At 38.2% G+C, this 288,358-nt stretch overlaps 1 protein-coding gene across 4 annotated transcripts; it reads left to right on the top strand.

Moving 5' to 3' along the window:
• The first annotated feature begins 45,526 nt into the window (after positions 1–45,526).
• SMOC2 (SPARC related modular calcium binding 2) lies at positions 45,527–249,703 on the top strand. Of its 4 annotated transcripts, none has more exons than XM_037817689.1 (13): positions 45,527–45,928; positions 105,637–105,808; positions 116,900–117,006; positions 118,247–118,346; positions 131,981–132,028; positions 135,207–135,257; positions 136,537–136,611; positions 178,306–178,492; positions 191,588–191,670; positions 234,173–234,272; positions 236,189–236,436; positions 245,767–245,804; positions 248,133–249,703. In XM_037817689.1, the coding sequence occupies exons 1-13, from the start codon at positions 45,845–45,847 to the stop codon at positions 248,148–248,150; spliced, it is 1,311 nt and encodes a 436-aa protein (XP_037673617.1). In that variant the 5' UTR covers positions 45,527–45,844; the 3' UTR covers positions 248,151–249,703. The 4 variants fall into 4 exon arrangements, with proteins under 4 accessions (XP_037673617.1, XP_037673616.1, XP_037673615.1 ...); XM_037817688.1 differs by having other exon boundaries at positions 236,189–236,463; XM_037817687.1 differs by having other exon boundaries at positions 135,174–135,257.
• The last annotated feature ends 38,655 nt before the right edge of the window (positions 249,704–288,358 follow it).

Genomic DNA, 288,358 nt, shown 5'->3' with positions numbered 1-288,358 from the left:
CAAGCGATATTTTCACCCATTCTAAGAAGTGGTTCCCAACATTTGGAGCTACCCAGCAGAGGCCTGAGCTGCACCAAACACTCTATTGTCCCTCTTACTGGGCATATCCAAACAGAAGCTGGATGACAACATACTAGAGAACACTGTGGGAAAAATTCCTCCTCTGGGTGGCTGTTTCATTACTTATAGTCTCGAGTCATTTTAAATTCAAAGACCCTACAATTCTAGAAAACTGAGAGGTTCTGATGTTAAGGGACAGCTGTTCTGAATCCACCATTCAGGCCAAAGTGTTGGTGGAACTAGCAAGGTGATGCCATACCCCTGTGGCAGATGGCTAATCCCAGTACCTTCTGCATTCTTTTGTAAGAGCAGAGCTTCGGGTGCTATGAGCAGCTAAAATGCAACCTTTCTTAGCCTCCTCTGCAGCTGAAAGTTGTGTTATTATTGAGCACTGATAAATATATGCAAGGTGCTCTGGGGAACTTTCAGGAAGGTTTCCCAAAAAGGATGGGTAAGGGTTCCTTGCCCTTTTTCTGGTTCCCTCTTTCTTCAAACCCAAAACTCAGATATGATGGCTCAAGTTCCAGGAGCCATTGTAGGCCACAAGGAAACTTCGAGGGTGGAAGCCAGTTCCAAAGATGGAGACAGCATAAACAGCCTTAGCAAACCTGATTGCCCTCTTTAGACTTTATTTTGTTTCTTGAGAGAGAAAAATACCCTTGAGGCTTGTTGTCTCTCTTTTTTTGAGGAAGGGTAGGACTTTCTGTTATCTGCAGCCACACAAAATCCTAAATGATTCTGTAATATATTTTTAATTTCAACAAAAGTATCGCAGAGGTAAAACCTTAACTAAAGATAAATACATTTATTCATTTCAAGTGCTACTAGCCTAGAGAGGCCAGTATTTGAGGACAGGAAGGCATCTAGTGTCCTTCAAATCACACCTTCTAGGCAGTTTATGAACAAAAAGATAGAACATTATAATAAAGGAAACAATAAATCAGGATAAGACCACCTGGCTTCTTTCCCTTGCTCTACCCCTCACCAGCTGTTTGACTTTGAGAAAACGTATACCTTCCTGGCCAGGTACTCATCTGTCAAATGAGGTGATTGCATCTGTTTATTTTTAAGGTCCTTTGTTACTATTCAACCCAGTGGTTTGCAAACGGAATCAAAGCATCTAGATGGGTGGGTCCAGACTAACTCCTAAATTTCACACTGAGGGGTGGCAGTTTTCTCTCTTTCTTCTCCGCTCTCTTCCTTGCAAGGCAGGGAATGGGAGAGACATCAGCCTCTGAGTAACAGTCGTTTCTGGAAAGCTACCACTTATGCCAGAAGGTAACTCATGGAATTAGGGAATGTCCAAGCCAAAGGGAACTTTGTTCTCCTGTCCGATCATGGATGTGGTGCTCTGGACGTTGAAATGTGGCTCATGCCGTGAGAATAATCAGTGGTAGTTGAGATGTGAGTTCACCTATCGCAACTTCCATCTCTGGGCTCTCTTGCTCCTTGAAGCTTGCGTGTGGTGTATGCTATGTTGGTGCCACACATCTGTGGGGCTCAGAGCTAGGCAGAGGTGGGCTATGAGCCCACCAGTTCCGGGCCTTCACTAGATTGCACAAGACTGCCTCTGTGACCACAGGTAGGTTCTAGTGAAAAACAAACAGATAGACCTGAGTCTGAACCCTGGCTCCTTTATATAGTAGCTGTATTCCCTTGGACAAGTCAAACGTCTTTGGGATGCTGTGTCTTCATTTTTAAAGAAGAAACAGTCACACCTTTATAGTGTCATTGTGAGATGGTGGGATTGTGTTCTCAAGGCACCAGGTACACTCCCAGTCTCACAGGGAGCACTTATTGGGTTGAAGGAGTGCATGGGTGACTGATCAGCTCTCACCTGGCCCTTTAGAGGTGACCTGTCCACCAGAAACGGGATGGACTCATTTCCTTCATGTGGAAATGAGAGATTGTGAAGCCCGGAAGCAGAACAGGTTATGCAGCTGTTGCAAGCGCATTTCGGTAACTCAACTCTTCTGCTGCAGATTTTTCTCCCTGGAGTTCCTTTTTCTGGAAAAAGGCATCACCAGTTGAGAAAATCACCCGACCTTCACCTGCTTAGATTTAAGCGGCCGAGTCTCTAGGACACCACCCACAGCTGTCACCAGAACCTGTCCCTCTTCCTCTTCTGCTACAGGGCAGTTCCAGCTCAGACCTCAACATGGCTCACCTGGACTGGGCAAAGCCCCCTACTTTGTCTCTCTACTTCTAACCACTTGCCCGCATCAGCTCAACCTTCAAGTCAAAACACAACCAAGGCCTGAGAACCTGGGGCTTGATGGCCAGAGCTGGGGGTGGCTCCAGTTGTGGCTCCCATTTCATCCCTTCCAGGGTGCTGGAAGGCGCAACACATTGAGAACAGCGTCAACCCACCTCTGCAGACTGTTCTTCTACCATGACCCACGTTTGGGCCCAACTGATCTATTCACAACCCTCTGAACAAATTCAGTGACTGGCCTTGATGCCAATTATTAGAGCAGTTTTCCCTTTGCCTCCTTCTCCATGTGTCAACCGCATCCAGCTGCCGCTGTTTTCTCTGAAGTCTCATCCAAACCTTCCAAGCAGAAATGTCTCCTTCCATTCCCATCAGGACAGCATGCCTCTCTTTTCCCCTCTAATCTAAGTGATTTTGTAATTATTTGCCTCCTTGTCTTATCACCTCTTCCTGAATGCTTACTTCCCAATGCAAAGTTCAACATGTATTGTCCTTCTGGGTATTGATAAACAAGGTGCTGTGTGCTGGAAAGAAGGGATGAGAAAGATATGGCTCTGTCCTCAAGCCTTACAGTCGACAGGGAAAGGCAAAAATACATGCAGAGACTATAAAAACTGTGTGGAAATTGGGACAACTGATTCACGCACATGATACTATGAGAATAGGCAAAGCAAACTTCCCCAGCCTAGAAGCCCAGAGACCTGACTCCTTCCTCCTCTTTTCTCCTGGCTTGACAGTGCCATTCAGCTGTGGCCCTGGCTTCCCACCAGAGGTGACAGTTAGCTGCATCGATGTGTGTGGCAGGAATGCCAGAGCCATAATAAGCTTGAGGAAATCTGTAGCGTCAGCAAGAAGGCGCAGGGTAGGGTTGGAAAAATCATCTTATCCAGGACGAGAAACAAGTCAGGAAGGACTACATTGAAAGAAGTGTGGATATCAGCAAGAGATCTGGAAGCTGAATGGTAAGAGTGTAGAGTAAGCCATTCAGGATATGAGGATAAGACCCAAAAAGAACTTGCACCAAGCAACACAACTGATCAAAGTCATCCCTCGTTAGCAGGGTCGGTGAGCCTGTATGGCTCTCCCACTCAGTAACTCATGATCCAAGCCAATGACCTCTCTAATTCCCAGTTTCTCCTCTGAAAAGGTAAGTGCGAACAGAATCCAACTTGTGAGATTATTAGAAGCATTAAATAAGGTAATGGCTATAAAGTATTTTACTCAGTTCCAATCATAAGGGCTATTAGTTATCCTATCAGAGACATATACTTGTTATTATATAGCTTCCAAATTCATGCATCTTGTTTTTATACCAATAAGACCCAAAGTCTTCGGCTTCTATGGCCTGACGTCTTAAAGGCTGATATAGTCCTGAGCAGAAATGAACCTGTGAAACAGCTTTTAATCTAATGTCCAGTAAGTGAACTCTTAATATTCTTCTCAGGGGATTTTTGCTTCACAAATTCTTGATAATGTGATTATTGCCAGACAGAGTGGCCATGGAAATAAAAATGTAATTATGAGCTAAGCCCTGTATATACAGATAAAACAAACTGGAGGGAGCAAATGTGTCATTACACTGAAATGACTATATTGAAAAATTGCAACCTATTACTAACGAGGGAAAGGTAAATAGACGCTCTTTTATAAATGACACATTTAAAGGTCCTTCAAATAAAGCTGTGATACTGTCGATGTGGAACATTTTCCTAGTTGTTTTCTCAATCCTATTGAGATCAGACCCTGGTTGTTTCCTGTTAAATAAAAGCCCTGAGATGCATGCAACTGTGTTAGTTGGAGTAAACAAAATAAGTGATTAAAGCTGTTAGATGGATTTTCTAAGGGCTGACTCTCTGAGTAGGTAGAAGTTTGGATTGGCTAACGTCAAGTGCAAGCCAGGAAATCTCAGGGTTCAATTATTTATAGCCAGGGAAGTATTTTAACATTGTGGATGACGTCCTCTTTATGATTCTTCTCCACGGACACCTCCACCAAAGTACGGAACTTATGGAGGTTTGCCTAATGTCATTCACTTTGGTAGCTGAATAGGTATAGGAAAAAGCTTTTTTTCTTCCCACTTGTCAATAAATGCAACTGTCTTGCAAGTGGTAAACCAAGTATATTCTAATATGCTCATATAGAGTTATCAGCAATCTTGCTTGAACTTTGTGGGTTTTTCCCAAGAAGGGAGATAGATCTGTGGATCTATCTTTATTCTCTCATCTGATGTCCCATTGTGATCAAAGAAATGCATTTTCTAGGTGACTGATTGGGGTCAGAAATATCAGCTGCAGAACAGAGAGAAAGTCTCTCTCCTACAATGCATTCAAGATGTTATAGGCAATAAATAAATAAAAGCTGATTTGTCTACTCAAAACAACTAATATTCAATTTAATACATTACTCCAGGGATAGACTAACACACTTTCCCCAGAGTACTATACTTGAACCCTGTATTTCCAGGGAAAGGAGAGATTAGACTCAAACCCACAGACTTCTCGCCTACCCAGAAACCTGCCACCGGGCTGTATGATAGGCACAATCATATATATATTTTTTTGCCACAATCTTGTTCAGCCACCAAATGTGTTATTTTCGGGCAATGACTCTCCTTGCTAATATAAGGTCACTATGTCGGGAAATAACACAGCATTGGATTAATCTTGGTATAGCAAAGAGGGCCTTACTCTCCCATCTTCTGTCGATGGTTTAACAAAAGCAGAGAAATTTGCTTCTTGATAAATATTTTAGGAAGGTGAAAGAGGGATGCATTTCTGGTTTATAACTATATTTGCCATTTATGGAAAATTGTTCCCAGGGTCTCTGCTAAGAGTAGGTGGCAGTTTCATTCAGATAAGCACCATATAGTGAATGTGATGCTGGAGAGAGTTGAGTTGCTGTGCATGAAAGAATAACATGTGCAATCTTGGCTCTATTGAGGAAGGAGGTATGAAGAGAGGAGGTGAGAGGGGGAAAGACTGGGAGAGAGATGGAGACAGGTGAGAGGACAGTGTGTGGTCTGTTGAAGAGAGAAATCTCTGGGGTCAGGCTTTTAGGAACTGGACCAGATGTATCTCTTTATACCCAGGTCTCCCCAAAGCACATTTACATGGTGGATAAGTTGTACACGAGTCATCAAATCATACAAGCCATGAGAACAGTAGGGAGGACAGTAAGTTCAACAAAATCTGGGGAGATAAAAGGAGAGAGGGAATATCAGGCTGACGAGTAAATCAAAGCACAGGAGGAGGCATCTCAGAAAACACAGGGGCCATTATAGGGGAGAGGCTGTAGCAGCAGCAAGGCTCTGGGGAGACCCAAGCTTGGAGCGAGCGGGGGTTTGCACAGCAGCTCTGAGAAGGAATAAGGAAGAATGCATTCCCTAGGCCAAACAGGAGAATTCTGGAAGAAATTGAGAAATAGTCCTTAAAAGAGTAAAGTTCCTAATATGAATGATAATCCCTGAAAAACAAATCACTTTTGAGACAGGGGTAGCCCTGGAGGGCCTAACAGAGATAAAGGGGAGCGAAAAGGAAAAGTGGCTCTGCTCAGGAGGAAAGTACCCTACCTGGTTCGAAACTCCAGGATCATTTGGCAGTAGTGGGAGAGAGGAGAAGGTGGGGCTGAGCTCACATTCTCTAGCAAAGTTTCCCACTTTCCACAGGGCTCATAATCAGCGATCCCATTGAGAAGGGGGCCTGTCAGAGGCACTCCTATACACAGCACTCACATTTTTTACTTGGTCTTTCACTCATAAATATGAATGAATGGCCAAGAATCCGTAGACATGTGACAAAACCCAACAGCACAAAAAAAACACCCACATGAACAAATCAAACAATTGATTCAATATGAAAGAGAGAAAATTTATGAAATAGAAAATGACTCCAGATACTTTTGAGTGGATACTATATCAATATTCCTACCATTACTAACAATAATTTAAAAAGAAAAGCTTCTATGAAAAAGGAACAATAAGAATAAGGAAGTTTCTGGAAATTAAATATATGATGGAAGGAATATATATAAATATATGATGGAAGGAGACTTTTTAAACTTCACAAGGGGGCTAAATAATAGAATGGAGATAACTAGAAGTTGAATTAGTAATCTTGAAGAGAAAGGCTAGATTATCTCAGAACAAAGACTAAAAAGACAGAGGGAGGGAAAATATGAATGGAAACTTAACATATGATATCAGCCAAGCTAGAAAGCTTATCGTTCTCACAAGAATCATAGTAAAAGAGAACAGTAAATAGGCCAGAGGAAATAATCAAAGAAATTATAGAAGAAAAATTCTCTGAGCTGAAGAAAGACACAAGTCTTTAGATTGAAAAGACTCACTGGGTGTAGAACAGGATACATTTTAAATGAATTGCTCCTAGACATGTACTCATGGAAATTTAGATTTCAAAGGATAATCAGAACATACCAAAATTCTTAAGAAAGAAAAAGAAAGTTATTTACCAAAAAAAACAAAAAATCCAAAACAAAACAGAAGTAGATTTGTACAAATCTTACCATAAAAACTTAAAAATTCTGAGGAAAAGTGCTCATCAACCAAAAATTCAGCACGCAAACAAACTATTAATAAGTGCGAGGGGAAAAAAAATAAAGGCATTTTCAGACAAGCAAAACATCTAAGGAATCCAAAAAGAGGAAGACATGGGATCCAAGAAAAAATGGAATCGATCCAGGAATGCAATGAAAAAAGATCAGGATGACAGCTGTGTAACAAGCCTGGAAAGCAATCAGTTCAGCTGAGAATAGGAAGTCAGAGGCCTCTGAGAAAAAAGATCTTCAAGGGGAAAGTGTAGTACATTCAATAAGTTTTATGAATAAGAGCCCAGAGGAGCTTAGTTTGCAAGGAAGGCATGTGTTTGCAAGAAAAAATGAAAGGCAGCTGGAAACTCTGAGAAAAACAAAAAACTACCAAATCCTCATTGTCAATGTGCATTCGATCCCATCTGCTCTTGCATGCTCAGCTACATAGTTCCAGCAATTCTCTCTCGTCACCGTTATTTGTTTCCTCTCTACTAGATTATTCCCAACAGCGTAAAAATATGCTGTTTTTTCTCTCATCTTGGAAAAAATCCTCCTGCTCAGCTTAACTTTCCTCTCCATTTAATGTTCTGTTTCTCTGTTGGCATCTACATCAAAACTCCACAAAATGTTGTCTGTCTTTGCTATGTCCATTTCCCCCTGTTTTGTCTTGAATTAGCCCCACTTAAGGCAACCTCACCACCAAATCTCACTGATGACCTCTCTCTTACTAAATGCAACGGTACATTCTCAACACTCATTTTACTAGGCCCTATCAGCAGCATTTGACTCACACACAATCTCTCCCTCCTCCTCAGAATCCTTCCTTCACGTAAGTTCCAGGAGGCCCTGTCCTGATTTTCCCCCACCTCTCAGTCATTCTTTCTCAGACTCATTTTCTGTGCCCTGTATCTCCCTGACTTCTAAACTTTGGGGTGCCCCATGCTCCATCTTTCCTCCTCTCATCTCTTTTCTTTAACTCCCATGACAATATCATTCAACCTTGTGTCTTTAAATGTTGGTCCATCCTGAAATCTCACAAATTTATATTCCCAGCCCAGGCTTCACTCACTTCTGAATTACAAATTCATGTGTTCATCTGTCTGCTCATCCTTTCCTTCTGCCTGGATTCATGACCTCCCCTCAATCCTACATGTTGCTCCTCTCATCATCTAACCTACCTCATTCTTGAACAACTCCATTCTTCAGTTGCTTAGGTCAAAAATTTTGGAGTATCCATGACTCCTCTCTTCGCCTTATAGCCCACATCCAATCAATTAGGATATTCTTTGATGCTGCCTTCAAAATACATCCAAATTCCAACCAGTTCTCATACCTCCTCTGCTCCCATATTGGTCCTCATCACCATCATTTCTCGTCTGGAATTTTGGAGAAGCCTCCTCTTCCACCCTTGCCAGGCTCTTTTCTCTCCCCCTCACTCTATCATCCACATTGCAAATAGAGTGGCCTTATATAAAAGCATAAGTCAGATAATATCAGTCCTCTGCTCAAAACACTTCAGTGACTTCCAAAATTCTTGCCACGATCTGCAGAGCTCGGCACCCCAGCCACTGCTCCACCACATTTCCTATCAGTCTCCCATTTGACAACTACCCTTCCTTTCCCCCTTTCTCCCATCTCCCTTGCTGTTATTTAACATGATAGGCATGCTCCTGCCTTAGAGCCCTTGTACTTGTTGTCTCTGGACCTGGAAAACTCTCCCCAGATATCCTAATGGCTCATTCTTTCACCTTCTTTGGGTCTTTGCTCAGCTATCACCTTCTAAACAAGCCCTTCTTTTCTCCCTATTAAAACTTGTCATGCTCATACCTCTGGAAATTTCTTATCCCTGCTACTGCTTTCTTTCCTTCTCCTGACTACTATATAGGTGTTGCATATTCCTACTAGAATGTAAGCTCCAAGGGAGTGGACGTTTTACTGTTCATTGGCCACTGCATACACAGTCCTGGCTCATAGTAAGGGCTCAATTAACAAGTGTCGACTGCATAAATGAGTGTATAAAGCAATCTAAAATATGACATGATTTTGAGTGGTAGGTAAAGTATAAGGAAAGGAAATCCATTTAACCTTCATGGTAGGAACAGTTACCATTAAGCAACCTTATCAAACCACTTGGTTCTTCACTGAGAAATTTTTATAAAATGATAAAATTATAAATGTCATATATTTATTTTCTACATTTAGAATTATGACAAGGAAGACTTCATTCACATCTGTAGAAAGGAATGTACATGTTACAAACTTGATAACACTGAAGAAAGGGTATCACTGAGAGAAGCTGGAAGGTGGGAAGGAAAGAAGGGGTGATGGAAAGTATAGGCCAGCTCATTTCCTTATACTGTAAAGTGGGGAGTCAATAGATATTGTCTATAGATGATGCAACAAAAATAGAAATTATCAAGAATTTGTAAGTGGTGACAAAGGAGAAGTGGGGGAGTGATGCAAATGTGTTAAATCTCTTGTCTTTCGTAAGTCAGTAGACACCTGTGTAAAGTTGTTATATCAACAAGCAGAAGTATTCATAACCTATGGAGGGCAATTTAGCACTATCTATTGAAATTGTGGAATTTATTCTGTAGCTTTGCAAACATGTGCAATGATGTACAAATAGAATCTGCAGCAACCCAAATGTCCAGTATTAAAGAACTGGTTAGGTGAATTGTGGTCCCTCTATCCAACGAAATTCTATGGAACCATGCTGTGAGAAAGGAGGGATGTTTCCTGTTTTCTGATAGGGAAAGTTTTCTAAGATCATCTAAGTGAAATATACAGGCCCAGAATAGTGTACTTATTATGTTACCTGTAGTGTTAAAAAGGCTAAAAATAGGGATCTATATTTGCATTTGCTTATATATGCATAGCGAATCCCTGGAAAAAATGCATAAAAGACCATGAATAGTGTTTACCAAAGGGAAGTGGGGATTGGACACACAGGGTTCATGGACAGGAGGGAGAAGTTCACTGTACTTCTCTTGGTAATCTTTGGTTTTTAAACCATACTGGTGTATTATCCCTGAAAAAAAAATTAAACAAAGGTAGTGGTAAACACATATTATTTTGAATTATGGACATAGCCATAAGAAGAACCAAAAAACCAGGAGCAAAGCAACGGGAGTGACAGTCAAGGAACTTGTATTTTTCATTTTGTACACTTTTGCACTGGTTGAAATTTTATTAACCTTTATTACTAGTGAATGGGTTCACTAATATGCATTTTGTTTTCTATGTGGTATAAACTCTTCTCCGGGAGCCACAAAACTTTCATAAAAGACCTATATGCAGAAGTCTTGAATTTGTGGTTGCTTTCAGAGAGAAATCAAGAAGACAACTAACAACTTAAAGACTAAGAATGGCAAAGAAGCAGCAAGTAGAGGCTAGATGTCAGATCCACAGGTGAAGATACAGCTCCCAGGAGAATTCGAGAATCTTGGGAGACCACTGGGCTTTCCATCGGGCTGGGAATGGGGGAATCACGTCAATCTTGTCTAGACCTTAGTGGGCAGGGTGACCTAAGTTTCCATCAAGAAAACAGAAGAAATGAGGTGGCCTTGAAGGACTTCCTCAGAGTTTCCATGCTATCCTTCGGAAGGAAGAGGTAGTCCTCATTTCACAACCCGAGAAGGTGAGGCGACGGCGGTGAAGTAAATTTACTCACCCGGTGAATCAGACTGGAATTAAGGTTACATTTTGGGTTTTATACAATAGAAAAATTGTTCTTTATTTCCTTCAAAGAAAACAAATTTGTGGCTGACTACTTAGGAGAACTTGTTCCCTGTCTCTCCTGAGTGAAACCGTGTTTATATTTGAGATGGGGGGGGTAATGCTTTCTTCCTGTTCTGCAGCCATCTAGGGTAAGCCAGTTGGTCACCCACATGTTTTCTAAGACATGAGATTTCAAACACCTCAGGAATGAATGTTTATGGAGCCTGACAGGCATTAAAACTCGCCATGAAAAGGAAGACTATTCCTCAGGCCCACAGTTGACGGTTTGCCCGATGTCAAACAAACCTGGGAGAAGTTCTTGGCAGCTGTTTACCTTAGTGACCAGGTCACTCTTCTCTACAACTTGCTTTCCACTCGCTCTTAACCTTAATGTCTTCTTATAGACACTCCAACAATTCTTTCTTTCAGGCAGTAAGGGATACTTGTGCTCAAATATCTTCCCTTGCGCTCAACCCAAGGCCCTGGCATACGTTAGCTTTATCCAAGCACACACTAACCTCCTTTATTGAGGGGCTAAAAACGACAAAAAGAATGCCTTTTCTTTTCCCAGATAACGTGGTCACACCATTTAGGTGACGAAGCCAACGGCAACTGGAGTCAAATGGCTTGGGTTTGAGTCCCTCCCTGAATCGGGCAAGTACTTTCTTACTTACCTCATAATGTTTTTTTTTGGAGGATGAAATAAATTTCGATACAGGTAAAATGCCTGAAACAGTTGTTAGCGTCTAGCATGTCATCGGTGATAATAATAGTCCTATTTATTGAACACTTCCTGTTTGCCTGGCATGGTTTTTGGTGCTGTGTGAATGCTCACCCAGTTAATTCTTACCACACTCCTGAGAAAGGTGTGATTATTATACTCATTTCGCAGACCAGGAAACAAAAACAGAGACAGGACAAGCCATTTGTCCAGAATTACAGAACAAGCAAGCAGTAGAGCCATTTTTAACTCAAGAGACAGTCTGTTTCCAGAGTATTTGGAAAACATGTCTTTCCAGGCAGGGCGAAATTGGTAGCAGTGAATAGTAGATGCAATTTAGGAGTAAGATACAGACAAATGGAACAATGTTAAATTTCTCCAGGCCAAGAGACTGGCTGACTTACTGAAGTTGGGGAAATTAGAGTATTTGGGTGGTGACAGATTGTATGTGAATTTTTTGCAATTATTTGTCAACCTCTAAGATAAGTTTGGTGTTTTGAACTGCACTTGGTCATGGCATGTTTTTTTGTTTGTTTGTTTGTTTTTTGTTTTTTTTATTTTTCCAGAATGGGATCTCTTTGGATCAGATTTTGAAACTGGTGTAAAACACATTATTGCCCTAATTTTATTTTTGACTATTGTTGTAGAACATAATTATTATTGTCCTAAATCTCTTTGGAAAACTGCTTTTTTCTTTTTCCCACATTGGATAGCTAGGACTCAAAATGTTTGTGTGAAAAAGAAGGAGGAGCTGTAGAAGAGGAATGTACAGGGGCCCATGCACTAAATCTTGAGCTGATGATAACAAAAGGGAGGTCAATTGTATTGACAGCCCAAATGGAAAAGGGCAGGGCCAGGCAGGTGAAGGGGGTGGCATGGTCAAACAGAAATGCACTTCATTCAATCACCATTGTATGATGGATAATGTTAATTTTCTATTTATCTGGGACCTGAATCTTTGTTTCATAGGTTGGTTTGAGGGTCTATCTATTTTAGGTAACTCTTCTGATTATACCTGAAAGTTTTCTTTTAAATCCAGAGATTTTAAAACACTAAAGAATTCACTGGGAAAAACTGAACTGTAATTATACAATGAATCATGTGCAATTTAATAAAGATTTAACTCAAATATTTATAAGAGTAGCTAAAAAAGACGCTGACATATCTACAGTGTGGTTGGGACACTTAGCCAGGAGGGCTAACACAGCAATGTCTTAGCTTTGACTGTGTCCTGGGGCCTTTCATCCTGTCACCATCCTAACTCTGTGTTCATTCGCAGTTTACTCCTGTGCCTTGTGGTGATACACAAAACATACTGAATCACGCAAATTCTCAATGCATGGACCATTCCTTCTATCAAGTCTTTGAAGTTATTTGCACAGAATTCTCATACTCTCTAGCTGCAATTATTTAAAATTCAGACCAGAGAGTTCCAGTGATATCACAAATAGTATTTCTCTATCTTTCACTATTTTTGCTTTTATATGCAAGAAAATAAAGAACATTTCTTCTTGATGGGAAGTCTGTTTCAAAATGCCTTCTATATGCTTATAGAGTGAGATGAAGTTTTGTGGCTTGCTTGAATTTTGACAGTAAGAGAACAACTCCCAAGCTAAATGATACCCAAAACAGCCTCTCTTCTTTTTATAAATGAATATTTTATTATTTGATCAATAATTATTTATAAAAAAAGAGCATGAAGGGGGAAAAAATCCTGAGAAACAAGTACAGACCCAGTTGGGCAAGGAAAAGACAACGTTTCCCTAGTTAGAGAACGAAAAATCTAAATAGAGTCTGACTTTTTCTGGCTTCAGTTTCCCTTTCACAAAAGCTTCTCTAGAAAGTTGGTTACCAGGACACAAGTGAATTCTGGAAAACGTGGGGCCCACTATAGTAGGTGCATCTGACAGAGCTAAATTCTGAGTCAAGGGCTGGAACATCTGGCAAAAAATATGGTTAGGGGGAGTGAACTAGTCTGCAGTTTCTGCATCTAAGCTCAGTAAGGCCAACCGCCAGCTCAAAGTGGAACACTCTGTTAGGTTGAAATGAGTGTTCTTAACTGATCCAGAAGGGATGAGGACATGGTCTAGCCCAGCTAAGTACAGGTAAGACTGGGCCAGGCTGGAAAGGCACAGACCACTTACAGAATGGTACAATAGTGAGAGATCTCACTCCCTCATAACTGCTCCAAAATGGACTGGCTGACTTCTATGTCCAACAGATAGCTGTCTCCTGGGGCTCTCCCTTCCCTTTCATCTTGGGGGGTCCCTTCTCTCCATTCCTGATTGCCCTGATCCTTCTTTCTCAATTTACTCCCTCATTGTGGTGGAGAATAAACTTACAGAGCTTACTGAGAAATCATGTATAGCAAGTAAATTTTTTGATAGCTTGAATGTCTGCTAATGTTTTTATTCTACCCCTATATTTGATTGATAACTATCTACGTATAGATTTCTTGGTTGGAAATTATTTTCCGTTGTATATTTGAAACCACTTCTCCATTCTCTTTGTCTGTAATGATTCTGAGTCCTGATGATTTGCAGGCAGCCTTTTACCCTCTGTAGGCTGTGAAATCTTATTTCTAATTCAAACGATTTAAAATTTCACTATGATGTGCCTTGGTAGGGGTCACTTGGGCTGAGCTCTGGTGGGTCCTTACAATTCAGCAAACTCAGATTCTGGGAAATTTTCTTGGAGCATTCTCCCTCCCTGAGTTTGGGGTTTGCTGATAGTGAGCGTCACTGCTGCATGCTTGATCCTTGTTATTTGTCAGAGGGATTGTGGAGTGAGTTGCTATATGATACGTTGTGGGAACAGAACCTCAGCCACAACAGAGGCTGGCAGTAAATGGTCACTTCATTGCTTGCATAACACAAATGGTCTAAAAGAGCAAGGGAAGAGATCCTACCTTGGCCGGTTCTCCAGGGTGGCAATTTCCTGGCAGCTCCTCACTTCTCTTCACCTCAGAGATGAGGGACACCTGCGCTGCCTGAGTGCTGGGCGTCTATACACCCTCAGGGTAGGGAGCCCTGCCAATGAGCAAACCTTGTGCCCTGGCAAGCAGCTGGGACTGCTGCCTTGCAAAATAGAAACATTCCACACACCTGCATGCAAACAAGCACAAATGGAAATGTAACAAACACCTGTGCACAAACAAGCAGGAGGGAAAAAGGAGGGGGTTATCCGAGGGTTGGAAGACGGCCACTGAGTGTGCCCTGGACTTCTCCAACAGGGACTGCCAATATCAATCTCTTTAAGTCTTTTCTCTTGGGCTGCTCAGGGTCCAGAGAAATGTCTTGGGATCCTCCACCTGAAGGGAAATGACTTGCTGCCAGTCTCTGGAAGCTGAATGAGAGGGGAAAGGCTGAGGTTCTTGGCATGCAGTAACCGAGTTTCAATTACCCACTCTCCCAGTTTTCAGTATGATATTCCTCCCTTAATTGTGGCTGGTGTCTCCCAGTTCAGAGACCTTCTATTTTACCCCTTCCATAGAATACACCTCCAGCATCTGCAGAGACTGGAGAGGACCTATTGCCTTTGGGTGTGAAGTGAGAAGAGGAATCTAGAAATCGAGCAGCTTTTAACCCATTCTTAGTTTAGTCTTTCCTTCACCCCTACATCCAGAGGTACCCAGTGCTGTCCATTGTTGAACCTTTTAAGAATTCTATAGTGTCAATCTGATTCTCAGCTTTCTCCCAGAGCTTGCTTAGAAAGAAGTCCATTTGCCTGAAAATTTTGTTGCTATTGTTTCCTCTTGTGTTAGCCTTGTCCTCATGGATCAATGCCTTTTAAAAACTCCCTTTGCTGGGCTTTATTAGAAGGAGAGAATTTAGATTTAGGTTGAATCCACCGTCTCTGCCTGGAAGGCTCCCCTCTGGTTTCTTATACTAATTTTATGCTTGTTTCCAGGCTTGCAACATTAATTAGCCAATTATTAATTCAGTGTAACAATTTATTAAGTATCTTAATAAGAGGAAAACATATACTTATGAAGTAAAAGTTCTCTTTTCAGAGAAAATTGTTGACCCTTATACTGATTGTACAGTAACCCTAAAATTTCCATTTCCCATGCCCATTGCTGAGTTTATTTCTGCATTTCTTGGGCACTGACTGTGCATCTGCTAGCTTGGTAGGCACTAGGGGAGAGGTCCAAGAGAACTTTAGAGACAAGTCTCTGCCTGAGTAAAATTAACACTTTAGTTAGAAAAATAGACAGGACATACAAGAAGCAACATGAGAAAATTGCATAACAGCATAGGCATACGTGTAGAACAGCATGGTATAGAAAGTCATTTCTTGAGAATGACTGGAATGGGCTTGGAATTTTTCGTTGGGGAAGACTCTTTAGAGTTGCTACCATCTGAGCTGGTTCTTGAAGGAAGAGATGGACTTAGCATGTCAAGGAAGAGAGAGGAGAACTTCCCTGGCAGGAAGAATAAAGTTATAGAGATTCAAACCGCCAAGTTTAGGGCCCTAGGAATTTTAATTTTCTTAAACAAGAGGGTTTTGGAGACGAGTGGTGAAACCAGCTTTTTACTTTAATTTGATTTAATTTTAAATCATGGTCCTAGACCATGAACCCACAAATCTGGGTCCTACTCCCTAGTCTGCCACTAATCAGCTATGTGACATCAGGTCAGTCACACCAAACTCTCTTCTCAGTTGTCTCTTTGTTCTTGGGGGGGTCTCCATGTACACTCTCCACTTTTACAGGGGCACTGCAAGATGAAGTTACATGATCGATATGAGCACAGTGGCGCTAAACAGAATTAACTATCAGGCAAACGTAAGCAATCTTAAGTCACAAAATTCTGTTCATTTCTTTAAATGTGGTTATACTTAGCTTAATTTTCTCCCTTCAGTTCCAAAAGACCCCTCACTTTGCCGTTCTTTACGCAGTTGTTGGGGGAAGATGAGGGATAGACAAATTCTTGACTCGTCAGCAGAATTTGTCTGAGAACTACTTTGAGTGGTCCAAACAGCCTAATCTTCAGCTTGTACATTTGGATGGCTACTGAATATGACACTGCTCTTAGGGCTGATCCTTTCTAGCTTGATTTTTTAAAATGAGATCCTTCAAAATGTCAGTTCTGAGTTTTGTCATTGCCAATAAGACATGAGGCACTGCCATCCCTGTAACATGTGATAGGCTTATGATCCTTGGGGAAGATCATCAGTATTTTGGGGACAGAAATGATATGGAATGAATCTGTAGTCCTTTGGTAGACCATTTTATTTAAACATGTCCATATATAAACTAGGCCAATCTTAGGAATAACCCAGACAGTATGCAGAAGTATATGAAATCTAAACAATTTGGTTCTACCACTTAAAAATCATGTTGGAGATCAAAGGAGACCATTTTTTAAAAGACCCTCCCCCATGACTCAAAAATAAAACACAAGGTTTGTTCAGCTTTAAATAGTCACACAAAATCACCTCTTCGCAGGGGAGGGGAAGAAAAAAAACAAGACTAAAAAGTTTCAGCCAAAAAGTTTTCAGAACATTATGAGTCATTGAATATAGGATTATAATGAGAGTCTGTGAGTAAATGTAGCTAAAGCCCAGTATTCTATTTTGTATGTGGGAAATCACACATACACAAAGAGAGAATAGAGATATTATGAACACACTATGCAGGGGTTATATTTATTTTGGCATGTTGTACGTTATATTCCTGTCTTTGCCAATTCATGTCTGTTTCTTGAAGACCCAGCTGGAAATTCAGCTCCTCTAAAAGACTTCCCTGATCAATCAAACTCAACCAAATCTATTCATTCCCTCACACACACACTAAGTCACAATGTGTTTTTACTGTATCATGTTGGAATTGTTGACATGTTGTGATGTAAGTATTTTCTTGTATGCCCACAAGAAGTTTTGAACTTTAATCGATCTCAGTCTTGTCTTTAATTTCTTTTGTAACTTTCCCACAGTGCCTGTTATGTTATTCTGCGTAAAGTTAAGTACCCAAAAAATGCTAAATTAACTAATAAACATGGCAAAAATGTACATTTAGGGTTACTCAACAATTGCAGAAGCAGTCTGCGATCTTTCTATTAATAAGCAAAGTTTGTTTCTGTTCCAAACCATTTAGCTCAACAGGATACACCACTGTGCTTCACATACCAGAAAATAGGGGGAGGGCATGCAATGGTTTCCAACTATTTAAGAACAAGTAACGGCAGCAAAAACAACATTTGCAGCCAAACAGGGAAATTATTACTTTTCCAGGACATGTCCCTGAATGAGCCAACTGGGCTGGCTACATGATGAAACTGAGGTTGCTTGTCCCTGGGGGTAAGGGAGGGAAGGTTTGGGGCTGAGTTAAGGCTTTGGTGGGTAACCTTAAGTGGCCACCCAGAGTGCAAAGATAAGGAAATTCTAGGACTAGGTATTTCCCCACCATATACCTGGGATTTCAAAATGCCAAATAGTGCACTTACATCAGAAATGGAAGAGCCAACTTATGCCCATTTCCATGTTGGCTCACCTCTTCCATTCAACCCGTGGCTGTGGTATGTAAGCGTATGTGGTGTCTGCTCAAAAACTGTTAGATAGTTCTTCACTCTGTCTGGGTTCTCTAAGTTGTGACCCTCAGGATTTTTCCATGAGAAGACCACAGCAGTGAAGCAAACAGATTAGACAAGGGCTTACCCTTCAAACTAATCACTACGTCTTTAGAAGAAAAGTTTCTGACTCTGGAGGGAAAACATATGCTCATAAAGGAAGGAAGGGAGTCAATAATTATTGAGCAATTATTATGTGCCAGGCAATTTGTAGAGATCACACTTTAGCCCCACAACAACACTTTGAGGTGGGTACAATTATCCCTATTTTATAGAGGAGGAAACTGGAGTGTGGCTTGCCTGGTGTCATAACTCAGCGAAATGCAAGCATTCAAGCCCTGATGAAATTTTGCTTAGCTTCAAACTATGATACCAGCTTGCTTGAAAGAAATAAGACTAATGTCTGAAGACCCATGCTGCATCAAGCACATTATCATTCACCCCAATTCTGCACCTGAATTCTTTGTTTTTCCTAAGTGACACACACCCACAGCTCTATAATAACACGGCTCAGATGCACAAATTACTTGTCTCCAACATTCTGATTGCTCCGAGTATACAATTACGTGGTCATCGTCCCTGACACAGCTCCTCTTTCTGGGACTTTCTGTCCTGTATGGATCGAGAGTCTTGTTCAAATGCCCTGCTCCCATTTTGGACCAGTTTCTGGGTCCCCCTGAGTTGGGCACCTTTGCAACACACTTTCAGAAATCCTAGTTTGGAAATATGTTATAAGCTCTTAGCAAAGAGGAGATATATCTTTATAATAAGAATCCAAATGGTGTCTGGCATATGAGCTCTTCTTTGGATGTTTATCAAATATCAAAAATGTTGACTTGAAATAATTCGTGATTTACCCTGAAGCTTCCTTATAGCTAGATGAAAGAAAAAAAAAGTTTAGAGGTGGAGAATTATCTAATTTCTCATTTTTGAGATGAGTGACTTACCTAGAATTATAAATGTGTCATGTATGGTTTCATTCAGCGTACATTTACAGCTTCTAACAAATACAAGAGACTCTGAAAACTGGCTTGAAGAGATGCAAAGATTCTTGGGCCTTTCTGCTGTCTGGAGTATCAAGAAGTAAACTTTGCTAGACTTGATATCTTAGAAGAATAGATGAACAGTGTTTGCCCTGACTTGTAAGAGGTTCTTTAGCTAGCAAAGAGTAAATCAAGTGTCCTTATGCCAAATAATGAAAAATGAAAATCAACAAATGGTGATGTGTGTTGATTTTGCTACAATAAATTGATTTTTCCATTTTTATCTATTTATCCATCCTTCCATTCATCCTTCCATCCATCCATTCTTAGAGAAAGAGATATGGTGCTCAAAAGCTGAATGTTAATTAAGCATTTATTTTTGAAAAGTACTATGAAAACAAAAAGATGCTGGATGTTGTCAAAGACTGCAAGCAAATTTGTCTTGAAGCAAACACTAGAATTTCAGTTTCTTAATTCTTGGCCTTATGGTCTGGGATGAGCAGATGCTTCTGGGCTTTTCTGATGCTCTGGGGAGCTGAGGCAGCTAGTAGGAAGGAAGCTGTTTTTTAGCTTCATCTGGAATTTACTGGAGAAAATCTTACCACTCCTAGAGGTAACCAGCTGCATCAGTATGCTCAAAAGGATGGGGGCAGGGACTCCCCAGGCACTCAAGTGCATTGTGGATCATGTCCTTACATTATGCAGAAAACAACGGACCATATCAGGTAATTCTAGAATGCTAATCCAAACATATAGTGTAGCAGCAGTGTAGACAGCAGGCCTGGGATGGCAGAGGGCCATTGCTTTGTGGTTCCATCAGCCACAGTTCAGCTGTGTGGACACAGCCAGTTCTCAGTGTGTAATGAAGTCTCATGAATCCTGTCTTTCTCATCCTAAATTCACATCAATTTTACAAGGCAAACTTACTTTAAGACAAGTCAAAAGCTGTACGAGTCCCAGGTGGGCTAAAGAAGAAGCAAAATTGGTATAAAATGAGCCAAGAACTTTCATTTGTTGATGAAAGGTAAAATTACCCACCTGGCACTCACTAAACTTCTGAGCCATAGTGAAGAAATGTGTTCTTTTTTTTTTTTTTTTCCTGGCCTTTTTCTAAATGCATTTGCTATGCTGGGTTTAAACAGAAATGCTATTCACATCTGGTTGAACAGACCTTATTTCCACTTTCTTTGGATATGCACTGAAGCTTGGGCTGAAGTAGATCAAGTCCCCAGAGAGCTTGAATTCTGATTCTGAAGGGATGGCTAATATTTTAGGAGAGAGTAAACATCTTCTAAAGTCTTTTGTTGCTTAAAGCCAAAAAAAAAAGGCACTGGAGCCTTCTGAGAGGATGAAACAGAAGCAGGAGAGACAGGAGTGTAAAGAAAGGAAGCAGACATTGGCAAGGAGAAAGTAAAGACCCAAGGAAGAGACCAAGTTATTCAGTATGAAACATAAGGACCTCTTGACCAAAAGTTCATTTCCAAGTGGAAAGCAACAAGTTTATTTTTAAAGGTCTCTTCCAACCCTGGATGGGGCTGAGCTCTCTTGCCACTCAAGTTAGAGAGAAATGGTTTGGCTGTAGCTTGGGCAGTCAGGTCCCAAAGGGCTCCGAACTCTGTGCTAAGACCAGTGGGCAGGTCCCACTTGGTGATTTTGTCCAGTCTGACAGCTTTAAATGAATCTATTTGCCAATAACTCCTCAATTTGCTTTCCAGTCTACATCTGACCCCCTAATCTCCACTCTCACACAACCAACCACGTATTTGACATCACAAATATCACTTGTCCAGTTCATGTTTCTTGATTTCTCTTTGAAATGTGCTATAATCTCTCTTCCTTCCCAATAAAGGGCAAGGCCAGTCACTCAGTTATTCAAGCTAAGAAGCTATGAGCCATTTTTTAAAATTTGGTTTTATTGAGAAATATTCACATACCACACAATCGTCCGTGGTGTACAATCAGCTGTTCACAGCACCATCATACAGTTGTGCACTCATCACCCCAATCTATTTTTGAATATTTTCCTTTCACCAGAAAGAATCAGAATCAGAATAAAAAATAAAAAATTAAAAAACAACAAAACAAAACAAAACAAAACACCCAGATCACCCTCCCCATCCCATCCTATTTTTCATTTAGGTTTTGTCCCCATTTTTCTACTCATCCATCCGTACACTGGATAAAGGGAGTGTGATCCACAGGGTTTTCACAATCACACTGTCACCCCTCATAAGCTATGTTGTTATACAATCATCTTCAAGAGTCAAGGCTACTGGGTTGGAGTTTGGTAGTTTCAGATATTTACTTCTAGCTATTCCAATATATTAAAACCTAAAAAGTGTTATCTATATATTTATATAGTGTGTAAGAATGTCCACCAGAGTGACCTCTCGACTCCATTTGAAATCTATGAGCCATTTTTGATTTGTCACTTCCCGCCATTCACTAAATTAAAGCCTCCAGCAAGTCCAGCCGATTTACCTCTAAATATATGCCACTTGTCCACTTGCCTATCTCCTCTTTTCCTACTCATAATCAAATCTCACGTGAAAGATTAGCTGATCTCCCTGTTTCTTCTCTTGCCTGTATTTCCATCCAAATTACCCATAAGCCAGAGGGCTCTTTTAAAGCACAAATCAGCAAGATACTACCAAGTTCAACAAAATTCAAACACCTTACTCTGATTTACCCTGATTTACAAGGCTCTACATACATAATCTGACATCTGAATGTCAGCCCTCCACCATCCTTCCTTTCCAACTGCTTTCCTCTTCATCCTTGGCTCTCTGTCCGCAGTGTCAGTGGTGTGCTGATAATTGTTTAACATTTGCTGTCTGGGGGAAAAAGCCCTGATTTGTATCATTTTCCAATTTCCTTAGCTGACTTCAAGCTACCAACAGTTTAACAACTAGCTCACAAAATTCCTGAAAATTTGCCAATCAGCTCTCTCAAGCTAGCATAAATGTTTAAGCTGCCTCAATTCCTTTGGCATCTAAGTCACCAGATATGCTCCCCTCAGAGGAGAATGTAGGAGAAAATTATGAACAGGGGAACATGGGGTGTCAGTGAAAAGCAACACTTCATGCTTTGGGAAATAAAATCCAGGGCCCTTATTTGTTAACGTATGTGCAATGTGGGTGATTTGAAGAGAGTAAAATTTGGGGAAAAAAAAAAACTGGTTGGGATATGTAAAAATGCTAGGATATGTGTGGTAGGTTGAATTATGTACCCCAGAAAAACATGTTCTTAATCTAATCCATTCCTGTGGGTATGAACCCATTGTACATAAGACCTTTTGATGAGGTTACTTCAGTCAAGGTGTAGCTGACTGAATCAGGATGGGTCTTAATCCTATACTGGAGTCCTAATAGAGAAGGCCACACACAGAAAGCCTTGGGGAGAAGCCAGAAGCTGGAAGTCAACAGAACCTGGGAGGGAAGGAGAAGACACCACTATGTGCATTGCCATATGATGGTAAAGCCAAGGACCAAGGATTACTGGCAGTCAGCCCTGGAATGCCACAGTCTTCAGGGAGAAAGCATTTCCTTCATGATGCCTCAATTTTGGACTTCTCTTAACCTCAGAACTGTGAGCCAACAATTTCCCTTCATTAAGCCAACCCATTGTACACTATTTGTTTTAGCAGCTGGGAAGCTAGGACAACATGGCAGAGAGAAGTGAATTTTGCCCTGTGTTTTAACTGCAGTTTCTCCCCTTTTAAAAAATCCCTAATGTCTGAGGAGAAACATGGGGATTGGAAAGAAGCAATGCTATTTGATGGACATAGGGCAAAGGAAGAGGAAAATGTACCCTTACCATAGCCAGCCAGGATTGTTATTTGCTGAGACATGGGGCCAATATCATATTAATAACAGTTCATGCATTTCTCTTGTGGCTGTCAGGAAGTGAATCGTTGTGCTGGTTTATTGTATTTGATTTCATAGTTTAAGATAAAACTGCCAACAATGTAGAGTGGCAGCCTACCATCTCCCTCCCCACTCCCTACCCCTATCTATGGAACCAGAGTCAAACTTCCCAATCCCATGGTACCATCAAAACACGAGCACAGAAGGTTTTTGAAAGCCCATAAAAACCTGAGGTAGTAGAATTTCCAAATACCAAATATGAGAGCAATGGGGACTTGATTATTTTGTAGGTGGTAGGACCCTGCATCCCTAAGGTGTTAAAAGTATAGAACCAGGAAGAGGAGAGAAGGGGAAAAAGTAGGCAAACCAAGAGAATCCAAATAAGACAGGTTTTTTCTTTTTTTAAATTCAGTTTTATTGAGATATATTCACATACCCTACAATCTTCCATGGTGTACAATCAACCATTATATAGTAGTGTATTTGTCATCACAATCAATTTTTGAACATTTCCTTTACCAAACACAAAAAAGAATATGAATAAAAGTTAAAGTGAAAAAGAACACCCAAAACATCCCATCCCCCATCCGTCCCTATTATTCACTTACTTTTTGTCCTCATTTTTCTATTCATCTTTCCATACACTGGATAAATGGAGTGGGAGTCACAAGGTTTTCACAATCACACAGTCACACCATGTAATCTATATAGATATACAATTGTCTTCAAGAATCGAGGCTACTGGGTTGCAGTTCAACAGTTTTGGGTATTTCCTTCTAGCTATTCCAATACACTAAAAACTAAAAAGGAATATCTATATAACACACAAGAATAACTTCCAGAACGACCTGTCAACTCCATTTTAAATCTCTCAGCCACTGAAACTTTATTTTGTTTCATTTCTCGTCCCCCTTTTGATCAAGAAAGCTTTTTCAATCCTATAAGGCCAGGACCAGGCTCATCCCTGGGAGTCATGTCCCATATTGCCAGGGAGATTTATACCTCTGGGAGTCATGTTCCATGTAGCAAGGAGGGCAGTGAGTTTACCTGCCTAGTGGGCTTAGAGAGAGAGGCCACATTTGAGCAACAAAAGAGGGTCTCTGGGGGTGACTCTTAGACACAATTATAAGTAGGCTTATCCTCTCCTTTGCAGTAACAAGCTTCATAAGGGCAAGCCCCAAGATCAAGGGCTTGGCCTTCTAAATTGGTAGTCCCCAATGATTGGGAGAGTATCAGTAATTCCCCAGGTGGAGAAGTTTAATATTTCTGCATTTTCCCCCAGTCCCTCAAGGTGGCTTTGCAAATACATTTTTATTCTCTGCCCAGATTACTTTGGGATGTATCAGGGTTTCATGCTAACCTGTACAAACCAACCAGATATCACTCCCTATTCAAAGTTCCATGTAATTATGGTGTTTGAATAAACTGATCATACAAGTTAAATTATATAGTGTGCTACAGAAAATATAGATTTTGCACCAAATAAACTTCTCTTCCTTTTGTCTCATGCAGGAGTTGAAGTTTTAAAACACCATCAATATCATGTATGAGACAAGCTTTTAGGTTGAAGCCCTGAGGTCCTACATCTTCACGGGTACACATATTTGTTGGGTATGCCAGGGTTTGGGCATTCCGCCTATCTCCCTTCCTCCCTGTCCCCCTACCTCAGCTATGAATGACTTTAGGGTGACTATTTGAACACCAAAGCCTCCATTGGGGAGCAAGTTATGCTCAGTTTAGAGAAGGTGGGTGAGCCAGCATTTTGATGTGTTAGCCCCTCTCCACGGTGATCTCAGGGGCATCAATCCACAATCCCACAGTGTAGGACTGGGTTTGAGGAGTGTCACCAACCAGAGTGACAGGTTGATTCCCCAAGTTTTCCATTCCTAGAAGGGGGCACAATGACATCTGCATTTTTCAAACAAGTGTCCTATCAAGTATTTGTGATTTTATTCCAAGAGTCAAATCAACACGTAGACAACTAGTCTACATATTTTCTTCTGTCTGGAATTCCCTTCCCCACTTGCTCACCTGGAAACTCCTTATCCCTTATTTGGAGTCTCAGTTCCAATATGACCTCATCTTGTTAGTTTTCTCTGACGCTCCTCGGGGGTTTTTAATTGCTCTCTTATTTGCACTGCATAGAAATCTATACAGATCTCTACAGCAATATACGTAACAGAAATTCACCCTGGAATTCTCTAAAACATATGGAGGTTGTGACTCTACAGCACCCCTTAGTTATCCATTCCTACTGTATTAGCTAATATATTTTGCATGTCCATAAAATGCTCTCCTATCTGCTAGGGTCATACAGTGAACAAAACAAGCAGAAATCCCTCCTTGCATGGAGCTGACCTTCTGGTGCCTCTATCACAGACCTTGAGAGCCAAACAGTGTTTTTCAGAGTGGTTGGCACCAAAATCCCTTTGGAGTGCTTGTTTCAAATGAAGGTGCCTGGCCCAACCCCAGGTCTACTGGATCAGAATCCCTGGGGATGGTTCCAAGGAATCTGGAGTTTTAACCAACTATCCAGATGGATGTTACAGAAACCAAAGCTTAAGGGCCACCAGTCTTAAAAGGTCATGGAAATATGAAGAATAATACTAAAGGAAAGATAATTTTTTCCAAAGTAATAATTTCTCCCAGAAATGGTGCTGATGTCATGATTGTGATGAAGCAGTGTGAAATCTCCTTTAAAAGCAGACAAACTTATTGGGCTGTTACACGAAGACAAAGAGACTGCCAATAGAAAAGAAGAGAAATTATTAGTGACCAAGTTGAGTAAAAGAAGTCTGTAGCCCACAATGAAACACTGGAGCAGAAAGATCACTGATTCCTGCATCTTAACTTGATTTAAAGAGGCACAAAGGGTAAACAATGCAAATAAGTCTCTTTCCCTTAGCACTGATATGATGTACTGATATTCTGCTCTGTCTCCTTCCATGGTGGTGAGCATGCTCAAGGCATTTAATTTGGGTCTCAATGGATGTACAGAGAGTACCACGACTCAGAGAAAGAAGCACCAGGGACAGGGTGCAGCCTGAACAGTAGCACAGAGAACCTAATGCAACTGAGAAATTTGATGCACAGAAAGTTATGGAAATGAGGGACATGAGGGAGCTGTGACAGGGGCTGCCAGGTAGATCGTGGTCACCTTTTGAAGTCCTTTGAATACCAAGCTAAAAAGTTCTCAATCTATTTTATTGACTCTGGAAAACTCATGGTGGTTTTATTTCACAGAGGGACAAGATCACACATGTATTTCAGAAAGACAACTTTGGTGGCAGTGGGAGAGATTGTAGACATTGAATCTTCAGTAATAGTTTATATGAAAGGAGGTAAGGACTTAAACCAGGGTTCTGACTGTGCAAATGGGAAGGAAGGAAAACACTGAAAGACGTTACAAAGGTGAGATCTTTAGTACAAATGAACACTTAAATATGGAGAGTGATAGAGTACAAGGAAGAGTGGCTCCAAGGGTTTCAGACTGAGATACCAGAAAATGGTCATAACAGAACAAAGTCAGGGAAAACACAGGGAAACCCAGGGGGAAAGAAGTGCATTTGGCTTTAGACATGTTGAGTTGAAGTACCTGTAGAATATCCAGGAGGAGATGTCTGGTGTTCAGTTGAATGTATAGCTGTAGGGCATCAAAGACATCAGCAGTAGATATAATCAAGGGATATTCTAAATGTTTAGGTGACAGGGACTTCAGACTTGATCCATTTGCCCTAAAGATTCAGGTGGGGGGAAAATTGGGGGCAGATGAGTTGGTCACATCTCCCTTTAAGGGGTCAGCTGGGAACAGATGAGCAACACAAAAGACATTGCCCATGAAAGCAGACCCAGAAGAGGGTCACAGTTCTGGAGTTAGATGAGCACTCAACTTGCTGTGACATATGATCCAGTTTGCCCCAGACTTCCCAGCCTGTGGCTGCCAACCAGGTGTCATTCACTGTAACATCTCCATCCTTAATGCTTCTTGTCCCAACTTACAGTGCCTGGGGCTCTGGTGACTTGCAAAGCTTCCTGCGAGCACTGCCGCCCTCCCCAGTTGGTGCTCCACATGCTCGCCAACTGTCCCCTCATGTCCTTCAACTCCTGCCACTTCGTTCTCTGCAAAGCCACTTGGGGTGGCTATCTCTTGTGGCTGTGACTTTCAGTGTGTGTGCATCTCCTAAAGTTGCAAGCTCTCAATGTTCTGCAACATGGCACAAGGCTCCCTGTGAGTTCAAGGCCCACACTGATGTGCAGAGAAGTGAGGGGAAGACCCCTTTCCTTTTTCTGTAGTGCGTTGTCCTCCAATCTCCAGTGAAGCTCTGCTGTCACTTTCATTTGGAGTCCTTTAATTTGGAAAGGACTTATTTTCATTCGGAGTCCTTGGCGAAAGCCCTTCAGTCTGCTTCTCCTGCTAACTTCTGTCTCCATAGGCCCCGGTTTACAAGGTGGGACTGCCTCTCAGTTTGGGGAGAAATCACCTAGATTATATCAATGAACCCTCATGTAATTTCTAATTCCCATTCCCTTTTCTATTCAAGGGCAACATGGTATGGTGATCATGAGTTCAGATTCAGGGACCAGATTGTGTTCAATCCTTGCTCAATCACTTACTATACGAGTGACGTTTCACAAGTTACTTGAATTTTCCTTGCTTCAGTTTTTCCAACTCTGTTTCATGGGAATAGGAAAAGTACTTGCCCCATAAGAATATTTCAAGACTAAAATGGGTTAGTAAATATAGCACGCCTACAGCAGTGTCTGGCCTATAATAAGTGCTTTATTCATTGGGTGATCATCTAATTTATCTTCCATCTGGGTCACTTTTGTAAATACAAAGAGATGTCATGAATAATTACACTGGAACTGTTCTTGACAAACTGAGATATATGGTTACCCTATAGATAAGTCTCTCCTTTCATTGTAAGTATACTTAGAGCCAAATTTTCTATTTTTCTATTTTTATTTAATTATTTTTTAATTTTGAAGGTAATTGTAGATTTACTTGTAATTGTATGAAATAATATAGAGAGATCCCCTATATCTTTCATCTAGTTTCTGCCAGTAGTGACATCTTATATAATTATATTACAATATCACAACCAGGAAATTGACATCGATACAAGCAATTGACCTTATTCAGATTTCCCCAGTTTTACTTGTCCTCATTAGTTCTATGCAATTTCGTCACATGTTCAGATGTGTGTGACCATCACCACAGTCGAGATTCAAAACAGTTCCAATCCCAGGGGATCCCTCCTGCCGCCATCTCATGGTCAAAGCCAGCTTTCTCCCTCAGTGCCTCTAACCCCTGGCAACACAACTTATTGTCCTTTCAATAGTTTTGTCATTTCAAGAATGTTTTATAAATGGAATCACCAAGTGTGCAACATTTTGGGATTGGCTGATTTCACTCAGCTTAATTCTCTTGGGATCCAGCTAAGTCAATGGGTGTATCAGTAGTTCATGCCTTTTCAGTGCTGAGTAGTATTCCTTGCTATGGATGTACCAGAGTCTAACTGTGCACCTGTGGAAGGATACTTGGATGGTTTCCAGTTTTTGGTCACTATGAATAAGCTGCTATGAACATTCATGCACAGGTTTTTGTGAGAATATATGTTTCCATTTCTCTGAGATAAATGCCCACGAGTGCAATTGCTGGGCTAATGGTATGCACAAGTTTAGTTTTGCATAAATGATCAGACTGTTTTCCAGAGTAGCTGCATCATTTTACATTCCCAACATGAATGCATGCATGATCCAATTTCTCCATGTCTTCATTTAGTGTTGGCACTATCTTTTTATTTTAGCGATTCCAATAATGCAGTTATATTTTCTTGAGGTTCTAGATTGCATTTCTGTGATGGCCAATGATGCTGAAAAACTTTTCACCTGTTTGTTTGTCATCTGTGTATCCTCTCTGGTGAAATGTTTGTTCGTGACTTTTGTCTCCTTTCTAATTCAATTGTTTTCTTGCTTTTACTATTTAGTTTTAAGAGTTCTTTATATATATTCCAGATACAAGTCCTTTGATAGCTACATGATTTGCAAATATTTTCCCTCAGTCTGTAGCTTGTCTTTTCATCCATTCCCAAGGTTTCTTGCAGAGCAAAAGTTTTTAGTTTTAATGAAGTCCACTTTATCAATTTACTTTTCCTTTCATGGATCATGCTTTTAGGACAAGTAATTTTCCCCTTTATAGACGTCTTATTGTTCTAGCCCTAGGTATTGAAAAGGCCATTACTTTCCATTGGATTGCTTTTTTCATATTCATCAAAACTCAGTTGGGCATAGGTGTCTATTTCTGGGTTCTCTATTTTGTTCTATTGATCTATGTGTCTATCTTTTCACAATAACATGCTGTTTTGATATTGTAGCTATATAGTAAGCCTTAACTTTGGGCTGAGTGATTTCTCCCAATTTATTTTTCCTTTTCAAAATTGTTTTAACTATTATCTTTGTCTTTCCAAATAAGCTTTAGATTAAGCTGTCTATGTCTAAAAAATAAAACCAAAAATCTTGTTGGGATTTTGATAAGAATTGCATTAAGCCTATAGATAAAATTGGGGAGAAATGGCATCTTTCCTATGTTAACCTTCCAATCCGTGAGCATGGTATGTGTATCCATTAATTTAGGTCTTTTATTTATTTCATCAGCATTTTATTCTTTTCAGAATATAGATCCTATCCATGTTTTGTTAGGTTCCATTTGCTAAGTATACACTTCATTTTTCGAAGTGACTGTAAATGATATTGTACTTTTAATTTTGGTTTCCACATGTTCATTGTTAGTTTATAGAAATGCAATTGATTTTTTGCCTGTTGATCTTGTTTCCTGCAACCTTGCTAAACTCACTTATTAGTTTTAGGAGGGATATATAATTTTGTAGATCTCTTGGGATTTTCTACAAGACAATCATGTTATCTGGAAATAACAGCAGTTTTATTTCTTCTTTTCCAAACTGTATGCCTTGTTTTTTTTTCTTTTTTCATCTTACCGTGGTAGCTAGAACTTCCAGTGCACGTTGAATAGAAGTCATGAGCGTGAACATCCTTGCCTTGTGGCTGATTAAGTTGAGAAAATTTTCTTCTATTCCTATTTTGCTGAGAGTTTTTTTTTTTTTTTTAAACCATGAATGGGTATCTTCACTTTTATTACTATTTAAAAATCATTTTTATTGCTTGTTTGTGGATTAAGAGTTCGTTAAATAAGAGTAAAGCAAGCTTGCTTTTGGCACATATACTAGAGAAAGCAGCACTGTACTTATTTTAATAGCCCCCTTATAAAATTGTGAGATACTGAATGTCATACTTAAGAAAAAGTGTATAGTATATATGTACAGTTGAAAGTATAATAAAATGAACAGGTACGTAACAATCATCCAGGTGAAGAAATGTAACATTGGCAGCATCCCATAAAGCCCTCCTTCTCAGTCATTGTCCCTTCCCTTCCCCTTAGACACAGATCCTATTTGATGTCTCTGATTAGCATTGTCTCATTTTTCTATATACCTCTCCTCATAGAACACAGCTTAGTTTCATGGCCTTAATTTTTGGACATTTAAAACAGTGTGTGTGTGTGTGTGTGTGTGTGCATGCTAGTACATAGATTTACTGTTCTTTTTTTGCTACCGTAATGAAACTTACCTATGAGCTCTAAAATAAGACAGGTGTGATTGGAAGCAATTGATAGAATTAATACACAATTAATTAAAACTTTTGTTATACATTTCTCATCTTGTCAATTTTTTAATGGAAGTGTGGACACTGATAGGCACCAACAATTATGCTACCTTGATAAAATCCTTTTATTCTCTGTCTCCCTTTTTTTTGAAGCTATTAAGGAGCAGGAAAAATAAAAAAGGAAGAAGCAAAGGATGTAGATAATTCATAAACTTAGCTGTCCATTCCAGGCTTATATCTACTTTATTTTTTTATCTGTTTTTCGTTCTCTTTGAAGGCAAAATCTCTCATGCAGCAAGCACCTAGTGTAGTGCCAAAAACATAGTGGTAGTTTAATAAGTATTTGTTTATGAGGCTGTTGATAAAACTCTTTGTGCTACCAGACAACTCGTCCTAAAGAGCCTCTTTCATTATGCTCCAGTTCTAAAATTTTATTGTTTGATGTCATTCCCTGGCTCAGGAACATACACCAACTCTCCATTGCTTTCCAGAAGAAACTGAGTATCTGTCTGTCTATCTGTCATCTATCTATCTATCTGTCTATCTATCTATCTATCATCTGAAGTATAAGAGGCTTACTACAATGGGGTAGGACCTTACACATGTAATTATATTAACCATCACCCTGAAACAAGCACTTACTATTCTACCCATATGTGTCTTCTGATAGAGTCATGCTCAATTCATAGCTCTGTGAGCTATTTTCCTGCTAGGGAATTACCTCTTTTTGTTTTTCCATTTCTCATGCAAATGTTACCTATCCATCAAAAGTTGGTTCATGTTCCATGCCCTCCGTGACTCTATCTATTTTAATCCACAATGATATCTACCTTTCCAGTACTCTTCTTATTCACCCATTTGCAATTCAATAAACACCTACAGAAAAACATAATTTGTGCCAGGGAATGTGCTAGATGCTGGGGATGCCAAGACTCTACCTGACATAAGTAACTTACAGCTTGGGAGGTGAAACAGATTCATGACTACTTAACAGAGTGTGGCAGAAAGACTCAAGTATACGAACAGGTATGAAGAGGGAGAAAGAAAGATGTGTTAACCTGAGAGCACCAGTGCTTCAAATATGCCAGTGGAAGGGGAAGAATTCATTCAGGGAAACAGAATAGCAGAAATATTAGTCACAGATTTTCTGAGAGTCAAATTCAGGGGGAATTCAGCCCGGTATCAAGTTAGATGACTACCTAGACAACCGAGAAACAAACAAAAAGTGTAGTCAGAGATCCAAGGAGGCAAAAGAGCCTTTCTCCAGGAGCATGGAAGCCCAGAAGTGTTGGATCTAGGCCTAACAGTGAAAATAATGCAGAAAAAAACAAGAATTATCCATCTGAGTGAGGATGTAGACAAACACCTGTTGGCCAGAAACTCAAAGCCTAGAGGGAAATATGAATTATAAATGTGTGTCAAACTATGTAAATGGTATTTTATTTGTGACTTATCTCATCTATAAATTTGTACCCTCAAGTAAGTATATTTGTACTGAAGTAAGTTTTTGTTATGCATTCAAAATATCTAAATTAGAGTGAACAGGGTAGAGGATGGGGAATTTTGGTTAAGAAGAAACATTAAAAAATCCAGGGTGCACCTGTCGTTCTTATAATTTAATTAATTAATTGCTTCATATGATTGTAAACTTTTTGTGGGTGCAAAACCTTCTTGTGATGTTTTGGGTGTTCTTCTTTACTTGTATTTTTATTTTTTTTTATTAAAAATTTTAAAAATATTTTTTGGAGTAATGAAAATATTCAAAAATTGATTTTGGTGATGAATGAACAACTATATGATGGTACTGTGAACAATTGATTGTACACTGTGGGTAACTGTAGGGTATGTGACTATATCTCAATAAAACTGAGTTTAAAAAAATCTTTTTGAGGGTGAGATTATGTCTTGTTCTACCATCTCAGCTTCAAGGAAATTACATTTTAGGGCAGGACTCACATGCTTATAGAAAAGTATAAGGCTTTCAATATGTGGAAAGTAATAGTAATTATAAATTGTTGTCTTTTAATTTTCCCTGTACTGCAGGCTTCTGATGATGTGCCTCAGTTTCAGACTATAATATTGATTTACCTAAGCACTTGGAATGCCTTCTCAATCTAGAAGCAAATTTTTCCAAGCTATTTCTATGATGAATTCCTCCCAGGGCTGGTAGCCTCCAAGATTGCTCAAGACATTTCTTTCCTCTTGAACTAGAGGCTCACAGCTAGATCATGCCCAGATTCCTGATCCACAGAAATTCTGAGGCAATGCATTTTTTTTCTACAACTTCTGCATTTTGAGATAATTTATTATGCAGCAATCAGTAACTAATACATGTTTTGGTATCTGAAGGTGGGTTGCTGCAAAAACAAAACCTAAAATGTGGGAATGACTTTGGAATTGTGTAATAGATGCAACCTCGAGAAGCTATAAGGATTTAGAAGGCAGTGGTGGTGAAATTGTAAATGCCTTGAACACACCGTACATAGAATTTTGGACTTTTAGGATAGTGCAGGTGAAGCTTGCAGGAAAGTCAGGAATATCTTAATAGAAACTAGTGGTAAGGGAAACCTTTTCTGTAGGAGCAGAAAGTTCAGCAACACCATTGCCTGCTCTCTGTGGAAATTGAAAATAGATAATGTGTCCAACGAACTTGGTGATCTAGCCAAGGAGATCTCCGAGCCAAGTATTTAAAGAGTCCATTTTGTTAACTGGTTTGGGAGTGGGGTATTAAGTTTCTTTTTATTTCACCTTTCCTATTCCTTGGGCATTAGATAAAGCTGGCTCTTCTGTACCAAGGAGCCAGTGTGGGGAGAAGGAACCCTGTACTCTCTTTGGGATAAGTTTTGGACAAATTTTCTTTTGTATCTTTTTTTTTATCTCAGTCAACCCAAACCCAGGATCCTGTTTTTCTGGGAAGTCTTAAACCTCCCCCTGAGGCCATCCCTCACTCTTTCCTTTCCACCCCATTCATTCTCTGTTCCTATCACAGTGTTTCATACTTGATTATGTACCCCTCACTCTCTTTCCTCCGCCCCACGTCACTCATTACGTAAGTCTGATGAGAGATGAGGGGCAGAGGTGGGGGAAGGATGTTTGTTGGCAGCAATATTTCCACCCCTATCACTTTTACAGTCCTCATTTTATATCAATAAATATATTTAAAAGCAAGTTGAACTTGGATGTATCAAAGTTAAAATTATGGTCTAAAGGTAAATACCTACCTATTCTCTATGAATACAATTAGGGAACCTAAAGGAGAGAAGGAATGGAGTGGTAATATGGATTTGACACCTCAGTTATTTTTCTAGGGCTTCACCATTAGAGACAGGAGCTTGACGTTTAGGTTTCAGAAGGCTGGAGAATGGGATCCTCAATCTATCCCCTGCTCTTTCCCTGCCTTGGTTTAAGAGTTGGGAAAAACAGAAGCTTCTTTTAGCTCTTTGCCTCAGATCTCCTACCTCTCCTTAAGTCTTGTGGGGATTCCCAAGACTCCCCCCGCTTCCCAAATGTGGGCCCATCTTTGAAATTTCACTGACTCTGGACTTCAGGGAGGGAGTCCCCCCCTGCCCCCCGAGGATTGTCTGACCTATTACTGTGTGCAGCAGAAGACACAAACTCACCCTCTCTTTGCCCCCCTCCATCTCTCTCTCTCTTTCTCTTTTTCTGTCTCTTACTTTAAGCTGCTTCATTCTTTAGTCCTAAAGGATGAGTGATGAAAAGACTTTCTGTGTTTGGATTTGCACCTTGCCCATCTCTTTCATTTGTTGGGATTGAGGGACAAATTGTTAATCTAAGGATTGGCTCAGTACCATTACTGGTAACTAAATATGAAAGTCCCAGTTTAGATCTTGCCCTCAATTGCTTTCGATGCTCTTTCTTTGCCTCCAACCTCTGCAAGATCCAGACAGGAATTTTGCCTACTGGGGTAATCAGATTCTACCAGCCCAAGCCAGGAAGAAGGAGAAAAAAAATTAGAGGTTGGTATTCCCAGACACTTCTCCCTCCCACCCCTTTTCCTTGTAGCTTCAGAGCAGACACTGACTTCTGAGCCTCCTGAGTTGGTGATTGTGTGATGACTGAGGGGTCTGTATTTCTGTTGTCAATGGGGTGTTGAGGTGTGCTTAAAACCATGCACTCTGGAATTGCTTATATTTTCCATAAGTAAAGGCCTTTTTCTTGACCTCTTATAGTGGTCTAATTATTTTATCTTTTCTCTCCTATTTTGAAGCACTTATTATTTTTGCTTTATTTTCAGGAGGTTTCTTTACCTGTATCTTCCACCCATTCTATTGAAATTTTCATTTCTGCTATGCTAAGAGCTTTTATTTTCCCCCTCTGAAAGTTGCATTGAAAAATAAAAGCATCTGGTTCTTGTTTCTTGGATGCATAGATTCTTATATGACTTTGAGGATATAAATACCAATACTTCTTGTGAAGTCCCATTACTCACTAAGGGCACAGTGTCTTATCTCCTCCATCTTGCTTGTTTAACTGTGTTTGCCTTATTCTCTGTCTCCCATATGAGAGGCTTTCTTCAAATGTCTGGTGATCCTTGGCTCTCTACTCATATTTAAGAATAAGACATCGAACAGTTTGTTGGTTCTAAGTGTATGGGGGAGGCCTGCCAATTATGGTTTTCACTGTAGGGTGATCTGAGTTCCCTTTTTTCTTGGGGAAATTCCTTTGTCAGTATCTTTATACTTTCCTGGAGAAGTCTCTTCTAGGTCTCCTACTTATAAGTCAAACTGCCAACCTTCAGGGAGGCAAAATGTGGAAGAAGACAGAAGCTTTACAATATTTATTATATAAATTTGCCCTTCATCTCCATGCATTATTATGCTCCTGCCCTGAACAAATTTTGGAGTCCTGTGGTCCAGAGAACCTGTGTTTTAGCTTCTTGGAAGAGTAAACTTTCATTCTTTTACTAATGATAGAAAGATGCAGGGTTGTATTTTGGCCTTAACGTTCACCTCTGATTTCTACTGCTAATTCCTTAGCATTTTGCAGGTTCAGTGATATAAATCAGGTTTCTTCTTGTATTGTTCTACTCCTGGCTTATGATTCTGATTTATGTAATTTTTCACTTGTCCATCTGCTTTCCAGCTCCCCAAATTTTCTCACTTGTTGCCTCCTCTCCTGTTTTCTATTGCTTTGTAGGTTTATGCTTTTTAAAATCTCCTGCTACCTTTATTTTGGAGGTATTTTTTATAGAGAACAGAGAAGAATGTGTTCCATCCATCATCATTAATTGGAGGACTTGGGGTGTTGTATGGATCTTGTTTCTCTTCAACTTTTGATTTTGCTTTAATGGATATGTGTTTCTTTTATTTTGGACAAAATAATAAATTGAAGTATACAACAAGCCTATCATTAGATATTTACATTGTTCCAGTAGCAGGGAACAGAAATATATTTTATAAATTAAAACATACTAGTTTCCCTCCATATTTTTTTTTTAATTAGAGGAGTTGTAGGTTTACAGAACAATCATGCATAAAATACAGTTTCCCATATATAATTCTATTATTAGCATCTTGTATTGGTGTGGAACATTTATTACAATTGATGATAGCACATTTTAATAATTATACATTAACTATACTCCATAGTTTTAACTTAGGTTCACTGTGTAGTGTAGTTTCATGGATTTTTTTTTTTTTAATTTTATTCTGCTATCCTATATATATATATATGTATAAACTTACATTTCCCCCTTTAATCACATTCAGATATATATTTCAGTGCTTTTAATTGTGTTCACAATGTTGTACTCCATGACCACTGTTCATTACCAAAATATTTCCATCCTTCCAAATAGGAACCCTATACATTTTAAGCCTTAACTTTCCATTTCCAATCCCCACCCCATGGTAACATATATTCCAGATTCTGACTCTGTGAGTTTGCTTATTCTAATTGTTTCAAATCAGTGACATCATAGAATATTTGGCCTTCTGTTTCTAGCTTATTTTACTTAACATGATGTCTTCAAGGTTCAGCTATCTTGTCGCATGCATCAGGGACTTCATTCCTTCTTAGAACTGAACAATATTCCATTGTGTGTACATACCACATTTTGTTTATCCATTCATCAGTTGATGGACACTTGAGTTGCTTCCATCTTTTGGCAATTGTGAATAATGCTGCTATGAGCACCAGTGTGCTAAAATATCTGAGTCCCTGCTTTCAGTTCTTCTGGGTATATACTTACTAGCAGGATTGCTGGGTCCTATGGTAATTCTCCACTTAACTTTCTAAGGAACCACCAAACTGTCTTCTACAGCAACTGCACTGTTTTACTTTGCCACCAGCAAATGAAGGTGTTCCTTTTTCTCTACATCCTCTCCAACACTTGTTTTTGGTGTTTTAATAGCAGCCATTCTAATGGGTATGAAATGATATCTCATTGTGGTTTTGATTTGTATTCCCTGATGGCTAATGATGTTGATCATCTTTTCATGTGTTTTTTGGCCATTTGTACATTTTCTTTGGAAAGATGTGTTCTCAAGTCTTTTTCCCACTTTTTAAAATTGGGCTGTCTTTTGTTGTTAAGCTGAAGGATTTATATATATATATATATATATATATATATATTCTGAATATTAAACCTTTAGTTGATATGTGGCTTTCAAATATTTTCTCCTATTGTTAAGGCTGTGTTTAACTTTCATGATAAAGTCCTTTAAGACTCAAACGTTTTTAATTTTTAAGAGGTCTTATTTATTATTTATTTATTTATTTATTTAATTATTTATTTATTTTGGTTGCTTGTGCTTTGGTTGTAACATCTAAGAAACCATTGCTTAACACATGTTTCTGAAGATTCTTCCCTATGTTTTCTTCTAGGAGCTTGATAGTTCCAGCTCTTATATTTAGGTCTTGATTCATTTTGAGTTGATTTTTGTATATGATGTGAGATAGGGATCCTCTTGCTTTTTTTTTGCAAATGGATATCCAGTTTTCCCAGCACCATTTGTTGAAGAGTCGATTCTTTTCCAATTGAGTGGTCTTTGCCACCTTGTCAAAAATCAGTTGGTCAAAAATGTGAGAGTTGATTTCTGAGCTTTCAATTCTACTCCATTGATCTATATGTCTGTCCTTGTGGCAGTACTATGCTGGTTTGATTACTGTGACTTTATAATACGTTTTAAGATCGGGAAGTCTGAGCCCTCCAAATTCATTCTTCTTTTTCAAGATAGCTTTAGTTATTTGGGGCCCCTTACCCTTCCATATAAATTTGATGATTGGCTTTTCCATCTCTGCAAAGAAGGCTGTTAGAATTTTGATTGGGATTGCATTGAATCTATAAATTACCGTGGGTAAGGTAGACAGCCCAATGATTTTTAGTTTTTCAATCCATGAACACAGTCTTCTTTGATTTCTTTTAGTAATTTAGTTAGGTCTTCTTTGATTTCCTTTAACAATGCTTGATAGTTTTCTGGGTACAAGTCCTTTACATCCTTTGTTAGATTTATTCCTATATATTTGATTCTTTTAGTTGCTATTGCAAATGGGTTTTTTCTTGATTTCTATTCCTGATTGTTTGTTGCTTGTGTATATAAACACTACTTATTTGGGGGTGTTGATCTTGTACCCCACCATTTTGCTGAGCTCATTTATTAGCTCTAGGATTTTTGTCGTGGACTTCTCAGGATTTTCTGTATATAGGATCATATCATCTGCAAAGAGTTCAAGTTTTACTTCTTCCTTTCCAATTTGCATGCATTTTATTTCTTTCTGTTGCCTAATGTCTCTGGCAAGAACTTCTAGTATAATGTTGAATAACAGTAGTAACAATGAGCATCCTTTGCTTGCTCCCAATCCCAGAAGGAAAGCCTTCAGTCTTCCACCATTAAGTAGATGCCAGCTGTGGGCTCTTCATACATGCCCTTTATCATGTTGAGGAAACTTCACTCCATTCCTAGTGTTCCAAGAGTTTCCATCAAGCTAGGGTGCTGGGCACTGACAAATATCCTCCCTGCATCAGTTGAAATTATCATGTGTTTTTCCCCCTTTGTTGTGCTCATGGGGTATATTACATTAATCGATCATCTCATGTTAAGCCAATCATGTAGAACAGGGACACATCCCACTTGGTCATGGGGTCCAACTATCTTAATACACCATTGGATTTGGTTTGCTAGTATTTTGCTGAGGGTCTTCGCTTCTCTATTCATGAGAGATCTTTGTCTGTAGTTTTCTTTTCTTGTGATACCCTTATCCGGCTTTGCTAGGAGGGTGATGTTGGCCTCTTGGAATGAATTTAGGGAATGTTCCCTCATCTTCAATTTTATGGAAGAGTTTCAGCATAATTGGAGTTGTTTTTTCGGAATGTTTGGTAGAGTTCCCCAGTGAAGGCATCTGGTCCTGGGCTTTTATTTGTTGGGAGGTTTTGATGACTGGTTCAATCTCTTTATTAGTAATTGGTTTGTTGAGGTCTTTTATTTCTTCTTGAGTCAATGTATCATCCCACATTTTAACATCTCTTAAATGGGGGATGCACCTTGAAAACACATATAAGAAAGTATTGTGTCATAATTTCATTGGAAGCATTTTTTTCTTTTCGTTGTGGTAGATAAAAAATCGGTATGATTCTTATTGATGGAATTTTACATATTCCAATAATTTAAAGATTAAAAATAAATAAGAAATTTAAAAAGAATGAGGCTAAAGGGACATAAAGTAACCTAATAAATTCTTAAAATGATATAAAAAATTCCTAAAATGAATAGAAGGCTCAAAACTGCCTCTGATGATCCCAATTACCAATACAAAAAGACAATAACAAAGAAAACTGTTAATAGTTTTTTGACCAAACAGTTTCAGCTACACTTTCATGTTGACCAGATTTGCCAAATTGCGTTCAGTTAGAAGCTCTGAGCACTTACACAACCCAATTCACCCTTAATTAAGCATTATGTTAATGTTTAATGCACTGCAAAGTTAATTGCGGTTGCCAAATTCAAGCACAGATTTCTTTGGTATCCTACTAAGTTGCCTCCTTTTAGACAATAGATGCAATCCAAATGGTCCCGATTTCATTTTCTCCTAGTAAATAAAGAGATATTTCCACAGAAATCCTTTTAGGCTCCTTTTTTTAATTGCTATTTTTACATCAAGTGCAACTGAATGATGCACATCTTCCTATGTTGCGTATGTTACAGTAATTTCATGATTCAAATTGGTTTAATTTTTTGAATAAGAAAGTGAAGATGCTCAAATGCTGAAAATAATGAAGATTACTTGGGAAAAAGAGGAATGAGACTCCAAGAGCTTGGGAAAACAGGGGACTTAGAGTGATGCCAGAAAGTGGTGGACAGGTGCTGTGTAATTTTCCACCTGCATCTCTGCCAGCACTTTACTGCTGTGCAATGCAAAACATGCCTGCATGTTTCCACCCAGGGCCTCTCAGGCTCAGGAGCTGCCAGTTATATTCATATGCACATCATTCTTCAACGTGCAGCCAATTTGCACCTTGGACTTAAAGGCGGACCCCCAAGGTCATTGAATGCAAGAGTCAAGACAGATTTTCAGGATTATTTTCCAGAGCCCAAAATCCCTTGGAGTATTTGCTCTAAAACAAGACAAAACAAAACAAAAACCCTGGAGTATCGGTTATGCAGTTTAATAATTTTTTCCCCAGTGTGGCACATAAAATGTTAGTTTTTGGCTAAGTGGCAAGGGGAATTTAAAAAGATAAATTTGAATTGGCAATAGGAGCCACATTTGTATACATTCACTGAATGCAAATAATCAACATTTACGACTTTTAGAAGACAAATCTGTCTCCACATCATCCATGTCATTGACACCTGCAGAAAGTCCATTTGCCTCAGTATTCCTCACTGTTAAATTACTTTACAGGCATTAAAGAATAAATCTTTGTTTCTCTTGGACAAGCATCTAGACACATAGAACTACAAATTAAATGGACTGAAATCATGTAATTAAAGGCCCACTTTAGGTTACTGTGTTTTCTAGGGACAAAAGGAGTTAAGAAATTTGCCCAGGATTAAGGCAAAATGAGCACTAAAGACTAAGAAGATGATGGCTTCCAGAACTGAAGTCCGACTAGACTCTTGGTTATGAAGATGAAATAAAGCCAATTACATGATGTGGCCCAAATTCCACCGCAACAACAAAGAACTGTTCTATGAAAGACTGAAAATCCATTTGGTGTTATAAGGTCAAGGGGCAAATATTTTTTTTTTACATCACTTTTTCCATTACCATGTAGCCCAAGCACTTTGCTAGTTCTCTAAAATACCTGAGGATTTTTCTCTTCATGTGATCCATTTTAATATTCGGCTTAGAGCTAGAGGGGAGAGGGTGAGAGGAGGGGTTTAATAGAATGTCATTCTAGTGAGTCTGCTGGGTAAGGAAAGAGAGGGGAGGGGGAATAGCTGAAGGTAATTGAAAGGTTTCTTTACCAGAGTATCTTCTTACACTGCTTTTCTGTCTGTATAAATTGTATCTGTGTGGTCCATGCTGCCAACTAATACTGGCAAGTTGTATTTCTACTGCCATTTTAAAACTTTTTTTTTTCTTTCCCTAAAGACAGGCCTCATACGGAGAAAGGAAGAAGAGACTACCAGATTGTGAGTTAATAGGAAAGGAAAATCCAAAAGTAGTTTAGATCTTCTGGGTTTAGAATAGTTTGGCTGCTGTAAATTTAATTAACTCTTTCTACACACATACCTTCCAATTTGATTCATCTTGGTAGTGATTGGCTTTCATTAGCTCTGTAGCTGACATCATCTCTAAGTTTCATATACTAATATATGGTTCCTGAATGGAAAGACAAAATGAATTTTGGCTATTAGGATAAAATCGATTCCAATAAATCTGTGCTATGCATAATGGTAGTGGTAGCAAGTTTTGACATGATATAAGATTGATTACTTTGACTGATTATGTCTCTGGAAGGGATGTTCTTACTGTAAAAGTAGTAATTTTTTATTTGACTTTGGGAAACAGAAATTTCCTTGGATATGTGAAGCCTTAACTCTAAAACCACTATTGTGATATTGTAGCATTATTAATGTGTCGAAAACAAATGCAAAGAGCTTTTCTTTTGGTTGGTGGTTGATCTTAAGCTACATGCAAAATAGTGAGAGTTGGTGAATGAGGGATTGTTTGTGTGTTTGTGTGTGTGTGCGCAAGCTTTTCTATGGGGGAAATGGCTCCTAGTTTTCATCACACTCCCAAAGGGGTCCATGATTTCAAAAAGTTAAGGAATGGCTTCTCTCAAGTTGAGGTAGCAGACCCTGGCTTCTTGAGGTTTTTCTCACTCTGCTTCACAGATTCCTCAATAATCTCAAAGATGTCCAACATTATAGAGGAAAGACTCTGAGCCCTGGAGTGAAAATTGAGTTGGAATCCTGCTCCTACCTCCTCGTGCAATCTTGTCAGATCTTAATATTACTGTCTGTAACATAATCACTTTGCAGAGTTTCTGTGAGAGTCAATTAGATAACCTGTATGAAACATCCAGCACATGCCAATTGTTTATGAAAAATTTCAAGAAAGTGCCTGAAAAATGGTGTCATAAAACATTTTGAGAAGTAAGAAGAAACTTGCTAACACGATTTTATTGAGAACAAAGGAAAACTCAAATTCCCTATTACTTAACTATATCAAACTACGGTGCCTTCTGGTTATGCTAAGGGTTCAAATACATATTTCCATTTAAGTCTTGCGGGTCATGGCCAAGGCTAGTTTAATCGGTACTCTCAAATTTTGTCAACTCCCAATAAATTCTATCAATATCTGTTCCCCTTGGGCATGCAGGTTTCTGGAGTTGCCGAGCTTGGGCTAAAAAATCCTGGGTACCTGTTGTTTTATCCAGAGACTAACTGGGAAAAAATCAAAAGGGAGACACTGAATCAAAAATTTTGGCCGGTCATCCAGATGAAGAGACAAACTGAAGGGCCTCAGTGAAGAAGTGGATGGGGACTCTAGGAACAACAGGGGACTGAATTCTTTTGTCCAGCAGTGGGAGAAAAAGTCTGCAATAACTCTGTGAGTTAAGGAGAGGGTAACTGCCAAACAGGAGAGGGCAATTAAATGGACTTTACCTAAGGGAAACCAAGTGAACCACGGAGATTCCTTCTCCCAGGAATACATAGAAGCTAGGAGGAAATATTCATAAATAAGTGATTAGCAGGTGACTGGTGATTTGGGGGAGACATTCAAAGATATTCAGAGAACATACAGTTTGTCAATGTTCATTCCTTCCGATTCAATATAAACTGACACTGAGAAGATTCATCACCATGAGGTAATTTGTGGAAGACACTGACTCAACAAAGAGAAATGTGATGAAACTTATTGTATTTTGCATATTGAGGTGGGAAAGTGAGCTGACAGTTATCTGACTAAACAAGAATTAGCCAGAAATAGCAATTAAATTATATCATATTATAAGAAGAAAAAAATACCGCTGCAGTTTTAGCATAGTAAAATAACAATATAAGTCAAGACATGATAGAGTATTTTACTAATGGCCTGAGAGGAAAAGTTAGTTTAGAAATGTGAGAAGAGCTATAGTAATTGGTACTCTGTTTTTCTTTCTCTTCTTTGTTGTGTCCTCATCAGTGACATGCATTTAAATTCTAGATCCAAAAGCCAAGTTTTAGAATGGCCACTGCATCACTTATGAATTAGGAAAACAAACATATTTCCAAGAGAAGGGAACTTTGTCCGTGGTCTCATCTGTCTTATAAGAACTATTTGGAAGGTATTATGCAGATTATTGCTTCTTTTAACTTTGAACTAAGTGAATGGACTTATAAATCCTTTCCAACAAGTCACTTCTCTGGTATTCATGGCCAGTAATAACTTTTTCAGAGACCTCAGAATGACAGACAGACGTAACTGTTTCCTTGTGTTTTTATAAATGCACTGTTTTTCACCATAAAAATAGAAACCGATTGTCTCCAAATCCACTTCCAGAATCTTTAAGAAACTACTATTTTACATTCAGGATACATGGTCTCCCCCAGTTGTTAAAAGTGTTATTGAAGGATCCAGCCCTGACTCAATTTGTCAAAGTCTTGGACGAATCCATCTCATTCATCTTTCTGTTAAGTGGGGCTGGAATTCCCTGTGGTTTCTGGAGTTGCTATGTGAAAGATGTGCTGCAATTCTTGAATAAAAGACATTATTTAAGTGCCAAGGATTTTTCTTCTGCCCCCTATTGCTTGTCTGTACCTCCACATGAAGTCAAGTAGAATTGCCACTCTTGCATGTTTTGGCATCTGGGGTTCTGTTCCTAATTTTGATGTTAATGAAATCTGGCTAACACATTTGGCCTCTTTTGCTTTTATTCTTCATCTGTAAAATGGGAATAATTAAGTTGGCTACTTGTCTCCCTACAGTTCTTGAAGTTGATAAGAGTGAATGAATTGACAGGTTTTCAATCTTTTGAATTCTACAGAAAAGTTCACACTATCAAATAAATATTTAAACTATTGACTTGCAGTACTCTCAATGAATTAGAAAGTAAATTATTATTATGTGTTTAGTAGCAAACACTTTTTCGAGGATTTATGTTGGCTTTGAAAGTAAATTTTAGTCTCTGGATCATCTTAGAATTAATGATATGTAATGTTTACTTTTAAAAATTTTTACCTTAGTTTATTTTATAATTTCCCTCACACTCCTTATTTGCTTAATCATTTGCAGTTGCTTTGTTCACCTGTTTCTCAGGATCCAAGAGCAGTGCCTAAAAAGTTTTCATGTATTTCTTTCTGAGCCTTCAAACCAGGAAGAATGTGTTTAAGTACTTAATAAATTCTCTCGGCTTTAGCATTTAAGGGAGAATTCTTAGAGTACCCCTCTTTCAGGAAGAGGTACATTTCTTCCCCACCGTTCCCTAGCTATTATGCATATCACTTTCCTGTTGAAAATGCAAGGGCTTTGCCCTCACCACCTGCAGCAGGCAGTGATTGTAATAGTAAAACTTTTGTCCCAGCAACCAGCTTCAGAATTGGCTCCTTCACCCCCACCCCCCTCCCGGGCAAATTCATTGCAAAAGCAGTGGATTAAACTTCAAGGATACAATTTGGATTTTCTATGCAGTTTGTTCTTTTCCCCAGTGCAAGTGCTCCATTTCAACTATGACAAGTCAATTGATTCATTGTTCTCCAAAATCTTCACTCTTTTGGTTCTCTGTGCAGGCCAGAATTGGGGCTTTTTCATGTAAAGTTATAAGCCAAGGTTCAACTATTTCAGCAATGTTGTCTGTTATGGATATTGTCCAGAGTCTGGGTGTTCGAAATTCTCTCGGTTAGGAACGCGGTCTCCACGGAGGAATCTACCACCTCTGTTCTCGCTGGATAAACACCTGCAAGGCTTTAGCGAGCCGCTTAAAAGCAACCACATCTGTCTCTAAAGGATGCTGAGCCATAGTCGCGCCACCCTCGCTGCTAACAGTTGCTGGCACTTCACTGTCAGATCCCAGATCTCGAGATCCAAAACATCGCTCCTGGAATAGATTACCTGCGTGAAGGAGCCAAAGGCTAACTACCCTCGGTTGATTTTCTAGACGTTGGAGAGCCAGCTAATCCCTCAGCAATCCTGGAGGGGTGACCTTCTGGGCTGGAGGGAGGTGGCATTGAACTCAGGAGGTCAAGGAATACCCCAGGACACTAGGGACCGGCTGAGACTCTGACAGCCATCGCGTTAGCCTGGGTGGTGTGCACCGAGGAGGTTTTGGTCCCACCAGATCGGTGCCCTGGGAGACGGAGAGGACAGTGCACTGTGTCCTGCGGCTCGTGTCTGGACGCTGCTCCGAGGGCGTGCGTGCGTGTGTGTGTGTGTGTGTGTGTGTGTGTATATACGTACGCGCGCGCGCGGATGCTGGCAAAGAGGAATCAAAATCGCACTAAAAAACAACACAAAGCACTCACACCCCTCACTCTTCATCTCTAGCTCCGCGCGTGGCGTGCGCCCCCCAGCCGCCTCGAGCGGCCGCAGAGGGAACCTCCACCCGGGCGGCTGCGGCGCATCCGATAAGCGCCCCGAGCTGCGGCTGCAAAGGGCGGAGGGGAAGGTGGGGCCGGAGGGGAGGAGGAGAGGAGGAGGGCTGAGGCAGGGGGAGGATCCGGGAAGTTTGAGAGTATTTGACAAGAGCTGCTAGGGAAGCCGAAAAGGACACGGAGGATATCTCCGTGCCTGGAGAGGGGAGGCTATAAAATCCGGACTGCCAGGAGGGGTGGTGGGAAGAGAGAATCCAGGGAACGGCATTTGGTGTCCTCTCCACCCCTGCGCCTCGGCCCCGCTCCTCGCCCATCCCAAATTGCAAACGCGGCAAAGAGCAAAAGCAGATCCAGCCCCCGCTGGGCGCAGAGGCGCGCGCTCGCTCCTCCTGGGCGCCCTGCTTTCCTCTCCGCGGCCCAGAAGAAGAGAGGGCGCGGGGTGGGTGGCGGCCCCGGTCGCCGAGCGTGTGTGCGGGTGCGTGGCGAACCGCTCCCGGGGTCAGGATGCCCTTCCCCAGAGTCTGGTGGCTGCTGCTGCTCCCGGAGCTGCTCCCGCTGGTGCCGGCGCAGAAGTTCTCCGCGCTGACGGTAAGCCCAGGGCTGCCTCCTCCCTCCTGTCCCCCCGGCCTGCAGGGGACGGGCGTCTCGCTGAGCTTCTGCTGGCGGTCCCCGGACGGGGTCCCCTAAGGGCCTCTCCTCCAGGTGGCTGCGTCCTCTCCGGGTCTCACCGCCGGGGAAGCGGGAGCAGGTTGCCGTCGAGGGGCGTCTGGGCATCCTGCGCTCGCGGCCGCCGGTCCCCCTCCGGGGCTGCGTGGCGGGAGCAGGTGGGCCCCCCGGGGCTGTGGCGCTCAGCGCGCGCCCTTGGGGACTCGGCAGCTACTTGACTGATGGGTTTCTCCCGTCCCCTCCCCGTCCCGGGGCCCCCCGGGCTCCCAGGGTGTGTTAGGGAGTGCGCTCGCGGAGCCTCTCGCTCCCCTACTGATAGGGGGACAGTGTCCCGCGCGTAAACGAGATGCCAAGAAGGGTCTGGAAAGAATCGGCGCTCGCCGCTGCGGACCCCCCGGGCGGACCTGGAGAGAATTGGACGAATCACCGATGTAAACGCCCCCCAAACCCGAGAGGGACAAGTGCCCAGAGCCGGTTGGTGGGTTGGTTGGTTCTCTGCTTTTCCGCGACGTGCGGAACCGGTTGCCATCTGCTGCATTAAGGGGCTGGAACTCGGCCCCTACTTCTTAGCCACACAAGTTTCGCCTGAGCCCCCCAGTGACCCTCGGAAGTGAACTTAGGAAAAAGATGATATTAAAAATTAAAAAAAAAAGATTTTTTTTCACTAGTCTAAGTTCTAATAGAAGAAGAGAAATGATCAGTTTTCTTCCTTTTTAGGGAAGAAATTTAGGAGAGAAGGCAGTTTAAATGCCATGCGGTTCCTTTTGCCCCTTTCGGTATATTCCTTAGGTCGGGCAGGGATGGTGTCCCCAGGCAGACGCTCTCGCGAATGTGTGGGTCATCGGTGGTTGACCGCTGTGTGTTTTTCTTTCTTAGCTGCAAGCTTCTACGAGACAGCCTTGGCTTCGCGGAGCCGGCCCCTGCCAAACGCCCAGCTATGTATAGAGGGGGGCAGAGCCCATTCATTAGGTTTGCTAAATAAACCGTGGCCCGCTCCCTGGCCAAGACCTGATGTTTGCAGCTAATAGCTCGGTTCAGACCTTCTCCTGGTGCTCGCAGTGTTTGCAAAGCTATAATTAATGCAATCGGCAGAAATGAAAACATTCCACTTAAATGTGTTTTTAAACAAGTGCTTGAGAAAACACGAAGGTAGGGGGAACACCTCTGGAAGAGAGAAGCTTTTAAGTGGTGAGGGACTTGTCCTAAGGGTGTTTATTGTATTAAAAATAAGGACAGTTGTGAAATGAACTCTTGTCCAGTTCTGCCTTTCAGCAAGTTTAAAACAGTTGTGTGGGCGCTTTTTTTTTTTTTTTTTTTTTAATTTCTTTCCTTTTCTTTTCTTTTTAAGGCAGTGTGAGTGGGGGGAAGGAGTTAGTGAGTTCATTGTTCATACCTAAAATTCTTCCCAAGCAGTCCATGGTTCCTGCCTTGTCTCACAAATGACTTGGAGATTAGAAAATGCTAACTGGGAACTTGAAGGAAGTTTTCACATGCTCAGCTTTTCTGTGTATAACTTTTTATCTCTCCAGAGGAGCTCATCAAACATTATTTACTATGTGTATTCCTACATATTTATATATGCATGTATACATATGCACATTTATGCATATATGCATATGCATATCTATGCACTTATATGTCAACAGATGCTCCCCCCAACTTAAAGTGCATTAAAGGGAATAGAGAGACAGATAAATTCTCAAAATGAGACTATAAGCATTCCCCTCCAGCAGCTCTAGCAGCAGGTTGCTTAAAGTTCCCACAGACTTCTGAAAGTGCAGAGTGTAGACTGTCAACTGCTTCCTGCCCCAGGGGCAAGTCTAGGCCTATTGCTTTCCCTTTGGAAAAGCTGAATCGAGGTGGTTAGTTATTGGAGCAGTTTAAAACTCACAAAATTTTCTTTTCTTTTCCCAGCCCCCTTCTTATTGAACCTTATTGTAATAAACTTTGTGTGAGATTGCTTTAAGGATTTCCTGGTTTGCGGTGACACCAGCTACATATAGAATCTGTATGGCAAAGCTGATTGCACCTTTTGCTGCATTCTCCACAAAAACTTTTTTTTTTTTTTTTGCCGTAAAAACCACATTTGCAAATAAAATACTGCATTGCTTTTACATCCTGGAGAAAATTTTAAAGGCATAAAATATTTTGACATAGTCCTTCCCTCTCCATCTCCCAGACAAGCAAGTCAAAAAGTAGTTGGGTTACAAAGTACTTGCAATAGAATTGAAATTTTACTGATTGATTATTAGGATCGTTAGATGGGCTGGGTTTACTTTTGTGGTGCTAATTTCTTTTCAGATCACTCTCTGTATTGGGGGATTTCTTTTTTCACAGGTGCTCATTCAGAAGAATGGCTTTCTTTCAATCTCATTTTGGTCATATCTTTAACACATCAGAGACACAGTATGGTTGGCTTGAAGTCACAGCTCTGTGTTTTACTGAGTACTTGATCTTAGACAAATTACTTAATTCCCCTTTCTTCATTTCTCTGTCTGCAAAATGGGGATAAAGATAGAATAGCTATTTAGCATGTTGTGAGCGCGTGGGCTTAGTTGAGATAAGTTGTGTGGGACTGCATAGGCAAATGGGAAAAACATGATTCTCTGCTTCCTTAACTCCATCCTCTTCTTCTCACCTAGAGATAGGAAAATTCATCAGCCTCCTTTGGGTTTTAATAATTTATCACACCTGGCTTATCAGACTACACATTTATCTTTGTTTTTCCCTACACAGGATGTGCTGTTTGTAGGTACAATATTGTCAGTGTCACTGAACTTTATCACTGACCTTCCTTTGAGTTCAAGACTAAGAGATTCTGCTCTGCTTGGTAGTTACTCTTTTCACCAAGGCCATTCTTTAGAAATGGCACTAATACACCCTTTGTGTCTTTTCTTAAGATTTTTTGTTGGCTTTGTATAATCTTTTGATTATCTATCACCCCTTCAGTGTTACTTCAGTAGATCGTGTTTTTAAGTCTGTCTTATCCACATTAACTTAGATCCACATCTAGTTCTTCCTTGAAGAAGTAAGTGCATTCTAAGGCCAGACTACATCCCTTTTTCACACGAACGGATGATTTTTTTTTTCTTTTTAATGCTGCGAATGACTGAGATTAGGGAATAATTTCTAGGTTAATTGTTTTCATAACATAATTATATTCTTCAAAGAATAAACAGGTATGGTCACAACTCTTCAACTTTCCCTTAAGCGTAGTTAAAGGAATTTTGGCAGAGCAACCAATAAACCTATACCTGACTGTTTTCTTTAGGAGCAATGAGGAACAATATCCCCTGTTGCCCTGTTCTCAGAAGATTTTGAGAATGAGCTAATTGATTCAATTTAGGGTTGACTAAATTGTTTTTTACTCAGTACAGAATCTAGAAATTTAAATTACCACCCTTATAAGTTTTCTTATTACCAGATGGATAATGCTCTCCTGAGTTCATATCGCAGTCTTCATTGTGAACATTTAAGTGTTTCTATGTTCTAGGCACTTCGTTAAGGGCACTTGGTGTGTATTTTCTCATTTAGTCCTTACAACAACGGAATGGCAAAGGTACATGTTCAGGAGGGGAGGAAAATGAAACTTCCAGCTACTGTATAAGCACTCAGAGACGCAAAGCTGATCTAGATTCTTATAAATTCAGTCTACAATTGTTTTTTTTTCCTCTAGGGGAGTTTTCTACACCACTTTCTTCCTCACTTTCAAGAACTTTACAATTCAGCGCTGCCTTTCCGCCCCTCAGACTGGGTAGTTGATTTCCATTTTGAACCGTTACCTTCGTAATGGGTCTGGCACATATTAAGCGCCCAATATTTATTGGTCTAGGGGAATGTGTCATAACAGCATTGAAACGGCTATTTTCCCTCTCTGTATGTATTTATTTGCTTTATAAGACAGAGAAGGAGATGGAAAATTATTCTCCCACTCATAAAAAACTTTCTTTTACTATTAGCAAATCCATGTGTGCATCTAATGTTGATCTTGCTGAAATATAAAAATCAAAAATGCTCTGCCGTTACTGAGACCACTGTGCCGTAAAACGTATACATCATTCTGTTTTGATGTTTTTGTCACTAAATATTTAATATTTCAGGGAATTATTGTGTTTTTTCCTTCTTGGCTCCTTGCAAATACTTTTGAGTGTATTCAGTGTTCTGGGAAGGCTGAGTTTCATTCATCAGTAGAAGACAGACCACGAATGTGGTTATGGAGGAGGAAACCAAACACAGTCAAAATTTTCCATCTTAGAAATCCATTTACATGGCATCTAAAAACCCAAACATTTTGAAGAGTTGCTTTAATTTTGATCCGAAATCAAGACCATAACTACAACTAAAAGCAACTTCAGGCTCTAACAAGGTTTTATAGTAAGTGGACACTGAAGTAATCAAGGTTGCAATGGCTTAAATTTCTCTGTAATTCTTATCAAGATAAACCTTCAAGACAATCCAGAATTTTTGAAAAGGGGCTATTATTAAGATTATAGTAGAACATTGGATTGGAGGTCAAGGGTAACACTTATATATTTTGAATTAAAAGATATACAATTCCACACAAACAAGATACAGGCTTAGATTTATGAGTTTCTAGTTGGATTTTGAAGTTGGAGAAGAAAATTTAAGAAATAACTTTATTTTATGTGTCTGAGTTCATTTATAGAAGACTAAACTTGTCACCTCTATGTTTCCCAAATGGTGATCTGGGTAATGGAACAAGATTTTACCATTAATCATAGCACACCTTTAGAGTTTGATTAACACCTAATATATTGGATGTATAACTGTTGCCCATAAGAGGAAAGATGTCAGAACATGAATGAATATTTTGCTAACTCCTAATTTCATGTGGGTTGAAAATAAATTATTCTAAAGGTGAAAATAAGAGCCATTCTTATGTAGTTCTGCAGTGCCAGGCTGAAAATTAAAGAGTAAAGATTGTAATAAACCACAAAGGAAATAGAATTAAGTAAAATGATAATTCATTTATATTTTCAAGATTAAAAAGAAGAAATCATAGTTGGAAACATATACCATAATATCTGGCTGGATTTTATTGGATTTTCAACATGGTCATAGTCTCTCAGAATGACTTCACTTTGAAAAACTATAATTATATTCAGATTTTCATTATGCATGACATAATGTAGCATATTAACCAATTAATTAAGCATTCAAGAGAAAGAGAAATATGTCTAATGAGTGCACTACTCTTTCTTCCTTCAATATTTGTCTTTACTCTCTTTACTTTCCTCTTTTCTCTGATCATCTGTTTCCCTTCTCTTTTATGTCTCTGCCTAAATTTCAGTTCTCTTTGTGTCTCCTCTCACTGATATACTCACCATTAATTTTATCATTATTTTACTACTTGCTGAAATTCCACAACAGGTTTCTTAGTTTCTCTTCTTCACATACTTTCTGTTAAAAGCATTTGTTAGTTCTCCCATACTGGGGCTCTGTCTTGGTGGTGGTGGTGGGATTGGAAAATGAGCTTATTTTGGTGGGTGAGTCTGGGCGATGATATTATCCACAGCCTTCTCTTCCTGACACTATCCACTAGCAATCCCTAAGCCTATGCAAAGTTTTATTTTTTCTGGGTAGGCAAAATCGTAACATTTGAGGTTGCTGTCAAAGAGTCTTCAAATAATAACAAAGTTTTAGGAAAGCATGAAGAGTTGTAGGCAAACATAAGTAGTCTGTGGTACGTTTGATCAGTGGTTCAAAACACTTTGGCACCAGATAATCTATTGGGCCCATTTCATTGGGGATGTTCTGAAACTTGTTGGATTTTAGTCGTTTCTTAAATAATGAGTTTATCAGCACACACACAAAAAAACCTGAAGTATATTATGTGAACCTTCCCAAGTTGGAGTGTTTTGTTGATTTTTCATCCTTTTCAATGATCATGGCAATCAAAACAAATGAATCCACCCTATCTACTAGTGCAGTGCAATCATACACATTTGAGTTCCTTCTTACAATTAGGAAGATCAAATATTTTGGGGGGAGGGGAGTGGAATTTGTTTGACACTCCATTGCTTTGCCTTCCCTGGTCAAGTCCATTCCATATATCAACCCACAATGGACCAAAGATGATGGTACACATTTTTCCTAGAGAAGGGCACAGAATTCTAATATTTACAAATAGGTATTAGTGATTTATGGTTGCTATTGAGGGTTGAATTATGAATTATGAAAACACTCCACAGAGGAGACTATATCAGATTCTCTCCTGTGAGGATCCACTTTGAGCCAAACTTGGGAAGCTCCCACTGTGGTGGTGTGGAGATGGGGGGCACTTTCCTCAACCCCCAGCTATCAGGAGCAGGAGAAGAGAAGGCACTGTGCCACCTCCTGTGGAACCTTCAAAGGAAAACTGCGCTGATTGTGCTTGTCTGAGTGTTCAGGTCACATCCACCTTTGATAAGCAGTGAATCTGTCTTCCTAAGAGTGAGACGTAGGCTGCGTTTTTATGTTTTAATAAAAAGTTGAACGGACTAATAATAGTGTTTTTGTACCACTGTGAGGAATGACAGAAGAGTACAATATTAGATTGAGTAAACTCATCATTTTAATTTTTGGGGATACTGTTTTAGTTTTTGAATGGTAAAATCTGCAGTTGACTTACTTGCTCTCTGTATTTGGAAGAACAATCTCACCAAATCTTTTCCAATTTCATCATTGTATTATGCTTTGATTGCAATGTAGATTTAATACATAATTCAAAAATCTAACATCAGTGGTTGGTTTCGTAACAATTTTTTTTTTTTAGGTAAAAAACTTCCCACACAATTATTTTTTTTCCTTTGTTTGCTCACATCTAACTATTTTTCTGGCCCATCTTATTACTGTTTTCTGATTACTAACATTTATGTATAGGTAAATCTCTCCTCACATGAATTTCACTCACATGCTTGCACTTTTCCTACTCTGCCGAGATTTTTCTTATAACAATGAGAAAAATATACAAAACAAGTATAGTGGAACCACTGTGCATAAACTTTTCTCCCATATGAAGAATTTCCTTACATTAGAAATTATACTAAAGTAACAATACTTCATAAAATACAGTCACCTCCATCGATAAGAATCAATCACTCTTAAATATGAAATAGACATTTCAAAATAAAAAGGAAAGTTTGTCTATTTTTATATTTTTAGATTCAATTTAGGAGATTTGAATGAAGATATTTGAGCTGAATTCAGTGCATTATTTGTTTTCAGTAGTATATTAATTCATTCCTTGTAGGACTTGGGTCTGTATAATCATGGATTTCAAAAACAATGCATTGAAAATTAATTTTAAATAATTGACTTTTAAAAAACGAAGTTAGTGTTCTGCCATTTTGTGGTGGCTGGCAGGCTTGAGACCATAAATGAATGTACATTTTGGAAATTCACAGATAATTTTTAGATTAAGATTCTTGACAATGTAGCATTGAAAAGTACCATCTGACACCCTTTCTGTAAAGTTTTTCCGAACTTTAACAGTGTGAAATATATGTAAACTATATTTAACAGTGTGAAATATATGTTATCCTTTTCCATCATAGTTTCTCTTCAAAGAGCAATCAAGATAAATAATTTAATGTTCATGTTTTAAGAGGGACTCTTACATGCTTCGTAAAGAAATGCTTGAGTCAAAGAATAGACAAATAATGTAACTGCCAAGCTCCCCGTCTCCACCACTGGTCAGGGCATCTCAACCCTCAGAGAAGGTGTTCCTGCCTTCTACCAGTGATGCATTTCAAGGGAAGGAGTGATGACGACATCCTTGCTACTTTCATTAAATGTGCTTATCTGTAAGGAGGAGGAAAGTGAGAAGGAGTGAGAAAAAAAAGATGGAGGAAAAGGAAGAGAAGGACAAGAAGGAGAAAGAGAAAGAAGGAGGAAGAAGAAAAAGGAGGAAGAAGAGGAGGAGGAGAAGACAACGATGATCATGAAGATTCCTTTCTTCTGCGAAAGTGAACTGAATAATATGACGTCATGACCATTTTCAAGGAAGGTCTAAGCCAGGAGTCCTTTGTCTTTGGAAAACAAGTACACATAAAGGTCTAAACATTGAAAAAAAGAGAGAGAAAACCAACACGCTGATCCCTTGCTCTAATGCCATTCGTTATAGAATGCAGTTGGTTATAATGAGGATTCATTTTGGACCCCATATTCAATGTTATCAACTAGGAATACTGGAAGAACTTTTGTTTTAATGTAGGCTGAGAATCACGTACTTTAAAACTTCTGCTTTCTAGAGCTTTCGATCCACTAATGAATCAAGGAGAATGAACATCACTGTTCTCATGGGCCACTTACTTGAGTGCTCAAAGATGATTAGTTCCTCTGAAGACGTGATTTCCTATCCAACGTGTCCACTTGATCACCACCTTCCACCCCATTTCTTCCCAGCCAAACCTTCCCTCTTCCAGTATTTGGAGGCTTTGGGGGAGCTTAAATGAGATATTGTGTATCAAAGTGTCCCCCAAATTTACTAGATGCTGGTTCTCAGTTTCGTTCGTTTTCTCATCTAAATAACAATATCAGTGCCCTAAGACTTCAACGCCTTTTCTGAACCAGATTCCATCTTGAGCTCTGGGTGATCAATATCCTTTTAAATTGTGACCCACAATACAAAACACAATATTTCAGAAGTAGTTGCTCACTGACTGGCATAACATAAAATTGCAGGGTTGCCCTAGTTTGGCTAACATGGCTGAGTAATTTTTTTTTTTTTTTAATTGAAGTTCTGTTAAGCCAGTTTCCTCTGGTAGCTGTTTATTTGGTTTCTTGAATCCATCAGTGGTAATTTATATATTGTTCTTATCAAAATTCTGTTTGCATCCTGATTCCGTTATTTACCATCCTCTCTGGCTTATGCAAATTTGTTAAGAACTCCTTTCTCTTCTTGTAAACGGGTTGGCCTCAGTGCGTGAGAGATAGATAGGCTAGGCTAGGATTTGCTGCTGGAGATGATGCACAGGACAAATTTCGATTTTATATGTTGATTTATTGCACCAGGCAGACCCTGTCCCCCACCCCCTGGCATTTTGGATATATCAACTGTGCCTCCTCCACCCCCACCCCGGAATGGAAGATTTAAAAATCATCAAGAAAAAATGCTAAGTTGGACTCTCAAGTGCACATTTCTGGAAATCATACACTAGAAAACTTAGACTAATCCAGTAACTGACACTTTGTGAATAAGTTTGTTCACACAACTGTGAATAAACATAACTGCACTATTTTATATCACATTCCACCATCTTCTGCAAAGCCTATGTTCTGGAGCATGAACACATTCTCCTAAGTGACAGGATGACTGAATCTAGCTTACAAGATTAGGGCTCCCGTGTCATAATAATAAGTTGTCTTTATGCTCTATACCTTTCTTTCATATACTATGACAGAGAGCTTTCTGTTCTCTTGCAGATATCAGCTTATTTGTCCTCATAATATCCCCGCCTGAGAGCTAGAGATGTGCTTCATTGGCATCTACACATTAGATTTTTGGTAAACACCTCAGGGTAAGGAAAATGAGCAATAGCTGGCCTGAACATACACGTCTGCTAAGTTCTAGCTTAGCGGGATGCACAGATATGAGCTTATGCTAATAAGTTCTTCATTCTCAAAAGATTTATCTCTTGAAGCTATTGCCAAAGATAGATCCTTCCTTTTATTCAGAGATGTAATCCAGTGGAGTCACAGATTCCTTTTTCCATACCTTTTACACTCTGCTTGAAGGACCCAGGTGTTATCACTCAGCTCCTGTCGGGAGACATCGTCTTCCTTTTTGGGACGGTGTTTTTTTTTTTTTTTTTTTTTTTTTTTTATCATCATTTTATTGAGATATATTCACATACCACGCAGTCATACAAAACAAATTGTACTTTCGATTGTTTACAGTACCATTACATAGTTGTACATTCATCACCTAAATCAATCCCTGACACCTTCATTAGCACACACACAAAAATAACAAGAATAATAATTAGAGTGAAAAAGAGCAATTGAAGTAAAAAAGAACACTGGGTACCTTTGTCTGTTTGTTTCCTTCCCCTACTTTTCTAGACATCCATCCATAAACTAGACAAAGTGGTGTTTGGTCCTTATGGCTTTCCCAATCCCATTGTCACCCCTCATAAGCTACATTTTTATACAACTGTCTTCGAGATTCATGGGTTCTGGGTTGTAGTTTGATAGTTTCAGGTATCCACCACCAGCTACCCCAATTCTTTAGAACCTAAAAAGGGTTGTCTAAAGTGTGCATAAGAGTGCCCACCAGAGTGACCTCTCGGCTCCTTTTGGAATCTCTCTGCCACTGAAGCTTATTTCATTTCCTTTCACATCCCCCTTTTGGTCAAGAAGATGTTCTCCGTCCCACGGTGCCAGGTCTACATTCCTCCCTGGGAGTCATATTCCACGTTGCCAGGGAGATTCACTTCCCTGGGTGTCTGATCCCACGTAGGGGGGAGGGCAGTGATTTCACCTTTCAAGTTGGCTTAGCCAGAGAGAGAGGGCCACATCTGAGCAACAAAGAGGCATTCAGGAGGAGACTCTTAGGCACAAATACAGGGAGGCCTAGCCTCTCCTTTGCAGCAACTGGGACGGTGTTTTTAACATTTCAGGTGTCCACCACAGAAGGGCACCCAAAAACAGCCTGAGCTCTGGCCCTTGGGTGACAGGTTCTGAAGTGGGGGTGGGTGTTACCACCACAAGTAAGGTTTCTGCCACCTTGGCTGCAAAAACAGCCCCAGGGTCTGTTGCTGGGTGTGAGTTCAGTCACCTCATTCAACTTTCCAGTTTTAAATATTTGACTCATGATACAAAGGTGCTAAATTAGGAAGTTTAAAAAGCCAGGGACATTTTTATTTGATATTTCCAGCAACTTTATTTAGAAGTCTGGGATAAGCATGTTAAACTCAAGTGTTATTACCCAAATATAAGATAAGCACTGTATGATATTAAAGTGGAATTTTGGTTTTAAGTAACCAAAGTCAGGTGAGGGATTGTTAGGGGGACTCTTTGGGCTGGAGCCCTGGGTTGACTAAATGTCATATTTCTGCTGCTAGGCCACTTCACCAAGTGAATCAGATTTTATTCAAAGCAACCGCTTAATTTATTTTATCTGCTAAATTAATAGGATTGTATTTCAGTGTTCTCTAGGGGTATCAGATCTCAAATATGTCAATATTATGATGGATTTTTACCTGAAAGAACATTCAGGCTGCTACAAATCAAAATTTTGTGCTCAGGCTTTCAAAGTTTCTTTCCTATTGAACTTTTTCCCCATGAGTTCAGCAAACATGCTCTTTGGACGTTAAGGTGCCAGCTTCCATTTTCCTTAGATACATATTTTTTTATTAATCCCACACTAACCTTATACTTGGAAACTGATTACCCTGCTTTGTGCCCCCAAATCTGAAGGAAATTGAAAAAAAAATTCGTTATCAACTCCCATTCAAATTTATCATCACCATTCCCTTTTCCTGGCTTCATTGCTACCAGTTTTTTTTTTCCTTTCCTTTTTTCCATGCAAAAGTAAATGAGTGTACTTGCTGAACCTATCTCCAAGTTGTCCCACAAACTTAGATTTGTGGAAGCAACCAGGTTGGAGAGGGACAAGCCCCTGGATCCCAGGCTTTCCATTATCCTGCCGTGATTACCTTCAGAGCCCCGGGCTCAACTATACCCAGCAGGCAATTCATCTTTATGTTGATAAAGGAACAACCAGTGTAATGCCCTGCATTTGGGGTAATGCTAAAGCAGTGGCTTTTTCCACAGCTCCAAAAAGAACATCTTCCTCTCCTTGAGTACGAGAATGCCTGTTTCTCTGATAGCAAGACAGGGGAGTAGAATTCGCTAGAAACCAAGTCTTAGGATGAAGCACGTCTATTTCTCTGCAGGCAATTTGGGCATAGACACCCCCATGTCATTAGCATATGTTCAAGTAGGGTTTAATTCAACTCCGGAAGGGCTATGAGAATCCTTTGTCCTATGAAATTCAGGGCAGTTCAACTGAAAGTGTGTTTTCCTTCACCACAGGTAGACCTAGAGTTAGTTATAAGTGTGTGCCCAAGTTTGGGTCAAAAAATCCGAGGAGAGGGGATCCCAAGGACCATGGGAATTTTGGGGGATATGCCATGAGAGTGTATGGGATTAAGCAATGAGAATGAACCAGGCACTGTGGGTTCTTTTTCTTCTCTTTTTATTCCTTTCTTCTTGCATTGGTAATTATTATCATTTCTGCTCTTTTTCTCTATATCTGTTTCTTGCTCTTCTTACTCCACCCCAAATTTAAAAAAAAAAAAGGTAGCAAAAGAATTTCATTTTGCTGAGCAAAGGTAGAGAGTTAGAGGTGATTCTCTTTGCATTTTTTCAAAGTGCACATGGTCACCTTAGGTATCCTGGCTCTCTCACCTGTGAGCCCAGCTCTCCTGCTCTGCCAGGGTCTGCACCTGTGGGTTGCAGATGGCCGTGCTCCCCAGCTTTGTCCGCCTCCTGCAAACCCCAGATGGCAGAGGGCACCCGCACCCTGCAGGGCGTCTAAAGAGGCTCCAGGACGACCAGGAGTCTGAACTCCAGCTGCCTGGAGCCCTGGAGAAATGCCCAAGGAGAATTGCACTAACCCCATATTTGATTCCCAGCCGAAATCTAACTGAAGTTTTTTAATCACAAATTCCCCCCCCCCTCTGCCACCTTTTCTTCTGCAAATGCTTTCTGTGTTTCCCAGTTTTACTCAGGAGGCAAAATAGCATTTGGAAACTTCACAGCAGTGAGTTCCAGAGCACTTAGAAAATCTCATTCCATTACCTTCTCAAAAGCCCTAAGGGCGTCTCAAAGGAGCATGCATTTGGATTTAGGTTTTGCAGGTGGGGAAACAAACACATGCACCGTGTCTGACCAAGTAGACTTGAAGACAGCTTGGCTTTGCCTTTTGGTCCAGGGCTTGATCAATTTGTGTTTGGAATTTTCTTAATGTATTCTTTTCCCCTTCCCGGGGAATAAAGAGGGTTTTGAGGAGAAAAAAGGCAAAAAGCAAAAGCAAACACTGAAGGATGTAAATAAAATCATAATAAAATACTCAGAGGTTTCTTGATGTGCTTGATGGGGGCCTGGTGATTTTTCCATGTGACATGTATTAAGCACCAACTGTATGCTCAGCACTAACTAAAGAATATGATGATGAGGAAGTCATTTTCTCACGCATCAGGGATCTGATGTCCAGCAGGACATGTCACGAGGGTTCCTGTTTGAGATGTAGAGTCGTCTGAAGACAGATGGTGGGATGTCAGGAGATGTTACCCCCAGAGAGTGACCCTCAAGCTGAGCCCCGAAGAGCCTGGGGGAAGGCTGCCTGATAAAGTGTGGTGGGAACTTCATGGGTGTGTGGGGAGGGTGGTGGTGAGGGCTGTCTGATGGAGGCAGCAGGGGTGGTCAGTGCTGAGAGAGGAGGCTGATTAAACGAGCTGAGGCTAGACCACCAGGGCACACGGCCAGCAGTTTGGATTTGGTCTTCATGGCTGGGGGGAGCCATTAAAGATTTTGGAGCCAAGCCTGATGCACAATCAGATTCTTGGGGCAGCCTGAGGATGCTGAAGCAGGGACTCCATTTCTGACTCTGGAGCTACTTGATCTTCACAAGAAGGACACACATAGCTCCTTTGCCCTGCCAGGGTTCCCCCAACTCGCAATTTTCGCAGGCTGCCTTTCTTACTAGCCGTCTTCTCTTTCCGTGCAATAGAAGTGGTGAATCTATAGCAGGGTGGTGGGAACAAGCCCGAGCAGTGTCCCAGCGCAGTTGGGACATTAGTGCCAGGCATCTGGTGTCCTCAGTCTCCAGGTCCTGAGCTCGTTTTCTCTTCTTTATTATCACTGCTTGACAATTTTAATATTCATGCTCTTTTTCCTTCCCTTCTTAAAATTCACTTCCTGAGGAATATTTGATATTCATTCCCATGAAATCATAAATTACTTATATGCTTTTAAATTATTAGTTGGGCAAAGCTTTCAGCTGAAAGGGTGATGCTTTCCAAACATCCACTCATTTCATTCAGCAGTTTTTAATGAGCATCTGCTATGTGCCCAAGACTGGTCTAGTAGTCTTTGATTTTCTGGTTAGTACTAGATTTTCCAAACACCTTTTGACCAAGAGGATGGGGGAAAAGACCAAAGTTTTAGAAGGAATCTTTAAGAATTTTGCACAACTGGAATAAAAGGTGAGATTTCCCAGGAGAAGAACTCTTTTCGCATTATTTTAGGCAGGATGGCAAACCTGGTATACCCTGTCGTTTCCTTTAGTTGAAGAGGTAAGCCTTTCTGGATGGTGGCGTGTTACCAGGACAACACAGTTTGCAAATGCTCAGCCGGGCAACTGAAGCTAAAAGCCGTTCCTGTTCAAAGCAAAGACTTGCTTAAAACTATTCCGATAAATCACTGTTGCAGATGCAAACCCAGCATTTAACCTGAGAGATGGTGCATCTGAGGTGATGGCTACAAACCCACAGCAGAAATAGTTAGCAAGATTTGGGGGTACTATAGAAACATCAAGAACACCAATTACTCAGTAATGAAAACTCTTCACCGAGATCTATCTTGAAGAAAGCCAAGTGAACCCATTATAATGTCTGCATACCTATGAAAGGTGGGAATGGGGCATATTATTAATACCAAATGGGCCTTAATAAAAGGGAACACTGAGTTTATGATGCCCACTCCCCACCTTTCCCAAGGTGGGGATAAAAAAGAATTGTGGTCTGACTCGATTATATAAAAGGAGGTGGATGGAATACTCAAATATTCACTTATGCATTTTTATGTGTTAATCCAACATGTGTAGTATATAAATATTTTATTAATTTCTAAATGCATCTTTTAAAAAATCTCATGGGATGATTTTATTTAAATTGTTTGCATAATCTTTAACATTAGTGTCTTTTTTGATATGGCTACTTTTTTGGACATTTAATATGGGTAAATAGAATACATCAGCTTCGCTTTATCTAAGTTTTGGAAATACACCATCGTCTTTGGAATTCCTGTTGATGCCCCTTGTCAAAATTGCCCATTTGTAATAGGTTAGGATAGGTTTTATTTTTTTTTTAACTTCTGCTCTACATGTAATTTTTCTGACCTTTACAATGTAAGTACTTACTTCACTGCCTTGCTTGTTACTTGATATCAGACATCAGCAATTTTGAGTCATACCCCAGGAATAATGAGTAAATCTGAGTCAATTTTGTTACCTTTTTTTTTCTTTTAATCTGATTCTGTTGAGCAACCTCCACAAGCTTCTCCAAGAACCATTGGCTGAGGACTGATGTGCCTTTCTCAGACAGTACTTTTTGTTTAAAATAAATTAACTGCAAGATCTTCTAGTCTAAGAGAGATTTTGTAAGGATGTCGAAATAAGGCCTCTTTTCTGTGAGATATTTTTGTGGGATGAAAACTCCTGTTATATTTAAGCACAGACAGGCTATGCCACCAATGAAAATATTTTTGAATATGTTTCAAAAACAGTGTGATATATCAGTAAAGATCAAAGACTCAAGTTTGTAGTTTGACAGTCTCATAAATGTGAATCATGACCCTTTGGAGCCCGATTTGTGCCCTGGCATTACTTTCCAGTAGAAACTATTGCGTAAGCATAACAACCAACATTTATCAAGGGCTGAGAATAAGCTGGACACTATACTAAGAAATGCACAAGTATTATTTCATTTAGTCACACAAGAGCATTAAGAGAAATATTATTAGTATCCTCATTTTACAGATGAGGAAACTGAGGGCCCAGAAGTTGCAAAATATTAGTTATTAAAGATGGGATAACACATCCAAGGGAAGCCCTGTATCTCTCCATATTCAGATTGTATTTATGATAAAAAGATACGTGAGTGGTTGAAAATTTAATCTTCCTATATTTAGTTTTTCCTTTTCCTTTTAATTTCCAATTGCAATACATAAATCTCAGAGAGACTCTTTAGTTTGGTTTGGGTATACAGCCTCAAACTAGGTTAACCTGAAGAATCCTCTCTGAGTTATTCTAAACCTGTGGTCGAAAACAATTAAAGAGAATAGGATTCCAGCCAGGTTGGAAATACACCAAGAAGAGCCTTTGAGTGGGTTGATATGTCTGCTACAGGACCACACCAGAGAGAGCAGTGGAATGTAAAATTAAGGCACGAGTGGTGGTGGGGTTGGACGTGAGAAAGAAGTAAGCCAGCTTCTTGGAATGTTAGAGCTTGAGGATAGGATCAATTTAGCTTTAATGAAAAGTGTGCACTCATTTACTCTTTGATCTCTGCTAAGTTATTTCACTGGCTGTTGGTCTAACTGATAAATACTTTATAATGCTCGTCCCATGCATGTTTTTCCCAATAGTACAGCCTTTGTACTGGAATAGGTTGTGATCAGGGTCAGTGGTGGTAGGGAGAGCCTGGTTCTGAGTTTGTGCATCTGGGTTAAAATTGGGAGGAGAGAAGGGTAGGGAGAGGCTGAGGGTGGTTGTTTGGGTGAACGGTCAAGAGCCTGGCAGCCCCTGGTCATTCCCCTCTGTTAACCTCAATCAGGTTAGTCTAATTTTCATGAGGCAGCAAAGAGAAGGAGTATGGTGGGTTCTTAACTCCATCAGTGCTCATTCTGTGCTTCAAAGGCCCTCACGATCATTTAGGAGGAACTTCTCAAAGAAATATTTCTTGATGGGGCTTAGTGATAACCATGACTTTTTGATGTGGTGCTTTCCTCTTATGTCACTCCTGGAAATCAAAGATTAGGGGAGAAATGGCCTTTGCACGTTGATTCTCTAGTTAGTACTAGATTTTGCAGATGCCTTCTGACCAAGAGAATTGAAGGAAAAAACTGAAGTTTTAGGGGGATGCTTTAAGAATTTTGGACAACTGGAATAAAAAGTGAGATTTCCCAGGAGAATAACTCTTACTGCATTATTTTAGGTTAAGAGCAAAGAATATATTCAGTGAGAGTAGAGAGAGATAAATGCATGAGGGGCTAGGTAAGTGTAGAAAGGTGGGTTGGAGAGGGTGAGAAGACAGTGATTGGAGAGAGGGGAGAGAAAACATTCATGTGTTGAGTGAAAAACCTTGAGGTATGTTATCATTTAAACATCAGAATTAATGAGTTTAGTCTTCATATTTCTGCTAGAAGGTGTGAGCCCGGGAGGGAAAAATATAACTAAGGCAATAGGAATTTTTAAGAAGAACTGTCCAGGAACAGGTATGCACATGTGAAAGTGAAATTGTTCTTTTTCTATGTCATGCTCAGTTTTCTCATTCTGGCAAACAATACGAAGTTTGGAAGAGCACTGGTTTGAGAGCCACAGGACTGCGAAGGCAAGCCTGGATTTCAGCCTTCTACCTTGAGACATGACACTAGCCATTTGGCTTCATCGTAGCCCTGTGTTGTCAGCCATAACCTGAAGATGACACCAGTTCCTCTATGCTGTCACATAAAGGATGCTTTTGGGAATTTATCTTTAAATACTTTGAACAAAAGCAATATGCAATTTCAAGTTAATATTCTTCCAGGCTTTACAACACAGAAATCAAATCGAAGTGTGAAAGTGACCGTAACACCCAAAATGGCCACCAACGCCAGGGCCACCGCCTCCTCCACCAAGCCTACCTTACGCAAAATTCAGCACGGTTTGCAAAGAGGGTTTTGGTTTACGATGACTGATCCAGTTACAAATGGCACTCGTGTTGGACCCACTTAAACTACAATTACTGAATCCCTTTGTTTTGCCCATGGAGTGCCCTGTAATTATAACGTGACGTGGAGACATCATTTGTAAATACACAGGATGCCAGGGTCTAATCATATATGTGTGGTTAAAATAGTCCTCACGGGATATGAGCAAGCAAAGCCCGAAGACATATTTTCAAGCCACCTTTGTGATTGCTGCCAGGGGTTGGAGATCAGCCCCCCACTCACTCACTGCACCCCACTAGATCGGGGCTACTCTCCCCTGAGTCTCAATGATTTCACCCTGCCCTTCGCTCTTGGGTCTTTTAAAAGACGGTTGTTTTTGAATAGGAGTAAAGCTGGCAAATTGTAGTCATAAAGGCAGAGGAAAAAGCAATGGGGTTTTTTCAAAAGTTTTTTTTTTCCTTTTTGCTTCTCTTGCCACTGCTATTTCTTCTTAATTTTTAGTGTTTTAGTGGTTAAGTCAAAATTAATAACTCTCACAGGGTATTGGCTGTCTTTCTCTGGGGGTATTCACGTCACAGTCATGCAGTCAACCTTTTTCCACCTGTAATAAAAATACAAACAGTAGACTCCCATAATATGACATACGTTGACATGGAATTTAGTGTAACATAAGCCTCTTGGTTTTTTTCCGAAATGATTTATTTACCAGGAATAATGGAGGGGCTTCATTATAACATAAGCATTCTGGCATGCCCCGAAGGATGGGGTTGTAGTGAGGCTTCTGTGCATGAGGATACTTTCATTTGGGTCGCCTTGTTTTTGGGTCATCGGAATGACAGCTCATCAGTGGAGTAGGAAGGGACCTAGAAGAAGGATCGTCCTTGAGGAGAAGGCTGCATGTGATGGGAAGTCTGGGGCTCTGGGGCCCGCAGTTTGCACTGTGCGTCCTGGATTTGTCACTCATTGTAGGCTCATCCTAGTACCCGATCCCAGTTTTCTCTTCTGTAAGATGGTGAGAATATCCTGCTTCGGATCATGTAGTTCTACTGCATGGTCTCAATTTGTGTTTGTCAGCGCCCTTTCCATCCATTGCCTATGGAATAGAGTCCATAACCTTCAGGGGAGAAATAAAGGCTCCCTAGGACCTGATTTAGCCCATTATCCTTCCAAAACGTGTGTCCACCTCTCCACATAACAACTTTCGGTTGGATGATGTCAAACTGCTTGTGTTGTCCGGAACCCCCGCCTTACCATGTGTGCCAATTGTGCTGGTGTTTTTTGTTCATTTGCTTGTGTCCTCTGTTTATAGGATCAACTCTTCTTCTAGGAAGGCTTCCCTGAAGCCCTGGGTTGGTCTACCTTATCAGTGTAAAGGAAGCAGAAGTCTGGGGGCCTCGGGTTAGGCATGTTATTATTATTATGCTCATCATTCAAATGCAAACCCGAAGTGAATAATAAAAAGTTCATTTTATTAAGTTAGCATAGTGTGGCAATTTAATTGTATGGAAATTAAGTGCTCCCTCTGCCATAATTAATAAAATCGAAATTTGGGTCATAATATAGCTAATATTTAAGTGATGCTAACTATGTGTGGCCTTGTTCAAAACAACATACTCATATTAACTTCTCTATTCTTCCCGTGGTCCCTATGAAATGGACACTCTTATTATTCCCATTTTACAGATAAGGCAATTGAGACACAGATAGATTAAGGAATGTGCCTAGAGTCACACAGCTAATGTCACCGAACTCGGTGAATTCCTTAACCAATGCACTGGGGAGAACCTGCATGGATAGATCAGATGGGAAAGATACAATCAATGCAAGATATATAAATCAGAAAGTAAGAGCCAAGAGCTTGAGTCTCATTTCACCGCGACCATCTAGATTTTCATAGACTTACTCCTATTGAGGGCAGAGATTCCATGCAATTGATAGATTAGGAATCTGAGTCATTGGGGGGAAGTACACCATCAGAGAGTAATCTGGACAGGGTGCACAGTGAAACATCTAGAAGAAAAATTCTCAAAACAGATACTTAGAAGATGAGCTCTTAAAATTCATCATGCCCAGAATGATCTAAAATGAGAGTTAATGAAAGCTGATATTGTGTAACTGCACTAACTTTTAACAGAAAACACAATAGGGGTCTCTAGAGAGTCCCGTTTGGTGAAAGTAGTCGAGTTTCTCACAGTGGGGACAGCCCTAGTGCCAGTGCAGCTAAATTTGGCTTGATTATTTTCCCTGTGCCTCAGTTTCCCATCTCCAAAGCAGTGTTAAGTTTTTAAATCAAGCATAGTACTGTTCTAAAAAATTAACTTTATTTATTTAAAAAAAAATTCCAAACAAAACAAAGCAAAGCAATGGGAAAAACAAATATCCTGAAATATTTTCATTCCTTCCAATATGTTCCAACCATACCAAAAGAAAATTAACGAACCACAGTGACACATGAGCATTCCCATATCATTGAGATCACCTTCAATATCTTGTCTGTCCTTGTTAGATTATTGTTCCTGCTTCACTAGTTGCTGTCTATCTCCATGTCCCCTATATTCTACAATACAAGACACTTTCAAATATTAGGTGTTTGGCTTTAATTATGTTGACTGATCAATGTTTCTCTTACAGAAATCTGGAACTCTCTAGAGACCCTTTGAAGAAACTTTTTAATTTATGTAAAATTCATCTTGATTGGCTGATAGCACCAAAGGTTTTCTCAAGTGAATTTCATTCGCCTCTGATTAATATGGCTATTATTCTCATGAAGGTTAATCATATTTAAGACCTGTCAATTTGAACAACCACACAAACCCTCAAATAAAAGAAATCACCTAAATGCCCACCCACCTAGAAATTATGGGATGTCCTGCTTAGGAGTGTAGAAGAAATTCTAAAAGTGATATGACATTACAGATATTTTGAAAAATAAAGATGCCAATCCATAATAGTATTGCTCCAACACAACTGCTCTGTTTTGGGGATGTCTTCATCAAGATTTTTTTTTCCATGTGTTTTAAAAAGCATTGCTATGATGGATCTGACACCACATTTTATATCTTTTTTTACTCAATAATTTATAAGGGTAGAATATGCATAAGAAGAAAATGCATCCATATTTCTATTAGCCTCACACACTTGAATTTTCGAAGGGGGTTTTGGAGATCCTTTAGCCAAACGTCTTTGTTATTTAAGCTCTGGGCAGTCTAGGGGAAAGCCAGGTGTGGAACCAGGTGTTTTGGCTCCAGCTTTGGCAACTTTTCCATGTTGAAAGTGAAATTTAATGCTAGCTTTTAGTATTGATAAGGACAAGTTTGCATCATTCTCTATGAGGCTAGGCACACTAAGAATTTTAAGTGAATTATTTGTAGAATTGTGTAGTTACCTTTTAGATAATACCCCCAAAAGAAAATATATAGGATAACTTTTTACGTATTCACTCTTTCATTTGACGTGAGTTGACTAAGGTTGACTCTTCCAGTGGCTTTTCATTTGAATATTGTTGATCAAAATACTTTCTTTTAATGTTTAGTAAGATTCTGATATTGAGTTTTAGCATAATGTAAAGCGTTTTGGATGTTTAATAAGCAAACTTAATAAGATAGAATCTTGCTATAAGTCTTGGCATAAATGGAGACGTAGAGTTCTCATCACCAAATTTGGTAAATCATCAAATAAAGAGAAATTCCAAACGGCAAATGAGGCCAATGGCATTAGCAACACCACTCCATTACTCCATTGAAGTTCCATGTATTATTATGATATTGTTCATGTTGTACGCATTTCTTTTCAGAGCTGCTGTTATTTGAGAGACCATGATGTGTTAAATCAAGGCAGCAATGCACAATAAAATGAGTTTACCTCACAGTGAGATAATGCTTCAGTTCTTTAGGATCAGAGTCCTTCTGACAACTATTGACTCATCCTTTTATCTCATCAACTAATTTTTACTCAAAACGAGCTCTTTATTTTGGTTCTCAGTGACCAGATCCATTAAGAGTCATCAGCTGGAAGCTTCTCCCAGGCTGTGAATCCTTTGCTTTTTTTTCCTTAACTTGTAGGCACTTTTTTGTTGCCCAAGGGACTTGGCTCCCCAGAACCAGTCAAGTTAGCCTGCTTTTTAGGTATCTTCAGGATTCAAATATTCTAAAGTATAATTAAAACTATTTCCAAACCTCATCCATGCTTTGAAATTCACTCTAGGTTCTGACGAAGGATCCTCTGGAAAATTTTAATTTTGCAGTGAACCTGCAATGAAGTTGTAAATGTGTCCTCATAAGAATTGCCCAGTGTCTACAGATTTAAATATCCTTTTCCTGGGTCCTTGCTAAGGCACAGCCTAAACGTGCTTCAAGGTCCATCTCAAATGCTACCTTTTCTTGGAAGTTTTCCCAGATTCTCGGAGGTTGTGTTGCTTCCTCATCTGAGCTGTATTCAGTTTGCTCTGTGCTTGGCCCTTGTTCACCAGTCCTTCATCTCCACAGTCTTTAATGGTGGAGACCTCATCTCCTTCATTTTGGAATTCCCAGGCTTCTTATGGTGTTTGTCAATTACTAGGTACTCAATTAATGCTTTCTAATTTTAGATCACAATGATTGAAATGGAGCCACGTGATCTGAAACGTTCAACGGCAATGCACCTTGCAAGTTATGCAGAGATATTCAGGGAGAAAGAATAGACAGTGAACTTGGAGGACTGAGGCAGGGGGAGGCTTGTACTCAAGAGTTTCCTTTTTTATTGAGGTAGTGCATCAGTTTAGGAAAAGATTGGACTTCAGATGCTTTAAATTTATTCTGTCTACTCCATATGTGATGCTATGAGATTTAGTGAGCGATTAAAAGCAAGAAGCACCATTTGGAGAAAGTGCTAAGTGGATGATGAGACAGTAAAATAAACCAACATTCCTATAGTTTCTAAGATTCTGATGACGTTTACAAATGTTGCATTTATCTAGAATACATAAAAAGTCATCTAAGGTGAGGGATCCCCCATCTATGTGAGGAAATCCTTTGGCACCAAATGGATGTGGTTCCTTTAGGAAAGCAGAACTGGTTCTCCTTTGCAGCTTGGTCATTCCTTATGACAAGGACTTCCCAGAACATCCCAGGGTCCTTAAAATATACCACTTTACAATATCTTGGAAATTTACAATAGCTTGTAAATTTATAAGATATTATAATTATTTTCACAATATTAAATGATATACTCCCCTTTTCTCCATATTTGTCCTAAGGATAACCTCATTTTAGTAAATATTAGACATTAGTTGTGAAGAAATTTGAAGCCTGAGGAAATTTGCCACTTTTGAAAGTTATGATGAAGAAACAATTTCAGTAGTTCAGCGTGTATCTGTTGGTTACAGTGTGCTCTAACAGAGATTGTTCTACCATAATATATAGGAAAAGCAATTATTTTGAGTGGCTTTGAAGACGACTAAAATCTGATCTTTGATTTTTCCATTGAAAGCCTGCAAACATTTGAAGGGATTCAACATCAGAATTTAAAGGAATATGAAGAGGTGGGAAATAATATGGCCCCAGAAATGAGAAATGATGATAAAATTGAGATTTCTGGAAATTGGTGAAAGATTGAGGTACTTCTAGACAATATCCCAGGCTTACAGAAAGCATCACCCCCCAAAAGTCTCTTTCCTAACACTTCTCACCTGATCTCAGGGAGACATCCCTGCAGGGGCAGGTGGATGTGCTAAGGGATGCTCTAAAGATGGTGTTGCCAGAGGTGATGGCATGTGTTTACATGGGGAAGCAGATTTCCCAGAGGAGAGGCTAACTGAAATAGACTTGGACTGGGTTTTGCATTATATTGTGTTTTATGCCAGTGATTTAAAATCCCCTTCCACATTGAGAATAGCTCTAGAGGACTGACCCTATAATACTTCCATAGTGATTATGTGACAAGACCACCACACATTCAGCATCTCTCTGAGGAAGCAGTTTGTCTTGTGTCTCCTGTAGTTTTATTATTTCATTGAGAAGGAATGGACAAGATCTCCAAGAAGGAAAACAAACTTCAGGATCATTAGCACGTGATTGGCACAGATATAATCAGTTTCATGACTATTCAATTAATATTTTCCCATTTTAAAAAATATACCCTTTGCATCTAGTTTCAGAAACCAAAGTGCCAGATACAACTATTGTAATATTTCCACCAAGCCACAGATAGACAAACCTAAAAATGCCATATGGCATGGACTTCAAAAAAAGTTTATTATTAAACTTGTAAACTGCGATATTCTGAGGGTTTCCACATTTCTCTCAGATTGTGTTAATTAACTTTATTCTATCAAAGAACTATGAATCTCTGGAACAAGATTGTTGTTAGGGAAAACATTCTGGGAGAGGAATGAAAAGCATAAAATGTCCAAGGGAGGGAAATTCCAAATCGAATTACGGTATGTAATATAAGAATATATATAGGTATGTAATATACCTTGGAAACTTTAAATCACTGTACAAGCACAAGATACAAATGAACTGTCACATGTACCCAAAATGTCTTGGGCATCCTTTTTAAGTCATATTTGGCTTGAAGTACCTGTATTCCAAGAACGATCTGGCTGCACACATCACAGAGAAAGTTCCAAAAGGACTCACTTATTTCTGGCAGATCGACCCTCCAATTTTTTTTTTTAAATCAGAATTAGTCCTCCACCGCATTAAAGAAAGAGAAACTTTCCAGCTTTTAGGTTCTTGGTGTGCTGCTTTGTTTTGTCTGTCATTTTTTTTTTTTTTTTTTTTTTTTTGGCCAAAAGCTTCAACATGCTTCTTCTGTTTTGTTTGCTATAGTCATTAAGAAAAAAAAATGATTTTCACATTGGTTGATGTAGTCTTCACTCAATCAAAAATAGGCATTGATCCATGGACTTCTCAATTTCTGTATTTTTTTTCTTTTTAAACTTTTTTGGTTATAGAGAGAAAACCAGCCTTCTTTCTTTAGAGTGAACCCAGACAGAATGACTTACTCTAGAGTGCACATGGATTAATTGCAGTGTTGTTTTCTGATGTTTAAAAATTGTCTTCTTTTTTAGCTGGGAGATTCTTTGTTCCAATGATACATTGTGTGAAAGCCTGATATAAAATCAGATATGGTAAAAGCTGGCAAGCTCCTGGGGAGGCCCAAGTCCTGCCCTTCGCTCCATATGCTTAGGAGGAAAGCTCCACTGGGCCAAATTTGGATGCTACTGTTCTTTTCGTAGCTGGGGAAGGGTTAAAAAACAGCCCAAGCAACCTTCAGGAGGGCAGGTGAATATTAATTATAAGTCAGGTCACTACACTGCTGGAAAAGTAGATAAGGAAACGATTTCCAACGTTCTCTCTTCACTATCCTCAGTTGTAGTAAGTCTTAAAAAGTTTCAAGAAGCAAGTATATTTTTCACGGTATTTTGAGTGTTTGTGCCTCCACTGTTGTCTGGGCTTTCTGCGTTTCATCCCTGAAGACAAATTCTTCAAAACTCTGCTGCTCTATCAAGGACACACCTGCGATGTGTTTATTTCCATGTCAGCCAAGACTAACGTGTGGGAAGGAAGCCTGCCGGGGAGCAGGGGCCAAAAAACAAAATAATCCGAAGAGCGCTGCTTCCCCAAGGATGGTTTACTTGAGCCAGGGTGTGGTGCATAGTACAAAGGGGCTGTAAATCATACGCTGTTAGTCTAACTTTCCTTTTACAAAAGGGGGCCGATCTGTTCTGGGTTTGTCTGCATCTGCTGTGAGCATTTCACACCCAGACAGGCAGAGATGCGAGGCCTGGAAACAATGTGTCTAATGGGCCAGAAGCAACTATTGCCAATGTGATAGGCTCTGCTTTAGCAGCAATGTGTTGGCGTCAGAACATACAGGCTCTTTTTTTAAAATTTTAATAGATTAATCCTTATTTTGAATTTTTAATTACTTTTTTTTAATTAGGGAATTTGTTGGTTTGCAGAAAAATCATGTAAAAAAAGACAGTGTTTCCATATACCCCCCATCATTGATACTTGGCATTAGTGTGACATTGTTACAATTGATGAAAGAATATTAAAGTTGTATTATTAACTATAGTACACAATTTACATTAGGTGTGTGTGTGCTGTTTTCCATATACCACCCTATTATCAACACCCTGCATTAGTGTAGTACATTTGTTGCAATTCATGAAAGAATATTCTTATACTATAGTCCATCATTTACAATAGTTTGTGTGTAATACAGTCCTGAAAATACAGGCTCTTAACCCTTTTAAAAGTTATGGTGCTTCTACAAAATCCTGATCAACATCAAATCAGTATAATCAAACAGAAATAAAAGTTATATTTTAGCCAAATGACTCTTATAGTATGTGAAATATGTCTCAGTAAAGCTGTAAAAATTATATTTTACCATTAGCCATCTTACTGAGTTTATTCAGTGACTTTTCTGTTGATCAAATAGTATTTTCTTGTTTTATACTCCTGGCGTGAACCAATTCTTATTAGATTATTCTTAAATTCAAGGTAACATCTACTATGTGAAAAAAAACTTACTGTGTATATCATGAAACAATAGCAAAAAAGTTGCACACCTATCTAACTTTCTGCAGAAACACCAATTATGTTTACCTTCTTAAAGAATAGATGTATTTAATTAATAATTACCCTAATAGATGTATTTAATTAATAATTACCCTTTGCTGAAAAGAAACTCCAGAAAACTTTAAGGTTCACATTCTTCACCTTGAAAGAGTTCTTGGCTCAACCATAACCTTCTTGTTGAAACAGTACTGACAGCAACAAACAAAATAAGGAGAAGCAAAATGCCCCAGTAGGCTTACCCAAGTTTATATCTAGGAGGATAAATGAAAACCACTAAGTTTCTCATTCCTCAAGATCATCTGAGCAGGTAAAGAATAGGTGAGAATCATGACTCTTTGCCAATGTGGCTGTAATTCTCAAGAGCACGTGTTTTAATATGTTTGTAGAATTTCCATGTTATTCATTTTCAAATCATTGGCACCAACCACTGTGCAAATCTGTAGATGCTCAATAAGGAAAACCTATAACCACAGGCCTATCTCATCCCCCACCAGGGAACTGAGCCATTTAAAAACTATTCTGAGTGTTGACCTTAATGATGGAGGTATTTAAATGCAAAGCTCATTTCTGCAGCAAATAGTAATTATTCTAAAGTGTTATATTAATATTTTAACAAGTTGTGCTGGTTTGGATGTATTCTTTCCCCCAAAACACCATTCTCTTTGATGCAGTCTTGTGTGGGCAGACATATTAGTGTTGATTAGATTGTAATTCTTTGATTGAGTGTTTCCATGGAGATGCGACCCATTCAACTGTAGGTGATAACTCTGTATAATTTCCATGGAGGTGTGGCCCCACCCATTCAGCGTGGGCCTTGATTAGTTTACTGGAGCACTATATAAGCTCAGATAGAAGGAGTGAGCTTGCTGCAGCCAAGAGGGACACTTTGAAGAATGCACAGAAGCTGAGAGAGGAGCTGCAGATGAGAGACAGTTTGAAGTCAGACATTGAAAGCAGATTCTTGCTCTGGAGAAGCTACAAGAGGATAAACACCCCAAGAGCAACTAAGAGTGACATTTTTGAGGAGCTGCAGCCTAGAGAGGAACATCCTGGGAGAAAGCCATTTTGAAACCAGAACTCAGGAGCAGACACCAGCCATGTGCCTTCCCAGCTATCAGAGATTTTCCGGACACCATTGGCCATCCTCCAGGGAAGGTACCCAATCGCTGATGTGTTACCTTGGACACTTTATGGACTTAAGACTGTAACTGTGTAACCAAATAAACTCCCCTTTATAAAAGCCAATCCATCTCTGGTGTTTTGCATTCCAGCAGCATTAGCAAAGTAGAACACAAGCAGTTTTATTGACATTTCTACTTTCCTTTGCTCACAAAAGGAAACCAGAGTTGTAGTAGTGCAACACTTAGGTTCTATAAATCAGCATTTTGGGAGTAATTATATAAGACATATTTGGTTTACCTTCTTGCATGGATCCAGTGGTTTTGCCTCACTGCTGGCTTTCTTGTGTTCTTGTTTCTCATAGACCATGATTTAGATACGGGGCAGAATTCCACTGTCCCTCTGTTTTCAGAACCAGAGGCCCCAGGCCCCCACGTTCAAAGAAGCTGTTTCCCTGGGTCTTTTATGACCACCTAACAGGTAAAAAGGGATCCAAATATAAGAGCTTTCTCCTTCAGAGTTTTGCCATTGCTCCCTGAATTAAATTTTAGCTGCAGTAATAACTCCTGAAAGTTTTCATTCCCTTGGAAACTTCCTAATGGAGCCGTGCATTAGGCAGTGAAGAAAGTTTGGCACAACTTCGATAGGGGAATTTAGTGAGTTTTTGTAAACAGATGTGGGTTCACTGGTTTATACAAACATAAAGATTTGGTTGGTCACCCTTAGAGGGTCAAGAGAATTCAACGAGTCAGGGTTTGAATGTAGAAACAATTACCGAAATCTTTCTGTTTGTAAACTGTGTCTTAAAATCAATAGACTTTAGCAACCGAAATCATCATACAAATTCAGGCCTGTATGGAAAGCCAGATTATTACATCCCTTTGTGGTGAAAATAAGCAAAGCAATCTGGTTCACTACCAGCTTAGTTGGTCAACACAGGCAGATGACATTTACAGAGACAAAGTACTATTTACCACATTCCAAGTGCTGCCAAGATTCCCAATTTCTAGTCTCATTAGACGTGCTTTCTCATCTCTTCAAGAAAATCAAATGGAAATTCCGTTTCCTCAGTGAAGTTGTGCACGTGTTGTTTTCTTTGTCTTTGAGCTGCCTTTTCTTTAAATTTGAACCTACTCATAGAGGATACATATAAAATTTTAAAATTTTAAATACATACAAAATTTTAAGTTTTCTCCAAATTGACCTTTATAAGTGACTTTCTGATTTGGTGCAGTGCCCCCCTAGGGTAATCCAAGGGAAACCTCCATCAGAATCACCCTGAGTACTGGATAAAAATGCAGATTTTGATCTTTTCTTGGTCTTCTGAATCAAAATCTGTAGGATGGAGCCCAAAAAATGCAATTTCTTAAATGCGCTCTAAAGGTGATTCTTGTGCACATCAAAGTTTGAGAACCACTGTCTTAATATTAGTCTTCCTATCGTAAGTCTTTTCAAAAATAAGGTGCCTACTTTTTCCTTTGTATGGCATCTTCTCTTTTTCATGAAAAAGATCTGTCAATTAAGTTCTTTTGCCTTATGTTTATGGTGTATTGTAGCAAAAACCCTCAATTTTTAAACTTGGTCATCTATGACATTACTTTGTTCTGCATTCAAACAAGGATAACCAAAGCTTTAAAAGGATTTCTTTTTCAGGTTTCCATACTGTTTCTGATTTTATTTCTTAATGAAGTCCTATTAGGTAAATCTAAGGTCACAAATTCCAGGACACTGAAAATTGGATAGAAGTCTGGATTCTTCCCACTGTCATTTTTGGCACTTCCAGGATAATTTTTACAAAATGTAAGGCAAATAAGAAACATCGAATGTAAGATGCTGAGAGTTAATCATATGCACATTCTATCATATAGATGTAATTTTATAATACTACTGTAATTTCCACATACACACACTGTTTATTAAAGGTCTCTAAAGTACTCTTTTTTAAAATATAAAGATAACATAGGAGGTTGTAGACGGGGTAGTATTCTCCCACCTTTAAGTTCTGGAAGTGGGCTACAGAAGGTAACCAAGTCTCATGTTTATTTAAAGGTGAAATTTCCACATGGCTGCAATATTAAATTGCTCTTGGCTTTGAGCATCTTGATTCTTTAGCAAAAGTATGATAAAACTTCCATGAAAGTAGATGTTAAATATCATCCTTTATGGAAATAGATGGAAATACAAGCACTTTTTTCTCCAATGCATAAATTAGTCCACATTGCAGAAAGAGGTCAGTCTCTGAGGTGCAAAGTCATTCTGTTTTGCTATTCCTGTTTTACTAATACCGTAAGACAAAGGAGATGAGTCTTATTCCTTATTCAGAAGCAATTGATTGGGCTATAGATGATATATTTAAAAAGCTCACTCCTCACTTCTTTTTCCATCTTTGATGCACACACACACTATTCCATTGTGGACTGGCTATTGCCCAAGACTGCGAAATAAAGCTTTAGTCCTTTGACTGAAAAAGTTCTGGGTGTGCTAAGATGAAGGGTGTGCCAGTCTGAATGTATTGTGTCCCCCAAATGCCATTATCTTTGATATAATCTTGTGTGGGCAGAGGTTATCAGTTTTGATTAGATTTCCTTGAATGTTTCTTTGGAGATGCGCCCCACCCAGCTGTGGGTTATGACTCTGGATATTTCCACGGAGGCATGGCCCCACCCATTTAGGGTGGGGCTTGATCAGTGGAGCCATATAAATGAGCTGATGGGCAGAGGGAACTCAGTGCAGCTGTGAGTGACGTTTTGAAGAGGAGCAAGCTTGCTAGAGAGGAGCGTCCTGGGAGAAAGCCATTTTGAAACCAGAACTTTGGAGCAGACGCCAGCCACGTGCCTTCCCAGCTAACAGAGGTTTTCCGGACGCCATTGGCCATCCTCCAGTGAAGGTACCCGATTACTGATGTGTTACTTGGACACTTTATGGACTTAAGACTGTAACTGTGTGGCCAAATAAACCCCCTTTTTATAAAAGCCAGTCCATCTCTGGTGTTTTGCGTTCCACAGCATTAGCAAACTAGAACAAAGGGTAAGATTGCAAAGCCACCCCTTACACCTTAATGTGAATACAAGTTAGATGCTACTCTTAGAGCAAAGTTCTGGTAGAAGAAAGATGAAGAAGGACCGAGGCCCCGGGAGAGCCCTAGAGCTGGGAAAGAATCCAGGGAGCTGAGACTGCCAAAATATGAAACCAATCTAGCTTTGGGCTGGTGCTACTTGAGGTTGTTAAATGGTGACCTTAAAAATCAAGGTCCTCCAGGACAGTTCTAAGCGCTGCTTGGGGAGAGAAGCTGCCCAGGTGTCAGAGTCAGTCTCCATGAATATGTATTGCTTTCCTGCTTCTGTGCCCTTCTTTGCCACTTTGCTTGCCCTCCTGTGAGTATGGGGGGCTTTACCGCCGACTTTAGAAGTCGTGAAGAGAAACTACGCCTCTGGATTTTCTCCTAAAGGGGGTCAGTGACCCTGTGGTTGGGATCTTTGTGCCCCAAGCTGCACATTAGGGAGTCTCTTGGAAGGGCTGAGGAATCCTGATGGGCATTTGCTCCTTTGTTGAAGACAGAACTAGCCTTGAGAAATGAGCGCAGGGTGTCCCCATAATCTGTCACTTGGGAAATGAACAGTTAAGGACTGAAAAGGGTAGCCAGGACGATTGAAACACGGTACCTGCAGAAGAAGTGAAGCCCTTGGATTAGTGTGGTGTCTGAGTGTGTGAGTGTGTGTGTGACACAGAGAGAGAAGGGGTGGGGTGGGAGATCGGTGCCTGAAGGAAAAGGCGACAGTATGTGTGGTGACATGAATAAGGGATTTAGAGCCTGAAGACCTTTGTCTTTTACTAGCTGTTAGGGATTAGGTAGATCTCCAAACCTTACCAAGTCTCCATTTCTCCATAATCGCAGTATTAACAACTGTTATCCTCACTGCGCAAGCTCATAGGAGAATTCAGTGTAATAGTTATTCATTCTTTTGTTCATTCATCCTTCCTACTACTGATGGACTGATTCTTCCATTCAACAAATATTCGGTACTTATCATATGTCAGGAAGGCACATCGTTATTGAGAACAAAACAGACACAATTGGCCCCTTCCTTCAGCTCACAGACCTGTGCGCATTTTATAGGTGCAAGATCAAATGTTAGTGAGCACACTGCTGCTTCCTCCTTGAAATATTTCCCTCTGGGCATGCTCTCCTGGTTTTTGTCCCAGCTCTCTGCTGGGTCCTTTTCAGTCTCCTCTCCAGGCTCATCCTCCTTATTCTGAATGCTGGTGTTAGCCACGGCTTGGTTCTGGTCCCTCTTTCCTCTCCCTACATAATCTCTCTTTTAATAATGCCCCTTATGTGCAGGTCTTTAAGCACCATGTGTACTCTGATGATTTCCAAATTCATTTGTCCAACCAAACCTCTCCTCTGAGCTCCGGGTACATGTACAACTGCCCCTTGATATTCCAATTAACCACACCATGCACATCTGTGCAGGCTGCACACTGCACAACTCTGGGGTAGGGGAGGGACCTCATTCCTAGAAACCAAAAATCACAGTAACAGGGACAGCGATTTGGAAAGTGACAGTTATTGTTACTATTAACCTTGTCATTTGCCCCATCCTTTCTAAATTTATCAGCTAAGAATTTCCTTAGCTCTCTGAATCACTTTAAAATTTCTCAATATTTGGATATTGAACTGCATAAATAGGTTCAGATTGTTAGCAGTGGCCTCATAGTTATTGGGATGTGTTTATTCATTTTTGCTTTAAAATAATATTTACTGTGCTGTTAATTGCATAGAAACTAGCTTCAAGCCCAGAACTAAGGATTTGGATAAGTTTTAAAGAAGAAAAAGAAAGGAAAATATAAGATTGATTCGATTGGATTTCAAATGGGTTACTTTGTATTAAGTTGTCACTCATGTTACAAACTTAAGCCAGATACTTCCTCATTTTAGAAGACCATGATGTATTGGGGACAGTTTTGGAATTAGAAAGACTGAAGTTCAAATCCTGGCTCTATGTTAGTTAAGCTCTTAAATTCTCAGTTTCCTCATCTGTCAAGTGAAGATAATAATACTACCCATTAAGGTTGGTTAACTTAAAAAACTTCAGTCTACTTGTTTTCATTTTCATGTGTTTCTGTACTTTTCAAACCTTCGTGTCAGCCAGGAACAGATGGATTCAAATCCAGAAAGAACAGTCTTTCATTCCAGCCCACGTTTAAAGATGAAAATGAAATTTTCTCAGATAAATATCCAAACCTCAAGCATATGTGTGGACTGTACATTTGAGATCACTAACCGCAACCCCACACCCACATTTGCTGGCCTCCTCCCGTGCCTCCAAGTTTCCAAATCTCTGTTCTTTCTTCACCTTTTCAATTTGCAGATTGTGACAAGGTATACTTTGGGATTGTAAAATGGCACTTTGTTATTAAATATGTGTTTAGCTTCACTTTCAATCATTTCTTTCTTTCCCCTGGAATGTTTGACCACTTCCTATTTTTTATTACTCCTAGTTTATACTAAGAGAATTGATATATATGCATGGAAGCTTTGGACATATAACCAAGCTTTTTCTTTTTCTTTTGGGGACATCTCAAGCCCTGAAAGGAAAAAAAGATGATGGAGAAAGGAGCATGTATGATGACGAATCATTATTGTTTATTGCTTGTGAGCCTTGACTGTATGCTGTTGGTCGACGTGTGTGTGTGTGTGTGTATGTGTTGGGGGGATGGATTTGGGGACGCCGGGGCACTGGGGAGAGTACTCAGGATGTAGTGTCCTAGCTATCCCAGAATTTGCTTGCCTTTTAGGCATCTGCTTGGGATGAAAACCAAAAGATAAAACAGAGCTACTTTACATTCATCTACCTTAGCATATTCTACAAAATATTTTCACATCTTCAAGTGACTTGATTCTTCTTATGGCCCACTGAAGATGGCATTGTTGTCCCAGTTTCTTGGAGTTAAAACTGCTCATAGAAGTCTCTTCATTATTCCATTACCTCTTTTTCTCTCACACGGAAATGACTGTGCATGAGAGATACTTGTTAGACTCTGTTTTGAGGATCTACTACATTTTGTGTTTTTGATGGTCTCTCTTTAGTACCAAAAAGTAAAATGGGCCATACTGTCTTTATGTCTTAGATACCAACTATTTGCTTAAATACCAATTCCCATATATGAGGAATGATGTAGAGTCAGAAGCCATAGTTCCTGGCTTTGAAGAACTCGGCCAATTTGAGAGAGAAGGAATAGGTCCTTGGAATGATGAGAGGATGGTTCAAAACAATCCAGGTTTCCTCCAGTTCTTCCTGAAATGGTTAAGAAGATGACGGTAGTAGGGATTCAGATAAAGGAAACTGAATTGTGATTGAGGTGGTAAAGAACAAAAAGTATGGAGGAGTGGAGTTTTAGGTGAAACTTCAAGGAGGATTTATACCTGTGATGGGAAATTAGTATGGGTTAGGATTATGTAATGAGAAAAAGTAGGAAAGACGTAAAGAAAATGACCTGCTGAAAACAGAGGTCTTCTTATGCCCAGAGTTGTGACGGATAAGGTTGAAAAGTAAGGGGCTTTATTTGAGGGGGACGGCATTTAGCTCAGTGGTTTTCTCAATGTTTCCCACTGACTTAGAATTTCAAGTGCTGTCCGTGGGAGAAAAAGTTGTGTTGCATATGTTTAATCTCTATATGCCTTATCGCAGAGCAAGGAGTCAGGAGCATAAAATAATATACACTCTCTGGTTTTGAAAGCACTAGTTTAGACAGAATGTTTCTGCTACTGATTAGCAATTTAAGACACAGAATTCTATTGATGTTCATAAGCATTGGCAATACCATGTATAGATGATACTGTTTAAATCTATTAGAATGTATGTATGAACCACACTTATAAGGTGTATCTTTTCCATAGAGTAAAGAATCAAGAAATTAAAAATGCTAGTAGTTTGCATGTAATTTGAATTCTCCCTTATGGGTCACCATGTGTCTTCATCAAATTCAAAAGTAAACCACATAATAGATTTATGTGAGAGGCACACATTTCCTTGTGCAATTAGGCAAAAGAGAGAAAAATAAATAAAAATTAAGAAAAATGATATGTTATGTCTTTTATCTGCTAGTTCTTCATAAAGATTAGCAATAAGCCATGTAGCACAGATTGGAAGCTTGGCATCATTTTAGGTCTAAAAGAGCTGTTGTTTATCACATTAATTTCAGAGTTGGCTCCTATGACTTCCTTGTCCAAAGCCAGTGTTGGTTGCAAGTACATCCAAACCAATTATGAATCACCAGCGAATCAGTAACGCAGTATTTCAGAGACTGATATGTGAAAACATATCTGACTCCATATTTAGTTTGCTCATATTCTATTGTGGTTCTACAGTGTTTTACCAAAAAAATACTCCTAGTTCCAACTCTTCTGCTATCCAAATCCATGTCTTTTAACTTTTTATTAAAGAGTAAAAGTCCAGGGTAAGACCTCAGCCTTCAGAGAGCTGCATTTCTCCTGGAAGAGAATCATAAACAAAAGCAAGAATTATATTCCCCCACGGAGTATAGTATAGTGTACAGGGAGTTTTCCATTGTCAGTTCAGTTCATCAGTAGGTAGTTTGCAAGCTTTTAATATAAAAATGTCTAGGCTAGGGAATGCAGATAATGCAAGTGTGGCTCATTCATTCACTCATTCATTCATTTTTGGCTAACACCAGTATGAGTGGGCTGGAAGATGGGCAAACGGAGGGTAGAGGCTGAGAAGTTTAAATAATCCTACTAATAAGATCATTAAGAACTCTTTGACATATTTAGCCAATTGTTGGGAATTCTTACTTTCTTCTATCTTGCAGTAACCATTATGCTTGAACTTGCTTCTGAAGGGGGGATTTTGGGTAGTGGCAGAGTCTTCCTTAAGAAGAAAAAATTGACCTTGACATTGACCTCTATCCACTTCAATTATATTCCAAGGCACCTTGAACTCTCATTCTACTTCCCTCCATCTCAGCTCCCCATATATATATATATTTTTTTTTTTTTGCCACACCAGACAGGACTATTTGTCTCTGATTTTTCTTTACATCCCTGCTGAAGTCATGATATGTACATGTCTTTTGAGCCACATTCTCAACTGGGGTTGACTCTAAGCATGATCATGAATTAAACGATGTTTGTCTCTGATGACCTTTTAGTTCTCACAGTCTGTCCCCCCAGATCACAGCTGTCATAGCTTCTTCAGTTTTCTGATTGCTGTAAATGCCTCAGGCTCCAGACAAGTCTCTTTTCCCAGCCAAAGTTCTGTCTCTAAGGGTAACCTTGTGTCTCCCTCCTCAAAATTCATGTTTCCTCTGTGTTCTGCTCTCAACTAGGGATAGGGGAAATGTGTCAATTTAAATTAGTTCATAGTAGACTTGTGTGACAATCTTTGGATTATAAATTCTTAAACCTCACTGGCTGCTCATCAGTCTGATTGGCAAAAATTGTCTTTATTTTAGAATGTACGAGATACTGGGCAAACAGTACTTTGGGAATTTTGCTTCAGTAGAATGCAGTTTATTATTTGTTGAGCTACCTCATGCACTTGGCAATATAATACATAGGAAAAGATTAAATATAGAGTTAACTTAAAAAAAAAACTTTCCATTTTATCAAGGAATATATACACACCTGCCACACAACCCATAGATAGATATGGCTTTTCTTCACCTTTAAGTACTTTTATTTTTTGGTAATTTTATGTATCTTTTCTATGTAAAGGAACAGAATTTTACAATCATTTTTTATTGGGGAATTTTTTTAATGAGATGGCATCAACATAGTTTTTAAATTATTATTTTATTCTTCTATTATTACCAGGCAACACATTTATAAAAGATACTTTACTTTTACTTCATCCATTAACCTTTTAACATGTTCATCTTTGCTCTTCATATTTTATCTCTGTGCATGCATTTCAGTTCTAGTTTGTGGTAGGGAAACAAGAACTAACCAGTGAGTTAAGAGTTCTAGGTTCTAATTCTGACTTTACTTTGAGGTAACGTTACTAGGTAGAGCAAATTTAAAACTGTTATATTCCTGGTGGAATAAAATGTTAATTATTGCAAAGTGATTCTATCTCTGATGATTCTTTCTCTTTTCTAGTGTTTACGTAGCTACACCAGCTTTCTTTCTTTAGAAATCACTTTGTGTTATTGTGGTAGCATATATGTGATGTAAAATTTGCCATTTTAAGCTTTTTAAGTGTACAATTCAGTGGTATTAATTACATTCACAGTGTTGTGCTACTGTCATCATTACCAGCCATTACCAAAACATTTTTATTATCCCAAACAGAAACTCTGTACCCCTTAAGCAATAAATCCCCATTTTCCTCTCTCCCTGACCCCTGGCAAATTATAATCTACTTTCTTGTCTCTATGAACTTGCTCATTCTAGAGATTTCATATAAATGAAACCATATATTTGTCCTTTGTCTCCGGCTTATTTCACTCATCATAATGTGTTGCAGCATGTAGCAAAACTTCCTTCCGTTTCATGACCAAATAATATTCCATTGTACATATGTATACTATATTTTGTTTATCCATTCATCCTTTGGTGGACACTTGGGTTGTTTCCACTTTTGACTGTTGTGAATAATGCTGCTTTCAATATAGTTGTACATTTATCTGTTCAAGTCCCTGGTTTATTTTGGAGAATTGCTTGGTCATATGGTAATTCTATGTTAACTTTTTGAGAAACTGCTAAACTGATTTCTACAGTGGCTGCACCAATTTACATTACCACCAATAATGCATGAGGATTTAAATTTCTCTACATCCTCGCCATTTGCTATTTTCTTTCTTTCTTTCTTTTTTTTTTTTTTTTGATAATAGCCATCCTAGAGAGTGTGAAGTGGTCACCTCATGTATTTTTTACATTCTTTTACTTTCAGCCTTGTGGTATCCTTATACTATATACATATATAGATATATATATATGTGTTGCATATAGTTGGATTTTTTTTTTACAGAATTTTAGTCTTTCAGATAACTTGCAAGAATGCAAATAATTTCTGTATCTTTTACCTAGATTCCCCAAACGCTAACATTTTACTGTGTTTGCTAGCATTCTCTCTTTCCGAATTATTTGAGACAATGAGGCTATAGTGTTCCTTTACTCTTAAATACTTCAGTGTGTTTTTCCTAAAATAGGGTCATGCTCTTATATTCTCTTCTATAACCTCAGTATAATTATCAGCATCAAGAAATTAATATTGACTTGATTTAAATTTTACCAGTTGACCCAATAATATCCTCCATGGCAAAGAAAATCTCAGATTACACACTGCATTCAGCTCTCATGTTTCTTTTGTTTCTCTTAAGCTGGAAATTTTCCTGCTTTGCTTTGTCTTTCATGACATTGAAAGTGATTTTGTAGCATGTCTCTCAATTTGTGTTTCCCTGATGTTTCCTCGGTGGACTTAGGTTATGCACTTGTGTCAGGGACACTGCGGAAGGGACACCACAGATGCTTTCTTGCATCCTATCAGAAGACATATGATTTGTATCATGACTGATGTTAACTTTGATTATTTAAATAAGGGGACATTTGCCAGGTTTTGCAACTGTGAAATTATAAATTATTCTTTCGTAATTAATAAATATTCTGTGGGGATATAACTTGAGACTATGTAATTATTTTGTTACTTCTCAGATTTTTACCCACTAATTGTAGCATCCATTGATGATCCTTGCCTGTCTCTTTCTTCAGTGTGGACTCATGAATTCCTTCCTTTACCATCATTATTTATTTTGGTGCCCAAATCACTGACCAGTGGGAACCTCTGTAGGCTGACGACAGTGTGCCTTTGTTATGTCTTCTTTTTTTTTAAAGCACTTCCTCACTTTTTGGCACAGGATATTTTGGTGCATCTTATCCTCTCTCAGCTACAGCCTTCAAATGAGTCATTTTTCTAAGTGTCTCTTCTTTTTAATAGAGAAGAGTGTTTTGAAATGAAGATCTGGGCATCAGACATGCACAATGCTAGTAGATTGCTTCTAGATTTTCTTAGAAGTGTTGGGAAAAATATGTTTGAATTTATATAGACACACACATATGTGGGTATGTGTGTGTGTGTACATAAAAATCTGCACACATCTATATCCAGTTCTATTTCTATCTGTTTATATCTAGCTATCTAACCACATATCTATCTACATATCTACCTTAATAACCAGGAGTTCATACTGGTATTTCCAATCCAGTCCAAATTCATGGATTGATTCTCATCTTCCTATTTTCTTTATTCATAATGCCCTCTCCTTAGAGCAAGGAACTTGGTCCCATAAGACAGTATATTTTCTTATTTGCTCAATCATCAAATAATACAGAAAGTAGTTCAGAATTTCTAATCCATCCCTCTGAGAAAAACAATTTTAGTAAGTAGCATTCAGTATTTGCATGTCACTTTTTTTTTTTTTTTTGGTCTTTAGCTGAGGATATATAGTTAAAAAGTGTGTTTAAAACTTACTTGGGTTACTTCTCCCCTCCTCTTCAGTGTGGTTATGCTATTTATTTTAAACACTGGTTTAAAGCCTGTTTCATTTGTTTCTGTTTGCATTCCATTTTATATGTATGTTTTTATTTCTTGAGTAAAGGAAAACAAGTATGGTTTCAAAATGTCTGAGCTAAGCATAACAAATCTATTCAGAGAAATGTCACTCTTACTTGCTTTCATCCTTTTCTCATGCCCTTCATTTGTCTTATTCCCTTAAGGGTTTTGATTTATTTCTTCTGTATTTATTTTTGTGATTTTGAAACCCACTGCCTTTTCATTGGGTCATATGGTTCATTTACATTTAATGTAATGACCACTATATTTGGAATTATAGATACTCTCTTATTTTATTCCATTATTCCTGCAATTTCTGTCTATTTTTCTCTACTCTCTTGCCTTCTTTAAGATTATCATTTTTCCTGATTCCATTACCCTAGAAATGAAAACAAAATTACTTATCAAAGTTTAACATTAATCATATTCTGTCTTCCTCCTGAACAATACAAGGACTTTAGAACATTTTTACTTCATTCAAAATCTCCTAACTTATATACTATTTTTCTGTTAACTCTAATTTAGATGATATTATTGTTTTATACAATTAATATTTGTTCATATTTACTTACACAGTTCTCATTGTTAGAGTTTTTCCTCTTTTTTTCATCTCATATCTGCAATCAGGATCACTTTTCTTTTGCCTGAGGTATATCTTCCATAATGTCCTTCGGAATCTCTCAGTGTTTGCATATCATTCTTGGGAATTATTTTGACAGTAATTTTATTTCAGCAAATTTATGGTATCATTTTATTCCAAGATCTACTTGGTTCTTTTGTTGCCTCGAGTATTTAGTGCAAGGATTGATTCCAGTGTCTAGCCCACCATTTTACTGAAAATAGAAGAGTTCATGATGACTTTTCTAGAAAAGTCACTGGGGACCTAGAGATAGTACCTAATCTCACTGAGCCTCAGATTTCTTTTTTAATTAAGTAAAATGTATGAATTAGACTAAATGAAGCCTAAAGCTCATTCTACTTCCATGTTCTCTATTGAGTTTCTACTTCTGTCTTTCATAAATGTACACAAACTTGTAATATCTGTAAAATAGGATTTGTTTTAAAGCTACCATATTTATTTGGCTTCTGCTATGTGTCTTGTACAGTTCTGGGTGCTGTGAGGATATAAGGAAGTATAAAGATTTTTCCTAATCATAAGAATGTGGAGAAAAGACAAAAGAGAGGTGATTTTAATGCTTATTTTTTTCCTCATAGTAAAATAAATACTTCATTAGTTTAATCCTTTAATAAAAGCTTTAGCCACACAAAATATTTGTTTAGAATTTGGAGATATACCAAAAAGAATTCAGAGTAACTAAAAATATCACTGTGTATTTCTTTTTATCATAAAAACTGAACTTCTTTAAAACTTGCTAAGAGCCGGCCTACTCTTAATTTGGAAATAATCCTAAAAAGCTTTATTATTGAAGTCTTGAGCCATAACAAATTAGAAGGGACACTGATTATTGCAAAAATAAAATTATAGTCCACTATATGTGGGGAGGATAAAGTAACATTTGTAATTATAACTCCAGGAACCCTGCAGTCTTCATCCATTAAGTTTAAGTGTAAAGCAGCCTGTATACCTCAGTTGCCATATACTACAGTAATGGATATTTGTAATGTCTGTTCTTAAACCTGAATCATTAGTAAATATTTAAATTGTAGTCATATAATAATAATAAGAAAATAACTAACATTTATGGAGGGCCTACTGTGTTCCAAATACATTGTATATCTAAATCTCATTTAGGGAGGAGTGAAAGGTGTGATATTATATTCTTAAATATTTGCTAACAGAATTATTGACTTTTAAACATATCTGCTTGAATTATTTGGAAGGTTCACTTTATGGGGATTGACCCCCTTTTTAGCGTTTTATACTTAAGGGTTTGGTTATGCAAAATGACAAGGAAAAATAGTGAACAGTTCAGTTTTCCAGCCTCCCAACAAGGAGTTGCCAATAGGAAGAAGAAATGCTAGGAGATGTTAATGTCACTTTTGCTCCCTGATTGTTGCGTGGCTCTGGGTAAGTTTGTGTTCTCTAAGGCAGTGGTGTTGAGGGGTTGGTAGGGGCAGGTGGAAGGAAATATTATTAGATTTCTGAATGTTCAGGTGAGACGTATAGATCGGGGCCCAGGTTTTCATGTGAGTCATCCCAGTCTCCTCCAACAAAACTGGGTCTCTGAAGAAAACAGAGAAGCTTTTGGTGATCCACCGAAGGTCACAATAGCTTGTATTAAAACGTTTAAGTCACGGAGGATATGGCCTCCAGAAGTGGATAGTTATACCTTATAAAGTCTGGGTCTACATTAACGATGCCATTCACACTTTAACTTGCAAGTGCCCAGCTCCTACTAGTTAAAAAGGAGATATGGTAGTCCACAGAATGAGATTTAATATTTTTAGTACTTGGTTGGACCTTACAAATCACCTGATGCAATCCCCCAGTTTTGTAAATGAGGAAATTGCTTTAAATTGGGGAGGGGGGGTCCCAAAACTATCACACGGGCCCATTGGGCAATGGACTGGGGATTGCTGCTGAAACTGCAGAGCTCGGTAAATACAGATGTAACGCCACAGGGTTTGCAATGGCCCAACTGGAGAAGTGCTAGCATCTGACTTGGAATGTTCCCTCTGTTCAATGCCATTTAACATGACCACAGGCACTTATGCCCAGCCTCCTGGGGAGCCGAGCTGCAGCTGCATTTGAGATTTGAACTTCCTGTTCACTACTAAGTGGCAGGACATGGAGGACATGCATCTCCTTGGGTATGTTTATGTATCACTTAAAATATGGGGCAGGATGAGTGGAGGGGGGACATATTTTCCCTTATAAAGGATGACCTTGTATAACTCTTGGTAGGTCATTCCTAATGACGGGAAATATTTCTGGGTGATCTTGTATCATTCACAGTGGGGCAGCCCAATTAATTGCAAATATTTCTCATATCAGGCCTTTGCTAGCTATCATGTAACAAAACAATGCAGTGTTTTTGATCTAGGTCCAGTTAAAGCAGGATGAATTTAAATTATAAAGATGCAAGACACAGACAATGCTGAACAGAAAGTCAACTTTGTTTTATTGAAATCACAAGTTAATTTGTGCACTTGAAATTTTGGATGCTAAGATAATGTGAAGCCATTAGTTTCCAAAATATGTGAAGGGCGGGATGAGAGCAAAGGGCAAGAATTCGGAAAGGGTTTTTCTAAGACCATAGGACAGCCTGAAAAGGTTCTGGCTGGCTGGAATGTGGAATCTGGTTGTGATGGTATCTCCCATGGCATGTATCTTTTAAAACAAGTACTTGAGGTCAAATTCAGCTCTAAGATCCACATGGACCCCTTCCACCAAAATCTGTCAAAGTTTCAAGTGTGTATCTGAAGATCAAAATTATTATTACAAACAATAAAATATTTAATGATAATGTAAACCAAAACATTAATTTGATACTCCAGTTAAAATAGCTACACATATGAGCTGCCTGAATGTTTTTAATTTTATCAGACATAGATGCAGAAAAGCCAGTGGAGTTTACTTGACTGTGATTCTATTTTGTGATTTTCAAAGATATTGCCCTGCTGGCCTGATATCAACACTAAAATTAAATGGGAACTTTGACTACAAAAGTTTTAAACCCCAATGAAGAATAAAATGTGTTGTTTGATGTCTTACATCTTTTCTGGAATAAATCTAGATATTACTAAATAAATTAATTGAAACACTACTTTTGTAAACTTTTCTTGTTCACTACCCCCACCCCCAACCCCAGTTCTTCTCTTTCTTTGGTAAACCTGATTTCTTACTTTATAAATGAGTCTTCTAATATTGTATTTCTTTTTACATGGCTCAATTTTTGTGTTGGTCATTTTCTGGAATAACTAATGAATGTATTTAAACAGAATAACTTCTCCATTTTTTGTTTATGCATGAAAACTTACAGGTTGTATTTGAAGGGTAAATTTAATGTGGGGGCAAAACTGTAGGCCCTACCTAAATATTAAAAACTCAGTTGTATTCCAAAGGAAAGTTTCAACTTGTCATTCAAATGAGAATACTCTTTGCCTCAAAACCCATCTTGTTAACAATATAAAGATACACGTACATACATACATGCCCATAAGGTATATTGTTAATTCTCAAGACTGTCATCTTTTCCTACTTTTATAGAACTTTCATTTTACCTTATTTATTGGAAGCAAGAAATATCATAGAGACAAGCAAGCCTTGCCTTCTCAACCCCAGTAGCCTTCCCAGCACTAACCTTCTCATATTCATTTATCAATCTGATATGACTGAACTTGGAAAATTCACTCTTATGTGTTTGTCAAATTTAATGACACAGTTGAGTGCTAGTGGTGAACTAGTATGGCCGAAAATGTAAGTGTGAGCATTAGTTACATATTTCATGATATGACCACATGATTCAATGAAAAGTGTTATACAGCAAAGAAGGTATGTTTAAAAAGACTTCTCTTTTGATTATGATACAACAGAGACCCATGAGATCAATTACATTTTGAAAGATGATATTCATGTGGGCATGTGGATAGTGACAAGGGGCCTGTGTTCTGACCCCCCCTCCCACCACCATAAAATTATGTTTTTCACTTTGTACAAGGCATTGTGTTTCTCTGAACTTCAATATTGCCGTCTGTACAGAAAGGAAAAGTATCTTGTTTTCCCTATAACATAGGTTTGTTAAGACTTAATGAGATTATACAGATGAAAATTCTTTGTGGCATCACCCTCTGAGATACTGAGACAGATTTTTGATTTTTGAGTCATTCAAAAATTGTTCTGAAGGCAGCTTCAAAGTGAGTTCAACGCAAAGCCTCGCTGTGATAGAGAGCAGCACTCTCTGTACAAGTGAATATACCTCAGCCCAGCTCCAGCTGAGGTTTCAATTAACAAATGTTGACTGCTCAATACAAGCTATGAATCCCCAACAAGCAGATAGAGGCTTTTGGTGATGACTGAGTTTGGAGAGCCGGAGGACCTCTCTGGGAGGGAGGGGGAGCCCAGAGGCCTGGGTGCTGTCTCTGGCTAATGGGTGATACTGAGGGTGGCCATGGACTTGCCTGAAGGGTAGCTTTCTGCCCCTTTTTTGGCTCATGGAGAAAGCCTCAGCCATTTTCAGTTCCCAGAACTCTGACCCAGACAAGGGTGGAGATAGCAGAGGCAGAGAGACTATTCGAATGCAAATGATATCTCCCCAGGGGGTATATCTTCCCTAAGAGGAAAGAGGTGGATCCCAGCTCTACTACCTGCCTTCCATTCAGAACCAGACCCCAGAGCCTGGGGGAAAACAGCCACGGGCCACACCTCCTTACACTAGTCTGGAGCTACAGGCTGACAGGCACCACCTGCTGGGCATGTTAGGAAAAGCACAGTGGCTTGAGGCCTCACAGGGTGTATCAATCTTCTATGACACACTCTCAGGGAGACATGATATTATTGCCTCCTTCTGAGACCTGAGCCCATTCTGGTCTGGGAAAACCTGATTGGGGTAACAAAGGGAACCAGATGCCTAGACAACAGAAAACTACAACTTACACTGAGAAAAATGAAGTTATGGCCCAGTCAAAGGAACAAACTTACACTTCAGCTGAGATACAGGAATTGAAACAACTAATGCTAAATCAATTCAAAAAGCTTATGGAAGATATGGCAAAAGAGATGAAGCATATAATGAAAACACTGGGCATACAGAAGGTAGAAATTGAAAGTTCAAAAAAACAACTGGCAGAATCTATGGAAATGAAAGGCACAGCACAAGAGATAAAAGACACAATGGAGACATTCATTAGCAGATCTCAAGAGGCAGAAGAAAACACTCAGGAACTGGAGAACAAGACACCTGAAAGCCTACACACAAAAGAACAGATGGAGAAAAGAATGGAAAAATATGAGCAAAGTCTCCGGGAATTGAATGACAACATGAAATGCAGAAATGTATGTGTCATTGGTGTCCTAGAAGGAGAAGAAAAAGGAAAAGGTGCAGAAGCAATAGTAGAGGAATTAATGAAAATTTCCCATCTCTCATAAAAGACATAAAATTACAGAAGTGCACATACCCCAAACAGAATAGATCTGATTAGGCCTATGCCAAGACACTTACTAATCAGATTATCAAACATCAAAGATAAAGAGAGAATCCTGAAAGCAGCAAGAGAAAAGTGATCCATCACATACAAAGGAAGCTTGATAAGACAATGTGTGGATTTCTCAGTAGAAACCATGGAGGCAAGAAGGAATTGGTGTGATATATTTAACATACTGAAGGAGAAACACCACCAACCAAGAATCCTATGTCCAGCAAAACTGTCCTTCAAATATGAGGGAGAGCTTAAAATATTTTCTGACAAACAGACAATGACAGAGTTTGTGAAGAAGATACCTGCTCTACAGGAAACACTAAAGGGAGCACTACAGACAGAAAGGAAAAGATAGGAGTGAGAGGTTTCGAACACAATTTTGGGAGATAGTAGCACAGCAATGTAAGTACACTGAACAAAGATGACTGTGAGTATGGTTGAAGAGGAAGGTTAGGAGCATGTGGGACACCAGAAGGAAAGAGAAAAGATAAAGACTGGGACTGTATAACTCAGTGAAACCTAGGGTGCTCAACAATTGTAATAAAAGGTACAAATAAGTTTTTACATGAGGTAGAACAAATGAAGGTCAACATTGCAAGGTGTTAAAAATAGGGTGGGATTGGGGGAAAAATACGATCAATGCAAACTAGAGACTGTAGTTAACAGAAACATTGTATTATGCTTCCTTTAATGTAACAAAGGAAATATACCAAAGCTAAATGCATATGGGGGGGGTATAGGGGAGGGGTTTGGGACTCTTAGCATTGAGGATGTTGTCTGACTCTTCATTCTACTTTAGTTTAATGCTACCTTTCCTTTTGTTGCTTTCTAGCTGTCTTGCTTTTTTTTTTTTTCCTCTTTCTATTGTTTTCTTTTGTCTCTCTATGTTCTTTGACTCTTTCTCCTTCTTTGTGGAAGAAATGGAGATGTCCTTATATAGATAGTGGTGATCGTGGTGAATACAGAAATATGTGACTGTACAGGGAACCATCAATTGTTTACGTAAGACAGAATGTAGTGTATAAACAAAACCGTCTTAAAAAATGGGTTGATTAAGAAACCTTGAGGGAGCGATATTGAGTGAAATAAGACAGACACATACGGACAAGTACTGCAGGGTCTCACTAATATGAACTAGTTATAACATGTAAACTCATAGACATGAAATATAAGTTACCAGGATATAGAATAGGCCTAAAGAATGGGGAGTGGTTGCTTATCATGAGCAGAATTTTCAATTAGGGTGAACTTAAATGTTTGGAAGTGGACAGAGGTGATGGTAGCACATTGTGAGAACTGACAGTGCTGAATGGTGTGTGAATGTGATGGGAAGGGTAAGATCAGAGTCATGTCATGTATGTCACCAGAAGGAAAGTAGGAGGTTAAAAGATGGGAGTGTGTAAAACAGGGAATCTTGTGGTGGACAATGCCCATGATTAACTGTACAAATACTAGAAATCTCTCTCATGCACTAGTGCAAATGTATGACACTATAACTAGAAGTTAATAATAGAGGGGCATATAGGAAAAAAATATATACCTATTGCAAACTATATTCTACAGTTAGTAGTATTTTAATGTTCTTTCATCAACTGTAACAAATGTACTATACCAATACTATGAATCAATAATGGAGAGGGGTGTGGTTAGGGGTATGGGAGGATTTGAGTTTCCTTTTGTTTCTGTTTCTTTTCTGGAGTAATGGAAATGTTCTAAAAATTGAAAAAAAACTTAATTATGGTGATGAATGCACAGCTGTATGATGGTACTGTGGCCAATTGATTGCATACTTTGGATCTTTGGATAATTGTATGGTTTGTGAACAATCTCAATAAGAAAATGAGTTCAAAATTTGAATAAGGATGAAATTGTTGGAATGTTTAGTGTGTTTCAAAAGGGATCTCTCTAAATGATAACTGACTTGAATTGATCTATGTTGGTACAGATTTGTTTAAAACCTAATTCCCATTACTTTATAATCTTACTTTTTGTAAGATATTACATGGCTTTGCATAATGATGGAGGCAAATATTTTATGAATAATGTACAACCTTTAAAGTTAGTGGTAGTTTCCTGGAAGGAAAATTTTTCCTGTTCAGGAAATGACATTCCAAAAATACAAAGGTTGAGGTATGTTTAGAATGGACAGCCTTTTGTGAGAAGATTTTGCTCCATGATAGTATTGAAAGTTTAAAATTATATTTAAAGGTCTACCCTATCAATATCAAATTTATGGGTATATTAATTCCAGGCTAAAGTTCCCTTTTGACAAGCAAGCTGACAATATGGATAAAATTTTATTTTTCAAAAAAAGCATACAAAAAAAACGGAAAAGTTTTCCTTTTTCCGGTTAAGTGACATTTAAGAAAATGACATATAAGTCTCCATTTCATTACGCATATTTTTAAATTTTTAACTACATCTCTGTGGTTGCCATTTTAATTGATTCTTGCCACTCAGTATTTTTTGACGAGAACTCATAAAGGAGCTGTTTCCTTTCACAACACAATTCTCAAAAGTTTTTCACTGTCAACCACCCCGGATTCAGTAACTCGAAAATGTTGTGAATGTGGCACCGTCATGACTCCACTGGAACTATCCTAAATTAAAGTTTTGCCTCTGTTTCCATTATAAACCTCATTGTTTTCTTGGTTTGACATTATTCCAGGCGTATTGGTCTAAATCTTGGCAAGTTTGTTAAATAGTTATACCAGATGTTATTGAGAGTAGTTTTCCCTTGTAGGCATTCTGGGCAAGTTGGTTTATTTATTTTTTATTTACTTATTTACTTACTTATTTATTTATTCATTTCTATTTTAGGAAATGGCAGGGGAATAGGTCTGGAGATGGGTGGCTGAGCACGTGGGGTTTGGCATTGTGGTACTCATTCACAGTTAGGAGTGTTTAGGGATAACATTTTAGGTTTTAGCAGACACTCAACCTCCATCAAATACCTCATCCATTCCTCAAATTAAAAAGAAATAGTGGTTAGGTCTTGTCCTTTCTTCCCCCTTATATTTCTGAATTTAACACTTGGCATTTTTCTGATCTTTAATTCAAATGCTTTATTGCAGTCAAAGAATCTATCAGAATACTTCTGGATAAATGAACACACATCGAAAAGGTTTTCTTCTACTCATTATCATTATCAAGAAGACAGGGAAAACTTTATAAGTACATTGGAAATTAGCCCCAGATTATTTCTAGAGGCAATGCCTATTTGACTTATCTGCTTAAAATTTAACTGATTTTCTGAACAGGGAACTCTCGGACTTGTAGCTGACGTAAATTGAGAACCATAGTTTTTCTGATGTGGTTGTTTCGCAGATCTTTCCTGAAAAGGTTGGGAAAGGGCTAGAGTCTGGTACAGCCCCAATTCTCAAAATCAAACAGCTTTGAAAGATGGTGGGAAAACTGCTGCAAGCAAGGAGTTGATTTTTTCCCACTTTTTTCTGAAGTTTATGTGTTCTCCAGGAATTGAAAGGAGAGCTGTCTCCTCAGCCAGAAGAAATGCATTGATTCCTGACTCCCCATGTTCCAGATGCTAATCAGCCCCGTGTGTGTTTTTTGGATGTATATGACCCTTTCTCTTCCCATTTGTCTGTATCTTCTACACATGCATACCTGGGCGCGTTGTTGCCCATTCACCTTTTTGAAGCCATTAAACTGCCTGGTTCATGCAGCACGAATGCTGAAAATCTAAGGTAGGAATCGAGCTCAGTAGGGGTGGGACAGAGGCTGGAACAGTCAGGAGTTAAAGAGGACAAATTACTTCATATTATGTAATGCTGTCAGGGCGAAAAGCGATGCCCGTTAGCCTCAGACAAATTTGCCTTTGGGCAGGAATTTCTGTTCCTCTAAATGAATCATAAAATTAGGGACTCCACATGTCAAGGAAAAGATCAGAGCTATGCCCCGTTTGCCCAAGCCCTCCTTTCTGCTGGGGATACTGCCTCCCCTTAATTTGAGGCTTTGCTTGTGGAGGTGTGGGACTCAGATTTCATTCCCCATCTAGACAATTATGGATTGGTGACATTTGCTAGTATGTGACGTCTGGGAAACCTAAGAGAGCAGGTTTGGTTTCTTTTTTAATGTTGCTCTCTTTCTTTCTTTCTGACTGATGTTAACCCATGATTGCTCTTTTGATCTGATATATATATATATATATATATATATATATATATATATATATATATGTTATTGAGATTGTTCACATACCATACAGCTATCCAAAGATTGATCTGATTTTAATCAACACCTTTGCCTATTGAGGCTCACTTCCAGATCCCTAAACATTTTCCTCTGAAAACCTGAATTTCTCACTTTATCACTTTGTAACATGTATTTTCTCTGTAAAAGGCAGATAATATATGTATGAAGCTTTGATTACCTCATGAAAAATTGACCATACATTTAAGATATAGTAAGATCTCAATGATTCTTCATGAGCTGAGAAATGTTTTGTTAACTTTGGTGTTTGGAAAACCCCATGTTGACCTCTTGGACTGAGCATGTTTTCCCTGTCTTCAAGACTTTATGCTCACTCATGTTATATGTTCCTAGAAATTGACACATGAAACAGGCGTTTCCCAAATTATAAGCATGCTGCTTGCAAAATGGTCCATTTCACTTTACCTGTTTTTCGTTTTCACTGCCTCTGCCTGTCCTATGCCTTTTCAAGTTGGCTCATGGCAGTAATCTTTTGGCCTCTCCAAAAGATCCAATGCATTTTCTCTTTCCCCACCAATAGTTTCTGCTTTTGTTCCCTTCCCACCCCCTGACACTATGTGTCCTGCTCCTTGCTATTAACTTCTAAAAGGTCTTTGCAGTCCCTTAGAATCCCATTTATACTACCTTCACAAAAATCTCCTTCTGGAATAACTTCCTCCTGTATTAAAATATTTCTGTTGTCTCTATAATTACAAGTACAAATTGTAAGAACATGTTTAAAATAGGACTTTTTTCTCAGCACTTTGGATTTGTTTCATTAGTAATTTTGCCATGGGATTGATTTTTATTTGTCTTAGTGCAACTGTTTGTTCCTCCAGCATTTTATGGAAAAAAAATGGGGGTTAGGGAGAGAGTTTAGGAAATTAATCATGCTTTTAATCTAACAGAACTTTCTGAGATGGTAGGAATGCACTGTAATCTTCATTCAGTATATTTTAGTCCTGTTTAATACTCAGTATAGTAGCTGCTAGCCGCAAGTGGCTATTGAGAACTTGAAATGTAACGGGTGCAGCTGAGCAACTGAATTTTTAATTTTAATTTATTTAAATTGCAATAGTTACGCATAGCTAATGGTTTCTGTATTGGACTGTGCACATCAGGAGGAAAAAATGCTACATGTGTCAAAAGTTTTGTTGGATTATGATAGGTCAAACTATGTGCTGTCTGATCCCAGCCTTCAAGTTCTATGAAGTGAAATACTTCTTGTTGGTATGAAGCAAAAAACAATACAGCAAAGGGATGGCATCTTTCCTAGGTTAGCCCCTGGAAGGAGAATGATGAAACACCAGAGCTGAGAGGTGTCAGACGAGGAACTACAGAAGCAGCTAGCAGGGCATCCAGAATCGTCTCTACCTATCTCTTGAGTTGTTCCTGTGCATTTCAATAATGATGATGACTTTGAGTAGTGACTTGATAGTTTCAGACGTTCCATTTCAAAGAACTATGAAGAGAACTCTCTTTGAAGGGCTTCGGTCCCTGGCTGTCTCATAATATAAAGAAAAAGTGTTAAAAATGTGAAGAATCTCTTTTCATATATAAAGGGGGGGGGGTGGAATAAGCTGTTTCCCACATCTGATGATGCCAGAGCATTAGCCACAGTTGAATCTCATTCTAGCCAGGAGAAAATGAAAAATCTGAGAAAGAGCTGGAAAAGCAGAATAGAATGGTTGCTTTAATGACAAATCCCTTTCATCCCCTCTTCATTGCATCTTTTCAAGGCTTCCTTTCAAAAGTTAGTCCTTTACTTGTACAAAGAGTTAATAATAGAGTGGAATATGGGGAAAAATTACCGAATGCAAGTATTGGACTATAGTTAACAGTAATACCCTAGTACTCTTTTGTCAATAGTAACAGGTGTACCACACCAATACTAGGGGTCAATAATGGGGAAGAAAAGGGATATGGAGAGTTTTAGGTTTTCTTTTTTATATCTATCTGTTATTTTTCCTTTTGGAGCAATCAAAATGGTCTAAAATTGAGTGTGATAATGATTGCACAACTAAGTGATGATACTGTGTGACATTGATTGTATACTTTGGATGGAATGTATGGTATGTGAATAATCTCAATAAAATCTGCAGTTAAAATTAAAAAAAAATTAAAGCATTAAAAAAGGTGTTGGTCCTGGCGGAGCAGGAAGTGGGTGATGGGGTGGGAGTTAGGGGTTGGGGGGGTGAGAAGGTGAGTATTAAAGCACTGGGGGTCACTGTCCCGAAGAAAGGTAACTCAGCACTAACACCTTGTGCTCAATGCCTTGATGTACAGGAATGGATGGTAGAAAAGCATGAGAAGCTAGTCCAAAGACCTAGGTTTCATTCCTAGTTGCATCTCAGACTGTCTTGTTGACCTTCTCTTTATGAACCACCATGTCCATTGGCAAAATGAGGGGCCTGGACTAGGTAGGTTCTTGTTCTGATTTGCTAAAGCTGCCAGAATGCAAAATACCGTAAATGGATTGGCTTTTATAATTGAGGTTTATTAGGTTACAAATTTACAGTTCTAAGGCTGTAAAAGTTTCCAAACTAAGACATCAACAAGAGGATAGCTTCACTGAAGAAAAGCTGATGGTATCCAGAACACTTCTGTCAGTTGGGAAGGTACATGGCTGGTGTCTGCTGGTCCTTTGCTCCTGGGTTGTTTTTCAAAATGGCTTTCTCCAAAATGTCTCTGGGCTTCTGTCTCTCTTAGCTTCTCTCTCTCTTAGCTCCTGTGCATCCTTGCTTGTTCTCTCAGGGCATTTCTCTCTAAGCATCTGGGGTCCTCTCAGGGTCTCCAGGGCATACTATGGGCTTCATCTCTTAGCTTAGCATCTCCAAACATCCTTCTGTCTGCATCTCCCAGCATCTCCAAGCATCTGTGTCTGTGTCAGCTCTTAGCTTTTCTCCAAAACGTCTCTCTCAGCTGCTCTGAGTTCCTTTTTTTCTGTGAGCTCTTTTAAAGGACTCCAGTGATCTAATTAAGACCCTCCCTGAATAGGTGGGATCATGGACATGATCTAATCAAAAGGTCTCACCTACAGTTTGTGGGTCATATCTCCATGGAAACCACCTAATCAAACATCCCGACCTAGTCAAAAGACTAATAAGTCTGCCCCCACAAGATTGCATTGAAGAACGTGGCTTTTGTAGGGGACATAATAGATTCCAACCAGCACAGTGCTCCAAGCCACTCTAACCAACATGCTTGGGAATCAGTGTTTCACCAAGCGACTCCAGGCTCAGACAACACTCCATCAAACCTGAAAGCCTAGGAGCCTCTGCGCTTGCCCCTGAGGTGCGTAAGCAAAAGGCATTTGGTTCTTGTCATCACAGAGAGAGGAATCCAAACTTCTTTTCACAGAGGGATTTCTTTCCAAACTGGGGTGATGTTTGGTATGTGGGTGGAGACGAATACAGGGAGGGAGAGGGAAGGATCTCCTTTATAGCATCTTCTTCAGGAGACATCTACTTCAAGGAACTATTCTCTGTTCGCCCTGCCACAGCCGTTGAGCATGTGCATTCTTTGATGATCAGGATGAAGCTGGATGTTCGTTGACTCAGTAGTACAAGAGGGCTTGCAATGGGACCCTTTCATTCTCAGATTTGATCCCTCCACCAACATTAGTTAAGAATCCACTTTGGGCACGGTCTTGTCAAGAACACCTCCACTAATGGGATGAGTGAACATCTGGCTTTTCACCACATTCTGATCTTTTATTAGCAGCAAAACATTCTTGGTTTCTAAATCTTTGTTGGGCACAGGTTTTGCCGCAGGAGGAGAAAGGTAAAGAATACAGACAAATGAGGAATGTTTAAGGAAGAGAGCCTCCATGGAGTTTAGATTAAGAAACAGATCTAGACACTGCTTGTCCTTTCTTCAGGGATGAGAGATGTCATAACTCTTATATGATGTTCTCTTCTTTAACACTTTAAAAAATGAAAATAAATGTACATATATATGTGAGGTGTCATGGCTACTACACATTCCTTTCACAAGGGAGCAATTTATCTTCATTTGTTTTAGTGGAAGATGAAGTAATCTTATTAATCTGTCTCTTAGACCTTGTTTTCAGCAATGATTTGTCTTTCTGTTTCCTGTTTTTAATCCTTTCATATGCGTCTCAGTGGAAATGATTTAACCATATAACACATAGTTTCCCCTGAGGTTTGGCTAAGAAACAAAATATCTGGTGTCTCAGCTTTTGGATGTATTTCCTCTTGCTTTACAGGTTACTTTAATATTCTCTAACATGTATTTTAGTGTACTTTGCTCTAAATGCTTTGAAATGAGCAGGAGCCTTAAAAAAGAAACTGGTTGAAAGCCTTGAAAATGTCATTTCATCGACGAATGCATTTGTTATTTCAAGGGCAGTAAAGACAAAATGGGATGTGGTGGAAGTCCGTCATTTCATTTAGCTATCCCAGGAATTAATGAGGCTATTAGGGAATTTATCAATTTTATATAGTTATAAAAATAGAGCTTTCTAATAAAAGAAAAAAGATTGCACCATATGGGTTGTATGGCATCACTGTTGGGTGCATGTATCAACCAGCTTTTCTCCCATCTTCCTCCCTTTTGTCATTTCAAGCATCGTTTCTGGAAGGATGGTCAAAGGCTCATAGGCATCCTCACTACCTGTTTATTATACGTGAAAATTCCTGGGTTCTACCCTAGGTTTACTGAATTAGACTCTCCAGGAGGTGGAGCCCAGGAATCTGTATACTTAACAAGCAACCAGGAAATGGTGACACTCACCAAAATTGAAATCCACTGCAATTTTAGTATGGCATGCCGGGGCTTCAGAAAACGTAATTCTGTATATGCTCTCCAGGTAAAATGTTTGTTTTTGATATCACTAAAGATTAAGAGTTTACATAAGAGCTTTTGAGTGCTTCAGCCTAGAGACCAATGAAATAAGAAGTGAGGCATAAAGGGGAAGTTGAAAGCTCAGCTTTCAGATTAGAATGCGAAGGCTTTTTTCAAAACAGTTATGGCTGAGAGTTTCAAATGTGTGTTACCTCCTAAGTTTAACTTTCCTCTATCTGTGAACAAAATACATTTATGTAATTCTGTTGTTCCTATTTTTCTTAACTACTTCATATCATATCATCATATAAATATCCCATTCAAAGCAGTCAAGGTCATTAATTTTTTTTTTTCTTTTTACTTAGAGAAGTTGTAGGTTTACAGAAAAATCATGTAAAAAATACAGCATTTTCGTATATCCCCCCATTATTAACATTTTGCATTACTGGGGTACCTTTGTTACAACTGATAAAAGAATATTATTATTGTTCTATTAACTATTATTTAAAAAAAAAGCAACAGTATGGGGGATTGTCTAATAAATTGGCCCTCGAATTGTGCTCAGAGTTCTGGGTTCAGTACTTATTAACTATATAACCATGGGTAATAATCTGTTTCCATTTTCTCATTGTAAAGTGAGACTAGTGATAATATTTAATTCAGAGGATTGTTAGGTTAAAAAAGAGATAATATTTGTAGTAAAGATTTTAGAACAATGCCTGGCCCCCATTATCTGTTATTAATATGTTTAATCTGTGAGCACTGAAACAATCTGACAGGAGATGAAATCTAAAGAGGGTTGAATAAAGAAGTAAAAACAGACATGATAGAAGATGAAATTGGAAGCAGGAAGAAAAGAGAAAATCCTTGTTGTTAAAAGATCTTCCTTCTTGAAAATTCAGTGTATCTCCTATTGTTCTATCAGATGGAAAAACGAATATCTTCATATTTTGGAATGTAGAATTTTCCACAGGGTTTTTCCATGGTCTGTCCATGGGGTCAGCTTTCTATTATATTTCATAGTCATACATTAGTTTTCTCTAACACTTTCTCTCAGCCTTACCTGCTGCCTGGATTTCCCTAATGACTCCCACCATTGTATATTAATATAGATTTACATGCAATGACATTTACTGAGCATCAACTATGGGCCTGACGCAGTACTGAGTTCTGTTGCTTAGATGAATGCACATCGTTTCTGTTCTTGAAGAGTGACTGTCTAGGGGGCTCTAAAGCAATTGGTTGAGTGTCCACTATAATGTCCTACCGTGTACCTAACTTCTGTTATGTCACAAGCTACATCCTGAGAAAGACATTTAGCAGGTTAAATATTTATTTGGCCTACTCTTTGACTCTTTCTAAAATCCTGGATAAGAGACTAGTACTTAATCTTGGATAAACTAATGAAGACAGTGTCAGAGCCCACTAGTTAAACCTCTCTAAGCACTTTCAAGTGTTCAAAAATATGATGAGATAAAGTGAGTCATACTTCAGGGCAGCTGTTCTGCTCCATTTCAGTATTCTATGGGGTATTTGTATAATTTACTTTGTGCAGACAAATCACTTTGGAGGCATAAAAATAATGACCAAGTGCTAAGTAAGGTATTTATTTTCATTGTTACCAAAGATAACTCGTGCATTAAGATAACACCATCCCCATGATATTTCATTAGAGAATTTTAGAGAACCAAAGTTCCCACTGGATCACAAATAAATAAAAATCTAGAAAAGTTAATATCTCAAGGGGTGGTCTTGAATTATTTCCAAAAACTCACTCACAAAAGCAGAAATATCAATTTTTCATCACTGAAATTAATATTGATAGGAACAGGGAAAGAAAAGAAATATTTTGGGAAAGAAGAAGAGAATTGACTGAGCAAGAACTACAGCCCATCCCTAACCGTGGTGGCAGGAACCTAAACTCTCCATGTAGAATGTGAGGTTGAAGTAGGAACCAAGAGAATTATGGGAAAACTTGGGTCAGGGGCCCGAAAGCCAGTAGAGACTCTACAAAAACACTTATAAAGAATTTTATGTCTACTGAAACAAAATACTAAGGACAGTACACTAAATAAAGAGAAAAATAATAATGACCTTTAAGTCTTCTATTTTAGTCACGAAGGGTCTGAAGTATAGATATCCATTTGACATCCTTGCTCACCAGAAGCTTTGCAGGATCTCCATATGTGAAAGTTTCGGGTGGGCTTTTGGAGTTGAATTTCTCTTCATTATATTCAAGAGTCCTGAGAGATCTATCTTCCTTGCAAGGAGGAAAATTTTCCAGTCCCACATCTGTCACCACATCCAGTTTGGTCCTCCCTTCATTCTCATAGATCTCCCCAGTCCATGTCTTCAAACAACTCTTCTGGTTGGAAAATTCATCCTTGTTAAGATTTAAAGAATGTTTCAATCTGTTTATTAAATTTTTTTTTTCATTTTGGCTTAAACCCATGTGTCTATCAAGAAAAACGTAGATCATGTTCTTGATTCATTTGTATTTGACCTTGAAATTATCAATGCACAGGCGACTTCATGTCCAAAGCGGACACTTCATAGACATCTGCTGTGGCTTTTTATAGAACCCTGTGCCCATAAAAACAGCACTGCTTTGTGAAAATCACAGAAATGGGAAACCCCTATAATTTTCAGTTTCCTTCCTCCATCCCTCTCTCCCTCCCTTCCTTCCTTCTTTCCTTCCTTTCTTCCACAAAGTCCCACAAAGTCCAATTGATTTCATTCTAAATTTGACAAAGTGCCTTTTATCTTAAACTAATTTGAAGACCCTTAACCAAATTCCTTTAATAGCAAATTCTTTAGAATCAGAACATTTTCTTTTCTTTCAGTGGGCTCTGTTCCTAAAAGAAAACAACTTTATTAAAACTTTATTTTTTTCTATAGAAATATCCTGAGTAAAACCAAATGATTGCCAGAATCCAATATGTGCATAAAGCTTGTGTTTTCTTATGTTTGACAGTGAACACTTCCGTTGTAAGGTCTACAGTATTAAATTATCAAGAATTAAGGTCAAATTCCAAATACCTGAATGCTAGTTCTTTTTTAATAATACAAGATGTAGAAGCTGTCTTTTTCCATTTAGAGAATACGATAATCAGACCCTAAGTCATCTGTGTTCCCTCACTGAGAGTTTCAGGACATGTAAGTAGATCATACTTAAACATAATAATGAACAGGATTTCATCTGTTCATCTAAAAACAGAAGAGAGCTATTTATAGGGCAGGCTCTGGTGTGCGACCAGGGGTTCTGTGCCTTGTCCTGAGCATTTTATATGTTCAAATTGAAATCCCCCATTGTTTTTCCTTGCCTTCCCCCTGTGCAATGCTAAACTTCCCAGGGCCAGCTATGTGCTAGGAGAACAAGTCTATCAGAACTCTCAAGTGCTTGTGATACGTGGATTGAAGCGATGTGAAAAATTCTGTTGATCTGAAGCCACATTTCAGTGGGTGGATGTCATTTCTAAGGGACCGTCCTTCCAAATTTAATACCTGCATGTTCCTTTACTTCTAGGAGCTGTAGGCTCTCATGCTTCTTGCCCCAGGCTACAAACATTTGTTGGAGGATGCCTTGGTTTGGACGACCATTCATTGCTAGAAAAATTAAAATGCATTTCAGGCAAAATGCAAAATGAAGCTCCTTAGTGTTAGAATCCAGTGGAATGTATTTATTTATGTGCTTGCTCTGAGCGTTTTTTAAGTGAAGGCACTGACTCTTTTGTGCAACTCAGAAAAGGCAATGGTCTATTTTCATTTGCATATTGGCTGAAATAAGTATGTATTATTTTAGTCGGTGAATGTACTTTTAGGAAAAATTAGAGCATGCTGCTTGAAATTAGAGAAATTTGAAAAATAAGGCTCACCTTTGTCCCAGAAGTTCCACTGACATGAAGTCTGGAAAATGCCCACTGCCAAGTAGTTGCATACAGCTCGCAGATGAACAAGCTGAGATATTATCCACCTTCCAGACCACGATCCACTTGTTGTCCTTCTCTTTTTAGGAGTCCAGGATCTGGGGGTGCTTTGAGGACCCCAGCCCCTCTTGCGGGTTGCTCAAGCGTTTCCCCACTGGCATTCCCTCCCCTCCAGCTTCATGCCTTTCATTCCAGTTTCAGCTTTTGATTATTTTATTAACAGAGCCAATAGGGCACCGAAAGTCTCAAGGGGGAAGAGTGTTGGTATCTTTTCAAGGGAGGTAGCATCCTAAGTTTGAGAATTTCTTTTTTTCTCTGTAACCGATGAGGGAACACGGTGACTGGGTCCCTGAACTTTTGCTGAACCCCATTCCTATTTTCCCTTCAGCTCAGACTGGAAGAAGGGATGGGCCATTTTGATCCAAGCATTCTCCATCTCCAGGAATATTTTGGGCATGAACAATGCCAAACAAACTTGAGCAAATACGTGCAATACAGAGAGGGTCCAAATACTACCATAGATCATCTAAGAATAAGTGCAATCTGGAGTCTATTTATTTTATTTTTCTTTTATTTCTTTTGTAATGAATTTCTACTTCTCCATAAATTGGAGAAAATGCATTTGTAGGGCAGACAGGAGATAGTCCAGTGACCCAAGTCTTATTGCAATTCTAGAAACCTTTCGTAAGTGTTATTTTGAGATTCATCTGCATGTTTCTTGTTTGGCTTGGCATGACATTGAACTAGACAGGATGGAGAGCTGGGGCAGGCAGGTTTAGATGGGACGGTCAGTGAGTGGACAGGACACTTGATCACTTATCCCAGGAGAAAAGTTGTGGGGGATAGAAGCATCAGAATCTGAGACTTCATTGGGAGACACTGTCAGCTCTCCAGCTGTGTGTCAAGGAAACTGGAAACTGCAATGTGTGAAAGGGCCATTGGGGCAATCGAAATTGTTTCCTTCGATAGCATGTCCCTTGTTTGTAGCTGCTTTTGAGAATCCCCTCTATTTCCACAGTCTTAAATGTGCCACCTGTTTACACTGTGAATGCAGTGTAGTGTATTATTGTATATTTCCATAGAAATAAGCAAGCTTCATCTATGGCATGGATTCATTTAAGTATTCAACAAACATTTATGCAGAAAATGATTATCTAGTTCAAACAAGTATAATGAATGAAATTGTGTAGAAGCCATTTAAAATAGGAAAGATTTAATCTCAATTGCAAGCAGTAGATGTCCCTGACACTTGTAACTTCCCAAATGATGGTAAAACAAGTTAAATGTTGAAGTAAGTTAGCAAATACATTTACCAGTTAAAAGAATAGCATTGCTATTCAGCCAATTAAAGGTAAAACAGTATATACACGTAACGCACTAGAGATAAACGTTTCATATGCCATCTTGCATTGCACGAAGAGATCCAGCCCTCCAATGCCAACTTAGGGAACTACTAAATCATCAGGTTTTTTAAAAATGGATGATGGGCTCATGGCTTAGCATTTTCAAAAAAAGTTAGATGATGTTTCTGGCATGATAAAAAACTGAAGCGTGTCATTTGTTGCTGCTTCATTCTCTGCCCATTAAGTGACCTTTAGGTAGATATCTATTTTCAGCTGCTCTAGAGAATATTTCTTTAAATGTATCTGACTTCTTTTTTTGCCCCCAAGTTTTTGAGAGTTGACCAAGATAAGGACAAAGATTGTAGCTTGGACTGTGCGGGCTCTCCTCAGAAACCTCTGTGTGCTTCTGATGGGAGGACCTTCTTATCCCGCTGTGAATTTCAACGAGCTAAATGCAAAGACCCTCAGCTAGAAATCGCTTACCGAGGAAATTGCAAAGGTAAGTTGCTATTTATTCATTTAAAGATTGGTACATCAGTTGTGAAGATGTATATCCATGTATTTTATTTCCACCTTTGCTAACTTTCAATTATTTAAAAATTCAAGAGTCTTATGTTTGTGATTTTTTTTCCCCAAGCACTTAAGGAAGAAGACTAATTTCTATGAATTTCAAGAGCAGAGTTGTGTATTTTTTTGACACTTATTTAAAGCTCTCTTTTCCTAGAATGTCTTATGTCATCATGAAACAAATTTCTACAAGTATTTCACAGATTTTTTTCCAAGGTCTTCTAAGATTATTCTCCTCAAAGTTATTTTACTGGCTCTTTCAACTCTTTCTCATTTCTCAAAAATTTTTAGGAAATGGGATGTATGTAATACCACCTGGGCAGTTATCAGTGTGTTTTTTTTTTTTTTTTTTTTTGGTGCTGATTTCACAGATGTAATTCTTCATTTTCCTGATTTAAGCATCAGATTTAATTAGCAAGCATAAAGCCAAATATTGAAATGCTTCTCATGTTAATGAAGAGTTTGACTCTTAGCAAAGTACACTGATGTTTCCAACACAAATAGAGCGGCTTTCAGAAAGATTTATCTTCTTTAACTTATTTCTAGGAAAAAAAAGATCACGCAGACTGAAAACTCATTTGAGACCATTTTTTGCACTATTAGCTGTAACAATCATCTAAAAACAACACAACATGACAAAGTAAAGTAGCACTACCACCACCAAAACTACTAGGAATGCGTTGCGTCAGCATACTTAACCAGCTTTTGAATAAATTTGCTCTTCCTTTCATAATCCAATATAATACTAGCTGAACTGATCTGAAGCTCTTCTTTAGATGCTCAAGATAGAATTTTATCATATTCTTTAGACCTGGGAACATTGACATTATATAAAAAAATTCTTCCTATCAATATGATATTTAGACTTAGCACTCAGAGGAACAACACGATAGTCATCATCTGGTTCTTTTGCTCAGTGATAAAGCATTTCCCTATTTGTTTCCACACAGCATCCATCAGGCACCTCTTGACTCCTCTTCGCATAATTGATGACTACACATTATTGTGGATTTTTTCTGCCATTGTGATTTGTTCAAAGTAAAATGCTTTAGGACACTTAGCATTTAAAGGCTATAGCAAGGCCAGGGTATAAGCTCAAATAAAGTAGATGGGTCTTCTGACAAATCAGAGTACCTGTCTGAGAAAATGATTTTTTGTGTTAGTGTACAGGCAAGATCCATACTGTAGAATTTAAGGCATTTCATTCTCATTTTGTGGTCAAAAGAATGCTATTTGTAAATATTAGTCAAGCTGATGGTTGTTCTCTTCTCTTATGTCTAGAGACTCATGAGCAGATCAGAGCAGAAGCCCAAACCGAGGCTCCAGTGAGGATGTAATAGTAAGGAAATGTGAGAGGAGTAGGTCAAGACGGATTACACAGGGCTTGAATAATATATTTTGGAGTCTGTGCCTATCTTAGGGGAAATGGAAAGCCATAGAAAGTTGTAGACAGAAAAAAGTTGGATGCAAATTGATGCTTGGTATTGAGAAGGCATGACCTGAATTTCACTGAAATGACTCCTTGCAGAGTAATCCAAATGACAATGAATAGATTCAATTCTCAACCAGAAAACATTTCCGTTTCTTCCTCTCCATTAGATTCAATTCTGTAGTTACTAGGCCTGTGGGAGCCTCAGAATGCAGGAACTACATAAGACTTCTTTCTTACAGATTGGGAATCACCTTACATATTTTTTGCTAGGATTCTAGATTCTTACACCATCAAATCTTCTTTTGTTATAGATAGCTGGGGACCTAAGAGTGACAGGATGCTCAGACGTTCCAAAGGCAGTTTCATATGCCATGAGGGTTGATGTCAAAGGGGCAGCTTTCCTGGGCTGAATGAGGAGGGGCTCATCTTTAAGGCCTGGGGGTACCTGCAAGTGGGGGCCAATGAAAACAGGTCCTGCAGAGTTCTCCTCCCACCTCACCCACTCAAGCTCAACCCACCCCTCCACACACACACACACACACACACACACACACACACACAAAGAGAAATTTATGGACCTTGCACTTGACAAAGAATGAGCCAGCTCATTTATATGGAGATCAAATTTTTAAAGATGCCCAATAGGAACAGATTGCTTACTTTCACACTGCTTTTTTTCAACCAAAGACAACTCTTGGAGTTCTAACACCTTAGTAGAAAGGACAATGTTTCCCTGGACAAATGCCAGAGGATTAAAATGATTTAAACTGCGGTTCACCACAGAAAACCATGATCCATGATCGTGGATTATGGAAAGATGACATTATTTAAAGTGTATCCATTGAAGGAATTATACACTTCTGTCATTCTGCATCTGATTAGGGTGGTCTGAACAAATAAATTTGAGAAAAATTTAGATGTAATTTTATGCCTTGATTGGGGTTACATACTTCAGTTATCTGTGTTAGAAACAAGAAACAATTTAAAAATAAGTTTAAATATCAGATGGCCTACTCTTAAAAGAATGCCGGAAAAGCAATCACCTGTGAAGTCTTTTCTTGCGAAAAGAAGAGCTGTGAACGTGGTGGAGGGTAAATAGACTCATTACAGTTTGAGTTTTCTGTTCTTTTCTCTTGCCACGTTCCTTCAGACAACCCCAATCAAATATTCTGTTGATGGCCATCGGAAGCCATCAGATTCAAGCCTTCACTTTAGCCATTGCCTTTGATGAGCGGAGTCTTTGATGGATTTATTCAATGAAGTCTAGAGGACTTCAGTTCATCTTTCTGGGTAGAAATCAGACCCTGTGGTCTTCCCCTATTGGCTGTGGAGTCTCTCTCCAAGTATTTGACTTCAGGTCTCTGCCATGTCCTTCTGCAGGGTCAAAGCTGGATTCCTTTTTGACAAAGAGGGTGAATTAGAATTAAACACAGATGCCTTTTTTGGTATCCCTTGTTGGTTTTTTTTGTGTTTGGATGTCACCTCATTTTTCTGGATAGTTCCCTTAGTTGAGATTCTTATGTGCTTCAGTGAACCCATTTTATACCACAAATTTGTGATAAGGGAGAAAGAGGTAAAAATAAAGCCTACTTCCCCCAAATAAGGTTAATTTAAATCAAAAGGATAAAAATAAAAATCATGTGCTTATGCCAGTAGACTTCAACATCTTGTTTTTTTAGCACTGTAGCTGCCAAGGATAGCCAACATTAATCTGAAATTAGTTTAAAAGAGATCGTTAAAAAATACATTATCTAGTTTTAAAAATAACTGGCCACCGGGTGCCTCTGATGGTTTAGATTTGGGATGCAGAGTTGCAGGCTCGGAGGTACCTCTGGTTTCAGCATGCGACTGCAGGACATTTAATTTTGCTCTGCTCAAGGGATTGCCCTGAGAAGCTGTTTCAGGTCTGCCATTGGAGTTTTCATGCATCCTTTCAATTCAGCCTTTCACCTGGATTCTGGATCACAGCCAGGAGTAGAAATTCCTGAAAGGAGATTGGCTCCTTCCTATCTTGCCAGTCGCTCACCCCTTTAATCTCCCCGTTGTCCAGAGTTTAATACCCAACAGGGTACTTAGTGCCACACGTGGTGGACACGGTTTACAGCACACAGTAGGAGGTGACTGTAAGCCCTGACAGCTGATGAGACTTTGGCACAGAGTGTGTTGGTTTCCACTGAGCAAATTATGCTGTTTCTGTTCTCTAAAAGCATAGATACTGCAAATCCCATCACAGGACCCAGGTCTAGAACTTTCTTCTCTGAAAGTAAAAGAGGGAGAACTCAATGAAACTGTCTGTTTACATTGCTTCAAGGAATATAGCTAATCACTAGAATTTTCTTTAAATTATTCCTGGGGTTGAAATTGGCTAGTTCATCATAGTATCACTTTGGCAAGTGCTAAGCTGGTGCCATAGTCAATATTTTGGGGGAATGTTCACATATTTGGTGAGTGACCATTCTCAGGCCCCTCTCTTTTGGGTGTACTAGTTTGGAAACAGCCATTAAAATATTTTAGTCCATATTTAATTAAATGGATTTAACAGTTTCCTGTATTTCATATCATGATCTAACAATTAACCTTGATGAAAACTCCAGTGGTTTACACTGATCTATTATTCTCCTATTTTCTTAGGAATGTGTGGATTTTTTGTTTTCAGAACACAACAAGCCCATTAATATTTTCTCTTGATCTGAGACCACTAGGGCTGTCTTGTTTTTTCAACAAAATCTCTGGCATTGAATAAAAAAGCAACAATAATAACAACAACAACAAAAAAATCACATGCCAGGAGAACTTGGAACTATTTTGAGACTTCTGAAAACAAAATTACAATGGATAAATGAGAAAAGCAACTTCCTTGGAGAGTTCCAGAATCGAGAGAATTAGATGAACCAATTTGTCTGAAAGGAACCTAATTATGAAGGACGGTCCAATATTCCTCACGTGGTTCTTTGTTGTCAGCTTCCTCAGAGCTGTCATTGCCATCATTATTGTAGAACAACCACCCGAGTTGCTTGTGGATTGCAGCAGGTATCCTGCACACATAGGAATTGACATCGAGGAAGTAAACAATTATTATTATAAAGTCAGAGTCGCATATGCACGCTATGCATAAATGAGTTTTTATTATTAACATTGTTGCTATGCTGATGATGTCTTAGAACCTTTGTTCTTTCCCTAGGAGAACCCCCAGCATGATACATAGGATTTTGTATGGGCCAAATAATAATTATTGTTATCCAAATCTTAATATTTATTTAGCATGCCTTTCATCCAAGTTCAGTTTGCATGTGACAAAGCGTTTTATCTCAGTAGTCCCTTGAGAAAGCCAATTCCTTTAAGATCATACCACAGAGTGCACTGCATGCTGAATTTCTGTACTGTCTACATCTCAGGATGTTCTCTGTGGCTTTTGTAAGACACAGATAATCACTTAGTTCTTATTGATGATGGATGACTTGTAATGAAGAATGTGGACTTGCTGAGAGTCAGAGAAGTTTTCCAGGGTCAGAAATAGCAAGTCTACAGGAACGAGGCATTTTGGACTAGAAATCACACCTTTGCACATGCTATGTTCAAGCTAACGAGATACTGCCAAGGTATCTTTTCCCAAAGTGAGGCATATCTATGGCAGAAGTGTCTAATGGAAGAAAACCAGAGTTCTCACTTTCCTGGATATGAGAACGACATGCAGTCGCAGTTCATTCCTTTTCTGAAAGAATGACATAAGGGCAGCCTGTAAGATGGGTGTTTTGATGAAACTGGGAATGGTTTGCATTCTTTAAAATCCAACAAAAAATGAACCCAAGCTCCTGGGGCATATGCATTTTTGAAAGTTCAGTGGGAAGCAGTAACCTGGAGACTGCATTGGCTGTGCTTGTCATACTTGAAACTAATGAGGTTTGCAAATGGGATTTCTGTGTTAATCTCCCCCATCTAGTCCAATGTTGTCATGTCGGATTGTGCTCTGTATATTTTTATTTCAATTTTATTTAAACAAGATGCTGTGAAATCTAGCATGGTAGTAAATTACCATGTGACCTAATAACACCTTACCAGTTCTATTCAGGGGTAATTATTTTTTCTCCTTTCCACCCAAAGGGGAGGCACAGGCTGGTTCAGTGTTTCTCCAAGTAGGATGCATTGGAGCATCTACATCAGAAGCCTGGAGAATTAAAGATGCACATTCCAGGGCCCCAGATTAGAATCTTTGAGGATGAGCTCTCAGAGTCTGCATTTTGGCAAGCTTTCCAGGTTGCTCTGATGCACACTCAAGTTTGGGAATCAATGTAAAGAGCACCAAGTCAGGAGTTACATGCTGGAATTCTCTAACACCCTGGGAGAGTGATTCCACAAGTTTGCCCCTGTATTCTCATCTCTAAAATAGGATAGTTGGATCAAATGAACTCAAAGAATTCCTTCTCCTTGAAGATTTTTCTGAATCTGGAAAGCCTTTACCTATCCACAGAGGGCATAGAAAAATCTAGAACACTCCATCAGCTCCCATTTTCCTCAGGCCTTCAGTGATATCGCCTTTGAATAACACAGGACAATTTGTAATTGTCTGGAATATACTGAAATACCTTCTTTAATCCACAAGAAATCTCCTAGTATTAGACAGTGTGTAGTTGGTTGGTATAAGTAAGTTGGTAACCTGCCATCATTTTCTTCAGTGAAAAAAGTGTTTCTATGAAAGAAGTCTATAGGGTGGGAGGAGTTTTATTTTCTTTTAAGGTCTTCTAGCTGTGTTCCTCACTCCTAGTGCATGTTTTGTCTAAGTTAGATTTTCTCTTCCGATGCATTGCTAACCTATCAGAAGTAATCAGTCCACCTGGTGTATTTCCCAGACTTTTCAATCATATCTGCACTGGTTTCTGGCAGGAATTCTACCCAGATTATGTTTACCTTAACTCTTTTATGGTGTTCTAAATAGGTTTGATGTTTAGAAATGTCCTTCTTTATAGACTAAAGTAGACATAACAAGAGTTACTGCCATTGGTTTCATGTTCAAGCCATGAGCAGAAACACACTGGGATATTTCTGGAACATTACATGAAAGAGAAAAGATTTTTCAAAAAGATCTAGAAACAATGATTAAACAATAGAGCTAGGAAGAATTGCAATGCAGCTTTAAGGTTATTTCTGCCTTCAGGAAAGTTATAATCCAAATTCATAAAAAATGGTTTTGGCAAGCCTTTGCATTAAGACCTGTTTTAATGTTATTTACAACCGAAGTTATTAATTATCATGGAGGATGCTATGATGGGTTGTTTCCTAGTAAACATTGTAAAAATAGATTGAATTCTTTAATAAATGCTTGTTATAGTTTGCTGTCTTAATTTTTTTTTTCCTTTGTGATTTGGCAGACACGATTTTGTGACCCAAGTTGTCTCCTTATAATTTTTATTTTGTCTTTATGATTTTAACATGATGAAACCGATTTAAAGTAAAACTTTCGTTCATTTTCTCACCTAACTCTGAAGTAACATCTTTTCAGTAATGACCAGGTGAGTTTTAATAGACTGAACTAGTCGATCATTGTGGAGACACAATCTTGCTGCTTTAGATGACGCGGTCGAGTACCAGTCATCTGAGTGGGTTGTGTCACTTGCAGTGCAGGGGCTCTTTCAGCTACAGTGTATCCACCTAAATTAGTAAGGGAAAAATATTTTATTTATGCCAAGGAGGATTCCTTAATTTCTTAGCATCTGGCTTTCACAATTACGAGTGGTTAAAGTATTACAACTTCTAAAACACAGTGCCAGCTTTCATTTGATGCCAATCAAAAATGAATGACTTGCCACTCAGTGGTATCATTTCTATGGCTGCTACAAAGAAAGAATATGCTTCTTTTCTCTGGCTGCCATTCATTAATTCAACTATTTTTTTAATGCCAGCTGTGTTCATGGCAGACCCTGTGGGTTGGGCATTGAGATTAAGAAATGAATGTTTCTTGACCTTGGAGAGTTTACATGACCATAATCATAATCATAACCATTTACCGAGCATTGACCGGAAAAAGATCTAGTCTAGTCTTTCATTCAATATTATATAAATGGGGCTTTAAAATAATTATATATTTCTGAAAGTTTTCTGCCACAATTAGAAACTTTTTGAAGTCATTGAACTCTGGATGCACTGTTTCTAAAACATCTTAGAAAACGAACAGGAAGAGTTAAAAAAGAAAAACTCTATTCTCTCTCTCTCTCTTTTTTTTAGTTTAAGATTTTTATGATATCCTATTCTGACAGCTCTCTGGGCTGAGGGCTCATCAAATTCAGGATCGCCTATAAACACCATTGTTTAGTGAACCTTGTTTTGCTCAAGTTTTCTCAGTTCCCTTTAACTGCTTCTCTCAAACATTCTTCGTATAAAATGTTCAGCAAAGTCTCTTCCAATTATTGCTTAATCCTGTTTTGATTGGTTTTAACAAAGTAGAAAATTAGTTGCTTCCTGTTAAAAAGAAAACCATAATTAGAGATAACCATTGTTGTTTCCTTCTAGTTTATAGACAGCATTACATTTTGATATTTCCCATGATTAAAATATCTTGAAAAAGAAGTTTTGCTATCCCATTGGAAAAACCAGGTTAAAATAAATTTCTTACAAAGCTCATTATTGTTAACCTTATGCTCATCAAAAATTTTCAATTAAAAACCTGTTGCTAGCAGCAATTTGCTAAGCACAATGATGAGTTCTCTATTTATTAAGTCCCTGCTCTCTTAGGTAAGTACAAAGTATTTCCAAAATGCATGATCAAATTTGCATCAACACTTTTTCTGTGGCCTAATAAAAAAGTGATTAAATGCTTTGATTACAAAGAGGTTAAATTAATAATTTGATTTAATTAAAATATTAATATTACAATTTGCTGTTATTATGGGTTTTCTAAAAGATAAACTTCAGCCATAGTTTAAAAATTACTATGAACCAAAATTGTGATGCTTCTGTTCTGAGGATTTGATATGCACACAGTTAGACCTAAAGTCTGCAGAAAAGTCTCAACAATTCCATTGAAAAATTAAGGATCTGCTTAATTTTAATTTAGCTACAGGAAGCATAAAGGGTAAAAATAAAATTAAGGAAGGAGTGTATAACCTGTAAATGAAACTTCAAGGGGAGAATGTGTAAACTTACATTCTTTCAAAAGTAATTGAAAAATTAGAAAGCTGGGAATAATTTAATTTGAGGAGTGTGGTTAATATTTTTATTTCTGTAAATAGGCACATATAATTTAGCCTATGATGAGTGCACATTAAACGTATAAGAGCTTAAAGTACTATTAAAAACACGAAGGAGATTTTAATATTTTTGAGCATGTAAATTCCTTAAGGGTTTCACCCATTTCAATATAATTGATTTGGTCGACTGCTATTCAAACTGTTCTCAATAGTAAGGACCCTATGCCTGATTTAACGTAAAATGCCTGGAATAATGAAAAACAAATAGGGCCTATGAGGCATAATAGACCATTCACTGTTTGGCACTTTTATTTAATATGGTGACTACAAACTTATTTTTGAGATATGATTTACACAGTCCCTGTAATTTTATGCTACTAAGTCTTAATTGTTTCCTACAACTAAATAATCTGCAGAATGCCAGACGTAGACTTGGAATTTAATATTCCATTAAACTTGAGCGCTGCAGGCTTGAGGACTATTTGATCAGTTGCAAATGTGAAGGCTTTAAAAGAAGAAGTACAAACTGGGAATGAAGCCGGCAAGTTGTTTGGAAAACGTATGATTTTTTGGCATGTTCCATGATAATTCAAATATTAGAAATAATTTATAGCTCCATCTGTACCCTAGTAGAGACCTTGCAAGCTGGAACTCATATCACTTTTCCTTTTAGACAGTCAAACCGCAGGTTATACTAAAAAAAATGAGGACAGAAGTCCACCAAAGCAGTGATTTATCCTCAGTTAAAACACAGACTACATTAAAACCACATGTTGCTAAGTGCTGGATGACCAGGCCAAACTTTAGAATCAGACTTCAGGCCCTGCAGACTGGATGAAAGAGCTTTTTTCCTTAAATGCACAAGGCCGTGCTGCATAATGCTGCCTGTTACTATAGTGGTTCTGTAAAAGCACAAGATAAGTCTTGCAGAGGTCTTGAAGGGTTGGTAGTGGCAGACCCCGTGTTCAGCACCCTGCTATGATCAGACAGATTGTGAACGGATCCCGAGTTCTTGAGTCCATTGCCCAGATGGCATGGTGACTTAGCCAGCAGCTTTTAAACTACAAGGCGATCAAAAAGGCACCATCCAAAGACCTTGGAGAGTGGACAACACTGAAGAACAATCTCTTGCAGTCAAGCGAGACTTTTAGCTCTTCTCAGGATCTATTCACTTGTTATTTAAGTCTGGAAACACTTAAGGAACATTGGAAAACCCATTCTTTCCATGTTTTAAAATTTCAAATGAGCTACATATTATGATTGTCCAGAGAAGTAAAACATCTACTTGCGGTGGTGCTCCTAGGGCCCAAAACCCATCGGAGCAAACGGTATAAAAACCTTTTTTCAAATGGTGGAATGTTTCATTCCTTAGAACATGTTTTATTGGCTCTGGTTCTCTACAAGATCAGCCCTTGTTACTGTTAGGCTCGCACCTTTAACTCATTTTACTGGAAATCCGAAACCAGCACCATAGGTCACATATTTTCTAGTTCCCAGATCCCTCAGTCGAGTTCTGTTTTTGCACATGCAACAGAGCAACGTTAGATATGCTTGTATGTTTTTAGACTTTTCAATTTTTACTAGTTTATTGAGTTGCAGAGGGTATCTTCCTAAGCAGTAGAAGCATAGTGCATTATATCCAATTATACATTTTTAGTAATTTTAACATGAATCCATGAAAATTGAGGGCAGAGTGAGAGAAGGGCTAAGGATAGTTGACCCCTTTGTATAATATGATATTGTCAGATTTTTCGCTTGAAGTTGGAAGAGTCAGGGGACTAATAGGATTCAACTTTTGAATCTGATAAAAGTAAGATGCAGAGAACAGAGATGAGTTATGATTTCATCACACAGGTGAGCAGGTCCCGCTGGGCCTGTGCTAGAGGTGACAAAGAACCCCACTGTGCTCTGAGCTGTTCCAATGCCGCCTCCCCTCTTTCTTGCTTCCCTGTTTGATCTGACCTAATTGCAGCTTCTAGACCTACCTCCCACTTTACATCTGAGCTTGATCTTGGTGCCCTCAGTTGGATGCCCTTGGATCTGAAAAGAGCTTGTCTGTAGCTAGACTATTGCTCACACTGTTTTATTTCACCAGGAGTGCCCCATGTAACAATTTCTGAGCCTCAGTTTCCTTGTTCATTAAATGTAGAGAATGATACTTGCTCTTTTTTAGCTTACAAGCTGTTTGTCAGGATAAAAATGCAATTGCATGATATGAAAGCGTCTGCTCTACTGCTCAGAGGACCACTTGGCTGAGCCAAAGAGAACCACCTTGCCCGAGAGGCCCCTCCCAGGCTCAGCATTCTCGACACGTGTCTACAACTCCACTGTCTGCATCATGAACTTTTCAGGTCTGCTCTGTTATCCTTGCGTTGCCTGATGGCTGCTTCTACTCTGCTCTTTCCTGTAGATGTGTCTAGATGTGTGGCAGAAAGGAAGTACACCCAGGAGCAAGCCCGGAAGGAGTTTCAGCAGGTTTTCATCCCAGAATGTAACGATGACGGCACCTACAGCCAGGTTACAAACTCTCCTTGAGAAGCTCTGCATCTGGGCGATTAGGGGAGGACAATATTAAAGAGGAGATGGTAGAGATAAAGGACATGAGACATAAGTGTTATTCTGTGAGGGGAGGATGCTTTTATATCTTAGAATTTTATTAGTGATGAGCCTCATTGTCATAAATACATGAATAGGGGAATTTATTTATTCTTTAGTTGGGGCAGATATTTATAACATTGCCATTGAAACTCACCTTCATGGTTATATGAGTTTAACATGAGACAGCTGCCTCAGCGAGGCTCATCAGACCATGCTAAGCTGGTTCATTGTTTGGAATTTAATTTTGATGAAAATGGAGCCCACGCTAAGAGTTATGTAGCTTTAGCTCCAGGAGTGAGCTCTGTGATTATCTAGTCCAACCTGAAGAGTTTGTAGATGAGGAAGCTGAAGCCAAGATCAGTTCAATGTCTTGCTTATGATTCCCTATTAGCAAAGGCAATGTGAGAAAATAACCCAAGTTTTCTATCTGGAGTGTGACAGTTTAAATTTATGAATACTGTCATTCCTTATTTAGGAAATGCATTCCTAAAATACAACACTAACTGATATAGTTTGGGGTAGGAAAAAAACAAAACAAGATCTGTTATCTGAAATGCCTACTATTCATCTGATGATAATAATGCAAATCCTCCATATTTTTATGACACACATTTGACCTTTGAGAGACTGAGGGAGCTAAATGACAAGATATTGGAGCAAAAGAAAGTGCCTAGCTCTGGTGAGTTGGGAGTTGGTGGAGGGGGTGCCAGCGGCAGGATGATGCTGTGGACAGCCAGAAAGTGATGGAAAGACCCTCTCGTGTGCTCTGGAGAGCAGCTGGGACACCTGTCTTCTTTCTCCATCTCTGCCACTGACCTACAGAGAGGACTGGACATGTCTTTTAATTTCCATGGGCTTCAGTTTCCTCATTTGTAAAATGAGGATGAGTTTTAGATCCTATAATAGTAATGCATCCTGCATACAACTAAGCGTTTGATACAAGTGCCTCTGGCCCCTTTTTATGGCTGTAATTTTGTGGTTGCAATGATCACGTTCTTTCACTGAGTATTCAAATGCAACAGTTAGGACATACTCAGGAGTTTAAGACCTTTGCTAAAATGATACCATAGAAAGCAGAATCTCTCTCATAAATGGCGAGGCACTGCCCACGTTGAACGCCCTGGAGATGTCTGTGCCCTGTTGTGTCATTTCTCTACAGGTGCAGTGCCACAGTTACACGGGATACTGCTGGTGCGTCACTCCCAACGGAAGGCCCGTCAGCGGCACGGCGGTGGCCCACAAGACGCCCAGGTGCCCAGGTGGGTGGAAAGCAACCTGCGCAGTGGATCCTTGCTGCTGAAATTAGTTTGCTTTTTTTTTAATCTGACTAACTTATGCTTGATTTCTCATAATTGAAAAGGAAATTCAGTTTAGGTGGAATTTTGAGGGATTGTGGAAATGGGTTTTGATCATTGGACAAGACCTAAAATATTAGAAGAGTGTTTTTTTCTTTCTTTCTTTTTCCTCTCTTCTTCTCCTCCTTTCTTCCTTCTCTTTCTCCTCCTTCTCCTCCTCCTCTTTCTTCTCCTCCTTCTTCTTTAATATAGCCAGGGAACAGCTTACCAAATGAAGATACCACCCCTGGATCAGCAATGTGATATCTTATGGTGATTTGGGATTCTCAAATTTTTAAAATAATCACTAGGACGGTATTCACCAGTGGAAATGACCAAGTGTTTTCTTTGGCAAAAAAAATATGAAAAAATCTGGTTTTTGTGCATATAATTTGCAAAGAAAACATGGATCATTCTTCAGAGCTCAATTTTCAGATGTTTTATTTGTTTGACTTTATTACTCATAATGAGGGTTTGATGTACTAAACTAGTCATGTCGATGGGAGAATCATCTATAAAATGGTCTGTTTCCCATTAATATTTTACAAAAAATGCGATAAATAATTCAGGTCACTTTTATATGAATATGGTCTGCAGCTCAATTTTTGATTACCTTGTTGGGGAGACTTATCAGACCATCTTTATAAAGTGTTATGCTCTAGCCATTGTAATTCCTATATTGCACATACTAAAATTGGCAAAACATATCATTATGTAACAATAATGAAATACAGAGCTCTTTTCCTGAATTTTCCCATATAGATGAAAACCTTTTGCCTTTGGAATATACTTTTAACCTTATTTTCTTTTTTCTAGGCATTTTATATTTAGAAATTCTGTTATTATTCAGATATTTAATGAACATTTCAACCAAGGTTAAAACTCGCAGGATAAAAACGCACAACTCCTGATGGCTTCTATAAGCATGATGCAATTAATAATTAATAATATAAAACTTAATATTTGAGATGACTGGTCAGCACTCAAAAGCTATGTCAACCGTGGCCTAAATATTGCTGAAAAAATATTTTGAGCAAGCTAACATTGCAACTAATGATAATAATTTTCAACTCATGGAAGAAATGGAAGAAAGCTAATTAACATAGCTTTAGTTGGCTATTGTGTGTGTCCCTCAATTGAAAGGATACTTTCATGTATTTTTTTCTATTTCGTCTACTTAGCAGCCTTTAGATTTAGTCTTATTTTACAAAAGGAGGAAACAGAGGAGATATTTGAGTCTCTGTGATTTTAGTGATACTGTTTGAAATGGTAAGTAGTGTCTGAAAGAACTTTCTTAGAAAACCATGTGTAAAATTGGTTGAATTCTTTCAATCGCCAAAGAAACTTCATTTTTGAAATCGAATCCCTGTGCTGTTCACTCTTCTTACTTTTTTCCAACAAAGTATCAGTAACTTTTTTTTTTTTTTTTTGCATAGAAATGCTCCATTTTTTCACTGACTATGTTGTTCTTTTGGCCAAAGGAATGGATTACAGAAGAAAGGGTATTGTTTCCTTTTGCACAAAAACCTGGTATTTATTGTGTGGATATTGCTACCGAGTACCAAATGTTTTAGATTAAAAGTTAAAAAGTAAATGAGCAGGTTCTCCTCTAAGCCATTGTCTTCTGTAAGGGTGCACATTACTTTATACTTTAACAATATGTTTACGTGGCTGTAACCTCAAAGTTGGCTTGGAAGTGTCATTTTACACTGATTGGCAGAACTGATATATTCCATAACTCCCAGAGAGTTATGGAAAACTTTTTTAAAAACCCAGCTGCATTCCATGCTTTTATTTGAAAAGCTCTGTGCGTGAGAGAGCAGGTGCCTGTGTTAGGAGCCCTTGTGAAAACTTTATATGGTTGTGGTAAATTGTTGGGAATATTTTGAAATGTAAGGGAGAGTGAGGGGAGAATTGAGTACAGACACACACACAGAGATTTTGGTAAGCTTCTGCGTAATGTAAATTAATTAATTCATTTCTTCCCGGATATTGACACAGCCTGGAAAAAGAATGCAGAATAGCTGGACGACAGGGTTATCAATTTACTTGATATTGTGAATAATAAGTTTCACAGTTGGCCAAAGTTTTCATCTGCAAATACCCAGGGGATTCAGTTTCTAGGTACTTCATCAGTAAGTGCTTCCCCATGATACATACTACAACGAATGTGCATTATCCACTACTTTCAATGATGGTAGTGATTTTCATTGTTTATTAAAATTGGGGAAAGATTCTGCATGCATTAAATTTCCATATTTAACAGTTACTTTTTGCCAAAAGATAAATGCTTTATTCCAGGCCTACCAACTAAGTACATGCTACAAATATTTTAAAAGCAGAAGATTAAAAATTAGTAGACAGTAATTGTCACTTAGAATGTGCATGTGTGAATGTGTATTACAAGTCCATGGAAACACATTGAGGCAGGCCATAAGATGAAAAGTTGGAGTGTGGAATAGATATTATTAGTATGATTTCAGCCGAATGGAAAAGTGCCCTGTACCCAAATCTTTTCACCTTCTCACTTGTCCCAGAATGACCTTCAAAAGGGATTGAATTGTTTTATTTCCCAGTGATATATTTTTAACCATAAATGCAAAATACCCAAATTCCTGTCAATCAATAAGAAAAGTAAGATGAGGCGACCTAGTGGAAAATGGGCAAAAGTCTTGAACAGGCAGCGTTTTGTAAATGAGGAATTCATTTTGCCGATTATTCCATAAATGAATAAAGATATGAGAAGATGCCTAGGCTCATTAGTATCAGGAAAATGCAAATTAAACTCGCTTTAAGGTTGTGTGGTTATTTGACCTCTTTTCCTGAGGACTTTGACAGAGGGAAAGAGATGAGATGTTTAGGAAGTGGTAGAAGGGGGGAGAAGGAAAGGATGGGTCCCTTAGTTGGAAGGGAGAGTGGGAATGAACAGGGCATGAATATGAATTTTGAGAACACCACTTACAGCAAACATTAATTTTTGTGTTCCCCAAATTCTGATTTATTCTTAAGAATAATAGACTCTGGTCCTTGTTTTCCTTCTTATTATGTTTGCTTGTATGTGAAACATATGAAAAGATGAACAAGGGTGGATAGAAAGCTTTTGAAGAGTACTTTGGGGATAAGAGGGATATATATCAATGGTGAGTGGCATATTTCCTTTAGAGTTATTTAGGAACAAAACACTGCTCTTTAGGCTCTATCCAAATATCCTTCTCTGCCTTGCCCTGCCTAAAAATGGGCATTTCTTGCTCATCACTTGGAGATTTATTCTCTCCATCAGGGCCCTGTTGATTTAGACCTGCTGGGTCTGTAGATGACTTTTTGCTCAAGGAGTCTTGTCTTGCTCCAGAAATGCTCGAGGAAGATATAATAAACGACAGGGAGCCCACTAAACATTTCCTTTATGTCCTTTTGGCTGCTTAGGGTGAGTCAGGCTCAACATTTCTCCAGCTATACACAGTTGATTTATGTGTATTCTGTAGGGGATTTCCTTTTTATAAGATTTGAAGAATAACATTGCTGGGGGCTGGTGTAGGGCTTAAAAGGGAAGGACTTTTTTCCAGGGGAGGATTTTTACAGCCAGCCTATACTCTATTCTTTGGAAATAGCTTCAGGATTTTAATCTTGTCTCTCCTTGTAACTGTGTCCTCTAGCCAAGAGCTTATTCCTGGCATGAGTACAAAGGGGTTTAAGATATTGTAAACTGAACTTACATGCAAGAATTTTTAATATTACAATATCCAAAGAATCTTAACATGTAGCTCGGATTTAGTTGTTTTTGAGGTAAGCTAAGATTTCGATTTACGGAAGAGAGGAGTAGAAATATATCACAAAGCCACGGCAACTGATGCTGAGCTTGAGATCCATCTCCCACACTTTTTAAAACCAAGGGCAGGGCACAGTCCAGCATAGTTGCAGGCTGAAGGTTTGTGGTGAAGCAGAGGAAATCATCTTATGCACCCTGACATAGCCATGTCCAGTCTTCAATAGTCCCTTCTCATGGGGTAAAAAAAAAAAAGCTCTGTATTTGTCCCTGTTTGTTTCCTAACAAGTTTTTAGAACATCAAACACTAGCTATAGTTTGATTTTAATTATTGAAGACTTTTCATTCCCTATGCCAGGAATGAGTGGGTTTGTGATCTTTTTGAGGAATTTACCCATTCTTGTCTGAATGTGAATCTCTGCTCTAATGCACTCCACTTGCTTAGCTCAGAGACTTCTAAAATTGGGTCTTGAGAATCTCAGCCATAAATGACAAAAATGTCTCGGGTTGAATTGAATAATATTTTGATATATTATTCACAATAATTGAATGATAATTTAATAATAATAATTGAATAATTGATCCTTGCATGCATCTTCCTAAAGTGCTTAAAGTTTGGCCTCTACCCTGAAGTGGTGGAAAGTCATGTTTGTATGAGTATCCTAAACGATTTCTGAAAAATTTTACAAATTTTACTTTATGAAGAGTACCTAACTTTTTTTTTTTTTTTTTTTTTAATTTTCCCTGACATCAAGTTAAGGACCCTAAGTGGCAAGGAACTTGAAAGAAATATTCAGAACAATTGAATTCCCCAATATTGACATCAACAAGACAGCTGTGGTTGGCTTCTAATTTCTCTCAAATATTTCTCTATAAAAGTTATTAAAATTCAAATTTGAAGTTGCTTTGCTTGAGTTGGAAAGGCTACAGAACAAAGCCACCCCATCTCCCTCTGCAATTGCTTTTTCTTTAGGCTTAAGAGTTCTCTTCTTGAGAAGTAATAGTAATAAAATAAAATATTTCCATTCATGTTGGAAAGGAAGTGTAAAAACAAACAACCTTACCAATTACTAGAAAATGCATTGAAAGTGTAGCCCACTTTTCTGGGCTTATGAAAACCACCGATAAATAATACTTTTGTCTACCAAGTTTCAATTATAGACTTCAGTAAATATGTAAATCTGAATTTTATCTTTGTTAAAAAAACAAGTGATTTTTAAGAGAAAATACAAGTTATATACTATATGACAGTTTTTTCTGTTTGGAGAAAATTCATTTTACACCCATAATGAGGTAAAATAGTAATTTGATACTAGCCCACACTGAGCATGCAAAATTTCCAATGGAAGTTCCAGATTGTGGAAACTTGTGTTTGATTGATACTGAAAATGTTTAAAAAATTAAATAAAATGTTCAAGGAAAAGGATACAGGTTGTGGTTATGATGTTAAATGAGAGACTTCACAGCCTGTTGGAGAATCAGGGAAAGGATCTTTGACTGATCACGTTCTCACCTGCAAGAGCCAAGGATCAGATTTTCTTTCTATTCTGACTAAGAATGGCCTTGGCTCATTGCAGAAATGGATGGTGTTTGTACATCTCAGCTGAGAGCCACCTCTGCAGCCACTTTGCTGTCTGTTCCTCTCTCTTTCTCTCTCTCTCTCTCTTTAATTTGGATGTAGTTTTCTTTTTAAATTTGGACTTATTTTTGGTGTATTCAACTCTCTGATAGACAATATTTTGGTGTGGTTATTTTTCCTCCCTTTTATGTAAGGATTTTCAAGGGTCTAACACTTGCATTTTTATTGTCATCTTCTCTATTATTGTACTTTATTGTACATTTAACTTGGTGACTAATTTGTAATTAAAACTTTCATTAATTTAAAGTACTGTCCTCATCTTTTCTTCACCACACCTAGTCAACACATGACTTTTCTCTGCTATTTTCTAATATATAATAAAACTTTCTATTAGCAAGCAAGAAGTAAATGGTTCTAGTTTACATAGCTCCATTCAAAGAAATGGTTTTCTTGTGTATTCTTCCAGATATATTCTATGCACATTAAAACAAGTATATATGTATTTTCCTTCTTTACCGCCTTGGACAAATAGTACATTTTTGAAGCACACTTTTTTTTCTCTCATGTGTAACCACAATAGCCAAATATTGGGAAGATTTATGAATTGATTAAACAGTTGTATGATCCTTTTTCAAGAATGATATACCTGTACTCATTTTTCTCTCCTGCCACTGAAGTATGTAGAACATACACAATAAAATAAAAAAAAGAAAGCGCATGAAATAAAAATATTAATGTGGACACTAATGGAAGGTGAATCCAGAAATAATCTCTCAAATTTTTTTAAAGAAAAATTTGTGATTTGTATAATTTCTTCTTTTTTTTAGAGAAAGAAATTCTCAGAATTGAAATGTTCAGAGTGCTGGAATCAGCTATTAGTAAATTCAGAAAATTATTTTTGTCTGACCCTTCCCTAACCAGTAATTTCAACTATTCATGGCCAAGATTCACTAAATAGGAAAAAAGACCTATAAAAAGTAAAAACTGAATGCCACAAAGTCCATTCACTTGCCTCATTGCGGGGAGGAACTGAGCTGTGTACTCCAAATTCAAAAGTATAACAAAAGTTGATTGAGTGAAAAATAAATTGATTTTGTTTGGTTTCTCTATACACAGAAATGTAAAAGAAGAAAAAGAGGGGAACTGAGGTTGTGCTAGCGTCTGTGTAGCAAGAGGGAGCCAGTGACAACTGGACAGACAAATTAACAAGGATATTAATAATATGTGAATAATAACTAGTACTAAATAATAACTTCAAAAAGCATGGCGGCCAAGCCATTTTGTTTAGAGCTGTTGGTTTTTGAGTTTTTGTGGGCCTCAGTCAGCTACAGGGCCAGGCACACCACAGATTGCCAAGCCCACACCCAGAATTTCTGATTTGGTTGGTGGGCCCTGAGAATTCACCTTTTTGACAAATTTCCAGGTAAAGTAGATGCTTCTGAACCAAGGAACCACACTATGAGAACTGGTGATTTGAGGCCACGGGCTCCCTGCTGCCCAGTAACACACGGGCAGGTCTACACTTGCCCGCCACAGTGCATTCTTTTTAGCACTAGGCAGGTTATGTGTGATCACCAATCCCTCTAGCTGCCCTTGGATTACGGGCTTATTTAGCTGATTTGGCTCCAGATGGGGAGAGCATCCTAACAGGAGACCTTGTTACAGTCCCTCCAGTTCTTAGTTCCATGTTGCCTAAGAAAAATGAAAAGAATTTGATTCAAGCCCCAATCAGAGATCTGTAGAATCTGATGGAATGGCATATGTTTCAACTACAGAAAGTCATATGGTTGTGTCAGAAGTCGGGGGTGGAATTGTAGGGAGCCCTGGCAATCTTGCGTGTCTCCGTACAGGCCTTGGAGGCCAAGCTCAACTGTCGCCTGCCCCGAGCCTCAGCAGAATGCCTGAGATCCTTCCAGAACACCGCAAGGTAGGCAGTCTCATGTGGAGTCCATTGCTCATCCACCTGCCTGTCCTGCAGGATGCTCTGTGATGGTGAAGTTCACTGTCAACTTGGCCAGGTGATGGTGTCCAGGTGTCTGGTCAAGCAAGCACTGACCTGGTGGTTACTGTGAGGGTATTTCAGGAACTTAAGTCATCAGCCAGTTGATTGCATCTGTGGCTGATTGCAACCAATTGAGGAGATTGCCTTCAGCAATGAGGGAAGTCTCTTCCAATCAGCTGAAGGCATTAAAAGGAGAAGTAATGATTTCAGCAATCAGAAGGGAGAGTTTCCATCTCTACTTCAGCCAGCCAGTGTCTCCCAGGGAATTCATCAAAAAACTTCATTGGAGTCCATAGCTTGTGGTCTGCCCTACAGAATTTGGACTTACCATCCCCACAGTCACATGAGCCAATTCCTTTAATAAGTCTCATAATATTTACACACACATATATACATATATGTATGTATATTTATAAAATCTCCTATTGGTTCTGTTTCCCTGGAGAACCCTGCCTAATTCCCCTTCTATTTTGTGTAAGCGTGCCATGAGATGGTTTGCCATCTCCCTCCCCAGCGAGGCATGGGATTTTCCACCTTGCCCTCCTTTGGGTACAGTTGCAGGTTATAAAACGCCTCGGCTGTATAGAGTTGACTCCTCAATGACAGACTGACCCACTGCTGGTTCCGTCTGTCATCTGACAGCTCCAGTTTGGTTCAGCATGGTCCTAGGATATCAGGCATGCAGTGAGCTTACACCAGCTTATCTTGCTTTCCCTGTCTGACTAATAAACAGTCTAAATCTATTTGGGCTCACAGTCTGCTTCCTAGCTGAGTCTACGGAAGTATAGCATGTCAACCTGCAGCTGCCATCAGGCTGCTTGGCCACTGGACACTGATCATGTCCCCACCCCATGTATGAGGGAAGTGCAGTGGAATGCTGTGTATGTGACTTCCCTTTTGCATTTTGAGCTGGTGGGATAAGAAGCGAGTGGCTTTTCTTCTATAGGAAGAGGAAAACCCGTGAAAATAAGTAATGCATTAATAGCTGACGCCATACAATTTGATAACACCTGGAAACCATCATCATGTCCATTCCATTGGAAATGGAATTAATAGTGAATCCAGATCAGCCGATTACCAGGATTCAATCTCCTGTCTTGTCTTGATAAGGACTGTGCAGATTTGGTGGATACAGACACTCGTCTTTTGGGTGCAGTAGTAAAAATTACACTGTAATTACTTGCTTGGGATCTACAGATGGAGAGAAGCTGGGACAGCACCGACTCATAAGAAGCTGTGCTGTTAGCGTTTTGCCAACAGGTGAAATGGTCTATGTATTGTCCATATTATAGACTGTTCCATTTCTAAGCCATAGATGTTAATTGAGTTGCTTCTTCTGACAACCTTGGGAGGTAAGCTGGTGGTCGTAATGCCACCTTGATTTATAAATAATTGAAGGCCAAGTCGCTCTCATTGTACTTTATGGTTTCACCGATAGGATTATCTTGAGGCTCTCCTTTTAGGGTTGGCCTTTGAGAGGACAGTGACATAGGATTGGTTGGTTTTCATAAACCAACTCCGCTATCGTCTTCTACCCCGGGGTCCTCAGTGCCCCACCCTTCCTTCCCCACCATATCACTTCGTGCCCAGTCATTTTCCCACTTTCTCTTCTCCATCGGATTAACATCCCATCCCACGGGCCTGTTCTCAACCGGGAATGGGCAAGTGTGTCTGAAAAACAAACGGTGGCATCTGTAATTAACTAAAATTTTATTGACCTCAGTTCACATGACTCAGGGCTTTCCGTGCTGGGCTCCTCAGTAGACTCTACAGAGGCAGAGAAGACTAAGCAGACCCTGCAAATGTAAATGGTCAACATGAATGTAATGAGATAGGCTAGAAGTTTGCAGAAGGTGCTTCTGGAGCATGGGAGGAGGGCCCCATCTGTTCTCCATATTCTTTGGATATGCCATGCTCGGTCTCTCTCCGGGCCTTTGCACGTTCCTTTGCTCTTTCAGTAACACTCTCCCCTTCTTGTCTGCTTGACAACTGTTTACCCATTGGATCTTCGCTTACTTTTTGCTTCCTCAGAGACATCCTCTCTTACTGTGCAGACTACATTATAATACTACATAATATACTACTACATTATAATACTACTTATGCTACATAATAAGGTCTAAAACATAGCCTGGGATATTAGCACTGCCACCTCCAAGTTGAGTAGCCTTGGACGATTACTTACTTCTCTGCATCTCAGTTTCCTTGTGTGTATAATGAGCACAGTAGAAGAGCCTACTTCTTAGAGCTGTTGTCAGTAGAAAATTATTTAATGCCTGAGAGGCACTTAAGAACAGTGATTGACACAGAGTGAGCTCTACATACACAATTCTAACATAAAATTATTTGAATAATTACTGCCTAATGTCTATATCTCCAAACCAGACTAAAATGTTTTAGTGCGCTATCTATTGTGTTGCTTGTCAAAAGGCACACAATAAGTATTTGTTGAACGACTGAATGAACGAAAAGTGATCAGAGAGTAGGGATTTCGTGTGCCCGAGTGGGACAGTGAGAGAGGCTTCGAGGCTTAGATGATGCAAACTCTTGGTGTCCTGCCAGTGACAGCCACACTTTTGCTTCTGCTTGCCCCAGTTGAAGATAGCCTTGCTTTTTGAGAGCAGGATCTACAGCATCCTCTTCGTATAAATATATACATATGTGAAGAGAGAGAGGCTATGTATGGTCTCTATAGCATGCACATATATGCTATAGATATATATAGCATATCTGAGTGTTCTAAAGTGTTCTAAATGAACATTTACTTGTGTGCCTCTTATGTGTTGGTCTTTCTGCTAGCTTCATTCGATCCATTTATTATCACACTTTCCATTTTATGGATAAAGAAGCAGAACTGTAAAGAGGTTCAGGCACTGCCCAAGGTCACAGAGCTCGGAGAAGTTTGTCCTTCTGCCCAAGATCTGTCCTCCTCCTACACACCACACAAGTCCTGAATTGGAGAGCAAGAGGGCAGACAGAAACAGATCACTCCTAGACAAATCCCATTATTTCTACCACGGAGGTAAGACCCTGGAAGGGATGGGAGGACATTATGTCAGTGCAGTACACATGACCTCTGCAAGCAGAGAGCCCAGTGTCAATGGGGTCATCCAACAAGGCAACCCAGACAAACCCTCATCCGGTAAGCAAGGGAAGAGCACAGCCTTCTCTATTTCTTTTTTTCTATTCTTTTTTCGCTAAAGAAAAACTGCCCTACATTGTAAACCTGCCCCAAGATGGGAGATTTCCAGAAAGGGATAAATCACGCTAACAGGCTTGTTTAACTTCCAGCTGAAGGAGTCATCAATCCCCCATGTTAAACACATGCTCCTATGCGGTGAGCTGACCTCATTAAACCCTCTCACTTCTCCTCCAACCGTAAATATCACAGATCTTTCTTTTCTTATTTATTTTTAAAGTGCATTAAGTACTTGTGAAAGAAGCTGGTCTTAGACCACCAGCTCTTTTAGCAAAATACTATCCTTTCTGCTAGGGCTGTTTTGGCAACACCTTATTGCTGAGTACAGCTGGATTTGAACCAATCGCTTAGAACCTGAAGACTTAATAGCTCATTATTCCTCCCTCAAATCACAGAACTTTTCCTCATTTTGTATTTTTGTGGTTTCCTTTGCCAGAATCGCCTACCCTAATTGCTAAGAAAGCTACCCTTTATAAAATGGCATCTAAATGGGATGAGAGCTCACAAACAGAAGAAATTCAAATGTCTTTCGAAATACCAACCCAAGGAGCATCATTTATAAGTGTCTTCATGTGTATGAATAATTATCAGATTTTGGAGATTTAGGAAACCAGCCCAATGTTTTCAAAACTGTCTACTGTCTTCCAAAACATTGTGCACATCAGTGCTTGATTCTAGGCCCCTTGTAATGCACCTACGTACTAGACTCTTGCTTGTTACAAACACTTGGGAATTCTTCAATAAATCCTTCTCTCTTGGAAAATGTAATAAAAGAATAATGGTTGCTTTTTTTGTTCTGGATTCGTGTTCGTTTATGTGGTTGTGTTGTCACATGGAGAACGCTGTGGAGCTTTTTCCTTGGCTCTGAGGACAAGATGTTACAGCTCTGGAGGTTAGAGCTGGAAGGTATTGGGAAAAATCTTTTGCCTGGAATCTGTCCCAAATTCTGCCTTGCAAAGTATTTGAATCCTGGAGCAGGTTATCAAGGGACACTGGTTCTGTTTTAAAATTATTTCTGATGTATTAAGAACAAGATAGAATCCTATTTCTTGGGGTTTATTGAAGTAAATACTAATTGAATTTAGGGGCTGGATGAGCAGGCCACAGTGTTGGTTTGCTTGGAGAGAAAGATTGCCTGAGGGTAGAAGTAGATGATTTTTAAATGCTGTTTTCTGATCTCAGCCACTAATCAAATTTTGAATCTGCAGTTTGGACTGTTCTGGCCTTAGATTACAAAATATTATCTAAATTCAATTGAGAGGCTCTCTCATGGGGGCTGCTCTAATTATCATTTAGGCTGTTTACATTTAACTCACAATATAAAAACCTACGTAGTTATATTCAGAAATATCACTGAAATATTATTTCCAATCAAAAGTAGGAAATTTTTTTTTGACTCATACACGCAAGTAAATTGATGACTAGAAACGTAAGCTCTTTAAGAAACCTGGATTTGTAAAGATTTTGTACATAAGGGAGAAACAAGAAAGTAGGGTTCTGAAGGCTTTATGAGATGGCCACGCAATGGAGTCAGTTTTATTTCTCAGGGAATTCTTACCAGAAATAAAATTCTGTGTTTTGACACCTGGAAACAATGTAGCATTTTGCCAAGTGGTAACAGTAACAGCTGGGAAATAACCAAATGGCTTGCTTTCATAAACACTTGAAAATGGTCTGAAAAGAGATAAGAACCAGGAAAATCTTTTTTTTTTTTTTTTTTAATCTATCGGCAAAACCCAATTTCCAAGTTTTATTCAGTTCTTTCATGGGATGTGCAGCAGTAGCATCACATGTCCAAAGCAGGCTCCTGGAATCCTTGGAACGGAAATAATTGAGAGCATTCACATGTAAATTACCATTCAACCATCACCACCATGGCATTGCGAGATAAATGTCTATTGAAAATGGGTTGTTTGGGAATGGTTGCAATTTGTTCCCTTAAGTAAACTCACTGACTTAAGTTTGGATAAATATATGAGAACCCACCACCATAGTTAGGGTGAGTTCCATCTATATCGCCAGATAATGAACAGTCTCCAAAAGGTTATGTTATTTTTTTCTGCAATCAAAAAATCTTCAGTGCAATTAATTGTTTGTACATTTTCCCATTATATTACTGTTAAACGTCCAAGAAAATGGATGAACATCTTCAGAATGTCATCAAGTTTGTATTTTTAATGTAAATGTGGACCTATATTTCAATGTCATTACCAAAAGTTGAAAAAAGAACCAATGAATTTTAAGCTCTATTTCATAAGACATTTTTTTTTCTGCTAAGAAGTAAGAAGTGGTGCCTAGTATGTTACTTTAGTAATTCTAAATTAATTTTGAACAGAGTATTCTGAAATGAATCACAATTAAACTCCCAATTAATTATGAACAGAATTTTTTTATTCGTTTGAGTAGGTATAATAATGATGATGAGAAAAAGTTTTTACCTATTGTGGTTTCAGTCCTTTGGAAAAGAAAGTACAAGACTCATATTTGCAATATAAATCTTTTAGTAAAATAGAAATGTTGAACAATCATGTCACAAATTACTTAGTCAGTCTTAGTATATTTCCCCTACAAAAGGAGAGTTTCACATTTTCTTTTCTATAAAATTGGAATCAAACTGAAACTAGGGTCTTTTTTTTAAATTATCTTTAGTTGCAGAACTTATTATTTTTAAAAATATTTCAATTTTTTACCTAAATCTCTCCATTCACCCAACATGGTGTTATATTTAAGAAGGTTATTATGGAACTTTTCAAGTAAAGAGACTTTAATATATTGGCTTAAAGGGTCTTACATACATGTTCAATTAATTAGCAGCAGAACTAGAAACTAATCTTCTAATGTTTCCTATTCTAGAGCTTGTTACTTTAGATAGTAATGTCACCTCATGGTACTAGATAGCTTGTATCATTTAACTAGAAATTTCCATTAAAAATGGAAAAAAATAATTGCATAACTTAATTATTGATAATAATTTGACACTGAAAAAATAATATTATTCCTTATTTTCCTCTTTTAGGTTCCATAAATGAAAAGTTACCACAAAGAGAAGGCACAGGAAAATCAGGTAACTATCTTAAATGAATTTCCATGATAAATATATAACATCTAGTCAAATCTATGCCTTAAAATAACTCTTATTTCTCAAGTTCAAATTTAAATGCTTATCAGTAATCAAAATGAAAGATGAAACAGTTTGTTAATTATTCATTCAACAAATAATTTATTCAGTATTTAGTATTGTCAAGTACTTTGCAAGGTGCTGGGCAAATTTGGTGGAAAATTTGGTGTCCATATCAGGGTTTCTCAAATTTGGCATGTATTAGGACCACTTGTAGATGTTATAACATGGAGTTGGTAGGTGCCACCCTGGAGAACCTGGGTTGGTGGCTTTGGAGCAGGGTCAAAGATTCAGTATTTTGGCTCTACAGCTGATTCTAAAACAGATCAATCTTTGAGGACCACTGACAGAGATGTCTCAACTCTTCCTGATAAAAAGAAAGCTTTTCCCCATATACAACAATTGCTTCCTCTTTGAGTGCTAAAACCCAGAATCGGGTAGAACAGTTGACCATTTTCCTTTTAAAATTACTCTGTAGCATCCAGGCTCGTCTCTCAGTAGTATGACATGTCTACTATGAATTTTCTCATCCTTTAGTCCCGAGTTTTATTCATTCCTATTCCTTAAGCTTATATTGACCGTGAGTTAGGTATTGCCTCTGCCCTAGAAAATTACAGTCTCTTGGTATTATTAAGGTACATACATGAAATAGGTACATACATGAAATAGGTACTATTTTAGATGAAGTTTTAGAGAAGAGGCAGAGTTGATGGAATGGTTTCATGGAGAGGAGTACTTGATTTGGAACATGGTGAATATAAAGCTTTGGACAGGTATAAAGTGGAGCAGGAAAAGGCTCATTGTTGAGGAAAATAGCCCATTTTCCAGCTGAAAATTGGTAACAGATGAGGCAAAACCAGGACTACTGGCTTAAGAGAGGGTCTGTCTTTGGACAAGAAGGACATAAAGTTTCACAGACAGAAAGATTTTCACGTTTGAATGGTCTTGAATGCTGGAATACACTGGTTGGATTTGAGCCTTTAAGTTATTGGAGGTAGAAATGCTAATATTTTTTAGAGAAGATGAAGTGACAACACTGATGATTAGAAAAATTAATCAAATGCTGAAAGGGAGAAGATTGAAGGAGGGCATTTCAGAAGGAGGCTATTTCAGAGGGCATTTCCTAATCTCTTTCATTATGATACCTGGTGAACCCACTGTAAAGAAAAAGTTCCTGGGGAATTGATACTTGGGCACAGAAATTAATTTAAGGTGGAACAAGTTTCTTCTATTGAAGCTCCATTGTTCTACAGACACTAATACATGTAACAGAGAAAATATATCAAATTCAGCATCAAAGCTGGCTTATAGATAAAAAATGAAATGCTTAACAAACTTGAAAAGAGAAAATGAAAAATACAGTTTTCTATTTTTTTGTTTTATTTTCTTAAGTGTGTCTTCTGCAGGTGACAGTGGGCTATATGGGAATGTAATTATTATTCAGGTGTCAGGAGAGACGAGTTTGTGTGAGGATAATGAAACTGATAGAGGGAGGATGGAGAAAGGCAGAAAATAGCAATGTGTTCTGGTCCTTGAAATTAAGGAAGGGGGAGGAAGAAGAAGGCAACTGGGCACGTGACTAATGATTATTCTTTCACCTGTGCCCATCATTTCACTCATCATGGTTAGCTTTGTGGAGTTTTGGTTAGTTAGGTGGAGTATTTGGTTAGATATGCAGAGTTTTGGGTTGGCTCTGTGGAATTTACAGCTGGCATGGCCCCAGGGATTTTAGATAAGGGCTGTGGCCCCAGATTGATGACCTGCTTAGTCCTCAGCAAAAACACACAACAAAAATATATTTAATTGTTGTCATTCTCAAAGACTTTTCAATATGTTCCCCATTTTATTTTAGCTTTGTGGACCTATAATCTTAGAAGAAGCTTATAAAATATTGATTAGCAAACTACTCCTAATTTATTGCCACTAACAATATGAGACTTGGATATTTCAAATAATTGATGTTACATTTTGACAATATTTGACAAATAGCAAACTTTTTTCAAGGAGATTGTTCAATGTTGATGATTTTTGAAAACTTCTATTTTTGCCTTTACCCTGAAAAGGACTTAAGAGAAACATTGTTTTCATTCCTCAAAAAGCTGGGAAATTAACAAAGCAAATCCATATTGCCTGGCCCTGATTTCCACCACTGTTTCTTGTATTTCGATCTTGAAATTATTATATAAATTACATGAGCATGTTTCAGTGTGGGGGAAAAAAACATAACAGGATGGTTCTTGGGAGTCCGTGCAATGTGCCTTGTAATTAATTACTTCTCCTGCTGGAGACTTCACTCCTTTGGAGTACAGCTTCTAGAAGTTCGTTTGCAGTGTCATTGTATTATGTCTCAAAGCTTTTTAAAAACGTATGCTTAACCAGGAAACCCAAAATGTGTTTTTCTATAAATTAAAAAAAAATATTCATTTGAATTATGTTTTCAATGAAATGAATGAAGGGCACTTTTAAAATCCACATACACTTTCCTCTATTCTCTGATCATGTTTTCACTCTTGCTCCTTCCACTCTGCCCCCTGTACCTCCCCATCTCGGCTTCTTTTATGTACTGTTCTATCACAGAAGTAGGTAGAGGGAGATCTAAAGGTTTATAAAGATGTACAGGGAAGCAGTGCACTCCATGATTCTTTAAACTTTGCCTTTCAACCTAGGAAAAGAGTGGACATATTAAATACACCTGGCTTTGACAATTCTCCTCCTTGCCCATCTCCCTCATTTTTTAACTTCTAGTGAACTGAATTCACTGCCTTTCTGATTTCGAATTTTCTTTCCCCGTGCTAGAGTTCCCTTGCTTCTATTATTTCTATCTTTCCTCATTTCTGTGTCCTCTAATTGGCTCTGATGGTTTAGAACCAAATCTAACACATCTCTCACTGAAACATGTTTTTAGCGTTGAACAGCATTTTAAAATAATGGCTCACTAAAATAACTTATTGTTTCAATCAAGGCACTGCCTCAGTGTCAGTTTTTGAATCTGTACTGTGTTGTTGTTTTGGTTAATCTTGTGGGGGCTGTATGCTAATCATTAGCATCAATCATGTATGCACACTTATTTAACTTACTCTCATAATTGTAGTCTCCTTGCAAATCTTTTCCATTCTGAATTCAGATGATGCCGCGGCTCCCGCGTTGGAGACTCAGCCTCAAGGAGATGAAGAAGGTGAGATCCAGTAGATAATACGGTCTTGGCAGTTGAAATAGCCCAAGGGCAGTCATGGAATTGGGGGAATGAAATCAAGCTCAAATCTTGGTTAGAACTCTGGTTAAAATGGATTATAATTGGCCACTTACCACCTTTAAAAGGGTAGTCCCATTATGTTTCCTGATGACTTTGGGAGAATGAGTTTTTAAATATTGGCTGTTGAATCCCACTGACACAGTGCTTTCATAGAGCAGAAAGCTGTCATCTTTTTTAAATGAAAATTTAAAGACATAGCAGAAGCAGCCTTTTATCTTCTGCTTGAGAGTTGAAATGTTACCATTTAGATAATATGAAATATATATTTCAAAAGGGCACAATAATGTGTGTCACTTTGCCTGTTCATAGCTTTGTAAATAGACATTGCAAGGATAGATTTCTTTTTCTTACCCTTTAATAAATATTCTTAGCTATTTGCCAACATACAAGAAATTCTCAAGTTAAAAGGGGTCAGATAGGGTTTTAAGACAAGGTAAAAATAAGGAAATGCATATTATAAATAAATCTCAAAGACTGAAATGTAGATTTACATGATACCTTGCATATAATAATATAAGAATAATAATAAATAACAGTTGTGAGGCACTAAGTGCTATGAAATGTGTTGAACACACATTAACTCATTGAGTCCTCAGATAGTATTTCACAGATGAGAACACTGATATAACTTTTCCAAGTTCATTTATGGCTGGTAGATGGTGAAGGTTTGATTCAAACTCAGGTAGTCTATTTCTGGAGTCTGTGTTCTTAGGTAAATAATAGTGACCTGCATAATAAATATTCAATTTTATTTGCTAATCAAATTTACAAAAAATGATGTAATCCTATAAAGTTTTAGGTACAAATTATATTTTATACATTGTACTTTGTATTGAATCTTTTAACTGAGTGAAAACCCTGTATGTGATATGAATGACCATCTTTTACCTTTTTGCATATGGGGCTATTTTTTTCAACATGATTCTTTTAAAGTAGGACATTTCTGGATTGAAAGAGCTTTTAATTACACTTTTGGATGAAGAAAAAAAAAGAAAAATATATGCCAAAAATAATAATTTTAAATCTATATTATTGTTTCCTTTTGACTCATGCAAATAATCATTTAACTATTTCCTTAAAAATGTAGTGTGTCTTTACTATTTATTCATTTTTTAGACTACCTGCTGAAATCTTTAATTGAGAAACTCTGTCTTTTCATGATGAATTAAAAAATAATTATCATTTTATTTTGCTTTATTAGATATTGCATCACGTTACCCTACGCTTTGGACTGAACAAGTTAAAAGTCGGCAGAACAAAACCAATAAAAATTCAGGTAAAATGCACCTAAAGTTACTTTGTAGGGAGTTATTTAATAGATGTAGAAAATAGTTTTACCTTGTTGAAGTTAAATGTATAAGACACCTTTTTCCTTGATTACCAGTGAGCCATGTGGAAATAATTCTTACGATTTGTTCACCAAAACTATTTCAAATTTTGGCATTTTTATTAAATTTTCTAAACTCCTCAAGAGATTTCTCTTTATCTTCCAACCAATCTTCAGTTTTTAGGTATAAAAATGGAAATATTTGGTAGTGAATATTTGATTTTTGGCTTAATTTCAGAGATGTTGAAGCACATGGCTTATTTAATTTAAAAATCTCCCAAGATGTGCACATTGCATTTGCTACAAAACAGTGTTTGACAGAACTTACATCATTTTAAAACTGATTATTTTGACATTGTGTAGACAGCCAAGTAATGGGTTGCTTCATCTTTGGTTAATGATTTTAACCAGTTTCATGAAGAGTGATTCTTTAATTGTACATTTAGATCTCAGTTGATTGCCTGTTTGTTTCCTCTTGCCTTTTCAAATGAAGTTTTTCATACATTCTTACTGAATGAAAGAAGCCATTCTAGGTGTAGAGTAGTTCAGCTAATTTGAAAGCACAGATTCAGTAACAAATGTATCTTCCATGGTTGGCCTTGAGATTAGGTGATTGCACACATTCACAGAGGCAGTTTTAGCATCAGAGCATGATTTTTGCCTGTGGTTATGGGTTTCCTACAGTGTGTTTTTAATGTACATTTCCAAAACTTATTAAAGTTCAAGATATTAAGAATATTTGACATTTATACTCATTCTATACACATGCTGAAGAGGACTCAAGTTGAAATTGTCTATGTTGAGGAAATGTTTTACAATACAGTATGGCAAGCATTTTAAATGAAGATATGAATGAAGGACAATGGGAAGCAGGACCTTTTTCACCCTATTCTCTTTGTGGGATGAGAGGGGGCCTTCCATCTCCAATTCTCCATTCTTTTATCTTAACTAGGTGATATGATACCTACTTCACCCACCTCCCAAATTCGTTCTGAAGATTAAATGAAATGACGATGCGAACGTTTTATAGAACATGAATTGTCAGGATTACTACTAAAGTGTTTTATTGTTGACAAAAGGCAATCAAATCAGTTTGGCACAAATGTAAGCTTCCTCTGGCAAAAATTTTGTCTGTAGTGTTCACTAGTCTGTCTTCATTCCATAAAACTGTGCTCATAATCGGCACTTGGTAAATATTTGTTGAATCAATGAATGAATGATTAAAACACATAAAATAAGGATGAAGGAAAGAGATTGGTAAGGTTGAAATGCATCAGAGTAGTTATTTTTAAGGACCCTGGAATCAGCCAATTTCACCATCATCGATATTTTTGTCTTTCAGAAGAGAATTTGTCATCTAGATAAGTGTTTCTGTACTGAGAGGGAGAGAGTGTGTGTGTGTTTGTAGAGGGGCTGGAGAGAGGGAGGGGAAGGGGTATATGGAAAACTGATATATATTATGTTCTTACTAAGTCATCTCTATACATCTTGACGCCCAGTACTAAAAGTAAAACAGTAACAGAAGATTGGTTGAAGTGAGCAACAGCGGATAAAGTAAAATTCTGCTTCTGTCTTTCAAAGGATATAATTGAAATATCCACACCAGTGGGAAAGAAAACTGGTAATAAAATATAGTTTCCAGGATAAACAATCATCTTTTAAAATATGGAAATTTTCCTCATTTCCATAGTTCCATGAGATATCTTCATTAGCTTGGGAGGCTTAAATCAAAGGTTTCTTGTGTGTTTTGATAAGGTTCATCTGTAAGGCAGCAGGAAAATGCTATGTTGAGTTTATTCCTTTCCTACAGTAGTGATGAAATCTTGATGTATGACTCGTGAAAGTGTAATTGAAGGATTGGATGTAACAAGCCTAACCTGAAGGCTTCTTGCCTGGATTTCTACCTCTTGGTGTTCCATAAGCATTGCCGCAACCCCTCTGTATCTTTACTTATCCTCAGCTTGTTACTTCCCAGGGCTTTCCCTTGATCCTTTTTGGCTTCCACTCCTGTTGAGCTGAGACAACAAGGGAAGAACCCGATGGTCTGACAACCAGATACCTGTATTCCAACAGCGTAGAAATTTAAAAATATTTATAGAATTTTGAAAAAAAATTCTCAGAAAATTATTGTCATAGACAACTTTTCCCTTTTTTTTTTTTTTTTATTTTGTTTGTTTTTACTTCAATATCTGCCTCAAGGTCTTTTTTTTTTTTATCTTCATTTTATTGAGATATATTCACATACCACGCAGTCATACAAAACAAATCGTACTTTCGATTGTTTACAGTACCATTACATAGTTGTACATTCATCACCCAAATCAATCCCTGACACCTTCATTAGCACACACACAAAAATAACAGGAATAATAATTAGAGTGAAAAAGAACAATTGAAGTAAAAAAGAACACTGGGTACCTTTGTCTGTTTGTTTCCTTCCCCTATTTTTCTACTCATCCATCCATAAACTAGACAAAGTGGAGTGTGGTCCTTATGGCTTTCCCAATCCCATTGTCACCCCTCATAAGCTACATTTTTATACAACTGTCTTCAAGATTCATGGGTTCTGGGTTGTAGTTTGATAGTTTCAGGTATCCACCACCAGCTACCCCAATTCTTTGACAACTTTTCCCTTTTGTATAAAGATATCAACTGTAAACTTCTCTCATGAACTTTAGAAATTCAGTTACTTTTATTCAAGCTCATCACCATATTTCATAATGCTGTCTTTTCTTTGATTTACTTCTGTATTATATAGGGTAGTGTGTTGGAAATTAATTAAAGCAGTCTATGTTTCGGATTTACTAGTGGATCTTGAAAGTTTCTCATGGGAGAAGCAATATGGCAGTAACTTGATTTGAGAAGTAAATGTACAAATTACTTTAAACAATGTCACTGGGAATGCACATTGTTTTTAAGAAGAGCAAATTTAATTGACAGTAGGTTTTGACAAATAAATCCATATAGGCTCATGGAACAAGTACATTTTTGTGTTTCACCCTTCACTTGCCATGACCAGATTTTTGGGCCATTGTGTGACCTGCCAATTACAATTAACCAATAAAAACAATGCAGGCTTTCAGTATTTAGTGGGACTGAAAATAATGTTTCAGGAAATTCCAGTTTACATAAGTTACCCTACACTATAATTTGACTTAAATCAGCCCAAATGAATAGAATACAAACATGACATGGAGTTGATTCATAGACATGGGGCATGAAATTATTGGATTATATTTATGTTTTACATACCAATTGTCCAGTTGCAGCTTCTTTCTGAAAATCTGAAGAAATTCAGATATAGCTGGAGTTTTAAGACATTAAAAATAGTCTTCATTTGTTAAGTTTTAACAGTGAAATGACGAACAATCATAGGATTCACATAATGACCACTGTTATGATTGAGATTTCAAATAGCAGAAGATTTTCATTTGTCTTTAATTTTAATTTTTAAAAGATTCTTTTAGTTTTAATCATATTGGTAGAAATAGGAAAATTTATTTAATGAAACAATTTCTGACGTTTATTATTCTGTATGTCAAGAAAAAATCCTGTTTGTTAGTAATCTTTCATGTTCCTTAAAAAAAAAGGCTAAAGTGGGAATGGATTGTTTGTTTTTATCTCTGATGTTTCTTTATATAATTAAAAATAGGGCTTTGTACTGAAATAGTATAATATTACTTTTATCACCAAATACCTACAATATGGTTACCATGCATAATGAGATCATACTGTGTAGATGTGGTCAGATGTATTTCAGAACATATTGTGACAATACTTTTTAGAACGAACCCTTCTTGCAAAGAAAAATAAGGTTCTCCAAGACTCCTAGCCTATGAAACTTTGCACACAGTAGGTGCTCAATAAATGTTTATTTGTTAAATTAATAAAGCATTTTATCATCCTATGTTCCAGAGGTACTCTGAAGGTAGGAATCATTGCTTTCTTTTACTAAGACACTCTAAACAAAACGAAAATATACAAAAATAAAAATAACTAGAAATGAAAGATAATCTAAGTACCACTATAATTTGACTGCTAGACTTGTGTTAATTGAAATTTAACATAAATGTAAATGAAATAGTCTCCTTTTGGCAGATTTGGTAAGAAAAACATCACTTCCATGATGTGAATCAATAGAATTCATTACTATCAATATATATTTTAGAGCATTGATTTATTACTTTGCTCTCTTGAATCATTTTATTATATTCAGTTTTATTATTCTATTCATAGAAGACATAACTTGATTACAAAAAATCTTATGAGATAAGAGATTTTGTAAGTATAATCTTTTAATTATATAAAATTCATTCATACATCTATTAATGGAACTGATACACATTTAATCAATACTCATTAAATGACACATTAGATACTTCCTGTATTTCTGGATTATTTCCTTTAAAATAAATCTGGAATATTAGCATTTTTGGGGGGTTAGTCAAACAAACTACTAACCTCCTCAAAAAATAGCAAGTGCTGCTTATGGATTACAAAGACCAACGTTCTTAGGGCTCTAAAATCCATCAGTAATACAATATTATATATAGAGTAAGCGCATAAAATAATAACACATTAAAACAAATTGAGGGGTTCTTACCTATAGGACAAACACCCACTGAAGCTCACATAATAGTTTTTATAGTAATGGTACTATTTGCAATCATTGTACCATGGCAAAATGATTTATAGAGAGGAGAGCTTGAAAAGAATGGGAAGAAGTATAGTGAATATAAGGCTAGGTTTCCAAATTTTGGTAGAACTATTATTCAATGGGATGAGTTAAGGTAAAACCAATCCTTAAACTAATTATGTTCATGCTTACGTCTGTGATATATATAATTTCAGATGCCATCCTCTTTTACAAAAATAAAATGAGAACTAGATTGCTGTCATATTATTTTCAGGTGTCATAATCTCTTACAAAATACTGAAAACCAGATTGCCATCACATAATTTTCACTCTAAGGACACAGAGTCCTTCAATTCATGCCAAAAGACTTGTACCCATTTCTATCAATTACCTAACTAATAACTGGTTAATAATGTTTTCATGCTAGGAAAGTCAAGGAGTCAATACTGTTTGAAACATGTAACACAAAGTTCAGGGATGAGAGGGTTGAACGGGGATCATTTTACATTGAAGTAACTCAAGCAATTTGGGAACTGCACTGAATCCTGGAGATTATTTAGTCCAACCCCATTGTTTTACAGATTGAAAAAGAAAAACTAAAGTGCTGAAGCTCAGAGAAGTTGCAAAACTCATTCATCGTCATAGAGCAAAAATTTCCATTTTTTCCTTCAGATTACTGAAGCCAAGCTTTCAGAAGTGCCTTGCATGCTGTTTAGGGTTTAATGGAATGATGGCATCTGAAAAATAAAGGCAACTACACAGACTACCTAATTCAACCCTTTTAATTTAGTAATTGATGAAATGGATATCAGAGAGGCAAAGTGATCCACTCAAGGACAGCATAGATGTCCATGTATTTAAACAAAGGTTTTGTTCATTAAGTAAAAACCAAGTTGCATGGACTTGAGCATCTTAACTCAGTATGTTTCCGGTCATCTGAAAACTTTATTCCTACTATGAAGGTTTCAAAAAATTGAAATGACTTCTGGTTATAAACTTGCTACCTAGATTAAAGTTTAAAGGATTTAGTGTCCTACTCAATCATTCCTAATTGTCATTGCATCTTCTAGTGTGCAAGCTGACTTCAGGGCTCTAACTTTTGGCATTATTGTTCTCCTGATCATTCTAATTTTGCCTCCAGGCATAGAATATGTTCCTCTGGGACCATGTGATTCCACCAAGGCTCACCACTTACTCCTTCACGACTTAACCTCCTCATATCACCATGCTATCCAACTCCCAATTTTCCAACTAAAAATCACCCTTACCTTCAACATCCTTGTTACCTTCCCGCATAATTAACATATTAAGATATTTTTGCCTTGTCAAGTCACAGCTGTGTTCCCTGATAATATTTAATAACAAATATGGTATCCCTTTTTAGTTTAGAGAGCATATTTCTAAACTTTTTATTTTATCTTCCCCAAACCCATATTGAGTAGACAGTATTAGAGCTGAGGTTGTCAAGGCTTGGAGAGATGCCAAATAGGCAGGGTCCATATTCCTGTTTTCCGTAACAATGTATTCTATAATAGCATATATAAAACCTGAGTGTATCCCCTTAAATACATAAATAGTTTGGGAGGTAATGTAGTAATTTGGCCATGTGGATCTTTTAACCTGGATGTACTTTCCTTCTTACTTCACATCAGTGCTAATGTTAGATAGTTACTTCAGGTCTTTTTCTGGAAAATAATTTTATCAAAGAAAATAAAATTTTAGGGTCCTGAAGAAATTGTCAACAAAGGCTCTCTTTTCTTAACTAAGAAAATACACATATTTCTCTATAAGAAAATATAGAGAAACAGAACTGACAGGGTGTGTGTATATATATATGTGTGTGTATATATATATATATGATGTAAATATTATGAGATTTTTATAAGAACTATCTCACGCAACTGTGGGGATGACCAAGTCCAAATTCCGTAGGGCAGGCCATAAGCTGGGACTCTGAAGCAAGTTTTCAATGAATTCCCCCGAGAATCTGTCCAGCTGAAGTCGAGATGGAAATTCTCCTTTCTGACTGTCGAAATCATCACTTCTCTTAAAGCCTTCAAATAATTGGATGAGACTTCTCTAATTGTGCAAGGCAATCACCTCATTGATAGTAGATATCATCAGCCATAGATGCAAGCAACTTGTTGATTGAAACCATGAAATATCCTCAGAGTAACAATCAGGCCTGTGCTTGCTTGACCAGACAACTGGACACCATCACCTGGCCAAGTTGACACATGAACTTAACCGTCACAACAAATGAATGTGATTAATTTAACAATTAGCAAACATTGAAATCATGTTAGACTCCACGTCTACCAAAGTGATCCACTTTTGACACCCAGATGGAATTTTCTTTCCTACCACAGAACTCTACCAGTAAGTGTAACACATTAGGAATTAGCGGAGGATAAGCAAAGATTACACATTTCCTATGTTTTCCTTTCTTTCTTATTTTGGAACACTGACAGAAATAATGAGAGGAGTTAACATTTCTTGCACATTCACATTTCTTTTCATGTATTATCCTACTATCCTACCTAGATTTCATAGCAACCCAATGATGGTACAATTCCTATCCTGTATCCATTTACAGGTGAGGAGAATGAGGGTTAGTAACCAACCTAAAGTTCCATCTAGTAAAGTCTGAAGCCTGGGACTGAAATTTCTGACTAACCAACCTGAACGCATGTTTCTAACCATTACACTTCGGACAGAATAAAGAAGTTTCTTCTGCTCCCTGAGTAGCTGCTGCATGGGCCCCACAAAGCTGTCTGAAACTCTCAAGCTATTGTGTGTGCTCAACTGGATTAAGAAATTAAAGCCCCTATTAATATACAAATGTTAACTTGGGGAAGTAATATGTAAAGCCATTATCAGCCATTAAACCTTTAGCTTAACTAGGTTAAGCTAGGGAATTGGGCAAAGAAGGGGTGAGGTGGGGATAGATGGGGACATTGTAACATGCTTGAGAATCTTCAGTGGCTCTGTTGCACACAGAAAATACCAGATCCCATAACCATGACTGGTCTATCCTTTTAGCGTCTTTTTTCTCATTTTCTTCCATGTGGAGTTTTCCCAACCAACTATTTCCCAGATTGTTCCTTTAAAAGCATAGCTTTTTTGGTCTTATCAACATTCTTTTTTCATGCTCCTGCTCCCAGGAATGCCATACCTTGTATTTTTTAAATCCTTTCAATTATTAATCACCATTGATTCTCCTTTAGATCCCAATTTTTGTGTAACATGGCCTTCTCCCTTCCTCACCCGTCTCCCTCCCTGCCCCACACTGGCCCTGCCATGTGCTTGTCATCTCTGGGGGCTCATTCCCTGTGTCATTCATTCTGTCTTCGTGTTCTGGTTTGCATTTTTAAATATACATTTATTTCTCAATGTTTTATCTCCCCATTTGGGATGAGAGTTTATTATGGGCTAAGATAATCTCTTATACTGCCACAGAACCTAACACAATGTCTTCAGATTCATTTCTCATTCATTGAATGAATACCAATAATGGCAGGCACTGAAAATATGCAAAAAGTGATTTAGATGAAGACAGGAAATTACACAAAGTGATTTAGACAGCTCTTGCCATTATGGACTGGAGATGGTCAAGCATGATCAGCGTTTGGTAAATTTCTGTGAATATTTTCTATAGGTTAATCCACTGATAAAGGAAGGAACCTGTCTAGAGTTTAGGGAAATCCAGGAGGCCCTATGTCAGTGTTGGGGACCCATGATTTAGGTGTAAAGGAGTGGGACAGTCTGTTGGATTATTTGTAGTTGGGAAGGAAGCCTTTTCTCCTAAAAACTTTTGACAATTCTGCGGAAACAAAGGGCACACACAACTCAAGAGGGGCTCTTTGGTGGGGTTTAGAAAAAAGTGAATTTTCCTAAATTGAGCAAGAGAATGATTTTAATTTTGGAATGTGTGCAGCACTCCAAAAGGAGTTGCTCAGAGGGGACAGTCAGCTTTTAATTAAAAAAAAAAAAATTCCAGAAAGGTTATAACTGCTTATCTTTGTTGCCACGGGCCTTTAACTTGGTTCTGATGATCCTCAGAGATGAGCTACATACTTACAATAAGAATGTTCTGAGATAACTCTCCAAAATTTGTACTATTAACTTCTTGGCCTGGTGTATTATTAAGTCTTGGATAGAGGCCATCTGGATAAATACTTGGGATCTGGATTCAGATTCAACATGTAAACCAGGAAAGAGATCTAGAGCAGAGAAACGTAAGTGGAAAAACATCTGTGAGTCAATAAAGTAGCACCTGCTAGTGGGACTTCCTAAGAGGGTGGGGGCAGCATAATTACCCTCAAAGAAGGGTCTTGAAGATACGACAGCAAGGAAGGGGGCCCCCTTCCCTCCTTCAGCTCTCCTTAATAGACATCCAAGAGCATTCCACCGGATTCCATGGCTTCTTGCTCCTGGATTGCAAAGAAAGGGAGGGTCTGTGATGGGAGTGATGGGAGAGAACTTGACTTGCTTTAACTTGCCACAAGGAATGTTTTTAGGGAAATTACTCATGCCTCTTGGGATGTGGAAGTAGTGGAAATTTTTTTTTTTTTGATTATCAGAGTAAAGTGCCAAGTATCGAACCCACATCCCACTCACCGAACCAGTAGCCGGATTTGGTGTCTGGCAGTTTAAAGGCAATTGCACTTTTCTTGGCTTGCTGGCAAGGTAAATTCAGCGTGACTCATCATTATGCTCTCCCTCACCTTACTTAATATCGTATGCCTAAATCTTAGTTGAATCAAGTATAATTTTGCGAGCATGCTTTGTCAGGTGGGAAGTTAATGTCTACTTCTTATCTGAATTCTGTCTTTCCTGATACCCCGTAGGTAGAATCTGAGACAGGTCCGATTTTGCCACTGCTGTCCCCATTGTGCTCTCTAGTGGGTGGTGTTTTTGGAAGGATCCTTACTGTGAAATTAGTGGGGGAAAAAAACCTAAAGCAATGCCCAGAAAAGAACAGAAACAGATTTCATCAGAGAGTCAGGTTTCAAATCCTAACTTGATTAATGAGTTACTGCTGCAGTTGGCTGCCCAGGTTCCAGCTCTTTCCCCTCACCTCTATCCTCCTTCAGATCACAGGCATTTCCTTCTTTGGTAAGGGTTCTTCTTTCCTGTCTTCGGCGGGGAGGAGCCTTTTCTAAACCCTAGCCAAGTAGGACAAGACACTATGTGGTAAATAGGTTACCCTGAATTGGAGAGAAAAAATTTATATACTTTGGTAGCTGTTACGCGTGTCAGAGAAACTCGCTCACTCTTCTGTGTCTACCCTAGAAATATCAGAGCTCAAAGGCATCCTGGGGTCATCTGGTCCAGTTGTTCCAAAGCTGGATGGTCATCGGAAGCATCCAAGGGAGCTGTTCAACCATGTGGGTCCTCAGCTCCCACCCAGACCTGATAAAGCTGAATCCCCTGCTTCTGATGATCAGTTGCATTGGCAGTTATTGATCAGTTCTAATCTCTTTATCATACAAAGAGATATTGGAGAAGTTAAATCATGTGCTACAGCTCAAAAGAGCTCATGACCAGCAGAGGTGCCACAAAACCCACATCTCCGTTGCAAGAAGCTCTGCTCCACCTCTGCTTGGGAACAACTGCTCTCCAGTGGGACTGGGGGATTGATACGTGGGCCTCTGCCCCAAGTTCTAAGAGGTCTTATCTATACTCTAGTAGCCCAGAGCCTAACTCATGCCTCCTGTGAGGTTTGAAACAAGTTAGGATTCTATAAGTTGGGACAGAGCCACAGTAGCGTCAGATCTACAAGGGAACCTGAGAGACCCCCCCACGCATCCCAGTCCTGCCTTTGGCAAGTGGATGGCATGCAGAGCCCAAATGCACATCCCTAAGGCAGGGGGCAAGGAAGAGTAAGTGGACCCCATCACAATGTCCCTTTAGAGAAGTGCTTTGCAAATGGGGAACTGCCCCTTTGACGGATATTTCCCTCCTAAAGAAGCCACAGAGCCCTACAAGGTGCATTTCTTCAGTTTGCTCTTGGAGAGCCATGCTAGTAGTCTCTCCAAATAGACCCTGAAAAGTTTAAGACCTGGGACTGAAGGGAAGGATGCTAAGCTGGTTTTGTTCAAGCTAACCCTGAGACTTAACTTCGATTCCAGTGTTCAAAGTCTGTGTTTCCTAAGGCCTTGCAAGGCAGCGTGACTTCTCTATGACAAAGCCAACATGCTGACATTTTCTAACTGCTGCCTCAGTAAATGTAAGCTCTAATTATCTCGAATGAGTTGGTCTGTTTGAAGTGTGCTGGACTTGCATTTTCCTCCCCCCATTGGAAACACCATGTTGTTGAAAAAATGGCTGTGGCGGATAAGAACACCCTCATTATTAACAGCTTTTAAAATCGGCGACTTGTTTTGCAGGGTTGAGGTTTCTTCTCCCTTCCTCTCCCCTCCGCTCCACCCCACAAGTACTTTTCCAGCATCACCAGGGTCACGATGCTTTCTTTCAACATCAGAACGGCCTGTGGGAAGGCAGCTCTTGCCAACCAAGAGGCCGATTTCCTGGTCTTGGCTGGGAACTGGGCACAAGCAGCCTGCAATCCACTATCTCATCAAAACCTGGAACGGAGCTTGGGTTGCATGGACCATGGCAGCCAGCAGCTGCCCGAGTCGCCAATAGGCATTTCATGTGGCTTCAGTCTCTGAGGCAAGTGATGGAAGATAGATGCAGTTTTTGCATGGGCGAGTCCATTTTTTATTTCATTTTTTATTTCAAATGTGAAGTTGGTAATGGAGAGTGTCTGTTTCTCTCTCCTCCCCGTGGCTCTTTCAAAAGCCAAGTATTTGGGGGCCAAGTAGATAAACCATCCCAGACCTCTCCGAGGAGAGCTCGTGTTTTGCTGTAATGTAGCTTTTGATTACAGGGAACTAGGACACACACAATTCATTCTACACTATCTTTGATAATCCTGTGGTTTTACTGGCTTCTTCATTTATTGTCTTTTTAAATTTTGCATGTAAGTTGAAGGAAACATAGAGGCCCCTAGTTTTGTCATCTCTGAAATCCTCCTCCCACTAGGAGAAAAATATTTCTTTCTCCCAAACCATTAAAAAACAGTTCTGTTTTATATCCAAGAAGATATCCTTTCTGCTCAGGACGTTCCACAGTTTTATGAGACCCCCCTCCATGGAAATATTTTTCTGCTTTTTTTTTAGGGTTGATAATTCTTGTTTTATTGCACATATTAAAATTAGTGCCAAAAGATAATTATCTTTTGATTCTGCTTTAAATCATTGTGTAGTGTATTTCCTAGGGGAAAATAATGAAACATATTTTCTTTCCCATTTTCAAATTTTAAAAGATGTTTTCCCCCACTTTCCTTTTCTTTCTATTTTTTAAACATGACTGCGAAAACAAGACAACAATTAGTTTAAGTTATAAAATTCCAGGTATTTGAAGAAATTGGAATAAATCAAATGGCTCTTTTTAAACATAGACTGTAAAAGGGTGTTATTTAAAAACACCAACTTACCTAAAATTTGCATAAAAGAATTGATCCAATTTTCCTAGCTGTACAAAGGATTTTAATTTCAGTCATTTAATTCTCAGATTTCAATATTCAATCAAACTTGTAGGAAAGTAATTGGCTGCAACATTTCAGTAAAACAGAAAATATTAATGAAAAGAAGCCAATTTATCCAACCTGGTTGAAGATACACAAAACAAATGTATACAAATAGTGAGCCTTTGTACTCACACGATGTAAAGAAGGGTATTTGACATACCTTTTTCTCTCAATGTAAATGAGCTTGAAATCATTGAATTCATGAGGTCTGACATATAAATGTTTCCACTGTGGAACCATAGCTACAGTATAAAGAATGCTTATGTAATACCTTTAAAGGTAATATATGCTTTAAATGCATAAGGCAATTTAATTCTTTAAACATTCCTGTGAAATTGCTTTTTTTTTTTTTTGTCTCATAGAGGTCAGGACACTTGCTCAAAATTACTAAATGGCAGAGCTGGGAATTTATCCCAGATCACTGAGTCCAAGTTTTCTACCACTACCTGCAGATTGTAGGTAAACAATATATTCAACTCCACAGCCCAATTTTCTTGAAGATATCTTTATCATTGACAATAGAAAGGAAAATTAGGTTGCATACACAGCTGGAAAATATATATACTATGAGGTCTTTTTGACCTCATGCTAGCATTTCTCATGTAGCCAAGACTGTATTTCTGGGGAAGGAGGATGGATTCCAAAGTCACCTATGGACAAAAGCATAGGAAGTACATCTCAGGTGAGATTGTAAGTGTGGCATCTAGGAAAGCTGCAGTCTCTCCATTCTTGACCCCTAAAACAAAGCCATGCCATCCTTATTTATTTAACTTAAGAAGGAATACATTAGCAAAGGGAAATGACAGATGAGACTGATTGGAGAGAGTGATAAAGGTTTTACCTATAGCGAAGATTCTTTAAAACACCACGTACACCATGACGTAGTTTTGTCTGCACATGGGAGTACAGTGGACTGAACAGATCTTTGGGTATTTATTTTACTATCATTATGTGGCTTTGTGTCAAATTGGGAGTCTTTCTTCCCATGGGAATTACCTAAGAGCCTTCCTCCAAAGAGCCTTCCCTTGGCCTCTGGGAAGTACAGGAAGGTGGTGACGGCACTGGGGTTGGGTCTTAGCTTTCACTGGCAATTCTGATCAAGGCATTTAATCTCTCTAAGTTTCAGTAGCTCATCTTTACAATTATAAAATTGTGATCAATAAAATGACCCAGGAATCAGGTCATGTATGTGAAAGCCCCAGGTGTTCAATCACGTTGAATCCATCAACGTACGGGCAGTAAATATGAATTGAACTTTAGTTCCTGTTGTACACACCCTAGATCAGTACAGAACATTTCAAATAACAAGGATTCAGGATATTTCTGGAGAATCTGCTGTGTGTGTGTGTGCATGTGACTGTGTTCATAAGAAAGGTAACGGGTTTGAAGAATTTCCATGCTTAAAATGGTAATGATAGGACAAAATGCTATAAAAAGTGCACTTAGAAAAATTTATAGGTTGCAATGAAATTCATGGGGTTGTCTTGATTACCAATTTGGTTTGCAACATGAGTTGAGTGAAGTGTCTCTTCTGGCTTTTCACACTTAAGAATAGAAATGTAACAGAATAGATCCCACAGTCATGCTGTTTCTATGGTCTTTCTACCAGTTATGTTAAAGACTAAAGCAGAATTGATACAATCCATGAAACAAAGGAGGGCCTTTTGTGAAAATGATTCACAAAGTTAATCTAAAATTAGAATCCCCACTTTTACCCATATGGATAGCAGAAGCAGCATTCTGCCAGTGGCTGTTTTCATCGAAATACATCTCAGTCTTGTAAATAGCTACATCTCAGTCTTGTAAATTGCCCACTAGCTGTGGGCAATTAGTAATTTATATTGAGTGTGTAGTAAAGAATTTTACCAGCCCGTAAATATTTTTTTTTACCAGCCCATCCTCCTTCCAAATGGGACAAAGTTCATAAAATTAATTAAATCATCTTTCTTTACTGTTTATACTTATAAACTGTTGATTGATGAGTGATTCTTTGCCAGATGTGATGTATTACTACAGTTACAATGCACGGAATGATAGTGTGGCTATTTTACTAAACATAGAAGTGCATAGGATAATTTTATTTTGCTCTTGAACATAGATTTTAATTATTATTTTACACATTTGCCTTTTAAGCCATAGAGGGGGAAAATCAATTACAAACCAAAATTACAAACCAATACACAGGATTTTAAATTTACCTATGTAATAACATTTACCAGTGTTCTTTATTTCTTCTTATGACTTCAAGTTACTATCTGGTGTCTTTTTTGTTGTTTTTAAAGTACTTTTATTGATGTGTATTCACACAACCATACAATCCATCCAAAGTGTACAATCAGTGATTCACAGCATCATCACATAGTTGTGCATTCATCACCATGATCATTTTTAGAACATTTGCTTTACTCTAGAAAAAGAAATAAAAAGAAACAAGAAAAACCCACACATCCCATACACCTTACACCCCTTTCTGACCTCTAGTATTGCACTCTACCCAATTTTTTAATGCATTTTTTATTGTGAATTTTAACATATATACATAACAGTGATAACTTTCAAAATACAATTTAACAAGTAGTTATAGAGTAAATTTCAAAGAATGTCATGGGTGACAGTTTCACAACTTCAGCTATTTCCATTATTGTAAAATATAACATACATACAGAAAGGTGTTAACTTTTGATGCACAGCTCAATAAGCAGCTATATAGGTAATTTCAAAAATTGTTATGGATTACACTTCCTCAGTTTCAGTTCTTTCCTTGTTATGCATAGAGAGTATATACAGAAAGGTGAAGACTTTCAAAGCACAATTCAACCAGTAACTATAGAACAAATTTCAAAGGATGTTACAGGTTATAGTTCCACTGTGTCATTTACCTCCTTCCAGCCCTTCCAACACCCCAGCATCTAATATATATATATATATTTGTTTGTTTATTTATATAAAGTTTCAGTATTCATAGACCTTTGTTCAATCTTATCTTGTTTGTTGCTAGCCCTTTCTCTCACTTAATCTCTTTCTCCCTCTTCAGGGGTGTCTAGGCAGTGAGCACCCTAACTTTTTCATATTGAAAGGGGGTGTCGACAGTATGAGGAAGGGGGTTTCTTCAGATTGCTGTTCTTAAAGTGGTTGTTGCATCTGGGTTTTTCAGACTTGTCTGGCATAGGAAGAACACTCTGGTGGATTTAAGTTTCTGAGAGATAAAACGTAGAGAAAGAATCTTTTTTAGAATCTCAGCTAGGGACCTGGGTATTTGGTAAGGACATGGAATCCTGTGGCCATTTGGGATGTCTAGCTGGAGCTTGCATAAGAGAAACCTCCAGGATAGACTCTCGACTCTATTTGGGATCTCTCAGTCACTGTGATCTCAGCTTGTTACCTTTTTTGCCCTTTTGGTCTAGTAGGCATTTTCAATCCCTCACTGCCAGGGCCAGGCTCATTCCGGGAAGTCATGTCCCATGTTGCCTGGGAGATTCATTCCCCTGGAAGTCATGTCCTTCGTGGGGATGGGGGGAGATTAATGAGTTTATTTACTGAATTGTCTGCCCAATTTTATGAGTTACAGTAGAGGTAGGTTAACTAAGACAGTGTAGTATTGTCAGAGATAGATATATAGATCAGTGGAACAGAACAACACATCCAGACGTAGATCCATTATCCTTTTATAAAAAGGGGGTTTATTTGGCTACACAGTTACAGTCTTAAGGCCATAAAGTGTCCAAGGTAACACATCAGCAATCAGGTACCTTCACCGGAGGATGGCCAATGGCGTCCGGAAAACTTCTGTTAGCTGGGAAGGCACGTGGCTGGCGTCTGCTCCAAAGTTCTGGTTTCAAAATGGCTTTCTCCCAGGATGTTCCTCTCTAGCAAGCTTGCTCCTCTTCAAAACGTCACTCATAGCTGCACTTGGGGTATTTGTCCTCTCTTAGCTTCTCTGGAGCAAGAGTCTGCTTTCAACAGCTGTCTTCAAACTGTCTCTCATCTGCAGCTCCTGTGCTTTCTTCAAAGTGTCCCTCTTGGCTGTAGCTGCTAGCAGCTATATAGTTAGACAATCATTATCAAATATCAGGGCTTCTGGAGTACAGTTCAAAAACTTCAGGTGTTTCCTTCTGGCTGTTCTAAAACACCAGACATTAAAAAGAAACATCCATATAATGTTTCAGTAGTCAGAATCATTTGTTAAATCCTAATTTCTCAGTTCCACCTCCTCGCTCTCATTTGATCATTCTCTCAATCTTCGAGGATATCTGGGCAGTGACCATTTTAACTTCATGCTGGAAAGGGGTGTTGACTTTATGGGGTAGAGGAATGAAACTGGCCATTGTTCTTGGAGAGACTGGTACTTCTGGGTTTCAGGGTTTATTTGGCACAGGATCAATCTTAAGTTTCTGAAAAATTATGCAAAGGATAATTTTAAACTAATGACTTTTTTGTGATTTGATTTTTCATCTGAAACACAATAACCTAAAGTGATTTTTAGGCAAAAATATAGAGAAACACTTCTTTTCTACTATCTATAGGATGTAGACACATTCGAGGGGGAAGATGATAATATAAAGATGAACAAAGATAAGGGAAAGGGCTTTGTATATGAAAAACACAACTTTATTTTAAAAGATAAAAATAATCAATTCATACATGTTTGATTTTATGCAAGTGAACACAATATTCATTCCCTGGGAGTGAATTAAATTCTGTAGGGAATGGATTCATTATTTTAAATACTCACAGAACTGTCATTTAAAATATTCAGAATCCATGCACTTTTTTTTTTTTTACCGCTTTCATTACTATCACTCTCCTTCAATGCAATATAATAATCCAAAAATGTATTGGATCATTGCAGTAGCTTCCTGTGGTCTCCACACCTCCTCTTAAGTATGTTCTCACTGCAATGCATTCTCCACACTGCACTTTCTCAAATTTGATCATTTAAAAACAAGTGTCACTTCTCTGTTCAAGCTCTTGATGGCTCCCTGTTTCACCTGGTAAGAGCCCAAGTTCATTTTTATGCCTCCACAGGTCTATACCATCTGACTGCCCGTCCCATTGCCCCTCTGACTTCATCTTTCACTGCCGTTTTCCTCACTCATTCCCATACATCTACACTTCATATGATCTTTATTGAGAAACAACTTTATTGAGATATAATTCACATACCATGAAGCTCACCCATTTAAAGTATACAGATCATTAGCTTTTATTTCATTCACAGAATTGTGCAGCTGTCACCACAATCTAATTTTAGAATATTTTCATCACTCAAGAAGAAAATCCAGTACCCTTTAGCATTCACTCCCCATTCTTGATCTCCCCCCTGTCCTCCTGCTGTCCCTGCTCTAGCACTAGATAATTATTATTCTACATTCTGTCTCTTTAGCTTAACCTATTCTGCACATTTCATATAAAAGAGATAATGCAATATGTGGTCTTTTGTGACTGTCTTTCTTTACTTCATATAATGTTTTCTAGGTTCCACCATGTTGTAGCACGTGTCAGTGCATCATTCTTTTTCATTGTCAAGTAATATTCCACTGTATGGTTGGTTTTGCCACATGTGTTTATCCATTCATCAGATGATGGATATTTGAGTTGTTTCCACTTTTTGGCTATCATGAGTAATGCTGCTATGAACATTCATGTATGAGTTTTTTATGTTTTGATTTCTCTTGGGTATATACCTAAGAGTGAAAATGCTGGGTTGTATGGTACCCAACTTTAATATTTTCGGGAACTGCCAAATTTTTTTCTAAAGTGGCTGTACCATTTTGCATCCCAACTAGCAATGTTTGAGGGTTCCCATCTTTCCACATCTTTGTTAACACTTATTATATTTATAGATATATATATATATAAATATTTATTATATATACAACAGATATATATTACATACATTAAAGCCATCCTACTAGGTGTGAGGTGGTACCTCACTGTAGATTCGATTTGCATTTTCTTTATGACTAATGATGTGCATCTTTCATTTACTTTTTGGATATTTATACATTTTCTTTGGATAAATGTCTATTCAAATCTTTGCCCATTTAAAAATGGATTTAAAAAATTGGATTGTCTTTTTACTGTTGAATTGTATGTGTTCTTCATGTATTCTAGATACAAGTCCCTTATCAGATATATGATTTTCAACCATTTTGTGGGTTGTCTTTTCACTTTCTTTGAATCACAAGGGTTTTAAATTTTGATGAAGTCCAACTTATCTATATTTTATTTTCTCATGTGTGTTTCTGGTGCTGAATCTAAGAAACCATTGCCTAACCCAAAGTCATGAAAATTTGCTCCTGTGTTTTCCTCTAGGAGAGTTATACTTTTAGCTTTTACATTTAGGTTCATTTTGAGTTATTTTTTCATGTATGGCATAAGGCAGTGGTTCCTCTTAATTCTTTTGCATATGGATATCCAGTTATCTCAGCACCATTTGTTGACCATTCTGGGCCCCTTTTCTTTCCATATGAATGATAATATGAGGGGATGAATTTGAGCCTTCTCTGCAACTCCTTTGTTTGCCAGAGTTGAGGCCCTTGAAGCAAAGTTGCTGGTGCTGCCTACACACAAGTTACCAGGCCCCTTCCAACCAGTGCGTCTGACTGCTTTGCAGAAATATGCACTTTATACATTCCTCTTACTTAAGATGAACCTGAATCTTGAGGGTATAACCCCAAGAATGGACTTCTTTTTTTTTTAACTAGTGAATCTATTTACACATAACATCAACAGCAACTCTGAACAGAGGTAAGATATGAGGAAATGGTGTAAAAGAAAAATATGTAAATATTACATTGTATATACATATACTAAAAATTATTCCTTGTTTATCTGAAATTCAAATTTAACTGGACATCCTGTTTTTTATCTGGCAACCATACCCATGAAAAAATACACATCCCTGTTCACAGTCTTTGTTTAGCGAATCTTCAGTTAGGAAACAGTTCTTGGGCTTTCTTCAAAACTCAAATTTTAATGCAGAACAGAATTATTTTACTGTGGCTTGGATATGGATTATTTTTTGCATTGAAGGCAAAGCCTATCAGTAAAAAGACTCAATACAGAAGTAAAATTATTGATATGTATCCTGAGTAAGTATGTCTTTAAAAATCCATCTTTTATCTTCCTTCTGGAAATCACTGTAGATTCCAGGACTCTTTCTAATGAAAATTTCCTTTGTAATAGGAATAATTTTGTAGACTAGGAAAGGAAAGCAAGTCTAGTGGAAGCCATTTGGGTCATTTCTCACCAAACTTTGATGTAAGCTATCATTTAGAACTAAAATGAAATCTATTTCAGTGTATTAAAAAATGTTGGCTGAAGACAAAATTGAGAATTTCCCCCAAATTTAGCTATTGTTTTCTCAGTGACAACATTTTATATAAAATAGATATTTTAAATCAGTGAGGTTTTTTTTTTTTTTTTTACTATATTTATGAAAACCAGCCAAATACAGTTCAGGTTAACTAAGAAAAAACTAATATATTTCATGATACCACGGCAATGTGTTTGTCACTTCTGCCAGCCAAGATTTTTCTTTCTAATGTTCTTTGTGCCACATAAACATGCCCTTGTATGTTTTTGACACAGTTGCACAATTTTTGGTGAAGTACATCATTCTAGTGCAATTTTAGTAATTTATACTGTTAATAAAATGTGCTGTTTAAGATTTTACAAATTCTTGTAATGGGTGTTTTGCATTTAATTTTTGTACTTGTGGATTTAATATACTTTCAGAGCTGAGTTTTTTAGCTAAGCTAAAAAGCATTAATGGAGTTTTCAGCCTTGATTGTTAATATCCTCATACTTACAGGGCAGAGTTAGATTTTTAAGATGTGGAATGTGAGGCACGTTCACTTGTGCTGGAAGACTTCCACTGTTATGTGAAGATTTGATTTGGGAGGACATTGTAAAAAAGGGTTAGACAATGTTCCAGCAAATACGAGAGGGGTGAGTATCTCTATTTACAAGGAAATCCTTGGCTAAGAATGCAAAGAAACACTCTCTCTAACCCCATGTTTTTATTGCTCATAACTTTTTGAACTTCACTTGGGAAATAAATTTTCCAAGATTTAGTCTTAACTAAAAGGCATATTTTTTTCTTTTGTTTGGAAACTTGGAAGTAAGTTTGTTTTTCTGTTTTGGTGTGGCACTCCATCATGGAAAAAGGAGGATATTTTCTTCATTTTAGAAGTCAATTAGGAATAAATCTATATACATATAAATTCCTTTAAAATACTTGATTGAGAGGAAAGTTGCCATTAGTTTGTGCTTTTAAAATTTTTCAAGCAAATTTCAATCATATTTTTTCATGAATGCTAACATATTTTATCTAAGGCCATTGCTGTGGTTTTTAAAATAACAATGTCCTGCAAACAAAAGTATATGAACTGAAATTATAATGCATAAGAAACCTTGGGTTGGAACAGATCTGTAAGTATTAACAGATTACTTAGAATATTCTTTCTGTTTCATGTCTTCCCTCTGTGTTTAAAAAATTACTGGGTTCTTTCATACCTTTTATAACTTGTAAAGCAATATTGGGCACACAGTGGATAATAAAATATGAAACTGAACGTCTATGAGTTTCCTATGGTACTTGAAAATTGTTTAGCCAGTTTAGATGTGACATAAAGTGGAGATTTATAATTTTGAACAAATAAAAGGAGAGTGAGAAACCAGAATGAATTAAGGGCCTGGAGGTCTTGATTGAGTCAAAGAACAATTGTATGATATAACTGAGTAGACAAACTCAAAGAATAAGTGATTGGAGTCAGTCGGATGTCAGAATTTAACATTTGATGTCTTTTCTTAGGAACTGTTTTAAGACTTGAAAATGTTCAGAATTCGGCCATGGGGTGAGTGACTGAACGGAAATAGAATTGAAGGTTACTGGACATAAGAAGGTCTTAGAAGTAAGGAAACAACAGGTTAGATGTTGTATAGAAAGATGTTGAAATATGCGTGTTCTTATATGCTGCTTTCCAGCTCTCAAAAACTCAGATCATTTCTGTGGAAATTAATCTCAACTCTTCACTAGAAGGAAACCAAGTTTTTCATAGTTCTCTATATATTTATATAGGATATATTTCTGCTCTTTTGAAATGTGCCCCACTTTTAAAGGGGAACAGAGACACTAAAGAAAGTTGTATGAGATGAGTGTTTGAAATATTGTTTTCAGCATGATATTAGGGAGATTTGCAAACCTGGGAGAAAGGCACCAACTGATTTGGAAAAAGTTTTGAAAAGAAAATTTGAGGATAGGTGAATATTTAAGAAAATATAATTTTGATTACCATAAGTGTACTTTAAACACTCATGAATGGAAAATGTAGCACTATTATTATTAGAAGCAATATTTGGGATCCTTCCTTGCATTCATTTCTGTTTCTTTTTTTATAAGTCCCTGACTTTTATTTTATTTTTATCTCCTCTTTTTTTCTTTTTTTTCTTTCTGTTCTTTTAATCTCCCAATCCTCATCTTCTCCAAGAACATTTTACTTTAAATGAAGTTTATCACTGACTGAGCTATAACTGATGGAACTATACAGGCACTATTTCTGAAAAAGGGGTAAGGAAGTTAAACTATTTATGTACTTTTTTGTAATGGCAGTGGCATGAGGCGATTGTAACAACCCGTTTTTGTTGTTACACTCACCCACATGGGCAGTTCACATGCTCCTAAAGCATCTAAGTAATTCAACCTATATAACCTTGAGAAATTTAATTTATTGTGTTATGGTGGTCTGGTTTCTGATACCAAATGACAAAAGGCAGATTTAATCTATAACCACTAAACTTGGTGTTTTGACCTCCTTTACCTCTTTAAAGATCTGCACATCCCATTGTCGTTTAACTCCAGACAGCCAGGAAGGCTCTCCTCTTTCCAAATCTAAACAAACCCCTAAACGTAATGTATGTATAGATGGTCTCACAGAGAACAACAGACTGCCCTTTGCATAAACCAGAATAAAAACTTTGCCTTATTAGGTGACTTAATGCCAGCGTTGCCATTTCCTGTGGACTCGGTGATCCACAAAAGTTAAATATTTAGAATCTGTCCTACTTGAACACTTCTGCTAAAGTGTTTCTTTAGGTTTTCTCCCCTTGTCAAGAAAGGGTTTCAAGCTAAACATATGATACTGAAACAGAGCAGGAAAGATGAAAGTATTTGTGGGAGTGCCAAGCAAAACTTTGGGTGGGTGGGGGCAAGGGGCGGGACTTCCTAAAGTAGGTTACACTGATTGCAATGTTAATTTTCATCAGGATCATATTCTCCATTGATCTGCTTACTTTTGTGGCTAGTCAAACACTTAAAAAGAGTCATTCTGTGAATATAAAATTACAGTAGATAGCAGGTTCTAAAATGAGTGTTATATGAAAGCTTTTGATGTTTCTTTCGTAATAGTTTTTTCCCTCTGATTTTTTCCTCCTGATGAGTTTTGTTCAGCATATGTGGTAGTATACTACTGGGGGACATGAATGCATGGGCCACACTTCAGCATAGTGGATATATGTGTCTTCCTTTTAACAGGATGTGGAAATTCTGCTAATAGGCAGGATAGGGAACTTACGGGCATAGGGAAACTTTCTCTGTGTTTCCACAAATGAAGAAGATAGAGTACTCTCTGCAGAGGTTCAGTCATCTTCATGAAGTTTGATGGTAGAGGCAAACCAAGCATCTGGTTTCACTGTGAAAAGCAAATCACAAGCAGATCATTTGAACCAGCTATAAACATCTGAAAAATAAGCTCTGCTAAACAGTATGTCCTGCAGCTCAAGAAGCCATCCCGGGACATTCACACTGCCTCTCTCCTCCGGCTCATTTTTCTTCATGGGCACAAGGTTCAGCCAGTTTGCTTTGCTCCTCTGTAATTTTACTCAAGACTTGCCTGCCTCTCTAATTAAGATGACCAAACTCCTTTGTGATGACTCGGGGCGTGAGGTCTTGTTTCTTTTCACAGGATCATACTTCTGCATTTTGATTTCACTGACCTTAGTGCTCACACAGCTGCCCATCAAAAGCCCATGTATCCATGTGTGTTGGCAAAACATAAGAAGGCAGTTAAGCAACAAATGGTGAGGTGGTATGCCCTCGTAGTTGTAAGTTGGACTCTGGATCCCAACTGCCTTGGTTAAAACTCAGTGCTTCCTCTAGTTGCTCTGTTTTTGTTCTGGTTGCAACCCTCCAGAGCTTTAGTTTCCTCAACCGTCAAATGGGATAAATGTTAACACCAAACCCATATGGCTTGGTGAAGACTAAGTTAAGTGCTCAGACTTGGCCTGGCGTATAGCAAGCCTTACATAAATTTGCTGTCACTGTGGGAGACTCTCTGCTCAATTAAAAAAAGAAAAGAAATGCATAACAAGTTCTTATCCTCAAATGATAAAAGTTTATGGTCTAATGCAGGATTCTCACACATTTTTGGCATGACGATGCCTTTACTCTCTTAAAACGTATTGAGGAACCCAAAGTCATTTGGTAAATGTGGGTTATAGCTATCGATATTTATGGTTGGCATTAAAACTGAAAAGTGTTTAATACACTAGAACGCCTTCTGTGGGTGATCAGATGAATGATATCATGTGCCGAAAACTCTTGAAAACTCCACCACATGGTTCTGAGAGTGAAAAGGCAAAATAATAAAGTTTTATTAAAATAGTCTGACCTCACAGATCCCATGAAATTTTCCAGGAGACCCACAGGGATCCTTGGAACACACTTTGAGAACTGCTGATCCAGTCATAGGCATAAGATATAGACACGGTACAGACAGATGAACAAGCACTAACTTTATGAAATCACCTCTGATGTTTGGGAAATAAATGGATAATCTATAAAAGTGCAATAGAAATTAAAAGAAAATACAAATTGCCTGCAGGTGGAGAGAATTAGGAAAACTTTCACTGAGGAAGTGAGACAGAAGTAATAGAAAGGGTTTTTCGCAACATTATTATTGTGGTCAGATCTCCTCGGCCTGAGGCCTGTCTTTGACCCAATATATATAATGATTTATACTATTTATTCGAACACTTTGCTTCTTTGTCTCAAACATCTTAATTCAGGATATTTAAATTTTTCTCCTAAAGCAAGTTTGGGAATTTATATTTGGAGAATTAAGAGTCCATTCTGAAAATTATTCTATGATAAAGAAGGTGAATTCAAACCACCATGTCTTGGAACATACTTGCTGGTTTGAAATGGCCATTAGCCTACTGAAACCCATCCATGGTTTAAGAATATGTATCTTAAGGCCAAAGTTAAATTGGGACACCATATTTCATCTAAAAATGGTCCCTCTTCTTCCTCATCTTTAAGAATTTGCTAAGTTCATGAGATTTGGCTCTTTCTTGCCTCAATTATGGCTAATGGTTCTGGTTTGAATTTTAATGGTTAATTTGGGTCCAATGAAGGTATTTGGAAATTAGCCAGATTTCTCAATGTGACAAATCTAGATGGAAAATGCTTAATCAATTTGTCCCAGCCTTACTTAGATCTTCAGTGGTTGCTCATGGGTAGAAGTCAATGCACCCTGGGACTGAACCCATCTCATTCTTCAACTGTTTCCTAACAGTGATTTATTAAATTCGATAAACACACTTTATTATTGCAAGACTCCTCTACAATATACATGCCAGCATGTAGGTAAGCACATTTATCGACAGTGATTGAGATGGGGGATGAGGCACTATGTGTTAGACTTGGAATTGGTCACTTTTTTCTGTTCTATGAGATGAGTCCAGGAGGGCAAGTTTGACTTCCGGGAGGATCCACCTTGGTCACCGCTGAACCCCACTGAATGAATGAATCTCTCCTTAGGTGTAGGGCCTCTGAGTAAATGGAAGTAACGTTGGCTCTGGAGTTTGAGTGTCTGTGTTGTGGGCTGCTCCTACAACTAGCTTGCTGAATGACTTTGGCCAACTCACTTAACTTCCTTACACCTCTGTCCATGTGAGTAAAATGTGGGTAATAGTATCTACTTCATAGGTTGCTAAGATTAAATAAGAGAAACTGGGATCACACTGCTTGCAGTGTATACCAGTTCTGCAATGTTTCTTTTTTTCATTTTTTTTCTATTTTTTTAAGTAAAGCAATTGTAAGGTTTACAGAAAAATCATGCAGAAAGTGCAGAGTTCCCATATACATCCTCCCACAGTTTTCCCTCTTATTAACATTTTGCATTCATGTGGTACCTTATTACAATTGATGAAACAATATTATTATAATTATGCTATTAGCTAGAGTCAATCATCAGGGTTCATTGTGTTGTGCAGTTCTACGAGTTTTTAAAAAATTTTTATTCTGGTAACACATATACAACCTAAAATGTTCCATTTTATTCACTTTCAAATATACAATTCAGTGGTGTTAAATATATTCACAGTGTTTTGCCTCTATCACCACCATCCATTACCAAAACTTATCCATCATCCCAAACAGAAACTCCTTATTTGCCAATGTTTAGCTGGGCAAGCTTGTTCAAATTACTTAATCTTTCTGTCCCTCAGTATCTGCCTCTGTAAAATGGGTGATATAATAGTAATTTATGAGCTAGGTATTTAATTAGATAATCCATGGAAAGTGATTAGTATAGTGCCTGAAATGTCCTGAGTCTTCAGTAAATATTAGCAATTATTATTAATTGAAATAATGAAGGTAGTGTTTTGGATTTTGGAAAGTGCTATAGAAATACTAAACTCTTTTTTTCTTTAAATTCTATAGTGTCAGAAGACTGGCTAGATGATCTCTAAGTTCCTTTCTGGTATAATTTTATTTGAGTGTTGTTTTAGTTTGATAAGCTGCTGAAAGCAGATTCCAAAAGATGGGTTGGCTTTTAGCAATGGGGATTTATTAGCTTACCTTTTTAAGGCTGAGAATAATGTCCAAACAAGGCATCATGAAGGTGATGCTTTCTTCCCAAAGACCAGCTGCCGGTGATCTTTGGCTCCTCTGCCACATGGCAGGGCACAAGGTGGTGTCTGCTGATCTCTCCCTTCTCTTCCAGGTTTCCTTGATTTCAACTTCTTGCTTCTGTGGCTTTCTCTCTCTGTGTCTGAATGTCATCTCATTGTAAAGGACTCCACTAAGAGGATTAAAACCCATCCTGATTGAGGCGGGTCACACCTTAACTGAAGTAACCTCAACCGAAGGTCCTACGTACAATGAGTCCATCCCACCAGAATGGACTAACTTTAAGAACATGCTTTTCTGGGGTACATACAGTTTGAAACGACCACAAATCTGCTCATCTCTGATTAATTGCCTTGCAAATATCCTTCCCTTCTTTCCCTTCCATATGAGAGACCAGTCCTGATCCAGGGATAAGGGCTACACATGACTTCTTTTAGAAACTATGTTTTCCCCAAGGACAAAAAAAAAAAAAAAATAGCTCCATTGTAGTCATTTTCCCAGAAGAGAGAAGAATTCTACTTCAGAACTGAATTACCTCTTGTAATACAAAAAACGGCAAGTGCTTAAGTGGAAAATCATTTTTTGATTTTTATTTAGTTCTGTTTCAGCAAAAGCATCTGATTACAGTTAATTAGATGTCGGTGGTGGTGTTATAGGGCATGAGTTTCAAGAGTTTAGGGCATGTTTTTTTCTCCCCCCCTTATTATGAAGGTTAAAGATCCTTAATTAGACATCATCCCACACTAAAGTAAAATAAAGTTCTACAAGAGTGCCGTCTCTAGAGCAGACCTTACATTGGTCTAACACGTATTAAGTTCTCGCTGTGACAGGATTTGCGTATTTGAACTATTGTCTAATTCTCACAATAATCTTGCAGGCAGGGACTTTTATTTTCATCTTACAGATGGAGAAAGAGACTTTAAAGGCTAAATCTGAGACTGAATTGTTAGTGAGAATTCTAACCCTGGTTTACGTTGTTCCCAAGTTAACGATGTGTCCTCTACACTAGGTTGGACAGAGCGGCATAAGGAAATGTCTCCAAATACCTGTCATTTGTGTAAAAATGCTGTTTTATTTCTTTCTTTTCTCATCTCCATTTTTTTTTAAGCCGTTACTCTTTCGTTTATCCACATGCAAAGCAAGCTATTTTGGAGAGATTTAGCCACCTCTGTCCACTGGCTTGTGTGAGCACAGTATATTTTAAAATAGGATGTTGGTATCCATTTCATTTAGTAAGCATCAGGATTATATAAAAATGCTGGTCTTGATGCTTAATTTTTCTGGAAAATGAGAAATATTTTGATTCTTTTTGCAAGGCATCCAACCATACTTAGACTACTTTTCTTAACTCCCTTGAATACAACAAGGCTCCTCGTTCTGCAGACTATAAAGAAAAAATAACATTTCTGTGCACATTTTCAGCACAACGTGTGTTTACATGTTGTTAAATACCAAGTTCCTGTGCACATTCAAAGGAAAAAGAGGACAAAGTTATTGTCCTTGGGAGAGCAAATACGTCATATTTAATATTAGCACGAGTCTCTGTTGGGGGCAGTTAGTTGATGAGATTGGCTGAAGCTGTAGGAAGTGATGAGGGAGGATGCTGGGATGGCCCTGTGATGGGCACGCAGTGCTGAAGGCAGGGTTAGGGCTTGTGGAACTCAGAAAGAAGACTGGGATCTGGGAGGCACTGCGGAGAATTAGGTGCTCAGAAGGGTCAAATGTGGAGGCAGAGGAAAGAGTAGAATGACATTAATTGGAATCAGGGTTTTAGAAAATGATGTTAGTGCCATTGCCATTGATAGAAAAATTTGGAAAGGTCAACTTGACTTTCAGCCTGCACGATCGCTCTGCAGATATGGAGGACAGAATGAGAGGTTAGCACGGGAGGCGGATGTGATTTGGCACCCGTTCCCAGTTAAGGGTCTCCAAATACGTTCTGAAATTGTTCCTCTTGTCCTGGCTTAAGAAGCTGGTTTTATTGTCCTGTATCAGGGTCAGCAATTCATGTTTCAGAGTAGAAACAACTTATGGATCTTTGTTTGCTTTCAGTCTGGATCTACGGCTATGGGAAATAAATATGGGAAGGAAATAATCAGAACAAACACTTGGTCGTTGTTTCCTTCCCAATGAAACCGAATCTGTGAATTTTATCAAAATATTTAATTTCAGGAAATGTAATTTCTCATGTGAGCTTTCCATATTTTCCAAATTATCATTTCCTGAGAATTCCTAGAGAGGGACTGGTACACATCATTCAACAGCAGTGAGAGGTAGGGGATATGATGGTTAAGAGTACGGTTTATTTGCCACTAGCGTGGATTCAAATCCTCACAGTTTCTTATCAGCTCTGTGACCTTGGGTAAGACAAAACTTCTCCAAGCTTCAGTTTTCTCACTGATAAGATACACGTGAGGTGATAATATGTACCTCATGCTCTTTTATAAGAAGATTTAAGGAGAGTAGGCAAGTGCATAATTCTGTTGCCTATAACTATTGTAGGCAAGTGCATAATTCTATCACCTATAACTATTGTGAATAATTACATCCCATTAAAGCCGTAATTTTCAAGATCTCCCCTTCCCCTCATCTGTCATTTCCTGAAAATCAAATTCTGAGGGGGCACTTTTTAAAAAAAAATTATTTGTTTTACCTTTTTTAATCATCTCATTTAAATGCTGCATAATTAAAGAGAGAATCAAAAACAATTCCATGACTGATGAAGACATGTCTGCAATTAAGTAATACATTTTAAGAAAAAAATGAAAACCCATATGTAGAAATCTGTGAGAGATGAAAATATACACTTGGTTTCCACATCATCCAGAAACTTCTATAAACTTGTTTTATTGTGTCTTACCCTGGATCTATTGAATCAGAAACCTGAGGGATGAGGTCTCACAATCTTGATTTTTAAAAGCCCTCCAGATGATTCCGATGCATGCAAAAAGAACAAGAATCACTGTCATAACTTCTTGCTGGGCATCTTTCTTGGATGCCACTGGATTTTTGGCCATGCGATAATTGCAAAGCTAGTAATCAAGAGGTAAGTCAACACACCAGGAGGAATCAGAAGCCCCCTCATGTTAGCATAGAGGACAAGTATTGATAGCTGATTAATCTGTGTATATACGGGCCTAATCCTATATTTCGCCTGGGTAGGTGGGGTGATGAGAAGAATTTTACCAAATCCCTCCCCACCTCTGACCCCGGCTGCATCTCTGAACTCCTTCCCATTGTACCCTCCTCCTTGACTGAGGGCCTTTGCTTGCAATTTGTTTTCTCGCCCAGCTCACTTCTCCCCTATCTTTACTGCTTCTTCTCCTTTGAACTCAGCCCCAAAGTCTCCTCTGCAAAGAGGCTTTCCTGGATCACCCCAACTTTGCTCCCACTTCCCTCGCAAAGGAGTCCATATTACCTTCATCTTCTTTACAGATTCTTTCCTGAAATTATCTCATTCACTTATTTGCTTACTTTTTCTTTTCTCTTTCCCTCATGCAAGCTCCATGAGGGTATGAACTTTGTCTTGTTTATCTCTAGTTGCTGGCACATGGGAGGGAGCTCAATAAATAGTTATTGTTAAATGAACCTGACAGATATATTTTAGAGATGATTTTCTTTGTGTTACAGCTTTATGGATTCAGAACATCCTGCTAGCAGCCGTGCTAACTGGAAAGATTTTAAATTATTATTAAGGGTGTATTGCTTTGTTGTGAATACGTGTGTATTAGTTTCCTGGGGCTCTTGTAAATAGATACCACAAACTGGGTGGCTTAAAACAACGGAAATATATTCTTCCTCATTTCTGGAGGCTGGAAATCTGAAATTAAGGAGCTGGCAGGGCCATAATTCTCTGAAAGCACTGCTTTTCTTATGCTTAGCCCAGTGCCTGATGCCTAGTGCTTGCTGAGTACATACTGGTCAATGAACATGTGAGTTAACAGTATGTACCTTAAGGTCAAGGACCATGTATCAATAAGGGAATGTGACAAAATGCCGGGAGAGTAAAGATATTCTTCAGTGGCTTAACCAGGAAAGCTGAGATGATAGCAAAACATGCAAGTGGAATCACAAACCTTGCTTATGTTCCAAACTTGACTGTACACGGAAACTGCTTTTAAGTTAGGTATTCTTTATGTGTGTGTGTGTGTGTGTGTGTGTGTGTGTATTTCAACAGCCCAGGACTCTTTTCTTTTTATTACAGAAGCTGTGAGTTTATAGAACAATCATGCATAAGTACATTTGTTAAAATTGACAAAAGCACATATTTATGATTGTACTATTAACTGTAGTTCAGGTACACTGTTTGTGTAGTGAGGTTCCGTGCATTTTAAAAAATTTTTATTCTGTTACCATATATACAACCTAACATTTCTTTGGGAATAGATTAACCCTGAGATTAATCTAAGTCACTTAGACCCAGGATCTAAAACAGGTGCAACACATTGCAGTGGCATTATTCCCACTTTCTAATGAAAACCTCGTTTTGCCAACACAGCCAGTAGCTCAATGCCCAGGAGTATTATTATAAACAGAGCTAAACTTGGTGTATATAAAGTCAAACTTGGCATATAGTAGCTGATGTTCATATCCTTTCCTTTATACCACACTTGATGGTAAAAATTCTTTGTCTAACAGAATGTACGTTAGTGGAACGCCAAGTCCTTTTGGAACTCAAAAGAAAGAACAGAATAAGCAAACATTCATTAAACACTATTTCCTGGGAACTTGTCTGCGTGCTTCTACTTGTTTGTATGTTTGTATATCATTGAATCTGAGGTGCTAGTGTTTGTTGTAAACTACACCAAGAAAAACAAGAAAAAAAGCACTGCCAATTAAAATGCAGCCCAAACTTTATCTCCTAGAATTTCTACTTTATACTTATTAAAAGACCTTTAAAGATTTACTTAGACATTGATTTTGCTTATTGAGAATATTTAAATACAGTGAAAATGTGCAGATCTTTGGTGCACAGCAGTCTGCATGACTTAGGCAGCTAAATGTTTAACCTATTGTCTTTCTAAGCCAGTAAAGAGAAAAAGGGTAAATTGACCTTAAAATGTAACTTTATGCAAGCAGGCAGGAAGTGAGAGGCTCTTAGTCTCACAAAAAGAGCAAAATGTAATTGTTCAAGTGTTATTCTAGTCCTTCGTGCACCACCCCCCAGGTCAGAGTGACCTGTTCCTGCATCTGTGCTCCCCCCAGCCTTAGGAAGGCCTTTGTCTTAAACCCTTATGAAAGGCTTTCTGCCCTTTTTGCATCACTCTGTCCTCTTCCCTGCAAATGTGATGCCTGCCCGGCCTGAGAGAGCCGCCATGATCTCTCCACGACTAATCACCCTGTAAGTAAGCCCTGAATAAAAGTTCATGTATCAGAAAATGCTCGTCGTCTTCTTTGGCCTTTGGACTGGCATGGCCCTCTTGGGCTGCGACAACTAATGATGTTGGACCAGTTTTTTTTTTTTTTTCTAAGTACTTATTGTACAATCATATATCCTTCATTTTGAAGTGTCTGTTCAAGTCTTTGTCCCATTTAAATTGGGGTATTTGTCATTTTTTTATTGATTTGCAGGAGTTCTTTTATACAACTGAATTATTTGTCATATATATATATATATATCTGACAAATAATATATATATATATTTCCTATTCTTTTTCTTACCTTTATGCATTGCCTTGGACTTCCAATATAGTAATAAACAGAAATGGTGAGATTATTTCCAGTCTTAAAGTGAACACTACCTGTCTTCATCATTAAGTATGAGGTTAGATGTAGGGCTTTTAAAATAGATTCTTTATCAGATAGAGAAGGTTTTCTTCTATTCCTAGTTTTCTGAGAGTTTTGACATGGATGGGTGTTGAATTTTATCAAATGCTTTTACTTTTCGTCTACTGAAATAATCATACAGCTTTTCCTGCTTGTTATGTTAATGGGTTAAATTACAATGGTTGCTTTTTGAATGTCAAACCAACCTTGTGTTCCTGGTGTAAACACTGCTTAGTCATAATATATCATCATCTTTTTTTTCAAGTGCTGAATTCAATTTGAATTTTTTTTTTGTTTTTGTCTTGTTTCGCTAAGGATTCTGCATCTATGTTCATGAGGGGTGTTGATTCATAAACTTCTTTTTTGGTAATGTTCTTGTATGGTATTCTTATTAGGGATATGCCAGCTTTATAAAATGAGGTGAAAAGTATTCCTGCCTTCTCTTTCTTTTGAATGATTTTGTGTAAGTTTGGTATTATTTCTTCCTTAGAAGTTTGATATAATTAATCAGTGACGCCATCTGCACCTGACATCTTCTTTGTGGGAAAGTTTTTAATTACATATTAAGCATTTTAAAGGAATATAGGGTTACCTGTATTTTCTATTTCTTCTTGTGCTCATTTTCCTAATTTGTGTCTTTTAAGGAATTTGTGCATTTTATATAATTGTCAAGTATGTTGTCATAGAAGTGTTCATAATACATAGTATCTCTTTATTTTCCATAGGATCTATATGAGCTTGTATATTGTCATAGAATTGTTCATTATACGTAATATTTCTTTATTTTCCATAGGATATATAAGAGTTTGCTCTTTCATTCCTGATATTTGGTAATGTATCGCTTTCTCCTCCTCTCTCTCTCCTTCTCTTTATCTCAAAGTCTTGCTAGAGAGGTTTGTCAGTGTTCTTCATCTATTTAAATAAGCACATTTTGTTTTCATTCATTTTCTTCCTGTTGGTTTATTTTCCCTTAAATTGAATTTTTCCTCTTACCTCTAGATCTGTCTTTTAATTGGAATATTTAGTCCATGTGTGCTTAATGTAATTAGATATATTGCTATATTTATGGGTTTTATATTTGTTCCATCTACTATTTGTTCCTGTTTTGTTCCTTCTGCCTTCTTTTAGATGAATCAATACTTTTTAAGTAGCTCGTGTCATCTCTTCTTTTAGTCTCTTAGCTTTATCTCCTTGTTTTATTTTTAAATATTTTCCCTAGGGATAATAATACACAACTTAAACTTATTATAATATATGTTAATTTGTTAATTTGCATTTTTACTCTCTTTATGATCAAATTTGAAATTTAATAACTTTAATAGTCACTGCAAATATTAAGTATGCATATTGCAAGCATCTTACAGTAGTCTATTTACATTTACCCTCTCCAGTTCTTTGTTCAGTTATGGACATGCATTCTACTTCTACGTAGGTTAGAAATCCCACAATGTATTGTCATTATTTTTGTTATAAATGGTCTTCTAAAAATATTTTAAAATAGTAAAAATAGCTTTTAGTAATACTTAGATAATTACAGTTTCCAAGACGATATAAGTGGAATCATACTATATTTATCCTTTTATAGCTGGCTTATTTCACTTAGCATGTTTTCAGAGTTCATCTACATTGCTGCATGTCTCAGAACTTCGTGTCTTCTTATGGCTGAAAAATATCCCATTTATGTATATACCACATACTCTTTATCTGTTTATTGCTTGATGTATGGTTGGATCATCTCCATTTTTTGGCTGTTGTGAATAATGCTGCTGTGAAGGTTGGTGTGCAAGTACATTTCCAATTCTTGAATTGCCTGTTGCCTGGAAGTCCTTGAAGAGTCCTCATTTCTCTGTACAGTAGTCCCTCCAAACCTTTGAGAATGTCGGTGATGTAGCACTTCTAAGAGCATGCGTCTCTCATCTCTGCAATTTCCTTTCAAGCGATTGACATCCACTCTGTGACTGCTCAGTAGTTACAACTGCTCCTGACTGCTTACTGCTGTCAATGCCTATAAGATGCACAGTGACTTCAGAGATGTTAAATTGTGAAAAATATATGCGTCTTCGAATGGGTGAAATATTTAATCCTTGGTGCAACCCTTTGAAGTTGGTCTTCTTAACTCAAATCAGATGGGGAAATTATAGTCCAGGAATGATAAATAAATCACTTGCCCATATTCCAGGCCATTTAGCTTATAGATGGCAGTGAAGGTATTCAAACTTAATTTTGGTGATTATCAGTCCAGTGCTCTTTATAACTCACCATACACTGCACACAGAGCATGGACTATAGGTGCCGCCACTTTCTTTGTCTGCAGTGCTCTCACTTAGCATTCTAGCTGCATTCTAGGTGCTCATGGTTTACTTTCACCCACCCTTAGGAGTAGGTGGCACAAATGCATTGTGGAAAGATTCCAAAACTAAAATGATTGAAATTCCCTGATCAGACATTCAAGGTTCTATTCAGGTAAGGGTCACCTTTTATAGTGGAAATTTCCCGTGGGGAGGCAGGTTTAGTGAAAATCAGGAGGTAATAGACTTTTTTTTTTTTGGTAGAATGGAGTGATTGAGAAAAACCTGTAAGACAGGGAAGCTTGCTGACTGGTAGCTTTCCTTCATATTCGTGACTCTTGTAGAATAAGCAGAAAGGGTGAGCTTGATGTAGCCTAATCTCTGTGTAGCCAACACAGGACTTGAAGAATGAAACTCTACATGGGAATATCTTCAGTTGCAAGAGAGATCATTCAAAGTCTGTTATTTCTCTGTAAACTAAAATTATTAATCATAAGGTTTTACTGAATTTCTAGAATCTTATGACAAACAACATTTTAAAATGGTATATCTTAAGTTTATCAAAGAAAATTTCCATCATAGGAAAATAATCAATAGTTTTATTCAGGGAAGAATAAAGTTCTAAACCATCTTTTGGTTTCCATGACTATGCAATATCCAATTTGCCTTGAGTGAAAGATGCGTAGTTCCACATCTCGTTCTAGCTTTCTCCTAATGCATGATAGGAAACATCCGTTTAATAAGTTTTCATTGGAGAATATGAATATAAATAATCATTCTCTGGTAGAATCTTTTGCAGGGAAGAAATTCCCATCGCTGCCCTTGTGAAATGCTGTAATGACTCCCAGAAAATATTACAGGATGAAGTGGTAGCATCATTCTTTCCTTTTGGTGTGAAGAGATGGGCAGATTCAGTGTTCTTCACTTTATCTGATTATATTTTGACTTTCGTTAGGTTAAATTAAAGAGAGAGTACCTTGGATTATGTCAAGAGAAGAGAATATCATGAAAACTAATTTATTATGCTCCATTGGTGAGTTTAAAAATAATTGGGATCTTTAAGTGTAAAGAATACTAGCATTAACTTAGCTCACCTGTTTTAATGTCTTTTTAAATCATGATTCAGGGATTATGTGTGTTAAACAGGAATTCTAATTTAATTAATGAAATAATTCACCTTAATGAAAATGAACACTTACATTTTCTTGGTGTAAAGACTAAATGTTTTACTTTAACTGTATAATATTACGGCAATGTCTAAAAGAGTTATTGAGTATTATAGTGTTTTAAATAGTAAAATTTTTAAAGGCACTTTATCCTTTTCTCCAAATATACTCATATTATTCCCTTAGCTCCCCCTGACCATCTTATGAGGTATTTTGGCAGGTAGGATACAATTTGGCAAATGATACTCACTATTTACATTGTATTCCCAAAGTCAAGTGGCCAGGTAGGGTTTGAACTGAGAGGTGACAAATGTTTCTTCATATCTCATTTAGTCTTCTCCGTTTCATACCTTGCAGCCTACCATATTTATGAAATGATAGCCAAAGGATTAAATAAAAACGCTTTGTCTTTGGAAATGAAATGTGCTCAATTGCTCAATTGTCTCTTCCTGACTCACTGTATCAATAAATGAGAAGAGTGAATAGAAAATTGCATCCGTCAATATAAATTACGTATGTGTTAATATAAATGCAATGGGTCAGAAATATTAGGGCAATATATGAGCACACCATAATCACCTATAGTAATTTCTGAAGAACTCTTAAGGTCTTGGCTGCTGTCCTAATAGCAATTTTCCACAATTTTTTAAAAAGTCAGTATTTGTGGGAAAACACAATGTGCCAACAGCAGATTGTATGTGGAAAAAAGGCACACAGGGTCCCTGAACAGAAAACAACAATACCACCCTACCACCCAACCAGCCGCCCACCCCTCCAGCAGGCAGCACTCTCTCCAACAAATACAATGACTCTGTTGTGAAAAGTCTGAGACCAGGAGACGAGTCCTTGCAAAGTGGACAGGAACTGAGTGTAGATCAAGCAGAAGTGACTCGAATCACATGATAAGAGCTGCTGGTATTGGAGAAATCTTGGTCAATGCCATTAGCTTGAAAGAGGAAAGACATGCATTTTCGTTTTGTAAAAAGTTGTTAGGATTCTGTACCTGTTGGAAGGTTAACAATGCAACTTAAATATTAATAGGAAGCTATTCTGGAGGTGACCTAGCCAAAAACCTTACTGTGGATAACAGGTGGCCCCTTGAAATGTAACCAAATTAAAGACTTTTTTTTTTTTGGAATGGATATGATTTGTTATTGCTTCTTATAAAAATGCTCTAGACATCGTCATACTAAAATTAAGTAGCATACATTTGATGGGGATCTTCACTTATTAGTTCCTTTGAGTTCAGAAATATCTAGCAGCTCTTTGTTGTAGTCTAAATTCCTTTGGGTTGTCAGATATATTTGCACAGACTGTCACACGCATTATATAAGTCACTGACATCTATGGCTACTTTGGGAAAAAATTCTTGTTTGATGTCTATTCTACTAACTTTATGAAGGTAGCTTTCTAAAAATAAAGGGTTGTACATAGGGTTATACATCTTAAAAATCATAGAAGTAAATTGGAATGTCATCATGTTCCTAGTCTAGTATTTTAATGAAAAAATATTGAGCCAGATTATCTCCCGTGTCTTAGTTGATTTCCAGGAGTGTTTTCAGCATGGGGTGTCGGGCGCAGGAGACTAAGTGTGTGAGCCACAAACATCAACAAGCATTTAGAATAGGGAAAAAATAAAAACACAACTGTTAGGAATTAGAAAAATATAAAATCCTCAATAGAGTTAGTTTTGGAAGAAAGTACAATTCAATCATGATTGCATGAAAGAGTTGATACATTTCTTTATGGGCTTGAATCACCGGCCTGGGAATCAGTTAATCCGTAGTGAAAACAGGTTTTTCAGATGTAATTATTGTAAAATCAATGGCTTGGGTGAGAATGAATTCAATGCACTGACTAGAAGGTGAATCGTTTGTGAAGAATGTTGAGACTTGGTGGCATAATAACTATATATATGTGTTGAAAAATTGAGTAGACAACTATAAATGTGCATAAAAATGCAGAAGTTCTAGCTTAATTTCATTTCAATTTTTGTTAGTTACTTGAGGTTTTGTTATATATGTTTATTGGTGGGACAGATGATTAGAATAATGTACCAAAAGCCTGAGTGATAATGAATCTACAACCTACAGAAAAATCTAGTATTTCTCCATTCTGAGACTGGATATGTCTGTGTGTGTTTAAAATATCTACATGTATGATATGATTATAACTCTTATTTTTTCTTTATGGAATCTTTGACTCTTTGTGCCTCTATGTCAAAAGGGTTACATAAAATTTTTCTCAATAATAATACTTTGATTTTGTATAGAAACCTATAACTTTTTAAAAAGTATTCCATTTAATCCAAAGTAATAATCCTGAGTAAACAGAACAGTAATAGATGAGAATATTGGATCCATGGGAGATTATGGTCCTTGTGAAAGTTCATCAGACTAGTAATTGAAGGGGCCTCGGACTCCTAGTCCAGAAGATTGTTTTTTTCCTATTTCACAATAATGGATCCCAAAAGGGCATCCCATTTCTAATAGCCACACTATTGACTCCCTAATTCACCAGGAACAAGAACCTCATTTATTCCAAAGGGGTTTTTCCCCTACATCTAGGTATATGCAAACTTCTTTTGACAGAGAAAAAAAAGAAAAACTTATTTAACTCTATAACCAATTCCAAATAATATCTCAACATTTCTTTTTTCATGGTCATATTTCTCAATGGGTACTCCTTTCTGGTCTGTTCCTGTTGGAAAAGTTTAGTGGCTTCTTCTGACACATCTTTCCTTGCTTGGAATCTTTGGATGCTCTCATAGTAATACTGTTTGAATTAACTCCAACTCTTTTATTTATTTGTTTATTTATTTATTTGTTTATTTATTTATTTATGGTTCTTCCTTCATACATTGACCCCTCAAAATTTAGTGTAAGAGAAAATTATATATATTAAAACCTTTTGTAATAGGAAATAAAAGAAACATTTTCATGTAATACATTACAATGAGTTAATATTACTTTTATTTCATAAGCATTATTTTACTTTCTTGTTGAATTATTTCCAGAATCCTAAATTTTATTTTTTTTCTGGTGATGGTCATTTTTGGGAAGCTTAATTTACTCCAACTTTGATCACTTCTCTAACCCTGACAGATGCAAATATTTACAGGTGTTTCCACTTAGATATAAGCTTTTACCTGTTACTTATCTACTCATAAAATTAACTATATTCCTTTGGGCAATCTCTCCTGTGTTTCCTTATTACAAACATCATTGTTCAGGTTCTCTCAGCTTTTTGTCTCACTGAATATTCCCTTTTTCCTGTGCTCTTTTCTGAGACCTTATGGGGCCTCATTGATATTTTTCTAAAACATTGTTGAGATCTGTTGAGATTTCTTGATTTCCTCTCTGAAGTCATGTTCATGTGTGCCTCCAAATGAGTGAAAGCTTCTGGGATTGTGGTGAAATATAATTTGTCATGTGTCACTCATTGCTCATTCATCTTTTTCCATAGGTAAAATGAGGTCTTTATGGAATTCAGAGTTGTCTTATGCCAGCATTATTTCTTCCTTTCACCATCTTGATTTTGACCTGGGAGAACCAATCTTCCAGTGGGTTCTGGCAGAAGAAGACTGAAAGCTTAGGAATTCTCAGTGGAAGGAGGGCAGCTTTCAAATATATAAATTGTGTTTCTGTTTAGACTTCTATTTTGAAGTGTCATCATTAGTTTCTTTAAAGAGGACTTCTGCCTTAATTATTTCTGCCTTATCACTTTTTTCTGCTTAAAATTATTGTTCTTAAAAAGAAAATGTAATTGCATTTCTCCAATAAGTTTGAATTTCTCTCAGGAGCCAGGTTTACCAAATAAAATTGCTTATGTTACGTTAACAGTATCAATCAAGCCCGGATGTTTATAAAAACAAATACAGAATTTCTTTTGACTCTGCTATGATACCTTCAAACTTTTACCACATTCTGGCCATTTTTAAGAGAGCATTGACTTAATTGATCCTTTTTTGCTTTTAATGAGCCTTCAAATATGACATAAAATCCTAAAAAAAGGATGTTTAAAGAATTTTCCAGAACTATTTCTATGGATACAATGTATCCTGGGTTAGAGCATGACAAGCATTTTGTGGCTAGATAATCACACCAAAAATTCTGTTCACTAATAAAATTTTTGAAAAAGGACCAAATGAACTACTCAGGTAAGCAATGCATTTTCCAGGGATTCTTACTCTTGAGAAGCAACCATCATCATCAAGCTGATTATAGGAGAACTGATTTCTTTCAGGTTCTCTTTGGTTATTTAATTCCATTTAGTAATACATTAACTACTTAAGGAATTTTTTAAAAAGCAAAAAATCAATTGCTTCTGAAGACATTTAGCTCAACCCCTGCTTTTCTTAGTTTCTTTGCATGATTTAACTGGATAATTCAGAAAGAAACAATCAGTGCTATTTTCATTTCATGGCAGTTTCCGACTTATAGTTGGGGTGAAAGCCTCTATAAAATAACTGTATAACTCAGGACTAGATTCTATTTATTTCTCTGTTGACTTGCTGAGCAGAAACTTGAGTATATATAAAAGTAGAGAACTTATAAGAAACAATCAATATAAAATTTTGAAGGAATCAGAAAGTGATATATAAGAGATATAAGGCCTTCAATTATTTTTGTGTATTAGAGATAAACTCTGCCTTTAGAAATCGCCTACGTGTATGATTCATCATCCAGCCCCCAAAGCGGTGCCTGACTCAGAAGATACACTATAAATATTTGTGGAGTTGAATGAATTAATGTCAATGGAATATTAACATTGATGAAAATCAAATTCTCAGTCCTAATGATGGGCTTTTGGAATCAGAATTTTGTTTTTAAGGTTCTTAACTTACAACCAAAAAAAATAAAACCCAAGTCTGGGTAAGTTACACATCAAGGAATTGGTGGGAATTTATTGAGGCATCAGGGACAGAAGGTCAGAGAACTGGGATGTGATGACTGGGAGGTAGGAGCATCCTCGGCAGCTACGTCTTGGCATCACAGAGTGGGGTCCCTGGCATCCATTCATGAGGACTGACATTAACTTCTGTCAGTCTCTTGTCCCCTCTCCTTGATATTTATACTGCAGGCAGAGAGTTTCCTAGTGGCTGACTCAGTGGTTCACAGTCCACTCCTAGAAAACAGCATTCCAAAGACTGACTTAAAAGAAGTGATCCAAATTAGAATTCTTAAAAAAAAAAAAAAGAAAAGAAAGAGTGAGGAGGGGGATTTACTTTGCCAGTGTTAATTGAGTGTCATGGATTTGAGATGGAAGTATCTAGAACCTGAACATTCAGAATATTACATCTTGAATATATCGTAGATTATTTTGCAAACTACATGTGAATTTGTAGTTAAGCATAAAGCATTGTCCACTCAAATTCATTACCATCTGAGGACTAGTGAGTAGAATGGACTCATTTTTATTGTAACTAGTGCTGGGCAGATAACCATCCTTTACTTTTTTAATAGCATCATCATCTTTTGTTGGAGATGATGCTAAAGAATATGACTATTCCACAAGATTGATTTATTCCTGAGCTTATTTAAATCAATATTAGTCAGATGGTACCCTCATTCCGTCTGATCTGAAATAGTAGGAATAGGTGCAAGCAGAGTATAGTGATTAAAGTATATGTGTTTTGGAGTTAAATGGATCTGGATTTGAGTTTCCTGTCAGCCCTGTATTCACTATTTGGTCTTGGCAAGTTACCCAAAGTATCTCATCTATCAAATTGGGGAAGACTGGGGTAGTTGTTGAGTTAAATGAGAAAATCCACAAAATGAATTTGGTAGAGTGCTAGCACATAGTCAACCTTAAATAAATAGTAGCTGTTCTGTGACATGTGTTAAATGTGTTATGTGATGAGTTTTGTGTCATTCACATTTAGTCATTTTCACTCTCATCTCCAGGATTTATTGAGGCTTCTATCCTACTTACATACGTGCTTCCTGTTTCAGACCACCACACTTAACGGTCTGCCAAAAATTGATTTAAATAAGTTCAGAAAATAAGCCAAATTCATAGGATTTTCACACTTCTCAGTTTACGCCGTTCTGTTTAAAGATTAGTGATTTAGAGGAGCACTTCTGAACACACCAAGAAGTGGAGCACTGCTGAGACTTCTGAATCTCTCCTGTTTGCCCCCTCTACTTTTGCCAGCCCTCTTGCTCCTTCAGTTTCCTCCTATTTCCCCATTCCCAGGGGTCTCTTTCAGCAGGGTCCCCCTTTGTCCTGTTGACCTGGCCATGTGTTAATCCATGGTTCTCCTCTCCTCCAGCATCCTCGTGTGACCAAGAGCACCAGTCTGCCTTGGAAGAAGCCAAGCAGCCGAAGAATGACAACGTGGTGATCCCCGAATGTGCGCACGGTGGCCTTTATAAACCGGTGCAGTGCCACCCGTCCACGGGATACTGCTGGTGCGTCCTGGTGGACACGGGCCGGCCCATTCCTGGCACGTCTACGAGGTAAAGCACCTTCGCCGTGGAAGCTGCTGAGAGAGTTTAGCGCCTGAACATCAGGAGATACAGACCTCCCAATTTTTATCTATTTGAGGAGTTGTAGGTTTACAGAAAAATAATGCATGAACTACAGAGTTCCCATCTACCACCCTATTATTAACACTTGCATTAAAGGGATATATTTGCTGCAATTGATGAAGGAACATTTTTCATAATTGTACTGTTAACTATAGTCCATCGTTTACAATAAGGCTCACTGTTTTGTTGTGCAGCCTTTGTGTTTGTTTTTTATTTTTATTCAGTAGCATATATACAACCTAGAATTTTCTCTTTTTGGGCACATTCACATATATAATTGGCGCTGTTAATTATGTTCATGACGTTGTGCTACCATCACCACCATCCATTACTAAAATGTTTCCATCATCCCAAACAGAAATTGTGTCTGTTGTAAACCTTAATTCCCTATTCCCTACCCAATCCTGGCCCCTGGTAATGTATATCTGAAATTCTGCACCTGTGAGTGTGCTCATTCTAATTATTTCATATCGGTGCATGGATCCCCAACTGATACACGATTTACTTTAGTGGGAAACCACTCTGTGTCTGCTACCATGGTAGGTAGGCACCGAGAATGTATCAAATATCAAATGCACCTTCCTTTTTTTCCTGGTATTGGCAAACAGAGCCAAATATTTAATAAGCTAAAAGAGCTGATCTCCCCATATGGCGTTCTATACTGTGAAAATATTCGTACCCTGACGTGATCACCTTAAGAAAAATGAAAATGTGCTAAAGGAAAAAGCAATCATCATTATTCAAGGGTCTGAAATTAAAAAGCAACTGATTTGTGTCTTGTGTAAGTTTGAGCAAAGCAAATAATCTCACCATAGCACCTGAGCTATTTGATCATGGAATTTTCATGAAAATGCTTTTGCAGCTCTTTGCTGTATGAATTCAGCTGAGATGTTTTTCATTGATCTGTGTAAAATAAGTTACAAACATATTAAAATATTGTTTCTCAAATGTTATCAGTTTACCCAGGCTTGAGCATTTTGACATGTCCTAATTTATTTCCCACAATTTTTCAAGTACAACCAGTACATATTTTAAGGTGGAAACATGTCAATCCAGAATCCAGGAGCTTGAAGTACAGGGAACTCAAATAATATCTGTTCCATCAAAACAAAGTCCAACTAGACCTTATCACTCATTTGGTCCATTTAATAAAACAAGTCTTCTTGGGAGATCTGTTTGGGAAATCATTATACTACTACTAATATCAAAGCCAGTCCTTATAAATCAGATCTTAATGGCTAACACTTTAATCATTTCAGCTACGTCTGATAGATGGCAGAATTTCTGTAATGTAATTAAGTTAGGAATCTGTTCCAAACAAGGTTATTCAGGCCTGGGATTGAGGTTTGGCTTCTGCAGGGGTGTTATCGGAGATCATTTCAAACAACTTTGCTCTGCACGGCTTGTAGACAACATAAATCTTTTTGAGGTTTTGGTATGAGAAATTTTTCTTTTTTTTGGTCCTTGTGCAGCAACGTGTGTATGGGGTGTATTGTTTTCTAAGAAATTTTTCTTGGGAAGCAATATTTCTGTGTATTTTTACATTTTGACTTCTTCACTGTGTACTTAATTCAGGGTGTTTGTTCCCCTTGGACTAGCTAGAGTTAGACCCTAAGTTCAGCCTCTATAATAGAGGCCAAATGTCACTGGGAGACATTTTCTTAGCACAGGCCAACAAAAATCCTTAAGCTGTCAAAATCAAAACTTCTCAAACTGGCTCTGAAATGACGAGATCAGCATTTGCAATGTTATCCCTAAAGAACCTGTAAAATTGTTTATGTTATGATCATGCTAGAAACATAATAACCCCTCTTTTCCCTTCCATCTATCCTGATTTCATTCTGCCAAGAATTTACCAGGGTTTCATTCCAAAGAGACAAGTATCAAGTTCTCATTTTCCCTATTTTTTTCTTACATGAGGGAGTAACTCCCTCCTTTTTGACTTTCAACCAAGAAAGGACATTGAATTATACCAAAAGAAGATGATTCCTTAGACTGCTGCTACAGCTTTTTATTCATCATCCATTCATTCATTCAGCAAAAATATTGATTGCCAACAATATTCAAGCACTACTGTAAGGGGTTGAGGAAATCGTTGTAGGAGACAGAAAAGTTCTCTTTGATGGAGCTGAAATTCTGCTTTGAGAAAGTCAATTAATGAGCATGTTTAACTGTTAGCTATCCATTGACGTTAACAGAAAATTCTCACACTCAACCAGTCTCAAAATTTATAGACACACACAACTATAAATTTGGAGATAGGGAAGTTCCAGGTTATTTCAGCCATTCAAAGACATCATTTTAATAAACCATTTTTTTTTTCTCATTCTGCTCTGCCTTGCTCAACTTATTGTCCTGTTCTGTGGCTTGCTCCAGTCATTGTTTCTAGATGCATCACACGCAGCCACACAAGTTCTTTTGGAAGAGGGACTGTTTCTTCCTTTGTAACTCTTTTTTTTTTTTTTTTTTTTCATAATTCATCCACTGATGGACATTTGGGTTGTTTCAACTTTTTGGCTATTATGAATAATTCTGCTATAAACATTCATGTCCAAGTTTGTATGTGGACATGTAACACTTTTTAAAATTTTTGTATTTTTAATTAGAGAAGATGTAGGTTTACAGAAAAATCATGCATAAAATAATGAAGTTCCCATACATCCTATTATTAAAACATCACAATAGTGTAGTTATTTTGCTTCAGTTGATGAAAGAACATCTTAAAAATTGTACTATTAACTATAGTCCATTGTTCACTCTAGTGTTCATGTTTATGTATGTATGGATATATGTATATTTAAATTTTAATTTAGTAACATATGTTAATATTTTCCCTTTTAACCACATTCAAATATATATGTCAGTGCTGTTAATTACATTCACCATGTTGTGCTACCATAACTACCATCCATTACCAAAACTTTTCTGTCATCCCAATTTAAGCATTAATTCCCCATTTCCTACCCCCAACCCAGCCCCTGGTAACCTATATGCTAGTTTCTGACTCTATGAATTTGTTTATTCTAGTTATTTCACATCAGTGAGACCATACAATATTTGTCTTTTTGTTTCTGACTTATTTCACTCAACGTAATATATCAAGGTTCATCTATGTTGTAGCATGTATCAGAACTTCATTCCTTTTTACAGCTGAATAAGATTCCTTTGCATGTATATGCCATGTTTTGTTTATCTGTTCATCGGTTGATGGGCACTTTGGATATTTTCATCTTCTGGCAATTGTGAGTAATGCCACTATGAACATCAGTATCTGTTCAAGTCCCTGCTTTCAATTCTTTTGTGTATATACTTAGAAGTGGGATTATCAGGTCATATGGTAATTCTGTATTTAACTTCCTGAGGAGCTGCCATATTCTCTTCCACAGTGGCTGCACCATTTTACAGTCCCACCAACTATGAATGTTTCCTGTTTCCCCACACCCTCTCCAATACTTGAAATTTTCTGTTTTTTTTTTTTTTTTTTTTTTAAATAGTAGCCATTCTAGTGGGTGTAAAATGGTATCTTATGGTGGTTTTTATTTGCATTTCCCTAATGGCTAATGATGTTGAGCATCTTTTCATGTGATTTTTTTTTTTTAATCATTGGTATATCTTCTTAGGAGAAATGTCTATTCAAGTATTTTGCCCATTTTTAATTTGGGTTGTTTTTTTTTGTTGTTGTTGAGCTATATAATTTCTTGAAATTTTCTGGATATTAAACCCTTGTCAGATACATGGTTCCAACTATTTTCTACATTGTTTAGATTATCATTTTACTTTCATGCTAATGTCCTTTGATGCACAAAAATTTTAAATTTTGATGGAGTCCCATTTGCCTATTTTTTTGTTGTTGCTTATACCTTGAGTGTAAAGTCTAAGAAATCATCGTCTAACACATATTCATGAAGATACCTCCCTATCCTTTCTTCTAGGAATTTTTTAGTTCTGGTTCTTCTATTTAGGTCTGTGATCCATTTTGATCTGATTTTTGTATATGCTGTAAGGTAGGGGTCCACACCTTTATTTATTTATTTATTTATTTTGCATTGGACAGCTGTTCTTTCCCGATTGAGTGGACTTGTCACCCTTGTCAAAAATCAGTTTGCCATAAATGTGATGGTTCATCTGAGAACTCTCAATTTGATTCCATGGCTCTATGTTGTCTGTCCTTGTGCCAGTACCATGCTGTTGTGATTACTGTGACTTTTATAAGTTTTAAGATTAGGAAGTATGAGCCCTCCAACTTCATCCGTCATTTTCAAGATGGATTGGCTATGGAGAGCCCCTCACCCTTCCATATAAATTTGATGATTGACATGTTTCCATTTCTTCACAGAAAGCTCTTAGAGTTATGGTTGCGATTGCATTGAATCTATGAATTGCTTGTGGTAGAACTGACAACTTAGCAATATTTGATCTTCTAATCCATGAACATGGAATACCCTTCTATTTATTTCAGTCCTCTTTGATTTCTTTTAATAATGGTTTGTACTTTTCTGTATACAAATCCATCATGTCCTTGGTTAGATTCATTCCTAGATCTATGATTGTTTTAGTTGTAATTGTGAATGGATTTTTTTTCTTAATTTCTTCTTCCAATTGTTCACTACCGGTTTATAGAAACACTACTAATTTTGGGGTATTGATCTTGTACCCTGTCACATTGCTGAATTGATTTAGTAGCTCTAATAATTTTTTTGTGGATTTTTCAAGATTTTCTGTATGTAGAATCATGCCATCTACAAACAGGGAATTTTTTACTTCTTCCTTTCCAATTTGAGTGCCTGCAATTTCTTTCCTTGCCTAATGGCTCTGGCTAGAACTTCCAGTACAATGTTGAATAATATTGGTGAGAGTGGGCAGTCTTGCCTTTCTCCTGATCGTAGAAGGAAAGCTTTCAGTCTTTTACTGTTAACTATGGTGTTAGCTGTGGGGTTGTCATACAGACCTTTATCATATAGAGAAAGTTTCCTTTTGTTCCTAGTTTTCTAAACATTTTTACCAAGAAGGGGTGTTGGATTTTGTCAAATGCCTTTTCTGCATCGTTTGAGATGATCATGTGTTTGTTATTCCTTCATTCTATTAATGTGGTGTACTGCATTAATTGATTTTCTTAAGTTGAACCACCCTTGCATAACTTGAATAAATCTCACTTGATTATGGTGTATAATTCTTTCAGTGTGCTGTTGGACTTGATTTGCTAGTATTGTGTTGGGGGTTTTTGCATCTATGTTCTTAGGAAATACTGGTTTTGTAATTTTGTTTTCTTGTGGTATCTTTTCTTGGCTTTGGTTTGAGGGTATTTTTGGCTTCATAGAATAAGTTGGATAGTATTCCATCCTCAATTGTTTGCACGGTATTGTTGTTAATTCTTCTTTGAATACTTTGTGTAATTCTCCAGTGAAGCCATCTGGTCCCGGGCTTTTCTTTGTTGGAGGTTTCTGATTACTGATTTATTCTCTTTGCTAGTTATTATTTTGTTGAGATCTTCTATTGGTTGTTTAAGAATACATTGGTTAATTTACATATATTTCTGAATTTTCTTCTTCTGTTATTAATTTCCAGTTTCATTCCATTTTGGTTGGAGAAGATACTTTGTATGATTGTAATATTTTTGAATTTATTAAGACTGGTTTGGGACCTAACATATGGTCTATTCTGGAGAATGAACTATGTGCACTAGGGAAGAATGTGTATTTTCTTTCTGGGTGAAGAGTTAAATATGTATCTTTTAGGTCTAGGTTTAGAGTATCATTCAAGTCTTCTATTTCCTTATTAATATTCTTTCTAGATGCTGTTTGTTATTGAATGTGTATTGAATATAGGTGTATTGAACTCTCTTACTATTAAATTAGAACTTTCAGTTTCTCCCTTCAAATCTCTCAGTATTGGTTTCATATGTTTTGGGACTCTGCTGTTAGATGCATATATGTTTATAGTTTTTATGCCTTCTTGTAGAATTGACCCCTTTATCAGTACATAGAGACCTTCTTTATCCCTCATGACTGTTTTTTATTTAAAGTCTATTTTATCTGATATTAGTTTAGCTACCCCAGCTCTCTTTTGTTTACTATTTGCATGTTATGTTTTTTCCCATCTTCACTTACAGCCTACCCATGGATTTGAATTTAAGGTGGGTCTCTTGTAAGCAGCCTATAGCTGTGTTACTCTTTTTTATCGATTCTGCCAATCTCTGTCTTTTAACTGGAGAGTTTAATCTATTTACATTTTAAATAACTACTGTCAATGCAAAACTTTCCTCTAGCATTTTGTTACATGGTCTTTGCAACCTTTATACCTTTTTTTGTTCCTCAATTCTTCCATTAATGCCACTTCCACAAATGAAAGAATTAAGAGACAGTAGTACTGGTACATATAGTTACCTTTAGCAAAGGTCTTTATTTCTTTCTGTTGCTTTGATCCATACTCTAGTGTCCTTCTTTTCAGTCTGAAGATCCCCCTTTAGCATTGCCCATAGGGCAGGTTTACTGCTGACAAGTTTCTTCATTTTTGAAAGATAGTATCTTGTATATAAAATTCTTGATTGGAATTTGTTTTGTTTTAGCAATTTAAATATTTCATCCCTCTGTCTTCTTGCATCTATGGTATCTGATGAGAAATTGGCACTTAATGTCATTAGGACTCCTTGTACATAGCATGTTGCTTTTTTTTTTAAATTAAATTCAGTTTTATTAAAATATATTCACATACCATACAGATATCCATGGTGTACAATCAACTGTTCACAGTACCATCATATAGTTGTGCATTCATCACCCCAATCTATTTCTGAACATTTTCCTTACATAGAAAAAATCAGAATAAGAATAAAAAATAAAAGTAAAAAAGAACACCCAAATCATCCCCCCCCATCCCACACTATTTTTCATTTAGTTTGTGTCCCCATTTTTCTACTCATCCATCCATACACTGGATAAAGGGAGTGTGATCCACAAGGTTTTCACAATCACACAACCTTGGCTGTGCATATTCAAGTCTTTTGCTAAATTTGGCAAGATTTTTGTCATTATTTCTTTCAATACTCCTGCTCCTTTCTCTCTTTCTTCTCCTTCTGGGACTGTTGTAATGTATATTTGGTATGCTTGATGGTGTTCCACAGATCTCTTAAGCTTTTTAATTTTTCAAATTCTTTTTTCTTTCTGCTTGTCAGCCTGACTGATTTCAATTTTCTTGTCTTCAACTACACCGATTCTTTCTTTGGCCTGCTCATATCTCCTTTGAAACCCTCTAGGGAATTTTAATTTCAATTATTGTGGTCTTCAACACCAGCAGTTCAGTTCTTTTAAAAATTTCTGTCACTTTTTTTGAGATTCATCTATTGTTCACTCATTGTTTTCCTGATGTCCCTTTAGTTGTTTCTCTGTATTATCATCATCTCCTTAAGTATATTGTTGATCATTTTTGTAAAGTATTTGTCTGGTATTTATTTTCACAGTCTGGTATACTGTGTTGATTTCTTCTGGATTTTTATCCTCCTCCTTTGGTTGGGCCATCATTTCCCATTTCTCTTTTGCCTGTCTTGTAATTTTTTCTTCCACACTGTACATGTTAATATTTTTGAATGTTAACTCTGAGATTTAGTCTCTGAAGGATCCTTTTCTTGATATAGTATCTGGCTGTTGTTGTGGCAGGGATTTCCTTGAGTGCCAGGGGCTGACAAAACCAAGTGAAGCAATGCAAAAAAATCAACTGTCACAGTTTTTGCAGATTGTGTTTTCATTGACTGGTGCCCTCCTTCTGAGTTCATCCTTCATCAGCCAGAGGCAAATGCAAAGTGGAGGGTCTTCCCTGTCTTTTCAGAGCCCGTGTCTTATCCAGAGCCTGTCTTTGCTAGTGGCTTAGCAATTCCCTAGGGGTTTGAATGCTCCTGTACTCCCTATGAAATAAACTTTTCCCATCTCCTGGGTGTTTCAGGTAGGACTTAAAGCAGGTAAGCTCTTGCTCCTGGCTGTTTGACTTAATCACTCCTCACACTGCTTTAGCTTTCCGAAGCTCCTTTTGCCTGTAGGACAAATTTGTGGGAGGGACAAGCCTAAGAGTTTTCTAGATCAGTCTTTCCAGCTAGAGCAAGGCCAGTTTGCAATCAGTGCAGGCTGATTCCAGACCACACTGGTGAGGGAATTTGGGAAGTTTCCTCCAGAGAGTCCAGGGCTTCTCCAGGGACTTTTAAAGCTGCATTTCTTGATTTGGCACTTGCCCAGTTAATACAGCCCTTCAACTGCTTTCCACACCTTTGGGGAAGGGTTCTGTCTCTAAGACTCTCTGCCACTTTTGTTCAAGGGGGTTAGGAAAAATGGTCTCCCTCAGAACTGAAGGAGCTGATCCAAAGCAGTGATCGGCAATCTGATCATACACCTCCGGATACTGGGGAATTAGGTGTCTACATGCCACCCTGGCTCCAGAGAGCTGCATCAGGAGACTGTTGTGTGGGTACCACTGCTGCCACAAAGCAGAGATGGAGGATTATGGCCACTGCCCGGAGGGTGAAATTCACTGATATATTACAGTTTACCACCTCCTCTTCTTTCTCTTCCTGGGATGCTACACATGCTCTCCTCGTCTCCAGAGTTTCAAAATATTTGATTCAGACAGTCCCTGCCAGTTCAATAGCAGTTCTGGTGGAGGAACTGATTTCTGGAGCTCCTTCCTCATCCATCTTCCCACCTTCTCATTCCTTGTTTTTAAAATTCAGTCCATATTGGAATGATTTCAGTGATTCAGGCACTGTTTTAGGTGTGGGGCTACAGCAATGAACAAAATGGACAAAAATCCAGCTTCCTTGAGCTTGTGTTCTAATGGAAGGAAATAAAAAATAAAACAATAATAAGCTAACTGTAAGCAAATATATTGGATAATGATAAATGCTCTGGAGGAAATTAAACGAGACAGCGGTGGAAGAAATGTTGAAAGGGTAAAATTTAGATGGAATGAAGACTCACTGACATGCTGACAACTGAGCCAGGACCTGAAGACATTGGGGAAGCAAGCCGTGTGGCTCTGTGGGAGAAATGTGAGAGGCAGAGGAAGCAAATGTTTTAGTAGACAGTTGAAATTTTTTTTCAATCATTCTGTATATTTTCCTGATTAGTCAGAGTTCTCCAGAAAATTAGAATGAACAGGATATTTATAAAAGAGATTAGTTATATGGAATTGGCTCACATAACTGTGGGGGCTGGCAAGTCCAAATTCTGTAGGGCAGGCTGCAAGCTGGAAAGTCCCATAAAGGTGATGCTGAAATTGAGTCTGAATTTTCTGGGGGAAACTGGCTGGTTGACATCGAGGCAGGAATTCTTTTCCTGACTTCTGAAATCCTCATTTCTGGCTGTTGAGACCTGCAACTGGTTGGTTGAAGAGACTATCCATATGGCTGAGGGCACGTAGATACAATCAGCTGTAGATGCAACCAACTGATTATAGATTCAAATCCATCTACAAACTGTCCTTACAGTAACATTCGGGTCAATTCTTGCTTGGCCAACAACTGGACACCATAACCTAGCCAAGTTGGCACATGAAATTAACTGTCACACAGATGGGGAAGAATAATTCAAAGAAAAACAACAGTACAATTTTTATAAATATAACATGCATTTTCATCTATGATTTAGTTCTCTTTTCTTTATGTCACCATGCAGATAATTGAAAAGTATGAATATTGTTATTGACTCGTAAGGGCAATAAATACGTAACATTCTGTCTCCCAGGGGCAGAGAGTAGCTTCCTTCCAACTCAAAATTTCTAGTTGAACTAATCATCTGGAAGGAAAATAGGAGTTGAACTGGGGAGTTTCAGCATCTCTTAGTTCTCTTTGTCATGGTTTACAGATCTGCCTGAAAGAGGGAGCAAGCCTACGCCATCCCTGTTAGAGTATGGAGCTGTGAGGAGGAGAGTAGCATGTTTCGACTTGGCCCACTTTAATTAACAGTAGGGAAAGAGTTGGAATGGGCTATTGGATGAAGCTTGGAGCAGGCTGATGGCCAGCTCCTGCATTAGTGCCCACTTGGAGAGATTCCTCTTTCACTTTCTTGACAGCTGACGAGGGGTTTGTCCATCTACGGTCAGACTTTGGGCTGTTCTTTTGTTAGAGCACCCTCCTCTCCCCTGTCTTGGTAGACCAGCTGTCTCACTGGTAGGGTGCACACAATTGCTGGAGCATGAAATTACCTTTCTTCCTGGCAGAGAGCCTGATATCTGACGGGCAACTAGACAGTCAAGAAGTGTTCATTTTTTTTCCTCATAGAAAAAAGTTAAAATATACCCTTGAGTAGGATAGCATGGGTGTCAAAGCCAAATATGAATTTCTTTTTATTTGAGACTTCAAAGGCATCAACTGTGTTTCTTAAGACATGGCTAGCTTCCAGGTTGCTTCATAGTTAAAAGATTCAGAATGCGGGATTAAAATGATACGATCTCTTATCACCTGTACAAATTATCTGAGTGCTGGAAAGTGAAGCGTTTTGGTGGCTCTACACACAGTTCATATTAATAGTTTAATTTTCTGACACTACCTAATAGCCCTGGGTCCTGAAGGGTGCTGCCTGATATTCACCAGGAACAAGGTGCTTTTTAAGAATGTACGGAGAAGTTTGATTTCTGCTGGGAATGCCGTCATTAGGTTCTACCTAATTAATTAGGACCTGGGACATTTGCTTGTTTTTCTACAGCTCACATTTCCCAGGCATTTGCTATGAAAGTGTTGGGTCTAACATAGACATCAGTTAAAACCTTTTCCCACCCCACTGATGCTGACACTGACCTACAGCCTGAAAAGGAGATTTCTCAACTATAAGAGTGTCCAGATTCTCCAAATGTAACATGCATAAGTAAAAAATCAGAGCTTAGTAATGAGATTATTCAACTGGCTTCTTTTATGTATGTGTTCTTGCTGAGCTTTTTGACTCCACTGCTGCCTGCTGCCATAGCAGTTGGATCAGGAGATTCTCTGGCTCAGGAATGGATCTCTTCACCCAGGTTTCACACTGCTCAGAGCAGTGGTTTTTCTGTCATCTGGTGCTGCACACCACTGCGTTGCCAAAGAGTATGCTACTGGCTTTTTGGTTAAAACTTAGTAGTTTAATCAAGTGCCTGACTGTCAAGGACTCTTTAATTTCAAAAATAACATTTCAAAAAGGCATATTATGTTTGTGTGAGCTGGTTGTTAAATTTTCTGGAATCAGAGAAGCTATTCAAGGTGTGAGGCAAAGGGAGAAGTGCATGATTCCTTTGACCTTATTATAGCCAACACCGTGAGTCGACTGTTTACTCGAGGACTGGCCTGAGCTCTACTGGGATGCCAGTAGAACCTTTAAAAAAATATCCCGTAAGAGAAAAATGGCATTTGCTTTTACTTGTTATGATTGGAAAAAATTAATTAATGTAAAAGGAAAATCGAAGATGATCCCTGGGAAGTAAATATGATCCCTGGATCCCTTTCTTAGAGAGTTAACAAAAGGAAAATAGGGAAGAGAGAGAGAGAGAGAATGAGGAATCAGCAGAACTTTTGCTTCCTTCCTGAAAATGAGCATATCTCCAGACCCAGAATATTCCACTGTTCCCCTTCTGACTGGCTCTTAGTTGTTATTCACGTTTGTCAAGAAGTCTTTACCGAGCCTTCAAGATTAAATTAGATGCTTCTTGATGGTTCTTACTGGGTTACTCCACTTGCACTGGTAGATCACCTACCTAACTTACCATACTTGTTACCTAGGTCCCCTAAGCCCCAGAAACCAAGGTGGGATTAGATGTGCAATAAATTTATTAGGGTAAAGGCCTATGAGAGGAAATTGTGTGGGTGCTGGGAGAGGCTGTGATGCAGGTCTGACTAAGTGAAAGAGAGAGGGAAAGAAGGAAACTTGGATAGAGGAATCTTGCATTTGGCAAGGCCGTGATGGAGTCCTCAAACCAAAGCCATCTCAGAGGAAGCCCACATCTCCCAGGGAACTCTTTAATGCCCAATCCTTACCTGGGATTTGCCTGTGAGGAGATGGACTTTGAGATGAATGCAATGATGATAGATTTCAAATTACCGAAACTGGTTCCATCGATTCATTGTGCTCATTGGAGTCTCAGCTCCAAGAGACAGATTTTCACAGCTGTCGCATACTCTGTATTTCTAACGCCTTGTGCAGTGCCCAGACCAAAGTAGACATTTACAGAGAGCTGTTGAAAGGATGAATGAATCTATGGATATATTTATAAGCTGCTTACCTGGATTTGGATCTGGAAACATTACTAGGGGTGACGTGGTTTACGTCATCAATTCAATAGAATTCTAAGGTGCTGACCTCACAAATCAATGGTTACTGGCCTCAGAGGTTTACCTGGTCGCCATGGACACCTGCCAGTCACAATTTCTCTTCAGTTTTCTATTGAAGAGACTTTGTGTGAGAACAGAACGTTGTTTTCTTTTTCAACACCAAGATTTTGCAGCTTCATTAATGGATTGAAAGTTCGACAAACTAGTCTTTGAGTAATGCAGAAATCTAAAGCTCTGAGGCTCTTTTTAAGACTTTGCATCCTTTTCTGGGGGTGGGGGGAAATTGAGTGGTCAAATCCACTGCCCTCCCTTTTCTACAGATTATTTTCACACTACCCACTCTCTGAATTTTCTCAAGGATATGATGGAGCAGAATGCTTATTTTCCATAACATAATGTAATGGATGGACGTGAGGATGTGTTGGCATTGGGCTGCCACTATACATGATTTGTGTGAAAAACTGGGCGTGAGAGACAGAGCCTTGCCAAATGACGGCAACCACAATATGCTTTTTCCAATGGACTGTGCTCTCTAAGCTTACTATATTCAGTTTTCCCCAAAGTTAAAAAAAAGGTAATAAATCATGTACGTTATAATAGGAGAACTAGATGCAGTGTGTGTGTGAGCTAAAGAAGTGTACAACATGTGTGATCACTCAGGAAGTGGAAGAAAACACACATTTCAAAGTCTCACACCATTTCTTTTCTCTTTTCTCTCCCACACCCCTTTGTTCCCCTCCTTGAAGGTATGAACAGCCGAAATGTGATAACACGGCCAGGGCTCACCCAACTAAAACAAGGGATTTGTACAAGGGCCGTCAGCTCCAAGGTAGGTAACCCAGGTGGGGGTTGGAGGGGAATGCATTTACCCCCACAGTGAGGTTTCTGGATACGGAGGGTGAAAATGAAGTCATCCAGCGCTGTTTCTAAGTGGGCTTGAGCATCATCTCTAGAGGTCTTGACTGGTGACACTTCCTGACCCTTCTCTGCAACAGATCCTGTAATTCCACACCGGCTTACCTGAGCCTGCAGATAAAGCACACACACTGGGGGACTCTCATAATGATTTTATTCGTGGTTAGCAAAGTTAGAAGAACCGTTAAGTCTATGATTACATATTTAAGGGAAGAAAAAAATGTCTCTAAAATCATACTACTGCAGCAGAACTTTTAGATGCTATTGAAATATACAACCAAAAGGATCCTTTATTTATTTCACCTAAAAGAAAGTAGTAATTCAAATGTCATTTTATGACGTTCCTTTTGAACTGAATTGACAGTAGAAGGAACTGAAGTTTAGGTTTTGAAAAACGTGGATTGAATCTATGTGTCAAATAATTTTAATTGGAATGAAAATTTTGAAATTATGCAAAGGCAGTGAGTTAAAACTTAAAATTATCAAAAAAAATAGCTTCACAAAGAGATGCTTCATGAGTGTTCAACTTCATAAAAAGTGAAAATACAGTGTTTGTGATACAACACACATGAATATTTTCATGAGTTAAGCCTAAAGCCTCCCAAGGGACCACAATCCTTCCAGCAATTTATGAAAGATTAAAAATGGCGGCATCCTCTGATAGCAATGCACAGACAGGCCATAAAAGCAAAGTTCCAATAGCTCAGTTCGTTTTATGACATCAGGAAATTCAGAGACAGAACTCTGATACCATATGGTGAATTTGATTGCATCAGTAAGATGCTTCAAAATTAGTTGCTATTTTGTTTCATTTTGATCCTTTTTTTTTCCCCCCTTTAAATATCTCCAGATTGTGTAAGCCTCAGAAACCATGGAAATCATTCTATAATGTCCTTAGTTTAGAGAATGTGTTTGATCTTGGACTTAGACAAAGTCAGGAAATTTCTTTGTAGCCCTTGTGTTATTTGTGCTATCATCAATAAGGAGGGTTTAAATTATGAAACATAAAGATCTTTTTCTGCCTATAAACAAAAGTAAGAGAAAACCAGAATAACTGTGATATATAAATTATTCATTCATATTTTTTCATATCCATCCAACAAAATTTTGAATGAAAGAACTTGGTACAGAGAGAGCAGAGATGAGAGAGTGCACCTCCAGTGGAAGCAAAACACGATTCCTTCCCTAGGAGACCTCCTGGCTTTGTCAGGAAAGCAACAAAATATCAAGAGTGAAGTACATTACGAAAAATATTATAGGAACCAGGGGAAGCTCGTCTGAGGAACATGACCCGAACTTGGTTTCTAGAAGGAGGGGAACAATTGATAAATTATCCACTTTATCAAAAATTAATGCACTCTCTACGCAACCTAGAAAATCCCAGCTCCATCATCATTTCTGGGTAAAAGGAGTACTCAGAGCATTCTCAGCAACCAATAACAAAACTCATTTGTATAATTTGTAGCCATAGGCCTTAGTGGGTTAATGCTACTTTCGGTCTGCCTTGCAAGAGTTAATAAGATAAATTGTTTCATATTTTTAAACAAACTTAGTTCTTTTTTAAGGCCACTTAATTAAAGTTTTTCTTTTGGTTCTTTCTTGGTGTCTTGGATATACAAGTAGATGAACTTCATTAAAAGGCAGTTTTTGTTGTATTAAGTCATTTTTGGTAAGTCTTAACTTCTAGGTGATAACTCAGCATTTTTCAATTGTCTCTGACTTCGAGTCTCCAGAAGCAATGAAACAATTTCACTTATACAGTTACTCTTCTTAACTATAAATAGTCATTATGATGATGTATATTTTTATTTGACAAAGAAACTGAGATGACTTCATTCTGTGAAGATGCTGATTTATTTTATTTATATTTATTATATTTATGCTCTATTATATTTATGGTTATGAATTTAGTATTAGATTCTTGCTTGTGGGTTAGTGAGATAATATGTAGCAATCGACTTTGCTGCTCTGGAGATGTCTGTGTATGTTTTATTTGTTATTTTTTGTTTTGCTTTTTAGATGTATCAGTTTTAAAAGTAAAAAAAAAAACACACCTTTTTATATTTATTGGATTTATTGGTTTGTTGCAGTGGGCTCACCTGTTTTTTTTTTTAATGCTTGAAAAATTAAGGGAGGTAAGAAAAATGTGGTTTTGCCATTTTTGAAACTGGATTCTTAGATGTAGATCCCAGTAATCGTTACTTGCTTCAGAGGCTTGCGCATATGAGAGAAGTTCTTTATAAGAAAAGTGGTGTCTGTCGCATAGAGAAACTTGTTAACAAGTAAACGGGAGAGGCTTGGTAATGGCCACAGGATGTATCAAAAAATATCTCCATAAATTTAAATCCAGTCAGAAGCTAGAAAGGCTGCTAACCAATTGTATTTCATTTTTTGTAATATATAAATCTTTATAAAGGTAGTACAGCCTAATAATGTCTAATTTCTATTTAACCTTCACAGAAGGCTAAATTATGTAAACTATGACAAGTAAATATTTCTGGGTATCATTTGCTATATTTTCTCCAAACTTGTGTTTTCTAAAGCACCGCTTATTTCTAACTCTGTTTTTCCCTTTATATCCCAGCACTATGTAAAAACAATTACTCGGAATTAATTTTCCTTTGTATTCTAAGATGCTCTTGTCTTAGGTCTTTAGCTGTTTCCCAGCTCCACATTTACCTGTCGTCTAACATCTGATGCAGGTTGAGGAATCTATTGATGGCATTGTTTTTATTATACAATTTCTCTATGTGAGTGACAAACTTGTTTTCTGCTTCATGAATCAGTCTTCTTTCTGCATCTCAGGGTGGGGGGTGGGGAGAGAGAGAGGGAAAGAGAGAATATGATTGATAAATCATGAAGGCATAAATATGAATAACCCAAGCAGATTCCTAGTCCAGGATCTTTTATATGCATAAATTCCTTACCCTTAGAAGGTACTCAGTTAGTAGTTGAATTGCATCTTTCCTGATGGCCACCAATAAAAGATAGCTCTTTTCTTCCATTTTCTGTTGTAATATCTTGCCTTTGAATCCAGGTTTTAACATTGGAGATGATTTCTTTTTTCTTGAAGGCTATAATGAATTTGATACATGGAAGCCCTCAGGAAGTGTTTTCTGCTTTTAACTGGTCTTAATAATCCAACATAAGCTTCAAACAATGGCATTTGCACTTAACAGATTTCTTAAAGTGTCCAAGAAGCTCTGTGTCTTTCTCTCTGTCTCTCTCTCTATATATATACATATATATATATATATATATATATATATATATATATATATATACACACACACATACATACATATATGGCTACATTACTTCTAAAGAGAGATGAACTGTCTTTTTTATGGTTTTACACATATAATAGAAATTAATTCATTAATAACACAGTCAGGATATACTGTTAACTAGTCAAATGCTCTATGACATGAGGCAGTCTCTCCTATTTCTTCTCTGTACATTGCAGGGAGGCTATTTTAATGGTGGAATTGAAGATATTAGACCAGGAGTCTTGGTTTAAAAGCTGAAATGGTCATTTATCTTATAGAGAACAGTTGATCATCAATATTTAGAAACATGAAGTGAGGTCATTGTTGGCTTGTCTGAGTGTTATATGTGCCATTGAAAGAGAGAACCTCCAATCATTTCAACTCTGAGAGCAATTCAGGAAAGAAACTGTGAAGAGGTATGCATCAGCGCTATAGAAACCAAGCTGCATTCGTCTTCTCATTTTAGGGAGAAGGACTATTAGTCTGTCACAACAAAGATGTTATTTCCTCACCCGTACCATAAATGAAAACCAGACTTCTTAGGCGTAGGAAGCCATTTCATGCAAACCTTGTAAAGGTCAGCTTATTCTGCAATTGTAGATGTTTGTGAATGTGCTGTTCATAACCACTTAATCATTGTGATTATTTGGAGATAATTATCCTTATTAGGGAAAAACAAGAAGGTCTTAAAATAACTCCAGGATAGAGGCTGCTCTTAGTTGGGAGTAGAAATATGTTTGCAAAATAATACAGCTACAAGTTGAGCAAGTGAATACTTCAAGACCCTTAAAGGATAATAAATTTTCATCTTAAAAGGTACAGTTTTTATTTTAAGTTACTTTACTAAGTTTTTTTCCCTGTTAATGTGACAGTGTTTCCACATATAGCTCACTTGTTTTGGGGGATTTGATAGCTGCCAAATATTTATTTCCATCACATGTAGAACAGTTAGCAGGTTTTCCAGCTCACACCAACTGACAGTAAATGATAATTTAGTCTTTGGGGGCCAACATTTTGCCATATGGAGAGAGACCAAGATCCTGCCTAATGGGTTTCATATTGAGAATTGGGTTATTTTGGCTCTTGTAGTTTCCTCTTTAGACTGTGAATTCCCTTGTAGGACTGTCATGATCTTGGGAGAAGTGAAAAACTAGGTGTGGTGGAAATTTTAAACAAAGGCATTAAACTATACCGTCTCCCTGTTACAAATTTATTTTATTTTGCCCTGCCATCGCTAATTGCAGTCTAGTTGATATTTTAAAATAATACATCTACCCTGTACTTCTTGGCGTGACTGTTTTCTTTTTCAGCTTCTCCCACATTCTTCTGTTTCTGCTGGAGAAATACAATTTTGCTCTCACTCTCTATTCTGGGGCTTCAACACATAATCTTCCCTTTCCTTGAACTGCCCTTTGTCGGAGCTTTCCTTCAGCAACCCGCTGCCTTACTGATGCTTTCCCACTGGGTACGTGCCCATCCATCGTCCCTATAGCATCCAGGTTATGTGTTGTTGTGCAAATGTTGATTTATTGGTTCTGCTTTGCCCTGCTGCTGGTATTCTTGAGAGATGAGACCCATGTCTTTGAGCTTCCCCACCATTTTGCACAAAGAGGCACTCCATAAGAATTTTTTTTTTTTAATCATCATTTTATTGAGATATATTCACATACCACGCAGTCATACAAAACAAATCGCACTTTCGATTGTTCACAGTACCATTACATAGTTGTACATTCATCACCTAAATCAATCCCTGACACCTTCATAAGCACACACACAAAAATAACAAGAATAATAATTAGAGTGAAAAAGAGCAATTGAAGTAAAAAAGAACACTGGGTACCTTTGTCTGTTTGTTTCCTTCCCCTACTTTTCTACACATCCATCCATAAACTAGACAAAGTGGAGTTTGGTCCTTATGGCTTTCCCAATCCCATTGTCACCCCTCATAAGCTACATTTTTATACAACTGTCTTCGAGATTCATGGGTTCTGGGTTGTAGTTTGATAGTTTCAGGTATCCACCACCAGCTACCCCAATTCTTTAGAACCTAAAAAGGGTTGTCTAAAGTGTGTGTAAGAGTGCCCACCAGAGTGACCTCTCGGCTCCTTTTGGAATCTCTCTGCCACCGAAGCCCACTTCATTTCCTTTTACATCCCCCTCTTGGTCAAGAAGATGTTCTCCATCCCACGATGCCAGGTCTACATTCCTCCCCGGGAGTCATATTCCACGTTGCCAGGGAGATTCACTCCCCTGGGTGTCTGATCCCACGTAGGGGGGAGGGCAGTGATTTCACCTTTCAAGTTGGCTTAGCCAGAGAGAGAGGGCCACATCTGAGCAACAAAGAGGCATTCAGGAGGAGACTCTTAGGCACAATTATAGGCAGGCCTAGCCTCTCCTTTGCAGCAACCGTCTTCCCAAGGGTAAAACCTGTGGTAGAGGGCTCAACCCACCAAACCACCAGTCCCCTATGTCTGTGGTCATGTTAGCAACCATGGAGTTGGGGTAGGCGAATACCCCTGCATTCTCCACAGGCTCCTCAAGGGGGCACTGCATCTTTTTTTTTCCTTGTTTTTTTTTTTTTTTTTTTAACTTTCCCTTCTTTTTTATATCAACTGTATGAAAAAAAAGTTAAAAAGAAAACAAACATACAATAAAAGAACATTTCGTAAGAATTTATAAACAAATTTGTCAATGAAGGACAGTATGCAGTTTCTCTTTCCTGCTATAATACCTTTTTTGACTCTTCTGTATGGAGTGATTTCATGAACCTGGACTCACTAACCAGGTGGTTTGAACTAATTTAAGTGCCTGTAGCATCAGTATCAAATAAATGTAGGGTTTTCTAATGTGGGGAGAGGTTAACCTCAACTTTTTACACGACAAGCAGCACTGAGTTCATTAGTTCTGTTAGACTTCAGTCCTCTTTGTGCTAAGGATAAGGAGGAAGAGACAGCAACATCTTTTCTTTTTAAATACCTGGCAGTGCCAGCAGCATTTGTGATACAGATTTATAGACTTACAGTATAGCACATAAAAGACCAGCATTGTGCTATTAGCATAATCTTCGCAGAGAGGAAGTGCAAGCAAAAGACAAAAGCACATTAAGATGTGCTTGTACTGCGAGCAGAGAAGGCAACCCAGACAGTTGATTTAGTTCACCTAAAGTACCTAACAATCAGCTCTCTAGGAATTTGCCATGAAAACACTGATCATCAAGACCTTTATTTAAAGTAAAATCAAAATAAGTTATTTTTATGGCTTATATTTTATGACTTCTTCTAACTTGTACTGATTAGTTGATTTATATCATTCGCACATAAACATACTTGGGGCTTGTTTTTATTCTTTGGTGCAACTTTAAATGACTAAACATACTCTCATTTACTCTTCACTGGCCTTTTGCTTCATTTCGATCTAAATTAATGGAGTTGCTTGATTTAATTATTGATCTTAGAGCAATGGAGTCAATAACATTTCTAGGCATTGCATATGAAGGAACCCCAAAATAGGGATATAAATGACAAGTTCTATGAGCAAATGAATCTACAAGGAGAAGTCTCACTCCTTCCTTTTATCCTTTCTTTCCTGCATCAATCTGGTAAAATCTATAATGTCTTTATGTGGACTTCATGAGATATGATATGACTGTTGTAACACCAACAGAAGGATGGTGGAGTAATTGGGTAAGAAACGTCTTAGGTGTCCTGGTGAACTTGAGGGCAGTCTCCTTCCTTCTTTCACTCCCCAAAGCCACACCCTCAGTGCAGGGCCGTCAACTGAATTCTCCGTACCTCCTCGATGCTGGGCACCCACTTCTGGGGAATGGCATTTATTTTGGTCAAACAGCCTCTCCCCATGGTGTCCCACAATGCCACGATGGATCTAAAAGCAATTGTTAACAAGGTCTCCTCTTGCCTAGAAAACCCTCTGAGAGGGAGTTAAGCCACCACACACAGCCTGTTCAAGTCTACAGCAGTGAAAACCTCTTTTCTTAGGGCCCCAGGCAATTGCAGGGATAGTATCTGACTCACATAGAAACCCTAAAAGCACCCTCTTGATTTTTCAAGTAGCATTTTAGCACTCTTCTAATTTTTTTTCAAAATTAATTATGATTTTCTGAGGTAGCATAAAATGATACTCTCTTTGCCCTAAACACACCTCACCTATATATTTTCCAAAAGGTAATTTGATTCTGAATTAAGTATTTGTGCAAAGGATTACATGACACTTTAAAAACTTCAATATTTACCTTTCCTCCAAAGTGTATTTAACAGCCAGTTGAAAAGTTTATTCTGCAGCCTTTGAGGCTCTTTCAAAGACAATATGAGAAGTCGTTTTTTTGCCAGTTAAAAATGTCAACTTTCTCTGATTTCTCCTGTTAGCTCAAATACTGAATTCACAGACATGAGTCTGCTAGCTTTAAGCTGAGCAAGGGAACAAGTACTAAATTTTAGACAAGCAATCCTCAGATGTGCTGCTGAGATGACTAGCTCAATTAACTCAGTAACTAATTCTACGGACATCGTGGAGCCGTCATTTTAGTGCTATGTCCTTTTTAGCTACAGAGAAGCTTCATAATGTTTTTCTCTTATAAAGCCAGGATGCAGAAAAGGTAGTAAGAGGATTAGGATAAATATGCCATAAATGAGAGAGGATTTTTAAGGCACAGTTTTAGGCTTTAAAGAGCTGTCTGATTAGATAATTATCCCTACAGAACATTGCATGTTAACTCAATGTCAAAAGTTTGTGTTTGTGTTTCTAGGTATGGAAGGGGCTATTCTAAGAGGCAGGGCTTGGGGAAGAGTCCTGAGCTTACATTTTTCATTTTTTTGACCAATGAGCTGGGTGGTTAAATACGAGATTAAATTTGTAGATGAATAAGATGACTACCCTTTTAGAAGAAACATTCATTTTTTAAGAAAGCATCATGAAGAAATTGACCATTAAATCAGTTTTATTGAGGAAAGAATGCAGTGAGTAAAAAAGCTCAGTAATACGCATCACACCTGTAATTTCCATCCTAAAGATTTCACAAGGTAAGTACACTAGGAGTTGGGGGAGCCAAAGTCATTGGCTTGGAATGATTGGGAATGTGTGATATATAAGAAACAGCATCTGTAGAAATATCCTGAATTGCTCGTTCCAGCTCACAGACGTGCAATAGAGAATTACTCACAAGGATCTGGGAAAGTCTTAATAGGCACAAGGGAGCATAAGTTAAATGAGTCCTTCATTTAGTGCTTACTGTTTCTTTTTTTTTTTTTTTTTTTAAGGTAATAGAATGGTTAGGAGGTTGCAGACTGCGTATAAAAGGCAAGAACTACACTTGACAGAATTCTCAGTGAAATTTTTATTGGGCTATTTAATCCAGGTGATATTTCTTCTCCATTTTTTAAAGAATGGGAAGAAATTGGAGAAGGCCTGGGGGGAAAGGGTGAGAATTACTCACTCATAATAAAATAAGAACAAATAAAGACAAGTTAAAGAAACAGAGGCTTGTTTTTTTTAATAGGCAGGGGAAGAATAATTAAGGTCAATTGAATATTTTTAAGTTACTTTTAAGGGAGGTGTTGGGCACTTTCCCCATTTATTGATACTTTGATGACTGAATGGAAAGAAGTGGATTTTGAGGTGATTTCTTGGCTGATATGGCTGAATATAAAGAGGAACTTTCTTATACATTTGGACATAATTACCAAGGGATCTTGAGAAATATAAATTCATCCCCATCTTAAGTATTGCATAAAAACGTATTTTAGAAGAGGCAGGAAGTGTAGATGACTTCTTTGTGCCTTTCAAATGAACATTTCATGAGTCGAATCAAATAGGAGTAATTATCACTCGTTTCCTTCTGTGACCAAATCTACTTGGACAAGTCCTATTGTTCTCAACTTCAAACTTTTTCAAATCTTGCCATCTGCATTGCAACTTCCTCTAGCTAATTTTCCAAGTAGACTCAAAACAGGTTTCTGATCCATTGTACGCACTGCCAGAGAGTGATCTTTACAAGACAAAACTTTCATGCTTTTCTCCTGATCACCTGATTAAGTCTGAACTGCTTATTATAATTTATGAAGTCCCTCATGCCCTGCCTTCTGCACATAACCTCCTTCTCCCTTCTGTGAAGCCTGTATCTGAGCCCCATGAAATTACTTCCTCCAATAAAATGGGGTATGTGAGTCTAAAAGTCTATGAATTATGTCAAGGAGAGGCAGGGGCTTTTTCCCACTCCAACAACTAAGCAGAAGATGTTTACCGCTAAGACCGTCTCTCAGGGATTGCCAAGTTTGGAGCCTACCAGAGATAAACCATCTCAGACTTACGTACAATTAATCCACCCATTTATTTCTCACCCAAGAAAAGAAAGGTACAGGTTTATAGACACTACCTTAATTTGTTCTAGTGTATATATATTTGATTAGTGGCAGGGCTGGCTACGTGGGTGTGCAACTGTGCAGCTGCACAGAACTCCATTCTCAGAAAGATTCTGTGCTTGGTTTAAGGCTCTGAGGTTGTCGTCATTAAATTCGTAATAATCTTTGTAGTGTCTGTAAACCTGTACATTTTCGGTTTTGTCCTGACCTTGCAGTTTAACTGGCTCTGATTTGTAATAACAGACTTGCAATTCATGTCACAGCTGATCACAAAGGACTAGTGTTGCTTTGCTTTAAATAAAAATAAATACTAGGCTACCAAAGAAGGTACAAAATGGTGTAGGTTAATGGGGGATGCCAGGAATGACTTTACAAAGGAAGATGTAGAGATGGAGAATTCTAGACATACTTAAGGGACATCAAAAAGAGGAGCCTAGCAGATTATGGATCTGATTAATATCTTATACTTTAGTGAATATAGGTTGCTAGCTCAGTGGACACTTCGAGTATTGTACATGATAGAAAAAACCACGGAAAGAACACTGAAAATGCACTTCAGCCGTAACAAGATAGACATTGCTAACCCATCATCGGTGAAAGATAATTACATTGGCAAAGATTAAAAAGAGAAGATAGGTAGGCAGATGTTTTTAAAAGCTTTAAATTTCTAAAATTCACTTTGATATAGTTTGATTTCTTATTTCTGAAGATGATAGTATAATAAATACTTTAATCTTGAAATACCCAGCTCTTTAGCACAGAACCAAGTGCCAGTTAAACATATTAACTGGCACAAATTGATAGGCAGAAAGAACTCTTAGAGAAGATTCTGATATTCATGGTGAACTCTAATGACTGTGATCTTATTGAATCTTGACTACTTATTTTAGAAGAAATCCAACTTGTGTTGTTTTGTTTTAAAGTCAACTTTGTGAAATTTAAAAGCCCTATTAGGAAAAGAGCCCCTGAAGATGGCAGGACATATTATCAATTATCTCAGTGTAATAAAATCCTGGTCATTTTGGCCTCTGTTACTTTAAAAGTTATGATTATGCAAAAGAGAGATGGAATAATGTTTAGCTCTATATTAATCATGAGAAGCATTTGTCAGACAAATTAAGAGTATAAGCAATATTTCAGAGTCAGTTTAAATCATATAAGAGAACAAAGTATTCTCAAACACCATCAAATATATTAAAATTGTTGTTAAACAAATGTCATTCTATGACAAATAATTCCTTTCTCTTAACTAAAGCAGCTTATCTTAGTAATTAACCACTTTAAAAATCTCCCAAAGATGGTGGATATTTGAAAATAACAAAATTGCTTTTAAATGTCCTACAAATCATTTTTATTAATTTAAGCTTTCCTCATATTTATTCTGAATTTCTTGAAATGCTACTATAACCAAATTGAAATCACTCTATAATAGAAGACTCATTTAATTAATTTGTTTTAGTAAATGATATAGACATAATATGCTAGGGTCATGAGTCTAAAAGGGCCTTTCAAAATGACGTACTTTATTTCAGGGAAGTCCACGCTTCAGTCAATCCAAATGGATAAGATACTGCCTACAGTTTTAACACCTTCTTCGATAACCTGTCTGTCATAGTTGGAAAGTTTTTTATATAAAACTAGAGTCTTAAGTTGACATTGTCTACTTCTTTCAGTCCTTTTATTATAAATACCACCCATAATCATCATCTTTCCACATTCTAATTAATTCACATATGTTTGATTATTTTTCACATAGACTGTAGGCTCTTTGAGATTAGTAGTTATAGCCTTGAAGTCCTTAGATTTCCTCCAGTACTATTTGGAACACATGCATGCAGTCAATTGTTGTTTCATTCTAGTAATATTTGCTCTGGTCTCTTTACCAAATAAAGCAATTCTGACACCTTTAACTCCTCTTTAGCTCTCTTGATCCCAGCCCCTTACTGCATCATTTTTATTATTCTCACTTGGAAGTTCTTATCCTTATGATTCTTCTATGCTTTTAAACTCATAACTGGACAGCATACTAAGGCTGCCCTGTAGCTACTCAGCTTTATCTTCTTCTTATTATTACGAATTCCTTTCTTTTTTAATTTTGTGAGCCGGCATTTATCACACGTGCTATTTAGGGTGTCCTATGTCAGATGCTTTGGGGGAGTCAGGCCCAATTCCCATACTCTAGGAGCTTAAGTGTGGTAGTGAAGATTACAATTTGATTATCCCAGGATTGATGCTCTTAAACAAGAAAGCAACATTATAAGCAGTTAGAAAAATTGGGAAATAGGAGCTGGTGTATAGTAAAATTTCCCTTTACATCTGAAAATGTTAGGGTATAATTTTTGGAAAGTCATTTTCCAGATTTCATGCTGATGTCAGGAATATTTCATCCTCACCCTAGATAGCAGCATTTGAGTTCAGCTCTTACTGATCAGTGCTAGGGAGTGGACATGAAAAATCACTTCTCTAGCTGAAATTCCAAGGGAGATCAAGACAGGCAAAATCCAATTATCCACGTTGGATATTGGCCAGAACGCTGTGGTTGTTAGTTCTAGAACTGAAACAGAACTAAGGAAAATGAAACAGCTGACAGTGGAAATTAAGTTATATCTCTCCTGACAACTTAAATCTTTAAAACTGGTCAAAAATTATGTGCTCAGATGCAGCAGAGTAGGAATTTTGTCTTTAAAACAACGCTAATGAAGAATTCTTTTTTTGAAACAATGAAAGGGACAAAATCGGTACCAGAAGGGCAAAGAGAGACCTGTGCATCAGTTCTCTGTAACTCTCCTTTCCTTTCTAGTTGTGACATATTATTTATTGATATAAATTTATTGTTTTTAATAATATAAGGTTTGCCGTGTTTTTTGACCTAAAATCCTGGTTGAAGTTTTCACCTGAGGTTTACTCCATCTACCTTGAAATGTTCTGTATTCTTTCTTCTTTTGAATTCAAAATTCATTCTTATGTTTTGCTTGCTGAGTATGAGGACAGCATGGAGATACTGGGCTCAGTGATAGAATACTGAGCAAAAGCTGTTTTAAACGTTTATTGTCCTGAATTGTGATAATACTGAAGCCATAAATGCTCTAAGAGTGATTTTTGCCATCAAATTGCTTTCCTATGTAGGTTTTTGATACATAGACTTTTGAATTGGTATTTATTTCCATTCCCTTTTGAGGTAGCTAGTGTTTTTTGTTGTAGTTGTTTTTGTTTTTTTAATTTCAACTGGGTAAAGCATCTGATCTTTCCACAAATGACCTAATATTTGAACTATCTTGATGCTGTTACATATCCTTTCCCAATTTGAGGTGGGATCTCTCTTGCCAGAGGAAAGCCAATATACTATTCATATGTCAAAAATACATACATCTAGGCATAACTTGCTTCACTTATGACTTTTCCTGTGTTTTACTGTTATTTAGCATAATGGTGGTGAAGTACCAAAATAGGCAATGGATGATTACTTAGGAGCATAACCGACGATGGGAGGATGACTCAAAATAAGAATTGATACCAAAAAGCCATTGAGTTAAAGTTTAAGCAGAAAGGACCAATGAGTTGCACGTGACACTTTGCAACATATATAGTAATAACTCTGGTGGAAAAAAAAAAAAGAAGAAGAATGTTTGCCAGACATTCTTAGTTCTTGCCACATATTAGGACTTGACCATCAACCAATGAACATCAGGGAAGTCTAAGATTTGAACTACATCCTTCCTATGAATTGAGGTACAGGAAGAAGAGAAACCCAGCAGCTGGGGAGGGGAGGAAGTATAGTAGGGGCAGGCAGAAGTGACATGGCCACTTTGGTGGCAGCATTGTGGAGATGCTTTTGGTGGGAAGTCAATCTAATGGCAAAATGGGACACAGATGCAGGCTGCACATGCAGGTGATGGTGGAAACTCTGAACAGAATGCACTGAATAGGTGTATGAACCAGTAGCACAAACCCACCTGCTGAGTGGAATCCCAGGGAGGTGGGGAAGGACTGGTAAGAGGCATGTGCTAGGACTTCAGGATCAACACTGGATCAGAATCTGGACCTTCATGGCATCCACTGGGGGCAAAGTTTGCAAGAGATAGTAGTTAGGTGGAGAGGAGTTAAAGATGGCGCAAGGTGAGGCTGGAGATCGGAAGGAATCGAGTCATGCCCTATTAAGGAATTTGGACTGAATCCTGTAAGAACTTTGGCTGAGAAGTGGATAATCATTGTTTTTGTTTTATTTTTTAAAGATCCCTCTGACAGCAGTGAGGATGGTGAATTGGAGGTGTGCAGGTCTGTGAATAGCGACAGACAATAGATTGGCTTTACGATGGTCAATGTAAAGGATGCTGACACCCGAGCTGAGGCAGGGCAGTGGTAACACAAGGAGGGGGAGCATGTGGGAGATGATAAAGGGGTGCAGTTGGCTGCATTAGTCAACAGTTTGCCTGAGGAGTGGTGGGTAGGGGCTTGGCATAGCACGAGGAGGAGACCTGTGGAACTAATCGGTTCTGACCTGAGTAACTGGGCAGACGGACAAAGTCGCCATGCCTTTGTGAGGACAATTTTAATGACTGACTGGAGAGAAACTAGTGATAGTAACAAGTACAACAAAGAGCATTCATAATAGCTAGTATTTTTTGAAAACTTAGACGGTATCTACCTAGGAGCTTCACAGATATTAACTCATTTCATCTTCATAATGACCCTAGGAGAAGTGTGATTTTATCTGTGTTTTATAGATGACTATTTTGAGACTAAATATCAACCTTGTATAATTTAGGATTTACTAGAATGGTAGAGTAAGTTACCTAGATCGTATTGGAACTAGTCAGAGTTTTACGTGAACATGCATGACCGTGAATCTTGGTAGAACAGAATTCTTTGTGGTATGGTGCTCATTGTTTAATTCCTTCTGTGATTTATTATTAAACCTGAAGAAAATTTTTATAAAGCTGTCCCAGATGATGGAACGCACACACACACACATGCATACAAATACACAGTCACAACCACCACCACCACCATCATATGTGTTCAATTTGAAATAGGCTCAAATTACTAAAATTAATATGATACGAAACTTACTCTTTCTTTGCTAAGTTCCTTAATATGGTAAAACAGTGCACCCACTTTTCTTACCAGGTGTTCTACCTTAAGTTTTGCTCCTGGAGGTAGTGAGATAATTAGGGCTCTTAGAAGAATGCTAAGGGCTTTTAGGTAAATTGGGATCCCCCCTCACTTTGAAAACTCCTCTGGCCAGGCATGTTGGGTTGTGGCTTAAGACGGCTACACTTTTGGAAGGATGATTATAGGAAGTGAGAATGCAGAAGTCCTCCCACCCTCTATCCTTGGCTGAGTGGTATAAAGCCCTAATATAATGTGCTCTGTTGCATTTCTAACCTAAGAGAGGTAATAGCTTAGAAGAATGGGATGTTAGAGCTGACTGTGATTCTATAGAGCAGCCAGTCCAACCCCTCACTTCACAGATTTGGGTGCAACGGGGACTAAAAGTCATTCTTCATTTCATCCTGATGTTTTTAGCCTCCACGTTTCTTTCTAGCTTAGCATTTGCTTTCAGTGTTTTCATTTTTCACATTCTTTGGTCTTTATGTATTAAAAATAAACAGCATAGGCTCAAATCTGGGTAGCAAATGCATTCTTAAGTACTGGGCTGCTTTTAATATATATTTTTTAATGGTATAGAGAGAAGACTTCTCCAAAGACCTCACTAAACTTCCCACCTCCTGAAAAGTGTCCTAATTGTATGATTTTGCTTCTTTCCTATTCACTACTTACTAGAAGTTCACCATTAGGATTTGTGCACTATCCTCTGGAAAGTTTAATTTTTTTCCTTTTGACTCTGTGCAGGTTTACAGAGAGGGGGGGTGAGCTAAAAGCTGTGTCTGCTGTGATGCCTGGGCTCATAAGCCAATGAATGCAACTGTGCCTTCCACATAATAAACCCACTTTCCCGTCCCTTTCCAACTCACAGAGTATAAAATCCAACTCAACCCCTTCTGTCAGGAAATCCAGCTTGTGGGCCCAGAGAAAACAAACAGATAAGCTCTGGATTTTCTCACCGCTAAGGGCAGTAAGCCCTTCGGAGGAGGAAGTGATTTCTTGTGTTTACACTTTTAATATCCTGTCACACACCTTTCTGAGCACCGGAGTGAAGGCATTGATCTGGCTTTCATATCCTGCAGTAAGCAAGGTAATTGTTAAGATAAGAGTGACCTTATCAAGAAAACTAAAATTCGGTGGTCTGATACTTTGGTAATTGGAGAAATCCTTCATTGTATGAGTCCAACCAAGGACAAGATATGAGTCTACTAAACAAGAAGTCCTATTTAACTTAAGAGGCACCATCTGTAGGAAAAAAAAAATCTGAATTCTGGAGGATTTAATTCTTTTTAATCTGTAGTTATACTTGCCCAATGTCAATTCAGTACAGACATTTCCTAGTCTTCAAAGACCCAACAGTATTTTGTTTGTGCCCTTCCTCATGTTTGAGCTGCCTGATTTGTAGCATGTTGCTGTGTCTGTTTTATCTGTGAAGGCAGAGTACTTGGGATGTGGGGAAAGAAGTCAGAAAATCTGAATTCTTTTACTAGCTTCTGCTGTTTTTTTCCTCTTAAGAAATAATTGGCCAGGTGCACAAGATTTTTGAAGGCAAAGCTCAGATTACTTGAGATAGTCCAGAAATAGTTCCTGGAAGTCTGGTATACAGCTGCATTTTTATATATGTTCTATTAAAGAATCAGAATAGACACAGTTAATAGGAAAATTGAGCTAATTTAGTTAATAAATATTCTCACAAACATGGCAGTAGCCATTCGGGTTTTGTCTTTGTTGGCTACAAAATTCTACTATGATCTACATTTTCTCTAAATCATTTTGGGCTATAAAAGGCAAAGGGTTCCTTCTCTCTAATTACCATCCAAAATGAAAGGATATAGAGCAATTACTGTAAAACTGGATGTTATCATTTACTTGTGTGTAGTTAGCAAACTTATGTAACAACTTAACTTATCCTGTTAGTAACCATGTGTTTTACAACCTGTTCGTCTTGGAGGGTTCACCAGGAAGTTGCATTTCTCAGAGTCCGGGTGTCCCTTACTCTGGGATGTTCGTGGAATGGTTGAGGGAGATGTTTAGGGACATCTGCTATAAAAAAAAAAAAAAAAAAAGAGGCTGAAAATATGCTTCTAGAAATTTAGGATCTTGATTGGCCACTTCCTGTGTGCCTGACTGTATCCCAAATTGCTTCCTCTGTGGAAGGAAGGGGTGGTCTTCTATCTTCTATGTTTTGTTATTGCTAAGCTTCTCAATTTACGTGATTCCCAAGACACGTGGCTCCTTGTTTCACTAACTTTGGAGAAGAGATACTCTGCAGTCTCTCATTGTCTGGAAGTATTACCTCAAATGTAGAGGAGCTAAATATCTATCAACATCTTGCTTTGAAAAAACACTTATGGAAAATGTGCATGAAATATGTGGCCCCCATTCGTAATTGCCCTGCATCTTTACTTTGGTTTAGCGATGCCGAGAATATCGACCACTCATTTCTCCTCCTGTAAAGCTGATTTTATTCTCTCGTACTTCAGCATCATGCCACAGACCTGCATTGAAGGACCTGATGAAAAATAGCCCTTTGGAAACTGTTGTATTGCTTGTCAAGATGTAGTTGAGAGTAATCTGTTGGTCTTAACTAAATAGCTTTTACGTTAGAGGCATTGGAAAGATTTTTCTCTTTTCTTAGTATCAAGAAGTGGTATCATTATCTATCTTCTTATTGTTTAAGGTATGCTGCAGTATTTATTTTGATCAGTTTTCCTTCTTTTGTTGGCTGCTGAAGCTAAATTTCTGGCTTGATGTATACAGATTGTGCATGTTGTATTTTAACCTAACTCTCACTTTCTACTTATCTTTTCTACGCTCATGTATTCCTGTGCTAATTTATTTCCAATTTATTTTAAATTTAATATTCTTATGATGCAGTGCGTGTACTTTGGCAAGCTGTTTAACATCTTCCTGGAGTGAAGTAAGAAAATACATGCATACATAAATATTTAAAATTGCAAAGCCACCTTCCATCTGCACTGTCCCCTAAGAAGCTGTAATCTTTATCTGCTGATTTTATTACATCTCAAAAGAGTGAAAATGTAAAGAGGAAAGACTGGGAGTACATGAAATCATAAGAAAGGTAGTTATCACCCAGGGGCATTTAGTTGTATTGCAATTTGTAGGCAGAATATCGAGAAAGAACTAAGATATTCCTTAATGACAATGCAGCTGAACAAAAATTCAGTGATTCCCATTAAAGCTATTCCCATGCAATCGATTGATTGAGTGATTGATTGAGTAGACTAAAATAGCCTTTCAGCTCTTAAAAACCTGTGGTTCTAGTCTGAGGGGAAGAAAACAATATGGTATATATTAGGCTCAACCTGTGCATGTAAATGTTGTTGTAATTAGTGCACCACCTGAGGGGCATGTGTTGAACAGACTGGGGTGAACATGCAAATGGCCTTTTCAAGTTGTGCTGCCGTTATTTTGAGAAAACAAAGGGCCCTGTCTTGACATAAAATTCTTGAAAACAAAACAGTAAAATTCAGTTGCCCTTTGGGGAGAAAATAAGCCATCCTGTGGCCACGATCAACCAAAAAAAAAAAAAAAAAATCTAGGGTATTAGAAAATGTTCCTGTCAGAAAATAATATAACTTAAAAAGATGAGTAAACATTGAAATATTAAGTAAAAATGAGATTACTCAAAATGAAAATGGATTTCTGTTTTGCACTAGTCTATTTAAAAGAATCTATGGAGAAGGTATATGGAAATTCTGTAGGAGATAAAGTTTCAATATTAAGAATTAATTGAGTGTATAATTTAGAGAAATACTCTTAAGTCTGAAAATGCAAATCTAGTGGTGTGGATCCAATATAACTTATGATTTTATTTGTACTGTATTCCATTTCATAAATCCTTATTATTTCCTTCTTGTTTATTCATTGAATAGGGCTCCTGTAGGGTTCATTGAAAGATTACTAAACTGCAAATGGACTACCAAGTGGGATTACATTGATTTGTATTATTTGTACTTTGTAAATACCTTTTGAAGGTATTTTATTCAGTTCACTGACACAGTTTTTTAAACTGATATTTTTTGATTGCAAACAGTATTTACTCAGGGTATTACATAGCTTCCTATGCCGTGGATTGTGTAATTTCCTAATCTTGAGCCAGGCTGAGGAGGTGTGATGGGAAGCCAGTACCCATTCCTGGGGCAAGAAGTCAATACAGAGTCTAGGGCAAATACTATGTAAAGAGTTTGTGTTTTTTTAATGCAATTTTATTGAGATATATTCACATACCATACAATCATCCATGGCATACAATCAGCTGTTCACAATACCATCATATAATTGTGCATTCATCATCCCAATCTATTTTTTTTTAATTCAGTTTTATTGAGATTTATCCACATAACATACACTCATCCATGGTGTACAATCAGCTGTTCACAATACCATCATATATTTGTACATTCATCACCCCGATCTATTTTTGAACATTTTCCTTATACCAGAAAGAATCAGAATCAGAATAAAAAATAAAAATGAAAAAGAACACCCAAATCATCCCCCCCCCCCATTGCACCATATTTTTCATTTAGTTTTTGTCCCCATTTATCTACTCATCCATCCATACACTGGATAAAGGGAGTGTGATCCACAGGGTTTTCACAATCACACTGTCACCCCTTGTAAGCCACATTGTTACACAATCGTCTTCAAGAGTCAAGGCTACTGGGTTGGAGTATGGTAGTTTCAGGTATTCACTTCCAGCTATTCCAATGCATTAAAACCGATGAAAAGGGTATTTATATAGTGCATCAGAATGTCCATCAGTAACCTCTAGACTCCATTTGAAATCTCTGAGCTACTGAAGCTTTATTTTGTTTCATTTCACATCCCCCTTTTGGTCAAGAAGATGTTCTCAATCCCACGATGCCGGGTCCAGATTCATCCCTGGGAGTCACATCCTGCCTTGCCAGGGAGATTTATACCCCTGGGAGTCAGGTCCCACGTAGGGGGAAGGACAGTGATTTCACCTGCTAAGGTCGTGTAAAGTGTTTTAACCTCAGCCTTGGTTAGAGGATGGGGGAAAAGTGAATGCAAATATTTTTTTTTCTTTCCTAGAGTAAAAAGGCTCTTAGCAGCCTGTTGTTTTTGCCTTTAGCTTTGAAAGGAATATCCTCCATTACTAGAATATGAGGCCTCTCATTTGTTGTTCCTTGTTGTTTGCTGGAAACATTTTCTCTCATTCATACTCTAAAAATAACCATTGCATGGATCATCTCCTCTTGCAAGCTGAATTGAAGTCCTGACTTCATGTTCTCGGACATCTCCTTGCTTGCCCAAAGGTTTTCCCAAAAACCAAGATGGGAAAGGAAGCCTCAAATTATCCATTGATCATGTTCCTCCTTGAATAGTCCATTGCCCTCCCAGCCCTCTGTTTATAAGACTTGAGGATTACACTCACTTTCAAAGGATTGTGGCTAATCTGTAATGCATGGGCTGCCCGAGTTTTGGGTTAGGAGGATTTAATTAAGTCAGGCTGTTGTCATCTGGAAAATTTTCATCCATTTGGGGTTACTATGCACAAATCGTTTGGCCAGTTTCCATAAGAAATCCCTATAGCTATATATTAAATTTTGGTTTTAACAGTTCTCCGCTTCTGCACATCCCCAAGGACCCTGAGAATCATCAAGATCCTCCTATTACACGGATAACCTGCTAACCTGGCAGTCAAATCTGTGAAAAGATGAATGGGAAGGATGGTGCAAGGGCAAGCTCTGCCCAGGAGCTGGGTTTTAATGTATAGTTCTCATCAGAGTTTCCGAGTTTCAGATAATAATGTTTCGTAAAGCACTGCTGAAGTGTAGGCATTTCCTGTGTTTATGAAAGCAGGCTTCGCCAAACCCCTCTCAACTCACATCCCATTTTAAAATATCAAGAATTTGCTTGGAATGGGCCGGTGACTTGGTAAAAGGCATCGTTTGGGTTGCACGGTTGGGTTGAGAGAAGATACACCTTCTCCTCTTGTTCTGCTCTGAAGCCTTGTTTCTCAGGACCCTTGGCCACCTGCACTTGTGGGATGGTATCTGGGTTGGCTACCCCATGTCGCAGTGCCTTTTCTGTCTCCAGTGTGGGCAGTTGCACTGGCGGTTTCCTTGACTAGCGCCTGCTTGTTAAAGGTTTGTAAGGGTGCTGGTAAGAGGCCAAACACAGATGGCTAGCGCTGTTTCCCTAAACTCAACCCAAACCTGCCCCAGCAAACTTACCCCATAAAGCATTGGAGACGGCTTCTGCAAAGCACTTGGCTCATGGCTTGGTTTGTCGTGGGTTTTGGGGGATTTAGAGGGGGAGGGGCTTCACATCAGATGAACTAGTCAGGGAGTGTTCTTGGAGAAAATGAGGTTTGTGTAATTTATAAAGAATCAGAGAGATGTGAGTAGGCAGAAAAAACTGATTATGTCCCAGGTGGGCTAAACACCTTGAGCAACAAAGCAGAATAAGAGCTAAGGATTTGCAGCTAATAAAACAAAAAGCACCTGTTTGGGGAAGGCTTCTGTACAAGGAATGGAGAAATTGATGTGATTATATTTTTGCTTGGTTTTGTTTTTACATCTTTTTTATTTTTATTTATCTCATTATTATATCATTTTCTAGGGGGGATAAGATTCCCATTTACAGCTATTTATTATGGAATCAAGTCTGAAGTATATATGGAGTCTTTCCTTCAAATGTTCTGCCATTTGGCTAGAATCTTTTACTACAACTTTCAGACTCCTAAGCCAGGCCCATAATTGGTCATGATTTTGTATGATGTTGACAGATAAGGATGATGGAGCTGCTGTATGTTTTGCTGGTGACCAAAATGGAATCCAGATTCCAAATGTAATTTTAAGAGGTCATTGCCTATCGTAACAATCACGAATGAACATCTTACCCCACATTCTGCTTTCTACAGGTGATGCTTTATAAATTTGAGATAGTGTAATAATCCCAAAATCTTACAGACATCTTCATCTGAATTTTTTTAATGATGGAAAGTTTTGTTGGCATCAAGTTGATTAATGGTTGGTTGAGTTGGTTAATGGTTATTGACTTAACTTAGGAGCATAAGGAGTAATACTCCCTATTAACATTCTATATCAGTAGTCAGTGCTTCCTTAAATAGATGAATTTCTAAAAACTCTTTTTAGTCATACACATATTTTGCAGAGTATACTTGTACATCAATAACTCTGGTAAACTTGACAATTTATTTGTGAGATACTGTTTAAAAGCACAAAACCAGAATCCAAGTGTGGATTGATTACTCATCCTTTTATCCACTTTTTTTTTGTTATTTGATACATCAACAAGCTATCTCATTCTGGATAGTTGGTCACATTATCTATGCATTCACCTTTTACTGAATATTTATAAATCATTGACTTTCTCGTTGGGTACAACAATATATGACTTGTTCAAGAGTGTACAGAATAATTAGAATCCTTAAAGAAGAACTCCGTAATCTAGGAATGGGATTTTTCTGCAACATTCCTAACACTGGATCACACACTTGCTGCTCATATCCTTTCAGCCATGGGAATGCATCACCTTGCAAAAGACCCCATTCCATTACTGGGCAGCTCCCACTGCCAGCTCTTGATTCCTTTTGTGGCTGCAAACTCTGCATCCCCCAGACTTTTACCCTTTGATCCCTTCTTTCTGCTATTTATCACATTGTAGAAGTTAGCTTCTCTCTTTTTCACAGAACAACTTCAAGTATTTGAGGCAAACATTGTGACTATCTATTTCCTTCTCTAAGCACAATGACTTTACTGCCCTACCATTCTCATTTGGGGTAGTTGCCATCACCCCCCATGCCAGTGGATTTCCTCTGCTGTGTGGTTTGTCAGTGTCACTCTTGATCATACGGTACCCAGAACAAAAGAGAACATGATGGTCTTGGCCAACATGATTACAGTGGGATCATGACTCCACCATCCAAGATACTTGCTGTTGTGTAGTTAGATCACACTTCTGGCCTTTATTAGCTTTATAGTCAACTAAAATCCTCATGCATCTTTCACATGCTCTGCTGTCAACACACATCCACCCCATTTTGTACTTGTACGATCAAAATGCAGGACTTTAACTTTCTTTGTGATATTTCATCTTTTTGGTGTGGGCTCAGTGTTCCAGACATCAAGATAATTTTCTGAATCATGATTTCTTTTTATTCTGCCATTTACCCTATTATAAACTATCTTAATTTTTGTGCTATTTCCAATTTTTATAGGCAGACCATTAAAGTATTTCTTCATCTGTGTCATTGGGAAGGTTTTTGAAAATGACAAAACTAATGACAAAATTCTGTGGTTCTTCAGATGGCTCACTAGAGATTGGCATCGATCCATTAATTTGACTTTTTTTTTTTTTTTTTTTTTTTTTTTGCCAAAAGCTGTTAAACCAGATGCAAATCTGCTGCACTCTATTAACCAGGGAGGAAGTCATCTTTACCTTCCTTGGAAATGATGTGCAAGGAGAAACATGGTGAAGCCCATGTGGGACTTGCCCATTCATTCTCAGGTCCTCAGTGTCCACATGGACTTTTAGACCCAGTTCTTTAAAAGCAACCCCCTTACTGCCCAGTCATTTCTCAAGTTCTAAACCACAAATAATTGACTCTCTTATTCTGGAAGATCTGATGAGAAATCAGATCAATCCAATTCCTGCATCTCTTTTGAGAACATATGTTAAAATGACTTTATTATTCTTCTTTTGATAGTTAGCCTTTATGTTTCACTTCTCCCGCTGGGAAAAAGTAGGAGTGTGGATAATCTGGAAAATAAACTTTGGAAAATATGCTGTGTGCAGATAATCTTTTGAACTTTGAGAAATGCATATACATGAACTCTTTTGATATGTGAAACCTTCAGAAGCAAAAATCAAAATGCAGTGCATTCAGTAATATTTCAGGAATGCCCCCCAAATGAAATACAGTATTGAAGTTGTTACAGCACAATGTAGGATCATTTGCCATATAAGCGGGACACGGAGTGAGTCCTTGAAAGTTCTCCTGATTGACTTCATGCAGAAGAGAGGAAGGATAGAGGATGTAAGTAAATAGAAAAAGTCAAAGGTGGGAAAGCACAAGGTTTGTTTTCAGACCAGTGATCACATCATTGTTTTGGTGGCCTTTTTGTATAAAAAAAGGTATAAGTGGTTATATGTATAAGCTTTGTAATCTGGTCATGGGGAGTTTTGTATTTCTGGTTCTGCCACTTTGCAGCTGTGTGACATTTAATTGGTTTCTTAAACTTTTGAGCCTCAGTTTGTGCTTACTAAAAGGAGAATAATACAAACTCCCTGCACCAGAATGTTGTGAGATTTATAGAAGACCTTGTTTGTAAATTGCTTCGCATAGGGTTTAACACATGTAATAATTGCACATTAAATTTTGATCATGATTAAAATTTGCCTGACTATAATATAGGCATTTTTATGGGGCTAGTCTACTCAGGGAATCAAAAGATTTAAGAGTGGATTGGATGTCTCAGAATCCTACCACTTTCTGCCCAATTCTAGGTTTTAATAGGTGCTTTAACTACTCAGTACTCACCAAATCATTAGTCAACATTGTTTCAGAACTATTCCAGATATTATTGTTGTAGAAGGGTAATCCTGCAGTTGAAACAGGGAATGGAAGATTTTGCACAGTGCAGCTGTTTTCCCAAGGATTATGCTACTAGACTAAAAAATTGGCAGTCATCTGAGTACCATAATTATTTTGGAAAAGTTTCTATAGGCAAACTTGTGGTATTTAAATGATGTAAAATATTACAGAAAAAAGCCATCCTAGAATCAATTGTATATAGTCTCTGTTTTCACTCCTGGGCACATCAAAGTCATTTAAGAGATGTTAGCGTCACTTCTGATTCCCTTGCCTCTTTAAAAAATGTGTGGCTTTTAGTCAGGCTCTAAGCATTATTTCAGCTTGAGTTTGAGGTTTTATGAAATATACTATATTATATTTGGCTCAGGGGATCCATTCCTTCCACATGCCCATTTTCAGATGGTCATTTAAAGAGTAACTTAGCAGCACAGGTCACTTCTCCAAGGACATTTAGGCAAAGCTCTTGATGCCAGCGAGTTGGTGTAGAGGAAATCACTGTTGCAATAGTAAATAAACAGATCCCTGACACAAGTACAGTCTGTTGCAAATGTGAGGCTTTCCCCTTCCTACTTCCTCTGCCACAGTTTCGTGGGTTTCCTTTTATTTTAACATTTAGAGCTATTTTTCCTTAGGATCAATAGGGGTGGTCAAATTTCTATTAGAAGTTTTGTTTGCTTGTTTGTTTTTAAAATTCTGACTGTAGTCAGTGCTCTGGGTGATAAAGAATTTAAAAAACAGGATGAAGAGTGTTCACAAAACATATTCCTGACATTGAGCAGCCTTTGGTTCAGCTGGGGAGATTTAACATGATGCTGATGGTATATCCTATGAGGAGCAAAGCAAATGTTTGTGTGTAGCGTATGTGCTTGATAGAGGGCACAGGGGAAAAAAGTCAAAACCTTAGCTCATTCCATCCTGTTAGGGTAATGCTCTCAGTAGTTCTTTGCTACTGAGTTTGGCAATCCAACTCTCCCTGTCAGCGTTTTCATGTGCAAAGCCTTTATTTTAATCAGTACTTTGTTTTAAATTAAAAAACCCTAACTTTAGCTTTAGAGACAGTAATCTTATAGGCTCATCTTAAAGGTCATTTTGATACGCATCAGTTTTGTTTCTAAATGGAAGGTAGATTTAAAAACCAGTTTTGTTGGTTAGATTTTTGGGGGCTTTTACTTCAGATCAATCCAGGAGGTATAAAAAAGTAAGCATAAATGTTCATGTCACTGATTAAATTATATTCTTCCAGTTTAATGTTGGTTTTACATTGAAGTGACTTTGGCCATTTAAACAGTAGGAATGAAAAGCCGATTTTGTCTGATGAATTCATAGCATACGGTGTGCAAACCTAACTTGTGCACATTCAGAGCAATCATTTTTTACAAAGCCTTTTTACTGTTAATGCTTTCAAAATAAATGTGTAATTCAATGGTTCTCACGCAGCTAAACCAAATTTCAGGTGAGGCATTTACCAACTACATATATTCAGTTAAGGATGAGCCTCTGAAGTGCTCAGCACTGGTGGATGATGTCACAAATTTAATCATGACCAACTCAGCAGATCTGAAAGCAGCTTAGGATAATTCTTATATCTCTGAACCTGCTTCTTAGGACTGAACTTTTCTGTCAAGATGCAAAACATGCTAACAGCTTGTGATTAGCCTTTCCCTAAATTTCTGTCGTCTTTTCCTTGATAAGAGGCTATCACTGAGGTCAGTTATGGAACTAGTGAATCTCATATTTAATAATTATGTTTTTGGTTAAGTTTATATATTCAATTGTAGCAGTCAGCAGTTCGAGAACCGGAAAGCACTGTAGGCATTTCAAGCAGAAAGGGATTCCACACAAAGGATGGCATGCTTCCAAAATTTTGGAAGGACAGAAGAAACAGAACTCAAGGGCAGCTGCTAAACTATTGCATTCCAGGGCACAGCTCTGTAGTTATGATCAAGAGACTAGGAAACTGTTGATCCTACAGGTGCCTCCACCCTGACTGCCAGTAACAGGACTGCTTCTCACACCGGGGTCCTGTATCCAGTAATTACCGTAATTGTGCTGTAAAAGGTGCCGTAATTGCTTTAAAACACGTGCACTCCCACGACTCGCTTGCCTGCAGCCATAGCAGCAGGGATCTGCCCCCCCCCATCCCTCATTTACACCTTCCAAATCCATCTTGTGACATCTACTTGCAGTAACCTGATTCTTACTTCCTGCATGCAGGGGAGAGTAGGAAGTGCAGCCTTTATTTTTCCAGTCTTTCCAGCTATAGTTTGTTGGAATGGAGTGTCCACCATATAGCAACCCTAAAGCTAATATGTAAAAGACGGAAGTAAGAGCATCTTAGGCATATCCGAAAAAAAAAAGGCAAACTATGAATAAAAGACACCAAGTTTGAATAGAGCATGATCCATTAACAAATCTGGATGATTATTTTATGTCGGTAACAATGAGCTGGGCTGGACTGAGTGTGTTTGTGGGAGAAGACTTTCAGATGTTTTGCAGCCAGTTTCCTGGGTCTGGAAATGGATCATATAGTGAAGGAAACAGTTGAAACCCTGGATTCTTCTCACCTGCCAGTAGCAATGGGTGTCCAGGCATTTAATGGACTAGTATTTTTCTACTCCATGTATCTTCTTTTGCAATCGCGTCAACAATGGCTTTTGTTCCAGTTTGCTAATGCTGCCGCAATGCAAAACATCAGAAATGGATTGGCTTTTATAAAGGGGGTTTATATGGTTACAGAGTTACAGTCTTAAGGCCATAAAGTGTCCAAGGTAAGGCATCAACAATTGGGTACCTTCGCAGGAGGATGGGCAATGGCATCTGGAAAACCTCTGTTAGCTAGGACGGCACGTGGCTGGCGTCTGCTCTGGAGTTCTGGTTTCAAAATGGCTTTCTTCCACGAAGTTCCTCTCTAGGTGTCTGTTTGCTCCTGGGTTGCATTCTCTTCTCTAAAATGTCTCTGTAAGCCGTAGCTCCTCCAAAATGTCACTCTCAGTTGCTCTGCTGTCCTTCTGTCTGTGAACTCTTTTATATGATTCCAGTGATCCAATTAACATCCACCCTGAATGGGGCGGGGTAACACCTCCATGGAAATTATCCAATCAAACGTTTCACTCATAGTTGATTGAGTCACCTCTCCATGGAAACACTCAAAGAGTTCCAGTCTAATCAACACTAATATGTCTGCCCCCACAAGATTGCATCAAAGAACATAGCATTTTGGGGGACATAATATATCCAAACCGGCACAGCTTTAAAAATGAATGTCGTCCATTTTTATAGCACATTATACTTTTTAGAGGATTTCCCATAGACTTTATTCTGTCACGAAAGAGCACACAGCTGCACTGGAGAAGATTTGACAGATATTTTCCAAGGCAAACAAATTCTGTTGTCTGGCTCCACCTGAATTGCAAACCCTTTCCTGGCATTTGCAAACTCAGTGTAATCCCTAGATTAAACATAACTTGTGAGTTGCCACTGTAGTTTAATTTAATTAAAAACTGCTTCTCCCAAACAAAATTGTGTAAAGCGAGTATCTTTGCAATCCCTATCCCACAGAAGCACATACTAGTTCTCTTTCCTCTGCTTGAGTGGTAGCTGTATCTCCACAGGGAATGCTTGGTTGCACACTAAATGGAAACCCACCTGGGAAAACTTCTGCCAGCTCTTCATATCTCTGCACTTAGCCTCTTATTCTGGCAATTTCTGGCCTGACAGAAACTACTGGATGCCCTTTAGTTTACTGCCCATGTTGATAATTTGGGGGCTACAGACTTTATTCCCAAAAGATACAATACTATTCCTGAATGACATTATAAAGAATTTTATGATAAATATGTAAAGTATCAACATAGATCTCTTTTGACATTTGGTGTTCACTGCTGAGAACGTACTTTATCCTACCAGGGAACATAAACTCTGTTTTGTTAAGACCATAACTTAAGAGACATGCGTCCTTAAGTTAGACACTAAGTAAATATGTTTTTCTTAATATTTCTGGTATCATGAGATATTAAAATATTTTATTTCACTGTTACCTTAACACTGCACTGTTTTTTGTTTGGAAGCTTGGAAGAAGGGACAGGAATTCTAATAGTGGAGGGTTCTGATGTAATGATTTCAAAAGAAGCAAAACAGAACATTGAACATTGAAAACACTATGATTAACAGAACAAGTAAAGCAGAAGTTGATTAAAAGAGCTGGTAAGCTGGTTATTAAAAGTTCTGGTGGATTTATTTGCGACGTGGCAAATTAGAACTTTTATGGTGATGAGACTTGTTTGTCACTCTCTTCTGACTGAAATGACTCTAAGGACAGGACATATGGATTGGCTGGAATGCTAAGTATGCTGGTAAAATGTATAGGGGCTGGAAATACTTCTGAGTCTCTGATATAAGAAGGATTTTGAAGTCTGAAGTGTTTTCTTATTAATCGTTCTGTTTGTGACTCAAGCAAAGAAAAGATTCAACATTTATACAAGGGGTTGAGGTGATGTAAGGAAGCAAACTTTTTTGTTTTTTGAAAAGGAGAAAATGATTCCTGTGCTTCATGTATATATAAATATATATGTAATATATGTTTTATGTATGTGTTGTGTATATGCACACACATACACACACACACACACACACACCACAGACCCACTTGTTTTGTTTATACCTGACTTCATTTACAAATCTGGATTGAAAAAAAAGAAGAATCAACAAAAAAGCATGAGCTTTAATGGAACAGAACCAGAGGACTCTAAGGGCTTGGTTTCACTACCCTAGAAATGTTTCAGAGAGTTGAAATTTTCAATATAGAGTATTCTTTGTTTAGATTCAGTCATAGTTTCTTGTTTCATTTATCAGATTGTCAGCAGAGTCCACAGTTTTTGGCTCTAGGTGGCAAGGTCTGGATGTAAAGTAAAAACATTAAAACATATTGTTTAAGTTACTTTCAAACTGTGGCCAGACAATTTGCTTCTGTAAGGCCCAACCTTTTGTTAGTTACCCAAATTCTGCCAAATGTACTCCTGTCTGGTTTGAATTTTCCAAAGAGTCACGAGATTGTAGAGATGGTACAGTTCCCTTTTCTAGTTGGATTTCTGGTGAACGGGAATGCAAGTATAGCCATAGCAGGGATGCCCTCAAATTCATGGGAACCATTTCTCTAGGGAAAATGACTACAATTACAACTGTAACTCAAGTATTCAGTTTCTCTCTGTCATCAACCTTTTTTTTTTTTTTTTTCTTGGCATTGCTTTCTTTGTTTGGGTCTCTGAGCATGTGTTTGAGTAATTAAAACCTGGATGACTTGTTGATTCTTTTCGTTTTGTTTTGTTTTGTTTTGTTTTTGGTGAGATTCACTGATTGGTCAGCGCTGGTCATGTCCCTTCAGCTTTTATTTTCTCTGGTTCATTGTAGAGCATCCACACATAATGATGTCCTTGTTACTGTTTTATGGTTTCCAACTCTGAAGGATAGACTGCTCTATTCCCACAGTTGGAGAAGGGGCCATCCTGCCAAGCCAGTGGAACTAGAAGGGAAAGAAAGAGAGTGGAGAGGCAAGACAGCACAAGTACATCTAGTACTGGTGCTTCTTCTGATGGAAGGGAGCTGGGTGGGTAGTGGTGCCCCCAAAGTTCTGTCATTACACCAACCCCACATGGTGAATTGGTAAGTCATTGCAATAACTCGATCGCTGATGAGCAATTGAGAAGACAACTGAACTCATCTTTCACTAAACATTATAGGATTCTCAGGAAAATACTTGCTCACTCTTAATATTTTAAGAGTTTAGTGAAATGTAACCTCAGTTGAAATAACACCAAGGTCATCGGTGCTGTAAAGTGTAATTTACAATTTTGTCATGGAATGGGAGCTTATTTTTTATGATAGTGATGAATAAACTTTTAGAGGGTTGTGGTATTGAAAAATATAGGCACTCTATCTTGTTGTTAAACCTTTTATTTTTTTTTTTTTACATTCCCCATAAAAGATATGAAAGAGGCAGAGCTGTAGAGCAAACTACTGAAAGTAAAAATTCATGAAGTAGGTGTTTAAATGGAGAAGTTTCTCCAGGGAAAGCATTCCTTAAACTACATCCATGAACAAAGAAGAAAAAAAAAATGAGACTCTGCCTGAATATCTGGGCATAGTTCAATCCTGGTCTGTTTATTTTGCATACATTCATTTCCGTCCCTGGGCCAAGAGCACACATTTTTTCACCTTTTCCCCACCCCTAGACAAGGCAGTTGCTTGGGTTTTAGGAGAGGGGGGCAATTGAGAGCTCTTAGAACTGGACCCAGCCCATGGTATTTTCCTGCAGAGCTCTCCTGGGACAAAGGAGACAAGTGCTTGGAGAACTACTACCATCCTCCTGTGTCATCCTTCACCTGCCAGCCTTGTGCCTGGGTTATGTAACCAAAGAAGCACCTGTCATTACTCATCGATCTCACATCATATTAGATTGTACTAAATGAGGCATAGATACGTAGGGTACGCCGGGATTGGCCTCAAGCAACGTAAATGTCAAAGCCACTGGCTACAGCGTTATTGCTATTGTATTTGTAGCAGGAATATAATAATAGGGATATTAAAAACTTTAATTATTAATTAGAAGTTGTATTTATATTGACAAGCACCAGCTTAGCTCCCATCAGGGAAGTAGTGATATCGGTAGGAATTTTTCCAAAAAATGCAGAAATGCCAGCCTGTACTACTTAGTCTGTTAGTGGAGGGCTAGAGAGTGATTGAAATAAAAAGCTGTCCTGAACAGATTAGAAAACATGAGGTGATGATTATATCCAGAATACAGTTTTCGTCCTTCTTCTTTGACGTATTATATGAACATGCAAAATTCTTGGTCACAGATGACTAAGAATTTCTAAGCGACATTCTCATAACTTGAGCATCTGACTATGCTCAACGTTTCGTTTTTGTTGGATACTGACACCTTTTCAGCTCTTAATTTCTCTTTCTCAGTTGCCTTATCTTTGAATAAAGAAATGATCACTCTAACTTCAAGTAGCTTCATCGTTCTGCTTTAATGAGGTGGAGTTCAGAGAGGCCTTGACCAATTTTTAGTCCCATAATGTACTGGAGGGTTATGAATATTCAGATGTTTTCAGAGTAAACAGTTGATTATTGTAGTTTTTTTTTTTTTTTCATTAGTCTTTAAAATATTCCACCTAAAATTTTCATTGTCAGTTTGGGGATGTTCAAAAATTTTTGTGCAGGAGAAAATGTAACAAAAAATAGTTGTTTTGTTCAGTTGAGTAAGATCGAGAGTGAGAAAGCACAGACAGGGCAACCAGAAATAATCTTACTTCTTGGCAAAAATACTTATTGGACAAAATGTGTCACTAAAGCATAGACATTTGTGTTCTCAAATGCTTACTCTTACTCAGTTATCATGTAGCATTGGCCTTAAATCTCCTCAAATGCTAGGATTATACATTCTCCCAAACTTATGATAACTTGAAATTCTGTGCATGCTATAAAATTGACTTTCATCTTACTTCCATCCTCATAAAACCCTCCCATTCTTCCTCACCAATACCTTATTTTATAAGCTCCTTGAGGGCAAAAGTGATGCTTTGCACACTGTAGATTGTTAATAAACTGTTATCAAATGCATGTTTGAGTGACATAGTATTTCCCTTGAGAAATATAGGAAGACTCAGAAACACAAACATTTGCCTTTAAGATAAATATTCCCAGTTATTAGCTATGATAAATTCCTAGAGCATGTCATAGATCCTGATGACCTAACCAAAAGAGAATTAAAATCAAAGGCAAAGAATTCCCGGAATGTTACAACCAGGGGAATTGTAGAGAATTTATAACCAAGTCCTTAGTTTAATAGATTAGAACAGGCAAAAGCAGGATAGAGTCACCCTAAAGTCTTGAATTTCTTTGATTACAGCTTCATTTGAACAATTTCCTGAATTCTTATCGGTATTGTCTTTTAATCAAGTGCTGGTTTTCATCAGTGGATTAAGTGTTAACTAATCAAAACACAATCTAAATCCAATGAACTTCTATGTTTAGGATAATGAGAAAAAATGTATAGAAAAATATAGAAATATAAAAATAAACATGTAAATATATAGATATATGAAAATATGGAAAAGGTACAGTTAACATGCAAAAGCAGTGATTTTGTTTTTATCTTAAAAGTGAGAACATTTATACTTTTTCTTTAGGTTCTTTATTTCAGAATGGAACTTTATGCTTTGTTTCCTGTATGAACTCCTTTTTAAAGCATGACTAGGCATGGGCAAATTTCAGTTTGCATGCTTTTAAGTATGGTTTGATTGAACTCTTTCTCCCATGGGAGTAGAAAAGCACAATTGTTATTATTAAATGACAGAAAAGGTGTTTAATGATGGATATGCTTCTCTACAGTAGCGCTCGCACAATTAACCTTGAAGATGGTATCCTAACCTGATGGGAGGGGGGTTTATAAAGATATAAAATATAATATATAAATTACCTTTTAAAGCTGCAGATATTTTATTGCTCTTAAGAGAAAAGTACCTAAAGAAGCTTTCCAACCTTCTCTGTTTAATTTTTTTCTTATGTCTGAGCCATAGAGAAAGTTAAAAATTACGAAAAAGAGCTACTGACTTAGTGATGGACATAAAGTACCTAGTGAAGGAAATGGAGTGCACCAGAAATATTTATTAACAGACTTCTTTCTGTGGCTATAGGCGTATATGGTGCGACATTTTATATGAATGGGTTTGGGGGATGAAGCAAAGCCCAAGTTACACTGAGGTTCTCTGTATACTCAGTACATTCAGAGGCACAGTTTAACACCAACCATATCCCAGATCTCTTTCTCCCTGTTTTCCACGGCTCCTGCTCTAATCTTAGTCACAGTAACCCCTTTCCTGGACTATAAGCAATAGTCTCAAATGGATCTCCCTCTGGCCCTTCACCCCCTCTGTCTGTCTTCCACCCAGTGGGCACCATGACATTTTAAAAACTTACATCGGGTTGTGTCACTTCTCGAAATCTTCCAATGGCTTCTGATTCCCTTTAGAATCATTCCCTTTCTGTGACTTTTCACACCCCACATGTTTCGGGAAGTCTCTGGATACTTCCATTTCATTTTCAGTGACTGAGCTGATCTTCTCATTTGGTTCCAAATGCTCTGGGTGTTGTTATGGAGCCTTGAGGATTGCCACACGTGCTTCTCAACAAGGGCCCTTTGCACTTCCTGCTTTCTTTCTGCCTATTTAAGATGACTTGCTCCCACAGCTCATTACACCTGTGATCAGTAATGAGTTCTTAAAATGTTCGATGCCCCTGCCCCACCCCACCAGAATGCGAGTTCTGAGAGGGCACGGATTCCCTGTGCATCTGCAACATCGGAAGCAGGGTGGATCGTAGCAAGCACTTGGTCAATATCTGTCAAGGAATGCAATGCCCCTGTCTCCCTCCACCCCAGGCTAGACTACAGTTCTAGGGCAATTTAAGTCTCTGGTTTCCCACTTAATTGATGTTGATTTTGGGCCTCAATTTCTCCTTTATAAAATACCAACGTGATGATCAGTTTTGCCATATTGTCGTGACGCTGGGAAGAGACGATGTGAACAAAAGTTAGTGAGATGTCTACAAACACCATCTGCAGAGCTTTAAACAAAGTCAGGGGATGACGGCTCCTTCGTCTTTGTAAACCCTGGGAAACCTGGTGGAGAGCATGGCTCCCTCAGGTTCTAGGAGATACTTATTGGACAGTGTTGGAAGGAAAAATCTGTGCTTGGAAGACATGGACAAGCTCAATGTTTAATCAGTGTGAATTTGCTACTTAGAGCCAAATAATTTGAGTGGGTCTGTAGTAAATGTAAGATTACAGTACTTTTTAACTGGTGACAATGTCATGATTTCAAAACACTTTCCAAATTCAGCAAATGTTAATACATCACAAGTGGGAGATGTTTGGTCATCATGATTATGGGGTTTGGCTTAAAGAATTCTCTGCTCTGTACCCTTTTTGCTTTTTTTTCTCAGATGTCCTTTATTTCAACTGTAATATCATCTGGTGGCATTAGAGAGTATTCTTTCCTGGATTGCTGTGTTTTGCACTCTAACAATGAGTATTGACACAATTTCATTTCCAGTTGTTTTCATACACGATAAACTAAAAGATTTTGTTATTGTCTGGCACCCTCCTTTCTCTTTCCCACCAAAAGAAAAGAGCCTTCCACCAGGAAAGAAACACTATTTGTTTGGCATGCACCCAGTGGAACCTTTTTCCTAAGTCAGAGATGAGGTTCAAACTCAAAGGAGAAATTGTCCTTTCTCCCTGCAACTTGTTCCAGGCATCTAGTAATTCAAAAAGAAAGAACACATCAAAGATGTCGGGTATGTTTGATACTTTAAAGTAAAGTTAATTTAAAAAGAAAATTACTAACTTCTCAGCTGCTTTTATGTAGAGTGAAATATTTGTTAAACAAGGACTTTAAAGCATTAGCTCTAAATTCATCAGAGTTTGTAAACTTAAGATTTTGTTATTCTTCAGGTAAGTTTGGCTTAATCCATTTTGGAAAGTTATCTGCATCATTCTTAAAGATTTCTAGAGGAGCAGTTAGTAAAAATCTCTTAGTGCCATTATTTCAATTTCTCACAACCTTTAAAAAGCAAAAAAGTAAAAAAAAAAAAAAAAGTTATTTTCTAACCCATAACTGCATTTGAAATTTAATTCATGTTACTTTGGAGATGTAGTACACAGTTAGGCCACTCTCAAATTTTTCTCTGATAAATTCTTAAAGCCTTAGGAGGACTGGCAGAAAAGCATGTTTCAAATCTGTGAAAGAAGAGGCCGTTATAGCTGTAAGTGAAACCATATTCTTTATTATAATAAAACTCAGATCCTCAAAGATTTAGGCTTGCAAGGAGAGTTTTCCTGTGGGAGAGCTGATGAACAGGCCAAGCTAAATCCATTGGCTGTCTTCTCTTTGTATTTTGTTCCTGTGAGACTACCACAGAGACTTTTGGGAGTGCCCAGTGCCCATGTTAAAGTTCTGCACAAGTCTGTAACAGAACAACCCTCTGTATTAGTTAGGGTTCTCTAGGGAAACAGAAGCAACAGGAGAGATCTGTAACTATGAGAACTTATAAAAGTGTCTCACGCAGTTATGGGGATACACAAGTCCAAATTCTGTGAGGCAGGCTGGAAACTGGCGGCTCCAATGAAGTTTTGATGAATTCCCCAGGAGAAGCTGGCTGGCTGAAGCAGAGATGGAAATTCTCTCTTCTGACTGCTGAAGTCATCACTTCTTTTAAAGCCTTCAGCTGATTGGATTAAACATCTTTCATCGGGGAAGACACTCCCCCCTAGCTGATTACAGAAGTCATCAGCCATAGTTTCAGTGAACTTACTGGTGATTTAAGTCCATGAAATGTCCTCACAGTAAGTTAGGCCAGTGCTTGCTTGACCAGTCAGCTGGGCACCATCACCTGGCCAAGTTGACACATGAGCCCAATTGTCATATCTTCCCAGGCTTCCTCTTAGCACAAATGTGATGGATTGGAGAGCAAAGGAAGTGGCAAATGCCTGCATTCCACAATTCCTCCTTCCCGGCCTGTGCCTTCTCAGGGAGGCAACCGAAAAATGCCATGCAAGAGTTCTCTTGGAGACATCTTGGCAAATTCCTGGACAAAAACTGGAGGGGCAGATCCCCCTCTGATTCCCAAGGCAAGCCTCCTCTTCCCAAGGAGACTTACTAAAGTCTCCTATTAGGTAACCATGGCTTTCCATGTGTTCTCATTGATGTATCGGAAGGTAGGCTGATGATTCGGTAGAAATTACTTGACTTCCAAAATAGAGGCATTAAAACTGTTAATAAATAAATATATAGTGAAAACAGAGTGAATAAGTGTATACACACACACACACAACCAAGCACACACAGATGAAGGGATCTGAAAAAATTGGAGATGGGAGCTATTTTTATTATCCATTTAATTTTATTCATGTCTCACATATATTGGTTTCCTGTATATATTTGAAATAATAAATGTAAACTGAGCAAAGAATTTAAACCTTTGCTGTTTGCTTTAAAGCTGGTTAGTTAGGATCATGATCTCTAAACATTTCACATTCCATATAGTTACATTCCTTTGAAATATCAAGACTATGTTGATAAATCTATCCCTTCATTCTGGTTTTCCCTGACCCAGAATTCTGCAATTCCATTGGGTTGAGCAGTGCTCAAGCTGCATTTGTATGTCAATGTTTGGCTAATAGAGAGCCAAAAATATGAATTAGCATCATGCAACCTCTTCTTCAGATAAATTTATGAGGAAACTGCTACCCTTCAACTTTACTTTCTGCTGTATGAGATTTTCTTTTGCTGGCCATACTGAGTATACCAGTTGACAGAGAAGAAACAGAAAATTCATAGCAGGTGGTTATGGAAAGGGAGTTTGCAAAGAGGTTAAAGTAGTGGCCATGGAAATGTACTAGTATGTATTTATAGAAAAAGGGAAATGAAGAAACCATATAAGTGGACTTACAGAAATCGGTGAATTTTTATACAAAAAGCTTCTGTTTTTTAAAATAATGATGTTTCATAGAGAGCACAGAAAAAATTCGTTTTAAAAGATAAAAAGTCAAATAGTTTTTTAAAGTATTCAACTATAAATTCAAGCTCCTGAGGAGTCCCTGATTCATAGATAGAAGAACTGGAGACAAGGTGTTTTTGAAATTAGCTAGTTCAGCCCATTCATTTTATAGACAAGAAACTGGGCTCTGGATGAATAAGTGCTTTTTATACAACATAACACCTTTATTTTGCATCAAAATTAAGACTAGAACCCAAGCATTTTCACAGAAAACTTATAGGATATCCAGGTATTTTTCTTAGGTTTCCTCCAGATGAATAAGATTAAGCATCTTCAAGCTAAATTATACACTTCTTTATTTTGCCACAAATTTGTAAAGAAATTGGTGTAATAATTCTATTTCTAGCTTTGAAAAGTGCAACCTTGTTTTCTTTCTGTAAGTGTTTCTTTAATTGGTTCTTTATTTCTCTATCAAGACAGGTAGCAGGGCAGCACATCCATATATTATGTATTTGTAAAGACGGTTTTGGGTTTCATCCCGAAGTATTTGCCTGTGAGGCGGACATTTGTGTTACGCATTTGTTGATCTAAGACTTCTGAACCCCCTTCTACGTTCAGTCGGAGAACACACTTGTGGGTAAAGGTATCCCTACATAAGCAGTTAATTTTGTGTTACATCACTGAACCTGCACTCTGTGGTTTTAACTCCAGCTCTTTCACAACAAATTATTTATGTAAGCCATCAAAGCCAGGCAAAACAGGCAGCTGTACAAAAAGAAATTGAAATGAGCGTGCGAGAGTGAAAACTGTGCACTTTTCATAGCACGTTGGTTTTTCCTTGTCAGCAGGCAGCTTCCCAAGGGTGAATTACTCCTTCAATAAACCCAGGGACCCAAGACTGCTTTTTTTATCCAAGAGAGTGGCGGGAGAAATTATAGCACGGTCCAAAGGCGCAAAGAGAATTACGCTGAGCTGATAACACCTGCACAGAACAAAGATTTCTCTGTGTGAAAATTACTGTGTACCTGAAGCTGTACACAGGCCTCACAATATTATTATTATTGAGAGAAACCAAATATTTCTGCATTTAACAGAGGGGAAAAATGGCTACTGAAGGAGGGTTTGCCTTCTACCCCAGGCCATGTTCTTCCTGTTGTTGAAATTCAAGACCCATGGTCTTTCATGGTGATGAAATTTGGATTTCACAGTACTTCCATCATTTGTCAAAGAGTGAAAAATCACTTTTAAACAATGAGCCCTTTATTTATGTTTCCCTTCTGATTTAAAATTCTCTCCAAATTTAAAAAGTTTGTCACTTTTTTTTCTCAGAAGTAGCTTTGACAAGCAGTATACTAAGTTTTGGGAATGAATATGACAGGAAGCTCAGGGTCTTATCAGGAAGGCACTCATCGCCAAAGTATTTATTAAATAATGTGATACAAACTAGGACAGAGATATGTAGACGGAGTTCTAGATTCACTTCTCTAATTTCAACACCTCAAGTCTTATGTCTAATTGGCTTTCAAACCAAACTTTTTTTTAAAATTCAGTTTTATTGAGATATATCCACATACCATACAGTCATCCACGGTGTACAATCAACTGTTCACAGTACCATCATATAGTTGTGCATTCATCACCCCAGTCTATTTTTGAACATTTTCCTTATACCAGAATCAGAAAAAGAATAAAAAATAAAAAAGAACACCCAAATCATCCCCCATCCTACCCTATTTTTCATTTAGTTTTTGTCCCCATTTTTCTACTCATCCATCTACACACTGGATAAAGGGAGTGCGATCCACTAGGTTTTCACGATCGCAGTGTCACCCCTTTCAAAACAAATCTTTTGATCCCCCTCCTCCACCAACGCATCCTGTCTGTTTTCCTCAGTATTTCCCTTTGCAGTAACAGCACCATGTGCCATTTATTCTCTTGACCTGTTTGGAAAGGATACATATTCTTCCTACTTGTTAGTAGTTAACTTTAAAATCATAATTGCCTTACTTACCAAAGTTTAAAGTTAATCAATATCTGTGTTCTTCTGTCAAATAATGCAAGGACATTTGAACATTGACACTTTAATTTCATGAGGAAAGTCCTTGTTTGATTGTTCACCATTGTATCTCAGCACTTTCACTAGGTTTTCAGTGCATATTTGTGGAGCAAATGGATTATCACGACCAGAATTTCCCATTGGCAAGTGGGTTTCATGAGTGTAATCTCTGGTTATTCAAATCAAAATGTATATAGCCATATAGGATGAGACAGAAGTCACTTTGCAGGTTGGTATAGAGATGTGGTAGCTTTAGCTTTGTTTTCTTCAGTCTAAATCGTTTTTTTTTTTTTTCTTTTTATCAGTTCAATGTTTTGGCAAAGAGAAATAAAAAAGTAAAAAGTACTCTTTTTGGGGGGACTGAAATACTTCTCAAGTGTCAAATAAAACTCCTAGTGTGAAGATCTGTGCATTTCACAGTGGGTAAATTATGCCTTAATAAATTTTTAGAAAACACTTTAGCAGATTTAGTGTTTCTGGTGTTAGAAATTATGTTCATTTCTTTTTCTTTTTACATTAAGGAGATCTAAGTCTTGAACATGCTGTTAGTGTCTTGTGTTTCATAAAGATTCTGTGTATTTTCTGATCAAAAATTGTGTTGCTCTCCTGCACAGTTTTAGGGAATGTCATTAAGTTAACAGCGACAAATAACCTTTGAAGTAACTAATCACCAAGCAAAATACAAACAGAATTCTTTCTCAAAGCTGTTCTGTACTGAGATTTTTCTATTACACTAAGCCTTTTCCCAGATAATTCTAGTTTGTTCATCTACACAAAATTCCCCTCTGGATATCTTAAGGCTAATGGGATGGTTTGGAAATTTACAAGGAACAGCTTCCATAGGCCAAGACCCTGAGGAGATTGGGAATAGAGACAGGTTGTGCAAACCCCTTGGGACTTGCCTTCCAGGCCTGCTGATGTCCTGGCTCTGGAGATGTTCTAGAATCATCTGCCAAGTAGTGCTTTCGCCATGTTTCTGAGTGTGAAGATTTAAGGGGATTTTCAGACCTGCTTTGTTTTTTTCTTTATTTCTTAGTGATAAAGAATTACCATAACATTGGCCAAGGAAACTGTCATCTCACAGAGCTGGAGACCTGGGAGGGGCTTCAGGAAATTTCTGAAGTGCCTTCATCTGCAACACCCCTGTAACCCCGAGTCCTCTATTTCTTTCCAAGGGAATATTTAAGGAGATAAATTATTTTTTCTTGACAAGTAGCCTTCTCCTGATGATTGCATATTTAAAAAAAAATAGATTGTAATCCACTTTCTCCATTGTATCCAAAGGGGGAAAACCACAACTCTTCTTTCCCCTAAACCTCCACTCTCAATCCCTCTCTGTTAGGGTTTCACATCTGTTTTCTGATATATATATGTATGTTTAATGAAGTGGAAACTGGCATAAATGGTCTCTTGCCAAAGGCAACTCACATACTTGAATAATAATAATAATACCATTTAAAAAACACAAGTGTCAAAAGGAAATTTATAAAAACCAGAATGTCTTTAACTGTATAAACATGTTTGTCTTTGTATGACTTAGCAGCCATGACACATCCCACCCACCATTCAGTTCATGCCAAATATTCTTGCTGCTCCAGAACTCAGAAGAGACACGTTTCGTGCTGGTTCTCCTGATCTTGGGCCTGTCCACTGACAATATGCTGAGAGAGAGAGTTTCCAACTGATAATCCCACCTGGAGGGTCACGATGAAGGGTGGTCCGTGGCTCACATAATCCATCTGTCTGCCGTGGGCTTTCAGGCTGCCTTCTGCTCTGTTTGCTGAGGAGACTCCAGAGATTTTTAAGGCTCCTTAGAAGGACCATTTAAGACTTTTCTTACTAAAAAAAAAAAAGATCTAAATTAGGCAGAAGTCACCTTCTCACTAATGATGTGCTTGTAAGCCCCCTTCTTGGGAAGAGGTTGATTGGGGAGCCCACCTAAAGGTGGGCTCAGATGTTGAGAAGTCATCCCATGAAAACTTCACAGTGAGTCCTGAGCCCTGCTTTCTCCTCTGAGGAGCTACACCTGCCCGAGAGGGTTGATGCCTTCTCAGGACCAACTGAGGCGAGAAGGCACATAAAACTGGTACACAGACAATATATTCAGTCCCTCTCTGAATCTTTCTTTCTCTGTTTTCTTCTCTAGTATTATTCTCTACTACTCAGTCTCCAGGTTCTTTAGAAAAAAATTTTAAACTAATTTCAAAAAATAGACGGCTTACTTTATTAACCTTTGGATATTTATGTTTGCGTAGGCTAAAACAAAAACTAAAGCCCTTTTTGACATTCCAGTCATCAGCTTTTTAGATTGGTTTTAATCATCAAACTTTGCATCCCTCCTCTGCCTTCTGCCTGTAAAATCACCAAAAACCTTTAAACCAGCTGCTCATCTGTAAAATAAGGACCATACTTTTTATCTCTTTCTTTCGCTTATTTGCTCAACAAACATTTATTTGAGTCTTTTCTTTGTCAGGCAATGTTCTAAGGAACCAACCACAGTGAAGCAACCTTTTATGTCATCCCAGACTTTAAGCTAGTGGGGGCCTGAGGAGACGATTCATAGCCAGGCAATTGCAACACAGCAAGATAAGTGCCATAAAAGGGGAGCTAGGGGAAGTGAAGGGAGCCTGGGAGCACACGCCAAGAGGGATGATTCCTGATTGGATTGATGACTTAAGAAGTCATCCTGAAAAGGGTGTGGAGAAGGGCATTTCAGGCATGTATAGGCAGGGATGTTTAGGGAGTTTCAAACACGTATGAATGAGAGGCTGAAGTCATGATTAAACAATGTCATGAAAGTACAGCCTTATGTAGATTCAAATCAGTACTGAATTACTCCTGGACCAAATGAATTCAGATATTGTCAGCTCTAGGCTCCAAAATGATTAGCTCTCAGCTAGTTCGAGTTAGTGTTTGGATGTATTCCTAGAGACAGAGGCTTGGAAAGCTCCATTCTTGTCTTCTTTTGCTTCAGAGTAGTGATGTCATCCTAGGGAGGGAGTCAGAGTTGTGGTTAAACACGATCACTGGGCTCAGCTTACCTGGATTAGAACTCTGATGTCATTTTCTGGCAGTATGGCCTTGGCATGTTTCTTTAAGGTTTCTTAGCATACAGTCCCTCATATCTAATACTGGGATAATAATACTACCTCTATCAGAGGGCTGTTTTGAAAACCGATGAGTCAATAATGTATGTCAATCACTTTGTCTAAGATAATCCAATAAATGTTAGGTATTGTAATTATCCAAACTGCCATCTCATTAAAAAACTCCATATATTGCATTGTGCTTGCAAGTATTCAAATTAAATCATTACTAGTTAAGATACCATGATGCCCTAATTTCTAAATTATAAAACATTTCTTTCCTAATGGAAAAAAAAATCTGTTATACTTTGTGAGCTTTGTGAAATGTGAAAAAAAAGTACATTTTTTTTTCAGGCTGTCCTGGTGCCAAAAAGAATGAGTTTCTAACTAGTGTCCTCGATGCACTATCAACTGACATGGTACATGCTGTTTCAGATCCTTCATCTTCTAGCCGGTAAGTTGCATCTGACTATAGAGCAGTGAGTTGGTAAGAAGCTCCAGTAATTCAAGAATGTCTATAAAGCTAAACATTAAAGTCCAATCATTAAATATTTGAGATCTGGGTTAGCTTATATGAGCCTAAAGGAAAGCAGTCCTCCCTCAAAACTTTAAATTGCTTTGTGTTTTTGGAAGCTATTTGTTTAGCAGGTTTTTCTTGCAATGTGACTAAAACACTGAGAACATTGTCATAATGGGAAAAGACCATCAACTTGCTATTTTAAATGGCTCCATTCAGGCAGTGATTGCTTTGACTGTTTCCTGGTGGTGGATGTGATGGGAAGTAGAGAGAGGAGAGGAAGGGAAGGGAGAACAGCTGGTTCAGTTGGCTTTGGCTTTTGGAATTGCATTTTAGGGCTATTGATGGGGCTTTAAATACTTTGAGTTAAGACACTCAATTTAAAGTTCTCAAAATATGGTTTTTAAACCAGAGAAATAGTCTCTTTTTGAGGATAATGGAGGCATATCTCCACTTCGGGGTCTGAGATACTGAACTTTGCAGAGCTTCTGTAATAGATGCTTATACATGTTCCTCGAAACTCCTCTCTAGCATCTATAAATAATTGTCAATATGTCAATAGTCCATACTTCTCCGGTATCTTCTTGTTGTGACATGTTAAGCATTGATTTGTCCCTTAAAAATTAGCAACAGTTTTCTTTCTTTATTTTAAAGAATTTTTTCTGGTGAAGATTTCTACGTTTTTTTTGTTTGTTTGTTTTTTTTTTTAGGTTTCCTTAGAGCATCTGTCTCCTTCACTCCCACCCTCAAACTCTTAATTAAATCTCGTTTGCTTTAGATAATCTATAACCTTTTAGTTTCCTTGGCCAAAAGGCTCTCCTTTTCTCTTTGCTTTAGGGTAAGACTCACTCACTAAACAAAAATAAAAAAACAATGCTGATGGAAAATATCCCAATTGGATAGTCAAATTAAAATTAATAAATCAAGAAATCACTTAAATTTCAAATTTACATCTAATATTCTTAGAAATATGTTCTCTTCTGAAAAACTAAAATTGAAAGCAGTAAATGAATTACCATCTGAGAAGCTCCTCTGAAAAGTTTGGAAAATAATAGTATCGGAATACCATAATCAGTATGAATTATTGATATCTAACTCTGTTTTCACACTTATGGGAGGTAAGGCTCATCCAAACCAAGCAGAATCTGGAGTCCAATGACCAACTAAGAAAAGGGTCAAAAGAGACTGAAACATACTGTCCCTCATCTTTAACTTAGTGGGAAGGTATATTTTATCGTTTTGTACAGTTTCAAAGGTCTGACTCAAATTTAGCCATTCTAGAAGAGTCTTTTCTCTCTTTCTCTCTCTCTCTCATTCTTTCTTTCTTTCTTAAAATATTGAACATTTTCTTATCCAAGGGAAAAATATCTCATTATAATTTAAAAATATTTTTTATTTGCATTTTTCAGTGTTCCTATGATGGAAATAACATTTAAGTGAATCATATGTAGAGGAATACAAAACATTGGGATTCAAGAGTTTCATAAGTGGACTATTGATGTTTGAATTCACTTTCCAAATGCTTGGAGCACAGATTGCAGGTCCAAGGGCTGTTGTCTTTAAGGGCTTGGCCAACACTGAGTGCCTGATTGACGTGCAAAACCTCAATGTGGCATTTGCCATTTGGAAATCAACTTGAAATTTTTCTAAGTCACTTTTTCAAAATTATTATTTTTTAAATCATTATCTCTCATGGCAAATATATGCAGGTTTAGACATCACAGCCATAAAAACCACAAGCAGAGGAGAACTCTTTGGTTTGGTAAATGTGAGTATAAGAAATGCATCTGATGGAATGGACAATGGCCATTGCGTTCTTTAAGGGTTCCTGACCAATTTGTGTTTTCTGCCAGGCTTTCGGAACCTGACCCCAGTCATACCCTTGAAGAGAGAGTGGTTCACTGGTATTTCAAATTACTTGATAAAAATTCCAGTGGTGACATTGGCAAAAAGGAGATCAAACCCTTCAAGAGGTTCCTTCGGAAAAAATCGAAACCCAAAAAATGTGTGAAGAAATTTGTTGAATATTGTGATGTGAATAATGACAAATCCATATCGGTACAAGAATTAATGGGCTGCCTGGGAGTTACTAAAGAAGAAGGTAAAGCAAACACAAAGAAACGTCATAGTAAGAGCCTTTTCTAATTATTCCACACTTTGCAATGTGTCGAATTTCGACGCCCATTTGATTTACTTTTTAAAATTTCACAAACTGTCCTTATGGACTTTGGGTGAAGGAAAATAAAATATTACACAATAAAAGGTCACCTATGCCTGTCTATAGAAATAATAACAAACCATCAATAATTTGCCACCTAGTCAAAAGGAAGTAAGTTGAAAGGGCAAGAGCTGTGTTCTTAAGACCACTTTTAGCTTGTTCAAAGAGTGATGACAGCCTCTCCAAACAGATTTTGCCTCCAGATGAGTGATGTACGAATCTGGTAACTATTGGAAATAACTTGCTAACTCTATACAATGACTGCAAACCAAATTTTTAGGCCAGATGATAAGCCGTCTTCAGTAATATAATTGCTGTTATCCAAATCAGTTATTATCATGGTTGAAAACATTGTTTTAGCAGTTTTCCCAACTGAATATATTTTTATATGAGGATATGGCTTATTTAATCTTCTGTTACAGGAAGAGAGAAAATCCTATCATTGTCAGAGCTGAAACATTTTCAGGAGTCAGTATAGCATTGAACAAGCCATGCCAAGAGTCCAGAAGACTGGATTTGAAATACGGCACTGCTAGCTGTATGTGCAAACTAGACAAGCTACTTCATTTGGGGGACTGCTTGATTTCCTCATTTATAAAAGAAGGGTACTGGGTAGGGTTGGAAGAGGTCTCTTATATTGGTAATATTTTGTGATTCCGTTAGTAGAATCTATATTATTAGACACTATATTATTCCATTATCTATTATCCTATTAGCAATTTTGGTAATACATTTAAAAAATACAAGTATGACAGTAGACTCCGGAATATTCATGTATTGTGCTCTTTCTTATCCTGCTGTATTTGCAGCCCAACTATACAATATGGAACCCTGTTTAGTTGGCCTAGACTGGAAAGTATAAGAGGCAATGAATGTCTTATGTCTGATTCATCTCTATATCCCCTGTAGCTGTGGTAATAGCTACTCTGTGAATGTTACTCAATTAAATTAGGTTCCAGGCTAGATCTTGTGTTAATCATGGAAAGTTTCTTGTTAATTTCTCTGTGAGAAGTTAATTCTGGAAAAATTAAGCTTTACTTTGAAGGTTTTGTTCAGGGTCTCTGTAAGCTAATTTTTCTTCATGTTAGTCCTGAAAGTGTCTTCATTGGATCACCAATGGCAAAAATTGCAATCGGCCACATTTTGTTCCCTGTGTAGTTGAATGATTCTACTTCAGTGGCAAGGAGATGCAGCTCTTCTTCACTGTTGTTCTTTACATGTGCCTTTCTTTTCTGCTATTGCATAGTGGTCAAATTTGGAAACTCCCTAGTTATTTCAGATGTTCTGTGCTCTATCAAGGACTCTTTTAGCCAAGTAATGCAGGTGTGCTTTCGTGGATGTGCATGGAGGCAAGTGTGGAGACTTTTTTTTTACTGGGATAAGAAATCACTCTGGACTAATACAGCCCCAAACCACCAAAATATACAAATTCAGTCTAAAAATATATGTAAATAAGTATATGATGATACTGTGAACAATTGATTGTACACTTTGGATGATTGTATGGTATGTGAATATATCTTAAGAAAATTGCATTATGTCTGTGTGTGTGTGTGTGTGTGTGTGTGCGCGCATGTGTGTGTGTATACAGTGACACTGAACTACCACAAATGCTGGTAAAGGGCATATGATTTTCTAATCATCCGGCCTCGCAGTTCAGTAGTTCATTTTATCCTCACAGCCATTCTGGGGTTGGTGAGGTTGGCAGGGAAAATGTTATCACTTTCATTTTATAGATAGGACACTGAAGCTCATTGTAGTTATTTCCCAAATCATAAAACTGGCACATCTGGGACTTTAAGTTTTTCCTCTACAGTTGCTGCATGCAGCAAGGGTTATCACAGTTAGAAAATTATCAAAACTACCCATGGGTTGCACTTTTAGAAAATTATCAAGACTACCTATGGGTTGCACTTTCTGTCACATCTCTTTAATCTACACCAAGCTTCATGTGCCACACTCCAGATCTTTGGATGAAAAACCAAAAATTTGCATTCTGGGTATTTGCCTTAGGCTCTTTTCCATTTACTTTCTAGCCACTTGCTTTCATGTAAACTTGTTAGTAATCCACTCGGTACCTATCTCCTGTACCTTTCTCTCTCGTGACCTCTCGATATCACTTTTGGCTTCTTGGAATTAGACTACTTGCTTCACTCTGTACCTTACTTTTTCTTCTCATTTTGGTTCCCACTTTGAATTCTAAGAGACTGAGTACGTCTCCTAATTTTAAACACCAGCCCACCACCTTGCTCACTAGCAAGGTTGGCTTCTGACACCCCAAGAGATTATCATAAGAACCAATGAAAAGGAGGTGGCTGCCACACCTGAGCAGTTGGAGGGGCCAACGGAAAATTATTATTTCCTCCTTTTAGTGGCTCTGGTGATTCCACAAAGAGCAAAAATATAAAAATCCACTGCAGTGATTCTTTGAAGGTAGCTGATAATGTTTCTGTTGTTGACAGCTCAACAACAGTGATGCCTCATGGTCCCATCTGCACTTACAACCTCCTGTGGCTCTTCCATCGTTGGGAAGACCAGTCTTGTAGTTGCCAAGAAATGCTAATTCTCGTGGTTATGAGGAGTAAATTAAGTATGGGTGGAATAGAGTGCAAAATACGTTTTTTTTAATCTCTTAATCTTCATCTATTTCTGGATGGCACAGGGTGTCGTTCCCCCCCCCCCCCCACCCTCCCGGCCAAGAATTCACTGCCACTGTTAGCTGAAGAGCAGCTTGGTAAGCACTGAGAAGCTGGAGCGCCCCTCAGCATTCCCCTCCCTCAGCACTGGCCTGGGGTTCCTAAGATCATGTGCCCTTAACTGGGGCAGATCCTGCTGCAATTAAACTGAAGTAAGTGCAGACATTTTTGCAGGAAGGAGGGAAATGAGGTCCAGCAATTGGTGGGTTTTTAAATAGAACAGTCAGCCCCACAACTGTGATTAATGTGATGGAATTTAGAGATAGGATGGAGATTCCTTCAAATGGTTTCAAGATGGATTCTGCAGTAAAGAAGTCATTCTCCTGCAAGACACTAACCCTTGACCCAAACCCTGTGGTTTCTTGCCACATTTGTAAAACATGACTCAGGCTTTGACCTCCCAGCTAATTGTGTAGATCAATCATTCTCAGAAGAGTTCATTATGGAATTTCTGTTGGTTCATTTGTTTTAGAGAGCCTGGTGGGGTTTAGTACGATATAAACTGAGCTAAGCCCTGCTTGTGCTCCAGGCATCAATAATCAATGAGCTCTCCCGCTGGCTTGTAAACATGCACCAAGCAAAAGATTTCAGCACAATGTGCAGAGTAGCATAAGAAGGTGTAAAGGTCAATTATAGAACTGATTTTATGGGGCATGGAGTGCATAGTTCTTTCTGGAGTTGCTTTGTTCTTATTCATTCAAACAAAAATTTGGGTGTCTATTACAAATTAAGGGATGGAGATAAGACCTGAATATCAGAAATCTCACAATTTTTAGGGAAGAAAGAATACATTATAATTGTAATTATAATGCCATGTGATAAAGGAATAGCGCTTTGTGCAAAATTCTATATACTTAGAAGGGAACCATTAACACTGGCTTGGGAGTTCAAGAAAGATCTGACAGTGGATGTGATATTTGAGTTTGCTCTTGACTGATAAATAAAAGCCAACAATACAGAAGAGAAACATTCCAGTTATGACAAGCTTTGCAAAGACATTTTGGTGCCTCAGTGCTCTTTGGCATCTCATAATCAAGTAGTTTCAACACTATTTGGTCAGAGACAACAGAAAGATGTCTGTAGAGATGAGCTGTAACTGCATGACAACCCAGAGAATGGCCTCATTTGGACAAGCCCAGAACCACAGGAGTTGTGCAAGGATTCTATAAAGCAGCCCAGCAAAGCTTGTCCTTCGTGCAAGAAGTAAGAGAGGAATTTGGTATTCCTGGAAATGCTGGTCCTTCTTGTTTGGATTCTGGGGAAGATTCATCCTAGATCTCGGATGGGATTACTCCCACGGATAAGTGGCCAAGAAAATGAGACCAGAAGTGTTGGTTTCATTTCTCCTTCTACCAGGCTATCTGATGCATCAAAGTGATAAAGGACATCTGAAATATTTTAGTGGAAAAGAATAGACATTGGGTCAAGATGGAGATAGGCATTGGGGAGGAGTTAGAATATCGATGGTCTTTAAAGCTGTAGTACCTGATGAGCTATTTTAGGGAATGAGTGGAGATAAAAGAGAGTGTGGCTTAGACACTTTGAAGAATAGAGTTTGGGGAAATGAGGTGAAACCAAGAAGACTGAGAAGGACCAGCCAGAGAGAGAGGAAGAAAAACTGGTAGGATCAGCAGGTAGTGACTCGAAAAGCAAGGAAAAAAAATATATTTATAAAGGGGGAAGAAAGTCAAAGACACTTACTTTCAGTAGATTCTCACAATAGCCTCCTAAACGCTCCCCCATGCCTTCTGCCTTGCCCCCTTCAGCTGTCCTCTAGATAGCAGTGAGAGTACCCTTGCTAGCACATATCAGATCACTTCTCCATTCAAAATCTTCCAATGGATCTGATGGATTTGCATCTCACTTGGAGAAGAAAATCAAAGTCCTTTTAATAACTGAAGCTTCTACCTGATCCCCCCTGCTCATCTGCTGTGCCCACCCAGTATGACCTCTTCAAGCCCTGCTCCTATTCTTTGCTCTCTATACTCCATCCATCCTGGCCATTTTTCTCTTCCTCCAGGCAAGCTCTCACTCTAGTGTCAGTGCCCTTGCTGTTTCCTCTGCCCCCCGATACCTGGAAGCCTCTTCCTTGCTGCCTTTGGGTTTTACTAAAATGGTACTTTTTCAGTAAGCCTTCCCTTGTCTCCCCATTTAAAATTGCATCTCCCATGAGCCCCTCACTTTCTATTCCTTGGCTCTGCTTTATTTTTCTCTCCTTTGTACTGTACATTCTATACATTTTATCTTTTTTCTTTTTCTTGTTTAATGTCATTCTCCAAACTTAGGGACTTTGGGGACCACAGGAGCTCTGCTCTCAGCTCTTACGGCAGTGTCTAACCCAAGAAAGTGCTCAGTAAATATTGGATAAATAAAAGAATGAATCCTCTGTAGATTTTATTAGTGTGTTGCCTAAAATATGAAGCCATTCCCCAAATCCTAGCAAGTAATGTGTGCATGTGTGTTTAGGTACAGGAAAATTTGACTATGTCTGGCTCAATATGACCTTTCAATCAAAGGTCCTGATTAAGTGATGTCTTCTGTTCATCAGCCTCATCAACAGGGAGCTTTAGATACATTTGGGCTGCATGAAATTTTGTTAAGCCCTTTTCATTAGCAAAAACAGCACGCGATTTCTTGATTGAGTGTGTGTACTTCATGGGGACTCTGCTTGAGCTGGCATCATGGAGGGCTTGTAAAGCATTATTGATGGCACTCTGGATTGCTTCAAGTGCCTTATTTGATTAAATGTCCTGTGTCCATGTGTAAGTTTTACTTCCCAGAGAATTGGCCCATTGACTCGATTCAGATGACGTGACATAGGCCCATTCTTAGACACGTCAGATGTGTTATACAGTCATTTTGGAGGTCCTTTGGCAATACCCTATAGGCAAACTGTTAAGAATAACTTTTCTTGGCTTGTGATTATTGGAATTAGTTCCTTCCTGTTCCAGTTTGCTAATGCTGCCAGAATGCAAAATACCAGATATGGATTGGCTTTTATAAAGGGGGTTTATTTAGTTACAAAGTTACAGCCTTAAGGCCATAATAGCTTCTAAGGTAAGGCATCAGCAGTAGGGTACCCTCATTGGATAAAGACCATTGGCATCCGGAAACCTCTGTTAGCTGGGAAGCCACATGGCTGGCGTCTGCTTGCTCCCAGGTTGTGTTTCAGAATGACGTTCTCCAAAATGTCAGCATCAGCTTTCAACAGCCATCTTCAAAATGTTTCTGCAAGCTGCAGCAGCAGACTCCTTCTGTCTGCGCTCTTATATAGGGCTCTAGTAAACTAATCAAGGTCCATGCTGAAGGGGCAGGGCCACACTTCCATGGAAATCATGTAATCAGAGTTATCACTTACAATTGGGTGGGTCACATCTCCATGGAGACAACCTAATCCAAAGGTTCCAACCTAATCAACACTAATGCATCTGCCCCCACAAAACGGCGTCAAAGAACATGGCATTTTGGGGGACATAATGCATCCAAACCAGCACACTTCTCAAGGCTGTTTTGTGTTGCTCCTGTCAATGCTGAGTAGAAACTTGAATTTGAAGAATCCATTCTCCAAAATGACCATTGCACAAAACTCAGTAACTAGGAAATACTCATTTTTGACCAGATTATCTTTTTCAATCAAATTGTCATGCAAACTACATTTCTTTCAGGCATATGGCCTTACAGTCAAATGGCTGTTGGCTGTTTCAGCTGGAAACAACCATTATTATTTGATACCAGATGATGTAAACAAATCCAGCTGTCCCTAAATTTTATTTTAGGGCACTGTGAAATACATAGTTTCTCTTTCTTTTTCTTGTAATCTCACGGAAAAGTATTTTTATTGCCAGTGCATTGCTGCATATTTATTTTGATGATGTATGCTCTGTTTCATTAAAATTAATGAATTAGCACTTATTAGTTTCCCACCTTCATATGTTTTAAAGAGTGTTTTTCTCTATCATGTCTTAAATGAAATATTCTATGAGGTGTCATTAATGAACGTTATATCCTTTTCATCTATAGCAAGGATTTGTTTTCTTACATTTAAGGAATATTAATAGTTTCTTATGGTAATTGACCTTTAATCTACAGTTACCTCTAATTAATAGGGACACTGATATTTCCCTAAAAACAGAAGAACAAAAAACTGGCTATTGTTAAATAGCCAAATTGGCTTAGAATAGATCAGTTCACAATATCACTCTAATATTCTTTGAGTTTGAACTAACTGCCAAAAATCCTATTTATTCTCTGAAGTAGCCCTTTCAAGCAAAGCAAAGTGGAAGAGTGGAAGCAATTATTTTGATGAGTAGATCTTTAAAATTTAAAATTAAAAAAATGGTAGATTTAGCTTCTATTTCCTAATATGTTTGCAATTTACCTAATACTTTTCTGTTTCAACTTTTCACATTATTTCTATTTGCCTTAATATAGCAAGAGAAGATAGAGTTTGAAAATAGAATAATTTTGCTCTTTTCTCAGTAGTTTTACTTTTCATTGAATAGATAGAAATCACCAATGAATCAAGGAAGTTGAACTGAAGAATGCTACTGCCCAGCTACTAATTCATTCAAAAAACATTTACTGAGGATCCCCTTTTCTAGATATTGGCAGAACAGTAAACAAAGCAGGCAAATATTTTTGTCCTTCTAGAGCTTACAATTAGTATTAAAAAAAAAAACAAAATAAGAAAATTTCCTAGAAAAGGTCTTTCTAGACCTTGTATTTAAGTACAGAAACAAGAAATAAATAAGGAAAAATCATAGAATGGGAGTAAGGAAGTATAAGGGGCAAGGGGAGGGGAGGGTTGGATCTGAGATGGAGCGAGGAAGGCATGAAGTAGCATTCCAGCAAAGACCTGAAGGAGGTGCAGAAGAGAGCCAAGCTGACACCAGGGCAGACTGCACACGGAGGAAACAGCAAGCATAAGGCACTGGGGCACACGTACGCCCAGCAAGTTCTGTCAGTGGTGAGAGGGTTGTATGGCTGGAAAGGAATGAGAGAGAGATCTGTGAAAGATGAGCTCAGAGAAGGTAAGGGAAATGCAGAGGACAGCGAGCCTTTAAAGTTATCAAACAGACTTTGGTCTATACTCTGAGAAAGAGGTCAAGGAGGTTTCTGAGCAGGAATGACATGTTCTGACTTGTAACTTAAATGGGTTCAGTGGTATCCGTGTCAATGTAGATAAAACATGAGAGAGCAAAGAGGGGATCCAAGTTAGAGAGAGAGAGAGGATGATGTTTGGGTCAGGGCTTCGCCGTGGAGGTAGTGGGAAGTGTTTGGATACTGGATATATTTTGAAAGTAGAGCCCAAAGCATTTTCTAACAGATCAGCTGTGGGATGTAGGAGAAGAGAGAGATGGTGCTGGTGACTTTAACATTTTGTCCTTAGCAGCTGACGGACGGAGCTATCCTACTGGGAGTGGAAGACTGTGGGGGAAGTAGGATTTAAAGAACAGAGAAGGTGTTTGATCACATCCTGTTTCATTCGAGATGCCTTTTAAAATTAAAATGGAGAGAATGAATATTGGACCTACGTGTCTGGAGTTAGGAGAGGGATCCAGGCTGAAGGTTCTAGAGATATGTGCATTTGAGGCTCATCAGCTTATAGATATGATTAAAGCCATGAGACTAAACGAGATCACCAGTGATTGGGTGTGGAGAGAAAAAAGCAGAGGACTGAGCCTGCTGGATAGGACACTTATAAGGGATCAGGGAGTTGAGGGGTTTTAGAAGACTGAGAGAACCAGGCAGAGAACCAGGAGTGTGTCATAATGTTGCCCTAGTCAGGTAAAAAGGGAAGGGACCACTGCTGCTTGTCGGTGGAGTTGGAAGAGTATTGAGAAATGATTCCCGGATGATGTAAAGTGGAGGTCATTATTATTCTTGATAAGAATAGTTTCCTTGGAGAGAAGGGGTGAAAGCTCAACTTGAGGGAAAGGAAGGAGAAAGATTGGTGAAGTCAAGTTTCTGCAACTCTGAGCCCTTCACCTACGTGCTGGGTGATAAAGCCACAGGATGAACACAGTGCCTCTTCTTTGAGCTTCAATTTTTCTTGAAGATTTGGGAAAAATTATATAAAGCAAAACATGTTAATTTTCCATGTTCTTAATATAAAACCCAGATATTCAAATAACTCATGTTGTTGCCGTTACCCATTGCATGGGTTCCATTCCCAGAAATCCCAGAGATAGGAATTCAAACTCTTCTGGGACAGTTTGAGAAACGTGTGAGGAATGTTCTCCATGGTTAGTGGATGTACCTTTGAAATTTTTTGTTAAAATGAAATATTCTCCTACCGTTGGACTAGTGTATTTGTATTATGATCCACTACTCATAATCTGCGCTCACTGAATGTGTATTTTCTCAGGTAAGCAAGTTTGGTAGTTGATGACATCTTCTGAAGTGATATTGACCCTTTCATGAAATTATATTAAACCTGTCAATTAAATGAAGAAAATCTGTTTTTTAATAATATTCTCTCCCTCCCTCCCTCCCTCCCTCTCTCTCTCCCCCCCAGCTCCTAGAGGTAATGCAGAAAGTACTTCTAATCGACAGGTGCGTATGTCTGTTTTAACCTTAATAATTTGCTAGTTTAACAGTCAAACAGATAATAAGAATTCAGGATTATGTAGATTTGGAATGTACAGTATATTCCAGGAAAGGAAATAATTCAGAGAGGCCATTTATGTTGCATATACCACTGGGGTGCCTAGAATAGCCTTGTAAGATTCTATCTAAAATTTCAACTTTTTGATTTTCCAGGATGCCAAAAATTTTCCCTTCATTATTTTCTTTACTGTTAGAAATTTCAATCATTATTTTTTTTTGTTAGAGAAATTCCTGAGTCCCCTTGTTTTTGAGGAAACAATATTTTGTTTGTTTGTTTTTAATAATTTTGAGGGCTTGCAAATCATTTCACACAGTTTGTTAAGGAGATTGTGGGAACAGGAGATACTCTGGGTTTATTTTTAAATATTTTCTTTTTTATCTAGGGATCCTAATAAGACAAACATTAGGCTCCAAAGGGATTTTCAGTTTCTTCCTATGAGTGTTTATAAACATGCATCTGTGTTTCTGAATCTATATCTCTATATACACTATTAAAGGATGCAGTTGTGATATCTCTTTTCATTATCCTGTGCCACAACCTATCAAAAGTTGGGAATATTTGCCAGAAGATAAACCTGGACTGATTCATTGCTTTCTTCTCTAAAGCCTGTACAAAATCCACCTTCCTCACTGCAACTAATCAATCTGTTACTTACTTTGTCTTCACTTGTTTGATGTTAGGAGGACATTTCCTAAGGCAAATCCCTGTATTTGTTGTGTCTTAAGTGTAAACCTCCAAAGCACACCTGGGATGTAATTTAAAACGATCTCATTAGGAAAGATGTGTGATAAGTTTTTCTTTGTTTAACAAATGTTTATGGTTTTAACTTGAAATCCCACCACAAATCACGTGCACTTTAAAACAGGCTGGCCCGAAAACAATTACACTAGGTGAACTCCAAAGACTTCCAAAAGGTTATTTTAATTAGGTAATGGCAATTATTGGCAAATGTGTGTTACACTCAATCTTAAATAAACTCAATTCAAAACGCAAGACTCAATCATCAGCATTTTCAAAAAGAAAAGAAAAGAAAGAAAAAAAAACTAGAGCAGTTTATTCAATTTTTTTTTCAACAATGTCTGAATGGATATATTGACTTTGATACCATTATTTGAATGGTTATTACTGATCCTGGAATTAAATCCTGTTGTGAATGCCAGCTGTGACATGCACGTGACATAATAATGGAAGACTATAAATATTTATTTAAAGAATAAAATAGTACCAATCACCAAAATCTTTCATTATATGAATAACTGATGTTAAATCAAAGGATGATAGGAGGATGCATGAAGATAAAAACATATTTTCAGATAATATTTGATCAAAAATTGAGCTGCTTTCCTTCGTCTCTTCTCCAGTTTCCTTCAGTGTTTCATCACAATTCAGAAGTACTCAGAGCTGTCCTTTCGTTCTGTTGTTGATATAGGTTAAAATGTTAGTCCCATCTTTTCCTTTCAGCAGTTTTGATCAGCTGTAGTAAGTAATACAATACTTTAAGGAATTATCTTTATCCATTTTAATGAAAATAAAACTTTTCATTAGATTATTGTAGTAGATATATTCTTCTCTCTTCTTACCACCTAGTTATACCTTTATCAGAGGAAATAAAAACCAACCCAGAAACTTCTAAATTTTAAAGTTTAATTATTTTGAATAACAAAACAGAGGCATGGACCAAATTGTTTGTAGGATTTGGTATTCTTGGAAAAGTAAATCTATGAGATTGTATTCTGCTTTTCCTGTTTGTTCTATGTTATTTTTAATTAACTGTAATATACTAAACAACCTTTTAAAGTCATATTTCTTCTTAAAGAGAGAAAATAGCAAATGGAAAGAAAGAAAAGAAAAATTTATAAAATCAACTATGCCTTATGCCTTTATCCAATTTGGAGCATAAGTTAGATTGTGAAAATCAGTTTGTATAATAAATCCAAGTATATAGAGCATTTAATGTCAACATAAAATATTCAACATAAAATAGTCAATATTAAATGCTCATTTTCTCAACTGATATATTTTTTTTCTGATATTTCTGATGATTTAGAGGAAGGAGAGTGTTACGAGTGTCCAGAATGTTTTTATTGTTTATCATTATTCTTTACATAAAATAATCAATCCAACCCTCTTTCTTTTTATGTCTGTCTTAAAATATTCTTTCCCCCTTATTGCTACTTACGTAGTTTTATTTGATTCCTAGAAGGCAAGCCTTTATCTTCACAGATGAGTGATACAAACTTCTTAATATTGTTTTTTTTGTTTTTTTTTTCCAGCCAAAGAAGCAAGGATGACTGGCTTACATACCCCAGGCAGTTCCTAGATATGTGGGACATTCCCTCACCAAAAAAACAATTAAAACAAAAACAAAACAAAACAAAACAAATCGCACATAGTATTTGCACTTTGTACTTTAAATGTAAATTCACTTTGTAGAAATGAGATATTTAAACAGACTGTTGTAATCTGTGAAAATGGAATGGTTGGTTTCAAACAAAATTAATCACATACAATGTATGTACCTTCTTTCGACCTTTGAAATTGAACTTGGTGGAGATGCATTTAAATTTAATTTCTTTGTCCTACGAATTTTATCATAGTAGAAACCTTAGTGTAAGGTATTTTGGTTCCAATACTTATTTCCTTTTCCTAACCATTACAGTCACTTATAGTCACGCCAACACTTTGCTTTATTTGAAATCTACTGTACTCGCAACATCGTTGAACCGTGTTGGAAGCTCTAAGTTTCCATAGGAAGTTTGTAATTTACTGCTGACTCCATTGTGCAGTTCACAACTGAATGGGTTTATTTCTTGGGATTTTGTGTTAGTTTGTCTTGTTTTGCTTTCCGGAGATCTTGCTCACACAATGAGTTATGCAACCACTAAAGACATCCATTAGCTGCAGGTAGAGCTCTGGTAGAAAGAGTATATTTTCTAAATAGCCTTGGTGTGCTTGCCTTTCCATTTCAAGCTTCTGTTTGAGTTTTGCCTTTGGCTGAGATTAATCATGCAGTAACCTATGACAGAATTATTCCTGCTGTTTGGAGGTGCATACAATTGGCCTGTCATTCAGAAAAATAAATCTCACTATGGTGCAACCAACCCAGCTAACCATGTTTGCCTGCCCTGCTTTTCCTTTCCACCCGGTCTTTACCCATCCTACATTGGCCACTCCAGGACCCACTGGAAGGTAAAACTATCACCTGAACAAATTATGAATAGCCCCCTTAAAGAAGGTACAGTTAGGAGAAGCTGTGTAGGGGGTGTAGATCTTGGCAGCCAACAAGTTCCTGCAGGTTTCCATGCCCTCCCTTTCCTTCTTTTCTGAATGCCTCAAGGACATAAGAATTTGCCAATGGGAAATTCATCTGAGTGGTACTTTTGAGAAAAGGGTCAGGAACGGAAGGGCCGTGCCATGAGCCACTGACTGGCCCATAGAAACCACCAGCTCCCACTTCAGGCCTGGGCACGAAGATTGGAAAATGTTCATTGGCTCTCTGAAATCATTTGGAGCGTAGTCTGGGAGCTGTTGATGGTGATGCTGATGTTATCTCGGCTCGGACTTTTGGTTGGGGAAAAAAAATCCTCCTGGCTTCAAATCCCCCAAGACATGTCACGTCAAATGATGTTTGTGAATATGCATGAAGATATTTTATGAGGCTTATTACTTATTTAAACTGTGCAGAAGTAAAAATGGAACATGGATATTTGGAGCTTCAAAGAAAGCTCAAGTGCATGTCCTCCTTGTTTAAGTAATGGTTATGATCCCAAGTTTTTTGATAATCTTCTATTTCTAAACTCTGAATTTAATCATTTTTCTTAGATTAAAATACAATATGCTATCAGAACTGTACTTGGTTTTTTCTTTCCAGATAAATACAGACTTTTATCATTGCATAATTTTAAGGTTCTCTACCATCAGGAAGGCCAAAGCAAGGATTCTGGGGGCCAAAAGGGGTTTGAATCTTGGCTCTGCCATTTACGGATTGTATGACTTTGGATAACTTACTTAATCTTTCTGTGCTACAGTTTTCTCCTTTGTAAAGCAGGGGAATAGTAGGATGTGCCTCCTTGAGTGACACTTAACATGAATTAGTATACGTCATGCACTTGGAGCCTGACATGTCAAATGCACTACACTAGTATTTAAATGCTTTCCCTACGTGGGAGAATCTTTTCACTCGCTATTGAATGCTTAGCATGTTGCCAGATGCCACGGGGAAATTTAGAAGAAGCCAAAACATATTCTTATTTAGATGAAAGCTAATGCAATTAGAAACCTTGAGCATGAGTCTTTTCTCCTTATCTAATCCCTAGTCCCCACAGCCAGGGTCCCATCCTTGACTCGACTCATTGGGGTTCACTTGGACGTGTTACAGAAGCCCCTTAACTGATCATGCTTCCTCCAGGATTCTCTACTCCCTGCTGGTTAATCCCCTCCCCACTCCCATGTTTTTCTCTATTCAGAAAAAAGCGAGCTCTATAAAACTCGAATCTTATCGTATCAATTGTGCAGCAGAGACAGCCCTGCAAAGGGAGTTAGGAGAAAGAGCACTGCCAGACGATGCTCCTAAAGGAGGTGGTGCTTGAACTGGGTTCTGGAGCAGGTAGGAAATTACTAGGAATCCAAGGAGCTGAGACAGCTTGAGCAAAGGCAAGGAAGCAGAAGTGGGGATGAAGTGGGGAAGGCAGTGAGCCAACTTGCCTGGATGGGAGCAGATGGTTCTTATTGGAAGGTATTAAGGTTGCAAATATGAAACAGAAATCTGTTTCCCTCACCTATCCCGTATAGCTGTTTCAATGATAGATGTCTCCATCTCCAAGCCTTGCCCTCCCCTCCTTCTCATTTTTAAAAAGGCTGTCCTGCATCCAAGTTAGAGGATTTTTAGAAGCTTACTGATGAGCTCATAAATCATGCCTGCGAATGTCACACCTAGTTTTTTTTTTAAGTTACTAAGGTGAAAAGTATCAGTTTTTTGGAACCAATGTGCAGAAACGATTGATACAGTTATAATCTTCCAAGTGGACAGCTAAAGCATGCCAACAATAAAGTGCTCTAGAAGGAAAGTAAGAAGAAATGCAAAGCTGAACATGAGGTGCTACGATGATGATGACAATGACGATCCTGATGATTTTCTCCCTAATGTCACACATCACTACAAAGATCAAAAGTTGAAAAATATTTTGGACTATTAGATATTTAGCCATTTTTGGCATTTCCTCATTCTAAAAAGCTGTGTTAACCATCTTTTACTGGAATCATGCTATGTTCAAACCTCTCCAAGCTCAGTGGCTTAAAACAATTGTGTATTCTCAGCCATGCTTCTTGGTGTTGACTGGGGTTGATCAGCCTAGTGTGAACTCAGCTGAAACAGGGCAGCCCCACACAGTCTCATTCTCCTAAGACTTGTAGGTTTACAGGGGCATCTTCCCTGCCTGGCTATGGCAGAAGTACAAGATGGGAGCACAAAAGCACCGAGACATTTCAAGCCTCAGCTTTACCTGTCTGCCAACACCTACAGACCAAAACATGTCACACGATTAAGACCAAGTCAAGTGCAGGGAAGGTGTTTGCCCGTGGCAAGGCATGGAGGGAATGTGGGGAATGAAGACTTGCCACCAAAACATCACTCCACGACACAAGTGTATATTGATCTCATTAATAAAGTTCCATATTTTGTGGTGTGGATGAAAGGGAAGGAAAGGGAAGGTATATTAGGAAAAAGCCTAGCACAGTGCAAAAAGCGCAGCCTGTAGAGTACAAAGTAAATGGATGTGATGGCACAGAAGAAATTATATTTGGTGCCTCATCATTATGTCCAGGTTAGTCATAGGCTCCCTTTTTGAGTGACCACCCCAGCTAGTCCTGACCCAGACAGCTCACAAGGCACATGTCTCCGTATGATAGGGGGAGGAGAGCCACCCTTAGCTTCTCCCAGGGGTCCTTGCTGTGTCTTCTCCAAACAGCCCTTGCTGTCTCTGCCGTTTGTGCCACATAATTTTCTAGCAGGGTGGGTCCTTCCACATGGCTTGGATGAGAAGAGCTGCCCCCAGCTTTTCCAAATGGCCCTTGCTGCTTCTGCTTTTCACCATTTAGTTTAAAACTGCCAACCCCCCAAAGCTCGAGAAAGTCCAACGCCTTTCTGGGTTACATTAAAGGCGAGAGTCGAGACCTGTATTTCCTCCCCACCTCCCACCCACTTTTCTCCCCTCTCCCCGTCCAGGCTCTGTGTCCTAACAGAGCTGCCCTTTCTTTCATGCATTCTCTGCTGGCTGGATAGCTCTGCTTGCCCCTCATTGTCTGAAGAACTGCCATGTAACATCCACAACAACAGAATCATGGGTTTCATCATTTACTAACAACGTGACCTTTAGCAGACATTTGCCCTCATCAATTTCAGCCTCCCATCCGTTTAAAAAAAGGGTTATTTGATACCTCGCTTCTGTAGTTATGAAAATAGACTAGGGAGTCTTTTGTATAAAGTGCCTGGTATAAAACAGGCATTCAGCCGATGGCATTATCAGCTCAACATTAGGTGCCAGAGCTGTTTTGTATCAAAAGTTTCTGAATTTTCCTCTTAAAAGCATATAAAGGACAGGGAGGCTTGAATCCAAAAACCTGAACAATACATACTGGGTTAAAAAGTACAGGTCTAATCTACCTACAGAGGGAAACTACCTAAAGATGGAAGTAAGAGAAGTTTGCTCTTACTCTTCTATTGGTTAGGAAATGAGCTCATCTATAAGCTATAGAAAATAGGAAACCAAACCCACAGTGGCTTAAACACATAGAATTGATTCCTCTCCCTTCACAAGGAGACAGGCAGAAATCACACCATCTTGGGCGGATGTAGTGGCACAGCCGTCAGCAATATCCCAGGCTCCTACGGGTTTCTCTTCTGCCGTCTTCCAAGTGAGACTTTTGCTCTCACACAGCCAAGATGATTCAAGTATCTCCATAAATTGTGACCAGGCAGGATGGAGAGCAGAAGTCCAAGGCACAAGGCATGTCCCAGCTGATTATGGTCCTCTTTCAGATTTTATTTCTAGCTTTCCTGAGCTCCACCTGGTAGGCGTCTCTACTTTTTTTTTTTTTTTGCATCTCTTCTTCACATCTCTAACTTCATATTTTTAACTGGATATTTGCCACTCAACACAAAATGGGAGTTCTGCTAGGAAGGGAGAGGGAAGAGTGGTTATTGGTGACTTTTATTCCATTGTGGGTGTTTTATGTGAAAGAAATGCCTTCTATTTTCTCTAGATACCTGGGTGCTTAATGAGTATTGATAAAGTTAACAAATCAATTCATGTATTTCATAGCAAAAAGGCTTTATACATCTTTTTATACTTTTTTAAATGCAATTGTATTGAGATATATTCACCTACCATACAATTATCCAAACTGTACAACAGTTGTTCACAGTATCATCATACAGTTGTACATTTATCACCAAAATCAATTTTTGAACATTTTCATTACTCCAAAAAATAAAAATAAGGATAAAAATAAATGTAAAAAAGAACACCCAGAACATCTGATAACCCCCCCCCCCCATTATTCATTTACTTTTTGTCCCCATTTTTCTACTCATTTGTCAATATACTCAGTAAGGGGAGTGTGAGCCATAAGGTTTTCACGATCACACAGTCACACCACATAAGCTATATGGTTATATATACACCATCATCTTCAATAATCAAGGATATTGGGTTGCAGTTCAACAGTTTCAGATATTTTCTTCTAGCTATTCTAATAAACTAAAAACTAAAAAGGGATATCTATATAATACATAAGAATAACCTCCAGAATGACCTCACAACTCCATTTGAGATCTCTCAGCCACTGAAACTTCGTTTTATTTTCATTTCTCTTGCCCCTTATGGTCCCCAAGACTTTCTCAGTCGCACAATGCTGGGTCCAGGCTCATCCCTGGGCGTCAAGTCCCATGTTGTCAGGGAGATTTACACCCCTGGGAGTCGTGTCCCATGTAGGGGGGAGGGCAGTGAGTTCACCTGCCAAGTTGGCTTATAGAGAGAGGCCACATCTGAGCAACAAAAGAGGTTCTCTAGGGGCGACTCTTAGGCACAATTGTAAGTAGGCTTAGCCTCTCCTTTGCAGTAACAAGCTTCATAAGGGCAAGCCCCAAGATCGAGGGTTCAGGTACTAAATTGATAGTCCCCAATTCTTGTGAGAATATCAGGAATTCCCCAGCTGGGGGGGACATTTAAGATTTCCACATTTATCCCCAGTCCCTCAAGGGGGCATTGCAAACACTTCTTATTCTCTGCCCAAATTACTCTGGGATGTATCGGGGCCTCACGCTAACCTGCATAAACCAACCGGATCTTATTCGCTATTCAAGGTTCAATGTAACTATGGTATTTGAGTAAACTGACCATAGAAGTTAAATTATATAATGTGCTACAGAAAATATAGATTTTGCACCAAATAAACATCTCTTCCTTTGTACCCACACAGAAGCCAAAGTTTGAAAACAGTTAATATCATCCTCTCCCCTTTAGTCTGATCGACCCCAATTTCAACCAAGTCCATTTTGTTCCTATCTCCAATCGAAGTCCGATCTCCTTTTCAGCCTCTTTAACAGTTGCTGCATGGGGCTATACCAACCCTCACAGCTTCCGGACTCTGGCTCTGAGTTCCAGGTGCCACACAGACACCCAAAGCTCCAGGGACTGACCAGGACACACACAAAGAGCTCAGCTTCTCGGAATTTAGAAATAACCATTACAACTCATGAATAGATGTGACAGCTCTAAGAACTTACAATCTAGGAAACTTTACATAAGCCTTTCCCCGATAACCCATGATTCCAGATTCAATTCTCAGAGTTGGCACATTATTATTAATCCATATTAGTGAGGTGTTATGTTTGTCTTTTCATTTCTGGCTTATTTCATTCACTCCACCTACTGTCCTCAGGGTCCATTCACCTAGGTGCATGCCTCACAACTTCATTCCTTCTTTCTGCTGCTCAGTATATGTTTGTATGTATACACCATAGTTCACCATGCACGGCAAATTGTGAATACTCAGCTACAAACACCAGTGTGCAAATGTCCACTCCTGTCCCCACTCTCAGTTCATCCAAGCATACAGCCAATAACAGGGTGGCAGGATCATATAGCAAACCTATGCTTGGCTTCCTGTGGAACCATCACACTGTCCCCCAGCTGGGCTGTGCCATTCTACTTCCCCACCAACAGTGAATAGGTACATCCCTCGCTCCACATTTTCTCCAGCACTTGTATCCCTCTGTTTGGTTTTTGAACAGTTTTATTCATACCCCATACAATCCATCCTAAGTAAACAATGATTCCTTGTATAATCACATGGTTATTCATTTACCACCACAATTTATATGAGGACATTTTCATTTCTTCCTCAGTGAAAGAGGAGGAGGAGAGAAAAAAAATGAATAAAAAAAGACAGAAGAAAATAAAATAAAATACAATGAAAAGGTAACACAACTACCCCACCACCAAGAATCCCCTACCCCTCCCTTACATCCCCCTCTTATAGACATTTAAATAATCAATGGAAGCATCTTACGATGTTACTGTTAACTATAGACTCTAGTTTGCATTGATAGTATTTTTCCCCTTTACCATCCAATTTTCAGTACCTTGCGATGTTGACATTCATTTGTTCTCCCTCATGTAAAAACATTCTTATATTAATATACTTAATCACCATCATTGACCACTCTAGGTTTCACTAAATTATTCAATCCTAGTCTTTATCTTCTATCTTTCCTTCTGATATCATACATGCCCCTAGCCTTCCTCTTTCACCCATACTCTCACTCATGTTTGTTCAGAGTACTTTCAATATTGTGCTACCACCACACAGTATTGTGCTATCTATTTCTGGATCTATGCAATCAATCCTGTTGAACATTCTTTACTCGTTCAACATCATATGCCTGATCTTTACCCTCTTTCTGTCTCCTGATAACCTGTGTTCTCGACTTAAACTTTCAAAGTTCACTCATTAATGTTAGTTCATATTAGTGAGACCATAAAGTATTTGTTGGCTAATTTCACTCAATGTAATGTCTACTGTCTACCATTTTGTCTTTTGTATTTTATATGTCATATCTTATTTTATTTCTCTCTCTCTCTCTCTTTTAACCCTTACTGATAGCCTTCATTTATAAACTCTTCTCTGAACCTCTCTCTCCTGTCTTTTTCTATCTGTCTGCAGTGCTTCCTTTAGTATTTCCTGTAGAGCAGATATATTGTTCACAAACTCTCTCATTGTCTGTTTGTCAGAGAATATTTTGCGCTCTCCCTCATATGTGAAGGACAGTTTTGCTGGATTTAGGATTCTTGATTGGCAGTTTTTCCTTTTCAATATCTTAAATATATCACATTTTTTTGCCTCCATGGTTTCTACTGAGAAATCCACACAAAGTTTTAACAAGCTTCCCTTGTATGTGATGGATCATTTTTCTCTTGTTGCTTTCAGAATTCTCTCTTTGCCTTTGACATTTGATAATCTGATTATTAACATGTCTTGGTGCAGGTCTATTTGGGTCTATTTTGTTTGGGGTATGCTGCACTTCTTGGATCTGTAATTTTATGTCTTTCATAAGAGATGGGAAACTTTCAGAGATTATTTCCTCCATTATTGTTTCTGTCCTTTTCCCTTCTCTTCTCCTTCTAGGGCACCCATGACAAGTATATTTGGGGGCTTCATGTTGTCATTCAATTCACTGAGACTCTGCTCATATTTTTTCCATTATTTTCCCTATCTGTTCTTTTGTGTAGGATTTTAGATGTCCTGTCCCAGTTCATGAATCATTTCTTCTGCCTCTTCAGATCTGCATTGTATGTCTCATTGTGTTTTTCATTTCCTCCATTGTGCCCTTCATTCCCATAAGTTCTTCCATTTGTTTCTTCAAGCTTACAAATTCTGCTTTATGATCACTCAGTGTCTTCTTTTTATCCTTCATCTCTTTTGCCGCTTTTTCCTTCAGCTCATTGATTTGACTTAGATTTGTTTGAACATCTTTAATTAGTTGTTTCAGTTCCTGCATCTCATTTGAAGTGTAAGTTTGTTCCTTTGACTGGGCCATATCTTTGTTTTTCTTACTGTGATTTGTAATTTTTTGCTGTCTAGGCATCTGATTTCCTTGATTACCCTAATCAGATTTTCCCAGATCAGAGAGGCTCAGGTCTCAGGAGGAGGCTGTGTTCAGTATCAGATTACCTGAGGGTGTGTCCTAGAAGATTGACATATGTTCGTGCGAGGCCTCTAGACTCTGTGCTTTTCCTATCCTGCCCAGCAGGTGGTGCTTGTCAGCCCACAGCTCCCCACTGGTGTAAAGAAGTGTGCTACCTTTAATTCTCATTGGACCCTGTCCCAGCCTGGGGCTAAAGGTGTCAGAAGCCAAGCTTAAGTTGTTTCTGTTTTTGTTTTATTTTTTCCCCAGGCCCTGGGGTCCGAATTCTCTGAGGAAGGGCAGTCACTTGAGCTGGGCCCCACCCCCTTATCTTAGGGAAGATACACCCTTTAGGGAATTATCTTTACACCTGAATTCCTCTTCTGTCTTTCTAACTATCTTAACTCCACCCTTGCCTGGGTCAGCACTGACAATTGAAAATACCTGAAGTTTTCTCTAAAGAGCTACTTAGAATGGGAGAAAAAAAAAAGAAAAAAGAAAGAAATCCCCTTTTCAGAGCCAGTTCCCAGCACCCATTTCACCAATCAACTGGAGTTGGTATTCGGTTTCCTGAGCTGCCTTTTCTTAGGACACAGCAATTCTCCAGAATTCTGATCTCAGCCATCTCCAAAAGCCTCTGTTTTTATTTATTTATTATTATGTTTTCCATCCCTCCCTCCTCCTCTCTGCCAGGAGAGAACTCAGGGGTCCTTTCTTGCTTGCTCCAGGTTTATCTGTGCTTGTAGCTTGAATTTGGTGGCCAAAATTTGTTAATTAAAACCACAGCTGGAGCCTGGTGAGTTACTTTCCCTTACTCCTAGAAGACTGCTTCTTTTTCCCACAGGGAAGTGTTCCAACTCAGCCTGCTGTACCTGTGCCGTGGGGGACGGGTGCCAGCTCCACAGTTTAGGGAGCTTGACTTACAGTTCTGTGCTATAATCTCAGCTGTTTCACCCACTCCAGGCTGGTGTATGACGTGCGCCCCATCATGGTTGTCTCCCAATAGTTGTTCCTGACTATTTACTAGTTGTTCCTGGCTATTTACTAGTTTCTCTAGAGGACTAACTAAATTCCTCACCTCCGTATGCTGCTTTCTTTCCCCACCTCCCTTGTTATACATTTTTAAAAATACTCAGAACAAATACTTTTTCCTCAGGTTAAATTTCAAATATGCTCAGTAAATATAGGGTTTTTGTATGTTTGCTTTTACTGTCACAATTCTATATTCCCACCAGCCTGCTTTTATGTCACTTTTTCAATTTGTTGTAACTACCATAGTTAAGAGAAAAGGTGCCTTTTTATTGCTTCTAAAATCTTGTAAGTGTGCCCTGTGCCAAGGCACTGAAGGTTTCTGTTTAAATTTACATATGCTTGATTCTCTGAGCATTATGATAAAAGAGGTATGTTTTACTATTTAAGAGCTGTCAAACCTTTTACTTTTTAATCTAAGAAAATGTCTTTCTAATTTTTAAGTAGTTTTTTTTTTTTAACTGAGCATGTTACAATAAAATAAATATATTTCTAAAACCAAGATAAAATAAACCATTTAAACATACTTTGTGTTGGGGTTAGGATGTTGGTTTGGTGATTTAATTTTTAAAAAAAGGTCAGAAAGACATTATAGTCCTCATCTGTCAGTTCCTGATCTAATTGAAGCAGCATAGGTAAGAATCTGCCGCAGTGCCTTAACAGACTGACTCCCCTCCACCATTGCAGTTAAGCATTTGTTTCTTAAGTTTCTCAGACAACAAGCTCCAGACCTTCACTCCTGGGCTATGTTCTTTCTCTGAGTCTTTAGTTAAGCACCTTTAGCAGTTTGGGAAAGAGGAATAAAATAAAAGCAGAGCATATCAATTCTAATATTTAAACCTGTAATGAAAGGCAGTTGTTTCTGGAATTCCCACTATACTTATCATTACCTAATTTGGACTAAATAATAAACACTACACCATGGTGATGAATTCCTTCCCAAACACATATTTTTATATTTTATAAGGTCTTGGAAGCAGAGCCCCAAACTTAAACATTTTCAATTCCCCATAGCACCTAATAATCATGTGCAAGAGGCACTCAAAAACTACTGTTTGAAACAATGGATGAAAATGATCTCATATGTCCTATGGACAATTTTAATAATAAATAGATTTTGTTATAAGCATATGTCTGTGCTTCTTTGCTTTACCTCTAGCCTTAATCATATTTTTTTTTTCACTTTTCCAAATATATTTGCCTGGAAAATGTGTCTATTAAGTGACACCTTGAGAAATAAATGATATTCTCTTATTGATTACTATTATAGTGAAATTCTTAGAGAATAGCAAATAAAAATAAAAATAAAAATAATAAAAGAATATAGTTATAAACTGTTGGTGAGGAAGCTTTTTCAGAGTTAGCTTACATCATAGCATGATAAGGAGAAGTAAATGGATTATTACTTTGATTACTCTTCCATCCAAATTTTGAACAATAGCGCCTTTTTTTCCCCATATCTAAACCAATCATTTTGAGAACTTGGAATTCTTCTCCTGATGGTTTGCAGTGTGCTAGCGGAGGTGGGTTATGATTCACTATCGATCAAGAGGAGCTGTTGAAAATCCCTGTGCTTGAAAGTTTTGACATGAATGAATCCATTCATTATTTCACAAGTTCTTTTTTCTTTTAAGTTTGAGAATCCACAGTGTATCTGCAAAAGATATACTTTATAGACCGCAAGTCATATTGTTAATACATGTCCATTATGCCATTAGATTGGGTCATAATAGTCATCACTTTCAAAAACTTCATATTCATTAAAGAATTGTGGAGACCTCACAGTTCAAAGCAAATAAAGATAGCCTTCAGGATTGAATTAATAAATTTATCCTCAATAAATTTATTTACCGTTGTCTTTAATTATATCTCTCAGTTGATAAAAAAACTTTTTCATATTATTCTATTTTTCATATCTTCAATCACGCTGATTGAAATCCCTTTAATAAGTTTGCAGTGGGCATACATTTTCATGCTCTTTAGACTATCATGTCTAAAAAAATTGCAGAATGTGTCTTTCTATTAAATACTGAACACACATTTTACAGGGCTTGCTTCTTTGGATAGTAAGATATGGAAGCTGTGTTCTATCTTGTTGATGAAATGCAGATTACCTATCAAAAGGAAAATCATTCATTTAAATAATACTTGGAAAGGAAGGTCCTTTAAAATTTCCAGCTAGTTAAATTTAGAGTGCTGAAAGGCCCCATATTTAATACTCTCTGGCAATGAACCCAAAGTATTCCTATTTAATGTTAAATTGGATGCATTTTCATCAATTAAAGCATTTGCCTTTTGGGATTTTTCTTTTCTGAGACAGACTAACATGTACTGATAGCTAGGTGGACTCTAATTATAAAATTTAACTTTTTCTGATAGTCTATTTTAATTACCTTTCCATGGGCTCAATGCCAAATTTCCTGTGAATGTACAAAGAGTACTGGCTGTAGTCCTCATCTTTCTTTCTCTTTTGCAGCCATCAAACTCTTTTCTTTGAAACATTTTCCCTGTTTCTAGTGCAGTGATATGGTACATACACACTAGTGCTCAGTTTGTGTTTGCTGAATGCTAATGAATAAATAAACGAAAGAAAGAATGAATGAATGAAACCATTTAAGAAAAGAAGGTGGTAGGAGTTGTGATGGCTCTTTTTTTGTTGGTTTAAAATTGATTTGGAAGGGGGAGTGTTTAACTTTTGTGTCATCTGGGGTCAGTTTTCTTGCCTATAAAATGATAACATTATTATTACCCATTTCATAGGGTCACGTATAATCACACTCCAGTGGAAGGGTCAGAGTGTCCCTTCATCTTACTGCCTCTACCACTTCATCACCCAATCCTCCTTAAGGAAACCCCCCTGAGGATCATGGCATCTGACCTGATTTCTCTCTCCCCCAGTGGGATGCCAGCATATAATGACTTTCTGGTCATTTACTCTCTTTCTGTGACTATTTTAGCATCTGGGTCACTTTTCCTCTCCACCCAACTCCATTCTTTGATATTTCAGCTGTTCTTTTAATATCCTTATTTACAATGGAGTTGTTTTATATTTAATTATCCTCTCTCAAACATGCATACAAGACCTTCTTATCCCCACAGACTGTTTCTGCCTCCCAAATCACAAATTCATGCATCATACTTTCATAGCTTCCACTCCTTCCAAACCAAGGATCATTGGAAATTGATCCTTCAACCTCATTATGACATCCAGTTCAGTCTGGATTCATTCTATTATCAGCCACTCACTATCTGAACTTTCTCCTAACTCTGGTTAGCATCTGTGGTTTCTCAATATAATCTCCCCTTTAAAATTGTCCTCAATTCATTTGAACCACTTTCCATTATATTTGCTGGGCAAAACCCCAACACTGAATGAAGTTAATTATCCTTTTCCCTGTTCTTTCAGCCATCCAGTGACGCACTGCTGAAGAAAAATTACAAAACTATGCTAAAGAGTGCCATTTTAAATTTATACTCTCCCACTTCCAAAGGGCAGTATGAACTGCCTGAGAATTTTGGACAGTTCTGTCTTCCCCTCTTCTCATTTTCTCCAAGGACAATTTCACACCTTTTTCTGAGTCTACCATCCACCATCCTCCAGCCATTCCCTTCTCCTTCCCTGTCTCCCAACACACACAACTTCAGCTGACAACTTTGTCTCTTATCTCAAGGAGGAAATAGATGATATTAGGGGGCCTCTGCCTTGTATTCTCTGATCACACAAATCTCTCTGGAGCATCTCTTTCTTCTTCTCCTTTCCCACCAATTTCAGTGGAGACTGTGTTACTTTCCTTTCTCCTTCAGGTCATTCCTTTCCTGTGTGCTCTAAATCTGTTCCCTTTTTTACCGCATCTAACATCGTTTGCTTTCAATTATCCCTTTCTCCTCTGACAATCAGAATCTCCCTCCACCTTATCATGCTCATTACTTTGCCCAATCTACTATAATGTCTCCCAGCTAAAAAACAAAACAAAAAAAATCAAAACCCTCTCTCGACCCCTTATTCTCTACCAGTTGCAAACTCATTCACCCCCTTCCTTCTGAACTTCTAAGAAGCTTAGTGTTCTCTCTCTCGACCTTTACTGACAGCTACCTCCTGCTCCCCACACCCCATCACTCCACTGTTCTCGTGAGGATCTCCAACAATTTCCATGTTGTCAAAGCCCATAGACATGTTTTCTCAGTAGCATTTGATGTCCTGCTGCCACCTGCTTCTTGGAAGACTTTTCTTTCTTCACTTCACACCACTATCCTCTTTCCTCCTATCTCTCTGGCTTCCTTTTTTTTTTTTTTTTTTTTTTTTTTAGTTTTCATCAGTTCTTTCTTCTCTACCCTAATTTAAAATGCTCATGTTTCTCTGGGAATCCCTCAGATTCTAGAGAAGATCCATTTTTTCTAGGTCAATGAATCAATTCCTCTGACTGGAAACAGCTCCTTTATCCTACAAATGACTTACTGTTTCCTGAAGATGATGACATTTATATATATTTATAGTTCAAATTTCCCATATGTTCTGTATTCTTGACATCTCCATTTACATGTCTGATAAGCATTTCAGACGTAATGGATCATGATAGGAGAGTAACATACTAAAACTGCTATGTATATAAAACTATGCAGCATTCTTCATTTCCCAGAAATAGTGTAATGTAGCTTATGTACTTCCTTTCCCAGTGATAAAGACAAAAAATAAACCATCGCATCCCCTCTCCCTCCAAGGTTGATGTCTGGGTATGAGGTCAACCTTTTGGGCTTTCTGGAGATGGGATGAGTGCAGGATGACGGTTCTTCCATTGTCCCCTGAAGCCTTACAGCCTGCTCGGGTATGTCTTTGCTCACCAGGTCGATGATTGTCCTCCTGGTAAGTGCTGCTCAAGGTCTCAGGCTAATGCAACTTACACTTTTCTCTTCCAGTACAATTTGGGGTCATGATGGCCGCTCCCATCTCCCCAACTCTGCCCCACTCATCCCTCACTGGCTGTGTGAACACTGAGTCTCAACCAAGCCCTCATCAGTGGTAAACCTGCAGAGTCTAAAAGCAGAGTCACCTTGACTTTGGCTGTCAAGGCAGCTCAGTTGCTGGCTGACTGGCTCCCAACACACAGCAGTCATCCATGTCACAAATTACGGGCTTTGAGGAACTTCTGAATCCCTCCTCCACTGCCCATTTTCTGCATTGGCAGACCTAGACACATGCATTAACAACTGGGCTTTCACCACTTTGCTCTAACACTATGCTGAACATAGGGGCTTGCAATTTTCCAAGAAACAGGAAGTATGCCCCCTACACTGAGAGCCCCCGCCCTTTGCTCTCCGTTCCATCTCTCCGTGGTGCTGTCTCTAAGGAGGGAGCAAGGACCTTCCCAGCTTCCTCTACCTCTGCTCCTCCCCTCTTCCTACTCTCCTATTTCCTGAAGATGATGACATGGAGACTGAAAAGACTTTTTCCTATTCTTCCCATCAATAGTTTCCCTCCTGCCATATTCTAAACCCAGTGTACCTGTGGCTGGTAGGGCACTGTTCGAGTTTGCTAATGCTGCCGAATGCAAAACACCAGAGATGGATTGGCTTTTATAAAAAGGGGGTTTATTTGGCTATAAAGTTACAGTCTTAAGGCCATAAAGTGTCCAAGGTAACACATCAGTAACCAGGTACCTTCACTGGAGGATGGCCAATGGCATCCGGAAAACCTCTGTTAGCTGGGAAGGCACATGGCTGGCGTCTGCTCCAAAGTTCTGGTTTCAGAATGGCTTTCTCCCAGGACGTTCCTCTCTAGCAAGCTTGCTCCTCTTCAAAGTGTCACTCACAGCTGCACTGAGTTCCTTCACTTTGAGTCAGCTCATTTATATGGCTCCACTGATCAAGGCCCACCCTGAATGGGTGGGGCCACACCTCCATGGGAATATCCTATCATCTACAGTTGGGTGGGGCGCATCTCCATGCAAACAACCTAATTCAAACTTTCCAACTTAATCCCCACTATTCTGTCTGCCCCACAAGACTGCATCAAATAATATGGCTTTTTCTGGGGGACATAATACATTCAAACCGGCACAGACACTGAGCCTTTCAGACTTGCTTCTTGCTACGGATAACGGTAGATGTTTGGAAGTCAGAAGTCTCTTTTCTCTCTTGACAAAACCTGGCTTTCAAAACTTATTTTTCCTTTTTATTTCTAATAATAATAATAAGAAGAAAAATTCCTACTAAGAAAAGAATTACCTCATTATTATATTGTCTATCCACTCTTGGGTGGTGATTTTGTGATAGTGAAAGCAAGGATTGACCTGAATTTTCCTAAATGAGGACTGCCCTATTTCCAAGAAGAAAATCAGAAACACATCTACTCCTACCTCTGTTAAACCCCATTCCATGAGTCCAAGGGTAATGTACCCCCTGTCAACGATTTCCCCACATACCATCTTTTTGTAAGGTCCGGATCCCAGTACTACTGTCCCCACTTCCCGTTCTTTTCCTATCCATGCTGCCTTTGAAAGTACAACCTAAACCACAACTTCTATGATGCTTTCAACATAGCCAAACTGAGAGGCTTTATTCCCCACAGCATCTAGCTTAGATGGTCGTCCATTATTGTTTAATTGAATTGAATGGATACTTCTGTCGCTGGTTAAATTTGGAAACAACATCAAGATCATCATCCCATTATAGATTTGTAACAGTCTGTTCCTGCTCTATCCCCTGGAGAGAGTAATCAGAGTTACGCATTTACATTCTTATTGTACTAAAAGGCTTCCCTACATATAATTCCATTGTGACTTAATAATATCTCTAACTGAAAACAATCACTAGAATGCGGGACTGACGGCAAACATAAGTCATACCAAAAAATCACATACCCTTGTGGGTTATATCAAAAGCTATGTAGTATTACAAGATCACAAGAGAAAATGTTTACAAGACAATGAGTTCCATATTTCGCTGTTCTGGAATTCTTTAAAACATGCAAATGTGGAGTGAGTGTTCATTGACAGCTGTAATTGTTTTAAAACGTAACATTGCCTTTTGTTAGCATCAATCACATATATAAGGCTTGAAGCATACAGCTTGATGTATCACATGAGTGTTAATGCATATTTTTCTTAGGTTGATTTTCATGTATAAATGCCCTTCTAAAATTCTGCATATGCTGCCAAAGAACCAAAGGTGAAATGATAATAATGGCCTCCCTATTGCCTCAACATTTTATTGAAACATGTAAGTGCAAGGCATAATAGAATTTTTGTAAAAAGACAAGACTACAGATGTAAGCTAGGCTGATGGCAAACCAAATTAAGCAAAATTATTCCACTTTACATTGGTTTCTTCTACAAAAAACCAATAGACATATGGACTACCCATCAGATGGCAAGAGTAAATGTTGCAATTAGTTTTCTTTTAAATAAATGAAAGGGATTAGCAGTGGAAAGGATCCATGGGTAATTCTATCCATTTTTCTATTGTTCTCATATTTACCCATAAGGTATGTTTTGAATGTCTCATACATTTAAGGCAGGGTTACAACAACTGTGGTAAAGTGTTATGAGGAGTTATGTGTAGTCAAATTATATATTCATCAGTAAAGGCATTCAGGATTGAAGGGGTAGATTGAAGTAATAGAATGACTTTTGAAGGTCTCAATATGTGTAGGAAGGAGATCAATATCTATTATCAATGATCTGTAAGGGTCATTTGCCTGGGACACCCCTCTCATCAGTTAGGTACAGGGTTAGCCTGCTGATCTAGCCTGGCTTTAAGCTTGGTTGAAGAGAACTGATATTCCAGAACTGATATTCCTTCAGAGGTATTCTAAGCAATTACCCCTTTGCTGGAAGCTCTTATCACTCGAATTTTATGAAAAGTATAATGTGCTGTCATGCGAAGCCCAAATCTGGCCCTGAATTTCTAATTGCATTTATGCCCTGATGCTTGGGCTTAATTCGTATTTTTGAGTCACATTAATGCACATATTAAGTAAGAGATTTTCTGTTGATGCAATACTGGACAACAAACTCTCGTGGCTGGAGCAGCTGCTGTTGATGCTCTGCTGCCTATGAGCTGCGTTGGCTAGTTCCCATGGTCACCAACAACTCTGCAAACCAGAAACGCTTTGCTTCTCTGCCCCAGGGATTCCTGGTAAACCTCAGAAACTTGCCCAGTTCACGTTCAAGGACCAGAGACCTCGGGCTCCCAGGGGTAACCTTCAAGCGATGAAGGGCAGGAGTTGGCAGATAAACACCCCAGCACCCTCAGTTCTGTGTGATTCCTCCAATGGCCTCAGAACTAACACTCTCTTTTGCATTTCCCCCCTTCACTGTCTCCCTTCACCCAGCTGTCTCATGGACAACCAGGATCACTCAGATAAATTACCTGCACCCAAGTTCATGTTTCAGGATCTGCATGCAAATCAAGGCAGTTTTATATCTTATACAACTATTCAGTCAACAGATTTATATCAGGAGTAGACTGTGTACAAAATGCAGAGCTGGGTACTCACCATTATGAGTAAAAAATGAACAAATCAGTAACGGTCTTTTCTCTCAGAAAGTTTCCAACTGAATGAGGGATATGAACATTCAATATCCACATGCATGCACGTGTGTATGTGTGAAGCGAAAATTATTTTAAGCACTATGTGGATGAAGCACAGAATGATGTGAAACCTGAAAGCACGGGGGATGAAGGAACTTGTTGTATGAGAAACTTTCTTTGCAAGCTGTGCTAGATAAGGGGTGCTTCTAAAATCCGCCTTTCAAATGCCTTCAGATGACTGCAAGCACCATGGGCCAAGGCCTTATACAGGTCTCAGCAGTTTATTAACAGGTTGAGAATTGTCGCAGTTATTTCTTCAGTTGGTATTTTACTCTATTTCTTATTCAATTATTAATTTAACAAACATTTAGCACTGACTATGTTTAGGGCCCATAAGGAAACACAAATGTTGGCACTGCCAGAAATCACCTCGAGTTCAACATTTAACTAAGATACCCACAGCCTTTATGCCTGTCCAATTTTGGTGATAGAATCATGGAATTCCAGAGTGTTGGGGATTGAATCATATCCAACCAAAGACATGTTCAAGCCTTAATCTGAGTTCCTGAGGGTGTGAACCCTTTCATAAATAGGATCTTTGAAGATATCATTATTGGTTGATGTGTGGACTCATCTGTGAAAGGATGTTTGAAGCTCCTATTTAGAGGAGGCCAAATTGAATCAGGGTGGGCCTTAGTCCATATGTGTGGAGACCTTTGAAGGCCAGAGGAAATTTGGACACAGTCATCAGAGAAACGACAGGAGAAGACCAAGGAGACAGATCTCCATGTGATGGAGGAGGCAGAGATGCGAGCCAAGGATCCCCAAGGATTGTGGCAAGCCAGTGCCAGAATTCCACAGACTACAGACCCCAGGAGAAAGCCTGACCTGTCGAAACTTTGATTTTGGACTTCTAACCTCCAATACCATGAGGCCATACATTCTTGCTCCTTAAGCCAACCCACTGTGTGGTATTTGTTACAGCAAACCTGGCAAACCAAGACACAACTAGAAAGGACAGATGATGCTATGTAGTTCAAGCATTCCATTTTACAGATGAGGACACTGAGATCCAAAAATGACATGCAACCTACCCAAATTGCACCACTCCTTTTCAGTACATCCATTATTGAAACTCAAGTGCCCAGGGTTTGGAGAGGAAGATTGGTTTGGACATTTTACACTTGCAGAATTATTTTGGATTTTTGTAATGTTTAGAGGGATTTTTTTTTCAAACTCATTGTACTCTGAGGATGGTATAGATGTCAGTTTGTGATGTACTGATTGTGCCAACGGTACGTTTAGGCAGCAGGGCTTTCTTCTCATGTTCAAATTTGAACAACGTGTGCACATTGCTCAATGTGTGAAAATTAGCTCTCAGGGGTAACCTTCAAGCAAGACCTTAAATGTCACTTAAGTAATCAACGTAGCGTGGCTTGTCATCCAGGAACGGCATCTGTATCTCCACCTGGAAGCATGGAGTTGGCGGGTCTTAGCTAATGCTTGGTACACTCGCTTCTCAGGAGGACAAGACTCTGAGTTGATTCTCAGTTGTTGATTTCCATCCTATCAACATCACTGTCTTATTTTGACTTTGGATAGCTCATCAACAATTGGGGATTCTCAATATATGTTTGAGCAGAGATGATGCAAAAGCTAGAGCAGAATAGGGAAGAAAATACTCTCTCAAAGTATAATCCAACCTGTCTTTTTTTGTCCTCATCTTCCTCCCAATTCACTTTTAAGGCTCTTCTAGAGAGAAATGTCTTTTAATGCAAAAGGAAATTTAACATTTTGCATAATCATATACACTTTCACTGTGTGGGTACAACATCAATATATTAGGAATAATGCCTGAAGGATTTCCTTCCAACTGCATGCAGGAAGTTAATTAAAAACAAAACAAAACAAAACAAAAACCATGTTAATGACCTTTGGTGCATTATCAACTATAAGTGGTTTCTGGTCCCCACATATGAATTGCATTGCTGGAAGCATATATAGACCACAGTCTGACATGTTTATGTTGTTTTAATATTAGCACTGTAAGTCATTACAAAAGATGCATCTGCAGCCAGAGTTGGCCAGCCTAATGTATTTAGCATATGACAGGTTATTAGCAGTCATTTGAACAATAACATGGCATTTTCTTATAAAGTGAGAACTTCACACCCATTGCTCAGGAACTTTCCAATTTTTTCTTTGTTGCAACTGCAGAAGTTCTTTAAAAGCTTTGAATGCTGCCTAGAATTTATGAGTGGGTTGAGGCCTTGGAGAGTCAAAACAAACCTTTATAAAGACTTTATAAAGACTACCTACTCAATCCAACTAACAAAAAAGTGTATTATTTCATGAAAACAAAGTATGCTCACTCTTCCAAGAAAGGCTTTCTGTTAGTTTCTCACATTTCAAACAACAATCTGGCTCCTTATGCTTTTTTATATTTTAATTGTCATTTGGAAATTAAATTGCATTTGAAATATTACATATTAATGCTGCATCAAATTCTATTATTTCTTGGAGAATATAGATGGACTTTCATATTTTAATAGACACTTTTGATAGACCTTACGAGTCCATTATATTGTGTGATCTCTGAAACAGACCAGTGAGGCTCCTATCCAAAACTAGATCATATGCACTTCCTGTATGGAGTTTGCACTCATGACTTTGCTGAGAAGAGGGGCCTCTCCTCACCCTTGTAATGTTAAGGAGTATGTCCTGGGGGAAGTGCCTGCGGTGTAGAGATCTGAAAGGTAAGTAGCAGTTAGGTGAGCAATAGCAATGGGCGGAGGGAGTGTTTCATGCAAAGCAGATGGCATGGGCCAAGGTCTGGCTGTGAGTCAGAGGGTGGGGTATTTGAGAAGTTGAAAATAATTCATTTTTTTCTAGCGATGTTTTGCCCAATATAGTAGCTACTCAACACATGCAATTATTTAATTTAAATTTAAATGAACTACAATTAACTAAAATTAAACATCCAGCTCCTAAGGCATTCTGGCCACTTTTCAAGTGTTCAGTAGCCAATATGAGGCTAGCAGTTACCATATTGGGTCATGCAGATATGGAACATTCCTTTCCTAGAAGAAAGCTTTTTCGCTCTGCACTGACCAGAGCATGGAAGAGAAGTGGGAGGCAGGGCTGCTGGTGGAGATAAGCCAGGTCAAGCGAGCAGGAGTGGTAGTGGCCAAGTGAATCCACTAGAAGTACTCAGTTTGAAGAAGAAAGAGACTGGGAACCATCCCATAAGGTGTGCTGTTCACCACATATACTGTGCTGTGCTGCTCCCCAAAGAGAAAGCCCTTAACATGGTTGATCATTCATTGACAAAGATTCTTTTAGTGCTTCCTCCTGCATTATAAACTGTGGATTATACAAAAAGGATTATAACTGTTTCGTGCCTCCACGGAGCTTGCAGTTAAGTGAGAATTGAAAGATATGAACCCAAGTAATAGGAATTCAAGGCAGACTAGAAGTTCAAAAACTGAGGCACAAAAATATACCATGGGCATTCAAGAGAGAGAAGGAGAGAAAGAGGAGAGATTGCTTTTTGGAAAGGAAAGCACACAGTGGAATGAACAGGAAGGTTTTTGCTTTTTTTTTGAAGTGGGGAGGGGTGTCATTTGTCATCTGAGTTTGTCCTGAGGGGATGTTTACTAGACACAAGGAAATAGAGAAGAGCGTGGAAAGAGAGTATGTCAGTTTGGATGTATCACGTCCCCCAAAATGCCATGTTCTTTAATGCAGTCTTGTGGGGGAAGATGTATTAGTGTTGATTAGGTTGTAATCTTTGGATTAGATGGTTTCCATGGAGATGTGACCCACCCAACTGTGGATGATATCTCTGATTAGATTATTTCCATCTAATGTGTGGCCCCACCCATTCAGCACTGGTCTTAATTAGTTTACCTGAGCCCTATAATATCTCAGACAGAAGGAACTTAGTGCTGCTGCAGCTTAGAGAGACATTTTGGAGAACATCATTTTGAAACACAACCTGGGAGCAAAGGAAGAAGATGCCAGCCACGTGTCTTCCTAGACTGCAGAAGTATTCCTGACGCCATTGGCCATTCCTCTGTGATGGTACCCTACTGCTCATGCCTTTTTTTGGACATTTGTATGACATTAAGACTGTAACTTCATAACCAAATATACCCCCTTTATAAAAGCCAAACCATTTCTGTTATTTTGCATAATGGCAGCATTAGCAAACCAGAATAGAGAGTAAGTTGGAGAGTGGGGCAAAGCAGGTGCTCACATGGAGACTTTGAAGGCATTCATTTTGATGGATGCTTGGAGAAACAGAGGGAAGTAGAAGGAAAATTAGTTGGGAAAGGTCAATTATGGACAAATTGTGGAAGGCCTTAAATGGCAGGTGAAGTCACTACTTCTTCAGTTCTAGTTGTGTGCAGACAAATTACCTGGGGAGCTTGTGTAAATGCAAATTCTCCCCCTTCATTCATTCACATACCCACCCAGGTTTCAAACTGATGTCTGGAATGTGCCCTAAGAAACTATATACGTAAGTGTGTGTGTGTGTGTATATGTATATATTTTTTTACAAACCCTCCTATTATTTCTGATGTGGGTGGTCCATGATCCATACTTTGAGAAATGCTGGGTTTAGGAATGTTGGCTTTAATTGCTTACTGATGGATCCAGTAAATAATTTTGATCCAGGACTGGAATAAACAGAATCCATCTTGAGGAACAGTAACCTGAGTACTCGAGTAAGATGGGCTAGAGTAGGAGACCTGGAGGAGAAGAGGTAAGAGAGAAGGTAAAAGAGAATTAGGGGCAATTGGAGTGGAAAGGAGACTGTAGGTTGGAAAAGTGTGAACATAAGGAACCAGCTGAGGTTGCCTGCCTGGATAACCCTGTGCCGGTTTGAATGTATTATGTCCCCCAGAAAAAGCCATATTCTTTGATGCAATCTTATGGGGCAGACAGAATAGTGGGGATTAGATTGGAGTGTTTGGGTTAGGTTGTTTGCATGGAGATGTGCCCCACCCAGCTGTGGGAGGTGACTCTGGTGGGATACTCCCATGGAGGTGTGGCCCCACCCATTCAGGGTGGGCCTTGATCAGGGGAGCCATATAAACATGCTGACCCAAAGAGACTGAACGCAGTGCAGCTGTGAGTGACGTTTTGAAGAGGAGCAAGCTTGCTAGAGAGGAACGTCCTGGGAGAAAGCCATTTTGAAACCAGAACTTTGGAGCAGACACCAGCCACATGCCTTCCCAGCTAACAGAGGTTTTCCGGATGCCATTTTCCATCCTCCAGTGAAGGTACCTGATTACTGATGTGTTACCTTGGACACTTTATGGCCTTAAGACTGTAACTGTATAGCCAAATAAACCCCCTTTTTATGAAAGCCAATCCATCTCTGGTGTTTTGCATTCCGCAGCATTAGCAAACTAGAACAAACCCCAAGCACAGTGACATTGCCAGAAATGGGGAATATTTATAACATCCTGGTGTTCCAAAGAGCAGCAAAGCCCAGGACCCTTAAGAATAGGAAGGGAGAGAAGCAAAGTTCCAAGATCAACTCAAGTTCCTTTTAATCTTTAGCCATACCTTTGTATTATCTGGGGCTTACCTGGTCCGGGAAGCTCAGTTCTAGCTGATTTTGTATACTTATTAACACATCGAGTAAATAGTTATTCAGTTCCTCCTACATGCATAGCTGCAGATGTTAGGAATTAAGTGAATAAACAAAACAGTCTCTGCCCCACTGGGGTTTACATTTATGCTAGGGAGACAGGTCGATGTGGATTTATTGGAAGCAAATTCCTTTTTCGGCTTTCATTGCTCTCCTTTGGCCCAGAGCTTCTTTTTGCCTCTGGGCAAGCATCATCTTGCACCAAAGTCCAAAATATTCATTTCTCCTGCTTTTAGCCTCTGGTCTCCCGTCTCTTGTTTCTCTGGTCCTACGTCAAGTTTGGTTTCGCTTAATTTGCTGTTTCAAATTCTTTATGCTGTAGGACATAATGCAGTGTTTCTGACTGAAACAGTGAATTTTCAAAAGATAAGTGATCAATGAATGCATGAATGAGTAGAAGGTTCAATGACAGACTTTTTACCACCTGCTTTCACTGACAGCCCTGATCTGAGGCACCCAGCCATATAGCCCCTGACTATACCTTGCTGATCCCTAGTCTACTTACAATTAATTCATTTGTTACCTCTGGTCAAAAGGAAATGCCTGTTGGTGGGAGGGATAGGCCAGCAGGAATTGGGATGGGAGGTGATGTAAATAGTGCATAACTTTGATTTCCAGAGCCCTTTGGTGTATTCCTTTATTTTTCAAATAGTTTTATCCAAAATCAATTTTCATAATCACCCTCAGAAACAAACTGGATAAATTTGCATTTTTTTTTTGAAGGAGGAGACTCTGTCCAAGTACACAAAGTCAATAATTGGAGTCTCTGAGACTCAAACCCAAGTTTTCTGATTTGGAATCCTCTGCATCTGATTGAACGGGTTAATACAGATAAAACAGACTAGGATGATTGGTTTCAACTTTCTTAGAGCCATCTTTGTAGAAGCCTCTGGAGCTCCTGGGCTATTTTACTCCTCATCTAAAAACAGTTAGTGTTCCAACTCAGCTCAGCCCGAAGACTGAAGAACACACCAGGCACGGAGTTAGGTATGAGTTTAGAACTCACCAGGCATGGAGTTAGGTATGAGTTTAATCAGGACTTACAGACAGGAGATGGTTCCACGGTGGCAGCCGGCTGGGAAAGATTGAAGTTAGAGCTCCACAAAAAGCAGAGTGCGCCAGGGATTGGTTTATAAGGGTGAGGACAAAGATATTCCATAGGATGTGAGAACAGAGTTTCAGCAGGGTCTTGTGACACAGAGATTTGTTATCAACAGCAATCATGGGAGGGGAGTTTTAATGCTTTGTTTATGATACCATTGTGCATTCTCTCTCTCCCTTGTGAGGTCTGATGGCCTTTAATGTCTGTCCTGGTCAAGTAGAAGACTACATGCAATAAGTCACTTTCACTTTGGAGGGGAGGGGGCCCAGGTCTTGGGTCCCCACACTTATCATTAAAGAGAGAGTTTTGAGCAAAGAAGAATGAAAGAGAGCTAACAGGGATTTCCCTGTGGAGATAGGAAAAATAAGTTAACCACCTTCCCTATTTGAATTAAGATTTTCCTTTGCAAAAGAGAAAAAGGGAAAGAGAAAAGGGCCTCTCCCAACAACAGGTACCTCAATATACATTATTTGTAATAATAGCTTTCTGTTTCTGAATGCAATTATTCCTAAGAAATTTTATGTTCAGGGAAAAGGAAAAGAAAGCCTCTCAAATATGTTTTGGGTTGAATTGTGTCCCTTCAAAAGACATATTTAAGCGCTGACCTACCTCTTAAATGGGGCCTTGTTTGGAAATAGGGTCTTTGAGGATGTAATTAGTTAAAATGAGGGTAAAGTGGACTGAATGGGCCCTGATCCAATAGGACTGGTGTCCTTATAAGAAGAGGTGAAACAGGTGCAGGGGAAGGTCACATGGTCACAAGCAGGTGCACCTGTGATCCAGGGGATGCCAAGGAATACTAGCAAATTCCAGGAGCTAGAAAAGGCATGGAAGAATTCTCCCCTACATGTTCTACATTGAGCATGGCCCTCATGACACCTTGATTTTGGACTTCCAGCCTCCAGAACCATGAAACAATAAATTTCTGTCGTTTTATGGCAAACACAGGAAACAAATACATCAAACATGGTACAAATCTCTTCCTTTTTCTTACAATTGGGGAGCAAATATGCCCTCTCTGGTAAGACAAAAGATAAAAGTCCTCCTTCAATCTTTATAACATTTTGGTAAAAATAGTGTCTCTCCTTCAAACAGAGTATGAGAACATTTGAAAATGCCATGACTCTATATAGATACAGAAAAAAAACAAAGCAAAACAAATAACAACAACAAAACACTAGTCCAGGGCCCTCCGTGACTGCACACGTGGTCACTTGAATTCCAGAGAGATCAGACTTTGGGACTCAAACACGGCATTTATTTTTTTCCCAAATTCTACTGCAAAAGCATCGAAGTCTTAAAGCAAAGCTATGACTCCTTCCCATTTTTCTAATCCTCCTTGTTCCTTGCCTACTGCCACAAGGCAAAATGGAATCCAATGGCTTAATGCTTGGCTTTTTGTAGAGAATGGCATTTACTCATGTATAAAAATCACCTCAAACCTCGTGAGTTGAGTTGAAATATGTAGGGCTTTGAGCTAATTGTTTTTCCAAACATAAAGTCCTGACTTTGGGAGAACAGTTAAAAGTTCAAAAACTTTGGGACATCAGATAACAATTACAAAGCAATGTTTAGATGAGTTTCAGTAAGAATAAAGGTATTAGAAACATATGAATCATAATTTCCTTTAAAATTCACTCGCATTTAAAGATTAAGGGGCAGAGAGATGCTGCCTAATGAAATGCTTTCAAAGACTTACTAAACCCAAAATATTTAAAACATAACAAAGATATTCAGGAGGAAAAAATTCTTACTACATTTATCCCACTCCATTTAGGCCATGCAAATAAAGTAGTGTTTAGAGAGTTCTTAAAAAAGTTTTCATGGCTTAACGTTATTTAACTTGGGCCAAAATGAATCGTGAAAATTTGATTTGTGGACATATATGCTACCTTTCTGCCGCTTTCCATATTTACAGTTAGAAAAGTTATATTAAGATTCTCAGAAGTTAGTGATTAAAGGTGCTGATACGTGAAGAATGAAAGATAATGTGGCAAGCTCCTTCCCTATTTCCTGACAAATTAGTGTGGCTAATTTAGATTTAATAAATATTTAGGGGTTACTTTTCCTATCTGTCAAAGGCACAATTTTTGTTTCCTGAGTCAATGGCAGCCCCTTCTAAAGGTGCTTAACAGCTTATAAAATATATATAGAAAAATAGAATAAAATTAATAAATTAAAAAGTTGGTGCAAACAGAACTTAGAAGAAATAAGAAAAAAGCTTAAGATGATGTTGATGAATAAAATGTGTGCAGGAACGACCTGTATGGATGACAGCATAGGCCAACAAATGTGATTCTGAGCTGTCTAGCAACCAAAGCAAAGAAGGAAACATGATAGTTACAAGAATCTGTGTCCAACGAGATCCAGAACCACAGCAAAAAAAAGAGAAAAGAAACGAAAAGAGAAGGAAAGAAAAAAGGAAAGGAAAGGAAAGGAAAGGAAAGGAAAGGAAAGGAAAGGAAAGGAAAGGAAAGGAAAGGAAAGGAAAGGAAAGGAAAAAGAAAAAAGAAAGGTTAGGTAAAGAGGTGTAGCCCAGTTTTTCTAGAACGGAGAACTGGAGAAGGAAATACACAGCTAGATCTGTGGCCTATTCATCCTGGTTTCTCCCCTTTATAAGGAGGTATAAATTCCATCTTCAGCAGACGGGCAAGGTTAAAAAGTGCTCAAACTCTCTGAGTCTTCTTTCTTTTTAGGATTGCTGTGAAAAGTCAATGAGGAAAGAGATGGAATGATGCATTTCTTCTTTTCTAACATGTTGAGATGGATGTTTAGTTCATTTATTTTCTGTCTTCCTTTTTTTCTAATAATCTATGTGTTTAAAGCTATATATATTCCCTTTAATTGCCTTTATACTGGATCTCACAAATTTTACAGCTAGCATTTTCACTATAAGTCATTTATAAGTATTTTATAATTCACTCTGTAATTTCTTTTTAACCAACGACTAACTTAGGAAATTTTTCTTCAGTTTCCAAATAGTTGCTATTGTTATGTGAATGTTCATTTTGAATATGATTTCATTGTGGCTAACGTGGTCTGCATGATATTACATCTTTGGAATTTGTGGAGCCTTTCTTTGTGGCCAAGCATTTTATTTTATTTTTTAGAACATTATGTTTAATATTTCTATTCCCTTTTTAAACTTTCTATTTTGAAATAATTTCAAATTTACAAAAAAGTTGAATTGAATGTCTAGCACATAAAACTTCCATATGCCCTTCAGCTGGATTCTTCCGTTGTTAGCATTTCTGTCTCATCTTGTTCCCTTTTCCTCATATGCACCACACATACATGCACACGTTATGTTTTTTCCTAAGCTACTTGAGAGTAGTTTGCAGACTTCACGCCCTGTTACTCCTAAATAGCTGATGTACATGTTTACATATATGATATGTATTTCCTAAAAGCATGGATACTCTCCTACATGAGAATATCTTAATCTTTTGCTCATATGTTTAGAGATATTTTCAAGCATGCTTTTCTTGTCCTTATTTTGCTCATTCCTTTTTTCTTAAGGGTTCTGTGCTCTATGTAAATTCATAGGATTATGGGGAAGGTTTGTAAAACACATAAAATGTATGGAATAAAAGGAAAAGAAGCCACTGATGGATCGGGTATTAATGAAATAGTGTTAGTTAAATGCACTGAGCAGATTTCATACATTTTTGTCTTCACACTCATGTTTAAGCTATGGGAAAGAGGCATAAATCCATAAGATGCCCTCTTTCTGGGATTAGTCTCTGCCACATGTGGCTAACACATTTAATAAGCACCTGGAGTGAAATGTGCCATAAGTCAACACTTGGCCTTACGTGTCTCCTGGGAACTTAGCTGCTGATGATAAGAAATGTCTCAATGGTCCCTATTATCCTATGACAGAACCTTTGGCAGGTGTAAACCTTGTGCCCAGGGGTTGAAACTGATCGCCAGCTGGGTTCAGAAAGGAATGTCTTCCTTCCTTCCAGACAGTATTTCATGGTAGGCAGGTGCTGTTTGGAATGTGTCCCTTCCTTACTGAGGCATCAGGTGACAGAAATTCTTATCTTAGAGAATGGCCTCTGCTATTTTATATTTCTCCTTTGTTGTCCAGCATTTCCTCCAGTAGCTTCTATCCCCACTCTGTAAATCCTCTCCACCTGACCAAAATAATGATAATAATAATAATAATAATAAATAAGATTTTAAAGCCAAAGAATAAAAGGAAACTAAAAGGGCCATTTACTAATGACTATATAAAGAATATTTTAGATAGAATTTAAAGTGAATTACATGACCAGAATGTTAAGGACTACTGCATTTATTAATGTGAACATTAGGGATAATCTTTTATGTGGAATCCTTTAATATTTACAAAACACTTTCATTTTGTGGGACTATATCAGATGATTTTTTAAAATATATTTTTTCTCTGTGTTTTTTTCCCTTTGGCACTATTGTTACCCCAAAGCTCATACAGATGTATATCGCAGAGGAAAATAAAATATAGGGGATATTTGTCTAGACTCATTTCTGCTGCCAATTAATTCAACTTGAATAAATCTCTATATTAACCTTGCTTCACTCTGAAAGATAAAATAAATGAATGTAATTCATCTTGTGTGTACTTAATTCTCTAAATGCTACAATTAGAGGTTCACCTACCTGGGGAAAAAAACCCTTTAAGCTGTATCAATAACTCCTGCTTCAAGAGAATTTTTGCATAAAATTCTTTTTAGAGTGTGGTCAATAGGTATTGGAGAGAGGAAAAAAAGTCCTGGGATCTTGAGGAAGAGCTGGGCAGGATTCTGGGTTAAAATAAAAACTTTAGGTAAACAAATAAACAAACAAATACTCAATGAAATAACAATATGAGAAAAATAAATAGTAATTCTGAAAACTAACAAAATAAATACAAAAATTATGCTATGTGCCATCAGACAAAGCTTGAAAACTACGTAGACAAGCCTGATATAAGTCAGTTTTGAGAACTAAGAAAAGATAGCACTCAAGGACATCAGATGGGGTAAAATCTTGGGTCTGAGAAAGGATGACCAACTCTTGGAGAGGTGGTTTGTATCCTGGGAGAGGAGGTGGTGGCTCCACGCCCTGGGTCCTCAAAGTAACAGTGGGATGAGAAGTCTTTAGGAGTTTCCCTCCAACTGATTCATGTGCTATGAGACAACTTCCTCTCCTTTGTTTGCTTTTGGGGCATGGATGCTTTTCTGGAACATTCCAGAAGAGACAAAGCCAGCACATACAGCCACTTTCTGTTAAATTGCCCACATGTGAGAGCTTTATTTATGGGAGAAGACACTTACTCGTGTGGTGGGTTTTGAAAGGTGGTAAGAAGATCCTATGCCTTTTCTACCATAGTGTTTGAAATTCTGCTTAGACGTTTGCATCCCTTTGAATAAAGACTTGGCATTTTATTTACTTTATGCTTATTTGTTTGGCTTCAATATTAACTTTCCCCACTATTTTTTGCATGGCAAAATAATATATATTTATATGAGTTAATTAATGTAAGGCTGCATGATGGAAATGTGTAAAAGCTCCTCTCAAATACCTCTTTCCTTCTCTCCATTCCTATTTCTTTGAAGTACTCAGTCCTCCTTTCATACCTTTCTCCACTGTCTTAGACAGGTACTTCGGTTCTTTCTTTCTTTAAGATGGGATCATACATGTGCATTACTCTGAGATCTGTTTCTACTGATGTCTAGCTAAATATATATATAGAAACAATCCATCTAAAAAGTAGCTGCATTAGTTCTGGTGATGGAGCAATTCTGTATCTTGATTGTGGTGGTGTTTATAGGAATACATACACATAGCAAAATGTCAAAGAACTGTTCACATAAATATACTCACTCCCACCCCCCAAAAATGAGTACCTGCCAAAACTGGTGAACTTCAAGTTAGATTTGTAAAAAACAACTGGAAAATTAAGGGGATGATTCAGTTTTTGGGGCTGCAGGGCAACAGGCTTTCAGAGGAAAGCCTTTTTTAATCCTTAGCAAATTCCCACGTGCTTGGCTGCAGTGTAATTTCTCTAGAGCTCCAGGCACCTTCCCTATCGCTTCTTTCCATCTGGGAGAGCTGCAAAGGACCCGAGGTGGCTCAGTTGCAAGTGGTGCAATTAGCTGAATCACCCTTACCTCCTGCACTCACTCAACAGCTTCTCTGAAATTAAGATAATGAAAGCAGCTCGATAACAACTATGTTTCTTTTCTAATCAAGGAGAGTACTCACAAATACAGTCACTTCATAAAAAGTGAAAAGGGCACAAAGCACTGAATCGATGGCCAATTTCTACGAATGGGTCATCTCCCTAACTTTAGTACTAGAAACTAATTCCTACGTCTTCAATAAGGTGTGATTTTCCTCGGCTATTTGATGGTCCTTGAGATGAATATGGGTTTAGTATTTCCATCGGGGTTAGTAACTTGGGGGAATGTGAGGCTTAATTAGCACTTGGCGATTTCCTAAGAATTTGGATACACTTGACATTCATGCCACATTTATTTATCTGGCTCTAGAGGCTGTGGGATGCCAGTATTCTCCGGGGTAAATGCTCGTGGAACTCCAGGTGGCGTGAGCTGCTCTGAGCAGACAGCCTTCTTCAACACCCTGTCCGGCAGTTAGGCTTGAATGAATGCATCTTTTTGTACCACTTTTGGCTTTAAGAGATCCTGAGGCCATCACCTCTCACTGTACCCCTTGGTTTTCAAGGAGAGGGTTTTCGTTTGGAGTGACGACAAGAACACTGCTGCTTCTCAGCCTTTCCAAATGAGAACCACATGCTGGGAGCTCAGGCAGTGTGGAGAACAGTGCTGGCTGTTTCTTGCTGCATCCATTTGGCTCTCTGCACTCCGGGCCCTCTCAGAAAACTCAGAGTGGCAGCTGTTCAGCCACAGGAACGACATTAGGAGTTTCTGGAAGAAATTACTGGGATGCCAACTAAGCAAGATATTTAGTTGTCCTTTTTCATTGCTGATTTTTTTTTTTTTAATTTTAGAAAGTGTTCTTTTTACTTCATATAAAATGAGAAATGAAAATTCCATTCATTTTCAGTTTTTAATGGGAACTATAATTCTACCCTCCAATGAGGTAAAAATAAATAATTCACAAAATTATGACGAGAAAAAGTTGCCACATCATAATACCCAACCCATATATTTTTAGTTCAGAAAATTTATTAAAATGGAAGTCACAACATGAGGAGGAAATGAAATCTGGAAATCAGCAAGGATGGATAATGTGACACATCTTTAGTTGTGAACCAAAAGGATTTGGGTGGGCCAGGAGGTTGGAAATGAGGCCCCAATCTTTTGCATCCAGGAACCGTACAGCCCAAGCTAGAAGTGAGCAGTTTTAGCAGATAAAGACGTACTAGAGTCTCAAAAACCAAAAATAAGTCTGCGAGTTTGAGTGTTGTTTGCCCCCATTGCCCCAATAAGACAATCTTACATATTTTCCGCTGAGCACTGCAGCCGTTTCATGAGACTTCCACAGCTCTCCTGAAAAATGAAAAGTTCTTCCCGTCTGGGAACCTGCTGCCTACATGGGTTGGATAGAAAACTAATTGCTGTCATCACCCATCCATCCTCCTTTCTCCTTCTGGAGCTGCACTGGCAGAGCTGGTCAGAGAAGCTAACTTGGTTCGGGTTATGGGAATTCTTCAAGTTCTGCAGCTCCCTTTCTCACGTTAAGTGCATTCGTTGCTCCTCTGCTTATTCTCATTCTCCCCCAGCACATCTTTTTCTCCTTAGTACCCATTCATTTGCTCCATGCAAGCACCACTGCATGTAAGACACGATTGCAAGACCTGGGGACAAAGTGTAGATCTATACACTTTCTTCAGTGTTCACTGTTGGACAAGGAAGTTATACAAAGTGAAGAACGAAACATGAAATAAGCCCACTCAACTTCTCAAAGAAGAAAGAGGTACACAACGTAAAGGTGAAACAACATTTCCTGGATCAGGCAGGAGGGTAGAGAGTGAATGGCTGGGTAATCTCTGCATATAGATATTCTTCTGATTGTAGAGAAAAAGCCCTGCTGATACTTAATGTCCTTTTGTCCTCAAGTTTAGCAGCAGATGAAGCTCTGTAGCTATCAATACTTTAATGACCTCTTATGGTATTTAGTCAGATGATTTGGAAATAAATAATTTTTTTAAAAAGCCATATGGAATCACTTAAGGGAATCTTCATATAATATGAAATCCAAGTTATCTTTCAAGGTTTAATACACTTTTTATTTTTATGGTAACAACTTGTTTTCTTACATTTCTATGCTCTATGAATTGATGGCTTTCTAAACTACCAAATCAAAATATGTTTCATTTTATTTTAGAACCTGAAAATTGCTTTGCTTTTCTTCATTATTTCTCTGGCAGTCAAAAATTAGTCCTTTCCCTTCAAATTCCAGAGGTATAAGTTTTTGAGCTAATCATACTCATTTGCCTGAACTTTCGATTTTTATTCTTTAATTTTCAGCATAGTTGTTTTTTGATCTTGGTGTATGTTTCCTTGCAGTATTCATAGCTTGTGTACATTATCAGATCATGAGAACTCAGAAGACAGAGTTAACTTTTTGAAAACAAAATGCTGTGCTTACTGGTAAAAAAAGTCTTTATAGTATTCATTTTAAAAAATATAATTCCATCTAATAACTTTCAAATAGTAAAAGAGATTTCTAAAAGAAACTTCAAGAGCATAAGTTGTTTACATTAACATTTTCCATTAGTTCTGTTACTTGAGAAATCATGCTGAAAATTACTCATCAAGGATGGTTTACCATCAGATGAGTAAATGAAGACAAACCCATTGATCTAAGAAGACAAATGCACACAGGTTTGGTCCCCCCATTCCCTGTTGTAACTTCCAGGTTGGGTATAACATGGAATGATTCTATCCTGGACAAAGGAAGCAGAAGTATCAGGGTGCTACTAATCCAGTGAAAACAGTGCACTCAGCCAGAGCTGTGTTCCGGTGCAAAACCTCCTCTTGTCACAGTTGAGTCAAGTTGTACTATGTCGCTGCTTGATGTATACTACCATTTCAAATCTATTTTGAAGAGTAGTACAACAGTAATCTTTTCTCCTTTTTCCTTTTAACAGAAAGTTGGATTAATTGCTCAATTTGGATTGCAGCACAGTGTCTTGAAATGGAGAGGAGAAAATAAGCCTTAAACTTCTTAACAAACAGCGACCTCATTAAAATCTACATCGAGTTAAATATTCTATTGTTGAATTTTTGCCACTAATGTCTTCTTTTCCTGACTCCCTTTTAGAGAATGTCTAGGGAATGAAAGTGAAAGTGTTTATTTCTTCAAGAGTCAAAATATTTTTGATTGACAATGACCACAGTTATTTACTAGAAATAGTAATGGTATTCACAGATATGGTTTAATATTATTCAATAGATACTGAATGTGCAAACTTAATTTTTCAACTTGTAAAAATATTTGAAATTTCCCAAGTTTTCAAGATTCAAGTTTTAAGATACTTCCAACATACAAGATATTTTACAGTGTTCCAGGACACCTGACTTACATGTCACTCTGTATGTGCACATATATATTATCTGTGGCACAGATGAAAGGATATAGCATTTATAACCTAAAAAGCAATTCTGTATGGCTTTGCAGTATTTTAGTGGATTTTTGAAAATATTTTTCCTTCTTAAATGTATTTTCAGAATTTCCATTATTCATCAGTTACTTGAAGTAAACATTACTCAGCATCTCCCATTAATAACCAATTGAGAATTCTATGTGGAATTTTTAAAAAGAAGGAAAATAAAAGAATAGAAATAAAAAAAAGAGATCCCCTGTTATGCTAAACCCAAAGGGTTTTGTGTAGAGGATAGGTGTAAAATTAGTTCTCACACTGGTTCTTTCCTTCTTCTTTTCTAATTTGTTACCCTCTGCTTTCATACATAAATATGGCTTATTATCCATCTGAAATCACCAAGCCTAGCTGAAGTTTGAGCACCTCATCATAAATGTGTCCTTGTTGTCCCAGAATATGAATAGGGGTGTTCAGACTTGGAGTCAATAAGCAAGGGCTGTGAGTTGTTTTGGCAGTAGTGGTTTATGCTTAATGATTGATGTTGACCCACTGCCTTTGCTCATTTATAAAATGGCAGTGCAGATTATAGAAAATTGTTCACATGTTTACAAAGTGGGAGCAAATCCGGTTATTGTATTTACTTCTTCATTCCTTCAGTTCTGATTAGAAGTGACTGTCTTGTTGAACCTTCAGATGGGATTCGAGGTCTCTCACAGCTTTCCACTGCTTTCCAGGCATGTGGGCTGTTTGCTGGGAAAGTGCATTTTAGTGTGAATGTTAATTTTACTCATTGAAGCGGTGGTCTGGGGTATGTGATGAACTTTTCTTTTCTTTTTCCTTCTGAGAATAGGAAATCAGAGGGAATGAACACAGGTGGAGCTCCCTGCAAAGAGAGTCAGAGGCCTTCACACATTCCAGAGAAGGAAGTGATGGAGACTGGGTCTCTCCCAGGAAGTAGACTAAGAGGCCAATAAAGTTGAAACCAGCACTAACCAATCCACATTGGGCAAAAATAGTAAAAGAAAGCAATAAAATAAATATAAAAGGATTTCAATTGAAGTCAATAGAAGGAGAGCTCAAAGAGCAAGAACAAGAATTAAATTTTACTGCAAGAAGGAGGAAACCAGGCAGACATTTAGGAGATTATTTTTAAGATCGTTAGCTGTAAAAAGAATTTAGGGCATGAGACAATTAAGGAGGATTTGGGGAAATGACAGTCAACAGAAAACAAAATGTAGCTGTTCCATGCAGGAAAAAAATAAGGAAAAGAAAAGAAAGAGATTAATCAGCATTGTCTTTGAAAATGATCAAGAGCCCGAGGCTTTGATCAGCAATGAAGAGCTGTGCAAAATCCTACTATATCAGTAAACTATTATCACTATAAATCTGTATGACCACCACAAAACTCTGTGGCATATGCCAGTAAGAATTATTGTTCGTGAATATGCAACGGTTGGTTGGGTTACTCTGCTGATCCTGACTGGGCTTGCTCACATACCTGGGGATTGTCTGGCTTTTGGATGATCTAGCATGGCCTCTGTTGAGATGATTAGAGCCATGTGGCTTGGCCCTATGAACCTATCTTCTGGCAGGTTACTTTGCGTATATTTTCATTATGTTGTGCAAGCTCATTTCAAATCTCTGCTCATGTGACATCGGCTAATGTGACTTCAGCCAAAGGAAGTTCCATGGTCTATCTCAGTGCCAAGGGGCAGCCAGGGCATCTCTTCTACTGTGGGAAGGCACTGCAAAGTTACATGACAAAGGGAAAAGATCCAAGAGAAGGTAAAGGGTCAGGACTATCGTTGCAATCTAACATATATACTTATGAAAAGCTTGTTCACTCCAGTGATGACTGTGCTGGAATACTGGCAATAAATTGGGGGCATTTAGTACTCTTTTGTCCATGATGAAAAATATCATTTTAATTAAGGGTAAAATAATATTATTTGTGGTTTTTGCTTGTTTGTTTCTAAAAGAGTTTGCTAAAAATGTATAAGGCTTTAATCATCAGTCATCAAATCAATTGTCCAGTCCTCTCTTTTAAGTCTGTAAGATGGACAAATAGTGCAATGTACCTCTCAGCATGTGCAAGCCAAATGTGGGACCTGGGTACTTTTCTGTAATGCCACATGGTCTCTTAAGATGGTAATGAGCCATTCCTGTTAATGCTACAAGCAGAGGGGGCTGGCAAGGGCTTAACAACTGTCAATAATTTCTTTTAAAAAAAGATAGAAAAAGTCTTGATTTTAAGCATTTACCAATTTCTGTAGTGTAAATACTCCCACTTTGGCTGATGTCATCCACCAACATAACATGAATCAACTCCCCCATTTCAGGAGAATCTAACAATTGGCTCCTGCGAGTTGGTGCAAGCTTGCTCCAGTGCATGGCAAAGCTTGGACCTTGGGGATATCTCTGAGTCTTCTATATACTCAGTTATATATTAGAAAACAAAACAAAACAATGTTTTGGCAAGTTTCAGTGAAGGGGTGCCCTTGGGCTCTATTTTGATTTTCACACTCAATTGTCTGCTCAGGTGTGAGCTGGAATTAGGAGCATGCCAATCAAGATGGGAGCAGAAATTGCTGTGAACATCTCATTGGGGGCCTGTAATGTTTTCTAAGTCCCCCAGCACCTTGGCCTTATAGATTGGTTATTTCATGAGGAATTGTTTGTAGTCTCTGGTCCGATTCCCCTGCAGACACAGCAGTTGGTGATGTTAACAACTGCCCCTCTTGGCTTACCCTGAATCCAGCAGGGAAGCAAAACCATCTAGCACGCCTTCTCCAGAAAGCAGAATTAAGAAACTTCTGTGTTGGTGCACTGCTATTTTTAAGTTTCAGTGCCAGAGACCACAAATGTTGCTTTGTAACTCATCATACAATGATCCACTTGAGCACAGAAATAATATACAGAAGGAAGGAAAGCTGGTTTTAAGTTTTCCTTCAGTTAGTGGCTTCTTTGCCTTCAAGGAACACTCTGCTAATGCTTTGTGACCTGTTTCTCCTTAAGGTACTTATCCCACCCCCCACCCCACCCCCAAACAAGTTAACAATGATCACACCTCATGTGTGTGCAGCACCTTGAGATTTAAAGGGCACTTTCACATCTAATTTTGTCTCACATAACCTTCACAGCAAAACTGCAAATTTTGCATTGTCCTATGTGTTTTAGAGTAGAAGAAACAGACCCATAGATGAGAATCAGGACTTCAATCTAAAAACCCAACTCCAGACCTGGCCTCTTTACGTGGCTTTGCATTTCCTCCTGGCTGGGAAGCAGAGGGCAGAGATGGGAACTCAAGGATGGAAGAGGAAACACAGCTCTTTATTTTCATGTATTCTGGAGGGAAAACGTGCATCCAGTACTAACTGTTAATAATCTGGACTATAAGAAATTACTCTGCCAATTATCTTCCTAGTTAGTTTAGTCTGAATTAATACGTTTTTGTTAAAACTGCCAAACTACCACCAAACACATCTGGATGCCCTCTTATTCATTCAACTCAATTTCAGAACCTCTGTCAAATAACCATCGTTTAGCATAATAAAATTAAAAATTAAAAAGGAAGTAGTGAAGTGTTCTTTATTGCTGTGGAAATAACTGAAGGCAAGATTTGGATGTATGCAGGGGCCTATTAATTCTGAAAGTTTTATGTTCTGCCACAAAGCTGGATGGACCACAAAATGCATTCTAATGCTACAAAGTTCCACACTAATACAAGGTGTTAATAATAGAGTGGCATATGGGAAAAAATACACCTAATATAAACTACAGACTGTAGTTACTAGTGCAATCTTAATATACTTTCATTGACTGTGTAACAAAGGTATCACACTAATGCAAAGTTTCAACAATGGGGGGTATATGGGAATGCTGTACTTTTTACATGAGTTTTCTGTAAACCTACAACTTCTGTAATTAAAAAAAAATCAATAAAAAATACTTTATCTCAGTATATATTATGAATGAAAATAGAGGAATTAAATAAACTCATTGGTGATACATATTTTGCAGTCATGAAAATGTTCATGCAAACTGTAACATAAAAAATGCTTACAATACAATGTTATGCAAAAAAGCAGGCTATAAAACAAAAATGTGGTATAAATCGCAATCTACACCTAGGAACACAGCAAACCGACATCGGAAATATTAGTGATGCTGTTTAGTCCTGGGGACTTTGTGCACATTTTCTCATTTAATCCTTTTGACAGACCTCCCAAATGGGTGTTACCATCCATGTTTTGTGATGAGGAAACCAAGACTGAGAAAGGTAAACCTGTAATACCACAAGCAGTGCTTATGGTATTCAAAGGCAAATGATCTGACTCTAAAGCCAAGCTCTCATAAGCACGCCCCATAGTCCATGATGACATGTTTCTTGTGCTTTATCCCATTATCAACTTAGCATTTTAAGGTAAATCAAGCTGCTTTGTCAGCACGGTAGGTGACATAGCAATGCCACATGCCTTCATTTTCAGAGATGCTAAGAAAGGGACTCTCTTATTCAGACTATGACAAGTTTATAAATAAGTAAGCAAGAGAACTAAAAGTGCCATCAACAAATGATCCAGGGGGTATTTTCATGGCCTACTGATGATTTGTCACATCATTAGGTGTCATAATGTGGTTGGGGGGACCTTGAGTTTTTTTTTTTTTTTTTTTTTTTTTTTTTTTTAAATCATCATTTTATTGAGATATATTCACATACCACGCAGTCATACAAAACAAATTGTACTTTCGATTGTTTACAGTACCATTACATAGCTGTACATTCATCACCCAAATCAATCCCTGACACCTTCATTAGCACACACACAAAAATAACAAGAATAATAATTAGAGTGAAAAAGGGACCTTGAGTTTTAAGACCAAACTAGCCTGGGTTTGCATATTGGCTCTTCACTACTACACTTGGGCCCTTGGCATTTCTAAGCATTTCAGAGCCTTCATTTCCCCCTCCATGAACCATTAATAACAATTCTTCATAGAGTTGTTAGAAAAATGAGAAGACCTATCGGGCATTAAGCCTAGAAGAGGGCAGGAGCTCGTGAAAATCATTATTTGTGTTTTTTAGATTATTGTTATGAGGGAGGCTTTTCTAGATGAATAGGCAAAAATCAAACAGCGATTGGGTATTTTGGGTACTGTGAGACATTGTCTATTTGATTATACAGTAATGAATATTTATTCATCTAACTTGTCCCAGAACTGGAGTTCTTGGCAAAGACTAATTCTCAATGGTAAAAACTAAGTCAATAGATAAAATATCAACTGGGCTTTGGTCTTGTTATTTTATAAATTCTCAATTGCTTGGGATACAAGTGGTCAAGGCAGGTCTTCAGATTGTGATTTTGCGGGACTCTACTTGTGGACCGTGGAGGGGCATGTTTAGTAATGAGAAATGTACCTAACTTTGTGAGTCTTTTT

This window comes from Choloepus didactylus, chromosome 24 (genome assembly GCF_015220235.1).
Source record: "Choloepus didactylus isolate mChoDid1 chromosome 24, mChoDid1.pri, whole genome shotgun sequence".
NCBI lineage: Eukaryota > Metazoa > Chordata > Mammalia > Pilosa > Megalonychidae > Choloepus > Choloepus didactylus.
The sequence above is the reverse complement of the archived record's forward strand: the minus strand, read 5'-3'. Positions and strand labels throughout refer to the sequence as shown.

Bases quoted from the DNA above. Each gene is read 5' to 3' on its own strand.
- SMOC2 (XM_037817686.1), top strand. From the start codon at position 45,845: ATGCCCTTCCCCAGAGTCTGGTGGCTGCTGCTGCTCCCGGAGCTGCTC. The intron at 135,258-136,536 runs GTGAGATCCAGT...TTGCTTTATTAG, and splicing joins GCCTCAAGGAGATGAAGAAG to ATATTGCATCACGTTACCCT. The intron at 236,464-245,766 runs GTAAGAGCCTTT...TCTCCCCCCCAG, and splicing joins AAACACAAAGAAACGTCATA to CTCCTAGAGGTAATGCAGAA.